This window comes from Pleurodeles waltl, chromosome 8 (genome assembly GCF_031143425.1).
Source record: "Pleurodeles waltl isolate 20211129_DDA chromosome 8, aPleWal1.hap1.20221129, whole genome shotgun sequence".
In the NCBI taxonomy this organism is placed as follows: Eukaryota; Metazoa; Chordata; class Amphibia; order Caudata; family Salamandridae; genus Pleurodeles; species Pleurodeles waltl.
This window is the reverse complement of record NC_090447.1, coordinates 1,244,394,316-1,244,682,673: the sequence shown is the minus strand read 5'-3', so window position 1 is coordinate 1,244,682,673 and position 288,358 is coordinate 1,244,394,316. Positions and strand designations below refer to the sequence as shown.

At 45.2% G+C, this 288,358-nt stretch overlaps 2 protein-coding genes across 2 annotated transcripts; one reads left to right on the top strand and one right to left on the bottom strand.

Moving 5' to 3' along the window:
- Positions 1 to 136,574: 136,574 nt before the first annotated feature.
- On the bottom strand, positions 136,575 to 150,563 carry LOC138250555 (uncharacterized). The gene is made up of 7 exons (XM_069205549.1): positions 150,099 to 150,563; positions 140,029 to 140,227; positions 138,390 to 138,455; positions 138,173 to 138,311; positions 137,889 to 138,025; positions 137,332 to 137,578; positions 136,575 to 136,871 (listed from the first exon to the last, which is right to left on the bottom strand). Exons 2-7 carry the CDS (start codon positions 140,158 to 140,160, stop codon positions 136,717 to 136,719), a joined length of 876 nt encoding a protein of 291 aa, XP_069061650.1. The 5' UTR covers positions 140,161 to 140,227; positions 150,099 to 150,563; the 3' UTR covers positions 136,575 to 136,716.
- An 87-nt stretch (positions 150,564 to 150,650) lies between these two features.
- On the top strand, positions 150,651 to 260,202 carry RFC3 (replication factor C subunit 3). Its single transcript, XM_069205548.1, has 9 exons — positions 150,651 to 150,893; positions 167,009 to 167,146; positions 184,768 to 184,835; positions 201,669 to 201,766; positions 201,870 to 202,051; positions 225,195 to 225,331; positions 225,411 to 225,509; positions 228,979 to 229,048; positions 259,787 to 260,202. Exons 1-9 carry the CDS (start codon positions 150,807 to 150,809, stop codon positions 259,976 to 259,978), a joined length of 1,071 nt encoding a protein of 356 aa, XP_069061649.1. The 5' UTR covers positions 150,651 to 150,806; the 3' UTR covers positions 259,979 to 260,202.
- The last annotated feature ends 28,156 nt before the right edge of the window (positions 260,203 to 288,358 follow it).

Sequence of the window (288,358 nt, the reverse complement as noted above, 5' to 3'; positions counted from 1 at the left end):
TGACAGAAAGTTCTGGAATCTGAGAGGAGGCACGAATTTCCTTCCACCCAGCGTTCCCCCAAGTCTCCCAATAAAAATGATACCTCACTTGTGTGCATAGGCCTAGCGCCCGTGACAGGAAATGCCCCAAAGCACAACTTGGACACATCCCATTTTTTGACAGAAAACAGAGCTGTTTTTTGCAAAGTGCCTACCTGTAGATTTTGGCCTCTAGCTCAGCCGGCACCTAGGGAAACCTACCAAACCTGTGCATTTCTGAAAACTAGAGACCTAGGGGAATCCAAGATGGGGTGACTTGTGGGGCTCTGACCAGGTTCTGTTACCCAGAATCCTTTGCAAACCTCAACATTTGGCTAAAAAAACACATTGTACTCACATTATGGTGACAGAAAGTTCTGGAATCTGAGAGGAGCCACAAATTTCCTTTCACCCAGCGTTCCCCCAAGTCTGCCGATAAAAATGATACCTCACTTGTGTGGGTAGGCCTAGCGCCCGCGACAGGAAATGTCCCAAAACACAACGTGGACACATCCCATTTTTCACAGAAAACAGAGCTTTTTTTTGCAAAGTGCCTACCTGTAGAGTTTGGCCTCCAGCTCAGCCGGCACCTAGGGAAACCTACCAAACCTGTGCATTTTTTAAAACTAGAGACCTAGGGGAATCCAAGATGGGATGACTTGTGGGGCTCTGACCATGTTCTGTTACCCAGAATCCTTTGCAAACCTAAAAAATGTGGCTAAAAAAAACACATGTTCCTCACATTTCTGTGACAGAAAGTTCTGGAATCTGAGGGGAGACAAATTTCCTTCCACCCAGCGTTCCCCCAAGTCTCCCGATAAAAATGATACCTCACTTGTGTGGGTAGGCCTAGCGCCCGTGACAGGAAATGCCCCAAAGCACAACGTGGACACATCCCATTTTTTGACAGAAAACAGAGCTGTTTTTTGCAAAGTGCCTACCTGTAGATTTTGGCCTCTAGCTCAGCCGGCACCTAGGGAAACCTACCAAACCTGTGCATTTCTGAAAACTAGAGACCTAGGGGAATCCAAGATGGGGTGACTTGTGGGGCTCTGACCAGGTTCTGTTACCCAGAATCCTTTGCAAACCTCAACATTTGGCTAAAAAAACACATTTTACTCACATTATGGTGACAGAAAGTTCTGGAATCTGAGAGGAGCCACAAATTTCCTTTCACCCAGCGTTCCCCCAAGTCTGCCGATGGAAATGATACCTCACTTGTGTGGGTAGGCCTAGCGCCCGCGACAGGAAATGTCCCAAAAGACAACGTGGACACATCCCATTTTTCACAGAAAACAGAGCTGTTTTTTGCAAAGTGCCTACCTGTAGAGTTTGGCCTCCAGCTCAGCCGGCACCTAGGGAAACCTACCAAACCTGTGCATTTTTTAAAACTGGAGACCTAGGGGAATCCAAGATGGGATGACTTGTGGGGCTCTGACCATGTTCTGTTACCCAGAATCCTTTGCAAACCTAAAAAATGTGGCTAAAAAAAACACATGTTCCTCACATTTCTGTGACAGAAAGTTCTGGATTCTGAGGGGAGACAAATTTCCGTCCACCCAGCGTTCCACCAAGTCTCCCGATAAAAATGATACCTCACTTGTGTGGGTAGGCCTAGTGCCCGCGACAGGAAATGCCCCAAAGCACAACGTGGACACATCCCATTTTTTGACAGAAAACAGAGCTGTTTTTTGCAAAGTGCCTACCTGTAGATTTTGGACTCTAGCTCAGCCGGCACCTAGGGAAACCTACCAAACCTGTGCATTTTTGAAAACTAGAGACCTAGGGGAATCCAAGATGGGGTGACTTGTGGGGCTCTGACCAGGTTCTGTTACCCGGAATCCTTTGCAAACCTCAAAATTTGGCAAAAAAAACACATTTTCCTCACATTTCGATGACAGAAAGTTCTGGAATCTGAGAGGAGGGACATATTTCCTTCACCCAGCGTTCCCCCAAGTCTCCCGATAAAAATGGTGCCTCACTTGTGTGGGTAGGCCTAGCGCCCGCGACAGGAAATGCCACAAAACGCAACGTGGACACATTACATTTTTTTAAAGAAAACAGAGGTGTTTTTTGCAAAGTACCTACCTGTAGATTTTGGCCTCTAGCTCACCCGGTACCTAGGGAAACCTACCAAACCTGTGCATTTTTGAAAACTAGAGACCTAGGGGAATCCAAGATGGGGTGACTTGTGGGGCTCTGACCAGGTTCTGTTACCCAGAATCCTTTGCAACCCTCGAAATTTGGCTAAAAAAACATGTTTTCCTCACATTTTGGTGACAGATAGTTCTGGAATCAGAGAGAAGCCACAAATTTCCTTCCACCCAGCGTTCCCCTAAGTCTCCTGATAAAAATGATACCTCACTTGTGTGGGTAGGCCTAGCGCCCGCGACAGGAAAAGCCCCAAAATGCATTGTGGACACATCCCATTTTTTTAAAGAAAACAGAGGTGTTTTTTGCAAAGTGCCTACCTGCATAGTTTGGCCTCTAGCTCAGCCGGCACCTAGGGAAACTTACCAAACCTGTGCATTTTTTAAAACTAGAGACCTAGGGGAATCCAAGATGGGGTGACTTGTGGGGCTCTGACCAGGTTCTGTTACCCGGAATCCTTTGCAAACCTCAAAATCTGGCTAAAAAACACGTTTTCCTCACATTTTGGTGACAGTTAGTTCTGGAATCAGAGAGGAGCCACAAATTTCCTTCCACACAGCGTTCCCCCAAGTCTCCCGATAAAAATGATACCTCACTTGTGTGCGTAGGCCTAGCGCCCGCGACAGGAAATGCCCCAAAGCACAACGTGGACATATCCCATTTTTTGACAGAAAACAGAGCTCTTTTTTGCAAAGTGCCTACCTGTAGATTTTGGCCTCTAGCTCAGCCGGCACCTAGGGAAACCTACCAAACCTGTGCATTTTTGAAAACTAGAGACCTAGGGGAATCCAAGATGGGGTGACTTGTGGGGCTCTGACCAGGTTCTGTTACCCGGAATCCTTTGCAAACCTCAAAATTTGGCAAAAAAAACACATTTTCCTCACATGTCGATGACAGAAAGTTCTGGAATCTGAGAGGAGGGACAAATTTCCTTCACCCAGCGTTCCCCCAAGTCTCCCGATAAAAATGGTGCCTCACTTGTGTGGGTAGGCCTAGCGCCCGCGACAGGATATGCCCCAAAACACAACGTGGACACATCCCATTTTTTCACAGAAAACAGAGCTGTTTTTTGCAAAGTGCCTACCTGTAGAGTTTGGCCTCTAGCCCAGCCGGCACCTAGGGAAACCTACCAAACCTGTGCATTTTTGAAAACTAGAGACCTAGGGGAATCCAAGATGGGATGACTTTTGGGGCTCTGACCATGTTCTGTTACCCAGAATCCTTTGCAAACCTAAAAAAGGTGGCTAAAAAAACACATGTTCCTCACAGTTCTGTGACAGAAAGTTCTGGAATCTGAGAGGAGGCACGAATTTCCTTCCACCCAGCGTTCCCCCAAGTCTCCCAATAAAAATGATACCTCACTTGTGTGCATAGGCCTAGCGCCCGTGACAGGAAATGCCCCAAAGCACAACTTGGACACATCCCATTTTTTGACAGAAAACAGAGCTGTTTTTTGCAAAGTGCCTACCTGTAGATTTTGGCCTCTAGCTCAGCCGGCACCTAGGGAAACCTACCAAACCTGTGCATTTCTGAAAACTAGAGACCTAGGGGAATACAAGATGGGGTGACTTGTGGGGCTCTGACCAGGTTCTGTTACCCAGAATCCTTTGCAAACCTCAACATTTGGCTAAAAAAACACATTGTGCTCACATTATGGTGACAGAAAGTTCTGGAATCTGAGAGGAGCCACAAATTTCCTTTCACCCAGCGTTCCCCCAAGTCTGCCGATAAAAATGATACCTCACTTGTGTGGGTAGGCCTAGCGCCCGCGACAGGAAATGTCCCAAAACACAACGTGGACACATCCCATTTTTCACAGAAAACAGAGCTTTTTTTTGCAAAGTGCCTACCTGTAGAGTTTGGCCTCCAGCTCAGCCGGCACCTAGGGAAACCTACCAAACCGGTGCATTTTTGAAAACTAGAGACCTAGGGGAATCCAAGATGGGATGACTTGTGGGGCTCTGACCATGTTCTGTTACCCAGAATCCTTTGCAAACCTAAAAAATGTGGCTAAAAAAAACACATGTTCCTCACATTTCTGTGACAGAAAGTTCTGGAATCTGAGGGGAGACAAATTTCCTTCCACCCAGCGTTCCCCCAAGTCTCCCGATAAAAATGATACCTCACTTGTGTGGGTAGGCCTAGCGCCCGTGACAGGAAATGCCCCAAAGCACAACGTGGACACATCCCATTTTTTGACAGAAAACAGAGCTGTTTTTTGCAAAGTGCCTACCTGTAGATTTTGGACTCTAGCTCAGCCGGCACCTAGGGAAACCTACCAAACCTGTGCATTTCTGAAAACTAGAGACCTAGGGGAATCCAAGATGGGGTGACTTGTGGGGCTCTGACCAGGTTCTGTTACCCAGAATCCTTTGCAAACCTCAACATTTGGCTAAAAAAACACATTTTACTCACATTATGGTGACAGAAAGTTCTGGAATCTGAGAGGAGCCACAAATTTCCTTTCACCCAGCGTTCCCCCAAGTCTGCCGATAGAAATGATACCTCACTTGTGTGGGTAGGCCTAGCGCCCGCGACAGGAAATGTCCCAAAACACAACGTGGAGACATCCCATTTTTCACAGAAAACAGAGCTGTTTTTTGCAAAGTGCCTACCTGTAGAGTTTGGCCTCCAGCTCAGCCGGCACCTAGGGAAACCTACCAAACCTGTGCATTTTTGAAAACTGGAGACCTAGGGGAATCCAAGATGGGATGACTTGTGGGGCTCTGACCATGTTCTGTTACCCAGAATCCTTTGCAAACCTAAAAAATGTGGCTAAAAAAAACACATGTTCCTCACATTTCTGTGACAGAAAGTTCGGGAATCTGAGGGGAGACAAATTTCCTTCCACCCAGCGTTCCCCCAAGTCTCCCGATAAAAATGATACCTCACTTGTGTGGGTAGGCCTAGTGCCCGCGACAGAAAATGCCCCAAAGCACAACGTGGACACATCCCATTTTTTGACAGAAAATAGAGCTGTTTTTTGCAAAGTGCCTACCTGTAGATTTTGGACTCTAGCTCAGCCGGCACCTAGGGAAACCTACCAAACCTGTGCATTTTTGAAAACTAGAGACCTAGGGGAATCCAAGATGGGGTGACTTGTGGGGCTCTGACCAGGTTCTGTTACCCGGAATCCTTTGCAAACCTCAAAATTTGGCAAAAAAAACACATTTTCCTCACATTTCGATGACAGAAAGTTCTGGAATCTGAGAGGAGGGACAAATTTCCTTCACCCAGCGTTCCCCCAAGTCTCCCGATAAAAATGGTGCCTCACTTGTGTGGGTAGGCCTAGCGCCCGCGACAGGATATGCCCCAAAACACAACGTGGACACATCCCATTTTTTCACAGAAAACAGAGCTGTTTTTTGCAAAGTGCCTACCTGTAGAGTTTGGCCTCTAGCCCAGCCGGCACCTAGGGAAACCTACCAAACCTGTGCATTTTTGAAAACTAGAGACCTAGGGGAATCCAAGATGGGATGACTTGTGGGGCTCTGACCATGTTCTGTTACCCAGAATCCTTTGCAAACCTAAAAAATGTGGCTAAAAAAAACACATGTTCCTCACATTTCTGTGACAGAAAGTTCTGGAATCTGAGGGGAGACAAATTTCCTTCCACCCAGCGTTCCCCCAAGTCTCCCGATAAAAATGATACCTCACTTGTGTGGGTAGGCCTAGCGCCCGTGACAGGAAGTGCCCCAAAGCACAACGTGGACACATCCCATTTTTTGACAGAAAACAGAGCTGTTTTTTGCAAAGTGCCTACCTGTAGATTTTGGCCTCTAGCTCAGCCGGCACCTAGGGAAACCTATCAAACCTGTGCATTTCTGAAAACTAGGGACCTAGGGGAATCCAAGATGGGGTGACTTGTGGGGCTCTGACCAGGTTCTGTTACCCAGAATCCTTTGCAAACCTCAACATTTGGCTAAAAAAACACATTTTACTCACATTATGGTGACAGAAAGTTCTGGAATCTGAGAGGAGCCACAAATTTCCTTTCACCCAGCGTTCCCCCAAGTCTGCCGATAGAAATGATACCTCACTTGTGTGGGTAGGCCTAGCGCCCGCGACAGGAAATGTCCCAAAACACAACGTGGACACATCCCATTTTTCACAGAAAACAGAGCTGTTTTTTGCAAAGTGCCTACCTGTAGAGTTTGGCCTCCAGCTCAGCCGGCACCTAGGGAAACCTACCAAACCTGTGCATTTTTGAAAACTAGAGACCTAGGGGAATCCAAGATGGGATGACTTGTGGGGCTCTGACCATGTTCTGTTACCCAGAATCCTTTGCAAACCTAAAAAATGTGGCTAAAAAAACCACATGTTCCTCACATTTCTGTGACAGAAAGTTCTGGAATCTGAGGGGAGACAAATTTCCTTCCACCCAGCGTTCCCCCAAGTCTCCCGAAAAAAATGATACCTCACTTGTGTGGGTAGGCCTAGCGCCCGCGACAGGAAATGCCCCAAAGCACAACGTGGACACATCCCATTTTTTGACAGAAAACAGAGCTGTTTTTTGCAAAGTGCCTACCTGTAGATTTTGGCCTCTAGCTCAGCCGGCACCTAGGGAAACCTACCAAACCTGTGCATTTTTGAAAACTAGAGACCTAGGGGAATCCAAGATGGGGTGACTTGTGGGGCTCTAGCCAGGTTCTGTTACCCAGAATCCTTTGCAAACTTCAAACTTTGGCTAAAAAAACACATTTTCCTCAAATTTTGGTGACAGAAAGTCCTGGAATCAGAGAGGAGCCACAAATTTCCTTCCACTCAGCGTTCCCCCAAGTCTCCCGATAAAAATGATACCCCACTTGTGTGGGTAGGCCTAGCGCCTGCGACAGGAAATGCCACAAAACGCAACGTGGACACATTACATTTTTTAAAAGAAAACAGAGGTGTTTTTTGCAAAGTACCTACCTGTAGATTTTGGCCTCTAGCTCACCCGGTACCTAGGGAAACCTACCAAACCTGGGCAATTCTGAAAACTAGAGACCTAGGGGAATCCAAGATGGGGTGACTTGTGGGGCTCTGACCAGGTTCTGTTACCCAGAATCCTTTGCAAACCTCGAAATTTGGCTAAAAAAACATGTTTTCCTCACATTTTGGTGACAGATAGTTCTGGAATCAGAGAGGAGCCACAAATTTCCTTCCACCCAGCGTTCCCCTAAGTCTCCTGATAAAAATGATACCTCACTTGTGTGGGTAGGCCTAGCGCCCGCGACAGGAAATGCCCCAAAATGCATTGTGGACACATCCCATTTTTTTAAAGAAAGCAGAGGTGTTTTTTGCAAAGTGCCTACCTGTAGAGTTTGGCCTCTAGCTCAGCCGGCACCTAGGGAAACCTACCAAACCTGTGCATTTTTTAAAACTAGAGACCTAGGGGAATCCAAGATGGGGTGACTTGTGGGGCTCTGACCAGCTTCTGTTACCCGGAATCCTTTGCAAACCTCAAAATCTGGCTAAAAAACACGTTTTCCTCACATTTTGGTGACAGTTAGTTCTGGAATCAGAGAGGAGCCACAAATTTCCTTCCACACAGCGTTCCCCCAAGTCTCCCGATAAAAATGATACCTCACTTGTGTGCGTAGGCCTAGCGCCCGCGACAGGAGATGCCCCAAACCACAACGTGGACATATCCCATTTTTTGACAGAAAACAGAGCTGTTTTTTGCAAAGTGCCTACCTGTAGATTTTGGCCTCTAGCTCAGCCGGCACCTATGGAAACCTACCAAACCTGTGCATTTTTGAAAACTAGAGACCTAGGGGAATCCAAGATGGGGTGACTTGTGGGGCTCTGACCAGGTTCTGTTACCCAGAATCCTTTGCAAACCTCAAAATTTGGCAAAAAAACACATTTTCCTCACATTTCGGTGACAGAAAGTTCTGGAATCTGAGAGGAGGGACAAATTTCCTTCACCCAGCGTTCCCCCAAGTCTCCCGATAAAAATGGTGGCTCACTTGTGTGCATAGGTCTAGCGCCCGTGACAGGAAATGCCCCAAAGCACAACGTGGACACATCACATTTTTTGACAGAAAACAGAGCTGTTTTTTGCAAAGTGCCTACCTGTAGATTTTGGCCTCTAGCTCTGCCGGCACCTAGGGAAACCTACCAAACCTGTGCATTTCTGAAAACTAGAGACCTAGGGGAATCCAAGATGGGGTGACTTGTGGGGCTCTGACCAGGTTCTGTTACCCAGAATCCTTTGCAAACCTCAACATTTGGCTAAAAAAACACATTTTACTCACATTATGGTGACAGAAAGTTCTGGAATCTGAGAGGAGCCACAAATTTCCTTTCACCCAGCGTTCCCCCAAGTCTGCCGATAAAAATGATACCTCACTTGTGTGGGTAGGCCTAGCGCCCGCAACAGGAAATGTCCCAAAACACAACGTGGACACATCCCATTTTTCACAGAAAACAGAGCTGTTTTTTGCAAAGTGCCTACCTGTAGAGTTTGGCCTCTAGCTCAGCCGGCACCTAGGGAAACCTACCAAACCTGTGCTTTTTTTTAAACTAGAGACCTAGGGGAATCCAAGATGGGATGACTTGTGGGGCTCTGACCATGTTCTGTTACCCAGAATCCTTTGCAAACCTAAAAAATGTGGCTAAAAAAAACACATGTTCCTCACATTTCTGTGACAGAAAGTTCTGGAATCTGAGGGGAGACAAATTTCCTTCCACCCAGCGTTCCCCCAAGTCTCCCGAAAAAAATGATACCTCACTTGTGTGGGTAGGCCTAGCGCCCGCGACAGGAAATGCCCCAAAGCACAACGTGGACACATCCCATTTTTTGACAGAAAACAGAGCTGTTTTTTGCAAAGTGCCTACCTGTAGATTTTGGCCTCTAGCTCAGCCGGCACCTAGGGAAACCTACCAAACCTGTGCATTTTTGAAAACTAGAGACCTAGGGGAATCCAAGATGGGGTGACTTGTGGGGCTCTAGCCAGGTTCTGTTACCCAGAATCCTTTGCAAACTTCAAACTTTGGCTAAAAAAACACATTTTCCTCAAATTTTGGTGACAGAAAGTCCTGGAATCAGAGAGGAGCCACAAATTTCCTTCCACTCAGCGTTCCCCCAAGTCTCCCGATAAAAATGATACCCCACTTGTGTGGGTAGGCCTAGCGCCTGCGACAGGAAATGCCACAAAACGCAACGTGGACACATTACATTTTTTTAAAGAAAACAGAGGTGTTTTTTGCAAAGTACCTACCTGTAGATTTTGGCCTCTAGCTCACCCGGTACCTAGGGAAACCTACCAAACCTGGGCAATTCTGAAAACTAGAGACCTAGGGGAATCCAAGATGGGGTGACTTGTGGGGCTCTGACCAGGTTCTGTTACCCAGAATCCTTTGCAAACCTCGAAATTTGGCTAAAAAAACATGTTTTCCTCACATTTTGGTGACAGATAGTTCTGGAATCAGAGAGGAGCCACAAATTTCCTTCCACCCAGCGTTCCCCTAAGTCTCCTGATAAAAATGATACCTCACTTGTGTGGGTAGGCCTAGCGCCCGCGACAGGAAATGCCCCAAAATGCATTGTGGACACATCCCATTTTTTTAAAGAAAGCAGAGGTGTTTTTTGCAAAGTGCCTACCTGTAGAGTTTGGCCTCTAGCTCAGCCGGCACCTAGGGAAACCTACCAAACCTGTGCATTTTTTAAAACTAGAGACCTAGGGGAATCCAAGATGGGGTGACTTGTGGGGCTCTGACCAGCTTCTGTTACCCGGAATCCTTTGCAAACCTCAAAATCTGGCTAAAAAACACATTTTCCTCACATTTTGGTGACAGTTAGTTCTGGAATCAGAGAGGAGCCACAAATTTCCTTCCACACAGCGTTCCCCCAAGTCTCCCGATAAAAATGATACCTCACTTGTGTGCGTAGGCCTAGCGCCCGCGACAGGAGATGCCCCAAACCACAACGTGGACATATCCCATTTTTTGACAGAAAACAGAGCTGTTTTTTGCAAAGTGCCTACCTGTAGATTTTGGCCTCTAGCTCAGCCGGCACCTATGGAAACCTACCAAACCTGTGCATTTTTGAAAACTAGAGACCTAGGGGAATCCAAGATCGGGTGACTTGTGGGGCTCTGACCAGGTTCTGTTACCCAGAATCCTTTGCAAACCTCAAAATTTGGCAAAAAAACACATTTTCCTCACATTTCGGTGACAGAAAGTTCTGGAATCTGAGAGGAGGGACAAATTTCCTTCACCCAGCGTTCCCCCAAGTCTCCCGATAAAAATGGTGGCTCACTTGTGTGCATAGGTCTAGCGCCCGTGACAGGAAATGCCCCAAAGCACAACGTGGACACATCACATTTTTTGACAGAAAACAGAGCTGTTTTTTGCAAAGTGCCTACCTGTAGATTTTGGCCTCTAGCTCTGCCGGCACCTAGGGAAACCTACCAAACCTGTGCATTTCTGAAAACTAGAGACCTAAGGGAATCCAAGATGGGGTGACTTGTGGGGCTCTGACCAGGTTCTGTTACCCAGAATCCTTTGCAAACCTCAACATTTGGCTAAAAAAACACATTTTACTCACATTATGGTGACAGAAAGTTCTGGAATCTGAGAGGAGCCACAAATTTCCTTTCACCCAGCGTTCCCCCAAGTCTGCCGATAAAAATGATACCTCACTTGTGTGGGTAGGCCTAGCGCCCGCAACAGGAAATGTCCCAAAACACAACGTGGACACATCCCATTTTTCACAGAAAACAGAGCTGTATTTTGCAAAGTGCCTACCTGTAGAGTTTGGCCTCTAGCTCAGCCGGCACCTAGGGAAACCTACCAAACCTGTGCTTTTTTTTAAACTAGAGACCTAGGGGAATCCAAGATGGGATGACTTGTGGGGCTCTGACCATGTTCTGTTACCCAGAATCCTTTGCAAACCTAAAAAATGTGGCTAAAAAAAACACATGTTCCTCACATTTCTGTGACAGAAAGTTCTGGAATCTGAGGGGAGGCACAAATTTCCTTCCACCCAGCGTTCCCCCAAGTCTCCCGATAAAAATGATACCTCACTTGTGTGGGTAGGCCTAGCGCCCGCGACAGGAAATGCCCCAAAGCACAACATGGACACATCCCATTTTTTGACAGAAAACAGAGCTGTTTTTTGCAAAGTGCCTACCTGTAGATTTTGGCCTCTAGCTCAGCCGGCACCTAGGAAATCCTACCAAACCTGGGCATTTTTGAAAACTAGAGACCTAGGTGAATCCAAGATAGGGTGACTTGTGGGGCTCTGACCAGGTTCTGTTACCCAGAATCCTTTGCAAACCTCAAAATTTGGCTAAAAAAACACATTTTCCTCACATTTCGGTGACAGAAAGTTCTGGAATCTGAGAGGAGACACAAATTTCCCTCCTCCCAGCGTTCCCCCAAGTCTCCCGATAAAAATGGTACTTCACTTGTGTGGGTAGGCCTAGCGCCCGCAACAGGAAATGCCCCAAAGCACAACGTGGACACATCCCATTTTTTCACAGAAAACAGAGCTGTTTTTTGCAAAGTGCCTACCTGTAGATTTTGGCCTCTAGCTCAGCCGGCACCTAGGGAAACCTACCAAACCTGTGCATTTCTGAAAACTAGAGATCTAGGGGAATCCAAGATGGGGTGACTTGTGGGGCTCTGACCATGTTCTGTTACCCAGAATCCTTTGCAAACCTAAAAAATGTGGCTAAAAAAAACACATGTTCCTCACATTTCTGTGACAGAAAGTTCTGGAATCTGAGGGGAGACAAATTTCCTTCCACCCAGCGTTCCCCCAAGTCTCCCGAAAAAAATGATACCTCACTTGTGTGGGTAGGCCTAGCGCCCGCGACAGGAAATGCCCCAAAATGCATTGTGGACACATCCCATTTTTTTAAAGAAAGCAGAGGTGTTTTTTGCAAAGTGCCTACCTGTAGAGTTTGGCCTCTAGCTCAGCCGGCACCTAGGGAAACCTACCAAACCTGTGCATTTTTTAAAACTAGAGACCTAGGGGAATCCAAGATGGGGTGACTTGTGGGGCTCTGACCAGGTTCTGTTACCCGGAATCCTTTGCAAACCTCAAAATCTGGCTAAAAAACACGTTTTCCTCACATTTTGGTGACAGTTAGTTCTGGAATCAGAGAGGAGCCACAAATTTCCTTCCACACAGCGTTCCCCCAAGTCTCCCGATAAAAATGATACCTCACTTGTGTGCGTAGGCCTAGCGCCCGCGACAGGAGATGCCCCAAAGCACAACGTGGACATATCCCATTTTTTGACAGAAAACAGAGCTGTTTTTTGCAAAGTGCCTACCTGTAGATTTTGGCCTCTAGCTCAGCCGGCACCTATGGAAACCTACCAAACCTGTGCATTTTTTAAAACTAGAGACCTAGGGGAATCCAAGATGGGGTGACTTGTGGGGCTCTGACCAGGTTCTGTTACCCAGAATCCTTTGCAAACCTCAAAATTTGGCAAAAAAATACATTTTCCTCACATTTCGGTGACAGAAAGTTCTGGAATCTGAGAGGAGGGACAAATTTCCTTCACCCAGCGTTCCCCCAAGTCTCCCGATAAAAATGGTGCCTCACTTGTGTGCATAGGCCTAGCGCCCGTGACAGGAAATGCCCCAAAGCACAACGTGGACACATCACATTTTTTGACAGAAAACAGAGCTGTTTTTTGCAAAGTGCCTACCTGTAGATTTTGGCCTCTAGCTCTGCCGGCACCTAGGGAAACCTACCAAACCTGTGCATTTCTGAAAACTAGAGACCTAGGGGAATCCAAGATGGGGTGACTTGTGGGGCTCTGACCAGGTTCTGTTACCCAGAATCCTTTGCAAACCTCAACATTTGGCTAAAAAAACACATTTTACTCACATTATGGTGACAGAAAGTTCTGGAATCTGAGAGGAGCCACAAATTTCCTTTCACCCAGCGTTCCCCCAAGTCTGCCGATAAAAATGATACCTCACTTGTGTGGGTAGGCCTAGCGCCCGCAACAGGAAATGTCCCAAAACACAACGTGGACACATCCCATTTTTCACAGAAAACAGAGCTGTTTTTTGCAAAGTGCCTACCTGTAGAGTTTGGCCTCTAGCTCAGCCGGCACCTAGGGAAACCTACCAAACCTGTGCATTTTTGAAAACTAGAGACCTAGGGGAATCCAAGATGGGATGACTTGTGGGGCTCTGACCATGTTCTGTTACCCAGAATCCTTTGCAAACCTAAAAAATGTGGCTAAAAAAAACACATGTTCCTCACATTTCTGTGACAGAAAGTTCTGGAATCTGAGGGGAGGCACAAATTTCCTTCCACCCAGCGTTCCCCCAAGTCTCCCGATAAAAATGATACCTCACTTGTGTGGGTAGGCCTAGCGCCCGCGACAGGAAATGCCCCAAAGCACAACGTGGACACATCCCATTTTTTGACAGAAAACAGAGCTGTTTTTTGCAAAGTGCCTACCTGTAGATTTTGGCCTCTAGCTCAGCCGGCACCTAGGAAATCCTACCAAACCTGTGCATTTTTGAAAACTAGAGACCTAGGTGAATCCAAGATAGGGTGACTTGTGGGGCTCTGACCAGGTTCTGTTACCCAGAATCCTTTGCAAACCTCAAAATTTGGCTAAAAAAACACATTTTCCTCACATTTCGGTGACAGAAAGTTCTGGAATCTGAGAGGAGACACAAATTTCCCTCCTCCCAGCGTTCCCCCAAGTCTCCCGATAAAAATGGTACTTCACTTGTGTGGGTAGGCCTAGCGCCCGCAACAGGAAATGCCCCAAAGCACAACGTGGACACATCCCATTTTTTCACAGAAAACAGAGCTGTTTTTTGCAAAGTGCCTACCTGTAGATTTTGGCCTCTAGCTCAGCCGGCACCTAGGGAAACCTACCAAACCTGTGCATTTCTGAAAACTAGAGATCTAGGGGAATCCAAGATGGGGTGACTTGTGGGGCTCTGACCATGTTCTGTTACCCAGAATCCTTTGCAAACCTAAAAAATGTGGCTAAAAAAAACACATGTTCCTCACATTTCTGTGACAGAAAGTTCTGGAATCTGAGGGGAGACAAATTTCCTTCCACCCAGCGTTCCCCCAAGTCTCCCGAAAAAAATGATACCTCACTTGTGTGGGTAGGCCTAGCGCCCGCGACAGGATATGTCCCAAAACACAACGTGGACACATCCCATTTTTTTAAAGAAAGCAGAGGTGTTTTTTGCAAAGTGCCTACCTGTAGAGTTTGGCCTCTAGCTCAGCCGGCACCTAGGGAAACCTACCAAACCTGTGTATTTTTTAAAACTAGAGACCTAGGGGAATCCAATATGGGGTGACTTGTGGGGCTCTGACCAGGTTCTGTTACCCGGAATCCTTTGCAAACCTCAAAATCTGGCTAAAAAACACGTTTTCCTCACATTTTGGTGACAGTTAGTTCTGGAATCAGAGAGGAGCCACAAATTTCCTTCCACACAGCGTTCCCCCAAGTCTCCCGATAAAAATGATACCTCACTTGTGTGCGTAGGCCTAGCGCCCGCGACAGGAGATGCCCCAAAGCACAACGTGGACATATCCCATTTTTTGACAGAAAACAGAGCTGTTTTTTGCAAAGTGCCTACCTGTAGATTTTGGCCTCTAGCTCAGCCGGCACCTATGGAAACCTACCAAACCTGTGCATTTTTGAAAACTAGAGACCTAGGGGAATCCAAGATGGGGTGACTTGTGGGGCTCTGACCAGGTTCTGTTACCCAGAATCCTTTGCAAACCTCAAAATTTGGCAAAAAAACACATTTTCCTCACATTTCGGTGACAGAAAGTTCTGGAATCTGAGAGGAGGGACAAATTTCCTTCACCCAGCGTTCCCCCAAGTCTCCCGATAAAAATGGTGCCTCACTTGTGTGCATAGGCCTAGCGCCCGTGACAGGAAATGCCCCAAAGCACAACGTGGACACATCACATTTTTTGACAGAAAACAGAGCTGTTTTTTGCAAAGTGCCTACCTGTAGATTTTGGCCTCTAGCTCTGCCGGCACCTAGGGAAACCTACCAAACCTGTGCATTTCTGAAAACTAGAGACCTAGGGGAATCCAAGATGGGGTGACTTGTGGGGCTCTGACCAGGTTCTGTTACCCAGAATCCTTTGCAAACCTCAACATTTGGCTAAAAAAACACATTTTACTCACATTATGGTGACAGAAAGTTCTGGAATCTGAGAGGAGCCACAAATTTCCTTTCACCCAGCGTTCCCCCAAGTCTGCCGATAAAAATGATACCTCACTTGTGTGGGTAGGCCTAGCGCCCGCAACAGGAAATGTCCCAAAACACAACGTGGACACATCCCATTTTTCACAGAAAACAGAGCTGTTTTTTGCAAAGTGCCTACCTGTAGAGTTTGGCCTCTAGCTCAGCCGGCACCTAGGGAAACCTACCAAACCTGTGCATTTTTGAAAACTAGAGACCTAGGGGAATCCAAGATGGGATGACTTGTGGGGCTCTGACCATGTTCTGTTACCCAGAATCCTTTGCAAACCTAAAAAATGTGGCTAAAAAAAACACATGTTCCTCACATTTCTGTGACAGAAAGTTCTGGAATCTGAGGGGAGGCACAAATTTCCTTCCACCCAGCGTTCCCCCAAGTCTCCCGATAAAAATGATACCTCACTTGTGTGGGTAGGCCTAGCGCCCGCGACAGGAAATGCCCCAAAGCACAACGTGGACACATCCCATTTTTTGACAGAAAACAGAGCTGTTTTTTGCAAAGTGCCTACCTGTAGATTTTGGCCTCTAGCTCAGCCGGCACCTAGGAAATCCTACCAAACCTGTGCATTTTTGAAAACTAGAGACCTAGGTGAATCCAAGATAGGGTGACTTGTGGGGCTCTGACCAGGTTCTGTTACCCAGAATCCTTTGCAAACCTCAAAATTTGGCTAAAAAAACACATTTTCCTCACATTTCGGTGACAGAAAGTTCTGGAATCTGAGAGGAGACACAAATTTCCCTCCTCCCAGCGTTCCCCCAAGTCTCCCGATAAAAATGGTACTTCACTTGTGTGGGTAGGCCTAGCGCCCGCAACAGGAAATGCCCCAAAGCACAACGTGGACACATCCCATTTTTTCACAGAAAACAGAGCTGTTTTTTGCAAAGTGCCTACCTGTAGATTTTGGCCTCTAGCTCAGCCGGCACCTAGGGAAACCTACCAAACCTGTGCATTTCTGAAAACTAGAGATCTAGGGGAATCCAAGATGGGGTGACTTGTGGGGCTCTGACCAGGTTCTGTTACCCTGAATCCTTTGCAAACCTCAATATTTGGCTAAAAAAACACATTTTCCTCACATTATGGTGACAGAAAGTTCTGGAATCTGAGAGGAGCCACAAATTTCCTTCCACCCAGCGTTCCCCCAAGTCTCCCGATAAATATGATACCTCACTTGTGTGGGTAGGCCTAGCGCCCGCGACAGGATATGTCCCAAAACACAACGTGGACACATCCCATTTTTTCACAGAAAACAGAGCTGTTTTTTGCAAAGTGCCTACCTGTAGATTTTGGCCTCTAGCTTAGCCGGCACCTAGGGAAACCTACCAAACCTGTGCATTTTTGAAAACTAGAGACCTAGGGGAATCCAAGATGGGGTGACTTGTGGGGCTCTGACCAGGTTCTGTTACCCAGAATCCTTTGCAAACCTCAAAATTTGGCTAAAAAAACAAATTTTCCTCATATTATGGTGACAGAAAGTTCTGGAATCTGAGAGGAGGCACAAATTTCCTTCCACCCAGCGTTCCCCCAAGTCTGCTGATAAAAATGATACCTCACTTGTGTGGGTAGGCCTAGCGCCCGCGACAGTATATGCCCCAAAACACAACGTGGACACATCCCATTTTTTCACAGAAAACAGAGCTGTTTTTTGCTAAATGCCTACCTGTAGATTTTGGCCTCTAGCTCAGCCGGCACCTAGGGAAACCTACCAAACCTGTGCATTTTTAAAAACTAGAGACCTAGGAGAATCCAAGATGGGGTGACTTGTGGGGCTCGGACCAGGTTATGTTACCCAGAATCCTTTGCAAACCTCAACATTTGGCTAAAAAAACACATTTTCCTCACATTATGGTGACAGAAAGTTCTGGAATCTGAGAGGAGCCACAAATTTCCTTCCACCCAGTGTTCCCCCAAGTCTCCCGATAAAAATGATACATCACTTGTGTGGGTAGGCCTAGCGCCCGTGACAGGAAATGGACCAAAACACAACGTGGACACATCACATTTTTTCATAGAAAACAGAGCCTACCTGTGGATTTGGCCTCTAGCTCAGCCGGCACCTAGGGAAACCTACCAAACCTGTGCATTTTTGAAAACTAGAGACCTTGGGGAATCAAAGAAGGGGTGACTTGTGGGGCTCTGACCAGGTTCTGTTAACCAGAAAATCTTTGCAAACCTCAAAATGTGGCTAAAGAAACACGTTTTCCTCACATTTCGGTGACAGAAAGTTCTGGAATCTGAGAGGAGCCACAAATTACCTTCCACCCAGCGTTCCCCCAAGTCTCCCGGTAAAAATGATACCTCACTTGTGTGGGTGGGTCAGGTGCCTGCAACAGAATAAGGCCCAAAACTTGTAGAGATAGAGGGGATAGCACAGCGAGTTAATAAGGACATATTCTTCTTTTATACATCTTTAGACTGACTCTGCTTTGGGGACCCACATAAGTGAGGTGTCATTTTACTTGAGAGACTGACGGGAACACTGGGGAGTAGGAATTTTGTGCTGGAGCGGTGATCCTACTAAGAAAACTCAGGAAAATATGCTTTTTTTAAGCAAATTTTGAGGTTTACATAGGAGTCTGGGTAAGAAAATGTTGGGGGATCCACGCAAGCCACACCTCCCTGGACTCCTTGGGGTGTCTAGTTTAAAAAAATGTCTGGGTTTGGTAGGTTTCCCTAGATGAAGGCCGCACCCAGGACCAAAAACATAGGTGCCCCCTCCCCCCCATACACAGGTAGTTTTGTAATATATCATTTTGATGTGTCCACATACGTCCGTGATGTGCCAAACATTAAAATTGTGAAAAGAAACACACTTAGGTTATGTGAAAAAGACCCCTCACCCACCAACCAAGTTGGTGGCATGCTTCATCATCGGGGTCCCACCCAAGGCACCTAGCGTGTCACAGGTGTGCTGCGACGCCTGATTACAGCCGAGCAGGTTTTGTCATTTTTACCACACATACTGGTTGGATTTGGCACGAGGGTGAGTGATGGTTCAGTGGATCAAATTTTATTAACAAGAGATTTCACAAAAATGAAATGCACTGTTAATAACTGAAAGGCAAAAAACGGAACCAATGACTCACAGCTCGTGAGCTGTAAAGCCGCGACAAGGCACCAACCGCTTTGCAGTCCATTCACACACCTTTCATACATGACATGCACAAGACCATTCACACCGCCAGCCACGGGCCAAGCACATTATAACACTCACATCGACAGACAGCGCCACTCAAGGGCCCATCTCTTACATACGCCCACATGCCTGATACAACAGTGTGGACTGGTGTTTAGCTGGCAGTGTGTTGCAATAGCCAACAGCAAGTCAATATGTACACTCTCAGCCAAGCCCCACTCCACACACAATGGCATAATTTTTTTTTTTTTTTTAAACAGAGGAACCCCTAACTAAGTAGAAAGAATTACAAAACTACAAACACAAAAGCTCTAACTAAGTACATGACAGAAATGCTAACCATGAAACTGAACACATGAAAATACAAAACAGACATGAGTTTACACTCATGGTTGTTCCCAGAAATTCTTCTGGGTGTGCTAATTCTTAAAACAACCACCCACACACAGCCCAGGCTTTGAAGGACAATCTGGGCAGTACATTCGAGTCTCCCTCCGGATACCTCTTCGAAAACACACTCTACATTTCTTAGCTGGAAAGTCTTTTTTGGGTGTGGGAGGAATGTGCTCAGCTTAGTGGCGTCTTTCAATTTAGCCACATCCTCCACCACTGCTTCTCTAGGAACTCTGGCCTGTTCCACCACAATAAGGCTCCCTATCACTGACTCCTGAAATTTCACAAATGTCATCTTTGACTCTGGAGACCTATCCCTAAACACAATAAAAGCATTAAAGGTTGCTAAGTGGAAGAGGTGAATTGCTAACTTCTTATACCAAACGTAAGACTTACGAATAGCAGTATAAGGTTCCAACCTCTGATCAACTCTATCTACACCTCCCATGTGCTTATTATAATCTAAAATGCACACAGGTTTGCGCACTTCAGCAACCTGGCCCCAAACAGTCACGGGGGAAGTACTCTCATCATGGATGGTACTTAGCATGTAGACATTCCTCTTGTCTGAAAATTTCAAAGCTAGCAGCTCATCATTCCGCAAGGCACAGCACTGTCTCCTCTCAAGTTTTTTACAAACAAGATCCCTTGGATAGCCTTTCCGGTTACAACGAATTGTGCCACAAGCAACAGCGTCCACTTTAAACAATTCCTTGAACAACTGCACTCCAGTGTAGAAGTTATCTACATACAAATGGTGACCTTTGTTGAACAGTTGTCTACCAAGATCCCACACAATTTTCTCAGTAACTCCAAAAGTGGGAGGACAACCAGGAGGGTCAATATTGGAATCCCTACCACTGTAGACAAGGAAACTATACACATATCCTGTACTACTTTCAGACAGCATATACAATTTAATTCCATATCGTGCACTTTTGCTAGGAATGTACTGCCTAAAAACCAAACGACCCTTGAAGAGGACCAAAGACTCGTCCACACTTATCTCTTTGCCTGGAACATAGACCTCCGAAAACCGATCCACAAAATGATCAAGTACAGGCCTAATCTTAAAAAGAGGGTCAGAATCTGGGTGATCTCGTGGCAAGGCTAAAGCATTCTCAACAAAATGCAGCATCCTAAGAAGAAGCAAATACCGATTACGACTCATGGTCGCAGGAAATATAGCTGTTGCCATCAAGGGACTAGTAGACCAATAAGAAGCCAGTGACGGCTTCCTTATCAACCCCATCAAAAAAGTCAAACCCAAAAACTTTTTTATCTCCTCCAAATTTGTGGGAATCCACTGGGCAGCTCTAGAGTGTGGCCTAAGTCTAGCAGTGTTGTCCCTCAAATGCTGCTCCGCATACAAATTAGTCTGCTCAACAATCTCTTCCAAAAACACATCATCCATGAATAACTCAAAGAAATTGATAGGCAAAAAGTTCTCTGTATTGGCGCTACACCCCGGGAGACCAGTAAAGGCAGGCAACTCTGGCTGCTCCATGTTTGGGGCAACCCAGAGATCAGGTATAACGGGAAACCTTTCAGCCCCAGGTTGCTGCACTAATGGCACATCAGTGTCCTCCTCTAAAACAGGCCCTTCATCTGCACTGAGTGTGGCTTCCTCATCAGAAGATTCCCCTCCAACAAAAACATCACTGCCAGAATCTCTCACTTCCTCCTCTGCCTCAGATGCAGAGTCCGTCTCATAATCATGATCAGACAATGACACAAAAAGCATACCAACCACCTGCTGAGCGGTCATCCTGCGGCTAGCCATGAACTTTCCTACTAAAATTAACTGGACAAATTCACTACCAACAACCAGCACTGTGTAAGACAAGTAACAAAGTGTAGCTTTGTTAGTAAGAGTTATAAACTCAAAAACTATACCGCTCACTTGCCTGAAAAAGCTTGATTCACCAGCAACTACTCTGCACAGACACAGCAATCACCAATGATATCCCACTAAAAAGAAAGAAAGAAAGGCAAATTAGAAATAAGACAAAACAAATATCATTGTGCACAAATCTAAGGACAATTTCACACACAATCCTGCATTTAGTACACCCCCTACAAACATGTCATTCATGCATGGCAACAATACTCCTTTGGAGTAAATTGTTTTTACTTACCTAAAACATGCAACTGTGCAAACTGCAGGTCAACCACCGCCAAAACCGCAAGGAGCCACAGCAAATAAAGCAAAAGCTTTGAACTAGAACAAAAAGGAGGAATTTTTTTTTATCACATATGCAAATACTTCATCAGTTGACAAACACCCCACCATCAAACATTTAGAAATTGGTGCCTAAATGGATTCTGCCATAGGGGCAGATGGGCCTACTAAAAAAATAGGCGTATCTGCCCCAAGGAGGGCAGAAAATACCTTTAGTAGTGTGTCCCCATGGGGAGCAACCCTTGCCCAAGGGGACAGCCCCCAAACAAAAAAACACACACAACACTATCCCTGGTGCCTAAGTGGCTTCTGCCCCCCTTGGGGCAGATGGGCCTAAAAATAATAGGCCGATCTGTCCCCAAGGGATGCAGAAATGGCCTTGGTACATGTGCCCCCAAAGGGGGGGCGACCCTTGCCCAAGGGGGCACCCCCCACATAAATACACAAAAATAACAACATCCCTGGCTTTCCAGTGGTTTCTGCCCCCCTTCGGGGCAGATCAGCCTAAAATAGTAGGCTGTTATTATTTGCCCCCAAAAGGGGAGCGACCCTTGCCCAAGGGGCCGCTCCTCGACAGTAAAAACACAATTAGAACAAAAAACAAAAAAATCCCTGGCGTCTAGTGGGCATTCCTGCTGCCCGATCGCAATGCGATCGGGCAGCAGGAATGCTCAAAGAGACACCGGGGGAAAGGAAAACCCTTTCCTTTCCCCCAGTGCCTCTTTCTGCAAACCCCCCCAACCACCGAGAAGAGAAACTTACCTCTTCCACCCTCGCCGCACAGGAAGCAAATGGCTTCCTGTGCGACGGGCACCCGATAATGAAGTTAGCACGCGATCGCGCGCTGACGTCATTATGGGGGGGTCGGGGTGGAAGGGGAAGGGCTTCCCCTTCCATCCCTGCCTTTGGGGGAGTGGGGGGAAGCACACAGAGGGAGCGAGAGCACTCCCTCTGGGCTGTGTGCGAGGACGTAATGGTTACGTCCTCGGCACAGCAGCACTGTGCCGCAGGACGTAACCATTACGTCCGCGGCACAGAACCGGTTAAAGGGCAGTCCATGGCTACGGGTGTCACGGCATCTGTAAGGGGGAAAAGTTCGGACTTGCCCCAATTTATCAGAGTCCAGACAGAGCACCAAATCTGGTCATTTCATGGATTCGGGTGGGGCAGGTTTTCATTGGGGTCCCGAAGAAACAGCAGAAAGTCATCTGCGTACATGGAGATGAGTAACGGGCCCCTGACATTCCTGGTAGGTGGTCCAGAGCAATAAGAAGCGGGGTGATAAAGGGCAACCCTGACAGTGAGTGAGAGTACCATTCACCCATATTTTTGCCACAGGGTTGGCATACAGGAGTTAAATGAGATTCTGGAATCCATGATGAAGACCCAGTTTAGTCAATGTCACTTGTAGAAACGGCGCTCCAAGGAGTAAAACGATTTTTCTGTATCTAGCACCCCAAATACTTATGCCTGTCACATCTGGGTAGATGTGTTGTAGTACTGTAAAAATGGTTTGAGAGTTTAAGGTAGTAGAGTGGTGCAGGATAAATCCTGACTGTACAGGGCATATGACCTGTTCCAGCAATGGCGAGAGACGCATCGCTATTACTTTGGCCAATATTTTATTGTTTAAACTCAGAAAATTTAGTGGTCTATAAAACACGCAGGAGAGTAATCACAGACTCCCTAAGTGTGTGTGGGGGTTCACCTATCTCTAGGGCCTCTGCATAGACCTCTAGGAGATGTGGTGCCAGTGTTTATTTATAGGCCTTAGAAAAACATCCAGTGAGGCTATCCAGCCCTGGTGCTTTCGAGCCATCCAGGGCATCGATTGCCTGGTCCCTCATCTTGCTCATGATAGGAGCCATGAGGAACTGCTGCTGGCCATTCATGAGCCATACAATGGCCACTTCTTCCAGGTAGGAAGGTATCAGAATTCATGACTGAACGTGCAGTGTAGAGTTTAGTATAGTATGTCAGGAATTCCTGGGCTATGTCATCCGTGGTAGTTACTTGCGTGCCATCAGATGTGTGAATTTTCATGGTATAATTATTGCGTGGGTGTGGGCGTAGCAAATGCGCCAATGTGCAACCGGGTCTCTCACCCTCTCAGTATCTGCAAGCCTGGGCATACTTCTTGAGGTAAGTCAGTTCATGTTGGCCAATTCACAGAGCTCGTCAAGGAGACGTGACCTCTTAGCCACGGGAACTCTCAGTCCAGGTCTCTTAGTACTGTTCGACCCCGGGGAGATCGCTCGGGATAGAATTCAAGATACCTGCATGCTTGGATATGCAGGCCTTGAAGGCTTCCCAGAGGACAGCACATGTGAAAACAGAGCCAGTATTTAATGTGAAATATTCATTAATGGCATTTTGGGGGAAACACTACTGCCTGCTTGAGTTACAGACACCAGGTATTGTCAATGTCAACTTGAAGGGGGCATGGTCCTAGGGAGTACACAGTAGATGAGAAATGTCAATGAGCCATAGTAGCACTCCCCGGGAAATGAACTAGTAGTCCAGACATTTCCACACATTATGTGGGGCCGAGTAAAATGTATAGTGAGTGTCAGTGGCATGATGCATGCAGCACACGTCTGTTAATTGTTAGGTGGTCACTTTGGGGGTCATTCCTACCCTGGTGGTCATGGACCGCCAGGGCAGGGGACGGAGGAAGCACCGCCAACAGGCTGGCGGTGCTTCAGGGGCAATTCTGACCGCGGTGGTAAAGCCGCGGTCAGAAAAGGGAAACCGGCGGTTTCCCGCCGGTTTTCCCCTGCCCCAGGGAATCCTCCACGGCGGCGCTGCAAGCAGCGCCGCCATGGGGATTCCGACCCCCTTCCCGCCATCCTGTTTCTGGCGGTTTTCACCGCCAGAAACAGGATGGCGGGAACGGGTGTCGTGGGGCCCCTGGGGGCCCCTGCAGTGCCCATGCCACTGGCATGGGCACTGTAGGGGCCCCCTAACAGGGCCCCATTAAGATTTTCAGTGTCTGCTTGAAAATCGCGACGGGTGCAACTGCACCCGTCGCACACCAGCAACTCCGCCGGCTCCATTCGGAGCCGGCTTCATCGTTGCTGGGGCTTTCCCGCTGGGCGGGCGGGCAGCCTTTTGGCGGTCGCCCGCCAGCCCAGCGGGAAAGTCAAAATGACCGCCGCGGTCATTTGACCGCGGTACGGTCTTTTGGTGGTCACCGCCTGGCGGGCGGCACCCGCCGCCCGCCTGGGTAGGAATGACCCCCTTTGTCCATCAGGACATGTGGGTATGAGGTTTACTGCTCACATGTGAGCCAGATGAGTCCGGGGACAGGTCATATGCCATGTTAAAGTCACCGTCCATCAGGACAAAGGTGACGTCTGTTTTATTCATGGCTACAGAAAAGCTCGGGTGAATCTACATTAACTGTAGAAACATTGATCATTAGAACTATGCGGCTCGTGAAGGTGCATTTGCCTCTTGGTGATAAGTGTGTTTCCTGAAGGAAAGCTATTTGGACATTGTGTTTGGTCAAGTATGACATACTTGCTTCACTTTCCTAGGGTTGTTAAGTCCCCGAATGTTCCATGTCTTGAAGGTGAGGTCTAATCCCGATGTGGACCTACAGAAGGTCTCTATACTGGTGGATGACTATAGAATGGATGGCGAGTGTAGCAGGTGCAACAGAAATAGCATGGTGGGTAAGAGTGGATGGTGAGTGTAGTAGGTGCAACAGAAATAGCATGGTGCGACAACATACAACAGGCATGAGTTGGTGATGAGCCCCGACATACACACGCCCTCCCTCTACCCACACCAGAATCAAACACATTTGGTGAATCGCAATCAAACTCAGAAACAAAACAATCATTAATTCTACAGTGTACACGTCGGTGGGGTGGCAACGCCTGATAACCAATGCCCACTCATGCTAAGTTAGTGTACGTAAGTTAAATACGGTCCATAGTATAACACAGTATTGGACCTCAGCAATTGTTCAATATGAGTGACAAGAGGTCATCTCATGGACACAGCAGTTCCTAGGGACATGTGAAGTTCAGTGATGGCCAGGATTGGGCAGGGGTGTTTTCTGTGGTTTCTGGTGCGGTGGCACCTAGAGAGCTGTAATGATATTCATATTTGACCACTGACTCCACTTTGCACTTGGCCTGGCTGCACACCGTCACATGTACACGCCAGATACAGACTCCATTTTGTATTCAGCTTAGCCTTTACTTCGCTGCCACGTTAAAGGTGCAAGTAGGTTTCTGTGCACAACATGTTATGCAATGTGTTTTTCGCTCATGTTTTTACTCTACGTGTCTGCGTGTTCTTTCTCATCAAGGGCTAGGACATAACATGGAGGAGTCAGAGAGATAAGGACGTACTAAGATGATGTTTATGGTACAGCAGGGAACAGTTTGGTTTTGGGAGAGCGCCTTGGGATCTTGGCCAGTTCCAACGTGTTTCTTTCAAAGCTGACCTGAAATAGTCAGCATTTTGAACAACAACTTATGGAGTGGGAGGGGTTTTCTAGAATTCTCCTTTCTTGCTTGTTTAAGGTATATAAGAGACCGAAACCGCATTGACCATGGAGTGAATCAGACCTTTGGCAGGATCAGGATGCTGATGCCTGTCATCTTTCCTGTGAGGGTAGATGGTCCCTCTTCACAGTCGAACGGGGGTTTGACGGCCTGTTGCTGGAGAAGTGATGAAGCAAATTCAACTGTGCCCCATGGTGATGCATTTTTTATTCTTATTATCTGCATTGCATTGTGCATGAATATATAAACGTACAAATATATATAAATATATATTTGCTGTTTATAGATTGAAGTAGAGAATTCTTTGTACATGTTTTCATTTCATTGCTGCAAACATGTTTAAACATGCACTTTCAGTTGTACTGACCATTCTCCATGAGTCTTGCAGAGTGGTTTAATAAATTATTTCTCGGACTAAGAGTTGCATTCCAGGAATTCTTTTCGGTGTGTGTGTGTTTCATCTTGGTCCCTAGTGAAGCAAAACAAGAGCGATCAGGGGTGTAATGTTGAGGCGAATTAACCACATTGCCATGGCGTTTGCAGAAGGCAGTGACATTGGCAGGAGTAGTGAAGATACTGTGCTGGCCATTGATTTCCACTGCAATCGAGCAGGGTACATCATGCTGTTCTTCAGCCCTTGCTTCCGCATGAAGTTCTCAGCATCAGGGAATCTATGCCTTGACTCCTGGTCTGCGAGGGTGAAATCTGGGTACATGGACAGCACGGAGCCCTGGTACTGAAGTGAGCCTTGCTCATGCGCTAGATGTAGTGCCATGCCTCTGTCCCTGTAGCTTAATAAACGTGCAATGATTGGCCGGGGCAGGGCACCCAGATTTGGCTGTGGGCTGTGGGCTGTGGGCCAAGAGATCTATGGGCACATTCCACAACAAAAGTGTCAGCTAATGAATGTTTGCCAAACAGACCTGTGAGCAGATTCTTGACAAATAGATCAGGGTAGCCCATATTTGTAGATTATGTGGAGTTTATTTTGGCATGACTGTGGTTCCAGGTCCTCATTCGTATTCATCGTTTGTTTCAGGAGCCTTTTGACCTTTTCCAAGTGTTTCACAATGGTGACGGCATCATCCTCTATTTCAGAAATGTGGCACTCAGCACCATCCAGACGGGTAGTGTGGCGGTCAATGCGTTCACTGATAAGATCAAGGCGGCTGGTCAGTGTATCAGTGGGAATCGATGGACTTGAAGCCAGCCCTCAACTCGGCCTTTATGGTAGCTGTGCCCTCCCAGGGCGTCACAGGGATGCTCTCCTCCATATCGGACAGGTAAAGTTGCTTCTGTCTTGCACCCGAGGCGGGTCGAAGGTGAGATTCTTTTGGTGAGGGTCTCCTTGCCCCATAATGTTGATGGGCACAGTGAAGCCTATGTGGTGCATAAAGAGGAGGAGGAGGCAGTGGGGTAATTAAGAACACCCCACAAGCAGTGATTATACTAGTGGTTTGAAGGCAGGGCTTATGCACTGTGCCAGGCGCCTAGTCGCAATTACTGCTGTCCTGTTGCTGTTATGAAATTGTGGCACAATAGTATATTTATAGCAGTAGTAGCAGGGCTGCCAGAAAAACAATAGCATACTTCCTAAATCTGTAGGTTGGTGAGTATGTACCCCTCAACTCACTTACTAGTCAGTCCACAGTTGAGCAGGATCAGAGCCCCAATCAGTGATTTCAATCCACATAGGAATTACCCACTGTGCATTAAGGCTGAGGGCCTCAGAGTGGCCTCATGTCGCGGAATGGTATGGTTAACTAGTTAATGTGGGTGCAATGCAGGCAAAGCCTGGGAAGGCAGTCTGCAGATGTGAGAGAACCCCAAATCCTCCCTCTGTAACGGATGGCACTGGGAAAGGGATGGTGCCAAAGCAGGGGCATCCGCTGGGCATAGGTCGGGTGGGGTGTTAGTAGGCCATAGTCTGAAGCGTAGGCTGGAATGATATCCTAGTCTGCACGGTAGCCAAGATCCACCAGAATCAGAAGGACCAGCAGTGACAATGAAGAAGCAATCACACCTGCTATGATGGTATCAGGAGGAGGACTGCTTGTAACCGATCAAGCTGCAATGAGAGGCCCAGTCATTGGCAGCACTCGAGCAGCCAGATGCGTCGTCCCAATCCACAAGTACAATGCCCCACCTCACAGTCAGCCCAAAAGCCCATGGCCCCGCACTGGCTGGCAAGTTTTCCCAGGCAGCCTATCACCTTGTTGGCAGCAGTATTGATGGGTCGTTGCTCAGCAGCGGGGGTTCAGCAGGTCAGACCAGCCCTTAAGATCTGACAAGCTGCTGGCCCACAGAGTGTGCCAGTAACAAACACAGCAGAGGCCTCAGTCCGACAGCAGCATTTCCGAACTCTGTTTGACCCTGGTGACACAGAGGGGGGGGGCAGGACACCAGCCTAGAGCAGTGGTGGGTGCGGCACGACGACCCCGCCCTCAGGCTCACTTGCAGCCCCTGTCACCACAGAGCCTCCAAGGGCCACGCGCTTTCAGTTAATCAGTCGCCATCTCCATTATGGCAGCATGGGGGAGCGGGTCCCCACACACGAGGAAACTTGAGGTATTATATCACCATTAGGGCCTCAGTGAAATGTCGATGAAACATACAGTTCGTCCGTTTTTGGGGCTATCGCCGTCGGAGCTTCACTGCTGTGCGGCCATCTTGGTCAACAGCGCAACCATGCCCCTGTGAAATCAATTTAAAATACAGTTATGTCTAAGCTTCAGCTGAACACAATTACAGCATTTATTGAATGATGTTTTCCTCCGGTGTTTTCCTCAGGATCAAGCTGAATGGTTCGACAGGTTGATTTAAGACTGCCGGACAGACAGAAAGAGTAAATCAATGTATGCACCAATATTTACGCTGACAGTTGCTCTAATCTGACCAAGACATTTATGGGCAGCTGAGTTTGTAAACAATAATGGCATTGATACCTCATTAAGTTATTCTCCCTTTTCTGGCTATTACCCACATGTGTGTGATACAGATATAATGCCTGCTACTCTCACACCAGCAGCAGAGGATTTGACAGAACACATAATGAAGACACACCAGACTTCAAAAGACAATTTAATGCTGGCCAGGAAGCAATACAAGGCATATGCAGAGAAGCATAATTGGCTAGGCCCAAAATATGTAGTAGGACAATGTGTGTAGTTGTCAACCAAGAATATCAGTAAAATATCTAAGAAAATCGATGAGGTGGCCATGAAACTTGAATTGCCTCGAACTTTACCCATTCACCCTGTGTTCCATATATCCTTACTGAAACCGGTTCCTGAAAATATACATGTCTCTGAATGGCCACTGCCAAGACTGGTAGACAATCACCCAAAATATGATGTCAAAGCAATACTGGACCTAAAATTAGTGTGCAACAGGCTGTTTTATTTAATAGACTGGAAAGGTTTTGGTCCAGAACAACGAATGTGGGAACCAGCAGGTTATGTCCATGGTATTCGATTGGCCCATCAATTCCATCAGCAAAATCCTGCTAAACCAAAACCCATTGGGGGAGCCCTGGAAGTTGTATATTGTTGGGTCTGCAAGCCCAGCTCGCAAGATCTCAGGCCATCCCCATTACAGGAGACACAAGCCCCCGAGAGCCAGGATTTGCTCAACCACGCATAGCATGGGACAGACCTGGGTTGCTTCTTCAAGAACCGAGTGCCACAAGTACAATTGCAAGTTCCTAATTGCGACTTTTTGCGACTCGCAATTAGGAACCCACAAAATGCAGTGTACAACAGTGTCTCAGACACTGTTTGCGATTCCCAAATGGGTCGCAAGGTACCTGCGTCATCAATATTCATGAGGCAAATCACAAATTGAGACCTATTGGGAATGGCCTATACTCACAGGGATGGTGGCCTGCTGGGGTCACCAGACTACCATATCTGACTACTTTTTAAATAAAGCAATTTTTTTTAATGCATCCTGTTTTTCAGAAAGCAGTGGTTCCCAACCTTTTAACATCTTTGGACCCAAACTTTATCATTAGTAGAATCCAGGGACCCCGAATGAATCATTATTGGAATCCAGGGACCCCCCACTGAGTCATTACTGGAAGCCGGGGACCCCGACCTAAACACTGTTGAAGATTTGAACAGCAAAATAATACACAAAAAATACAGAAACAAGCATTCACCAAATACATAAAAAAATGATAACATATTTTATTTAATATAAATAAAAAGAAATAAAAAAAATAATTTTAATAGGAAGGTTGGAGCTTTTCTAAATTCAATTGAAGCCACTCATCGCCTATACTATATTCTGTTTGATGCACCTGCACTGCTGCCACAAATCAACCTGGGAATACCAATCTGATTTTTATCCTCCAATTTTAAATTCCTTCATATTTACAATATGTTTTAAAATATTCAACAGCACATTTAGCCACTTTATTCATATACACTCTATTAATATGTTAATATTATTTAATTTTCTAAGCAGTTATGGACCCCCTGAGGAGGCTTCATGGACCCCAGGAGTCCCTGGACCACAGGTTGGGAACCACTGCCTTAAAGGAAAACTGGTGCATTTTAAAATTAAAAATGAAAGTGTTATTTTCGTTTTTAGGTCGCGCATAGCAGCGTGCAAGCGCTGCTCTTCTCAACGTGATCTATTCTGTGGGCTTTAACCACGGCCTACTCACGTCTATCATTTTCACTCATTCCTGGGCCTGCCTTTCAAAAAATCCCTTGATGTCATTGGTAAATGCTTTACGTTTGTCCAGCCTTGAGGCTGTTTTGTTACCGCCTTGGAGACTGGCCCTGTTACATGGATTCTTAAATGATCAGGCATGTACCTTAGTGTGGCACACTATTTTTTTGAATGCCTCTTCACTCATGGCAGTATGTTGTTGCTTCATCTTCCTTAGATTTGGGCATCTTGCTGTTTCTTTGCAATGGCTTTCTTATTTATTTGCAGTTTTAAGTAGCACAAACTCAACATGAAGGTATTGGAGTGCTTTATTTATTTTATTTTTTTAGCTTTATATAGCGCAAATGCGCTACAAAGGCATTATAACGATTTACATGAGCACCGGTTACATTACACAAGAACACACTGATTTTTGGTAGCAAGGGGAGATTAATTGATTTGCCCAGAATCACAGGATGTTGAGCCGACGCTGAGACTTGAACCATGTTCCCCACGCTCCAAGGTCCGCAGCTTTGGCCCTTACGCCACATCGTCTCCCCTAGGGCTTTTTGTTTGGTGCGTGTTGGGGCAGTCCTGGAATGACTAATTTTTTTCAAAATAATGCTTGGTAAAACAGGTTCTGCCATTTCATAGGGCTGCAAAGCAGGTGCCATCGTTAACAAAATCACTATAATACAATTGCAGTTAAGCTACCTCTTCTGTTATTCTCTTTGTATACAGTCAATGTCTTTAAAAATTAGGCTGGTTTTGCCAATGTAGAGGAATAACTCCTTTAAAAGTTTAACACACAGAAATATACGCCTGCCCCCTTTTCTTTGCTCCTAACTCTTTTGACCCCCTGTTGGAAAATGGGTTATTGGTAGGGCAGGTAGGTACCTACACCTAGCAACAAGCCACAAACCTCCACATAAGTACAGTTAGGTCTCAGTAAATTAATCCCAGCTCTACCGTTGGTAGCTTGGCATCGAGCGTCAAGGCTTAACTTAGGAGACAAAGTGTAAAGCATTCAAATATCACAAAACAGTAATTAAATAAAACACAGGAAACAGTTTAAAAATCCAAAACCAATTTATAAAAATAGCTTATATTTTTATCTTTAAAATGACACAAAAACTATTAAAATCGGTTCAGGGGAACCGGAGATATGAATTTTTAAAGTATTATTATTTTCTAGCGCTTAGAAACAAAAAGCGCCAATCGGGTCATCTGGTTGCACCAGGACCGGGGCAAAGTCAAACTTTCAGGCCGACCGCGATGGAGCCCTGCTCGGCTACAAGTCGCGGGAGGCCTCGGTTAAAAAGTTACCTTCTGACTTAGTCTCTTTTTTGATGTTTTTCTTCCCCGGGATGAACCTGCCAGTTGGATCCGACCTCCTGGAGCCCTTGTCCGGATACGCGAAGTCGGTTTCCTCGGTGGTGATTTTTACCTTTGGACTTAGTCGTTTTTTCGAGATGAAAATCCTTCGACCGGGGTAAACCTGGATCTTGATCCGACGTCCGTGGAGCCCTTCTCGGATACGATGGCTGGAAGGTCCCGGTCAACTTTTTACGTTCGGACTTAGTCTCTTTTTTGGATGTTTTTCTTTACCGGGACAAACCACGAAGTCAGGCCGGGTCGCGGTTGAGGCAAGCCGGCTAGAATTTCCGCGTCGGGTCGGTCACTTTATGGAGCTTTTTTTCAAAAATTCTCCAATCTTTTCCAAACTTCTGGGGCTTCACCCAGATGTTCTTTTAAGGTTCTTTTGGGGTCCACAGCTCACCCCAAGGGTCCAGAAGTTCTGTGATGGTCCTTGGGAAGTGCAGACTTCAACTCCCAGAATACACCTGGCGCAAACTCCTTTTTGGCCACTGGACAGTGGTCAGCTGGTCACTTTTTCAGGAGTTGGTGCAGGGGACTCTGGATAGCAATTTTTCACCTGTAGCAAACAGGGAGTCCCTCCTTGAACCAGTTGAAGCCAGGCAAAGTCCTTCTTGTGGTGAAGCCCAAGTGTGCAGCTGGTGCAGTCTTTCTGAGTGCAGGGTCCAGGTGCAGGACAGGGGTCCAGCAGGGCAGTCCTTCTCCTTGTAGTTCCTTCTTCTTGAAATTTGGTGGGGATCTGAGGCGTGGGTGCAGGTCTGCCAGTTTTATCCTTGCTCCTGGGTGAAAAGCAGGGGGGCCCTGGTTCTCCAATCAGGGACAGGGTCGTCCCCCTGTGATGACCACTTCCTGGGAAGTGTGGCAAAAATCCATCCCAGAAGGCAACAGTCTCTAAAAATCCAAAATGGATGAATCTGATTTTTGGAGGAGAGATCTGGCTGAGCCCACCCACTGGTGTGGCTAAAAATCATAAACACACCCCTCTCCTGCCCTCTCCTAATCTAATCAAGGGGGCACCTAGCTGTCTGGGGTTGCAGGATGTGGGGGTGTTGTTGGGTGCTCCAGATGTCCTTCTCTGCCTTTGAAGACCAGTTTGGCAGCCCTCCCCCTTCCTGCCTCACCATCTGCTGAGGGGAGATTCTCTCCCCCAAGCACATTCCTTTGTGTGAAGCCAGGCCACTTCACACCTCATTAAAGTAGCCTGGCAGAAGCTGCTGCAGGCTGGCCAATCAGAGCACAGCAGCAAAAGCAATGCAGAGCTGAAATTGGCAACTTTTTAGGTAAAGTCTAAACTTTTTACCTGGATAAGTTATATTAAATCCAACAACTGGAAGTTGTGGGATTTATTACAACAATCAATTTGATACCAAATTCTTGGTATGTAACATTTAAGGAGACTTTAAAATTTAAAATAAAGACTGCCCATTCTAGCCTATGAAGGCCATTTACTTCAATGAGGGAAAAACGAATTTGGCTGTTTTTACCTCACCAGGGCTTATAAATCTATTTTTATAAAGTCCCTGCTTATAGTTACATGGCACCCAGCCCTAGGGGCACATAGGGCACACCTTAGGGGTGACTTATATGTAAAAATAAGGTAGTTTAAGACTTTGGAAGTACCTTTAATTCCAAAGTTGAATTTGCATATAACTTTAATTTAAAAGCAGCCAGCAAGGCAGGCTTGCTTTTAAAATGACACTGGGCACCTCAGCAGTGCACCTAGGTGTGCACCACCTATGCTGTGGTCCCTAAACCTACATGCCCTACCATATACTAGGGACTTATAGGTAGGTTAACTTAGCCAATTATAATTAGCCTAATTTGCATATCCATTTTACACAGAGCACTGGCCCTGGGACTGGTAAGCAGTACCCAGGGCACAGCCAAGAGTCAGTAACCACCAGTATCTATCCAGAAAGAGTGGGGGTGATCAGGCAAAAAAAAAAGGACTTTCCTACACTGCCCCCCCCCAGATGAAAGGTGATGGGTACTAACCTACACCCTGGTAGTCCTCATCAGCTAAGTGGAAAAACCTGGAAAGGCCATATGCATTGGCATGGGCAGTCCCAGGTCTGTGCTCCACTGTGAAGTCCATCCCCTGTAGGGAAATGGACCACCTTAACAGTTTTGGGTTCTCCCCCCTCATCTGCATCAACCATCTGAGAGGTCTGTGGTCAGTTTGTACACGGAAGTGAGTGCCAAACAAGTAAGGCCTCAACTTCTTCAGGGACCAAACCACAGCAAAGGCCTCCCTCTCAATGGCACTCCATTTTTTCTCTCTGGGGAGTAGTCGCCTGCTGATGAAGGCAACTGGGTGATCATGGCCCTCTTCATTAACTTGTGCTAACACTGCCCCAATCCCTTCCTCTGAAGCATCTGTTTGCACTACAAATTCCTTGCTATAGTCAGGGGCCAGTATCACTGGTGCTGAACACATAGCCTGTATTAGGGTGTCAAAAGCTTTTTGACACTCTGGGGTCCAAATGACCTTCTTGGGCTGTTTCTTGGAGGTAAGCTCAGTTAAAGGGGCCATTATGGTCCCAAAATTTTGAACAAACCTCCTGTAATACCCAGTCAGGCCAAGAAAGGCCCTGACCTGAGTCTGGGTTTTTGGAGCCTCCCAATCCAGGATAGTCTGGATCTTGGGCTGGAGAGGTTGTACATGGCCTCCACCAACAAGGTGGCCCAGGTACACAACAGAACTTTGCCCTATCTGGCACTTGCTTGCCTTGATAGTCAGGCCTGCTTGAAGCAGGGCCTGAAGCACTTCCTTCAGGTGGACCAGGTGGTCCCTCCAGGTGGAACTAAATACAGCTATATCATCCAGATAAGCTGCACTAAAAGATTCCAACCCAGATAGGACTCTGTTCACCAACCGTTGGAAGGTGGCAGGAGCATTTTTCATGCCAAAGGGCATCACCTTGAACTGAAAGTGACCCTCTGGTGTGGAAAATGCTGACCTCTCCTTAGCTCTTGGACTTAAGGCAATCTGCCAATATCCTGAGGTCAGATCAAATGTGCTCAGGAATTTGGCAGCCCCCAACCTGTCAATGAGCTCATCAGCTCTAGGTATGGGGTGAGCATCAGTCCTAGTGACTGCATTTAGACCTCTGTAGTCCACACAGAATCTTAATTCTTTCTTCCCACCTTGGGGATTAGCTTTGGGCACCAGTACCACTGGACTGGACCAAGGACTATCAGAGGGCTCAATTACCTTCAGGTCCAACATCTTAGCCACTTCAGCTTTGATGTTGGCCTTGACCTGGTCAGACAGCCTGTACAGCTTGTTCTTGACAGGCAAGCTGTCACCAGTGTCAACATCATGGACACACCAATTGGTGAGTCCAGGGGTCAGGGAGAACAGACTAGCAAACTGTCCCAAGACTTGCTTACAGTCTTGTTGTTGCTGATCTGTCAATTTGGGAGAGAGTACCACTCCCTCCACTGACCCATCTTTTTCCTTTGAGGACAGGAGGTCTGGCAGAGGTTCACCCTCCTCCTCCTTCCCTTCATCAGTGACCATCAGCATGGTCATGTCTGCCCTGTCCTGGTGGGGTTTCATCCTGTTTATATGTAGGATCCTGTGAGGATTCCTGGGGGTGCCAAGGTCCACCAAGTAGGTGACCTCACCTTTTTTCTCTAGGATTGGATAGGGCCCAGTCCATTTGGCCTGTAGTGCCCTAGGAGCCATGGGCTCCAAAACCCACACCAGCTGTCCTGGGTGATACTCAGGCATGGTAGCCTTTTGATCATGCCAGAGCTTCATGAGCTCCTGACTGGCCTCCAGGTTTCTGCTTGCCTTCTTCATATACTCAGCCATGCGAGACCGCAGGCCTAGTACATAATCCAGCACATTCTCCTTGGATTCCTTGAGAGGCTTTTCCCAAGACTCTCTCACCAAGCACAATGGGCCTCTTACAGGGTGCCCAAACAGTAACTCAAAGGGGCTGAATCCAACCCCCTTCTGTGGCACCTCCCTGTAGGCAAACAGAAGGCATGGGAGGAGGACATCCCATCTCCTCCTGAGTTTGTCAGACAAACCCATGATCATGCCCTTCAGGGTCTTATTGAATCTTTCCACCAGACCATTGGTCTGTGGATGGTAGGGTGTGCTGAACTTATAAGTAACACCACACTCCTCCCACATGGCTTTCAGATAGGCTGACATAAAGTTTGTGCCCCTATCTGAGACCACCTCCTTTGGGAATCCCACTCTGGTGAACACACCAAGTAGGGCCCTAGCCACTGTGGGAGCAGTGACTGTCCGGAGGGGTATTGCCTCAGGGTACCTGGTGGCATGGACCACTACCACCACAATGTACCTGTTACCTGAAGCAGTTGGTGGGTCTAGGGGACCAACAATGTCAATCCCCACCCTCTCAAAGGGAGTCCCAACCACTGGCAGTGGAATTAAGGGAGCCTTTGGCTTGCCCCCTGTCTTGCCACTGGCTTGACAGGTGACACAGGAGCTGCAAAACTCCCTGACTTTTTCTGACATTTCGGGCCAATAAAAATGGTTGACCAGCCTGCTCCAGGTCTTGGTCTGTCCCAAATGACCAGCTAAGGGGATATCATGGCTTAAGGTAAGGAGGAATTATCTATACTTTTGGGGTACCACCACTCTCCTAGTAGCCCCTTCTTTAAGGGCCCGTGCCTCAGTGTAGAGAACTCCATCCTCCCAGTAAACCTTGTGGGTACCACTGGTATCCCCTTGTTCTTGCCTGGCAGCAGTCTGCCTCAGGCCCTCAAGAGTGGGACACTCTCTTTGTCCCTGGCACAAATCTTCTCTGGTGGGCCCACCTGCCCCTTGCAGTTCTGCCAAGTCAGGCAGAGTTTGCAGGGAAGGTGTCCCTCCCTCAGAGTTCAGATCCTCCCCCTCAGGGTTGGATTCTTCCTGACCCTCTGTACTTGTTGGGGCTGGCAAGCCAGACCCAGTGCCTTTTCTCTTTTTCTTGGAGGCTTGGCCCTTTGTTCCAGGGTCCAAGTGTCCAGCATTCCCCTGTTGTGCCGCCTGTGACCTGGTCACAGCACACACCCATTCAGGGAGGTCCAGCATCTGTGCATGGACCCTTCTTTCCACTTCTGACCACTCAGATGCTTCAAGATTATTCCCCAGTAGACACTCTACTTGGAGGGCAGGAGCTACAGCTACTTTTTTAGGGCCAGTCACACCTCCCCATTCCAGACTCACCATAGCCATGGGATGGAGTTTGGTTCTGGTATCTGCATAAGTCACCTGGTGGAAGACACCAGGTAAGACCTGCTCTGGAGAAACCAGCTTTTCTGCGACCATTGTCACACTGGCTCCTGTATCTCTCAGAGCTTCCACTTCAGTCCCATTGACTTTAGGCCTCTGCCTATACCTCTCCATGATGGGAGGTAAGGTGGCCATAGTTGCAATGTCCACCCCACCGACGGATACTAAGGTGACCTCAGTGTACCCTGATTCCACCCCTGGGCCAACTTCCACCCCCAACCCTACACTAGCAATCCCCTGGGATTGCCCACCAGTGGGGGGCTTCTTGGAGCAGATAGCATCTCCTCTTTTATGTCCTGGCTGATGACAGTCAAAACACTTGCCGGCCTTAGCAAGCTCCTGAAACTTTCCTGCTTTAGCAGGATCATAATTCTTTCCCTGATACCCTTTCCCTTTAAAAGTGAATTGGCTCGGGGCTCTCCCTCCCTGAGAAGTTTTTGGGGACTCTTGTGAGGACTCTTTGGGTTTTTTGTCATCTTTCCCCTGGTTCTTCCCCTGAGAAGAACCATGTCCTCCCTTTTTCTGATCACCCCCTGGGGGTTTCTGGTTAACCCTAGTTCTTAACCAGTCATCTGCTGCCTCCCCCAGCTCTCTGGGGTTGGTCAACCTAGAGTCTACTAGATACTGGCGGAGCCTCTCTTGGACACAATTAGTTAGAAGGTGCTCCCTCATAATCAAATTGTACAGCCCCTCAAAGGTACTTACCCTGTTGTCCTGTATCCAGCCCTCCAGTGCTTTTACTGAAATGTCCACAAAGTCCACCCAGGACTGGGTGCTTGTCTTTTGGGTGTCCCTAAACTTAAGCCTATACTGCTCTGGGGTTAGACCAAACTTTTTAGTCAAGCAACTCTTCATACTGGAGTATGAGTCTGCATCCTCCCCACTCATGGTTAGGAGCCTATCCCTCCCAGAGTTGGGAACTAACTCCCAAAGGAGTGAACCCCAGTACTGAGGCTTGACTTTCCTCATCTGGAGGGCCCTCTCAAAGGCCCCCAGCCACTTATCTATGTCATCCCCCTCTACATAGGCAGGAACCACCCCTTTGGGTAATCTGGGGGCAAAACCCCCACCCAGGGACACCTCAGTTTCTTTCTCGCTGCCTCCATCTTTTTTTTCTTTGCTTGCCCACTTTTTCTTTTCTAGGGCAAGCTTATCTGCTTCCAAAGCTATGTAGGCTAGCTGGGCTTCCAGCTCTCTTTCCCTGATGGATGGGTTCTCTCCTCCTGAAAGGACCCCCTTCCTACCACTAGCTTTGGGTCTGGTCCTAGTGACTGTATCCACTGAGGACCGTTCCTCCTCTTCCTCACTTAGGCTCAGATGCCTTCCCTCCCCTGAGTGGTTAGAGCTAGCATCCTCCCTTCTTTCTCCCTCCTCTGGAGCTTCTTCTGACTCTACCTCTTGGGCCTCAGCCCATGCTGTCAGGGATGTGATCAGGATTTGCTTCCTGAGATCAGTGGTTGCAGGCAACCCTCTTTCCATACACAACCCCCTAAGCTGGACTACTGTCAGTGTGGGTAGGCTAGCCAGATCAAGCTCCATGGTTCCCTAGTTTTGTGTCAAAAAACTTCTTGCAAAAATTGGAAACAAGAATTTAGAAAAATTACAAAAATTCAATAATTGAAATTAATCCAAATTAAAAAAAAAAAAATTTTAAAAACAATTTTTGCACTAGGACAATTTAAAGGATTTTTAATTTGTTTTACTTAAAACTGTAACGTGATATTGAACACAAGTACAGGATCCCACCGCTGCCACCAATTATGTTGGAAAATGGGTTATTGGTAGGGCAGGTAGGTACCTACACCTAGCAACAAGCCACAAACCTCCACATAAGTACAGTTAGGTCTCAGTAAATTAATCCCAGCTCTACCCTTGGTAGCTTGGCATCGAGCGTCAAGGCTTAACTTAGGAGACAAAGTGTAAAGCATTCAAATATTACAAAACAGTAATTAAATAAAACACAGGAAACAGTTTAAAAATCCAAAACCAATTTATAAAAATAGCTTATATTTTTATCTTTAAAATGACACAAAAACGATTAAAATCGGTTCAGGGGAACCGGAGATATGAATTTTTAAAGTATTATTATTTTCTAGCGCTTAGAAACAAAAAGCGCCAATCGGGTCATCTGGTTGCACCAGGACCGGGGCAAAGTCAAACTTTCAGGCCGACCGCGATGGAGCCCTGCTCGGCTACAAGTCGCGGGAGGCCTCGGTTAAAAAGTTACCTTCTGACTTAGTCTCTTTTTTGATGTTTTTCTTCCCCGGGACGAACCTGCCAGTTGGATCTGACCTCCTGGAGCCCTTGTCCGGATACGCGAAGTCGGTTTCCTCGGTGGTGATTTTTACCTTCGGACTTAGTCGTTTTTTCGAGATGAAAATCCTTCGACCGGGGTAAACCTGGATCTTGATCCGACGTCCGTGGAGCCCTTCTCGGATACGATGGCTGGAAGGTCCCGGTCAACTTTTTACGTTCGGACTTAGTCTCTTTTTTGGATGTTTTTCTTTACCGGGACGAACCACGAAGTCAGGCCGGGTCGCGGTTGAGGCAAGCCGGCTAGAATTTCCGCGTCGGGTCGGTCACTTTATGGAGCTTTTTTTCAAAAATTCTCCAATCTTTTCCAAACTTCTGGGGCTTCACCCAGATGTTCTTTTAAGGTTCTTTTGGGGTCCACAGCTCACCCCAAGGGTCCAGAAGTTCTGTGATGGTCCTTGGGAAGTGCGGACTTCAACTCCCAGAATACACCTGGCGCAAACTCCTTTTTGGCCACTGGACAGTGGTCAGCTGGTCACTTTTTCAGGAGTTGGTGCAGGGGACTCTGGATAGCAATTTTTCACCTGTAGCAAACAGGGAGTCCCTCCTTGAACCAGTTGAAGCCAGGCAAAGTCCTTCTTGTGGTGAAGCCCAAGTGTGCAGCTGGTGCAGTCTTTCTGAGTGCAGGGTCCAGGTGCAGGCCAGGGGTCCAGCAGGGCAGTCCTTCTTCTCCTTGTAGTTCCTTCTTCTTGAAATTTGGTGGGGATCTGAGGCGTGGGTGCAGGTCTGCCAGTTTTATCCTTGCTCCTGGGTGAAAAGCAGGGGGGCCCTGGTTCTCCAATCAGGGACAGGGTCGTCCCCCTGTGATGACCACTTCCTGGGAAGTGTGGCAAAAATCCATCCCAGAAGGCAACAGTCTCTAAAAATCCAAAATGGATGAATCTGATTTTTGGAGGAGAGATCTGGCTGAGCTGGTGTGGCTAAAAATCATAAACACACCCCTCTCCTGCCCTCTCCTAATCTAATCAAGGGGGCACCTAGCTGTCTGGGGTTGCAGGATGTGGGGGTGTTGTTGGGTGCTCCAGATGTCCTTCTCTGCCTTTGAAGACCAGTTTGGCAGCCCTCCCCCTTCCTGCCTCACCATCTGCTGAGGGGAGATTCCCTCCCCCAAGCACATTCCTTTGTGTGAAGCCAGGCCACTTCACACCTCATTAAAGTAGCCTGGCATAAGCTGCTGCAGGCTGGCCAATCAGAGCACAGCAGCAAAAACAATGCAGAGCTGAAATTGGCAACTTTTTAGGTAAAGTCTAAACTTTTTACCTGGATAAGTTATATTAAATCCAACAACTGGAAGTTGTGGGATTTATTACAACAATCAATTTGATACCAAATTTTTGGTATGTAACATTTAAGGAGACTTTAAAATTTAAAATAAAGACTGCCCATTCTAGCCTATGAAGGCCATTTACTTCAATGAGGGAAAAACGAATTTGGCTGTTTTTACCTCACCAGGGCTTATAAATCTATTTTTATAAAGTCCCTGCTTATAGTTACATGGCACCCAGCCCTAGGGGCACATAGGGCACACCTTAGGGGTGACTTATATGTAAAAATAAGGTAGTTTAAGACTTTGGAAGTACCTTTAATTCCAAAGTCGAATTTGCATATAACTTTAATTTAAAAGCAGCCAGCAAGGCAGGCTTGCTTTTAAAATGACACTGGGCACCTCAGCAGTGAACCTAGGTGTGCACCACCTATGCTGTGGTCCCTAAACCTACATGCCCTACCATATACTAGGGACTTATAGGTAGGTTAACTTAGCCAATTATAATTAGCCTAATTTGCATATCCATTTTACACAGAGCACTGGCCCTGGGACTGGTAAGCAGTACCCAGGGCACAGCCAAGAGTCAGTGGGTGATCAGGCAAAAAAAAAAGGACTTTCCTACACCCCCTCATTCTCCGGGTTCGATGGCAGGAAGATGCCACTTTGTGGCTTGTTTGGTGCTATAAAAGTTTAGGTAAACACACTAGCAATGGTTGCATCTCTAGCGTATCACAGCCAGTCTATAGGAATGAGGCAAAAACACTCCCAAGATGGTGGCCTTGTTGTGTCCTCTCTCCTGCAGTGACAGGCCTGGGAGGGTTTCTGTGACACCTGGCACTACACTCCAAATCAAAACACATAGGTAAAATACATTGGCCCTCATTACAACATTGGTGGTAAATGCCGCTTACCGCCGTGCAGAAGACCGCCAACACACAGTTGTGGCCGCGGAAATCCGCTACAGCTATTACGACTCACAGCTCGGAATCCGCCAAAATCCAGACACCCACACAAGTCTGCCACACCAAAGGTCAGTGATAAACTGGCAATAACAAGACCTCCACTGTCACCCCAACAGGAATACGCCCACACTATCACGACCCACAAATCCATGCGGCGGTCTTTCAACCGCAGTATTCCATTGGCGGTACACACCGCCGCGCTCAAAATACACACACTTTTCCAAAACACATCCACATTGGACAATTCCAAATACACACACCTGATACACATACACACACCACTCCCACACACCCAATACAATATAAAACACACAAACACATCACCCACACACCCTTACGACCAGAATTGCGACAGAAGGCCAGAGAGAGACACCACCATCAACAAACTAGCATCCACAGGCACTCAACACCATCACTCACACAACATCCACGCACTTCACACAACACACACAAACACATCCCCTCACACATCACAACACACACCACCTCACACATCACCCACACCACCCCATGGCACCACAAAGACACCCCAGGTTTTCTGAGGAGGAGCTCAGGGTCATGGTGGAGGAAATCATCCGGGTAGAGCCACAGCTATTCGGATCACAGGTGCAGCACACCTCCCTAGCTAGGAAGATGGAGCTATGGTGCAGAATCGTGGACAGGGTCAATGCAGTGGGACAGCATCCAAGAACTCGGGATGACATCAGGAAGAGGTGGAACGACCTACGGGGGAAGGTGCGTTCCGTGGTCTCAAGACACGAGATTGCAGTTCAGAGGACTAGCGGCGGACCCTCACCTCTTCCCCCACAACTAACAACATGGGAGGAGCAGGTCTTGGCTATACTGCATCCTGAGGGCCTCGCAGGAGTAGCTGGAGGAATGGACTCTGGTAAGTCAAATCTTAACTACCATATCCCCCACCCTACCTGCATGCTATCACATATCCCCACCCTCACCCTCACCCCCATCACTCCAACACCTCACATATGTCCCTCTATCACAAACCACCCATCCCAACATCAAGCCCTGCATGCAACAACAAAGCATGGACACCCATCACCAAAGCATGTCCACTACAGATACCCCCACAGACCCCAAAACAATTATCACACAAGGTCCTAGACAAGAATGTAAGCACTGGGGTACAGGGTCACCCACCCATTGCACACAATGGCACACACAGATGCAATAATCATGCTTTTACACCCCTGCAGGACCCCTACCCAACGTCACCGGACAGGAGGTTCCAGACGTGTCCACCCCACCCACAGAAGAGGCCCACAGTGATGACAGCAGCTCTGTCCAACTGGATCTGGATAGTCGGTTCCCCTGACACAGTCACAAGCCACCACAGAGCCTCCCCCCTCACGAAACACCAGCACAGCACCCACCCAGCGGGCCAATACCTCTGTCCCCAGGACACGTCAAGCATCAGTGTGTCCACCACTACAGGGAACACAGGCAAACCCACCAATCCAAGAACAGCAGGGACCTGGGGACAGTGGCAGTGGGAACACGGTTCAGGGGACAGAGGCACAGGAAAACCGGGGAACTAGGAGGTCTGCTGTGCGAGAGGGGGAGGACAGGCCCAGAGAACCCACTCTCCACGAGGCCCTCTCCAACATCATGGGAGCATACCATCATTCCCAGGAGACGATGGCAACGGTACTGGCCAAGTTTCAGGAGACCCAGCGGCTGCAGGAGGAACAGTATTTGGGGATCAGGGAGGAACTCAAGTCCATCAACACCACCCTGGTCACCATTGTAGGGGTGCTGAAGGACCTTGTGAACACCAGGAGGGACACTGTGGCACAACAAGGGGCCACTGACACTAGCCTGGATGATGAACTGCCCACCACCTCTGCCGGCGCTAGTGAACAGGAGGCACCACCACAGGACCACAACACCAGCACCCCACCCCCTGCAGATGGAGAACCACCCCGCAAACGGTCCCTGAGATCCAGGAAAAAGACAGAGAACAATGCCGAGACCCTGCCAAAAAATGAGACCACCCTGAATGTCACCCTTCTGTCCCACTTTGTCACCCTGTCCATCCTTCAACTGCCGTAGCTCCACTTCCTATGCCCCTTTGGACAATGCACCTGTGAGACAAACAACTGGACTCTGCCATGGACATTTCTCCACCATCACCCCTGACCATTTTACAACCCCTTCCACTATTTTGCACTTTAATAAACACCCTTGAATCACAAAACAAGCTGGAGTCAGTCTGTGCTTTCACAAATGTGTATTTGCAATAACTGAGGAAAATAGCAATGTCCATTGTATTGTCAACATACCTATGTCACACAGCTCTAGTCCAGTGCTTTAAATGGGCCGGTACTCTCCGGTACTGAGTACCGGCACTTTTTTATTTTGAGTGGGAGAGTACCGGCATATCTCAAGAAAAACGTAATACTTTTAATTGGAGAGTACCGGCACTTCTCAGAAACAAGCAGGTACTCTATTACAGAGTACCTGCACTTCTATTTTTCCATTTAAAGCACTGCTCTAGTCCATGAGGTAACATAGCAGAGGCCACACAGTGGGACCCACATCTGTGAAATGGAAAGGCAAAGTGTCAGGTCAGGGTCCATACACTGGGGGAAGTGACAGACATATGATAGGTCTAACAATTTTATCAGATGTGGGAGGCAGTGATGTTTTTTTACCTGTGTCTCACTGGAAGTATTGCTGGATCACGTTGTTTCTGTTGTCGATATCCTCTTCTGCCTCCTCTTCTTCAGTGTCCACAGGCTCCACAGCTGCCACAGACCTCCTTCTGGACCATCCTCCTGCAGAAAAGGCACCTGTTGTCGCAAAGCCAAGTTATGCAGCATACAGCAGGCCACGATGATCTGGCACACCTTCTTTGGTGAGTAGTACAGAGAACCACCTGTCATATGGAGGCACCGGAACCTGGCCTTCAGGAGGCCGTAGGTCCTTTCTATCACTCTCCTAGTTCGCCCATGGCAGGACCAAGAAGACGGAGGAGGCCCAGCTGGGGATGGCCTCCCAACGTGGGAGGGGTGCCTGTCGCACCATGACCCCCCTGATGTTCCAGATCCTAGCGGTGGCGTATCCGGAGTTGGATGGGCGCTTGAGGGCATCACAGCAGCCACAAGGGGGTGAGTACCGTCACATCCATCTGACTCTGCGTGCATTGGAGGTGTCTGGGTGGGGGAGGTGGGAGGTGGGTTCCCCTAGGCTAGGGCGAGCTTTGTAGGCAAGGACCCTTTGTGAGGCAGGCTAAGTGGCACCCCAACCCCACCAGTGGTAAGAGCCCTTTACACCTAGTCAGGCTCCTGTGACTTCCATGTGTGCAGCTACCGGGCATAGGCCATGTATCCCATGTCCCTGTGATTAATTAGGGAACTCTAAGTGCATGGCGTAGTGCAGAGGGCTGATGTGTCTGTAGTGTCCACCAACGGTAGCGGTATTGCATGCACTGAACATGTCTTTCTTCTTTCTTCCCCCCCCCCTTTTTGTGGTCTCCCTGTTCTTGTGTGCATTAGCATCATCAGGCGGAGGAGCTGTGCCACCGGAGCAGGAGGGAGCTGCATCCCACATGGCCCTGGAGGGCGAGACAATGGAGTCTGAAGTCACCAGTGGGACGGAGGGTGAGGGGAGCTCCACAGCAGGGACAGGAGCAGAGACCAGCGACACGACTCCTCCTCTGATGGGAGCTCCCTTGCGGTGGCGGGCCCCTCTGTGCCCACCACATCTACAGGTACAGCCGCCACCCCCTCTACCAGCACCGCCATCCCAGCAGCCCCTCAGTGTGTGTCCCGTGGCCGCTCACCCAGGAGGGTGGGCATCTCCTTCGCCCCAGGCACCTCAGGCCCTGCCCCAGTCAGCCCTGCTGCCCTCAATGAGTAGGCCATTGACCTCCTGAGATCCCTCACTGTTGGGCAGTCTACCATTCTGAATGCCATCCAGGGTGTAGAGAGGCAGTTGCAACAGACAAATGCATACCTGGAGGGCATTCATTCTGGCCAGGCAGCCCAACAGCGAGCTTCTCCGGGTCTGGCCTCTGCACTGATGGCAGCCATTGTCCCTGTGTCCAGCCTCCCCCCTCCAACTTCCTCCACCCAGACCCAATCCCCAGTACCTCAGCCTATCCCAAGCACACCATCAGACCAGCATGCACACACCTCAACACACAAGGGTGGCTCTGGCAAACATAAGCACCACACATCCCACAGGCACTCACACAAGCATCATACCCATGCACACATACCAACATCCACTGCCTCCACTGTGTCCCCCTCCCCCACGTCTCCCTCCTCCCTCCCTGTCACGTCTCCACTCACACCTGCATGCACTACATCTTCAGCCACTACCTCCATCACCAGCACGTCCATCACCACACACCGCTCACGTGCACTCACCACCCCCACTACCATTCACACATCCCCTGTGTCGTCTCCCAGTGTGTCTGTGAGCCCTCCTCCCAAAGTACAAAAACACCGTCACACACCCACCCAACAGCCATCCACCTCACGACAGCCTCCAGCCCATGCACCTTCAAGCAGCAAACGAACACCTCCTACAACCACTACCTCTTCCTCTACTCCCAAACCCCCTCCATCTACCCAACCCAGTGTGTCTAAAAAGCTTTTCCTATCAAATCTTGACCTCTTCCCTACACCTCCCCCACCATCCGTCCCCTAGGGCCCGCCTTTCCAGGTCCCAACCCAGCACCTCAGCCACCACATCACCGGGCACAGTGGAGCCAGCAATAGCCGGATTTTGGAGTGCGCCAAGCAACAGGGCTGCCAGTGTCCCAAGGAGCGAGGGCAAGGACATTCCCCCACCTCCAAAACAGAAAAAAGTTGCCCACATACCAGAGGGAGAAGGCCAAAACACATGCCACCAAGGGCTCAGGCAAGACAATTGTTGGAAGTGGCAAGACAGCTGCACCACCATCCAAGGTGGGGAAGGGCCTGAAAATGAAAGGTAAGTCAACGTTGCTGCCAACCTGCACAGTGGACAAGACCGCCACCGGCACCACCACATGCACCACCGCCACGGACACCGCCGCCAGCACCCCAGATACTGAGACCTTCACCAGCACCGCAGACACTGTGCCCTACAGCAGCACCGCAGTCAGTGAGCCCGCCACTAGCACCGCCGCTACTGACACCGCAGCCAACACCGCGGTCAGTGAGCCCGCCACCAGCACCGCCGCCACTGACACCACTGCCAGCACGGCAGTCAGTGAGCCAGCCACCAGCACGGCAGTCAGTGAGCCAGCCACCTGCACCGCAGTCAGTGAGATCGCCACCAGCACCGCCGCCACAATGACCGCCGCAAGCACCGCCACTACTGACCCCGCCGCCAGCACTGCCAGTGACCCCGCGACACCCTGAGCCAGTGGCACCACCGCAGACATGGCTGCCATCCCGAGTGGTCATTCGTACGAGGCTGGTGGTCAGCTCCAGGGGCCTGGGCAGCTTGCATGTTGCACCACCATCAGTGGAGTGAAGGATGAAGCACTCTGGGCACAAAGCCCCCTCCAGAACCAGTGGAGAAAGACATCCAATACCTCAGTCCCTGGCAGGATGAAGCACTCTGGGCACAAAGCCCCCTCCAGAACCAGTGGAGAAAGGCATCCACTACCTCTGTCCTTGGCAGGATGAAGCACTCTGGGCACAAAGCCCACTCCAGAACCAGTGGAGAAAGGCATCCACTACCTCAGTCATTGGCAGGATGAAGCACTCTGGGCACAAAGCCCCCTCCAGAACTAGTGGAGAAAGGCATCCACTAACTCAGTCCTTGGCAGGATGAAGCACTCTGGGCACAAAGCCCCCTCCAGAGCCACTGGAGAGATACATCCACTACCTCTGTCCTTGGCAGGATGAAGCACTCTGGGCACAAAGCCCCCTCCAGAACCAGTGGAGAAAGGCATCCACAACCTTTGTCCTTGGCAGGATGAAGCACTCTGGGCACAAAGCCCCCTCCAGAACTAGTGGAGACTGTTATCCACTTGAGAGACTGTGGCTTTGCACTCCCCAGGATAAAGCAGTGGGCAACCCACCCACTGGAGAGACTTGAGAGACTGTGGCTTTGCACTCCCCAGGATAAAGCAGTGGGCAACCCACCCACTGAGACTTGAGAGACTGTGGCTTTGCACTCCCCAGGATAAAGCATTGGCAAACCATCCGCTAGAGAGACTTGAGAGACTGTGGCTTTGCACTCCCCAGGATACATCAATGGGCATGGAGCCCCCTCATGGAGCTTGCATCGTGCACTCATCCGGCTGAGGTGCCCCCCTTACCTTCCCCCTGAGGTGCCTGTTTTATTTCGATCTGATGCCCCTGCAGTGTTCTCTCCATTTCGATCGGGTATCGAGTGTGGGCCTCGCCCATGCATTTTGGGCCCAGTGGTCCACGGACTATATAGGTGCAGTACCTGGACTTGAATTCTTGATGTACATAATTGTTTATAGTGTATATACATTTTTGACTAATGTATTATTCTTGATTACAATGGTTGCAATCATTTATTTTTGTCATTGTGTTCTTCTGGTGGTGTAGGGGGGTGTAAATGCAATGTTGCAGCATGTATTTGTGTGTATGTTGTTGTGGGTGAGGGTGGGGGTGGGGGTGTTGCGTGTTGCGTGTGTGTGTCACTCTCTTTTCCCTCCACCCTTCCCTGTGTTTTAGGTGCAGTACTCACTGTGGTCATCGCTGCCGTCGTTCGTGCTCTTGGCAGAGGAGCAGGAAGGCTATCGCAGGGAGGATTTTGAGTTCAGGCTCCATGGCGTCCTGGTTCCTCGTGGGGTGTGTAGAGGTGAGTGTTTTCCCTTCCAAGTCCTATTTCCGCTGTGTTTTTGTTCGTGTTGAATCCGCCCCTGAAAAGGTGGCGGATTGGCCTCCCATAATAGTGTAGGCGATACATTGTCTTCCGCCTGTCTGTTGGCGGTGACCGCCATGCTGTTTGTTTGTACCGCCGTGGTGGTTGGAGTGTTAAAGTGACTGTCTATGATGGCGGTTTCCGCCATGGTCATAATTCCATTTTTTTTAGCGCCGGCCTGTTGGCGGTTTTACCGCCGCTTTACCACCGACCGCCAGGGTTGTAATGAGGGCCATTGTCATTTACGTCACCAATAGCTTTAACTCTCACAAATGTGACACCTATTGCATTGCAAGTGTTTGTATTTAAGATTAGGCAGTGGTCCTTGCCAACACTGCTTGCTCTCAAAAAATGTTGGTGCCCACATTCACAAAGGGGAGGGATTCCTTGGGGACCCCTTCTCATTTGCAAATGGGTTATCACCTCCTACACGGAGTCGGTAAAAGATTAATGTTTTGCAACCACACACCAGTAGCAAAACATTCGTACATACCCCTGTGATTCGCTATTAGGAAGGGACACCCTTAACACGCCCCTTCCTAATACTGACTCGCAAGCCCCATTTTGCAATTTGGTAATTGGTTACCGAATCGCAAAACAGGGTGGGCACATGTCGAAAGGCCATTTAACGGTCGCAAACGGCCCAATTAGCCGTTTGGAACCGCTAAAATCTTCGTACATGTGGCTCCATTTGCTTTGGTGTACATGTGTTGATGGGTTGGAAAAGACACGTGGAATGTGCAGCCTCACTCTCGCAAGAGTTACTGATTTTGGGCTCTGCACCTACTAAAGCAGTGCCTATGTTCTAGATCACAGCTAGTTCCTTGCCTCAGAGGTCGTGCCTCCAGGAATTTCTGCTTACATGTTACAACCTCTCTGCATCCAGGATGCGTTCTCGGAATGTAACGACCTCAATGGAAGAAAAGACACATCAGAGATAACTTGCATTAAGTTGGTGGTTACACACTTGCATCAGGATGCTTCAGCATATACTAAAAGCAATACTTACTAGTCTCGCTTAACAGTTCTGACTTGCCCGTAATACTTGGTCTGCAAGATAAAGGAAAGGCATTACTGAAGTACATTATGGGCCTCATTCTGACCCTGGCGGTCTATGACCGCCAGGGTGGAGGATGGCTGAAGCACCGCCAACAGGCTGGCGGTGCTTCATTTCTTATTCCGACCGCGGCTGTGAAGCCGTGGTCGCCCAGCCGGGTCTGGCGGTTTTCTGCCGGATTTCCCCCGGCTGGGGGAATCCTCCATGGCGGCGCTGCTTGCAGCGCCGCCATGGGGATTCCGACCCCCTTCCCGCCAGCCTGTTTCTGGCGGTTTTCACCGCCAGAAACAGGATGGCGGGAACGGGTGTCGTGGGGCCCCTGGGGGCCCCTGCACTGCCCATGCCACTGGCATGGGCAGTGCAGGGGCCCCCTAACAGGGCCCCACAAGGATTTTCACTATCTGCATTGCAGACAGTGAAAATCGCGACGGGTGCAACTGCACCCGTCGCACCCCTGCAACTCCGCCTTGCCGGCCCAGCGGTCTTTTGACCGCGGAGCGGTATTTCGACGGGGTAACTTTGGCGGGCGGGGATGTTACTTATTTTTTTAAGAGAATCCCAAATGCACGTTTCGTTGAGTGTATGTGTTAGAAATGGGGTCTCTAGTTGGCATTAAGCTTAACCCAAGTAGGGACCCTCCCTTTAGTCAGGGTAAGGGAGATACACAGCTCAGGTAACTCCTGTTCACCCCTTGGTAGCTTGGCACAAGCAATCAGGCTTATCTCAGAGGCAGTGTGTAAAGAATTTGTACAAACACACACAGTAACACAGTGAAAACACCACAAAAAGACTCTGCACCAGGTTAGAAAAATAGCTAATATTTATCTAAATCAATCAAGACCAAAACAACAAAAATCCAACATACACAAGCAAAGATATGAATTTTTAAATATTAAATCACAATAAAAAAACACTTAGAAACACAACAGCTCCAACTGGGGCCATCATGATGTAGTTGACTGAGACATTCCCAACAGTCCAACGCTACTCGCGGAGAGGACCATGCCGGTCATGGAGTTGCACGGACCCCAGGTACAGTACCTTTGGTAATGAGGAAAACAAACTGGTGCACGGAGTTAGGGAAGTGAGGCTTTGCTGGATGTGGTGCGGCGTGGGCTCCTTACTGCAGAACAGGGGAGGTGATGTAGCATCAGTGTGAGTCGTTGGTCCCTTATGATCCGGCGTGGTAGATGAATCAGGTGGATCAAGACATGTTGGGGCAACCTCTTGGGGTCGCGGTCTTGCCACGGAGCTACAGGTACTGTGGCGAACTCCGGGGTAACAGACATCGGTGACACATCATTAGGGACTCACAATGTTGCCAGACTTCAGTGGGGCTGTGGCAGGCCTGCGGCATTGGTCAGGGTCAATACACTCCAGCGTGGGTCGCGGCTTTGGGGTACAGGCAGCAGAGTGAAGACGTTCAGAGGCACCGGCTCTGGAGTGGTCCGGAGTCGGTGTGCATGGTTTTTCTTGATTTTCAGGCCAGCTTTCACTCCCAAGGGTCCAGGAACTGGATTGGCACCACTTGGCAAGTCAGGATCCTCAGCAGGAGTACCCAGGTGCTGGCAGGTGAAGTCTTTGCTGTCCCTGAAACTTCTTAACAGGATGCAAGCTCAGTCCAAGTCCTTGGGAAATCTTCACAAGCAGGAGACACAGCAAAGTCCAGTCTTTGTCCTCTCTCAGGCAGAAGAAGCGACTGCAGACCAACCCAGCAAAGCACACAGAGCAAAGGGGCAGTACTCCTCCTCACGGCTCTTCAGCTTTTCTCCTTGGCAGAGGTTCCTCTTGACACAGAAGTGCTCTAAAAGTCTGGGGTTTTGAGTCCACTACTTATACTCATTTCTGCCTTTGAAGTAGCCAAACTTCAAAGGAAAGTCTCTGTTGTTCACAAATTCCTGCCTTGCCCAGGTTTGGCTCCAGACACACTAAAGGGGGTTGGAGACTGCATTGTGTGAGGACAGGCACAGCCCTTTCAGGTGCAGGTCTCAGCTCCTCCCTCCCACTCTAGCCCAGGAAGACCCATCAGGATATGCAGTACACACCTCAGCTCCCTTTGTGTCGTTGTCTAGATGGAATTCACAAACTGCCAAACTGTCAGTCTGACCCAGACGTGGATTCCACAGGCAGGCAGTGGCAGAGGCACTTTCTAAAAGGGGCATTTCCAAACAGACAGTCTAAAAACCAACTTTATCAAAAGATGTATTTTTAAATTGTGAGTTCAGAGACCCAGAACTCCACATCTCTATCTGCTCCCAATTGGAAATTACGCTTACAAGATATTTAATGGCAATTCCCATGTTAGCCTATGGGAGAGCTAGGCCTTGCAATACTGAAAACCGAATAAAGCAGTATTTCACTATCAGGACATGTAAAACACACCAGTACATGTCTTACCTTTTAAATACACTGCACCCTGTCCATGGGGCTGCCTTGGTCTTACCTTAGAGGTTCCTTACAGGTACAAAAAGGGAAGGTTTGGGCCTGGGAAGTAGGTATACTTGCCAGGTCGAATTGGCAGTGCAAGACTGCACACACAGACACTGCAGTGGTAGATCTGAGACATGTTTATAGGGCTACTTATGTGGGTGGCACAATCAGTGCTGTAGACCCACTAGTAGCATTTGATTTACAGGCCCTGCGCACACGTTGTACACTTTACTAGGGACTTACTGGTAAATCAAATATGCCATTCATGGATAAACCAATCACTAATACATTTTAGATGGAGAGCACTTGCACTTTAGCACTGGCCATCAGTGGTGAAGTGCCCAGAGTACCATAAACCAGCAAAAACAAAGTCCAGCACACAGTCAAAAATACAGAAAGCAGAGGCAAAAAGACCGGGGGAACCACACCAAGGATGCCAGATCTAACATCATGTGAGTAGGTTGTTGCATCAATATACTTGTTTACACCAAGAAAACGTAAAAATCAGAGAACAGTATTGTCAAAACAAAGGTCTGTGTCACATAAAAAGTTGTAGAGGTTCTGTTATGTAATAAAGAGGGTTCTATGGAAAGATTATTCAAGTGAACAGTACAGTGGAAGAACATACTAACTAATGTTCTTTTGCAAAGGACCTTATGGTGAGGCCACCGAAACAAGTTTAGGAATGAATCCAAGGTGGGAAAGTGGGAATAACCTGGTACATACTCATTTAAGGCTTCAAATTGTAATTAGTAATGGAGTGAGTCAAGGATTAAACATTAAGATCACTTTTATGTTACAGAACAGATACAGAATACCATCCCATGTGCAATCCAAGAACTCTGGGAGAGACGGATAGCTGAAAGGGGGCATATACGTAGACATTGCACCACTCGTCTCACACTCTGTCTCTCTCCATCCCATCCCCTTCTCCTTTGAAACTATATTCCCAGCTGTGTCACATACGAAGAGGAGCTGTGGTTCAAAGGTGGGGTGGGGACCTAGCGACTCAACCTTCCATCTTGCCCTAGTGCCTTGTCAACTTCATCCACTTTGGAGTGCGTTCTGACCCTAGGGGTCTGAGTTGGTCTCCAGTTGGTCTTCTGTCAGTGGATTCATCCCTGAATGTGCCAGTCCACCCCACACTCAGGTCAGCCCAGACACTGAACCCTACCTCTTAGTGTACCACAACCCATAACTCGACCCAGTGCGTCGACATCCAAACCGACATTAAGTTTAACCTCCACTGACTATCACAATGGGCAGGATGCTGCAAAAGTCTCCACCCGCTTGGGTCTGGACACCACTGACTGCTAGGTAGGGCAGTTAGAACCAATGTGGTGCTTCAGTGCCTCATTTGGATTCGTTCCACGGCTTCTCAAGTGAAGTCCACCAGTCACTCATGGACATGACATATGGTGGTACTCATTTCTTAGGAGACAAGGCAGAGCCAGCCCTAAAGTACTTTATGGACAATAAGCAAAAGTGCATTATCTTGCTTTGGTCCAGCTGGTGTGTCAGTTTTTCCCGTTTTGAGGCGTGGGAAGTGGGTATCACCAAAGTCAGCATCAAACTGTGCCTCACCAACAACAAGCCTCCAAAACCTTTTGAAGCAGCCAACTATCCAGTCCTCTGACCCTCTCCTTGCAGCTGCAGCAAAACCACTTTAATTTGCCATTGGTGGTGCTTGATCACTCGGTAGGAAGTCACATCACCTTTTACCACATAACTTACTAGTGGGTGCTCCAAAGAGCGCAGAATGGCTATTTCATCGCTTTTCTGACACAACCCCCTGGCATGCCTCATTGCCTCCCAGAGGGCCACTTGTCCATGCCCCGAAGAGAAGTTCAGGCTCTCTTGGCCAGAGGAGTAATAGAGATTGTGCTGTCATAAAAGATCGGGTCTGGTTGGTGTTTCTGTTTATATTGCAGAAAAAGGATGGAGGCCTCCGCCACCTCTGGACAATTGACAATCTATTGACATTGTTGGATTTTTCCATTTAAATGTGTTCAAAGTCACACCTGACTCCTTCACAAAAGCTCCCATTTGTTGAAGCCATCCTGGACACAATGCTCTTCTGCACCTTCATTTCACCTCAACGAGTCCAGGACATTCAGGCCATGATCGTTTGACATGTGTCTCACTGTGTGCTGCTCTGAGGCTTCTTGACCTACTGCATCCTGCTTTTGAAGCATGCAGGTGGCACAGGCAAGCTCTGCAGTGGGATATGCACCAAGGGAACATTTCAGAGTCCATCCAGGTGTTGGAGGAAACTGCAAAAGACCTGCAGTGCTTAGGAGATCGAACTACAGAGAATACCTCATACATTTTTTGTGTGTTTTATATGGTTTCAAACCTGGGCATTGTTTCCTATGTCCTTGTATCCTATGGAATTCACAGACTACTCTGTATGCTGCTTGGGTCAGGCCTTAGAACATCCTGCACACAGCATTTATTTTAAATATTAGAACATCCCACACTTAGCACTTTATTTGAATTGCTTTGCTCTCTTTACTGAATTTACCTTGCACACTTAATTAACTACACAACTGACATGGCACTTCTCCCTGATCCATGCTCTAAATATCAGAGGGAGACAGTAAAAGGCACCATTAGGAGTGTGACAGCTAACGGCGACATTTTGGTTCATGCTCTAGTTGTTTCTCAGTCCCTCAGCCTTCAATATTTTTCAAAACTCACAAAGCTGAAGACGCACTAAAGGCAAGCCTGTCTTACCCGTCAGTGCCCAGATGGCACCAGAGGCCAGGACCCCTGGATATTTGACACATAATAGCATCTGTTATAATATAGCGGAGGTCAATCAACTTAGAGTAAGAGCGCTGAACTCGAGGCCTACATTGAATAAACCCTATAGCCTTTGGTCCTTCTTGTAATCGTTGCTTCTTCCATATTGCATCTAAATCATTATCATCTGTGGTATCCCATACCGTAACTCAATGAGTAATATCAATCAACTGCTGTCCATTAGCAAAACATATATTAAATGTGTTAAACTTTGTTGTAGAGGAATAACTAGACACTCTGGGGGTTATTCTAACTTTGGAGGAGGTGTTAATCCGTCCCAAAAGTGACGGTAAAGTGACGGATATACCACCAGACGTATTACGAGTTCCATAGGATATAATGGACTCGTAATACGGCTGGTGGTAAATCCGTCACTTTTCCGTCACTTTTGGGACGGATTAACACCTCCTCCAAAGTTAGAATAACCCCCTCTGTTTCTTACAGAAACTTAGCTTTTGTTAGAGCTCTATGCCAGATGCCTCACTTGCAATACCACATGGTTACTGCATCACTAGGAAAGACCAGCCTAACAAAAGGGGAGGCCGCATTCCTATTGCTTAAATGTATAAATTTAGTTGTGAAGCCTCCAATCTAGAAGCACTAGAATATGAAGGACTAGTTTTCTCAGATTTGCTGCTACTTTCTTAATAGCAGAGCGTCTGATCTAATGACTTTCAGGAAATGTTTCCAATTTCTTACTGGCTTTATTGAATGCTATTGCCATGCAAGCCCTTGAATCGTCAAAACATATGTTTCTTGGAGACCTAAATATTCACCTGGTGGATAAACAATGTCGTCATCCCAATTTACTGATCCAAGACCTGGTCTCACTGCAATTACCGCAATTGGTATAATCACCCAGACACACTATGGGACACGTTGGGCCCAGTATTCACCAACTGAGGCAACACCAAGGTGAGCATGCCTTTTCCTGTATTATAGACAGACCATTTTACTATACATATCACTAGATCACCCTGAGTCCATAAATAAGATCACTATTACTCCTACAGTAGGGAGATGATGGATAAAAATCAACCTCACTGAACTTGGGGCCCGATTTATATCTTGAGCGGTGTGTCTGGACAGTTAAAAATCAATGGTCCAATTCGTTAGCTGTTGGAGCTGCCCTTCCACCTGATTTATATGTTGCTGGTTTGACAGTCGAAAGTCCATTAGGCCCTCGCCGTCACCAATGCATGAACTCCTGCAGCGGCTCTCTAATAAGATCAAGGTAGACCATCTTCTCACCAAGGAAATAATTATGGTCCAGAGATTGGGCTGTATAGGACACTCACCTAAAAATTCCACAGGCGACTGCATTGAGATTAACTTTTCCAATACCTGGTGGGCGGAAGATATTTTGGGTAGATCTATGCGGGAGTCTGTCCTAAATGGGAACATCTCCTTGTTTCCTTTGGGCTGTTTCTACAAACACCTCGTCTTGCCCACCAAGGTTAGGATTGGAAGGAGAGGGCTTCCTGTTGTTTGGGGGTCTACAGTTCGTTGTCCATCTTTGTTCGCTCAGCTCCCAGCTTACCCAGGACAACTGTTTTGAGCCCCTATCAGAGCTGGATTCCCATGATTGACTGGGGCAGGGGGCGGACAAGCCCCTCAATGTCCTTCTGGAACCCTTAAGGTTTTGAGTTGGAATATTATGGGGATTAGAGGGAGACCAATGTATGAGAAGTCTACTGATCTTCTCTGTCCCTGAGACATTATACCCTTCATTATGACTTTGGCGGTCTTTGAGCAAGATCGCCAAAACCGGGGGCACCAGGACACCGCCGTTCCTCGCAGTGTCCCACCCGCCACATCACAGGTGCTGCCAGATTTCTGCCACACTTTGGGCGGAAATCTGACAGTAGTCGTGCTGGCGGGTGGAGGCGCTCTGACGGTTCCACCACCAGCCCTGCCCTGCCAGTAGGACACCGCCCACCATATTATGGTCCATATTATGGCCTGGCCGTGTCCTGCTGGCAGGGCGCTGCCGGCGGTGGAAGCGCCCATCCCATTCCCTGCCGGACGACCTTCTCCCCGGAACAGGTAAGGTGATCTTCCGACAAGAGAGGGGGGTGGGAGGGTGGGGGGTGTTGTGTGTGCGTGTATGAGCGTGTGGTATCTGCATGTGTGCATGAATGTGTGTATGCGTGGTTGTATGCATGTCTGAATGTTGAAGTGAGTGCGTGTATGGATGTCAGTGTGTGTGCATGTAAGAATGCGTGTTTGGATGGGTCTGAGTATGCGTGCATGAATGTGTGTATGGATGTTGTGAATGAGTGCATGGATGCATGTGAGTGGATGCGTGTATGTAAGTGTAGGTGAATGGGTGTATGCCTAGTGCATGTAGGTGTCTGTGTGCATGTATGCGGGGATGGGGGGTGCTGTGTTAGGAGAGGGGTGAGGGGTGTTGTGTCAGGAGGGGGGTGCTGTGTCAGGAGGGGCGTGGTGGGCACTGTGGCTGGGGGGGTCTAGTGCTTGCTTGGGGTGGGTCGGGGAGTCGTCTACCGGTGACAGGGAAGGAATTCCCTGTCACCAGTAGCCCTTCCGCCATGGTTTTCGTGGCGGTGCTACCGCAGCGGAAACCATGTCAGAAGGCAGGCTCCTAATACCGCCGGCAGTCCTCTGTGGACCGCCAAGTCGGAGATGATTATCTCTGGCCCGGTGGTTGAGACTGCCATGGCAGCATGAGTGGAGATGTGGCGGGTTGGCAGAGGCCTACCCGCCACACACATAATGTGGCAGTCTGCAGCCAGCCTGTTGGTGGTGGGAATGCCACATTTAACCTGGAAGCCAGAAAACCACCGGGTTCAAAATGACCCCTATACGTTTACAAAAGACATGGTACACTGAGGGTTCCATTTTTGTAGATGGCTACACATCATTTGTGTCACATGCCATCCCCTTCCCTCACGGCAGAGCCAAGGGGGAATCCTAGCTGCCTTCATTAAATTGAGTTTAAGGTCCTCACATTTTATTTTGGGCACGCTTCTCACTTTTTCAAATCAGCTTAGGGTTCTGGTTGTTAATATCTACCATTCTATTTCACCCTGAGGTGAGCATGCTGATGCAGGCAAACTGGGTCAGCTTCTCAGTAACTTTGCTGCCAGCTCTCCTAGGTTTACACTGCTTTTACTTTCTGTATGGGTGCTTGGCTCAAGATGATGACCTAGGGGCCATGGATCAGGTACATCTGAAACATACACCACAAGGGAATTTGCGCAATACCTTGTTTTTAGCACATAATTTGGTGAATTGTCTCAACAAGGGGGACAGTAATATTGTGGTGCAAGCCCCAACTTTTAAAGGGGCATGGTTTAGCTCAATCATTGATTACATCTTTGTCTCTAAATGCTTTTTCCCTCCCTAATTGACTTCAGTGTAGTCTGGCATGCTCAGAACGACCACAATCCTCCCTTGGATACCTTCAAGTGGTCACAGGCTTTGTATGGGCCCTAGAACGTATTTCAGGAACCAGTCATACCCATAGCAGAGGAGAGAAGACTCAAATGGGCAAAGGTGGTTCCAGCTGATTTCATTTGCGCCCTCTTATCCTCTTGTCATTCTGATTTTTGTATTTGTTTGGACAAAGGGACCTCTGCTTCTAAAGTTTTCAAGGCTTTTGCCAATATTGCTAACAGTATTAAGATTGCTCTCACTATCCTCAAGTAGCTCCTGTGATATCTCCCTGTAGTTAGTTTAACAAGCCCTATTCTCAAGCCCATAGAGCACTCATGGCCTCTTTGCATAGGCAGCCCTGCAGTCGGAAGGAAGTGAGGAGGGCCAGGGACAGCTATTGTGGGGCACACCTAGACAGGAAGAAAATGCTAAAGAGGGAGATATGGGACAAGCTGTTGGGGGCTTGCGCTCTACGGGACAGTGCAGTGTTTTGGAGGGTAGTGAACCACCCCTCCTTCTCCCTAGACCAAGTGAGTGTACAGGCCCTGGCTATCATCCCCCAGGCCTGGTCAGATCTCTTTGGGGTCATTTATAATCTTGAGTCTAGTGAAGTTCAGTTGCCTGGTGAGCAGGAGGCAACTGGTCTTTGTTTCCAGTGGGAGGAAGTTAGGAAAGCTATCATGTACCTCCCAGATGGCAGGGCCCAGGGCCCTGATGGCATTCTGAGGGACTTGTTTAAGTCTGAGGTTGCCCTCTGAGCCCCTAAATTGACTCCGCATTTTAATGTGGCCATTACTGTGCCGCTCACCCCTAGCTGGAAACAACTGATCATTGTTCCAATCTTCAGGAAGGGGAATAGGGCTGACCCTGCCTGTTACCATCCAATTTCCCTGGTGGCCAGTGAGGTTAAGGTGCTGGGGAGGGTCTTGTTGGTTTGCCTTACCACCTGGGCTAAAGATAAGAAAGTTTTGCCTGGAGCACAATAGGGGTTCGGGGTAAAGCGAGGCACCGTGGACCAGACACTGAACTTGTATAGTTGATTGCAAAGTATACCAGGGTGAAGGTGTGGATGGTCCACTTGACTTTTAGGGATCTAGGTTTGACCTTTGACAGAGTTAATAGATCTAAGCTCTGGGCCACACTTGGGACCATGGAGGTTGAGCCAGACCTGATCTCCTTCTTGTGTAGTCTCCATAAGGACCTAATTGATTCTGTAAGATATGGAATGAATAGGGAATGTACCCAGTCCTTTAATGGGAAGAAAGGGATGTGCTAGGGGTGTATCCTCACCCCCTTTCTCTTCACCCTTTATATTAATGGTGTGGAACTGTCACTATTGGACCAAGGGGTGGATGTACCGAGTGTAGGTGGTCTTGTCTTCCTGTTCACTTATAGGCAGACAACGCTGTCTTAATGTCACGCATGGCCAAGGGTCTACAGCGCCTTCTAGAACTTTTGGTACTTTTTATGGATAGGCTGGATCTTGCCACAAATTATACCAAGTCCTATGTGATGGTGGTGGGCCCCAGAAACACCAGTTCTAAAAGCTTTTCGAGAAAGGGTCACCCCATCTCTAGGGTCGATCATTTTCCATATCTAGGGAGTCTATTAGATTCCAAGCTTACCTGGCAACTCTTGCTTAAGAAACATACCATTAGGTTCAAATCAGCAATCAGTGGGGTCAGTGCCTTGTCTAGGCGCATATCCACACACATTTGGAGGCTATTCTTGAAGTATTCAGGGCTAAGTTTATTGCGGTGGCTTGCTACAGGTGTGATATTTGGGGTTTTGTGTCAACTTCCCAATTACAAGTCATTGAAAACTCATTTCTGAAAGGTCTTCTCAGAATTCCCCAGAGTATGCCTGTCTGTGTATACCAGATTAATAAACAAGTTTGTAAGGCAAAATATATTTTGATACATTATGAGATACTTCTCCCCAAAGAAAATCATAAATCATAATAATGATAAACCAAAAGAAAGAAAAATGGGAGAAGATGTGGCGTAATGGCCAGCGCTGCCCACTTTGGAGCTAGAGAACTAGGTTCAAGTCAGGGTGTCGGCTCAACATCCTGTGATTTTGGTCAAATCACTTAATCTTCCTGTGCCTTCCTAAAAAAATAAATGTGCCTTTGTGCAATATAATTGGTTCTGATGTAAAGTGTTCCAATACCTTCGGGTCAAGTTCACACAATATAAAACCGCAAAAAAACAAAACAAAAAAAAAATAACACAAAAAATATATATCCGTTACAATATGCATATTGTCATCTTGCTTCCATAGTCAATGGTATCCAAATGACCTCCACGCAAAGGGGCAAATGTCACTCCATGAACACATGAAAGCCAGGCACCTCAATTTACCATTTCGAAGGAGGGATGGGCCTATTCTTCAGGGGTTTGGGAGGAGTGGAGGTGGTTTTGAAAAGAGGAGGAAGGATAGATGGGGTAGGTATAGGAGGTGTGGGTAAAGTAGAGGTGTAGGAGCAGTTGCAGTGGTGGTATGTGTGTTATTGTGAGGCTGAGTGTGTGTCTCAAGCTTCATGGTGATGTGTGATTTTTCTTTTGGGAGTGTGATTGGGTGTGTGCTGTGATCTAGGTGAAGTTTTTGATTTGAATGAATGAGTTTTTTTTTTATGTAGTGGCTTTGAGTGTGTGTGTGTGTCTATGACATGGTGTGTTTGTTTGATGGAGTGTGTCTGTGTGTTTCTGTACTGTGGTTTGTTTGGTTGATGGTGTATGTTTGAGGCTGAATGTTTCTGCGGTGTGGGTTGTTTCGTTGATGGTGTGTGTTAGTCTGAGGGTGTGTGTTTCTGTGGTGTGAATTATTTGGTTGTTGCTGTGTGTTTATCTGAGGGTGTGTGTTTCTGCTGTGTTGTTTGTTTAGGTGATGGTGTGTGCTTGTCTTAGGGTTTATATGGTGTGGCTTGTTTTTGTAAGTTTGTGTGTTTGGATGAAGCTGTAGTTGTGGTAGAGGGTTTGGTGGTAGTTGTATGTGTGTGGTGGTTGTGGTGGATGTTGTGGGAATGGTAGTGTGTGTGATTGTAGTGGTGGTTGAGGTTGTGCTAGTGCTTGAGGGTGTAGTCATGGTTGAGGGTATGGTGGTGCTTGTAAGAGTGAGATGGATGATAGAAATGACTGATGGATGGATGGGTATATTAGAGTCTCTGTGTGTTGTGGAGGGGTCTGTAGTCTAGCAGGGTGTGGTGCTAATTTCTGTGTGTGTGAATTTTTGTGTATATGTTGCTTCTTTTTACTAAGTTTCTGTGTGGGCCTTTGTGTTTGCCTGAGTGTGTGGGTGTGAGTGTGGAGCTAATGTCTGATGTTGGGACAGAGGTGATTGGTATATAGTGACGGAGGATGGATGAGGGAAGAGGAAGAATCTTGAGAGGAATGGGCAGGTGTTGGTTGGTGGGATGCAGTGATAGCTAAGGGGGGTCTTAACCATGCTATGCCTCTTTGTCTAGTATTGACTGCACTGTGTATGCCATCCTGGAAGGGCAGTAACTGGGTTAATCAAAGAAGTAGAAGCACCAATTATTCCCCATGTGTGCCTGGCCACTTAATGAAGCTCCACAAGAGAGGAGAGGGGAATGTGTCTTTACAGTCCTATTTCTACTGCAAGGAGACTCTTCCAATTATTACATTCACTGTTTTTCTGTCTTGCAAATTAGTTAATTTAAAATATTTCAGTATTAGAAATGGTATCTCCATATTCCTTCCACTGAACTATTGCCGATGTGTTTTCTCTTTGCACTATCATCACAACAATTTTATTAGGCTAACATAACTAACACCAGTATTTCAGACATACTAACTAGCAACATGTGCTTCAACCAACAACCTGAATATTTTGATAAGAAATTGGAAGCCAACCCATGGCTATTCTCTAAATTGGGGGGCACAAATCCTTGCTACACCAATACCATTTAGACTTTGTGGAGTAAGCCAAACAGGAACAGTATATATATATATATATATATATATATATATATATATATATATATATATTAGATCTGACAGCCTTAGGGTAGCCTTCCCCCAGCTTGTTGCCTGCCTCCTTCCATTTTTCTGACCTCATGTTTGTCCATTCTGACCAGTGCTAATGTGCTTGCGCTCTCTCTCTCTTAAACATGGAAACATTGGCTCACACCCAACTGGCATATTTAATTTACCTATAATTTCCTAGTAAAGTGCATTAGATGTGCCCAGGGCCTGTAAATTAAATGCTGCAAGTGGACCTGCAGCACTGATTGTGACACCCACATAAGTAGCCCCTTAACCATGTCCCAGGTCTGCCATTGCATGGCCTGTGTGTTCAGTTTCACTGCCACTTTGACTTGACATTTAAAACTACTTTCCAAGCCTTACATTCCCTGTTTCTTACATATAAGTCACTTCTAAAGTAGGCCCTATGTAACCCATAAGGGAGGGTGCTACGTAAGTAAAAGGCAGGACATGTAGTTATTCCTCTTACATGTCCTGGTAGTGAATAACTCCTAAAGTTGTTCTTTACTACTGTGAAGCCTGCTTCTCTCATAGGTCAGCATTGGAATTTCCCTTACATACTTATAAGTGGTAATTTCTGATCTGAGAGGAATAGCCTTGTCATGTTTGGTATTGGTCAAATGGTAGTGAGAAATCCTACTTACTGGTGAAGTTGGATTCTACATTACCATTTTAGAAATGCCACTTTTAGAAGATAGGCATTTCTCTGCACTTACTGCTCTGTACCCTACAAACTGTCTCTAATACAGGTCTGGTCTGTGTTGGTTGACAGCTCCCCTTGTACATTCCACCCAGACAGCCATCAAAAAAGGACACTCAGCTGTATCTGCTTACTGATGGGTCTTCCTGGACAGGAAAGGTGGAGGGGCTCTCACATACACCTCAAAAGCAAATGGCTGCTAACCCCCCACAGAGCTCCTGGCAGACAGGGCTGGGGTGAAAGGGGAACCTGTGCACTTCAAAACCACTCTTTAAAGTCTCCCCCACTTCAAAGGCACTTATGGGTGTATATACTGAGTCTGTGACCCCCACCCAATAAGACACTTCTGGACCTGCATCTGGACTCTGTCAGAGGAACTGCCTTTGATGCCCAAAGATCTCAACTGGACTGCTTTGCTAGAAAGACTGCTGGGCTGCTTGTTACCCTCCTGTCTGAGGACTCCGCCTTCCCCCACAAGTGCTCTCCATGGGCTTGGATTGCGCTTGTCTCCTTTTCTGAAGTCTCAGGGCTATCAAAGACTTCACAAAAAAGAAGAAAATCCAGCGTGTTGGAAAATAGAAGCAACACCTGCAAAATTTGATGCAACGCCTGCCGGATCAATGCAGCATCCTGTCTCGCTGCTGAATAATCGCAGCATTGCCTGCCGGATTGACGATGCAGCTGCTGCCTCTTCACAACGTGTTCTGTATTTTCCACGCATTGTCCCTGGGCATCAAACTATCCCTACATCACTGGGAGGAACTGAGGCTGCGCTCCAGAAAACCGATGCATCACCTTGCCGTCTGACGCGGCGCCAGCGCCAGGAGGCGCCTACAAATCGCCCGGAGGCCGGCGGAGCGGGGGGGAAGCTGCTTTGAACTCACCTGAACCACGCCACCCCTGTCATCACTGCCACCGCTACCGCCAAGAGTCCAGGGCTGCCATTACCGCGCCAGCAAGTACCATCTCCCGCGTCGCCGCCCCGGGACTTCAACTCCCGGTAGCCTCAGCGGCGGCGCGCGGCTCTGACGCGGCGCCAGCGCCAGGAGGCGCCTACAAATCGCCCAGAGGCCGGCGGAGCGGGGGGGAAGCTGCTTTGAACTCACCTGAACCACGCCACCCCTGTCATCACTGCCACCGCTACCGCCAAGAGTCCAGGGCTGTCATTACCGCGCCAGCAAGTACCATCTCCCGCGTCGCCGCCCCGGGACTTCAACTCCCGGTAGCCTCAGCGGCGGCTCTGACGCGGCGCCAGCGCCAGGAGGCGCCTACAAATCGCCCAGAGGCCCGCTTCGCGGGACGCGCCGGGAGAAACCCGGGGCAGGAGGAGGCAGGGCCATGGACTATTGTCGAGGTCTTTTTACATAGAGTACCCTGGTCCTTGGGCTGACAGTAACGTAAGCAGCTAATAACATTAATGTTTGTTTTGTGTACGATATAACCGGCTGACGTGTATTGTTGTAGGGGCATTTTGATAAATAGGCAACCAGTCAATTCATTGAGGAATATTTCCACTAGATAATCGATGACTTCGCTGCTCCCATCATGTCCAAACTGAGGTCCTCTAAAATGGCTACAAATAATGACTCAAAGACCTTGGATAACTATCTTTTTAAAGTAGTTAGTAAAATTAACAAAGATAGGAGATCATCATTAAGTAGGGTTAGTCCAGAAACATCTCCCATAAGGCAGTGCTTACCCCCTACATCAATGTCTCAGAGGGTCTCGACTATTTCCAACAATGAGAACGATTTAAATATTGATGTTTCTGTGGTAGAGCAGGTTTGTTGTTCCGAACCTATTCAAGTACAGGATCGGACATTACCATTAAGGTCTCCTCTTACTCAATCTCCCACTAGGAGAGCGGTACGTGCCTGTAGGAAGGGGCCTGTCAAGAAAGCAGGGTGTCGGAAGCCAAAAAAAGCTGGCCCAACAGCTACCAATAGGGGAAATGTCCCTGAGCCCACCAATATTATTGAGGGGACTAGTCTGCACTCAAGTCAAATTGATCTTCTGGTTACAATTTTTGAATCTAAATTGGAAGTACTGATCAGTCCCCTGGTGGCCAAGGTAGAATTAGTACTTCTTAGGGTTACTAGATTGGAAGGCCTTGTAGAATCTTGTCTGACTCAGTCCACTGTTCCACTGAGTACTCACTTAGACTCAATGGGCTCTATGGATAACCACCCAGTGGGTTCAGTTACACACTCTATAGTCAGTAATAGGGTGGAGGGCTTGGGGGTTACTGTTCAGGCCCCACCGACTGTAAGTGTGCCGACTGCCTCATCCTCGTCTACATCGCCAGTAGGGTCGGCTAGTGTACAAAATACTTTTAGTCGACCACGATCAATACAAAGGAGTACTCAGGACACTATAGGAGGGACAGTCATTGATAGAAGAAGTATAACTAGGCGACATAATTCTATTAATCTCCCGCCAGATTGTGCACCATATACTGTGGTTCTAACAAATGTCCCAGAGGTTGACTTGTGCTTGAATGGTTCTGGGATAGAAACGTATCCTGCTCTTAAAAACAAGACGCTTGCTTGGTTGAATAAGAACTGTGGATTTCCTTGTGCCCTTGCAAATGACATTTTATTTATCCGCAGAGTTAGCTGGATTGGCAATGGCCCTAAAAATAGAGGTGGAGACTGTATTATTATAAATTTTAAACACCCACAACACGTGGCAACAGTGCTTCTGAGAGCTGCAATTTTGCCAACTCTAGAAAATGCGGTTCTTGCTAGACCTCTTGGCTTTTTTTATAATCATGGGGCCAATACTCAATGTCGCTCGTTGTATGTGCAAGGGCAATGTTCAAATGAGAACGGAAGAGGTTTGGATGCCTGTACCCCGAATGTATTTGTAAATATGTCCCGGTCTCAAATTAGGGGGGAGTCAAGTCGTCATCAGCTGACTTACAGGCAGACCGTTAACACCTTACCTCTTCACAATCGGTATGCTGCCTTATCTTCTATGGAGGAAAATGATTGACTGCCAAATGTCTTGGGAAATTCTTCCCAGTCTTCAGCATCGTCCATCAAGATTGCTACATGGAACATTGCTGGTTTAAAGAGTAAGTCTGGGATAGCCGAATGGGAAAGGACATTAAAATCTTTTGATGTCATTGCTTTACAAGAGACCTGGGATCAAATGAATAGCTTTTCTTTAGATGGCTTTTGTCATTTTTGCATTCCAGCTACAAACAGTGTGGCAGGAAGACCTAAGGGGGGACTATTAAGCCTTTTTAAACTGGATATGAAAGGCACCTTAACTCAATGCCCCTCGGGTTCAGTAAATTGTCTAATTGTTGAGCTTTCCACCCAGGATAAGGGTAAGATCCTTTTTATAAATTTTTATAACTCGCATGCTAATGATTGTACCAGTCAAAACCTGGATGACTTGGATACATTTTTGTAAGTCTATAGTATAAATGTTAATACTTTTGAGTTAATATTACTAGGGGACTTTAACATACATCCATGTACCCTACCATGTATTAGGAGGGATGAGGAAGACCCTCCCTTTTCCTCAACTGCTCATCCAGAACATACTAGGCAGGGGGATTATCTTGAGTTTTTCCTCGCTAAATGGAATTTATATGAGTCTGGTTGTGGAGACGGGAATAGTAGGTCCCCTACGTTTAAGGGCAAAGAAAATGGTACTATTATAGATTATATTTATTTGTCTTCTTTTTTGTTAAATAGTGTTGTAAATTATTGTACTGAGGTGTCAGTTTTTAGTGTTCATAATCCTGTTGTACTTGTTTTTAAGAACACTGAACTGATTTCTCTCAAATTAGTCGCAGAGAGTGGGGGCTTGAACTTTAAAGTCAAAGACCAGAATCGTAGGTTGAAGTGGACAAAAATAGTCCCTGAAACCTTTTTTCAGGAGGTTTTATCTAAAGTGGAGGATGAAATCTCTATATGTCTAGCGGAAAATCCAGATCCTAAGGAGGTTATAGTAGCATTTGATCAGATTTGCTTGGAAATTAATTGTAGTCTCCAGGCTAAATCTAGCCAGAAGGCGCTAGAGGGCAATAGATGGTTTGATAAGGAATGCTCTAAAGCACATGGTGTACTACTAAAGGCATTAAAAACTATTCCTAAAGATCAATCAAAAATAGTAAATGCTAGGAAAGTGTATAAAATAACTATTCTAGAGAGGAAAAGGACTCTGAAAGATAACGCCTTGGCTCAACTCTTGGATCCAGATACCCTAAAAAACAGTGGTTTATTCTGGAAAATAATAAATCAGCCCTTTTTTCTGATGAAACTAATACTCCTTTAGAGGCAAACATTCCAGATGAGGGCTGGATAAAACACTTTAGTCAGATATACTCTAATATTGGTCCTCCTGGTGGAATTTTAGCAGATGAAGTTGGGGAAATCTCCCCTGACAAGGATGCAGTTATTTTTGTAGTTGCAGAGGTTGAAAGGGCTATAGACCTAATCACAAAAAACAAAGCCCCGGGCCCAGATGGGGTACCTGGGGACGTTTTTAAAAGTTTTCCGAAATTTTGGTCTAAGGTATTATGCAAGGTTTTTAATAATCTTGCATTTGATAAAATCCCGTCTTCCTGGAAGAAATCTATAATTAGACCAGTGTTTAAAAAGGGTAATAGGCAAGACCCATCTTGTTACAGGCCGATTTCACTGATTGATTCCTCAGTGAAAATTTTAGGTCGAGTTATTCTAAATAAACTGAACGATTGGTTAACAGAGAAAGGGGTCCTAGCAGATGTGCAGTATGGTTTTAGACCTAAAAGGAGTACTATAGATCAAGGCTTGAATTTGTATTTATTAATAGAGAAATACACGAAGGCGAAGGAGGGTTCCATGTATCTGGGGTTCATGGACCTCTCGTTAGCCTTTGATCTTGTAAATCGATCTAAATTATGGAAAATCTTACTTGACATGGGACTGGACAAGGCTCTTGTTAACCTCTTAGTAGATTTACATACTGACCTAACAGCTTCTGTTAGAGTTACTACTGCGGGGCGATGCACTAGCCACTTTAACTCAGAAAGGGGAGTCAGGCAGGGGTGCATTCTGGCTCCCCTCCTTTTTACTATTTATATAAATGCCTTGGAATCCACACTAAAAGATGCTACCCAGGACACCCCACGGATAGGAGAACTCGGTATTCCGGTTCTCCTATACGCGGACGATGCTGTCCTGCTTTCTCGTACTGGTGTTGGTCTTCAACGATTATTGGACGCCTTTGAGGTTTTTATGACTTCCCTGGATTTAAAGATCAACGTTAAAAAGTCCCAGATTATGATCATGGGTAAGGGTAATAAAAATAAACTCCCCAAAATGTTTACTTGTGGGAGGCAAGAACTGTATAGAGTAGCAATATTTCCATACTTAGGGATCACTTTCGATGAGAAAGGTTCCTGGGGCCCCCAGATAAAAAATAGAAATGTTGCCCTTGTAAAGTCGTCTTCTGCTCTTCGGGGTTTTATGAATAAACTCGGGGCGAGGCCAATTGTTAGTTTGCTAAAAATTTATGAAGCAAAATGCCTTGCAATAGCAACGCATGGAAGTGCGATATGGGGCTATTGCTCTATGGAAAGTATACAGATCACGGAAAATAAATTTTTAAGATCGGTTCTCTCTCTTCCCCAGTCTACTTCCACACACATTGTCCATACTGAATTGGGTGTGGGCTACATTTCAGACTTGATCAAACTGGCCCCCGTTCTAGCCTGGCTAAAGATCTGGCTGAATCAAGAAATTCCGCTCAACCACTCTATTTTAAAAGATTGCCTGCAGCTGGATAAAGTAAATAAAATAGCGTGGCAAGTTTATATCAAAAATTGTTTTGTTAGATTAGGGAGATCGGATCTTTTTTACTCCCCGGAATCAATAACTGTTAAAGATATTGGACTGATTAAAAGCATGATGAAAGATCTGTTATGTTTAGAAAGAGAACAAGCTGAATATGAGAAACCATTGGTGCGGGCCAGTATCATTTTGAGTACTTATGTGGGACCTGAATTATATTTGTCTATTGTAAATCAACCCTTCCACCGGTTTCTACTTACACGTTTTCGGTTTAACCTGATCCATCTAACTCTTGGCCACTTTCAAACCTGGTCTCCTCCGGAAAAAGGAACGCCGTGTAATTGTGATAATTTTTCGATCCTGAATACAATGCATTTTTTGTTATTCTGTGACCATTACGCGGCCTTAAGAAAGAAATATTTGTTCCCAATTTTAAAGGAGGAGGGGTTTATACAGGCCAAACCTGCCCTCTTGTTCTTACAGTTATTGCAGACCCCTAGGATTATGTTCCATTTTGCTAGTTTTTTAGTGGGAGCTGTTAGGGTTAAGAAAAAGAAGTTCGCCATCAATTCGATTATTTTATTGTAATGAATTGAGTGATTAATTAACTTTTTATAAGAAAGGTAATTTTTTGCGAATCTGGGAGAATATTAATGTTTCACGTTAAATGATGTTTTTAGGATGTTTTATTTTACTGACCCCCCTTTTTAAACATTGTAGATAATATGAATTGTTGATTGCCTGTAATATTTGATTGTACTGTTTTTATGTCTTTTTATGATATTTATTTATCGAAATAAAGTACTTTGACTGACTGACCTTGCTGTGTGGAAAGAAACGACGCATCGCCTTCGCCGCGACAAAAAGCCCAATGCATCGTTTTATTTTTCTATGCATCTCCTTCTCTGCAGCCCTCTGCACCGTTATTTTTTATGCATCCCAGGTACTGTGTGTTAAAAGGATACAACCACTGATGCTTAAGGATTGAGACTGATCTAAACCTTTTAAAAGTGATATTTTGACTTGTGCATATTAGATTTTTGTTGTTTTGGTCTAATTTTGTTCAGATAAGTATTATCTTTTTTCCTAAACTGGTGTGGAGTACTGTAGGAAAGTGCCTCTTATGACATGGTTACCCCCCCAGCTTATGCTTGGTTCATAGTTTAATTTCGACTGAAAGTGCACTGGGTACCTTCTAAACAGGTCCCCGGTGCCAGATCTCTTTCTTTCAAAGCTGAACAGTCATTTTACCAATTAGCAAACCCCTTAGTTGCTACTGTAAGTCTCTGGTAAATGGTACTCTTGGTACCTGGGGCATGGGACACTAAAGACGACGGCCCCTGAGGGCTGCAGCACAGACTGTGCCACTCTCAAGAACTGTTTCACCAACTGTACACTGTGCCCTCATTGCAGACTGCGTGTCTTGGTGCAGAGATAAAATAAAAACATGACATGGGTCACAGACTGTGTGACACTGCATGAAATAAATGTAAGTCACCCCTGTGACAGGCTTTAGAGCCCTAAGGCAGGGCATTATATCACATATGTGGGCACACCTGCATGTGCAGCAATGCCCCTGTTAAGTCTTTGTCGATTCTCAGACATAGGAAGTGACCAGCGAAGCCATTTTCAGTACATGTACTGGACACTGATCATTACAAGTTCTCCAGCTACATGATGGCTTCACTGAAGATAGAGATATTTGGTATCAAACATCTCGTATTGATAAACCCTCACTGAATCCAGTGATGGATTTATTAATACATAAACACAGAGGGCACCTTAGAGGTGCCCCCTGAAAACCTACCACCCTTAGCGTGGTCACTGACTGGTGCATACCAGTGCAGCCACTTTAGACAGTGTTCAAGCCCCCCTGAGGTGAGATCCAATGCTCTTGAGGGCTCAGAGCAAAGGCCTGTTATGGGCGGAGGTGATAACACCTCATCCAAGCATGATGGACATTCCAGGACGGGGAGCTTCGAAGGCCTTGCCGCCTTTGAAATGCGACCCAAGCCTCTCCAAATGGTAGAGAAGGCCTGACTCCACTTTTTGGCGGCAGGACTGACAGGAAAATTAGTGAAATTAGGAGGCGTGCCAACTTCATGCCAGTCCCACCCGAAGGTGGTCGAGCTGAAGTGGACACTACTTTTTAAATTCCTCCATCTTGTTTGGAAGGAATTGGGCCAATAGGGTTAGGACTATGCCTACGTCCCAAAGGAAGTGGTCATAAGAAGGGTGTAGTCACGCTAAAGGTGAATAACCCATTCGCTACCACCTGGCACCCCCGCAACACCCCTAAATTCGGTATTTAGTTGGCACGTCTGAACCCTAGAACTCAGATTTCTGATGACCTAAGAAGAGGCGGACACTATAGCGTTCCACCAGCAGAGGAGACTGCAGCCACCAACTCCCCTGGCCCCAGCCCTACCAGCCTGTCTGCAGCCCTCAACGATTCAGCAACAAAAGATGACCCCTCCAAAGCCCAGAAACCTCCAAAGCCCGGGAGGACTGTCTGCCTTCGACAAAGACCAAGATCTCCCGTGGAGAGCGGACCTGTTCAGAAGAAACCAACTTTAAAGAATAAGAGCTCTGCCCTGAGAAACCGCAAAACCGCACCCGGACCCACTTCTGCACCCGATGGCCACAACTCAAGTCCAAGTGGCCCACCAGTCTTGCGAAGGTTTCCCAGTGAATCTGAACTGGAGTCCAGCGTGAGTTGACCCCTGCCAGACTCTGCCTTAAAGCCTGCAGCCTCAATCTGAAGACTCCCCCTGACCGTGACCGGCCAGAAAGCTGTTTTCAAACATCAAAGGAGATCCCTCTATCCAGAGCCCCTGGACCTTGGGGAGCAGGACCAGTGTTGTCCCTGAGTCCCTCAACATCAGAATTTACCTGGGCAGCTGTGGGTTTTCTTCACTCAGCCTCCTGGCCCGAGCCTGCAGACTTTTTCCAAAACCGACCTCTTCCATTGACTTGTATTGGGCGCCTGACGCTGTGTTGCCACTCTGCACCTGGCTGCCCCGTGCAGCTGAGGGTGTAAGTTTGGTGCTACCTTCTGGCCCCCGGTGCTTTGCCTCAACCTCAGGAGATCAACCCCTGACACCTCTTTACCCACGTGTGAGCAGCACATCTTTGATCACCCCCAGTCTCCATTGGTTAGCATTGGGCATCTGATCACAAATTTGACCTCTGCACCCGGCTGCCCCTGTGCCGCTGCAGGTGTACTCTTGATGCTGATTTGAACCTTGCCTGGTGTTGATCTATAACCCTGAACACTGCATTTGTACGTCAAGTACTTACCTGCAAAACTGCATTCTTGTTTTCCTCCCATAGGTTAACATTGAAGACTCTGAAACTTGCACTGTGTCGATTTTTGAAACTGAAAAGTATTTTTAATTGAAGAATATATAAAAGCAAATTTTATTTTTGTAATTTGGTCTCAGATTTTTTCTTTGAGAATGTGTCTCATTTATTGCCTCTGTGAGTACAACATATGCTTAACACGACTCCTTGATAAGCCTAACTGCTCACCCACTCTTCCACCAATAGAACATTAGACCTATCTATTTCTGCCTCTGCAAACGTTTGGGGATCCACTGGACTCTCTGCATGTTGTACTTCAGTTTACTGCACCATAAAGAGAGCCAGCTTTCTACAAGTACTTTTTGTATGAGGTATTGCACAAATAATTTACACATTGCTTTCTAAGTTAAGCATGACTGATCTGTGCCAAGCTACCGGAGGGCTAGCACAGGATAATTTAGGTTGTGTTGTGACTTACCCTGACTAGGATTGTGGTCCCTACTGGGACAGGGTGCATATCTCTGCCAACTAGAGACCCAACTTCTAACAGCAGACATTTGCATAATGGAGGCCCGAAAAGTGTAATGGACCAACATGGCACCAACACTGTTTCAACCTAAGGGACCTACTGATAATGGTGCAGAGGGAGTCAATGAAATAAGGACAGAGGTGCCTTTGAAACAACTGTTCATTCAAGTAGAACACATGTATAAAAAAGAGATTAATAAGAGTTAGGAAATAATTGTTCTGGAAAAATATATTGAAATTGCCAGAGTATTGAGAGGCCTAAGAATTTTCACTATACCCACTCACCCAGATATCTAACGGGAAATGCTTCAGGATTTGGGTGAAAACAACATGCAATGTTCTCTAAATATGATTAAAATACTGATTAAACATGCCAAAATTAATTTAGATGACTTACATAAAATTATTAAAGAGCTGGAGGACAGACTTGCATCAAATACAAATAAATGAGATAATGAGAATGAGGAAACAATGGAAACGCGTCTTGATAAATATGAAGAAGTACAAGGACGCAAGAGAAAGAAATTTGTGAGAGATTAAATGGACTATAATTATGGACGAATATTTACATTCACCAAGAGATATGACGCTTTGATGCGTGATCATCATCAAAGCAATATTAAAAGTTCAGCCCCCATAACTGACATCACCAGCAAATCTGACATTGATCTAAGTGAAGGAGAAGGCCCAAGTACAAGTTATCCCATTGTTACATTGATCTTTTTAGAGGAAATAAAACAGCTTTATCTAGCTCAAAGGATGTCAAGAGAAAGAGGACAAGGCTGGGGGTGAAGACAAGGTCATGACTGGGGCAGTCCAAGAGGAACAGAGAAGCAAGGATATCAGTGCAAAATAAAGCAATATCCTTTGCGCAGTCTCAAGAAAAAGTAATGGATACAGACTCTAATCTAGTTGTTAATCTTTCAAGTCATAACCTCACAATTGATGAACAAAATTTACTTAATAAAGGCATCTCTTTTTGTCAAGAATAACATTTTGACTACATTGAAACTAGAATTGATGTATACAAATTCATCTGAAAAGTAACATTGGCTAAAGTACATGCGTGCAAAATAAAAAATATCTAGCGAAAACATAGAATTGACGCGCAGTATACCAGGTCTACTTACAGAACAAATACCTGGCATAAAAAAACTATTTGATCTCATGTATAATCTGGAAGGCAATCAAATGACTGAAACTGAAAACCTGAAGGAACTTAGGGCCAGATGTAGGAAAAAAGGAAATTGCAACTTGCAATTTGCGAGTCCGTGCGACTCGCAAATTGCAACTCGCAATTTGCCATGCAGAAAGGTGTCTCAGACACCTTCTGCGACTCGCAATGGGGTCGCAAAGACCCACCTCATTAATATTAATGAGGTGGGTCGCAGTTTCCGACCCCATTGCGAGTCTGGGCACTCACAGGGATGGTGGCCTGCTGGAGACAGCAGACCACCATGTCCGTGACTGCTTTTTAATAAAGCAGTTTTTTTTTTTTTTTTTTTCATCTGCAGCCCATTTTCCTTAAAGGAAAACGAGCTGCACTTTGAAAAAAATACTGAAACCTTTTGTTTCGGTGTTTTTCAGAGCAGGCAGTGGTCCATAGGACCACTGCCTGCTCTGAAAAACTATTTTTGTGTTCATTCACAAAGGGGAAGGGGTCCCATGGGGACCACTTCCCGTTTGCGAATGAGTTACCATCCACTTCAAGTGGATGGTAACTGCGAGTTCATTTGCGACCGCTTTCGCGGTCGCAAATGAACTTGCATTGCGTTGCGAGTCGCAAATAGGAAGGGAACACCCCTTCCTATATGCGAGTCGGAAACGCATTTTGCGAGTCGGTTCCGACTCGCAAAATGCGTTTCTGCATCGCGGAGAGGCTTTAGCGCCTCGCAAACGGCGTTTTTCGCCGTTTGCGAGTCGCAAAACCCTTCCTACATCTGGCCCTAGATATCAATACAGACAAACACAAACTATTTGATCTCATGTGTAATCTGGAAGGCAATCAAATGATTGAAAGGGAAATTCTAGAGGAACTAGATATCAATACATACAAACACAAACTGAGTCAACTAAAAAATAAATCCAGTAAATCCCTTCTCTCTCTCCTCTAGCAATAAAATAGACATGTCCTCAGAGGCTACGATTGCAGATATTGACAAATTAACTAACCTTAGACATCATGGAAAACAAGAAAATATGACTCAATAGAAACACCTAGCACTCAAAGATCTTATGAACAATGATTCATTAATCATAAAATCAGCGGACTGGAGTGGTAATATTGTCCTCCTAGACAAAAGGGATTATATCTCAGAGACCATGAGACAATTACAAGTCAACACTAACTATAGAAATTATCTCAAAACCCCATTAACAAAATGACTATAAAGCCCAAAGGGAAATTAAAATAATGCCTGGATGACACTTTAATCAATGACAATGAATATAACTTTATGATGAATGAACATCCGAAGATACCAACAATCTAATTCCTTCCAAAGGTTCATAAAACCATAGTTAACCATCCGGGTAGACCAATAGAAATGGTATGTGACTATTTATATGAAAATGTCTCTACATATGTTGACAATTTCTTGGAACGGATTGTTGAAACACTGAGTTCATACATCAAAGACAGGAGATTTCTTAAGAGTTTTAAGTGACATCATATGGAACAGGGATACTAACTGATAACACTTGACGTGGTGTCTTTAAACACCTCGATCAGATATGAAGTGGGGCCAAGGCTTTTAACTATTTCTTGAAACAGTGGAGCATAGAAGAATGGCAGCATACTAAAATGTTCCTGACTATGATTAAAATGTGCCTTACAATGTTCTTCTATTTAATCATGAGATATACCATCAATTGTACGGCACAGCCATGGCATTTCCTTTTCTCCAAACTATGCCAATCTTACAATGGGGTGGCGGGAGAAGGAATATGCATGGGACTACACAATCAGCAGGCACTAGATGAAACCATCCTTTGGTTAAGATATGTTGATGATTTGTTTTTAATATAGAATGTTACCAAAGAAGATTTTATGATATGGTTTGACAACCTGCACAGCAACAACCTTGGCCTAGAATGCATATGCTCAGTAAGCAACACTTGTGTCAGTTTCCTAGACAATTTGGTCAATGTGCAAGCTGATAAAATAGAAACAATACTATTTAGAAAAGAGACTACGACTAATATCATGTTACATGAAACTAGCTTCCACCCGAGCCATTAATCAAGAGCATACCATATGGGGAACTTGTACGAATGAGGAGAAACTGTTCAAATGATCTGGACGCACAAGCCAAATATGAGGAAGTTGTAGATAGATTCCAATGAAGGGGTTACAAGCAAAGAGATCTTAAGGCAAGTCTTAAGAAGGTCAACACAAAATCCTGTTTGGAAACCTTGGTACCTAAAAAGAAGCAAATACAGGACAACAACAATTCTACACAGCTAGGATTGATCTTAACATACAGCAAAGAGAGTAAAAAGATCCACAATATATTCAACAAGCACTAGCATCTGATGGCTAAAGACCCAGATATCGGTACACGGTTGGGAAACAAACCACAAGTCACCTTTAGAAAAGCACTGTCTTGGCTTGATGACTTACAATCTGGGTTCAATAACTGCAACGCTTGCAAAGCATGTCAAATTGGAATAAATAAACAAGGTGTTCTAGACTGACACAAACAACCCATTAAAATTAAACACAGGATCACCTGTAACTCTCAATACGTTGCTTATGCTAATGAATGCCCATGTAGGCTGAAATGTATAGGCAGTACGACCTGTATGCTCAAAAAAGGAATTCTTTAACACATTTGTGCACTGAAGCACAAGGACATGACATATGCTGTCGCCAAACATCTGATTCAATGCCATAATAATTATTGATAAACATTACGATACTATGGCATTGATATGGTACCTTCTCATGAGCAAGGTGGTAACCGTACATTTACTTTGTGATGATTGGAGTCCAAATATGTTGTCCGTCTGAGAAATAAATCTCCCTTTGAACTTAATAATGATGAAGAACTTTTTTTTGCATTTGTAAAACTACATTGAGATTGACATGCTCTTGATATGGGTAATTTTAAATGCTAGACTGAAGATAGCTAGTCCACAATGTGTTTTCAGCTCAAAGTTCATATTGCATATAGTATGGTTATTACAATATCTAACTATACTCCATACCAACATACTAAAATTAACACATATGCCCTACCATAAGGGATAGATGTGAATGTACTAGAAACAGATTTCCATATATCTCTCCACCACATCAACGCATCTGTGACTGAACACTAGTGATACTAGATGTGAACAACAATGTCATATGAATGACAATCATAAATCACAACCCATATCAAATCATGCCTTTCTATTGTGACTGCCCATCATAGAAACATTTTCAATACACAATTGAGATGTCAATCACATAGTTATGAGGAAATTCAGTGCCGAAGATAACATCAAACAACACATGCAGTAAATATTTATAAGGCATAGGATCGTGAAGGCACAGTAATACAATTATATTAGTTTTAATTGTTTATTTTGCACTGTGATGGATTTGGAATTACGTATCGCATAATGCCTCATTTAGGTTAGGGCAACATGGGCTTCTGCTATATTAATTGAAACTGATGAGGGACTCACTAACAGTGAAAAAGACCGGTTGGGCCGAAACTCATATATATATATATATATATATATATATATATATATATATGTATATGTAGATATATATATATATATATATATATATATATATATATATATATGTATATGTATATGTAGATATATATATATATATATATATATATATATACATATATATATATATATATATATATATATATATATATAATTTCACTGGAAAAGCCAAAGGTTACTAGGACAATATAGTTAGAAAATAGAAATTTCTTAAAGCGTAAATTCAGCAGTTATAGTTAGAGTAACTTCAAGTAGCTATAACTTGCAGCCTAAGGTTACTATTACTCCCGCCCCATCATGCAGAGTTTTATCTTCAATAATTTGACTTCTAATTTTTCATTGACATTTTTATTGACGTTATAAAAGTTGTCATGAGTTCCATAATATTTGGGGTAATTAGCAATGCATGGTGAGGGCGCAAGTTATACAGTAGTTACCTTAGGCCGCAAGTTATAGTTACTCCCCCTCCCCGGGCTGATTTTGGCCCCAGTGACCCCATCCTCTGGAGCCCACCACTATTAAATGGGGGAGTGGGTAGCACGGCCTCCATACCTGGGACGATTTTGGCCCAAGGCACCTCATCCCCTGGGGCCTGACCATCTCTCCTGGGTGCCCTCCAGGCCACCCAGTGTGCAATGGGACCACGGGGTAAGCCTGAAGGCCGCCTTGGTCCCAGCCGGTTCCTCTCCTCCTGCAGGAGCCGGCATTGCTGTCACAAAGAGGGAGCAGCTAAAGATGTAGCTCCCTTTCTGTGAGAGCAATTGTTTTCTCTGTGTTCCTTCCTGTATGTCTGCAGGCAGGGAAACAGAGAAAACTCCTGCTAGACCTGGCATCCTTGGCTTAGTCTCCCCTGTCTTTTTGCCTCTACTTCCTGTGTTTTTGACTGTGTGCTGGACTTTGTTTTTGCTGGTTATAGTACTCTGGGCACTTTACCACTGCTGATCAGTGCTAAAGGGCAAGTGCTCCCCGTGTAAACTGGGATTATGATTATTTATCCATCTCTGTCTAAACTGTATTTGTAATTGGCATTTCCATGATTGGCATATTTGATTTACTAGTAAGTCCCTAGTAAAGTGCACTACAGGTGCCCTGAGCCTGGAAATCAAATGTTACTAGTGGGCCTGTAGCACTGTTTGTGCCACCCACATTAGTAGCCATATAATCAAGTCTCAGAACTGCCTCTGCAATGTCTGTGTGTGCAGTCTTGCACTGCCAATTCGACCTGGCAAGTGTACACACTTGCCAGGCCCAAACCTTCCCTTTTACTACATGTATGACACCCCTAAGGTAGCCTCAAGGTAACCCCATGGACAGGGTGCAGTGTATTTAAAAGGTAGGACAGTACTGGTGTGTTTTACATGTCCTGATAGTGGAATACTTCCAAATTCTGTGTTCACTATTGCAAGGCCTGTCTCTACCATAGATTAACATGGGGACTGCCTTTAAATATCTTGTAAGTGAAGTTTCCCATTAGGAGCAGATAGAGATGAGGAGTTTGGGGTCTATGAACTCACAATTTAAAAATACATCTTTTAGTAGAGTTGGTTTTTAGATTTTCTGTTTGAAAATACCACTTTTAGAAAGTGGACATTTTCTTGCTTAACCATTCTCTGCCCTTGTCTGCCTGTGGAATCCTCATCTGGGTCAGACTGCCGTTTGGGCTGTTTGTGAATTCCCTCTAGACAGTGACACAAAGAGAGCTGGGGTGTAGCCTGCATATCCTGATAAGTCTCCTGGGCTAGAGTGGAGAAGGAGGAGCTGACACTTACACCTGAAAGGGCTGTGCCTGTCCTCACACAATGGAGCCTCCAACTCCCTGTAGTGTGTCTGGGTCCAGGCCTGGTCAAGGCAGGATCTTGTGAACAACAGAGACTTTCCTTTGAAGTTTGCCTACTTCAAAGGCAGAAATGAGTATAAGTAGTGGACCCAAAACCCCAGACTTTTAGAATACTTCTGGATCAAAAGGAACCTCTGCCAAGGAGAAGAGCTGAAGAGCTGGAGGAGGAGTACTGCCCCTTTGCTATGTGTACTTTGCTGGGTTGGCTTGCAGTTGCTGCTTCTGCCTTATAGAGCATAAAGACTGGACTTTGCTGTGTAACCTGCTTGTGAAGATTCTCCAAGGGCTTGAACTGAGCTTACCCCTGTTCTGAAGCCTCATGGCCATCAAAGGTTTCATCTGCTAGCACCTGGGTTCTCTTGCTGAGACCCCTATCCTGCGAATGGGTGCCACATCCAGTCCCTGGGCCCTGGAAAGGAGAAGCTGGTGAATCCAAGGAGAAAATCCAGACACCGGAGTCGAACAGCAGAAAAATCGTTGCAGCGCCTGCACCATGGCGGAAAAATCGGTACATCACTGGTAAAATAGACGCATCACCACTTCAGTGCGAATTTACCGCTGCTGTGCATCCGGGTTTCCCACGCATCTTCCCTGGGCGTCAAATCCTGCAACATCACCGCACAGACCAGTGGCTGCTTGTCCGTAAATCGCAGCATCTCTTCCCTGCGAGGAAAGAATCAACGCATCGCTTGACCAGCGGAGAAAGGATCGACGCACAGCCTCACTTTGGAGTAAGGAATCGCCGCATCGCTTGCTTTTCCGATGCACACTCACCCGAGCGGCATTAATTTTGACACATCCTTAGTACTTTGTGCTAAAACAGTGCATCCATTGATTTCTATGGATTAAGACTCTTTTTAATTTAAAAGTTCATATCTTTGCTTGTCTATTTTGGATTTTTGTAATTTTGGTCTGATTGATTTAGATAAATATTGGCTATTTTTCTCAACTGGTGTGGAGTCCTTCTGTGGTGTTTTCATTGTGTTACTGCGTGTGTTGGTACAAATACTTTACACATTACCGCTTGTGCAAAGCTACCAAGGGGGTGAACAGGGGTTATCTTAGGTGTGTATCTCCCTTACCCTGACTAGAGTGAGGGTCCATGCTTGGACAGAGTGCAAACTGACTGCCAACCAGACAGCCCATTTCTAACAACTCCGCTTCCAGCAAATGAGAGCTATTTCACACCTCTCACTTGCTGCTATCAGAGTGTTTGCTCTGATTTGGCAGGAGCTGTCAATTCTCCCACCAACTCAAAGCAAACACCTATATCCCGGGTGTGGGCACCATGGGACATAGCAGGAGCTGGGCCTGGGTGTGGTGGTCCCCAGGGCCATTATTGGCTCCTCATGGGGAACCCACATCTCCAACATTAGAATTTAAGTCAGGGAGGTGGTGGTCCCTGGGGCTACAGGGGGGTGTGCCCCCTGCCCCTCTTAATTTACATTAATAGCCCTGGGGAGGTGGTGGTCCGCAGGGCTGTGGGGGGGCACACAGCCCTCCAAATATAATTTAACATTAGCTCCCAGGAGGTGGCTGTCCCTGGGGCTGTGGGCAGGCCCTGCGCCCCCGGCATATAATTGAACATTAACCCCCAGGAGGTGGCAGTCCCCTGGGCTGCAGTGGGGCCATGTGACCCCCGCATTTCATTCAATGCTTGCCTCGGGGAGATGGCAGTTCCTGGGGCTGTGGAGGGGCCACACTCCCCCTCCGTATTTCATTCAATGTTTGCCCCAGGAAGGTGGCAGTTCCGGGGGCTGCAGGGGGGCACGTAGCCCCCATCATTTAGTTCAATGTTTGCCCCGGGGTGGTGGCGGTCCGTAGGGCTGTGGGGGAGCCACGTGGCCCCCCACATATAATTGAAATATAGTCCTAGCGAAGTGGTGGTCCCCAAGGCTGTGTGGGGCCACAGGGTCACAGGGTCCCCCCAGATTTTTATCTCTGATCGCCCCGGGGCTAATACAAGCCCATAGGAGGAGGGCCCCGTGCACCCCCCTCATTTTTAAAGCCCCTAATGCTCTCAGACCTGGCCCACCCGGGGGCAAAATAAAAGAAAAGTGCGGGAAGCAACTCTTTTTTTTTTTAACTGTTGGGAAAATCTGTGGATCTGGATTTTCCCGACATTTAAATAAAATGCTTTTAAGGCTTGGCAGGGTCCGGGAGGGAATGTTATCCTTAATTATACTTCTATATAAGGAATATACAACTGTAAATCAAATCTCCTTTCATGTACCTATGAATTAAGTATGTGTCTATAACCTATTTATCTGTATTTCTATCCCAAATTGCCTGTGTCCCTCGCTCTTTGCCAATCTGTACTTTTTTTAAATAGAGTGTTGATTGCATCATGATATATTTACACAAATGCTAAAAATCAATCATTATACAGGCAACATTGTTTAATGCATGCTTCCCTGGATCTACCCATGATTCTTTGTACTACACAATAGCAGCATCCAGCAGCAAATGGTACAACATGGAAATGTGAGGCCCTGGCTTGTTGGTAAGTGCTCTGTGTGAATATATGTGAAAATACCATAATATTGTTATGTCAACATTGCAAAACTAACAATTCTAATTCTTATATTAGTTTTTGATGCTTTGCAGGAGACTCAGCGTATCCCAAATGACTGTGGTTGTTACCACCACTGAGAAATCCAACAACACCTGGGGAAGTCTGCTTTAATGGGGCACATGGTAGAATTCTCAGACCTGTGGAGTGAGCTTTTGGGCTTTTGAATGCAAGATTCAGCTGTCTGGATAAGTCTGGTGGAGCCTTCCTTTATTCACCTTATAAAATGTGCAAGATCACTATGCTATGTTGCATGCTGCACTACATTGCCCTGTGGAAGAACATTCTGTTCATCCCAGATGATGACTATAATGAGGAGTCCCATGGAGTTGTTGAAGAATTGCCAAATGAAGATGATAGTGGTGAGCAAGATTTACGTCACGAAGGTAAATACCAGTTAATGGACATGACTGTAAACGCAAGAATCTTTGTCTACAGGTGACAGACTACTGCAGTATTTGCTTAAGTAGTAAATTTACGTTTTTGTCCCCATATAGTGGTTTTAAATTATGATGTGGCATACTGTGTTCACTACATGGCAGAGTGGAAATCCTTGTATATGATACAGTCAGATCACTGACACACCATCGGAAACAACAATATAGTGTAACATAAATAATGTGTCAAACGCAGTGTTTACAAAAATATTGTTTTTCTATCCTTAAAATGGTAAGTACAAAAATATTGAAAAATAGTTCCACGCTAATATCATACAATGTAATGCAACTATTAAAAATTATAATTTTTACAATTTGTTTTGTTTAATTCTTTAAATTTACTACTATAAAAGGCAGAGTATGGATATATGTTTTACACAAAACATCAAAAATATTAGCAATTCAGTTCCAAAACATTAAATAACTTACCAAACAAATAAAATAAAAAAATAAAAAAACAAAAAAAGTCATTGACAAAAAATATAAACATTTAATAACAAATACAAATATAAAAAAATACTATCTAATTTAAATCATAAACAAATATTAATAATAAATATATTTAACCAATAGAAGGACATATATTGGAGTCTGGGAATTATAGATATACTATTCTCACTCCATTTTATGCAATAGTAGAGAATGTGTAAGACTTTGGAGGGGTTAAATATGTTATTCCCTCTCTAAATAGCGCACAGCAGGAAAAGTGTTGAACTTTGGAGGGATTAAATTTACTATTCCCTCTCCAGCCTGTGCAACAGTAGGGAAAGTGTAGGATTTCGGAGGGGTTCAATTTACTAATCCCACTCCAGTCTGTGCCACAAAAGGGAAAGTACTGGACTTCGGAGGGGTAAAATTTATTATTTCCACTCCACTCTAGCCAACAGTAGGTAAACTACTTCACGTCAAACACATTAGATATTTGAATAAACCTATTAACCCCTTAGCTGCTGTTCCTACCCCGTCACAACCCCCCGGCCTGAGCCCTTTTTTGGTTCTTTGGGGTAGTTTGCATTTAGGTTTCCATAACTTTTTCCCACAAAAGGTTTCCACGCCAAATCTGTGTCCTTTTTCCCCAACATCCTGGGGATTACAAGGGTACCCAGGGTTTGTGGATTCCCCTGGATGGGGACTGAGAAAATAGGCAAAATATAGCAACATTTTTTGTTTTTTAACAAAAATAGGGGAAAGGTACTCATTTTTTTCTATTTAAATGGCATCTACAAACGGTTTGCTGTACTAAAAACATAGGCCCTCATTCTGACCTTGGCGGTCGGCGGAGAGGCGGCGGTCGGACCGCGAACAGACCGGCGGTAAAAAAAATGGCATTCTGACCGCAGCGGTCACCGCCGCGATCGACCGCCACTTCCCCACTCCGACAGCCACGGCGGTCATGACCGACGGGCTGGAGTCTGCGCACTCCGGTCCGGCGGTCGACCCAAGACCGCCAACGGTATCATGACCCTGCTTACCGCCGCGGTTTCTGGCGGTCGGAAACCGCCATGCGAACCATGGCGGTAGGCACTATCGGGGCCAGGGAATTCCTTCCCTGGCACTGATAGGGGTCTCCCCCACCCCCCACTGCCCTCCCGAGTCCTCCCCCCACACCCTCCACCCCCCTGCCACCCCCCAGAGGTGGTACGAACCCCCTCCCCACCCCCACCCCGACATGCACATACACGCACCCCGACATGCACACACCCCCAACATGCACATATACACACCCCCTACACACACACATACACAACGGGGACACATACCCGCACACATACATGCCGACATGCGCACCCGCCGAACTACACACATTGCCCATAGGCACAGCAGCACTCCCCGCCCGCATGCACGCACTCACACACCCCCTCTACACACTCACACCCCATGCACGCACACATCACACAACACTCCCCCACCCCCTCCCCTCACGGACGATCAACTTACCTTGTGCGTTGGTCCTCCGGGAGGCGACAGGAGCCATGGGGAGGTGACCGCCAACAGAAGACCGCCAACAGAAGACCGCCACACAGAAATGTGGGTCGTAATTCTGTGGGCGGTGTTCTGCTGGCGTGGCGGTGGAGGTGGACCAGTCTCCACTTTCCCGCCGACCGCCAGTGTGGCTGCTGGCGGTTTTCCGGCGGAACGCTCCCAGCGGTCAGAATGCGCACAGCGGCATACCGCCGCGGTCGGCGGTCTTCACCGCGGCGGTAACTCAGCGGTCTTGCGAAAAGACCGCCAAGGTCAGAATGACCCCCATAATTTTCCAAGCTTTCAGGAACATGCAGAATAGAATCAAAAAGCTTATTTGTAATCACAGTATTGGCATTTTATAAACATGAAGCCCATTTTTCCTATTTTTTCTACTTCCAACCTAGTTTGTGGTAGAAAACAGTGAGAAATCCATGGGTGATCCAGGAAAGCTGTATATTTCTGAAAAGTGGACAAACATAATTCTGAATTCAGCAAGGGGTCATATGTGTAGATCCCTCGAGGTTTTCCCCAAAAATCTAAGGGTCTGATTATGAGTTTGGCGGTCCGCGGACCACCATTGCGGCAGTCTGACTGCTGTTGATCGGGGGTCGGACTGCCGTATTACGAGTATGCCAGTCGCCCTAACAGAAGACCGCCAGTGGTCCACCAGCACCGCCAGGTAGGACAGACCGCCATGAAGAAGCACAAACTGGCCTGCGGAGCCTGGAATGCCACCAGGCTCATTACGAGGTTGCACATCGCCATTGTGACCGTGGCAGTCAAACCACCACATATCAGAAGGCTGAAACTGGAAGTATAAAGGGAGACACTCGCCTGCAGGCAAGCTTACATGTCCGCTGCCACCGTAGAGTCCTTCACAAAGGTCATGCCACTGCTCCTGGTCATCCAAAGATAATGAAATCCACGCAGCCATGGACACCAACAACCAAAAGTACACACACCTACCTGTATCCTTAATGTTCAAAACAGCTTGTTGTGCCTGCTTACACTTCAGGGGAGGCAACCACGGGCAGCAGGGACACATCTCAAACCACACACACCCACAAACATACATCAACATGGACACGCGCACAGTCACTATACACCCCCTTTGGGCAGCACACACACACACACACTGCACCTCAACACTATACACATACACACAAACACACAGCTCAGGCACAGGGACAATGAAGGACTGCACTGGGACATACACCACCTCAAACAGGCCCCTCAAACAACATGTGCACAGGAAATGGCCCTACGTTGGTTCCAGGGACATACAGTACTAAACCCAAATATCATGGACATATGCACAATGGGGAAGGGCAAGTCAACAAAGTGCATACAACTACTCCATGGGACAGGAACTAGCTGCAAGAGAGACACACCTAAATGGACACATCCACAGGCAAATTCAAACACAGCAAGCACAACTGAACACACTCCATCTCTGCACAAACAAAACTCAAGATGACACACATCAGCTACATACAGAAGCCATATCAGAGGGACAAGTCGAACACCAAACATGGCCACTTTGCACAACACAAAAAGAAGTACTTACCATACCAAATACTACACTATGCCATGACACCAACATTGCATTTACACACACATACCTATACACACAACAGATACCCTTCTCTTGAGGGACAACAGCACTCCACACAAACTCACATACTGCAAACAACAGCACAGGGAGCAGCAAGCAGGCCCAAACAAACACAACTGGAGGCACACAACCAAAGTCACCCAGGAACAACATCAAGCTAGAAAAGGAGTTGCAGAACAAATGTGTAACCAAAAAAACAACTATTTGGGTTTATTAGTATGAACTTCAAAATGTTCAAGGTCATTGGCCAGTCCATACTCAATGGGCAATGCACATCACTGTGCCCACACTTGACTCCTAACTGCCAGGACACCTCCACAGGAAGGAGCATCAAGGGGGCAAGCAGGCGTCTCAGGGATTGTCCAGGGTGTGGGGATCAGATTTGGGAGGGGTGCGTTTGGGCTTGGGAGGGGAGGTCTTTTTGGGAGTGTGGGCTTCTTCTTGGTGGGGGGAGGGGTATGGGTTCTTGCAGGGGGCAGGGGAGGCTTTGGAGGTGAAAGGGATGGACTTGGAGCTGGGTGGGGTCCTTTTGGTTGTAGACTGGGGGAGAGAACAGGGGTGAGGTCAAAGTCACAGAGGAACAGTTTTTTGGACATACGGGGATGGTCATCAGAAGGGGGTTGTGATTTGGAGGTTGAGGGAGTGGTTGTCTGATGTGTAGGTGTGGAGGTTGTGGGTGTGTGCTTATGTGAGGTATGCTTGTGTGTGGTGGGTGTCTATTGGATGGATGAGTGATGACGTTATTGTGTCTTGGGCTTGGGGCGGTGGAGGTGCTGGGGGATACCCTGATGGGAGTGTGGGAGTCTGTTGGGGTGGTGATTGCAGGTTTGGTGGATGTGATGGATGTAGGTGTGTCTGTAGCTGTGGTGTCTGCAGGTGTGGTGCTTGTGCTAGACATCTACTGGTCTGCTGGGGTGGTGTCTGCAGGTAGGAAGGGTGTGGTGGCTGTGCCAGTTGACTGTTGAGGTGATGCCTCTAGGCATGCTTGATGTCACGTGTGTGATGCTGGGGGTGGTAAGGGTGTCAGGGGAAGTTGTGACTGTTGTTGTGTCCGTAGGTGGATGTTGTTTGTGTGTGTGCCAGTGTATCTCATGGTGCTTGTGTTTGTGTGCGCTCCATTTGTCTGTTGAGGTGGATGTCTGCGGATCTGTTTGTGTGCTTTGGGTAGGGAGGGGAAGGGGGGATTTGGAGTGGGAAGAAGGAGGTGGAGGGGGGACGGAAGGTGGGGGGTGACTGGCTGCCATCAGTGTGGAGACCAGAGCCTGAAATGATCTCTGTAGATTAGCCCTTGCACCATGAATGCCTTCCAGGAGCGCGTTAGTTTGTTGCAGTTGAGTCCCCAGTCCCTGGGTGGCATTCACAATGGCTGACTGACCCACAGAGATACTTCTCAGGAGGTCAATAGCCTCCTCACTGAGGGCAGCAGGAGTAACAGGGGCTGGGGTGTCTGCGGCGAAGGAGACGCCCACCCTCTTGGGTGAGCGGGCACGGCCAACTGGGTGGAGACCAACAGGGAGGTGCGGTGATATAACTGGGGTGGCAGACAAAGATGGTGCTGGGGGATGCCCGATGGGTCCGCCACCACTAGGGAGTGGCCACTGGAGGAGGAATCTGAGGATGATGATGCAGATTCAGTCTCCCCCATGGCACCCCCCACGCCCTCCTCTTGACACGATGTCCCGTGGCCATATGCATCCCCACTTGGCTCGGCCCCGTCTCCTCAGCTTGCCTGTGCTGATGCTGCAAGGTCAAAGAGGAATATAGTTATTACATGTCCATGATAACACCTGAACCACACCTCAGATTGCATAATAATACCATCAAATCTAGTAGGCCCCAGCAAAACTACTCATCTAAGTGGTGCATATATGTGCCATGGCATATGCATCTATGCCATCTGGACTTACTACAGTGGCCCACCGTAAAATCAGGACCTCAGACAATTACAACTGTATGGGTGAAGTCACACTAACCATACAGCGACTAGGAATCCTCTTCGTCCTCAAAGTTGTCCCATATGCAGCAGACCTCGGTCAACTAATGGCAAGCAAAAGTATGCCATTGTAAATTCCATTCCCACATATCCCCACAAGGTCATGCACACATATATTTGGCACATACAGAATGAACCTACAATTAGAAATGAGACCCTGCTATGTGGATCCCAAAAGTTCTATATCCTGGTGTATGTGATATGGAAAAAACCATGTCACACAGGAAAAATTTCAACAATGTACACTGTCACAATAGATTCAAGGAGGTAGTATCAATGTAACTCAGATAGGCCTCACATATGGCATTGAAAGGGACACTGTTGATGTCAGGTTCAATATGTCAGGGAGAAGTGTCCCCAGAATGAACAACATCCAGGATAGTCACCACTAATGTTAGAAACCCATTATAATGACATCTTCTGAGGGTTTCTATAGTAGACATCTGTCCTTTGCATGCTGGGGAGACACAGACCTTTAACAAAAACATTAGAAGGCCCTCAACCTGTTGCCTAATGAGCACCAAATCACTAATCACACATCCCAATCCTGGTGTCTGTCTGTGGATGAATGCCTGTACCCAAATACATGTGATGTAAACATCAAGGCAACTCACTCCCTGATGCATGCCAACAGTCAGGGCACAATCCTCAATCATTACACATGTGCAGTGCACTTTTACGAATGATTCCACACCAAGGGCATAGATAAACACAAAGTGGTTCTACACTCTGGGACTAACTGTCATCTCCCTCATAGCTACTGCAGTTCTATATGCCAAATAACATACTATGATGCATGAAGGTTTATGTCAGACAATGGACAATGGTGACGAACTCCTGTCTGTGGCACCACATGAAATGGACACCCATTGTTTCCAATGTACATATGTGTAAGGGATTACAGACCTCATCCCATCAACATAGGTAGAACATGCATGGAAATGTTTCCTAAAGAGAAAGGGATACATTCTGACATGTAGGCACAATGGATGTCAAAACCACAAGAAATCCCTCATAACACAAAAGAAGAAGAAAATAATACACACGGGATATTGGCAACAGTGATAACACATCATTCATGTCAATAGATGTTCCCCACTTACCAAAGAAAAGTAGTTTGCTTCAGTTGCAAACAAATAGCTATGTAAGCTATGTCATATGTATGATGGACACCTACAAATCACAGAATACAGTAAGGCACCAGCACCCATCAAGCACAGAGGAGAACTAGCTCCTGGGAGGCAGATGTCTATATACACATATACCCAGACACATGGCAGAGTACAGTGATCCACAGCCTAATTAACTTTGGCTTGTAACATATAGGTAGAGTGATCTGTTGAATAGAAATTAGAACCACTAGAACAACAATCAGTAAATGATTGAGCACTGTACACAGCCTTTTGAGTTCCGTGCTGAGCAAATGGTCTGAAGATTCCCCCCAGTTTTGTCCTAGGTCAGAGGTCCAAAAGGCAAGGTACACCAGTTTGTTACACATGACATGTCAACACAAAGAATCTTCCATCTACTATGTGAAACATGGCTCATACCTCATTATCAGGGGGAGCAGTCAGTACCTCACTCAACCATCTGCCAATGGGACAGGCAGGAATTTGTCATGTACTCACCCCCTTGTGGCTGCTGTGCTGCCCTCAAATGTCTATCAAGCTCTGGGTGGGCCACTGCCAGAATGTGGGCCATTAGGGGGTTCATGGACCGATGGGTACCCCGTCCATGTTGGGAGGACAGCCCCAACTGGGCCTCTACGATCTTCTGGGCCAAGCGTCTCAGGTCCTCCCACCTCTTGGGACAGTGGGTGCTCCTCCGGCTGTGGACCTCCAGGGTTCACACCTTCTCCAAATCCATTTCTTTTGATGGGCGTTGACTTGCATGGATGTAAAAGACAGGACAAGAAATTATGTCAACAAGTCCCATCCAAAATGGCTGAGTCACATGCATGTCAGTGTACCAAGATGAGAACATACTGTCTTGCCCATACTGCCCAAGTGTGGCACATAGCAGTCATTGAGTACAGGGTGATGACTACTAACACTTCCCAATATGCAGCCCTACCCACCACCCAGCTTAGACCCTGCATTGGCTAGGTTGGTCAACTGACATCTTCTGGAACATAATCTAGCAATCTGAAACACTGTTAGACACATCACACCTATGTGGCTTCTGGAAGGTACATTTCTCAGCCATGGATGCATCAAGGCACTCACAATCTGTGAGAATGATCCTCTGCATGCAGTCCCTACAGGCTACTGCCAGGGTACAAACTCTAACATCACACATGGGTAACAATTAGGAGATTGGAATGGTGGGCACAGAACAAGTCTAGCCTGTCCATGTGTGGACATGTGCAAATACAGATGCAGACTCATGCTACTTCAGGGAGTGGAGGTCTGTGTGTCTTATCATCAAAACAAAACACCTTCAGAATAACATAGGCATGCATGGTAAATTTTCTGCAATGTGACCATACAACTGAGTCACATATCATAGGTTATCAGTAAACCATACACAGTTTGCACTTATGCAATGTCAGAACTGCAATGAGCCTGCACAGGACACGTGAGCTGTATGAAGGTGGCAACAGGGCTGTGGGATTGGGGGACCTGTCAAGGCTCTGAAACACACATTGACAGAGATGTCAAGTGCACATCAGTCACAGATCTTCATCTCTCTCCTGATACCATCTACATTCTTATCAGAGGACAGAGCCTCAATATGCTGCATATTAGCACTGAACCAAGATTTGGCTACATAACATGGTGTGCTGGGATGCAGGGAGTGGGCACAGTGCCACAGTTGCATAACAGAAGTGATTGGACACCAGCCCAGACTTGGACAAATACAGTGAAATACATTTGACAGGCCCCGGTCTCTGCAGGCTGAGCAGACAGACCTACATGAAACTCCATTCCCAACACTTCCATGCATGACAGTACATCATGTAGCCAACAGCCAATTGGCATGTGGTGTTATTGTGCTAACTTGAGGGGCAAAGTAAGTCAGGATATGACTTCCAAACAACAGTCTAGCAAGTGCAGATGTGGTTTGAAATGTCTGTGGCACAATACACATAACTGACACATAAAACATGCATGCAATGCTCATGCTGTCATTCAAACACATGTGCCCTCACATTGATAACATCCATGAGGTAAGAGATGTCTGGGGATGGCTGTTATGTCACCTCATCTAGTTATGTGCCTCCAACACAAAGTGGATCAGGGTACACCACAATGTATCAAAACTCAACACTTGGCGCTGAACACAAATACATGCACACTGACTCCCCCATTGCTGCACACTGACTGCACCTACGGGGCTTAGAGTTCACATTCTGCCACACATGGTCACACCTTAGCCGGTGAGGAGGGAATATATGTCAAAGTACAGAGATAACTGTGCACATTAGGTACTTACCTGCTCCTTTGGTGCACCATAGAGCTGTTCATACAGGGGTAGGACCTTAGACACCAGCTTTTCCAGCTTCTCTTGTGAGAAGGCTGGGGCACCATTACTGCCTGAACATGGCATGACTGCTCCCAGAGGCGGTGCACAGCAGCTCAGGTAGTGGAGGTCTTGCTGGCAGCAGTGTCAGGAGTCAAGTGAGGGATTTTGCAGAACATGGTGGTCACGTCTGCCACCTACACAGCCGTCACTGCCCGCAGACACAGTCATTGGCCTATGACCACCACTGGCATCAATGTTAGCCTATGGCTGTGTCTGCCATCGTTGCAACCGCCTACCGCCATGATGACGTTCTGCTAGCGGTCCCAGGAAGTTTTCAATGTCCTGTGGAGTAGGTCAGGTGTCTACCATTTTAGAGGCCTGAAATTTGTTATATACTCTGACTAATGTGTCACACCTTTGAAACTGTTGGGTTATGCATCATTAACTGCTTGTCTTTTCCATTCATGTAACTCCTACTACTCAGCCACCATTGTAGTACATTGCTAGGCATATATGGCGATTTGCATTGGGGCACAGCTCCCACCCGACAAAGGTCATTTTAATGCTTGGGACTTTAAATCACAGTCCAAGAGGCGTGTTTTGTTGCACAATTGTTGATGACCATACACATGATGTATACACTTGTATGTCAAAGCAAGGGGGTGACATGAGACTGCTGTATGATTATCAGTTGTGATGGGTACTGTGTATCATGTCCAAACCCCAGTACATGCCTTATTACATTTTAACATTGACATGCATCCTCTATGTTGCAAGGGACATCATTGAATAATGGCAACACCCATGTCTTGTCATACCTAGGTACCCAGGGAGGGGAAGGAACAGACAACCTCCTGTATATCGTCCACTGCCAGACCTCCAGACCATGGAAGAACACCACATCATCCAGATCTACCATCTGAATCGGCTAACAACTGTGGACCTATGTCGTCAGTTGGAGCCAGATCTGATACCTGTCATTAGTCATCCAAATAGCATACCACCTATGGCACAAGTTATGGCAGTTCTGCACTTCCTGGCCACAGTGTTCTTCCAAAATATAGTGGCCCTATCTGCTGGGATGTCCCAGCCTATGTTCAGTCTGGTTTTGAAGGATGTACTCTCAGCAATGTTGAAACACCTGGACAGATATATCCGCTTTCCTCCATGTGAAGATTTGACCCATGTGAAGATTGACTTCAATGGTTTGGCACACATCCCACATGTGGTGGGAGCCATTGATGGTACACATTTTGCCATGGTCCCGCTGCATGGCAATGAACAAATGCACTGCAACAGATTCCATCAATGTCCAAGTGGTTGGTATGGAGGATCTCTACATTTCACAAGTCTGTGCCCATTTTCCGGGCTCTCTCCGTGATGCCTTCATTATGCGGAACAGCGTAATCCCCAAACTGATGTCACGACTGTTCCCAGAGAGGGCCTGGCTGGTTGGTAAGTCAATTCTGCCCTGTTTGTGTGTGTGCAATGTCTGCTGCAACAAATCCAATGAGGGAGACTCATAGCAGTACATATGTTCCATTCCATAACAGGGGACTCTGCACACCCAAACCATCCATGGTTGTTGATGCTGGTGAGGAATCTAACTATGCCAGGGGAAGTCTGCTTCAACGATGCCCACGGAAGAACACAGCGTGTCATGAAGCGGGATTTTGGGCTCCTGAAGGATAGATTTAGGTGTCTGAACAAGACAGGTGGAGCCCTCCTCCATTCTGAAAAAGATCATTGAGGCATGCTACATGCTCCACAACATTGCCCTGCTAAGGAACATCCCATACATCCCAGATGAGGAGGGGCCAGTAGTGCCTTTGGGTGAGAATCCTGAAATGCCAAGTGAGGATGACAGTGACGAAGAGGAAGGTGAAGACTTGTGGGCAAATCTCAGCAATCACTACTTTACTTGATTGTAAGTAAGCATTGTTATGTTGTCACTGTGACTATATGAGGAACTGTATTTGTCAGGATGTGTGGACTAGGGTGCTTTCCCAACAGATTGTGGATGCAATGCTTTGCCGTATACGTCAAAGCTTTGCTTGCTAAGTCAGACTTGAACATTTCACTACCTTGATAATCTGCAAGGTTTGTGTCATTCTCATTGCAATGTAAGTGCATCCAATGATGTTTGATATGAGCTTATGGTCATAGGTATAACTTCCAAAGCTAAAATCCTTGTATTATTCATTGTCCAGGTACTTTCACCATGCCATCATCATGTGGACATTTCAGCTTCGTGACATTGTTTGGCATCTGATGCTGTTCTGGAAAAGGAAGAGGACATCGACTGATCCAGGTAATGTTTTTCACAGGTTTATGGTGTATGAGTCCTGTGCCAAGGCAGCTTGGACAGTGTGTGGATGGAAATCTGAAGTGCATGATACACTGGTTTGAAGTGGTGTGTTGGTCCAGTTGTCACATGTGTGCGATCATATGGCCTTGAATTATGTTCTAATCAAGTACAATCCATGCATTCTCCCTTCACATTGTGTTGACAATGATCCTGTATGACCTGTTTGTAGCTGTAGACGTGTTTCCTCATTGCAGGCCAGAGTGCCTGTGCCACAACACTGACATAGGTTGTATCATACCCACAGATGATTTGTCATTGTAATGGGATGGACCCATGATCAGGGAATGTTGTACTGCCCTCTGACTGTGCCATGGTGTATGTGATGTTTGCAGACCTGGTTTTGGTATGTGATAAGGCTCAAGCTGGTGACAACATCCACTAATCTGTTAGCCTATTCTACGGGACAAGGTCTGACAAAGCCCTTTATTCTGTGTTATGGGGTGACAGTACTGTGGCATACCTAGCCTGATTCAATATGGATCAGACATTCTTGACTATGACTGTACAGTCTATATGATGTACAGTGCAATAAAATGTTGGTGTGACCAGACACTTGTATCATTTTGTTGCTATCAATCCTCAACATGACACTACCTGTGACATCCCTCCTTCCATTATCATCCTGTGTCTTCCTCATGTGCATCATAAGGGCTGACATCTCAATATTTCAGCATGTGGAACAGAAGCAAGCAGGCAATGTTTTTCTGTTTGGTGAGTTTATTTACATAGGTGCAGGACATAAAAAACATGCCACAGAAGATGAAAGTGGGGGGATTAGTCATGGTGAATGTAATCATATTAGTAAATGCCACAACATTTAGAGTCCAAAGTCCAGTGTTCTATTGCCATGTAAGATGGAACATGGTTGGAGAACAGTTAATAGAGTGAATACTTGGCACACAAAGGAGTCAAATCAGGAAGAGGTCACTTGCTGGCAGTGGTTGGTGTCTTGCCATCTGTACCTCCTAGATTCTTGGATGGACGTCCCCGCTTGCCAGGGTTCTGCAGCTACTGAGGCAGGAGTGTCTGAGGTGGGTGCTTCCCCTGACAGGGCCTCCCTTCCAGTGGCTGCCGCCGATGTAGAAGGGCCTGGTGTTGCTGGGCCAAAGGACAGGGTGTGATGTTGCTCAAGGTCCCTGATCAGGGTACTGCTAATCTCCATGAACACCCCTGATAGGCAGGCCAGGATGGTGTTTGTGGCCTCCCACTTTTCCAATGACTCTCAATTGAAGTCCCTCTGCAGCTGCTTGATTTCCCTGAGTTTGGTAAGTACCTGGTCCATCCTGCCTTGGGACTGTTGATAGGCTCCCAAGACTTGGCTAATGGTGACCTGGCCAGGACCCTCCCCAGTGGCCTCATGCTGCTGGCCCACAACATCCCTCCCACATACCTTACCACCATGTGTCTGCACCCTTACCACAGTTTGCCCCCTACCACTGATTCCATGACCATCATTGTCAGAGGTGTGTTGCTGTGACTCAGGATGCTGGACAAGATGGTAGTCACTGTCCACGGGACACAGGTTGGGGGGGGTGAATGGCTGCCTGAGATGTTAATGCAACCGGGCTGGGAGGAGTTGATGTGGTCATGGTGTTGTCTGACCAGGTTGCCCTGATGGCCCAAAACTGTCTTCAACTTCCAGACATCCAGGAGTGTTTTCGTCACTGAGGGCTTCATCCATGGGGGTAGTAGCAGTCTCTTCAGCGGTCTCGGTGTTCCCAGTGGCAGCTCAACCTGTTGATGTGAGAGATACAATGTTACAGGTAGTGTTGTGACATCGTCCTCCAACAGTTGACAGTGACATTTAGCCAAGGCCATGTACACGTTGGATTAGCAGGTTTTCCTTATGTGACTGGTACACATGCTATCAATTGTATAGACCTGACATTTCGGAGACATACCAATTCCATTTCAGTCAACCAGCTGCAGGATGTATGTGTTCGTTAGGACTTAGGAGGACAGTCACAGACATACATCTTGCCAGCAGTGCAGGCAAAAATGTGACTGGGCAGGATGTGGTTTTGATCCTTTTAAGTCCTAGTTGACTGGTATGCATGCAGACCCTGGACATTGAAGTGTATGTGATTGTAGTCATCATGTGGTCAGTGCATTGTGAATATGTCTGCTGTCAATACCATTCAGGTGGTGCATCTTGGAGCCTTTGGTTCATGTTTCTTGGGTGCACACAGGTCGAGCTGTCCATCCTGTCCACAATAATTCCATATTGGCTTAGCTGCTCAAGATGGATCTAGGTGTTTAGTCACATCACAGAGTGTACAATGATCTGTCTATTGGTCCCTCCCAGGTGAGTAAAGTTCATTTGTGAGGTCACAGACAGATGCATTGTAACATATGTACAGTGTCCTGGTGATTGGAGTTACAGGGAGTGGACCTCCTGGAATTTACAGTAATGTTACTCCAAGTACTACACAGTATACATGTTATCCTCCTAGGTGTGTACACTTCCATTGTGAGTTCACAAAAAAGGATACTGGGACAGATGCATACGGGGTTTGGATTTTGTGAGACAGACCCTCCTGGCCTTAGCAGTCATGTCCCTCCCTGTATTTCATGCAGTTGTTATATGTCATCCCCCCCAGATGAGTGCACTTCATGTGTGAATTCCCAAAGAAGGGTATTTTGCCACATGTACACTGAACTGGTGTTTGGAGTGACAGTAAGGGAGCCTCCTGTGAATTGCAGCCATATAACTCCCTGTATTACACAAACTACTGATGGTTTCCTCCCAGGTGAGTATACTTCAGCGGTGATTTAGTACAAAGGGGTATTTTGGGAACTACACAGTTTTGTAGTCTTGATTTGGGGGAGCTGTGCCTGCTGTGAGTTGCAGTCCTGACACTCTCACTGCTTAACAAAACCTGGTAGCTGTCAACTTCCCTAGTGAGTACACAGCATATGTGTTTTGACATACTATTGTCTTCAGGGAAGAGGACACTGTTCTGGTGTTTGAAGTGACAGCGGCAGTGCCTCCTGGCCTCAGCAGTCCTGTCAGTACTTGTACTACGCACAAACTATATAGATATCAACCTCTCAGGTGAGTACCCTTCAATGGTGAGTTCAGGAACAAGGGTCATTTGAGCAGAGGACACTGTGGTAGCTGAGTGGACTGACAGTAGCAGTGCCTCCTGTCATTGCTTGTACTGCCCACACACTAAACAAATGTCATCTTCTCAGGTGAGTACTTCACTAGGGATTTGCCAAACGAGGTAAACATGATTAGGATACACTGTTCTGGTTTCTGGAATTGTAGAACAGTGCCTGCTGGGAATTGTAGTGCTGTCAATCCCTGTACTACACACATTGTACACAGCTATTGTTCCCCCAGGTGATTCTAGTTCACATGTGAGATGCCAGACAGTGGTCTATGGGCAGGTGGACACTGGGCTGGTGAGTGGGGTGACAGTGAAAGTGGTCAAAGGTGAGCGGTGAGCATGCTTGACAATATATTTTGGTGATATTTTAGTGTTGTGACTTACCCAACTACACTCACCCAGGTATTCCTGTCAAACCCTCAGGATGTAGGATGGCCAAGACCGCCTCCTCCCAGGGTGTGAGTTGTAAGGAAGGAGGGGGAGCACTGCCATTCTACTTGACATGCAGCTGGTGCCTGGATGCCATGGAACGCACCTTCCCCCTGAGGTTGTTTCATCTCTTCCTGATGCCATTCCTTGTCCGTAAGGTGGGGCCTACAGAATTCACTCTGTCGACTAGCCTTTGCCACATTTCCATTTTCCTGATGACAGTAGTGTGCTGGACTAAAGCTCCAAATAAATGTGGCTCTACTCTTGTGAATTCATCCACCTTGACTCTTAACTCATTGTCAGTGAAACAGGGATTTTTCTGGGGTGACATGGTTGTTCTAAGGGAATGGGTTGAAATTAACAGGTGACGTGGAGTTTGTAAAGTTGGGAAGTACAAATGTATTTGCCTTGAAAAATAATGTGTGAAGGGTGTCGTACGTGATGCAGGAAAATTGCATGGCTGCCTATTATAATTCTTTTTTTCTCTATTGTGCACTATGGCTTATATGTTTTGCATTGTAGATGCAAAGGATTGTGGTGTGTTTTATAGTGTGCTTTTCAGGTCTGTAGAGTGTGGCAATGTGTGTCAGCTGTGTTCTTTTCACATCCATCCAATGTGGTGTTGTGTATCACTGTAGTGACCGCGAAACCACTGTGGTTCGGATTACCATTGGTTGACCGCCATTGTTGTAATACGGTCAGTGGCCGGTCAACATGCTGTCGGTGCTGGTGGTCATCCCGTCTATTTCACGCCCTCCACGAGATGGGTGGTCTTGAGTTTTTGGCTGACTTTTGTCGGTCCTGTCTGTGTAACTCGTAATACGGTGGTCTGTGTGACGGTGGACTTTTGACGGCTGCCACTATGGCAGTCTGCCGGTCCAACCACCAAACTCGTAATGAGGCCCTTAGTGTTGAAATAAAGAAACATTACATACGAGTAGGAAAACACTGCCAATGTTTTCATCTGTAACTTTTTGTCACAATGATCGATTTACAAAAGCAATGTACCATTACATTTGCTAGACACTTTTGGTTCTGGGCTTATATAGGATTTGTGAGTTCTCTAAGAACCAGAGGAACCCCAAGCCAACAGCTGAGCTGCACTGCACAATGGTTTTCCATTGTGTACTGAGTATAGACCAATTCATATGCTGAAATATGTAGAGTGAAAAAAGATATCAAGATAACCTATGTATTCCTGAAAAGGGCACAAGATCCAGAATGTAGGAGCAGTGGTTGTTTCCACACCACTGAATTTGTGAGTTCTTGTAGAACCATATGATTTAGAAAGTATTTTTCAAAATGTCTTCTTTCTTACACACTAGCTTACATTTGGAAGGCACAAAAGAAAGCAAAATCCAATTGGTAATAACAAATATCCTACTATTCTATGCTCCCACATGTCTTCTGATAAAAACAGTACCTCACTTGTGTGGGTAGGCCTAGATCCTGCAGCAGGAAACAAGCCAAAATGCAACATGGGCACATCACATTTCTCCATTCAAAACAGACCCATTTTTTGCAAAGTGAGTAGCTGTGGATTTTGGGCCCTAGCTCAGCTGGCACCTAGGGAAACCTAGCAACCCTATACATTTTTTTAAACTAGACACCTAAAGAAATCCAGGATGGGGTGACTTGTGTGGCTCTCACCAGGTCTCTTTACCCACAACCCCATGCTAACCTGAAACTTTGACTAAAAAACACATTTTCCTCACATTTCTGTGATGGAAAGTTCTGGAATCTGCAGAAAACCACAAACTTCCTTCCACCCAGACTTCTCCTAAGCCTTCCAATGAAAATGGTACCTCACTTGTGCGGGTAGGCCTGGTGCCCGTGACACGAAACTGCCCAAACCGCAACATGGGCACATCACATGTTTCCACTCAAAATGGAGCAGTTTTTTACAAAGTGAGTAGCTGTGGATTTTGGGCTCTAGCTCACCTAGGGAAACCTAGCAAACATGTACATTTTTGAAACCTAGACACATAGGAGAATCCAGGATGGGGTGACCTGCATGGCACCCACCAGGTTGGTTTACCCAGAATCCTTTGCAAACCTGAAACTTTGAGTACAAAACAAATTTTCCTCATATTTCTGTGATGGAATGTTCTGGAATCTGCAGGGAGCAAAAAACTTCCTTGCACTCAGCAGTTCCCTAAATCTTGTGATAAAATTGGTACCTCACTTGTGTGGGTAGGTCTAGTGCCCGTGACAGCAAAGGACCAAAAACGCAAAAATGGCACATCACATTTTTCCACTCAAAACGGACCTGTTTCTTGCAAAGTGGGTAGCTGTGGATTTTGGGCTCTAGCTCAGCCAGCACTTAGGGAAGCCTAGCAAAGCTGCACATTTTTTAAAACTAGACACCCAGGGGAATCCAGGCAGGATGGGGTGACTTGCAAGGATCCCTTAAGGTTTTTCTTACCCACAATGCCCTCAATCTACATGAAAACACACATTTTCCTTCTATTTCTGTGATGGAAACATCCGGACCCCACAAAAGTCCACAAAATTCCTACAACTCAGCATTACCTCATGTATGCCAATAAAGACACTGCCCCACTTCTATGACTCAGCCTAGTGTCCGCTACAGGACAGATCAAACCAAGATCAATGGGATCCCTTGTGTAGGGACTCATATTGACCACGGTTGGATCTGTTCCTGTCGCTGGCACTATGCCCAACCACACAAATGGCACAGTGTTTTTATAAACACAAGTGGGGCAATGCTGGATGAAAAGAATTTTGTGAATTCCTTCAGATTCCTAGAAGATTCCATCACAGAAATGTATGGAAGATTCTTGATTTCAGGCCAAGTTTGAGATTTGTAGGGGATTGTGGGTAGGAAGACCTCATGGGATTCAAACAAGGCACACCAGCCTGTAATTCCCTGTTGCGTACTTTTCAAAAATGTCTGTGGTTGGTAGATTTCCATGGGTAGCAGCCAAGCATGGTCCCAAATCCCGCAGCTACCCCTATTGCTGATCTGTCCACGTAGCACGCTAGGGTCTTTTGTGTCAAGGTCTCTTGGCACACCCACACAAGTGAGGTACCACTTCTATCAGGAGACTTAGGAAATGCTGCGTGGTAGGACATTTGTGGCTCCCTGCAGATTCCAGAAGTTTTCCTCACAGAAATGTGAAGAAAAGTTGTGTTTTTAGTGAGAGTTTGAGGTTTGCAGTGCATTGTGAGTAAGAAAATGGTGTAGGGTGCATGCGAAGCACACCACCATGGACTACCCCAGATGTCTAGTTTTCAGAATTATCTGGGACTGGTAGGATTTCCAGGTGGCAGCCTACCCAAACCCAAAAAGTGCAGCGGTTCACTATTGCAAGTAGGATGATACTGGGAGTAAGCCACCTCTCCTGGCCCATATGTAAAAACAACACTCAAAAGAATGAAATGCCCTCTTGCTTGACATTGGGATGGGATGCTTTAGTCTACAGGGGAGCAGAAAAACTGGTGAGGTTTTAGGAGTGAGGGTGGGACATGATGTTAGGATGGGAAAGATCCCACCCATTAAATATTGCTGCCATACAGCGGGCTTTCCGCCCCTGGGGTGGCTGATCAGGGGTAATCACCCCAATATGCTCCCCAGGAGGGCAGAAAGGCTGTTGCCCCTTTTAGTTGGGGTGGGCATGACCATGCCCATGTGGGCAGCCCCCACCCCTAAAAAAACATGGTATCTAGTGTGTTTTCTGCCTTCCAGGTGGCAGATCAGGGGTAATTGCCCCATCTCCCCCAGGGAGGCAGAAAGACTGTTCACCTTTCCTTAGGGGTAGTGGTATGGCCGTGCCCGTTCTGGGCAGCCCCCACCCATCAAGTCTTATTTTTTTAAATGATCCCTGATGCCTAGTGAGATTTCTGCCCCCCAGGGCAGATTATGGGCAATAGACCCCGAAAGACTGTTCATCCTTATTTAGGAGTGGGGCCATGGCCGTGCCCATTCTAGGCAGCCCTCACCCCTTTATTCTTATTTTTAAAAACCTCCCTGGTGCCTAGTGGGCTTTCTGTCCTCCTGACAGAAAGACTGTTTACCTTTATTTAGGGGTGGGTGCATGGCTGTGCCCATTTTGAGCAGTCCCCCCTCTTCTTATTTGAAAAACAATCTCTGGTGACTAGTGGGCAGAAAAGTCTGTTCATCCTTCCTTAGGGTATGGGGTATGGTCGTGCCCATTCTGGGCATCCACCACCCCTCTATTCTTATATTTTTTTTTTAAATCCCTTGTGCCTAGTGGGATTTCTGCCCCAGCCCCCCGGGAATGCACATTGTGGGCAATAGCTCCCAGGTTCCCCCACGGGGGCAGAAAGACTGTACACCCTTATTTAGGGGTGGGGACATAGCCGTACCCATTCTGGGCAGCCCCCACTGCTGAATTCTTATTTTATTTAAAGTCTCTGGTGCCTAGTGGGCTTTCTGTCCTCCTGGCAGAAAGGTTGCTCACCTTTATTTAGAGATGGGTGCATGGTTGCGCCCATTCTGAGCACCCCCACCCCTCTCTTCTTATTTGAAAAAAAATCCATGGTGCCTAGAGGGCTTTCTGCCCCCCAGGGAGTATATCGGAGGCAATTGTCCCCATCTTCCCCCAGGGGTGCAGAAAGAATATTCACCCTTTCGTAAGGGTGGGGGCGTGGCCGTGTCCATTCTAGGAAGCCCCCACTCCTCTAATCTTATTTAAAAAAAATCCCTGGTGGCTAGTGGACTTTCTGCCCCCCGGGGGCAGATCAGGGACAACTGCCCCAACTGTATCCCTGGAGGAGCAGAAAGCCTGTTGACCCTTATTTAGAGATGAGGTCATGGCTGTGCCCCTTCTGGGCAGCCCCAACTCCTCTAGTCTTACAAAAATGCACATGCCTGGTACCTAGTGGGCTTTCTGCCGCCCTGTGGGGCAAATCAGGGGCAATTGCATCCATCTGCCCCACAGGCAGATAGACTCAAATATAAAAACAATTGAGGGGGAGCACGAGCCCTTGCCCAAGTGGCCTTTTCCCTGGTGCCCCATGGGTGGATCCCTGCTTAGTGATCGCCTTCCTGTGGCGATCCCTAAGCATGGATACACTGGGCAGAGGTACCATTAGAAAGGGGGGATTCTCCCCTTTCCAATGATACCTCTTCCATAAGAATCAGTGCTCCGGGTGCTGAGATATGTCCCCTAGCACTGTTTTAGTGAAAGTGAAACAAGTAATTTTTGTATGAAATTACGTCAGCGCGATCTGCGTGCTGATCATCATTTGATAGGAAAAAAAAAGCTAAGGCTGCTCGGGAAGCTCTTCCTGAGCAGCCCGAGCCTGGGTGGAATAAAGGGAAATCCTCTGGTACAAAGCACCGTGGGGGCCTTCTAACCCTCTCCAGTGTTGTCCAATGGCCGACAGATGCACTGTGGAGGGTGTGCGTGTCGGCCGTTGGCCAACAGACACACTTATAAGGCTACTTTAGAAGAAAAAAAAAGAAAGATGAAACTCTAAATATAAACATTAATACCTAACATAATATATATATATATATATATATATATATATATATATATATATATATATATAAAAAATAAACAATAATTAATCGATTTGAAAAATTCATAACCATTACTTTTCAATTAACTTGCCAGTCTCTACCTCTACAAACCTAGCAACCTACACCTAAAATATAACTAAAATAAATAAGTATAACACAATTTACCTAATTGATATTCATAATAATTAATCATTACTTAACTTCTCACCGTATCCCCCTACGAAACCAAAAAGCCTCTACAACACTATAAATTACTATTAGCAATTACATAAAAAATTCGAAATCACTTGAAATTGCAAACTATGGGCTACATGTACCAAAGAAATGATTTGCAACTCGCAATTTGCGAGTTGCAAAACCGTATGTTGGACAGTGTCAATGACACTATTTGCGATTCGCAAGGGGGTTGCAAATGCCCTACCTCGTGAATATTCATGAGTTAGGTCGCAATTTGCGACCCCCTTGGGAATGGCCGCCCTCACAGGGATGATGGCCTGCTGGAGACAGCAGACCACCATGTCTGTGACTTCTTTTAAATAAAGCAGTTTTTTTTTTTTTGGAAATGCAGCCCATTTTCCTTAAAGGAAAACGAGATGCATTTTAAAAACAAAACATGAAACGTTTTCGTTTCATTTTTTCACAGCAGGCAGTGGTCTGTAAAAAAATGTTTTTACTGCCATTCACAAAGGGGAAGGGGTCCCATGGGGACCCTTCCAGTTTGCGAATGGGTTAGCACCAGTGTGACACTGGTGCTAACTGTGATTGTTTTGTGACCGCAGTTGCACAAAACAATCATACATGGGACTGCGACTCGCAATTAGGAAGAGAACACCCATTCCTAATTGCGACTCGCAATCTCTTTTTGGGATTTGGTAAATAGTTAACATACCGAAGTGCATTTTGCACATCGCAAACGGCCCGGTTCGCTGTTTGCGATGTGCAAAATGCTACGTACATGTAGCCCTATATTTAAATAGAGTAATAGACACTATGCAAACAATAGTAAATCATTAAATTAATATACGACCTAAACACATTAGAATAATTGAAAAATGATATTAACAACAATGATATTCTTAACAAAGATATTACTTACATGAAAAAATTATATTCTTGACAACTGCATCACAATAACTTTTATCACAATTTTTTATTTTCCGATATTTCTGTCTCCAGATAATTACAGCTCAATATTTTGTCCAAATACTGATACAGTCATTGTGTTAATAGCAGCATGAGAAAGTTTTTTTTTTTAAGTTGCCGCATTGTGATACTACCATATTGAGACTACCTAAGTATCATTTTAAGACCACTTATTGACTGTGAACATGTAATTTGTCATAAATCAACATACACTGCCATCATTATTAGCACAGAATAATCATTGGTGACTTTTTGAATGGGTACGTTAGTGTGTTATGCAGATGTAATATTTCCTGAATATTTTTCCTGCTGTGGTACTTTGCATTGTTTTAATATTTAAATATGTTGTCACTAGTGACATCATTACAGTGAGTGTTTCTATGCATGGCTAATGCTCCTGTGTGAGTATATACATATGTAATGTGATGATAATGGTAGATACCTAAGAGCTGAAATCCACATGCACTGTAATAAATGAAGTACATAACAGGATGGTTTTGTTAAATGTAATAAAACCTTTTCTTTTCTCAAGAACATCAAGGTTTGTGTCAATTTTTTAGATAAGCTGTGAAAATATTTTTAAATAGGACATTTTAAATCCAGTAAAGATAACAAAAACAAACAGTTTAAATGTAGTGAATTGAAAAAAGAACGTTATTCAGATTGACAGATATAATGATTAAGGTGAGATAAGGTGGGATAAGAAGACAAAGAAAAATGCAGATTATCAAAAAAGAATCATTTTTTTACTACCAAACAAATAATTGGCAATGATGATGGATGATATTATTAATAGTCCCGCCACAATTATTTTGAGAACATGTAAAAATACAAATGATCTTCATAGGAGTAGGGCCCTGCCCTCTCTGCAGCCAACCCCCCCAAGCTTTCGCCTTTTAACCTCCACTTTTGCTGCATTTGTTTTTGTTGGCCTAAGGAGTGTGTACTTTACCACTGCTATCCAGTTCCAAGGTGCTTGTGCTCACTCTCCTAAACATGGTTTGATTGGCTAACACTTGATTGGGATATTTAATTTACATATAGGTCCCTTGTGGAGTGGTATACCCAGGGCCTGTAAATTAAATGTGACCAGTGGGCCTGCTTCAATGATGTTCTGGCCCACAGTCTTCCTAAAACTATGGTTATCAGTGGACTCAGTGGCCTCATTCTCCTGTCCAGATGCTGGCCTACACCTACCCACTTTACACTGTGGCCTCTGCAGAGTTGGTAACATCACACTGGGTCCTGCCTCACCTGCAGATGTTGCTGTTCATGTTATAGCCGCCAATACAGGAGCCAGGACTGTGATGCACACTGCAGATGTTGTTTGGGATATTGGGCCACAGAGAGCAGTGACAACTACTGGCTGCTGTGTGGAGGGGGAGACACAGCAAGTGTGGTATAACTTGTTGTAGGCACAGTGAGACTCACCTTAGCAGCCTGCCCAGACACATTTGATGGATCAGGCTGCTCCTCTTCTGGGTCAGGACCAGCAGGAGTTGTGTCCTCACTGAAGGCTTCTGCAGGAGTTTGCATGGTGGCAGGAATTGTAGGTGTTGTTTCAGAATCTCCTGCTATGGAAGCTGGTCCCGCAATAGGAAATTATATGATTATTGTTAGTATACCTGTGTATAATAGTCTAAATATAACGATACCAGCCTTTCTACACTGAAAATGCATTTTTAACAATTCAAAAAGTTTAACACAGCATTATCAAACATGCAAATTTCTTTGATGTTAAGGGAGAGGAGAGTTAAATACACCTTTGATTATTGTATACATTTATAATTCTTCAGCCAGACTTAGAATCACAAACTTTTCCTTACTATCATCAAGTAATATGGTTGGTATCTCTATCACATCAAACTTGCAAGTCATCTGCCTAGAGTGATATACAGTCCATTACATAACCAGATATTGTCATTGGTATTTTATATGATAGCTACATAATTTCCATTTCACATTTATATGACATGAGACATAACTTGTAAAGGGAAGCAAACATGTAATACTTCAGATTGTTAAATACACAATGGACTCCATGGAACACATACAAATAAGAAGGTTACACATTGTAAATGAGAAACTACGGACACCAGTAACCCTCCTTTAAATATGTATGCTTTGACAAGTATGAATGTGGATTGTTTGAAGAATATGACACTTGAATAGGTGTTGTATGGTATGATGAGAGAGACATATAACATAAAGCAATAGTAATTATTTGAAATCATTATGGCAGCTGTGGTGATTGACCACTAATGAGGTAGCAGCTGTTGTGTACTGTACTGAAGAATTACTCCATATAGATTATGTGATGACTTTCTTACACATAAATACTAATTATTACTATTTTGAACACTAATGATGCGGACAAGGGCTATGCAAGAAAATAACATGGATTTTTTTACTTTATATGTGTGCGTAGGGAAAAATCCTTCTCACACATTAGTTACTTGTGACCTCAGTATAACAAATTTACACATGAAGTAAATATATATGGCTTTTTGATAATATTATTTAAAGAAAATGAGATTAATAGATGTTGAGACATAGTTTAGTACGAGAAGTAGTCTGCACAAGGATTTATTAGAACATTTCCCATAAACACATTTTTGGGATTACAAAACACAATTCCATATAGTGTATACCTCAAAGAAAAACATAAACAGTTGCTATCTTTTATAATGTGCTTGTACTTACCTGTCTCCACTCCTGCAAAGCCTTTAATGTGAAGGATCCCAAACTCCTTTTCTTCTTTAGGCAAGAGGTCCATAGGCCTGTCAGAAACACCACCAGTCTGCTGAGCCCCAGAGTGGACTTTGGAAGTCAGGGATATTACCCTCCCAAATCTTTCCAGTGCTTGTGTATTTCCTGTTGTGAATGTCTGCTGTTTGATACAACATTCACTCTTGAGACAAATCTCACCCACGGTTGCCTTTTGTAAGTAATAGTAGTACTTTGTACAAGAGCTCCAAACAAATGTGGCTCTACTCTAATGATCTCCTCCACTATGACTGAGAATTCTGTGTCTGTGAATCAGGTTTAAAACTAGAAATTAAGTGAAAAACCCTGTAGGGTAAATGGAAAAATAAACACAGGGAAAGCAACGTAAGAGTTCAAAAAAAGCCTAGCTGCCACTGGTTGCTGGTGTGAAAGGCAAACAACCATGGTATGGCATGGGGTGTGTTTATGTGGTGCTCCGCAGGCGTGATTACTTAGCACATTACTATCAGGTGCATGACTTACACGTCTATTTTTAAGAGGCAGGGCTATACCATGTCAAAACAGGTCAGGGATGTATTACTCCAACAGAACACCACAGTGAACCCCGCCAATGATGATCATATATAAATTTGGCAGGCAGGATACTAACACACCAGTGCTAAGGAAGTGCTATCTGACAGCAGATGAGTGATCACCATCTATGTCGTAGAATCGCTAATAGGACGGCTCTACCTCCACCAAGACTGATGAGGGTTCTCCCACTCAATATATAAATCAGACCGGAGATAGTTCGCCAGCTCGATCGACTGCCTGAAACCTCTGTTGTGAAAAGGTGAACAGGCCAAACATCAACATATAAAAAGGGCCCTTGTTCTCTTGTTACAATCATCTCCACTAGAGCAGGGAGAGACATTAGCAATGCAGATGACCTAATCAAGGAATGGCTTAAATAAACTAGTACCTTTAATAGACCTTTCACACGTCCCTAAAAAAGCTGCTGAGTGGTATGACCTTCAGCTCAGCAACATTAAAAAGGAATTCAGGGGGTCATTACAACTTTGGAGGAGGTGTTAATCCGTCCCAAAAGTGACGGTAAAGTGACGGATATACCACCAGCCGTATAACGAGTTCCATAGGATATAATGGACTCATAATACGGCTGGTGGTATATCCGTCACTTTACCGTCACTTTTGGGACGGATTAACACCTCCTCCAAAGTTGTAATAACCCCCATAATGTCTTGGAACAGAACTGGAGAAAACATGTATGACACTGAAGGTACATTGGAGTAGAAAAAGGCCATTAAAATTATCATCTAGAAATTAAGAACTCACATGCTGTCTTCTATGCAACAAAAATCAATCAAACCTTCAATTCAGCCATAGAGGTTTTTGTAATTGTTAAAGCAATGATTGACTCTTCCACAAAAAAACACTGTTTGTCCTGGTTTAACCCCATTAGAGATGGCTAACTGGAAGATCTAATAAAAATTCTTTTAAATCAGGATCCCCACTAGACCCTGCAACCCCTGCATATCAGGACCCTACTAAATATGCCCGTACAGATGGTTATTGTTCCGAAATCATGGAAACATGTAGCAATCAAAATTACGAGTTTGGTGATTTTTGGGCAAGACCGCCATGTGAAATGGGGCTACCATACCGCCAGTGGTGGCGGTCTAGTAACCGCCAGATTAAGAGTCACAAAACACAAACCGCTGAAATACAGACACAAAACCAACACCGCCAGGTCAACCCCCGGCGAAAGAGTGACTGAACAACTGCCGGCCCGCCACGCATACACCATTCCGACCATTATATTATGAGTCAACCTCCAGCACAGCGGAACATGCACGGCGGAAAACGTTGGCGGTTCACACAGCGGCGGAACAAAAAGGCACCGCGGAAAGTATCCAACACCACATTGGCTCATTCAAATATACCACACCTGACAACCATACACACACCAAGCACATCTGACCAGGCCACCATAAAACACCCCCCCCCCCACCAACAATCCCTTGCGACAGATACGAGCAGCCACAGCCACACTCTAGACAAAGCATACCCCAAACACAGCATACAAATATCACACGGCACACCTTGCACAAATCAACACCACCTCACCAGCACACACACCCAAACACCCCCACATCATCACACACCCTGCACTGCACCTGACACGCACAACATATACCCACCCCACAACATGTCACTCCAGAAGCACCCACGGTTCACTGACAGCGAGTTGCAGGTCATGGTGGGCAAGATCATCAGAGTCGAGCCACAGCTCATGGGAGTCCATGTACAGCAAACATCCATAGCCAAAAGGACACAGTTGTGGCAGAGGATCGTCGACAGGGTCAACATAGTTGGCACATACCCAGGCACAAGGGAGGACATAAGAAGGAGGTGGAACGACCTCAGGGGGAAGGTCCAATCCATGGCATCCAGGCAGAGGATAGCCAGAAACAAGACTGGCGGTGGGACCCCACCTCCTAACCTTCAGATGGCATCCTGGGAGGAAAAGGTCCTGGACATCTTGCATCCCGAGGGCCTGACTGGCATCAGCGGAGGGCTCAACTCTGGAAATCAGCAATACCCCGCAAACACCAACCACCCATGCTCAGCATGGCTCCCCACCATACTCCAACCCACTGCAACCTACCCCACTGCCCGTCCCAAACGCCCCATGCCCCTCCTCTGCATGTCACCCCACCCCACTCCCACCATCCCCACAATGCATGGATGTCAACAACAATGTGAAGAACCACAGCACCCACAATCCTAACCAAATCAATGTCTGCAGTGCAGCAGCTGTCAATGCCAGCACTGGGAAGCTAGTCGAGCCACTGCATGCATCACAACAGGGACATAATAACTACAGTCACACAACTTACATCTACCGTATCCATCCACAGGTACCCCTGCCATTGACACTGTGCAGAGAATGCCAGGCTCAGACAGCCCTCCCCAGGATGAAGGCCCCACTGGATGTCTGAATGAGGACGACTTGCCCAGGCCATCTGGGACCACTGGACAGTCCACCAATGGCACACCTATCCTGGACACACCGGACGACCCTACCCATGTGGCAACAACACCACAGCCACACCTTGAACCCCAAACCTGTGCCCCAGGGACCCATCAATCAGAGGTGTGCCCCATAGTCCAGAGGCCAAAGTCAAGAGCACCCACCCTAGACAATGAAGGCCCTGCAGATCCTGGGAGTGGGCACAATGTGCCAGGGGCACAGGCACAGGGGGCCTGGGGTAGTGTGAGGGGAACCGTGGGCCAGGGGTCAGGGCAGCCACACCAACTGACTGCTCAGGAGGGCCTCAACCAAGTCCTGTGTGTATACCAGCACACCCACGATACAGTGGCCCAAATCCTTGCTATTGTGCAGGAGACCCAGCGGCTGCAGGGATAATACCATCAGGAGGCTATGCAGCAGTGGCAGACTCACAATACCATCATGGCCTCCATAGTAGTGGTGCTCAGGGACTTGACCACTGTCATTAGTGAGTCCACCACCCAGCAGCAGGCCTCTACCACTGGCCACATCCCATCACAGCCCTCCACGTCAGTGGCACTCAGGGGCATGGAAGCTCCGCCACAGGACTCGCAGGACACCTGCACCCCGACCCCTGTAGCTGAGGAACCCCCACGCAAGCAAGGACGTCCAAGTAGACATCCATCCGGACATGATGGTCAGACCACGACCACCACCAGGAAGTGACTCTCTCCTGAACATTCTCCCTTGTGTGTGAATGTGACACCCTGTCGACTGTACACTCCCACATCTCCGTCTACCCATTGCCAGCACACTGGACCCGGACTACCTACAACTGGACTCACTACTCTGATGATCTCCTCCGCCATGACCCCACTCATCACCCCTTACACTTGTACATACCAAATAAACAACTATTGAGCACAGTTAATGTCTACTTATTTATCTGTCATGAGTACACATGGAACAGGCAATACGTGTACAACTGCCAACCCATCGTCCAGCACATTCATGGGAGGGTGACAGAGGGGGGAGCAAAATCCCTGGAGTACGGACGTGTAGCAGGTAGTGGCTGGACATATGTGTCAATGGAGATGACAGGCCAAGCAGGGACCACAGAACACCACAACATTGTCCTGAAAGTAGAGCAAGACAGGGACACAATCACTGGAGGTGTCACAGATGCCAACTCCACACAAAAGCACTGCAGGAACAGGAATCCATAGCAGATATGCCAGTCAGGTTCACAACCATATGGTCAGTACCTACACACAATAACAACACATACCAACCCAATGGTTCAACCCACACAGCATCCAGCGCCAGACCTGAACCCGTACCCACTGCCACCAAGAACAATGTAGCACTGCCACCCAAGTTCAAATCACAAGATAGATGCTGCACAAATGCAACAACCCTGTGTGGCACACACATGGCACCTGCACTGGCAGCTCAGGGACCATACTACATGCACATAGAAGGCACCAGTGCACTAGTACAATAGCTGCCTGACTATGGCCCTGACCTGTACACTGTGACACCCCCAACCCACCCAGAGTCAGAGCTGCATCCAATAGCATCAGTGGTCAGACAACAGGTGGCATCAGGGACATGGCATGCAGTTGTAGAGTAAACATAACACACAGTTCAAACATACCTGCATTTCAGCCAAAGTAATGTTGCATCAGCTCCGCCCTGCAGTCAGCTGCATCCTCATCATCCTCCTCTTCATCACTCCCCATGTCCCCTTCATCAGCCACTGGCACAGCTACCCCCTCCTCTCCATCCACCAATGGGATGTGACGCCTCAGGGCCAGATTGTGCAGCATGCAGTGGGCCACAATGATCTGGCACACCTTCTGTGGGTTGTAGAGCAGGGCACCCGCAGAGACATGCAAACACCGGAACCTGGCTTTCAGTAGACCGAAGCATCTCTCTATGACCCGTCTGATATGACTGTGGGTCTCATTGGAAAGGTCCTCTGCAGCTGAGGTAGGATGTCTCACGGGTGTCATGAGCCAGGGCAGGTTGGGATAGCCAGAGTCACCTATGTGTATAGAGGGAAGAGGCATGCTGGGGTATATACCAACGAGCGAGGCCCGGTCCCTCTGGAGTGGCATCATGTGTGGGATGCTGCTGTTCCGCAGGATGAAGGAACCATGCACAGAGCCTGGGTACCTGGCTGTCACCTGGGAGATATACATGTCCGCAAGACACACCACCTGCACATTGACCGAATGAATGTTTTTGAGGTTTCTGTACACCTGTTCATTCCTCCTGGGTGGCACCAGGGCAATGTGAGTGCCAGCAACGGTCCCAATCAGATGTGGGACGTGTGCCACATGGTAGAACGCAGTTTTGACAGTGGGCAATTCAGCACGTCGGGGGAACCGGATGTAGCTGGACATATGTTTAGTCAGGGCACACAGTACATCCCTCAGGATGTTGCTGAACATGGGCTGTGATATCCCAGCTGCCAAGTCCACTGTGACCTGGAAGGAGCCTAGGTAGTGGAGGACTGACAAAACCTACACTGTGCAGGGGTGGCATTGGGATGGCCAATGGCAGGCAACAGATCCGGCTCCAACTGGGCCACCAGTTCCATTATGGTCACACGGTTCAGGAGATAGGTCTGGATAATGTGACGCTCCTCCAGGGTGGCAAGATCGACTAGGGGCCTGCATTCCTCATCCTCAACCGTGCATAGTACCTGGGAACAGGAGATAGAATGTACAATGTTGTGCACCATAGACACATGACGCACTAACTCCCACACACATAACACATTTGAAATGTAAAATGGTAGCCGCCTGTTTGCATGCATGGGACAGGTGGAAGTGAGATCATCCCGCCGGCATAACACGTCATGGCGGTAGGCGGTCAGGACCGCCATGCAACTCACCATTGGTTCACATTGTTGCCAAAGGGAGGCAAGAGCCAATGGTGATCGCCGCCGATGGTGACGGTGATGTCCGCGGCGGCCGTGACCGCCATTTCATGTGCCCATGCTCACTTGACTCCTGAACCTGCCACGTTCTGCAGGAGACAGGGCCCCAGCCTTCAACCAGGAAGAGTTGGTGCAGCTTGTGGATGGGGTCCTGTCCCTGTATGGACAGTTGTATGGGGCACCAGAGCAGCAGGTGAGCCCATTGACATTGTCCTGTACGTGAGTTGTGCGCATGGGGATGGGGGCCTTGGTAGGTTGCAGTGTGAATAGAGCATGGACATGGGTGAGGGGCCTAAGGCTACATTGGCTGATGACGTTTGGGTGTGGAAGTGTGATGTGTACTGTCCACGTCTGTGTCACCCATGCAGCTCAGCGCCCATCAGAAGAAGGGGATTTGGTGTGCCATCGCCAAGCAAGTGCGGACCCCTGGGGTCCATGTTCCGCAGAGCACCTACTGCAGAAAGCGGTGGGAGGACCTGAGATGTTGAGCCCGGAAGACCTCGGAGTCCCAGCTGGTGAAGTCCTCCCAACGAGGGAGGGGTGCCTGTCGGACACTGACCCCCCTAAGTGCCTGCATTTTGGCAGTGGCCTACCCTGGGGTGGATGGGAACTTGAGGGCAGCACAGCAGCCACATGGGGGTAAGTACTCACTCTCATTTGCAACAAATGTTGGCATGGTGGCTCTGTGTGGGCACCATTGGGTAGCTGTGGCGTGGATGCAAGGTACTATGATGTCCACTATGGTTTGTGTCCATCTGGGCAGGATTGACATCACAGTTGTAAGTAATGCCATGCAGTCAGTGGTAGTGGGGCAGACTCCTTCAATGTAGGAACTGTGTGGCCACCAACTTGCTAGATGTGCTTGCCTGCACATGGCAACAGGATCCTAAGCCCTGGGGTGTCAGGGCACTGTGATCGGTCTTGGCCAACCACTGTGCCAGGGGTGTATCCATGACCTCATTCAGATGGCAGGCACTGCATGTATGGTGGGGTGGGTGTACCAAGTAGGGACAGTGCTACTTAACAATAGCCAAGGAGGCCTGCCAACTAGCCATGCAGGATCCTGTTGGGTGTGCAGTCCTTTGCATGCCTGTTTCATCAGCCATGGGTAGCGGGCAGGTACTGGACAGGTGGGGCGGGTATGACACTCCTTATGTAGATATATTCATCAGTCTGATCATCAGCGGTTGGCATGTGCATTCTTGTGGTTTCCCCCATTGTGTCCCCAAGTTGTAGTATGTTCAGAGGTGGGCATCTTGTATAATGGCATGGCATCAAATGCTGCTGTTCTACCCTGTATGACCGTTGTGCTGGCCTTGACCGATTGCACCCTGTCTCTCTCTCTCTCTCCCTCCCTGTCCTCCTCTGTCTTTGTGTGCATCAGCATCATCTGGTGAAGGAGAAGAGGCACTTGCGAGTGGGTAAGTTGCAGCTCATGGGACCCAAGAGGCTGACACCAGCAGAGCCAAGGGGACCAGTAGAGTAGAGGGCAAGGGGAGTGCCGCGGGGGAGACCGGATCAACCACTACAACTTCTGATTCCTCCTCCGATGGTGGCTCCCTGTTGGTGGCAGACCCATCAGGGACCACCCCAGCACCATCCTTGTCCGCCACCCCCTTTACCAGCACCGCCCTCCTTTTAGCTCCCCCACCAAGTTGCCCGTGCCCGCTCACCCAAGAGGGTGGGCATCTCCTTCGCCGCAAGCACCTCTGCCCCTGCCCCAGTCAGCCCTGCTGCCCTCAATGAAGAAGCTATTGACCTCCTGAGGTCCATCTCCGTGGGGCAGACAACTACTGTGAAGCCCATCCAGGGACTGACATCCCAGATGCGACAGTACAATGCGTTCCTGGAAGGCATTCACTGTGCATTGTCTGGCCTACAGAGATAGTTTCAGGTTCTGGCCTCCTCCTTGACAGCAGCCAGTGTACCTTCTTCTTCCGTCCCCCCTCCAGCTACCTGTTCCCAATCCCACATTCCTCTCCCCTCACCCATCCACGGCACACCTACTGACCCACATGCATCCACATCAACAGACACGGTACACAAGAACAGACATAAGAACCACAGACACCACCACCGCCATGCACACACTCAACAGACACATGACAACATCCCCAATCTGCACCGACTTTCCCACCCAGGTCCCACCTCACAGTCGACACACCACTCACACCTGCAGTCAGTATCACATCAGTCACTGTTCCCGCCACATGTGTCCTCACTACCACCGTCACCACATCTTCTGACCCCCATTCAAACACACCATACACCACTGGCGCAGACACCACGACTGTCAACACACCCACATTAAGCACATCCACCCTACCTGCAGACACCACCCCAACATACACTCACACCCCCCTGCCAACTTCCTGCATCTCCTCCTCACCTCCTCCCAGTACATCTAAACGCACACACTCATCCACCCAACAGTTCCCCAGCACACACATTACATCCACCCATGCACCTGCACCCATGGCACATCCACGTACACACCTCACAACCATACCCACTCCCAAACGTCTTTCCATTGACCTCCCATGTCTCCCCAAAAAACGTTTCCTCCATGAGTTTTCCCTGTTCCCCAACACTGACCCAGTCTCTGTTCCCCCAAGCACCCTGCTACCCTTCCTTTGACCCTGCCTTCCGCATCCCAGTCTGCCACTGCCCCTGCCCGTGCCCCTCCACCACCTGCCACTTCCACCCCTGTCATTTGCACTGCTCCTGCTGCCAGACCAAAGCCTAAGCCCACTCCCTCCACTTCCCAGGCCAAGCCCAGACCCCCCCCTTCCTAAGCCCCACCCTCTAAGGGCAAGCCCAAGGACCCCCAATCAAAGTCCACCCCTAAGGACCACCTCCTCCAGGCCCAGATGGAAGGACCCCCCCCTCCAAGCCCAAAGCCTCCCTACCCCCAATACCCCTCACCCCTGAGGTGCCTGCATTCCCCATTGGTGCCCCTGCCCTGTGGAGGCCTGCACTTTGCACTCAGGAGTCAAGTTGGGGTGTCAGCTTGTGCCTAGTGTGCTCGGGACACTATGGGTTTTGCACACTTTTGGTATATATTATACTTATGCAGCACTACACCGTTGGTGTTGATCATACCTACCTAGTCCTGGCTTTTCTTAAACATGTTTGTGTGGTGGTTGTGGGTATTGGTGTGTATGCCAGTGGGTATGTTTGTACGGGTGTTTATTTGCGTGTGTGTGTGTGGGCATGGCTTCCCATGTCCTGTGCCTGGTGTATGTGTGTGTACTAACATCATTTCCTCCAGTGTGTGCTAGGCTGGTGTACTTACAGTTGGTGTTGCTGTCGCCGTCGCTGGTCCGGGAGTTGCAGGGCCAGGTAGAGGATTGGAAGGAGTTGCAAATCGTGTGCCATTGCACCTACGATGTGCCTGTGTTCCTGAAGGTAGGTTTTCCCATTTATATTGTTCATTTCCACCAGACTTTTGGTGGCGGTGGTTCCACCCTGGAAATCCAGGCGGTGTGCAACCTCAAAATATGAACATGGGATACTTCCTGACCGCCAGGATGGAGATAGCTGCTGTATGGCATGCCAGCCCTTGCGCTGTGGCGGGGCGAATGGTGACTTGTCTGTGTTCTGCAGGTACCTTCCCTGGACTTGTCATATGGCGTTCTTCACCGCCAGGCCCGCGGCGGTGCAGCCACCAACTCCACTGCGGTGGTATGCTGACCGCCAAACTCGTAATGAGGGTCATACTTTGGACCCAGCTGTAGCAGAAAACTATAGGCTGCTATCAATCCTTCATTTTTGCGGCTAAGATACCAGAAGAATATGTCAATTGACAATTGTCAGACTATCTACAAGAGCAAAGCATCCTCCCTTCATTTCAGTCTGGATCCTGGCCACATCATAGCAGAGAATTTGCACTATTAACAGTCACTGAGAAGCTGAGGATGATTCTTGACGTGGGCAACACAGAGGCCATAGTCCTATTGGACTTCAGCACCACCTTTGACCCTATCTCTCACAGCATATTGCTGGAGAGTCTGCAAATGGTAGGAATCATAGACCAGGCCTGGTACTTGTTTTCCTCTTTTTTAAGGATTGCAACTTTTTAGATTTTTGAGAGACCTTATTTATTATTCTGATGCATTTTCTTTAGTGTGTTGGGTGCCCCAAATATCTTCCTTGAGCCACACCCTGTTCAACAGATATGTTTGCCCAGTTCCTTTTATTTAGCTGGCTACATTTCCATCTTTTCACCTGTGGTTCCCTTCTTATTAGGTAGATCTACAGGAGGGCTGTTAATTCTGACCTCACTTTCTCAGATGCCAGCTTGATGAGCTTCACACAGTGTCTTCTTTTTTTGAGGCTGTGTTGATTATTTTTTCCAATCCTTTCAATTTTATGTTACATAACTTCTACAATGCTAACCCTGCTGCTAATAAGGCCATGCATCTCACCTTGTTAAGTTCCTTACTAGAACATCTTCAGGAGAATAGTGATTCCTCTTGTAAGCTTTTGTAAGTGGGTGATTTTAATATTCAGCCTTGCAATGGGGTGTCATTTTCCTTAAAGATAAAACTGAGGTGCCATTTTCGTGAGTCCTTCCATCTGAAGCACACTTATGCAGGGAGCTGTTTAAAATCTATCTTGCATGAGCATAATTTAACATGCTTCCTGGAGGCATTGGGGCCTGATGGGATCTGTTCTTTGCCACCAATGTTTACAAGATGGTGTTGTTTTTCCATTATAAATTTTATTTTTATTTTTATTTTTCTTTCACCTTCTTTTTCTAGCATGATTAGTGACATAAGGATTGTTCCCAGCGTGGTTAGTGATCACAATCCTGTTTGCCTTTCTCTGAATTGGGTTCTGACTCAGAGTAGGGTTGTTGTTAGGACTGTTGGCTCTGGGCTTAAGTCACTCCATCAAAGTAGGAGATTGAGGTTGTACAAGGTCACCCTGGCAGATTTTAAAACTGAGTTGTTTAGTAGTTGTGCTGGTGATTTTATCATTTGTTTGTCAGAAGAAGCTCCAGCTAAGGATATTTTAGGTGAGTTTGATAAGATTGCCAAAAAAGTTCATATCAGTTGACCTTTCAAGGTCAGCCAACTTTAGCTGGTATAAACAGGTGGTCTGGCTTTAATTGCTCCAAAGCTTACAGGGCACTAAACAGGGTCCTTAGATTATGCCATAGAGTCAACGTGCTAATAGCCTCATGTAGGCTGACCTACAAAACAGAGTTGAGCAAGCAACATAATTTTCACAGAGATGAGGCCTGAGATCAGTTGCCTGGCAAACAATGTAGATTTTTGGGAAAATATCAACTGCCTTATTTTTCTGACTTTGATACTGGTATAGTCTGTTTTCACATTTAAACTGAGCATTGGGTGAGACACTATGAGGGTGTTTGCAGTGCCCCTCTCATTGACCAGCATCATGTAGCTTTGTCTCAGAATGAAAGTCATTCTAAGTAGGTCTTTGCCTTGGATGAAATTAAAGTTTCCATTTTGTGGTTATTGAAACATAAGCACCCTGGACCGGAGGGGATCCCAGCTTATCCTGGCATGTGTGCCCCTCTACTTACTCAGACTCTTAATCCTGAGTTACCTTCTTGGTCTGCTTCTGTCATTGACCATGTGTTTAAAAGGGTGACAGCAATGCCCCCCACTGCTACAGGCCTGTACTGTTGATAGATTCTGTTGTGAAGGTTATGGGCAGGGTGCTTCTTATGATGCCATCTTCTTGGGTGGAGGATAATCAGAATTTTCTGATCTACAGTACAGTTTTAGACCAGGCCTGAGTACCGTCGATCAATATATACATTTGTACTGTATTTTTATTAAATATACTGTTGCCAGACATGGTTCTATTTACATGACCTACATGAACCTTACGTCAGCATTCAACATAGTCAGTCGGGTAAAACTTTGGAAAAATGTTCCTGCCCTTGGGTGGCTCTTGCTCAGATTTTGTTAAACTTAGAAGAGAGTTTCCCCAAAACCGGTCCCAGGATGCTTGTTTCTGGTCCAGGGAGGACCTGGCCTGGCAGTTCGGGCTGGACTGTTCCCATGGGGAGCAGGATCAAGACTGATTTGCATATGGCTGGGTCCAAACTGGAATGGCGTGGTGAGCAAAAAAACTGATGGATTAAACCCAGATCTGTGACAGGGGGTGAATGTTTGATTTGGTCTACATTCCGTCCATCAACTGTTGTTTTTGCATTTGTCGCCCTAAGTGGGAAGGGTATGCCCAGACGTGGGTCCCGTGCTCACTATGCCACCAGATTCAAGCTAGCCTGGCTGAAGAGGGGTGATACCCCGAAACCGGTCCCAGGATGCTTGTTTCAGGTCCAGGGAGGACCTGGTCTGGCAGTTCGGGCTGGACTGTTCCCATGGGGAGCAGGGTCAAGACTGATTTGCATATGGCTGGGTCCAAACTGGAATGGCGTGGTGAGCAAAAAAACTGATGGATTAAACCCAGATCTGTGACTGGGGGTGAATGTTTGATTTGGTATACATTCCGTCCATCAACTGTTGTTTTTGCATTTGTCGCCCTAAGTGGGAAGGGTATGCCCAGACGTGGGTCCCGTGCTCACTATGCCACCAGATTCAAGCTAGCCTGGCTGAAGAGGGGTGATACCCCGAAACCAGTCCCAGGATGCTTGTTTCTGGTCCAGGGAGGACCTGGCCTGGCAGTTCGGGCTGGACTGTTCCCATGGGGAGCAGGGTCAAGACTGATTTGCATATGGCTGGGTCCAAACTGGAATGGCGTGGTGAGCAAAAAAACTGATGGATTAAACCCAGATCTGTGACTGGGGGTGAATATTTTATTTGGTCTACATTCCGTCCATCAACTGTTGTTTTTGCATTTGTTGCCCTAAGTGGGAAGGGTATGCCCAGACGTGGGTCCCGTGCTCACTATGCCACCAGATTCAAGCTAGCCTAGCTGAAGAGGGGTGATACCCCGAAACCGGTCCCAGGATGCTTGTTTCTGGTCCAGGGAGGACATGGCCTGGCAGTTCGGGCTGGACTGTTCCCATGGGGAGCAGGGTCAAGACTGATTTGCATATGGCTGGGTCCAAACTGGAATGGCGTGGTGAGCAAAAAAACTGATGGATTAAACCGAGATCTGTGACTGGGGGTGAATGTTTGATTTGGTCTACATTCCGTCCAGCAACTGTTGTTTTTGCATAAAACATAAGTGACTACTTCCTTATGCATAAAGCTGATATTTGAGTAATCTAAGGAACTCATATTAATGATACCATTTTATCTTCAATGGCAAAAGAATGGATTAGTGGTCTTATTTCTTCCTAACACATAAGGTACTTGAGTACTGAAAAAGATAAATCAATTGTGCCCTATTCTTAAAAAGAAAAAAAATAATCTTGACCAGCAGGCTAATATTAAGCTATTTGAGAGGTCGCCTCACCCATAACTTATCATGACATGTTTCAGCATAGGTGACTTCTGACACTGGAGTAGGGCGGTACCACTCCAGTGGACTCAACCAAGCAAAATTGGGAGTTCTTACAGTTTTTTTACAGGACAAATTCAAAAGTCCAGATCAAGAGTTAAAAATACCTAGGGGTATACCCAAAGAAAATTGGTATATCAAAGAACATTTCTTTCTAAGTGGGTATATCTAGTATAGATTAGAATTAATACAGCAGTATAAAGTTAGAACATAATGGTGGTCATTATGAGTTTGGTGGTCTAGGGACTGCCATATTGGCGGCAGCGGTCGTACCGTCAACGGCTTGGTGGTGAAGACTGCCATATTATGACCATGAACTGAATATACCCAATACACCGCCAGTACCGCCAGTGCGGTCTGACCGCTGTGGCACCATCAGACTGGCGAGGAGCATGTTTCCGCCGGACATATTACAAGGCTGCACACCCCCAGGGTTTCCGCCGCAGTCGCACCTCCACCAAAACCCTGGCAGAAACGAATGATATAAAAGGAAACAATCACCTTCAGAAACACAGAGCTGACCAGAGCCGCCATGGAACCAAAACTCAAAGTCCTCCCACTGCCCCTGCTCATACAACAAATCCAGATCCAGGGACAAAGACAACAACCGTAAGTACACACACCTAGCACACACTGGAGGGAAAGGCATTAGTACACACTCACCCACAACACACATTGCTGGGACGCCTTGTGACGGGCACACATACACATACCCGTACACCCATATGAACACACACACACCTCAACATACACACACATTCCACACACACACACATACTACACATATGCAAACACGAACTACACACACCATGGCCAACACACATGTGAAATACACACACCAACCCGCACACACAGAACACCGCCACTGTCAAACACATTCATACACAACGCCAACGACTCACACAACCACATCACAACCGTAACTACACAGACACTTCGCCAACCACTCTCACTGCACACCTCCACATCACAGCACATACACACAACACGTAACAACACCGCACAACCGACCAACACCAAGATGCACCCACACAATGAATGTGTTGTCACACCACGCCCACACCACACACAACTCATAAGACATAGCCAACACCACACACACGAACGCACACACAACCACACAATTGCACACACCACCAACATAAAACATCACATCAAACAATAAACAATATAGCAACACACAGGCATGGACTACACAATCATATCACATACACAATACACACCCATCACAGCGGGACTGATGCCAGGTCCTCACACATACATGCAGGCCATGCACACACGTCACACACACAAATCCAACATGGAGAAAGAAAGGTAGGACACGCAGTGTTCGATGGATGCTGACATCTAGTTGGCCCAGATGTATTAAATATTCATAATAAATAGAAATATTAAACTATGTACATATTAGCCCATAGTCAAGTCCACTGTCCGAGGTACCAAAGGCACATTAGGCACCTCACTGCGCCCCAACTTGACTCCTGGGAGCAAAATGATCTCCACAGGGCAGGGGCATCAAGGGGGCAGGCAGGCATCTCAATGGTGGGGGGTGTTGGGCTTGGGAGGTGGGTCCTTGGGTTTGGGCGCGGGTGCTTGGGTCTGGCATTGGGTGGGGTAGCCTTGACTTTGGGGTGGGTTGTAATTTTTGCAGGGGGAGGGGCAAGGGCACTAGCAGGTGTGGAAGGGGAAGACTTTGAGGTGGAAGGGCTGGACATGGGGAGGGACACAGAGGGCTCTGGGATCTCACAGGGTGGGAGAGGGGTAGAGAACAGGAAAAACTCATACAGGAAACGTTTCTTTGACACACAGGGGCGGACATGGGAAAAGGGTTTGGAAGTGGAGGGAGAGGGAATGGTTGTAAGATGTATCTTTGTGGTTGTCTTGGGTGCAGGTGCATGTGTGGAATGCTTGTGTGTGCTGGTTGCCATGCTGGATGGGTGGCTGTCTGTTGGGGTGGTGTCTGCAGGTATGGTATATGTGCTGCATGTGGGGGTGTCAGTGGTTGTGGTGAGTGCGGATGTGGTTACTGGGGCGGATGTCTGAAGGTCTAATATTGTGGTGACTGTGGGTAAGATGGGACTGGATGCTGGATGTGCAAATGATGATGTGCTGCCTGCTGGAGTGTGAGGTGAAGTGTCTGTGAAGGAGGGGGTGGTGGGGGGAGTCTGTGCAGGGAGTGTATGTTGTGTCTGCAGGTGGGTGTTGTCTGTGTGCTTGCCGGTGGTGTGTCTTCTGGTGCTTGTTTTTGTCAGTGCCAACTGTGTCTGTTGAGCCGGATGCATGCCTGTGTGAATGTGTGCTCTGGATGGGTGTGGGGAGAGGGGTTTGGGATTGGGAAGAGGTAGGAGGAGGGGGAGAGTAAAGAAATGGAAAATGCCTTCCACGAATGCATTGCTCTGTTGTACGTGAGCTGCCAGTCCCTGGATGGCATTCACGATGGTTGACTGACCCACAGAGATGAACCTCAGGAGGTCAATAGCCTCCTCACTGAGGGCAGCAAGGCTGACTGGGGCAGGGGAAGAGGTGCCTGTGGTGAAAGAGATGCCCACCCGCCTGGGTGAGCAGGAAAGGGCAACTGGGTTGGGAGCAACTGGGAGGGCGGTGTTAGTAAGGGGGGTGGTGGACAAAGATGGTGCAGGGATGGTCCTCGATGGGTCTGCCACCGCCAGGGAGTGTCCATTAGAGGAGGATTCCGAAGATGATGTGTTGGATCCAGTCTCCCAATGGCAGACCCCTCTCCCTCCGTCCCACTTGGTCCCTCAGTGTCGATGGTGCCACCTTCCTATGTCCCGTGGGCTGCTGCTTCCCCTTCTCCTCCACCAGATGATGCTGATGCACACAATGAGAGAGAGGGTGGGAGAGAGAGAGAAAGAGAGAGGGCAAAATGGCTAACATACACCTCCCAGTGACACAGATAATCATGTATATCTGTCACTATACATATCATGGCTAGGCAATCACATTTGCAAGGACACATTACCTACATCATCTCATGACATGGCACTACTTCCCACACCTGCCTGGCAACCCTCACACCTACAGCAATACCTAAGTAGGACAGCAATACTATACTCATCCCCATGATGCCAAACTATTCATTCTTAAGGTGGCACACCATACCCTGGCTGCACTATCAATACCATACCTGATTACACATCTTACCTCACCATACCCCTATCAACCATTGGATGTGCAGATTACACAACACACTGCAGTCCCCTACCTGAATAGTCCATGTCCACTGGCAAATGTCCATCACAGTGAATACAACTCCAAACACTGAGCACACCACACTTACCTGTCCATAGACATGGCTGTCCACTCAGTATGGTGAGGCCATCATGGAGGACAACTCAGATTTGGTCAATGGCATCAGACACCTACAAACTTTACATCAGATGTGTCATGCAATAACAAAACAACTCCCAATCTGCCACAAATTATTAGCCAAGCTGTAAGTCTCACAGGCCATCAGAAGTGCCCCCAACCATCCATCTCGACATTATGTAGGCAGTCAGTCAGCAATGCAGCAGAGAAAAAGCTAGGGCTTTGTCATACATGCTATATACACACCATGGTGACACATCAGGGACCAGCCAGGGCACTTACCACCACCAGTACCAACCCATACTTTGGATGGCGACATCCCTGCAAGTATAGCCCCCAGGAATGTTCGAACTGTGCAATCTTACCTCATCAAATCTACATGCACATCACCTATATATGCCTAGTCAGCTTTCAGGTCAGTACTCCTGTCCCATGAAGGGCAGTGCAGTGGTGGTACTATGCCAGCCTCACAATCTATCTACACCAGTTACAATACATGATGTACATAGCCCCAGGGATGGAATGAGAGTCGCACAGTCGCATATACAGTTTGGATACATAGATGGTAGTGGACTGACATCTCAGAGCCACTGATGCAGATGGCTGGAGCTTCTCATACACAATGCTCAGGGTACTAGTGACACTTGCATCCATCGAAGGGCCAGGATGGAGTCACACATGTGCCCATGTCATTTGTGCATGTACACATTAGAGACTGAGAGGTATGGAACAGGGAGATGAAAATCCACTGACAGTAGAGCCTGGGGACACAACTACAAAAGATACTCAGCAAGGGTGCATATTGCCCATTTCCAAATGTTGATGCACGTTTAGCATTAACTGCAATTTCACTTTGGCAGCACTTAGGCACCCAATCCCAAATATGGCCAGCCAAGTTCCAGGATACAGTCAGTACTCAGCCCCTTGTGGCTGCTGTGCTGCCCTCAAACGCCCATCCACCTCAGGGTAGGCCACCGCCAAAATGCGGGCCATTAGAGGGGTCAGTGTTCGACGGGCACCCCTCCCTCCTTGGGAGGACATCCCCAGCTGGGCCTTCGTGGTCTTTCGGGCCCAACGTCTCAAGTCCTCCCACCGCTTGCAACAATGGGTTCTCCACCGGGCATGGACCCCCAGGGTCCGCACTTGCTTGGCGATAGCACGCCAAATCCCCTTCTTTTGATGGGCGTTAACCTGCATGTGTGACACAGACAGAAGGAGAAGGTTATGTAGACTGGCACCATAACAACAGCAGTGGACTATTAACCTCAGACCCACCAAATGCCCATCCTCATGGTTCACAAGTCTAAACTTCATGCCCCCTGCAGGCATGTACTCCCTGACCGGCACATGTACGCCATTCACCCTCACACACACCCCTATCACACATGACTATGGCATTGGGCTCATCTGCTCCTCTGGTGCCCCATAAAGCTGTCCATACAGTGGTGAGACCTCATCCATCAGCCTCTCTAGTTCTTCAGGGGTGAAGGTGGGGCCCTATCAACTGCAGGACATGGCATGATGGCTCCCAGAGACAGTACACAGCAGCTCAGCTCGTGTAGGTCCTGCTTGCTACAGTGTCAGGAGTCAAGTGAGCTAGGCTGCAGAAAATGGTGGTCACAGCCGGCGCATACAGGACCGTCACCGCTGGCGGTGATCACCATTGACCCCAGTCTCCCATAGGCAGCAATGTTACCCAATGAGATGTTGCACTGCGGTTGCAACTGCCTACCACCATGACGGCATACGCCGGAGGAATTAGGTTGCTACCACTTGTCCAGTGCTGTAGGTCAGGTGGCTGCCTTTTTAGGCACATATCATGCCATTGTGGATTAAAATACACAGCAGATAGCGGGCTAGGCCAAAGTGGTGTTTTGGCACATATCTGTGAGATGCATGACACAGTGACCCTATGTGGCTGGGTGTTTGATGACCAGCATGTCCAGATACTCATCGGCTGATTGGTTGTGTCAACGTATAGGTATATGGCATGACTATATACAGGCTCAGTGCAGGACAGGTCAGTGTACCACATATAGAACTTGACACGTGATGTAGTTCAGACACCGTTGATCAGGGGCAGCAATGTGCATCAAGAGAGAAGTCCATGCCGCTTCTACATGCCCACTATGGTGTGTGCCAGCAGTGTGCCCCATGTGGATATTGTTAGGTGTGTGCAAGTTAGATGTGTTGTGCCAACATGTGAGGTGTGCATTTTAATTTGTGATATTTCTCCTCTCCATCCTAGATAACCTGTCCTAAGGAGAATGGGACATGCACCAGTGTATCGTCCCCTAGTGAACCTTGCAACCCTGGAGGAGAGGCACACAATTCAGACCTATTGTCTGAATCGTCAGACCATCATGGAACTATGTACCCAGTTAGAGCCAGATCTATTGCCTGCCATACATAATCCCTATGCCATCCCTCCCACAGTTCAAGTTCTGTCAGCGCTACACTTTTTCGCCACAGGATCCAATGGGATGACAACGGCCTTGGCAGCAGGGATGTCACAGCCCATGTTCAGTCTTGTGTTGAAGGATGTATTGTATGCTTTTTTGAAACACTTGGACAGCTATATCAGGTTCCCCCAACAAGGGGATTTGGCCCATGTGAAGGCAGACTTCTATGATGTGGGACAGATCCCTGATCTGATAGGGGCCATAGATGGCAACCATATACCCTTGATCCCTCCCAGTGCCAATAACAGGTGTATAGGAACAGGGAAAAAAACTACCACTCCATTAACGTGCAGGTGGTGTGTGTGGCAGACCAATACATCTCTCAAGTGACAGCCAAGTTTCCTGGATCTGTGCATGAATCCTACATTCTGAGGAACAGCAATGTCCCACACATGATGACACGTCTACAGAGGGAGAGGGTGTGGCCCTGGTATGCAAGCATTTGCCTGAATGTCCCTGTTATGGCACCTGTGATCACAATGTTCCCTGTGGCTGTACCCATCCTGTAACAGGTCCTACCTATGTGCATACAAGTGAATCTGGCTATCCTAACCTTCCCAACCTGTTGACACCAGTGAGGTACCCTGCCACTGAATGGGAAAGCCATTTCAATGAAGCCAATGGCAGGACAAGGCATGTAATAGAAAGGACATTTGGCCTCTTGAAGGCCAGATTTAGGTGCCTGCACGTGTCTGGAGGTGCCCTCCTCTAGTCCCCAAAAGGTATGCCAGATCATAGTAGCCTCCTGCATGCTCCACAATCTAGCCCTGAGACGTCAGATACCCTTACTAGATGAGGAGGAGAAGGCAGCTGGATTAGTGGCTGATGATGCTGACATCGAAAGTGATGAGGAGGCAGATGAGGAAGGTGGACCTGAGTCAAGGGCTGGGCTCATCACTCCGTACTTCCAGTAACATACAGGTATTTACATGTCTGGTATTTCAACATAGGTTTTTCATTTTTGGTCCTCCTGATTTGGTATATCAGTGGTGGTGTAATGTGTTCATTTCCCCATGTGTGTGTTGTCAGAGGTGTCTGACTGCATGTAAGGTGCAGAGTTGTAATATATTCTCTACGACATGTGTATTGTTGGACCTGGCCCTTTCTGCAGAGTCATTCCCCAAACTTTTTGCCTCCTTCCTCCTATTTTTCTGACCTCTTGTTGTTGGCTCTAGGATTTAATTTACCTGTAAGTCCCTTGTACAGTAGTATCTCTATATCCAGGGCCTGTAAATTAAATGATGCTAGTGGGCCTACAGCGCTGCTTGCGCCACCCAGAGAAGTAGCCTATCAAACCTGTCTCAGGCCTGCTAGTGCAGGGCCTGCGTGTGCAGCTGCCACAGGGGCCTGGTATCTAAATTTACTTGCCAAGCCCAGAACTCCCTATTTACTACATGTAAGTCACGTCTAAGATAGGCCCTAGCTAGCCCAATGGCCACACTTGCATTTGTAAAGGCTGTGCCCTGGCCTCACACAAAGGGCTCGTTTACCCCCAACTGATGTCTGGAGCTTGAGCTGGAGGAGAGAGGGGACACTCCTGGAACCAGGTGTAACTGGTTGGAACCTCCTCTCCCCTCTTTATTGGTGTTGTGCAAAACTGAGTATAAGTACAGGGGATTATCCCCATGTAAGAGACATAGAGACACTTTTAACATACTTAGAACTGGACACACAATGCTGCTGGAAAGACTCACCGGGAACCGCCTTGGACTGCTGCTGCTGTGCTGACCTGTGACCTGCTGGGTCACTAGGAGGAACTGCCACTGACTACATCCCCCTTCTGCTGGCCTGTTACTGGGCCCTCTGCCCTGTGCTCCACCTTGTGTCCCCAGTGGCTGGGTGCTGTGGCCCATTCCCCCTGCAACTGCCTGCTTGTAGCTCACAAGGAGAGCTTTCTTTTTATGAGCATAGCGCCTGGTGAGCGCTCCACTGGATTTGCCCCGAGCGCCTGTAGAGCGCTTTTCTTTTATGAAATCTTGCGCCTTGAGAAGCATGTTTCTGTAGCCTGCTGACAGAGAAAATCACCACCACGACCCGAGCACTCATCTTTGCTGAGCGATTCTGAAGCGCGCTGTATTTTTCTTTGTTTTGTGTCCCCGAGGCACAAGAAGAACCAAAGCTTTGAGTGAGCGTGCTTCTAGCGGTGCCCCCGGGGAGAAGCGTGCTGCATGAAGCGCCCCCGGGCACTTGCCGGCCCCAACTTTGGCCCGATCACCGCTGCGGCCCTGAGAAGGAGTCACACTCACGCACCAGATCAGGTGTGGCCGAGTGGACGGCATCGGCCCCAAGAGGGAGAGATCTCATCGGCGGTCCCTCTGGATCCCAGGGCCGCCTGGAGAGCAGGAGGTGGGGGAGGTGAAGGTAAGTCCGCTCTTCCCCTCGGTCACTGCCAGAGCAGCGTGAAGCTCCAATTTTTTAATAGTGTTTTTCTTGGGTCACCCTGCCCCTGCAAGGGCATCCTTGTGGTTCTGTGGGTCCCCGGGGAAATTGACTTCCCGGATTGGGCGGTGGCCCCAGGAAAGGTCTCTACAAAGTAATGGAGGGGGTGCGTGTCGCCCCCCTCCCCTGCACCAATCATTAGGCGGCCCCAGTTTAGGCGCCGAGGAGCTCTGGGGGTCCCCTGCCCATCGTTTTCATTTGAGGTACATTTGTGAATTTGCCTTTATAAACCATACATTGGTCATATGTTTTATAATGCTCCTTTTAGGGACATTTATGCTGCTTTCATAACAGATGATATGATTTTGCTGATGCCCCATATATATTCTGATGTTCCTTTTATGGGCAGTTAGGATGAGTTTATGATATGGGCCTTATGTTTGATGTTTCATGACTTGACATATGTTTTCTAATGTTCCTGGGATGAGCCTTTATGATGATGTTATGACAAGGGCATTATTGTAGTAATGTTTTTCTGACTACTGCTTATGTTGCAGAAAAATGAGTAACCTGTGTGTTATATGTGACTACGTCTGTTTTTTGCAGAGTAACCATGCTGTGTTATGTTCTGACAACTGCTTGGGCAGCAGGGTATTACTGACATGTTGTGTTTGGTCTAATGATGTTGTGTACAATACAGTCTATTTTTATATAACTTGGTGTTATGTTTCCTTTGTGGTGGGGATAATGCGTTGCGTGTGTTGTGTGTTGTGCAAATGCATTACACATTGCCTCTGGGGTAGGCCCGACTGCTTGTGCCAAGCTACCAACGGGGTGAGCAGGGGTTATCTTGGGTGTGTAACAACCTCGCCCTCACTAGAGTGGGTGGGTTCTGCCTGTCTTAGGTGCATACCCCCGCCAACCAGAAACCCCATTTCTAACATGTACTCTCTGCAATGTGTCCTTCTGGTGGTATTCCCTCTGCAGCCTCTGGTTTTCCCCAATCATGGTTATGCTCTGGCCCATCCTGTCCTGGGATAGTTGATATGCTTCCAGGACTTGGGAGATGGGTTCCTGGTCAGATGCCTCCCTTGGGTGCCCGTTCTCTGGCCCACAGTTCCCCTCCCATGCCCCCTGCCCCGATGTGCCTGTGCCCCTGGCACGGTCTGCCCACTCCCAGTTTCACCAGGACATTCATTGTCTTGAGTATGAGGGGTCGACTCATGTCCCTGTACTGTGGGGCACACAATTGATTAAACAGTCCTTGGTGTGGGCAGGGTGAAGCAGGGAGGGGCAGACTGACCAGGGGTCCCAGATGGGCCAGGTAGGTTGTCTCTGTCCAGAAATACAGCAGCGTTGTCCTCACTGGTGCCTTCATTCTGAGGAGGGCTGGCCGTCTCTGGTAACCTCTCCGTTGTTGCTGTGGCAGGGGTACCTGTGGGTGGAGTGAAAGGGAGTTACATGTTGTAGGTGTGGATGGCTGTCTGTTAGTCTGATACATACAGTGGCTTGACTTGATTCCCAGCAATGGCATTGACAGGTGGAGCACTGCTAACACTGTTTGTGGATGGTGGATTGAGACATGTGTACCATGTTCATTGGGCTTGCTTGCATCAGGCCTGGTCACTTTAACTCAGTGGGTTGGTTGTGTTCCTCTTTGAAGGGTCACATGACATGTTTGCCCTGTTAGCTGATGGGCAGTCTGGCTTGCTAGGTTTGTGATTGGGAATGGCTGTACATTGCAGCATGGTGTACAAATGGGAGGTGGGTATGTGAGGATGCAAGGTTGTTTGTCCTGTCTGTGCCTGTTGTGCACGAAGTACACCTCCTTACTGTCATGGCCAGGATTGGTACATTTCAGGGTAGTGTGCCTTTGGATTGGTGACAATGCTGTGTCTGGGTTAGTTTTCCATTGTGTAGTGCCATAGCATTGCTGTCATTGCCATGTAGTGGTCCTCAGTAGAAACATCCAGTTGCTGTAGCTAGTGCAATTGTCACACATGCAAGAGGTGTGATGTGACAGTCACTGTGGGTGTCGGAGTGATTGTTATTGGCAGTGCCATGAGTACATTTGGCACAGATTGTGTGAGCATTGAGGGTGGGTGGTGGTGGGACATGCAGGAGAGGGGCATTAGGTGAGTAGGTGGGAGGTGTTGTGGGAGATGGAGCGATTTGGGTAGTGATTGGGTGGTGAGGAAGCATGCTGGACAGGACGACTTACTGGCAGGAGAGTGTTAGTTACTCACCAGAGTCCAGTCCTCCAGGTAGTCCAGTCAGGCCCTCAGGATGCAGGATGTCCAAGACCCTCTCCTCCCACGATGTGAACTCTGATGGAGGAGGTAGAAGCCCACTGCCAGTTTTCATTACTGCCAGCTTATCGCTAGACGCCATGGAATGCACCTTCCCCCTAAGGACGTTTCACCTCTTACTGATGTCCTCCCTTGTGCGTGGATGGTTACTCAATCAGTTGACCCTGTTGACTTTTCTCTGCCATAACTTCATTTTCCTGGCTATGGAGGTATGCAGAACCTGTGCTCCAAAGAGTTGTGGATCTACCCCAGGGATTTTGTCGATCATGACCTGGAGAAGACTGGGTGCTTTTGGCGTGACATGGTGGCTGTGTTGGGGGTGTTGTGTTTTTGGGGTGCAGTGTAAGGTGCTTGGTGGGGTGGGGGTGTTTGGCAGTGAGTGGTGGTAGGTGGTGGTGTTTGTGTTTAGTTGTGATGTGTGTATGGTGTTGGTGGTTCTGTGTGTGTTGAGTGTGAAGTGTATGAATGCCTATGGTGTATATGTGCTATATGTTTGAATTGTGGCTTCTCGGGGTCTGTGTAATTCGTTAGTTGCACAAAGGATTGTGGGTTGTGTGGGGGGTTTTATATAGTGCTGTGAGTAGGTGTTACTGGTGTATGGATGTGTGTCCGGTATGGGGTATTCAAACTGTCCAATGTGATGGTGTGTTCTGAGCGTGGCGGTTCGGATCGCCAATAGTTTTTTGCCATGGAAGGACCGCTGTGCTGATTTGTGGGTCATAATCTGGTGGGTGGGAAGTTGTCGGCACGGCGGTGCAGGAGATGCAACCGCCTCGTTCCCGCCCTCCTACGTCCTGGCGGTGTCGGATTTGTGGCTCTTTTGGGGTGGAACACTTTGTGGACTCCTAATACGGCAGGCAGGATACCAGCAGTCTTTTGGCGGCCGCCACCGCGGCGGTCTTGGCAAAAGACTGCCAAAGTCATAATGAAAGCCCATGTGTCACCTAACCACTTTAAGATACCAACATGTTTCGACCTATCAATATTGCCAAAGCTGGTCTTATTTCTTCACCTGCAATAGAATGAAAAATGGTGTACCTGTTCTTTGTTCTGGGAAGATTTAGTTGAAAGTGTTACATAAGCACTTTGATATTAAACTTGGTAATGTTTCACTGTTAGTGGAGATTTTAATCTTACAAGAAATTGTAATGATTACACTACATAGTTTTGCCAATAATTGTAAGGTTACCATAAATAACAAGTTCAAATGTGTTTGTTGACTGTATATTAACTGAAACTGGAGAGCTAGATACAAGGATATTCAGAATTGGAGGAAAGTTTGCGTGAGCGAAGGTGAATGCCACAACAAAATGAAACTAACTTGAAAGTCACAGGAAGCAGGATTTCGGATGCATCAGCCATCATGAATTGTAATGGTATAAAAAAACAGTGAGTCAGAGTCTCGTTAACAAAGCAGTTTGTGTTTGGAAGTCATAAGAGAATCATTGTGGAACCTTAGTGTGAGCGCTGGTTTGCAACTTTGACTTCCTACTTTTGTACTATCTTGCCTATTAAGATTGTTCTCACAATCGTTACCATTTCCAAGGCCATCTATATTTATACCTATTTGTGCACACACAATTTTTCATCACATTTTTGTTTTTTTGGCACATTCTTATTTTGCACTTTGTCTCTCTCCTGTTCTCATCATCGCCATTTTGCATATAATTGTTTCCCTGGAGTTACAGGACTGAACTCATTTAGGATCATGTACTTTGAATTGTCTAGTAAGTCCACAAGAGTAAGTGTATACATGAAAAATACACCACAAGGGATTCAAGAAGACAAATAGTAACCATTGTTTTCTTATATTTCCAGATTTAATAGAGTTTCATTATTAAAAATACATTAACAATATTAACAAATGTATAACATAAATATATATTTATAAATTACATATAAATGTTTTGTCATACTATAAGATAACATATAAACTACATTAAGTTGGGAGAAGAAAGGGCTGAGTGAGATGACTTGTTATGTAAAGTACTAAGATAAAAAGATTGTATATGATAATGTTGCACAGTTCTTTTCTAATCCAGTATTGATTGATTTCCCATAGCCTTGAAGGTAGTGTGATGAGCCTCTCATCAGTGTTTTCTCTCTCTTCCCTTTGCCTTTTCCCTTCCGTGGGGGCTGCTTATTTCTGCTGCAGTTTGAAGTCATGGTCTCTCTGAGAAGGTGAGTAGGATTAGCTCACAGATCGTTGCAGGAATATGTAAGATAAGAGAAAGATCCTTTGTTGGAAAGTCTTTCTTCAGCTAGATTGATTTCCCTTAAACCTAGTTAACTATTTAAAAATATTCCTTTTTTAAACTACTATATTGTTGGATATTTAGAGACTTAGGGGGTCATTCTGACCCCGGCGGTAATTACCGCCATGGCGGAGGTTGGCGGTAGCACCGCCAACAGGCCGGCGGTGCTCCGCCGGGCATTCTGACCGCGGCGGTACAGCCGCGGCCAGAAGCGGAAAGCCGGCGGTGTACCGCCAACTTTCCGCTGCCCGTCAGAATCCTCCATGGCGGCGGAGCACGCTCCGCCGCCATGGGGATTCTGACACCCCCTACTGCCATCCTGTTCATGGCGGTTCTCCCGCCAGGAACAGGATGGCGGTAGGGGGTGCCGCGGGGCCCCCGTAAGAGGGCCCCACAAAGTATTTCAGTGTCTGCCTAGCAGACACTGAAATACGCGACGGGTGCAACTGCACCCGTCGCACCTTCCCACTCCGCCGACTCAATTCTGAGCCGGCATCCTAGTGGGAAGGTTGATTTGCCCTGGGCTGGCGGGCGGTCTTTTGGCGGCCGCCCGCCAGCCCAGGGCAAATCTCCGAATCACCGCCGCGGTCTTTTGACCGCGGTGCGGTGTTCTGACGGCGGTACCTTGGCGGACAGCCTCCGCCGTCCGCCAAGGTCAGAATGACCCCCTTAATTGTCCTAGTCAGAAAGAATGTACTTTTTTCTCAAAATATCATTCTTCTTCTTATTATGGAATTGAGTGTTTCCTCCGTTTTAGGAATATACGTAATTTACTATCCTGACCTAAGACCCATCGAATGACACTTCAGATCATGCCATGATATTGTTGTTGATCAAAATATATAACTTTTCAGTTCCTCTCACCCATTAAAAAATTATACAATATTATTCTCAACAAAGATAATAGAATATTGGATTCCTCTATATCCATTATGGCCCATGAAAAAAGTTAGTTAATTATAGAATTTTAGACGTGGAGAAATCAATTTCTAAATGCAAAAGGCTATTTATTTTTTCAAAGTAATGTTAATTCATAATCACAATTACAAAAACATTGGTAATAATATAATTTAATACTTAGCAAATGAGTTGATCTGCTAATAGTAAATAAGGCTAAACTTTGTTTCTAAGCTAGTAGATTTGGAAGAACATGATAAAAGACAAATTCATGAAATGTGTTCAAGTTCGAGATAGTTATTAACTAATATGAATGACATATTAAATACATTTTGAAAATATTATTCTCTTCTCTATAACTCTCCAGCTGGAATGGATACTAAATTAATTGATTAATTTCTAATATGTTGTAATGTGCCCTCTGTATCTCAAAATGGCAACAGCTTCTACATATCCCAACATCAATAAATTAAATACAATCCACTAATAACTCACTTAACTCAGTGAAAGGCCCTGGTCCAGAAGTTATTTCAGCTGAGTTTTCTAAAGTCAAAATTCTGGTGAATTAGTCCCACATTTACTATTCCTTTTTACAGCATTTTCCCCATTAATCTACTGCTGCAATATCTTGTTATAAAGAGCGTATTTTTGTCTTTTCTCATGCAGGTTTGTCTGTGAACATGGATTTATTCCTTTTTTAGTTATTAAAAATTAATTAAAAATAATAAAACATGTAAACTCTCCATATGTATTCATGCATCACATATAAATATTTTGCAATACCATATAGCTAAGATATAAAACAGGTGGGTGTCTGTACATGGGTTTATGCTTCTTTCAATGCTAAAATATATATGTCACAGTGTGAAATATGATTATAGGGAAGGTATTTGGAAGGGTATAACACTTTATTCGTATATCTAAAAAACAGAACGAAATTATATATATATTCTCAGTGCACCTATATTAAAGCATGATGATATGGGCCTGGGTAAGTAGATGACGTTGTGTATATTCATGTCTCTATGTACTTGGAATTATGCTTCCTTTCATAAGACATTACATAAATATGAAGAAACATATCCAATGATTTAAATGTCTATCTTTATGCGCAATTCACATGTGAATGTCAACCCATGTAAATGCTACAACAGGTATATACATAGGGGTGCATTTATAGTAGGGTTTGTGCCCTATAAAGAAAATGTAATAATTATAATGTATGTATGTGTTTATGTATGTATACATTTAGATGTTTGGGTATGTCTCCATACGTGTATATAGATTAATTTTTAGTTGATGAAAACATTTTAAAGAACAATCTCATTGAACCTCTGCCTCTCCCTCCACTCTCCGATTCATCCCAAAACTTTCTGACTACTATGGCCCTTTCCAGACATCCTTTCAAACTCTTCCCTCCTTTACCCAGTTCATTCAAACAAAGTCCACCAATCCCAATACCTTACACATCCTCCCTTTACTAATCCACTTCAATTAACGTATCCCTTTCAAAACACTACAGTAAATGCATTAGAGCTTTAGACCACAAAGTTAACAAACTCACAGCAACTAAGAAAAAATAAGCACATATTACTAATCTACTACCCAATTAACTCTAACCCTGGGTTCCGGAATAGTGTGATACGCACTGAAAAATCACTTCAATGCCAGGGTAGTAAATGCATTTTAGAATTACAATTACAAACTTAAAAATATACAATTTTTAATATACCCTACACAGAGTATTCAGTCCTAACAATATCAACATAATGTTCCCTGCAGCCAGTCCTACATGCCATCAATGCATAACATCACTGGCTGACCTCAAACACATAGTTTAGTATTTCTCACACATAGGGCCTCATTCTGAGGCCGGCGGGCGGCGGTCGCCGCCCGCCTGGCGGGGACCGCCATATGGCCGCTCCGCGGTCAAAAGACCGCGGAGGCCATTCTGGCTTTCCCGCTGGGCTGGCGGGCGACCGCCAGAAGGCCGCCCGCCAGCCCAGCGGGAAACCCCTTCCCACGAGGAAGCCGGCTCCGAATGGAGCCGGCGGAGTGGGAAAGGTGCGAAGGGTGCAGTTGCACCCGTCGCGAATTTCAGTGTCTGCTAAGCAGACAATGAAATTCTTTGTGGGGCCCTCTTACGGGGGCCCCTGCAGTGCCCATGCCATTGGCATGGGCACTGCAGGGGCCCCACGACACCCCATACCGCCATCCTGTTCCTGGCGGGCGAACCGCCAGGAACAGGATGGCGGTATGGGGTGTCGGAATCCCCATGGCGGCGCAGCAAGCTGCGCCGCCATGGAGGATTCAGCAGGGCAGCGGAAAACCGGCGGGACACCGCCGGTTTTCCTGTTCTGACCGCGGCCATACCGCCGCGGTCAGAATGCCCTGCGGAGCACCGCCAGCCTGTTGGCGGTGCTCCCGCCGGCCCCGGCGGTCCTTGACCGTCGGGGTCAGAATGACCCCCATAGTGAGCTACTGGGCTGACATAATCAAGGCTTACCAGTGAGGAGCAATTGGGCAGTTGGGAAAAATGCACGCTACCCTAGTCAAAAAGGAAGATCTTCCAGGAGTCATTCTGAAGTCATCTGATGACTTCACTAGTTAATTGCAGGAATAGCCCAGGTGAAGTCATCCCAAACCATCCTGAAGTATGTGTATAGGGCGAAATATTTAAATGAGATGACTCTAGAGTCATCCCAAAAACTACTCTAGGATGGTGTTCTGATGACTTCCACTGGCAAGGAGTGATGACCTTTTACAGCTCCATGAATACTAACTGACAACTTCAGGATGAGTGTTAATTACTCCAGGATGGTCTCAAGACAATTTTATGATGCCTGTGGATTACTCTAGGATGATCCCACAACAGTTTGAGGATGAGTGCGGATTACTGCTCGATGATCCTATGACCGCTTCAGGATGCCTTTTGATAACAATGGAATGGTCCTATGACAATTTAAGGATGAGTGTGGATTACTCTAGGATGATTTAATGACAACTCAAGAAAGAGCATGGATTTCTCCAGGATTATTTTAAGACAACTACAGAATGAGTGTGGATTACTAAACAATGACTACACAAGGACTTTCAGATTAATTCTAAATACTCTTAGATGATTTACATCAACTGCAGACCAAGTGTGGATTACTCCTCTATGATTTAATGAATAATTTAACAATGTAATATATTTAGCAACTTGTGCCATCTCTCCCATACTCCTGACTCACTGGGACTTCCCTTATTTGCATTATCAGAAGCGGTTTTACATGGCAAAACATTGAATAAAAACAGCAATGGAAGTGAAAAGGATCAAAAGAGATGTGTCAAAATTTAATTTTATTTATCTAAAGCATACATGTAGCCCCACGGGGGCCAGGACACCAAACAAGACAATAAAAAGAAAACCCCTGACACTGTACAAGAGAACAAAAAGAAAGGCCGATATACTTTTTAAAAAAGGCTTAACTAAAATCAGCTAGTTCGTTGTTCATTTCTAGAGTTGGAGTTTTCTTTAGTCCTCTTCTAGCATTGCAGATCTTTACAGCCAGCGTCCTCCTCATTGTTCTGTTGTCCATTGCTGGCCAGCCATTGGCCCTACACACAGACTTCATAAACTCTGGGCGGGGAGAAAAAAAAACACTTATTAGTATCACGGTATAACCACTATTCTCCCTTTTCTCACCATTTTTGTCCATCTGCCCAATGCTGGGGAAAATACTGGAATAGAACAATAGACCATTAAGGGCAGTGCACCCCAGTTTGAAGACCTCTAAATTATGAGCCTGCTGTTTTGTCACATTGATTTTTCCACAGCACAAGAGCACATGGGAGGGTCACTATCTGGACAATGTGGATTTGGCTGTTTTACAGCAATGTAGATTAACAAACCCCCAAGCATTTGAAATTATATCCCAACACAAGGCTTTGAGCCAGGTTAGCACAAACCCAGGACAAACTGTTAGTGCTCTTCTGCAGTCAGCTGGTAGTTAATGTTGCACAGTCAATGTACAATAATCTGAGAAGAACCACCTGTGCAAACATATTTTTAACAGCGTATGTATATTAATGCTTCTTACCAAATAATGCATCAACCTTCTCCTCATCAAGGGCAGCAGTTCCAGCACGAGCCTTAGTAACACCTTTTGCAGCTGCAAGCTCTTTCGGTGAAAAAAGGATCTCACTGACACCATTCAGAAGAAAGCATGCGCTGTCCCGAGCTGCCTTTGCTTCCTCCAAGAGTTTGTGTAATTCTCTCTTCGGCACAAGAACATTTCTGAACAGGTCAGGGTCATTTGAATCCTTCACTAGCTGCTGCATATCAGTCTGCAAAGAATGCAATGTATTAAATATTTGCCATCATGTTAGGTTAGATACTGAATAAAAATGTTTAGAAATGATGGGTTTTGGATGTTTATATGCCATCTGTTCATGTCTAACAATCTTTTTTCAAGATTAGTTGGGTCACCTCCATAATTATAAAGAAGTCATACCTAAAACATTGTATGCAGAAAGATTTGAAAGTTTCCTCAAGCAGGACATTTATAAAGTTTGTCATATATAAATTTTAATTGTGCAGAAATGTACAAATTACAACACAAATAGTATGCCAAAAGAGTGGTGGAAAAAACAATACCTTTTGTACGGAGAATGATCCACTGCATATTTGTGAAGTTGCTGTATATGTCAAGTTTCTTGAACTTGTCAAAGCGGACAGCGCAGCTCGCAAATGCTGAACGGCCAACTCACTGTTGCAAGTGCCTTGTAACTGTGCTATAATGAAATAAACAGTTCTTAAAGGCAGCAGATATAATAAACACAAGCATATATTTTGGCAATGCTGGTGTTTGGGTGGAAAAAATGATTGGCAATAGAAAATTGTGGTAGCTTACCTGGTTAGTTAGAGTATCAATCACTTACCTTTTAGGTGTTCGTTTTCAGCTTGTAAAGCATTCACTTCTGCTTGTAACTGTACACACGTCTCATTCAGGCAAGAACCATGGGCCACAGAATAGCTTTCATTTTGGTTAATGATAGACAATGAGCTGTATACCATTTCCTTAGAGAGAAAGCAAATCATAATTAGGCCATACAAATGGAAATGCATTTTCCTATGTATATTTAAAAAAATAACTACCCCAGTGTGAAATGATGGGCTTTCCTCAGTTGTCAAATGAAAGGATTTATCAGGGTCTTCAATGTCCTAAGGGAGAAAACAAAAAAATCACAAATGGAAAAAATCACAAATGGAAGTAATAATTAGACCAATATTTGTACAGTTCAAGCAGTTTTCCATCTGTTTCACATTTTAAAGGTATGTATTTGTACCTTATTGTTGACAAAAGTAATGCACCAAATGAATTCTATTATAATAAGGATTAGGGCTGTTTGCAGTGATAGTAGGGAGAAGATATGTAGATAATAAAAGTAACTTTTGGCAGCAAAATGCATGTTACAGTCACCAAGACAAAAATGGATGGCCTGCAAGCTTCACAATATGCAATAATTTACAGTGGCAGTATTCATTTAGATCTGCTTACATCATGGGCACCGCTCTCATTTGAAAATGTGTCAGCATGGTGATGGGTATGATTCACATCCACCTCCTTGACTCTTGCTGCAGATGGAAATGATGGGAATTCACTGGAGGCCAGGCTGTGTGACCGTGAGTTGTAATCCATAAAATTTTGCTTTGTTGAAACTTCTGGTGCCAAGTGTATCATCATTTTGTGATCATGTTTACAGGGTCTAGAGGGTGCTACTTGATTGCTTGAACTAGCCAGCTCTTTCATAGGGAATAGTTGTTTCGGTATAAACTGGTGACGTGGGGAAGAGAAGGCATGTTTTAGTCCTTGATCCTTAAATTGAAGAGGGGTCTCCAAAACAGTTTCATTCTCACGTTCTGCTTCATATTCACTTGTAGATTTTGGATGAAGGACAGTAGCCATCCCTGCTAAAAGGGCCAGGTTTTGAAGTTCCTGTAAGTTAATTTGTGAACTTGCATCACCAGGCTGAGATGCTGTCCTTTCAGCAGGAGTTTGGTTAGTGACTTTTATCATATCCTGGCCACTCTGCTTAGCTTTAATTTTTTCCTTGCATCTTTTCTCTGTAATTTCTTCTTTTTGGAGTTCACGTAACACTCTCTTAAGTCTTCCTGCACTTCCCCGACTGCCACATTCCATTAACAACTGTTTTTCCTTCTGTGCTCTTTGAAGTAACACCTGTTTTAGACCCTCCATTGTGACAGAATAGCTTTTAATTAAGTCTTTAGAAATTCTTTGAATCATAAGACACTGTTTTTTCACTGAAAAAAAAGATATCTTTACAACTGAAACACAGTGGGGAATTTAAAATACCTAGACTTTATTGCAAGGAATGTGCAAATAAACAGGTATTTATATTAAAGGACACAAATTCACAATCTACCCATAACAAAGTATGTTTTCATTAATAGACAGTACACATTGCAAGCGTAGCGTCAACGTGCACCTCCTGAAAAAAAAAAAAAAGACACCCAACTAAAATAGTTCTTCATTGACAAATGACTGCCTTAAAGTAGTGTCATTAGTTAACTGTTAGCCCCTTTCAAAAAGTCTTAGGTTTGTCTTAGGAGATAGTTGCAAGGCTTTTTGTGTGGACATGCATGTGTTATATGTTACTGCGGCATCACTGGATTAATTTATTTCTAGCGATTAGGTCTACTGAATCATGTCAGTGATTTGTATCAATACCCTTCAGTTGTATTTTCAATAAAGAAGTTTACATATTTTGCTTACCCGATGATCGGAAGAGAACCGTAGCTTTGAAGTCTCTCTCTTCAGTGATTGGCCGACCACTTTCACCAATATTTTCAACCAGCCACTTACATAGAACTTCACCGGGATTGTCCAAAAGCAGAAATTCTCCATCTTTTCTAACACAAACTGAACGATCACAAGCGAAAAACAGGACGTTGAAAGATGCCATGATTATATCCTGATAGATACAAAAAATCAGGAGTTAGTTGCGACTTGTCTAGTGCCTAGATGTCTAGTTGTAAAAAGATGCACAGGTTTGGTAGGATTCCCTAAGTGCTGTCTGGGCTACAGCCCAAATTCCACAGCTAGACACTTTCCAAAAAAACACGTCAGATTTCATTGTAAAAATGTGGTGTGCCATGTTCTGTTTTGGTGTGTTTCCTGTCACAGGCACTAAGCCTACCCACGCAAGTGAGGTTCCATTTTTATCGGGCAACTTGGGGGTACACAATAGAAGAACAAGTGTTATTGCTGATTGTCTTTCTTTACATTTTTTCCTTCCAGTTGTAAGACAGTGTGTATACCTTATATAGTGACCATTTTGGAAATACAAAGGTTTCCTTGATACCTATTTTTCACTCTTTATATTTCACCAAAAGACACTAAACACATAACAAGCATTTGAAATGCAATGGGTCTCGCTTTTGCTAAAGTTAAAGTTATTAGCTATTAGCGTTGTAAACTCCTAACCAGACTTTTCTTCGCACATAAACTAAAAATGAATGTTCATCAGGGAGGCATGTCTTGTGTTTAGTAGTGAGGTATCTGTGTATAGTATTGAACATCAAGGCCTGTTTACCTGGTGTTCAGCATGGAAGCCTGTCTGTCTCATGTTTAGTGATAAGACCAGTGTGTCTAGTGCCTATCTCTGAATCCACTGAGCCTTGTATTTAGCAGTAAGGCGTCTGGGTCACCATGTCTTGTGTGTGTTTATCGTTGAAGCATGTGTGTCACTATAGTTGGTGATTATGAGCAATGCCTGTGTTCACGAAGTCTGTGCTACTGCCTCACTGCAGCGCTATATATAGCAGTGAGGTGAGTGTGAAGGTATGACTACTGTAGTTGTAAGTGCTTCTGTATAGCCAGTGCTTAATTTGTGCACCAGCACTTATTTTTCAGGGTCTGCACTTATTTTTCTGGCTCAGGCATTTACTTCGAGAAAAAGACACATATGGGAAACACGGAGGAAGAGAAAAACGAAAAAGCGTCACCATTGGAGAAAGCAGAAAGCAGCAAGAGTGAGCCAAAGTGGCAGGGAGTGGTTTTAAATGGACTGAAGAGGCCCCGGTGGTTTCAGGATGACGGTGCCTCAGTCCGTGTTCACACATTTCATTGCAGCAGCCGTGTGTTTCAGAGGAGAGCTTTGAGCACCGGCACGTTTTTATTTACACATTAAGCACTGCTTATAGCAATAGCACTGCAGCTGCCTTTAACACTGAACCCTGCAGCCACTTTAGAAGGACATTCAAACCAGCACCTGAACACAGGCACAGCTGTAAACAGGAGCACACCCCGCTTCTGGCCTCTTTCAGGCTGAGGTGTGAGCCTCTTTACAAAACAGACACATCAGCTGGCATGAGATTTACACACAAACCACCCCAGGCCTCCTGACAAGTCTTTCAAGTTTATGTATAGCGCAAACTCGACCCGGTGATATTCGAGAGCTTTACATTACTGAAAGACACTTTAAATGCTTTCAGCTGGCCCTTCTCCCCACACAGCGCCACTCAGTGAATGTAGTGTGTGAAGATATGACAACTGGAGTTGCAAGTGCTTCTTATAGCTAGTGCTTAATTTGTGCACCAGCACTTATTTTTCAGGGTCTGCGCTTATTTTTCAGGCTCAGGCATTTACTTAGAGAAAAAGACACATATGGGAAACACGGAGGAAGAGAAAAACGAAAAAGCGTCACCATTGGAGAAAGCAGAAAGCAGCAAGAGTGAGCCAAAGGGGCAGGGAGTGGTTTTAAATGGACTGAAGAGGCCCCGGTGGTTTCAGGATGACACTGCCTCAGTCCGTGTTCACACATTTCATTGCAGCAGCCGTGTGTTTCAGAGGAGAGCTTTGAGCACCGGCACGTTTTTATTTACACATTAAGCACTGCTTATAGCAATAGCACTGCAGCTGCCTTTAACACTGAACCCTGCAGCCGCTTTAGAAGGACATTCAAACCAGCACCTGAACACAGGCACGGCTGTAAACAGGAGTACACCCCGTTTCTGGCCTCTTTCAGGCAGAAGTGCGAGCCTCTTTACAAAACAGACACATCAGCTGGCATGAGATTTACACACAAACCACCCCAGGCCTCCTGACAAGTCTTTCAAGTTTATGTATAGCGCAAACTCGACCCGGTGATATTGGAGCGCTTTACATTACTGAAAGACACTTTAAATGCTTTCAGCTGGCCCTTCTCCCCACACAGCGCCACTCAGTGAATGTAGTGTTTGAAGGTATGACAACTGGAGTTGCAAGTGCTTCTTATAGCCAGTGCTTAATTTGTGCACCAGCACTTATTTTTCAGGGTATGCGCCTATTTTTCTGGCTCAGGCATTTACTTCGAGAAAGACACATATGGGAAACACGGAGGAAGAGAAAAACGAAAAAGCGTCACCACTGGAGAAAGCAGAAGCAGCAAGAGTGAGCCAAAGAGGCAGGGAGTGGTTTTAAATGGACTGAAGAGGCCCCGGTGGTTTCAGGATGACGCTGCCTCAGTCCGTGTTCACACATTTCATTGCAGCAGCTGTGTGTTTCAGGAGAGCTTTGAGCACCGACCCATTTGAGCACCGACATATATGCACTAGCGCAGAACTAAAGTTACCAAAAATGAAAAGTATCGCAACACTGCGTTTTCCTCTATAGATGAACGCAGTGCCACATCACCAACAAACACAACATATAGCGCATATACGCACCCAGTGATCATGAAATGTACGCAGTAAAATGTATCGGCAAAAGTGCAATGTTAACGGTAAAAGTCACACTCCAATATTCATTTAGCAGACATAAACAAGGATATGTTGTGATGGTGGAATGAACGGCATGAAGCTTTCTGTGAGCACAGCAAGCTAATTCATGCCAGTCTGAAACTGAAACCCGGCTCCATTCCCAAATCGCAGCTGCACCTCACGGTATAGCATGAGATTTCCATGACCCTGCGTGCGCATTGCCATTATTATTGGCAGCAGATAAACGCTGTTCTAGCTAGCTGCCTGGGTGAGTTAGCATTTCCAAACCATCCTGTTTGTCCAAACCCGTCCCGCATACCCTTACCTAAGAAGCCGGAATTGAAGTACTCTTCGTTGCAGGTGAGGAAAATAGTAAGAGAATGAAGAATCGCCATTGTGCCTTTTTTATACACATCTGATTGCATCCTTGCAGTACTCTGTTGGTGCAGCAGTACAATGACGTCACTTCCGGCGCTACCGGATGTGCGTAGAACCTTTCGGTCCACCTGAAGTTTAATTCAGGTATCTGCTAGAGGTGAGTGCATGCAATGTGGAATCTTTGGGGATTTAAAAATAACTTTTTCTAATTGTGTCTGTGACGGGGCAGTTACAAGACTGTACCTCGCCATATTACCTCTGACTAGCGCTGCAATGGTGTTGTACTAATTTACCAGTAAAAAGCAGGGACGCGCACCGAGCTTAGTTTTCAGTCAACAATTAAATTGCCAAGATGGAAAACAGGTGATTAATGGAGCTGGAGAGAGCTCGAGTTTTGTCTAGTCCAAGTTTTAACTCATCATACATGCAGATTAACATGCCTGCTGCAAAGAATGTGTACCATGCAGGTCACAAAGTGCATAGAATGTTGGTCAGTGAGCTACTGCTTTTATGATTACATGCAGTTTATAAGTAAAAATACTTAAATAGAACAGTGAGCTAGAAACTGTTATAAAAGAGTGGAAACTGCAAGATGTAGGTGAGAGCTTTATGTTCTTTTTTCACAGCCCTTAAATGCTGCAAAAAAAATTCATTTGGGTACAAATCAATTCCTATAAGTAAACGCAACCATGGTGGTACATTTTAGTGTCAAACCTGCGAGTGCATGCGCTAGCGCATGCATCTTACTTGTGAGACTATGTTGTGTTAAGTAAAGGTGTTGGAGCCCACTTGTCGCTCACCATTTGATGGTTTGCATGGCACTCTTCTTTGCAGTCTGGTAATTCGTCAAGGCATGCCTGGCATCATTTCCAGTCCTCTATTTGGAGTATGTATCAAGCGCTCATTAATTCATTTTAAGTAGCGCCCATCAGCTGCTCCCAACGTAATCGAGGTACTATTTGTTCTTTTTAACTTCTAGTGCCGCGCAAACAGAAAGCTTGTGACTGCCAAAAATGTGCCCAGCAGGACAAACAAAATTGCAAAGTCTTATTTTTTAAAACAAACTTTCTTTTATTTCGTTACGTCGTCTTTTCTCAGTTTCCACTCATGTTTTAATTTGTTTTTGCTTGTGGGCACTGTTATTAAAGGAGGACAATTAACTTGTTCGAAATATGCAAGACCTATTACATTGCAAAGGCTTGTTATATTTTGAGTTTGCATTTCCCCAAATCAAACACTCAAACTGTACTGCATACCAGTATGGATGACGTGACTCCTACACCATGTAGTCCTCTGTCTTATGTAACACTTCCTATACACTGATTTACACACATATGATTGATTTGCCTAGCAGTAAGATCTGCTTTCTTTATTGAGAACAGGGGTTGCGTCCCGCGTCAGCATACTTTGGATCTAGCTGATTTGTTTATTTCCCCGCACTTAAAAAACAGATTTTAGTGAAATGTTGTTCGTAAATCGCTGCCAGCCACGAACGTGTACTACATAAAAACTGATTAAAGGTGTTTGAGACATGATTTTATTTCCATGGACATAAATCGAAAAGGAAGTGGCCTAGAAGCAAGGTCAGCTAACAACGCTGGGTGGTAGAAAATGTGTGCTGACTCAGTGATCCCACACACAAATGTGAGGAAAATGTGTTTTATTTTTAAGCTAACTTGGAGGTTTGCAGGGGATTATAGGGAAGAGAAGGTTGGATGATCTATGCAAGTCACACCTTCCTGGACTCCCCCAGGTGTCTAGTTTTCAGAAATGTTTGGGTTTGGTAGGTTTCCCTAGAAGACTACTGAGCCCGGGACCAAGAACGCAGGTTACTCCCTTACAAAGCCAGGTTGTTTTGTAATACATTTTGTACATATGTTGAATAGGCTAATCATTTTTCAAGGCCATTGGAAGCAGTCAAAATGATGCCAGTGAATAAAGGAGGACAACTTGGAAAAGGAAAGAAACTGGGACCATACAAAAAATGGTTAACAGAGGTAAGCTCACATTATGAAACATTACACCAACTCTGTTCAAAGTACACTTCAGTCTACAAAACTGATTTACTCACAAAGGCCAGTAACCTCAGAAACTCACCAAACTTACAGGCACCCATTTTATCAGCCTTAAACAATGAAATGGTGCAGTAATTGTAACATGCAACCAGGGTTTAATTGTCAAGTTTTGAGGGCACATTAACCTCGTAAGCCACAAGACCAACTTCTCTGATTTGTATGAAGCAAAGTCAATACAACCACACTCATCCTCAGGAACATTATTTTACCAGGACATTATTTGTTTATTCTCAAGTCTCATCCTAAATCTTTGCAAATGAGATGAATGCACACAAGAAACAAATTAATTCACGCTGGAAGTACAAGAATTGCTCTATAAGTGGAACTTTTGGAAGCCGTAAAATGTCCTGTGCTACACATTACCAAGTGCAGAATAGTATTAATTGTCACTTATCTGCATGATTGCAGTCGGAGCATTTCATCGAAGAAGGAGATGGCAACATTATACAGTATACAGTACCAAAGAGAGTAAAAGAAGGATCCTTGCAGACCTCAAGCAGAGCATATGACATTCTCCTCAAAGGTGCAGTATGAAACTACAAACTCATTTTTTACTGCTTGCATTAATTTGATACATGAAAATATATTGTTGAAGGGTTGTCACCTGTAAAAATAGAAGTCCTCATCAATCCACCTTCGGTTTCTGTCTTCACAAATGTTATTGGTTGTTGACCCATGTTATATTTGCAATTTAAATGTATTTCACTTACTAAATGTATAATAATGTTTTTTCTTTCGTTATAGTTCTTCACACATCACCTTCTGCGGAGCAGTGTACATTACATTCAGACAACACTACAGTGTTACCAGATTATACCCCACCAGTAGAAGACACAGATGAAGATCCAATCGACAGTGTTTGGGATAAGCTTTGTACCAGCTTAAAAGGTGAACTGCATGCTCAGCTCAAAGATGATTTAATTAATGATTCAGATTCTGCTTTTGAACAACTTATGGATCAAGTTGGATATACCATTCAAAATGAGTATGAAGAAATTGAAGTTTGTTCTGGTCAAACCAACACCACAGATGAATCAGCACCTATTTTTGAAGGCTCCAACAAATGCTTAGGGGTGGTCATACTATTGCTTTGTTGCTTCATTATTCGTTTCCGCTTGAGCGATGAGGCAGCTGGATACATGCTGAATCTCATTTATTTGCTCTTACCATGTGATAATAGAATGTTCAGAACTATGTATCACCTTCACAAATATATTTTTTTAAGTGTTAAAGCCCCTAGTATTACTTAATATTGTGCCACTTGCTATACACATGTTATAAAAACACTCAGGCCTGTCCTAACCAACATTGTGTGAAAGATTTGACTCAAAGCGACTCTGCGTCTTATTTCATTCAGCATAGCCTAATTGCGCAGTTACAGACTATGTTTAGACGAAAACATTTTACAGAAAAGGTGAGGAAACATCGATTTGATCACTATATGGAGAACGAGAAACAAACAATGAAAGATGTATATGATGGGAAAATGTATTTGGATTTATACAAGAGTGGGTTCCTGAAAAACCCCAATAGCCTTTCATTTTCAATGAATACAGACGGTGTTCCTGTATTTAAAAGTTCAAAAATATCAATGTGGCCAGTGTACTTGATGGTAAATGAGTTACCCGTATCCCAAAGAAAGCTCTGTGAAAATATATTGCTATATGGTATATGGGTTTCCACAAAAAAGCCAATAATGTGGTCTTTCTTAAAGCCATTATATGATGAACTTGTACATCTGGAAAGTGGAGTGTCATTTAAAGATCACAACAACTGTAGTTTTACTTGTCATGCTACACTTCTGACAATCACATGTGATTTACCAGCTCGCTGCCTTGTTTCAAACAGCACCCAGTTTAATGGCAAGTTTGGGTGCTGGCATTGTCTACAAGAGGGTGAAGTCACTGTTTCAGGAAAAGGGCACTGTAGGGTATGTCCTTATAATGTTCTAAACCCAAAAGGCCCACCAAGGACACTGGATACTATTAAATCTGATGTAAACAGTGCTATAGTTAATATTGAGAGTGGACTTGCTGATTACAGTGTGAGGGGGATCAAAGGTCCCATGTGGTTCATGTTTTTGAAAAACTTTTGTGTAACCAAGGGGTTTGTTATTGATTACATGCATGGTGTCTGCTGTGGCATTATGAAACTGCTGCTGACCATCTGGTTCACTAAAGAATATAAGCATTGTTCCTACTCTTTTTATGAAAAAGTCAAAGTAGTTAATGTCTATTTGAAACAGATAAAACCCACACTGGATGTTAGTCGAGTTCCAAGGTCTATTGATGAACTACCATACTGGAAGGCCTCAGAGTTTCTGAACTTTCTTTTATTTTATGGAATACCTGTGTTAAAACATGTTTTAGATAAATTGCGCCATCTACACTTTTGTGTACTTGTAAAAGCAATTCATAAGCTCTTAACTGACAACATTACCCAAGAAGATTTAAATATAGCAGAACAGTGTTTACTTCTGTTTGTGCAACTGTTTAATGATTTATACGAAAAAAGATGTTTGACAATGAATGTTCATCAACTGGTCCATTTAGTAGACAGTGTAAGAGCAGCAGGGCCTCTGTTTATTTCTAACTGTTTTGTTTTTGAAGATATTAATGGTTTCCTTTTACAACACGTGCATGGTACGGTAGGCATAGAAACACAGATTCTAGATGCAGTAAACATGATACAAGTAATACCTGTGTTGAAGGAGAATCATTTGCCTCCTGATAGTGATGAGGCAGATTTCTACCAGAGTATGATGTGTTCATATAATAGAAAACGGTACATAAAAATAGAAACTTGTATTTACAGTGTTGGGTCTACATACCCTTACAGCTTAACAGAGAATTAATATATAGCAGTAACTCAGATTGCACATATTTCAGGCTCTGATGTAGTAGCCTATAACAAAATATTCTTAGAACAAAGCAATCTTCTTGTTTACAGCTCAAATTACACTCGTATTCAGAGGAGAGACCAAAGTGTAATAAAATATATAACAGAAGCCGGGGTGTTTGCCTATGGCAGGGTCACTAGATTCATTCAATGTAAGCAGGCAGACTTGTCTGTTAACTTGGCACTCATGATTCCACTTAAGTGTGAATCCTATGACATCAGCGAACCAGTTCATATGGTAGTAGTAGATAACATCATCACAGCTATCAGGATATCAATGATAAAATGTGTCTGTTTTTACATTCAAGTGGAAAATGAATCATTTGTAAGTGAAATGCCAAATCAATTTGAAATAGATTAAGGCAAGCATGTTACAAAGTTCTGCTATTTGCATGTCTCTCGGTATACAACATTTAATTTGAAATCATCTAGATCATCCTAGTTAACCTGTGCTCCAGGGACCCTTGGAGGTCCGCAACACTTACTCGGGGCTCCACGACTGCTTAGAAAATATAATGTTGACAGAATAATAAAGTGTATATCAATATAGAATCAAAATGTCAAATTGAAAATGCAAATGTTTTCTGTAAAAGTACAGCAATGTGAAATTGTAATTAATAATTACTTTGGTATCCTTAGATGGATTTGTGGGAGCAGTGTAAGCACCTCAAGTAGAATACAGTGTGGCCGATGGGTGGCCCCAAATGAATTTAGGAAAGTTTCAACCTTGCGCTTAGAAATACAATTTTGATTTTTCAGATTGTTTTTTTTTTTACATTTGTTTGTGAATTAAATAAAATATTTCAACATTTCTGTATTTGTTTGATGAATGCTTGTTTTGTAATTTTGTGTGTTAATTTGAAGTTCAAACTCATTTTCAAGTTATCCTTAAAGCATGAGGAATAATTACATTTTCTCAAGTCTCCAGATAATAATTTTTAAGTAATCCTTAGATCATCAGGAATGATGACACCTGAAGTCTTCAGATACTCATTTTCAAGTCATCCTTAAATCATCAGGAATAATCACACCTTGTGAAGTCATCAGATACTCATTCTTAAATCCTCCTGAGGTCATCAGGACTTGTCACACTTTGTGAAATCATCAGATACTCATTTTCCAGTCACCCTTGAGTCATTAGGCTCAAGTTTCCAAACTTTGCTGATGACTTCAAGAGCTTGATGATGTCAGATGATGTGAAAATGACTTCTACAGTAATTGGATGATCATCCAATGACTCTGGGATGGCTTCTAAAGTAATCCTGTTTGACCTGGGTAGGGTTTGTTATATGATCAAAAACACACAGAGCAGGGGCCCGAACACTTGACCTGGCTCTCCCACTGACAAAAAGCACAAACACAATGAGACGGAAATCCTGTCAACCCTTTACATTTCGCACATTGCTACACGTCACTTAACAATGGTCCAAAGTCAAGAGTAAAGCGCTGCACAGGGAAGAAATTAGAGGCTTGAGGATCACCCAATAACAAATGATTGGGAAGACATTATGCTTGCACTCACGTAAGATTAGAGTATTCCAAACAAACCTGAACACACATTCCTACACTGACTCCATCACAGACATTAGCAAAGTTCTCTTTTGCATGCAGAGACAAACATTGCTTTTCTGCTCTCATATTACATACGACTGAGTATTATGTTACAAACAACATGCTAAAATGCTCACCCTGGGTTTGGTTCGTAAAGGTCACTAAAAACTTTTTAAAGTGTGCCACCCTGAACAATACTCACAGTTGTTTTGCTGCAAGATACTACACTCATTCTGCCTCAGGTTTGAATATCCTCTGATCAGCACCTGCTGATCACTGTTGTGGATCCATGGTTCTGTGCATCGGTATTTTGTTATAAAATACGGTAGGTATAAATGAATCTTGCTTCATTCTTAATATCATAAGGCTATAAATGGAGAAAATGAAAAACGGACACAACCTGAGTAATAGTGGCAACGCCGTTAGGGTATGGGGTATTCTTTAATACCTCATGTTTAAGATATATCACTTTAAATAAAAATACATTCAGTGATACATCCGTATGTATTAAGACACTGAAATTGCTAAAAATGTTATCATTTTGAAATCTTTATCGTAGTGCCTCTGCTTTATTTTGATCCAATCTTAGCAGTTACATGGAAAGCGGTTAGGAACAAGTTAAAGTAAGCGAACTAGGTATGTCAGGCAGGAAGCTAGGACCACGCATGGCGTCACAGGCGGCGGACGTACATATCCGGATCCGGTGGCAGAATGAAAGGACAGACAAGAATAGTCTGTATGCTCGCGTGAATCGAGCATATGATTTGTCCCACAGCGGCACCCGTACAGCTCAACTGCCTTGCCGCGAAGTTGTTTTTCATCACGTGACGATGCAACAGTGACAGCGGGGAAGAATTTATCTCCCGCGCGCGCTCGTTTAAACAGCCTAAGTTACTAACAAATCGCCGTAATGAGTCTCTGGGTGGATAAATATCGACCAAGTTCCTTGATGAAGCTTCACTATCACAAGGAACAAGCAGCGCAGCTCAAGAGCCTGGTGAGAGGAGGGTGGTCACGCGGCAACTGGGTTTTTATTCCATGCATGAATGAGATGTTGGCTAGATGTCTTTGCCTTGTCACGGTTATTATAATCTTGCTTATTTTAGCCCTTTACACAGTCAGGTCTGCACGTTCCAGAATGCAAAACACACACTGAAGTGCTCACGTTTGGAGATAGGGGGCGTGCAGAAGTGCTTGGTGGTGGTGGCACTGGTGTTAATGCTGCTAACTTTTTCTGTGTCCCGGTGGAAAGTGCTACATGGGGACGAGCTGTATTACATCGCTGGTTCCTTTACGTGCATCTCTATAGTAATATCTTGCATGAAAAACGGGAGATTTCGGTCAGGATGTGAGCTTTGGACAGAATCGTCTCCAAATGAACTAAATATTATATAACTCTCGGGCAATTTTCCTGTTTTTTCTTTCTTTGTTAAAATCCACTTTAGACGTGTATTTGTCAAAAATGTAACGCTTTTAAACTAGTTCTCCTGCCAAGCTCCTTTAACATTAGATATTACTAAGCAGTCCTACCAACTCGCATGGTGCCACCTTCTGACGCATAATATTGGCTCCCCTCTCACGGTCACCCGGTGAGGAGCCACTATCACGTTGGCGGGGAAAACGAGCTGTAAATCGCTTTTACTGCAGATGCCCATTTCCCCCTTTGCTGTTAGCCCCCCAACTCCCATGCTAAGCCTTCTTGTTTTGGGCTACTTGGGTTAGTTCATGCTTAGGCCCCTATAACTTTTTGTCCCCATAAGCTACCCATGCCAAATTTGCTTCATTTTTTCCCCAGCATCTTGGGGATTCTAAAAGTACCCAGTGTTTCTGGATTCTCCTGGAGGGGACTAAGAAAATAGCCAAAATACAGCTATTTTTTTTTGGGGGGGGGGGAATGAGAAAAAAATGATGCAGGAAAAATGCAGCTGTATTTTTTATTTTTTTTTCCTGCGAATGACATCAACAAAGGGTTTGCAGTGCTAAAATCGCCACATTCCCAGCTTTCAGAAACTGGCAGACTAGAGTCGGAAAACCAACTTTTTCAACACAGTTTTGGCATTTCACTAGGATATACCCCATTTTTCCTATTGTTTGTGCTTTTAACCTCCTTCCATTTAGTGACAGAAATGGATGCGAAACCAGTGGTGGATCCGGGAAAGCCGTTCATTTCTGAGAAGTAGACCACGTTCTGAATTCAACAAGACAAGAGGTCATTTGTGTAGATCCTTCAAGGTTTTCCTATAATATCAGTTGAAATAAAAAATAAAAAAAATGAAATTAAGTTGGAAAAAAAACCCAGTCATTTCTGTCTACGTTTTCATCTGTAACTTTTTCCAACTATCACAGATTTTCAAAAGCAATAAACCGTTACACCTGCTGGACCCTTCTGGTTGAGGGGATGTATAGGCTTTGTAGGTTCTTAAAAAAAAAAAAAAAAAAAGTGGTACCCAAAGCCAATAAATTACCTGCACCTTGCAACAGGTTTTCATTGTCTACAGAGTATACAGCAATGCATTTGGTAAAATATAAAGAGTGAAAAAAAGATACTGGCGAAACCTGTGTTTTTCTGAAATGGGAGCAAGTTATGGAGTTTAGAAGCAGTGGTTATTTGCATAACACTGAATTTGTGGTTACCCATACTAGAATGCAAATTAGAGGGTTTTTCTCAAAATGACTTCTTTCTTTCACACTGAATTACATTTGGGAGGCACAAATGCAAAGAAAGACAATTGGTAATAATGCTATTCTGTGTTTCCCCCAAGTCTCCCTATAAAAATGGTACCACTCTTGTGTGGGTAGGTGTTGAGTATCTTCAAGCCGCAAAGACGATAATGGTAGGTAACTTCTTTATTCTTAAAATAATTTAGAGAATACAAATACATTCCATAATATGAAGCCCCGACCGCATACAAAGCCGCCATCCTTCGTCCTGTCTCCTCCCCGCTCAACCGTCACTGAATCGCACACTCCTACACAAACATTCCCCCACAACATTCTACCCTTCCCCGGCTCGCGCTACCAGCGCGAGCCATTACATTAACAATACAACACATCTTCCCCCTTACACAATATTTCCTTTCTATAACAATAACATAAAGAACATACACTACTATATTTCTATCGCTACGTGAAATGATACAAATACAATATCCTAACGTTATATGAAGCATAAAACTACAACGTAATATCTACTAAATAAATCCTACGAATATTTCATAAGTATCTAAATGTTATTCATTCTCTATAATTTCTTAATTTGGTTCCTGAATCCTTACAGTGACTCAGTCGCAAACATAGTCATTGAGTTTTCCCGGTTTTATAATCCTCCTACCACATCTGCTAATATTGTTCCTCACACTTGTCATGTCACCATTCCGTGCATTGTCACCTTCAGCCATTGTTTCGGTTCTGTGTTCCACAATTGCAGGACTAACACTGTTTCTTCCGCCCAGCGCAGTCTGTGCAACATTGGCACTTTGCAAACCCCTTTTTTTCCCCCTGTATCGTCATGCATAAGCCAGTCAGTTCCAATCGATTTTTCTCCACCTGAACCTTTGTATGGGGAAACTCTGCTTAAGTGCCATATTTTCCCGTTTTCAAGTTGTACAGCATTACACAAACTTTTTGTGACTTTCAAAGGAGGATAGAACCTTCCCTTCTCACATTTTTTAAAACCTGGAACCTTCACCCTAACTAAATCACCCACCTGTATATTTACACTTTTGCATTTATGTTTTGCATCATAAAATTCCTTAGAACGGATTTGCGCCCTCTTAATATTTTTCCTAATACTCTCACTTGTCCAGCAACTTTCCCTACCATCAATCATCCAACCAACATTATCTTTCCTCAGTGGAGCCCTCCCTCTCATAATCTCAAACGGACTGTGACCTGTAGAGCTACACGGTGTAGTTCTGTATGACCAAACTGTTTTCCAAATTTCCTTTTCCCAATCTAACTTTGCACATACAGCCAATTGTATACTGTTTTTTAACACTCTGTTGAAGCGTTCCACAGCACCATTGCCAGCTGGATGATAGTTGGAAGTCGTAATGTGTTTAATACCACACCTCATTAAGAAAGCTTTAAATTTGTCAGATGTGAATTGTACCCCGTTGTCAGTGATAATGGTCTTGGGTAGACCCTCTCTCAAAAAAACATTATCCAAAAATTCTACAATGGCCCCGGAATCCACCTTAGACACTATTCCAATTTCAGGCCATTTAGAGAAATGATCAAACATTACCACAATATATCTATAACCGTCTTCCACTTGTATTGGTCCAGTAATGTCCAGACCAATCTTCTCCCAGGGCATGTCTGGACATCCTATAGGAACTAACGGTGGTCTGAACGTGGATAACGTTTTTTCTGACTCATTACATAGGACACAATTCCTTACTGTCCTTTCCACAGCTAAATCAATTCCTGGCCACCAATATAGTTGTTTAACTTTTTACTTTTCGTTTTAGATATGCCCAAATGTCCATCATAGCATAAATTAAGAATTTTCCATCTGAGTGTTTCTGGAGGAATTACTCTACCATTGCGCAATAATCTATTATGCTCCACAGACAACTCCTCCTTAACCTCCCAAAACCCCTTCACATCTTCATCTAATTTTTTTTTCAAGAGGCCAACCTTCCCTTAACAAAATTTGAACCTTATTTAATGTTTCGTCTTCCCCCATGGCTTTATCCCAATCACCTTCTGAGATGCCCTGAAAAGTTGTGGGTATAACTTCAGCTACACAACAATCCTCCAACTCCTTCTTACCCTCCACAGTATTTACCAACGGCATTCTACTTAAGAAATCAGCAACCTTATTCTTAATCCCGGGTACATATTGTATTTCATACTTGTAGTCCAAAAGTCTTATGGATAACCGAGCAATACGTGGGGAGGCTTTAAATAATCCTTTTGTTGTAAGCACTTTGGTAAGCGGTTTGTGATCGCTACGCAAGATGACATTCATACCTCAAACAAATGATCTGAAATGTTCCAAACCCCACACGCATGCAAGGGCCTCCCTTTCAATTACTGAGTATTTTGCTTCAGCGTTGGTATTAGAACGAGAAGCAAATGCAATTACACATTCCTTATCATTCATATCCAATTGTGTAAGAACAGCTCCTAAACCCTTATTACTTGCATCAGTTGTAATTATACATTGTAAATTTGGGTCAAAACCTTGTAAGGCTGGTGCATTAATAATATCATTCTTAATCAATTTGAATGCTGCTTCACATTCTTCACACCACTTAAAAATGCACTTCCCTTTTAACAATTGTCTAATAGGAAACGTTTTGTGAGAAAAGTTATGCACGAACTTAGCATAATATTCTGCTAGACCCAAAAAAGCTCTAACTTCGTCCTTGTTAGTAGGGGCTGGTGAATTCTTAATAGCTTCAACAAGACTAGCCTTTGGTTCAACACCCTTGCCACTTATTTCGTGTCCCAAATAAGTGACGCTTTTCATGGCTATTTTACACTTGCTATGCTCAGCCGTAAGTCCATTATTTTCTAATATCTGAAGAACATTCTTAACTCTAATGTCATGGTCATATCTCGTATCCCCCATAATTAAAATATCATCTTGAAAAAACAACACATCCCGCATTTTACTAAAAAGCTTATAGATCAGCCTTTGAAACATAGCCGCTGCAGAAGCCAAACCAAATGGAACTCTAACAAATTGGTAACAACCAAAGGGCGTAATAAATGCGGATAATCTACGACTATCAGGATGTAACTGAACTTGATGATAAGCAGAAGTAAGGTCTATCGTGGTAAACCATTCCTTGCCTTTAGTTAGTGCTACAACCTCATTGACCTTTGGCAAAGGAAATTGATCCACCAAAGTATTCTTATTAAGGTCCCTTAGGTCTACACACAGCCTCAATCTGCCATTAGAACGTCTGGCTACCACCAGGGGAGAAATCCAATCTGATGACTCAACCTGTTCAATGATACCAGTTTGTAATAACTTGTCCAACTCGTTTGAAACTTCATTCCTGATGCTAAAAGGAATATTCCTTGCCTTATGAACAACAGGAATGGCGTCCTTTTTAAGTATTATCTTATGCTGGAAACTTTTTAACTTTCCTACAGTTCCTGAAAATACCAAAGGATACATGTCCTTCATGGTAGCATCACACACACAATCTTCCTGAACCACCGATACAGGTTCTGAACCATTGGGATTTAAAACCATTCCTAGTGCACCTTGGTCCCACCAACCTAAAACTGATGGTCCTGATTTTGACACATACATCTTACATTCAGCTTTACGATCCTTAAATGCAAATGACAATTTTTTGTAGCCAAGAAGCTGGATTGTTTCCCCCGTAAAGCTTTTAGGTGAGATATCAGGTGTGTCCAAACCCCCACCAACAGTACGTTTCAATTTCTTTAACCAAACTTGTTCATTAACGATTGTATAAGGTGACCCTGAATCTGCGGTAATCGTAATAGTAACACCTTCTATAGATATGTCACACTTTGGTCTTTTCCGCAGTCCATCTGGCGTTCCTGTTCCAGCATTTCTTATGTTAAGCACCCACATATTCTTGTCTTCACTGTCTGAGGATGAAGCTGATTCAGAAGCATCCTCTAACAACTTTATTGCCATGCCTTTCTTTTTCCTGCAAACCTTAATAAAATGGCCAACAGTACCACAACTGGAACATTTCTGATTGCGTGCTGGACAGCTTTTATCATTTGCATAATGGCCCAGTAAACCACATCTGAAACAAGTAACTTCCGCCTTAGAAGTATTTCTTTTTGACTTCTTGTTCCTGTAAGAACTGGTCTTCCTCGAAAACTCATTTGGTGGACATTTTTTTGACTCTATAACTCTATTCACCAACTTATGTGCTTCTCCAATCGAATCATCTATTTTAGAATTCCCCAGTAGAACAGCTTTTGCACACCTTCCTGTAAGTGCCGCTTTCTTGACCACTTCAATTACTTCTTGTAAGGGCGATTCTCCTTTAGTCCATAAGCAGTCCTGTATATTCTGGTTGGCAGCGTGCATAACTATCTGGTCCCTAATGAACTCGTCATGTAAGGTACCAAATCTACACGTTAAGGCCAAATTTTTTAAGGCTGAAACGTATTCCTCAATCGTTTCCTCTTTGTTTTGTTTTCTGTGAAAAAACTTATAGCGATCAATTCCCACACACACCGTTGGAGAATAGTATCTGTCTAAATCCTCTTATGCATGAACAAAAATATCTCCCTGGTCTCTTTGTTTCTTTTCAATTCTGTTGTAAATTTTAAGATCGTGCGGCCCTAAACAATGCAATACAAATTTCTTCTTTTCTCCTGAAAAGTCATTGTCTTCATCGCATGCAGAGATGTAGTTCATAAAATACTCTAGCCATTCTTGCCATTTGATAGAAACATCACTGCTACCAGGAATAAAAGGTTGAGGAGGTGGAAGATTCAAGTTATTAGAAGCCATAAATGCGTGCCTCAACTTAAAAAATATATAACATCAATGTCTAAATATTCGTAACAAAGTGAAAATTCACTTAAACCTCCTTAAAACCACAAGAAATTCAATTGCCGGTATATTTCCTTAGTTCCAAAGGTTATTCAGGCCGTAAGAAGGTCAGCGGTATAGTTATTGAAAAAGCAATTGAATGTTGCTAAGAGACGCCCAAAGAAACGAGCACAATGCAAGTTGCAAAAACAATGTTTCAGCACTTTAGGCTGAAAAAAACCACTCACAAGCGTTCGCAGGTCGAGTTGCGTGGGCACGTAGGAGTGCGATAGTGAAGTAGAGGAACACAACCGGATGCAGACGGGGCAAACTTGTCAACTCGTCGCCAATTTTGTTGAGTATCTTCAAGCCGCAAAGACGATAATGGTAGGTAACTTCTTTATTCTTAAAATAATTTAGAGAATACAAATACATTCCATAATATGAAGCCCCGACCGCATACAAAGCCGCCGTCCTTCGTCCTGTCTCCTCCCCGCTCAACCGTCACTGAATCGCACACTCATACACAAACATTCCCCCACAACATTCTACCCTTCCCCGGCTCACGCTACTAGCGCGAGCCATTACATTCACAATACAACAGTAGGCCTCATGCCCGCATCAGAAAAAGCCCCAAAACGCAATGTGTAACATCACATTTTTCCACTGAATACTGACTGCTTTTTTGCAATGAGCCTAGCTGTGGATTTTGGGCTCTGGCTCAGCCTGCACCTAGGGAAACCTAGCAAACCTGTACATTTTTTTTTTTTAAAGCTAGACACCTAGGGGAATCCAGGACGGGGTGACTTGCGTGCCTCTTACCATATTTGTCTACCGAAAATCTGTTGCAAACTTCAACATTTGTCCAAAAAAACAAATTTTCCTCACTTCTATGTGACAGAGAGTTCTGTAATCTGAGGGGAACCACAAATTTCCTTCCACCCAGCATTCCCCTAAGTCTCCCAATAAAAATGGTATCTCACTTGTATGAATAGGCCTAATCCCTGCGACAGGCAACGCCTCAAAAAGCGACATGGACACATCACATTCTTTCCACTGAAAACTGACTTTTTTTGCAATGTGCCTAGCTGTGGATTTTTGGGCTCTAGCTCAGCCTGCACCAAGGGAAACCTAGCAAACCTGTACAGTTTTGAAAACTAGACACCTACGGGAATCTAGGATGGGGTGACTTGTGTGGCTCTTACCACATTTGTCTACCCAGAAACCGTTGCAAACCTCAACATTTGTCTAAAAAAAACACATTTGCACAATATTTCTGTGATGGGGAGCCACAAATTTCCTACCACTCGGAGATCCCCTTGGTCTCCTGATAAAAATGATACTTCACTTGCGTGGGTGGGCCAAGTGCCTGTGACAGGGACGGGCCAAAGACTTTTAGAGATTGAGGGGACACCAAAGCATGTTCATAAGCGCAGTTTTATTATTTTTTTGTTTCTTAATACGTTTTTAGGCTGACTCTGCTCTGGGCACCCACACAATTGAAGTATCATTTTGTTTTGGAGACCAAGGGGTATGCTGGACAGTAGGAAATTTGTGGTTGAATATTGCACAGAAATGCAAGGAAAATGTGATTTTAGTAAAATTTTCAGGTTTGCAGGGCATTGTGGGTAAGGAAACATTTTGAGATCCACAAGAGGCACACCACTCTGTACTCCCCTGGGTGTCTAGTTTTCGAACAGTAGAGTTGGTAGATTTTCCATAGACAAGAAGTGAGCATGCTACCAAGTCTCTTCTGTGATATCCCAAACACTCAAATTGGGGAAAAAATGCCCTTAGGTTTGGTTAAAATGACCCCTCGCCCACCAACCTAGCTGGTGGCATGCTTCATCATTGGGGTCCCACCAAGACTCTTAGCATGTCAGGAGTGTGCTTGGGTGCCTGATTTACAGAGAATCAGGATTTTCTTTGGGAGTTCCTAGCTGAGAGGAAAAGTGCAATAAAACATCTTGTGGCTACCTGCCATTATTTTAACACATACATACTGGTTGGATTTGGCACAAGGGTGATTGTTGGCTCAATATATAAAATTGTATTAAGAAGAGATTTCACAAAAATTAAATGTACTGTTAATAATTGAAAGGTAAAAGACCGGAACTAATGACTCGTAGCTTGTGAGCTTGTAAAGCTGCATCAGGGCATCAGTTGCTTTACAGGCCTTTCATACGTGACACACACAAGATCATTCACACCGACAGCCGCGGGCACAGCACATTACAACATTGAGAACAAGAGACAATGTACAACTTGGCAGAGAAAAACAGAAAAGACAATTATTACTGCACAACATATATTCCTCAAGTAAACACACATACTGTTTGGGTTTGGCACAAGGGTGAGTGATGGTTCAGTATTTATTAACAAGAGACTTCACAAAAATGAAATGCACTGTTAATAATTGAAAGGTCAAAAAATGGAACCAATGACTCGCAGCTCGTGAGCTGTAAAGCCGCATCAAGGCACCAACCATTTACAGTCCAATCACTCACTTTTCATACGTGACGCATAAAAGACCTTTCACGCCGCCAGCCATGAGTCCAGCACTTTACAACTCTCTCACATCAACGGACGTCATTCAAGAGCCCATCGCTTTCAAATGCCCACATGTCTGACACAGCAATCACACCGGCTGACGGAGTGTGTAGACTATGGTTTGGCTAGCAATGTGTACTGAGCAGCAGCAAGTCTCTATTCACACACTGCCAGTCAAACGCAACTCCACGCACACTGCCAACCAGGCGCCACTCCACGCACTTCACCATCACTTTGTTTTTTTATCAAAAAAGAAAAATCAAACTAATTGTAAGTAAATACAACAATGCAAACACAAAATCTCTAACTAAATACATTACACTAATAGCAACTGTGAAACTGAACAAAAAATATAAAGCAATGTAGGACAGGCAGTTTACTCTTACGCTCATGGTAGTTCCCAAAAATTATTTTGGGTGAGGTACATTCAGAAACGAGTGGGCACACTTAGCCTAGGTTTAGAAGGACAGTCGGGGAGGTTCATACAACTCTATTTCTGCACACCTCTTTGTATACAGACTCTACATCTCCTACTAGGAAAGTGTCTTTTTTTTTTTTTTTTTTTTGGGTGGGTGTGAGAGGAATGTGATCAGGAAAGTGGCAATATTTGAATCTAGCCACATACTCCAACTCCAGGAACACTTGCCTGTTCCACTTCAACACGGCTGTCTATCACAGACACCTGAAACTGAACAAATGTAATCTTGGACTCTGGAGAAGAATCCTTAAATACATCAGAAAAGGTTGCTAAGTTGAAAAGATGGATAGCCAACTTCTTATACCAAATGTAAGCCTTACGAACAGCAGTGTAAAGTTCCAACCTCTGATCTACTCTTTCAACCCCCCCCCCCCCTATATGCCTACTATAGTCTAAAGGTTTGCACATTTCAGCAACCTGACTCCATACAGTTACAGTTGAAGTCATGGATGGAAGTCAGCATGTAGACATCTCTCCTGTCTGCAAATTTCACTGCTAGAAGTTTATCCCTACGCAATGCACTGCACTGTCCTCTCTCAAGTTTTTATTTTACAAATATGCTCTCTTGGGTAACCTTTGTGGTTAGAGAGGATTGTGCAAAAAGCAAGTGTCCACTTTGACCAATTCCCAGAACAATTGCACATTAGTGTAGAAGCTATCTACTATAAATGGTGATCTTTGTTAAAAAGTCCTCTTCCAAGTTCCTACAAAGTCTTCTGACTAACACCAAAAGTGGATGGACAACCAGTGGGGTCAATACTGGAATCCCTTCTAGGGTACACCCAGAAATTGTAGACCAATTACGATGGATATTTGTTTTAATATCAACTTGTCCATGGGACAGTTTGCCTCATAAAGCTACTTGTCCTGTAAATAAATCTTCCTTTCCCTTTTGGAGTCATGTGTTGCGGTGACAAATTAGGACAGCAATCTCATTATATAAGAACTCTGATAATAACCTCTTTGATTATGCCAGGGCTAATACTATAGTGGGGCTTGAATACTGGTTATTTCCTTATTTTTCCACAGATCTACATGGTGAGGGTAGAGGAATCAGTAAGCGATTGTAAGCAATTGTATATTTTCACCGGTTTACCAGTCTACATAGTGAAGGTGGAGGATTCAGTAAGCAATAGTTCCAGGGCTGGAATGCCCTTTTGAGTCTGTGCAAACCTACTAACTTGCAAGTTTTGAGGGTTCTCCCCAGCATTTCTCTGATCTTTTCCCCATACAGAGAAAGATTTGAAATTTACTCCTGACAAGGGCAGAAGTAAAACTTTTTCCAGGGCTGGGGAAAAAAGTGGTTGGAGGAAAGGTGAACACGTAAACGCTCAACAGATTTTCACATGAGCACATCTACGCATGCGTATCTGCTTGCGCTAAAATACAGTTCACTATTTTTCTAGTAGAATGAATTCCTGGTCTACTTCTGTCAATTCTTGTGAATTAATGAAATATGTAGGTCTGCAGTAATGCAAGGCATATACAGTGGGTTCACTTTTGTGACTTTCTTCAAGAATTATGCCCCTAACTAGGTCTGGCGTAAACCATGACTTTTTTTTTGTTATTAAAATTCTATATCTTTCTCTATCCATCTATCAGCTGGCTTCACTTTGAGTTACAACAGGCTGTTCTTTCACAAGCAGCGTATCAGCACACAAAGTAGTGCCAAAAATTACTGTGGCAACGTGTTCTTTTTGAGACCAAAAAATAATTTTGCTTTTTGCCAATGGTTAATTATAGTGGTGAAGGCCTGTCATCTCCCACGACAATAAAGTTTTACAAAAGCCATGTCAAAACAACATGCATTGGCAAAACAAAAAGAATGACCACCAATGTCAGACCTATTGGCTTTGCCAATGCTTGTTTATTTTCATGTTTTCCATAATCTTGTCTAAACTGGTTAGTGATTTGCCATTTATAAATATTTTTGGGTAACACTAGCATCTATTCATTTTACTGAGCGATGCTTCTAAGAAATGGCACCTAAACATTCACAGTAGTTTAGAAAAACATTTTTTTCTCAGTTGCATTTTATTCTGAAAGAAAATAATTACCAATCTTTCTTTCAAGCTTCTGCAAATATTTGCATCTAATCAGAGAGCATTATACGTAGCCTGATATTCCTAAATTTTGAAAAGGTGTGTGCACATTTTTTTTTTCCTGGAACCACTGTCAAGTAGTGCAGTCCGAGCTCACAACATTTATTTAGAGCGCTCACACTAATAATAAAGGCTTTGCATTACCCATAGATACCTGTTCGAACAGCATTAACATAGGAGCATAAATATTATTTCAACTGCAGGCAGTTCCCTTGCTTATAAACTGGCAGCAAAAGGCTTTGTGCTGCAGGGGATTGGGGCTACTTGTACCAAGGACAAAATAAATATGAAAACTTGCTGTCCATGACCCCAAATATGTCCCGGGCTTCTGGCTATAGGAACTCCACACCCCTGCATATTTAGTCCTACTCTCAGACAGCATATATATCTTTATTCTGTAACATGCCCTCTTGCTAGGAATGTACTGCCTAAAAACCAAACGGCCCTTGAACAGGGCCAAAGACTCGTTGTCCGCTATTTCCTTGCCCTGGAACATAGATCTCTGAAAAACGATCTACAAAATGATCAAGGACAGGCCAACTCTTAAAAATACCGTCCCAATCAGTGGCACAAGTTGTGGCAATGCTTAAGCAATATCATCAAAGTGCAGCATCCGAAGCAGAAGCAAATACCGATCATGACTCATGGTTGCAGGAAATATAGTCATTGCCATCAGGAGACTAGTAGACCAATATGAAGACTGTGACGGCCTCCTTATCAAGCCCATCAACAAAGTTAAACCCAAGAACTGCTTCAGCTCTTCCAGACCTGTGGGAGTCCACTGGGTAGCTCTAAAGTGGAGCTTAAGTCTGGCACTGTTATCCCTCAAATACATTTTAGCAAACAAATTAGTCTGGCCAACAATCTTATCCAAAAATACATCGTCCATAAACAACAGAAAGAAATTTATAGACAGTGTTCACTGTACTCCATGCAACACTGGCTGCACCATTTGTGGGGCAAACCAGAGTTCAGCACTTCTAATGGGAAGCATTGCAGTCCCAAACTGCAAACCCAGGCCTTGAAAAATCTGAAAAAATTACTAGACCTGCAGGACTAGTAACTTGAATAATCTACTCGACCTAACTGTAATGTACTTGACCCATAAACGGGTGTCAAATTGTGTGATCCTAGGCAAATAGTTTAGTCACCTTTTTCTTTATTCTCATATATGATTGCACCTTCTAATTTGTGAGCTCAGCATTTCTGCAGTACAAAAAAACTCTTTGGTTTGATTAAGTAGACTAAAGTTTGCTGCATGTATCGCAAGAATCTAGCCCACATATTGAAGACATGTGGCTTGCTTTTAGATTACTAACAGCACTGCCATCAGGGCAGGAGTGTTTCTCAGTTTGTTTAAACACTCACTTTTAATAAATATATTACTAAACCATCATGGTATCATGTTGTCATCTACACACAGTACATTTCCAAGAAATGTCCAAAAACCTTTCATTTCTAACTTGCAGCTTTACTGATAAAACAATATAGTGTATTAACAGTCAGTGAAAATAGGGTTTCAGAAATCATATCCTTTGCACAACAACACGTAAAGTATTCTGATTTGTTTTCATCCTATTAAAATATTTTTTCATCACACAAATACAAAAAATGGGCTTTCACAACTACTGAAATATATTTGTAAATGTTTGTACAGTTGACTTAGTCATTTAAATGTTGTGTGTTAGGAAAAGCCCGACACCCTATATCCTTTTATTTTACACTTTAAACAGCAGGTCATACAGTCCACCTTACATAGTCCTGGAACTCTGCAGTCAGAAGAGAAATTAATTGCAGGACAAACCCACTATTGACCTGTCTGTGACATAAGAACAAGATTAAAGGCATCTTTTAATGCCCCTCCACTTCCTGACTGAACAGAACACCTGTTCTTTGTCAGCTCACCAGAAGGGGCGAGTAAGTCCTAAAAAATAGCTCGATTTGGTCAATTATAACTAGCCATAGAGAGTGGTCGAGTAGTTTTTTCGAGCCCTGAATCCAGATGCTTTGGCTTCACTATTGTCACATCAGTGTACTCTTCTAAAAGGGGCACTTCCTCCACACTGAGAGTGACTTCATCATCAGATGATTCCTCTCAGACAGAAAATTTACTGCCAGAATCTTGCACTTTCTCTTCTGCCTCCGATGCAGAGTCGGCCTCATAATCATGGTGAGAGGAAGATTGAAAAACCAACCAACAATCTGCTGAGCAGTCATCTTGTGGCTAGCCATAATTCTTACTAATAAAATAACTTGACAAATAAGTAGTAAAAACGTGGCTTTCTCACAAAGACATATATACTCAAAAATGATACCACTTGCTTGCCAGAGCAACTAGATTCACTAGCACCTACTCTGCACAGACACAGCAAGCACCAACGATATTCACCTAGATAGGAAATAAAAAAAAAAAAAATACTCACAAGACAATACATATTGTGCACAAATTCAAGGAGAATTTCACACTCAATAAAACAGAAGCTGAACATGCTGCTATTATCGCATCATTTACAAAAAGCCCATTCATGCAGGGAAATGATACTCATTTAGAGTAAAAAGTACAAAAAACGTGCTGTGGACTGGTGTGAGGACGGAATGGTTCAGTTCTGAGCACATGCCTTTGCCAGGACATTGGCAGAAGCCTCAGCAAGCTTTTGGTGGTGGTTTTTTTTTTTGAGGGGGTGGGGGGGGGCGGGCGAGGATTTGGGCATGGTTTTTTTTTTTTTTTTTTTTTTTTTTTTTTTTTTTTTAAATGGAAGGTGTTTGGGGTGAAAAATATCTCTTAGGTGCTTCTGCCTCCCCTCCAAGGCACCGTCCGTCCTCACACTGTGGGATTTTTGGTTAAGTTGGCAGTTCTGCCGCTATGCACGTAATTTGTTAAATCATGAAATGACCAATATGTTTATATTATGTTGTTTCTGTCAGACTTTTACCTGTTTGATACAGCTCTCTGCCTTTGATATGCTGTCCAGAAGATCAGTATGTGTGAACCACTAAAACACGTTTACAGGTCTTTATGAAATTGGGCACCCACGTGAGTAGGGAAGGAAAGGTTTTCTTCGGTTCTTCTTTAGCTGTCTGCTGAATCTTCTCCACTCACAGTATAGCTAGAGAATACGCCTCTCTCCTCAGCAGGTCAAGTTTATAATTAACCATCCAGGAAGAATTTCTTTATTTTCTTTAGGAATAATCTAGGACGAGTATTTTCAAAATAGGAACAGTATTTTCAAAATAAAAAAAGTTTGGGAACGACTTTTCCAAGAGCTTCTGCCAACCATGACATCTGCAGCTGCGATTGTTTGTAGCATGCGCATAATGTACAGTCCAGTTCAATGCATTGTAGTGGAACGTTAAAGCGGGATCGCCATTTCCTTGTTGAGTGAACCCTCATTAGAATTTTGACATTTTCTGGGGTAGATTAGATTTTTTTCTAAGCTGATCAGAACACAGAATTGATGAGTGCTGATATTGACAAAATCCACATTTGTGTTGGAGAAAATATAAACATGGTTTCAAATGAAGTTTAAGGAGCTGCTTCTTTGACTTCATCCGTCAAGGTAAACCTAGGGTACACTGCTTAACCAACAACTACTGGCCCATTTATTTACCTGTACTTCGACCTCCAACTGTCTTCCTTTTTGTATGGTCTAAAAGGTTTATTGGGGATGATGGCTTCTAATCACTTTACAGTTCCTGCCACAGTGTGTTTTATTCCTCATTTTCTTTTGTTGAACCAAACATTTTGTAGAAACTCATATTATTTTACTTTGCCATAACCTCCGAAGATTCCCCCAACATCTGACATAACCAGGGCTTTGATGCAAAGTACATTCATTGTATTGTAATTCTATTGTCACATTGTAACATACAAGGATTTGTTTCATTTTGCCCCTTGGCTTCCACCGGATTAAAGGGTTTGTTGGAAGAATGTAAAAGAAATTGAGCTATAGAAGTGTTTTAGGCCAAGCAGGAAACAAAGATAGACAAGCCATCAGGTTTATAAGGAGTGCCGACCAGCTGGTCTTGCTTGGCTCAAGGAGCCAAAACACAACACAAGACAAGCTATTGTAAGAATTATCATGTAAGGCTTTTAAAATTCAAAATAGCTTTTTAATTTAGTACATCTGGTTGCTTATCTGCACTGAGTGGCATTTATCAAACTGTAAGCAGAAGTTCTCCCTAGAGTGCTAACAGACAATTCATTGTGTGAATTAAACATACACTTGTATCACAGTTTTGTAAACATTTACTATTCTTTTGGCATGTACATATTGTTTAGATTGTACTCAGATTTTATTTCTAGAGAAGTCCTAGTATTTAATTGTCAGGATATAACTTATGATGTAACCCTTTCACACTTTTGCTCAGTATTTGGGAATTTGCATCTTGTTACCCACACTAGTTTTTAAAACTCAAAAATGAGTTTCCCATGAACAGTAAAATTAAGTCTAACTTTGTGAACACAGTTTTCCTTATGGGTATTTTGCTCTTTGCAGGTTCAGTGTGGAGACTTCCCACATCTTCTGGTGTATGGGCCCTCTGGTGCTGGAAAGAAAACCAGAATAATGTGTTTATTACGTGAACTTTATGGAGCAGGAGTGGAAAAGCTGAGGATAGAACATCAGTCAATCACAGTAAGATATGTCTTTTTTTTTTTTATAGAAGTTGTTATGCCATCCATTTACAGGAATGCACTAGTAAAATTCCCCATCTTCTGTAGATTTTGAGTATTTTGTGGTTGGTCAAATGAAATTTTGGTTACTTTAAGAGGTGATCAGTGCTTTGGAACTCAATTTGTCTATTTTTTTCTCCAACTGCACTTGCACTGTCCCATGTTGTAGATGTTCAGTCCCTGCCAGGCCTTTTGATTTTTATTATTATTATTTGTTTTTAGAGGAGGTTATTTATGTTCTTGAATCTTTTAAAGCATCCTTATGGTTTGTATGTATATGCCCTGAAGATAATTTTTTACGAACCCTGTAAACAGAACAGTGTACTACATCAGAACATCATTAGCACAATACATAATGAATAGGATGCAAATGGTGACATTGTCTACAATGTTGAATGTTTTCATGAATGACAGTCACCAGGATTGTCAAGAGTGGGATAGGTGCAGAGATTATGTAGTGATGGGCCTCAGTAGAGAAGGTGGGTGTTGGAGTTGAGCATGATGTGCGTTCCAGTGGTGCTGGTAATGGAGAACATAGTTATTTTGGAAAGGATAGGAGCCAGCAATTGGATGATCACAAATTTCCTGAATTGATAGACAGATTTCCTGAATTGATACACGCCTCGTCCTTGGCCTCCCCCGCCACGAACGCATCTCACCACACCTCAAATCCCTTCACTGGCTCCCCATAGACAAGAGAATCACATTCAAGATCCTCATCCATGCACACAAATCCCTCCACAACACCGGCCCAACCTACCTCAACGAAAGAGTGAACTTCAACATGCAACCTCCAATCAGCCGACCTCGCCCTAGCCACAGTCTCCCGCATCCAACGTACCACCACAGGAGGCAGGTCCTTCTCCTACCTCGCCCCCAAAACCTGGAACTCCCTCCCCACTGACCTTCGCAAAACCAAAGACCTCCTGGTCTTCAGAAAGAACCTCAAGACATGGTTGTTCGATCAGTGACCATCCCTGCCCCCACCCCCCTTCATCCCCCCCCCTCCCCTCAGCGCCTTGAGATCCTCATGGATGAGTAGCGCGCTCTACAATTTTTTTTTTGATTGATTGATTGCGGGTGACCGAGCTTGGTTCAGACGGGAGTTGTTGGCAAATTCAGAGTCAGGCATTTCCATTTTATCTGAATCAAGAAGTGGGAATTTGGGAAGTTTAAAAAATGCACATTGAGCAGAATTGATTACTGTCCAAAGGGGAAAATGATCCTGGTAGTAGTGCTAGGCAGATACATGGTAGTTGGTGGTATCTTACCATGGTGTTTATAAGATGCTTGGCTATCTGCAAAAATAGGTCAACAAGGGGTATTGCTTGGCTAAGCTGTATTGGAACAGCCTATGGGGAGGAAGGAGTAACTTTAAAGAAGCAGGGATCTTGAGAAGTTCAGCATTATAAAGCTGAAGAGCAAAGGACCATCCTTTGTAAAATAGCTGTAACAATCTGAGCTCAGAGTGAAGGTAAAAGCAGATCTATATGAAGAAAATATTTGTGCTATCTTGACAGAAGTGGTAGGATAAGTCGGATAAGCTTGAAATGGATATATTGCCATGGGATGCAAAGAGAAAAGAGGCGTGAGTCTACAACAGTGTTTGAGACTGCTTAAAGATAGGGGAGTAGGCATGCATGCACCACCAATTGATGTTTAAAAAAAAAAAAAAAAGTGATTAGGAGATACTACGGAAAGTGGTCCAGTGACTTGTTGGTGATATGTAGAATGTCTGTTGGTGTTATCATTGTGAGGTGATGGCACTGTATCGAACAGTTGAGGTATGTCAGTGTAGGAAATGGTGGTGAGGTTTGATTGCATGTTTTGGTGATAATAGTTTTATGCACATGAAAGAGTGGGTTTCTATGGAGTTGATCACTCACACTAAAGAAAAACAGATTAAGCATTTATTTTTAATGTTTTGGGAAAGGACGTGAGGATGGAATAAATGACTGTATTTTGGAGCGTGTTATTTGCTTCTTGAGTAACCATGAGAGAGCAAGAGGCTTGATACTTTGCTGGCTGAAAGGTTCTGAGAGATCATAGGCGTTGTTGACAGTTTGAGTATGCTTATGAACCGGACAGGGCATGTTGTGGGAACAAATTCCAATACAGTCCAGTGTGAACTGATGAGCAACTCCGGTTAATTCAAGGGTGAAAATTATGAATAGGACCAGCTAAGAGACTGCTGATAAGAACTTGGTTCACTTTCACAACCAGTGGATTATTGCACAACCTTAATTTGAAACACTTTAGTGTCACATTGGTAAATCAATTGCCTGTGTAGACACAAAGTAAATGACTTCACTCAGTATTTTTTGAGTCTTCATGCAGCACAACCTTCTTATTTACTTCAGGATCTACCAGCCCTATTCATGGCCAAGCCTTAGGCAAGTTTGATAACCTCATCTCTACACGATTAACTGTTATTACCCTTCATATTACAATAGAAATACATGCATCTCCAAAAATAAAATGCCTACCAATTAATTACCTTTTGAAACAAACTCTGCCTCAAAGAATTGCCCTGGGTAGTGTCTCCTTAAATAGCGAGAGCTGGGATTGAGGTCACAGATAGAACGTTTTATTATGGTCCCCTGTCTCTAATATATTAAGTGCTGAGGCTTCTACCCTCTTAGATGTTGTGATGAAAACGGATGTGAAACCCATTATTTGATTGGGAAATCTATACACTTATGAAAAGTAGACAAAATTATGAATTCAGTCATGGGTCATTTTTGTGTATTGCTCATGACTTTTCAAAAGAAGCTAATTGTTGAAATAAAAAACTAATGAAAATAAGTAGGAAACAATAGATAGAAATGTGTGACATTATTTTCATTTGAATTATTATTTTTTTATATTTTTGCCGGAGGGCCGATCTATAAAGTAATATAGCAGTACGGTTGATAGGCTCTTCTCATGGCAGGGATACATAATGTTTGTTGGTTACAGAAAAACACAGAATACCTAGAGGCATCAACCGAGTAACAGCTTATGATCGTTTCTCATTCTGTACCAACTGTGCATCAATTAATATGGTAAAGTCCAATGACAAAAAAGGGGTATGACGGAAACTTATGCATTTGTTAAATGTGCCCCAAGGTAATTGGTTTAGGAATAGTGTTCAAGCCTCGAGAAATCTACTTGCTCGCTCGCTATGGTGACTCAGATTTTAATGGGGGCGAGCTGTTTTTAAGGGTCCACTGGCCTAGTCTGGCAAGAGAGATCCATCTGACAAACAACTGGTGTTCTGGTCGTTCAGAAAATGAATATGCAAAACTGATGTCTAAACTTTGTTTTTATCTTGTCACATTTGCTGTGCATTCAAAGGTCAAATATCTAATGTCTTACAACAAATTGCTGCTTATTTTATGCTGGAGATTGGTGTTTACTTTTATTTCTCTGACTGCAAAGCTAGAAGAATTTTCAAAGTCAACTGTCTGAAAAGCATGCTGTGCAAGCAACATTTAAATGGCTTGTAAATGAACTAAAATATTTCAAAATGTATTTCAGTAGATAGTGTTAGAAATTGGGATTCTGATTGGTAGAGGTATGTACCCTGTCCAAGCAGGAGCCACGATCCTAGTCTGGGTAAGTCAGATACACACTAAAAGCTAACCTGTGCTCACTGGTTGCTTGGCACAGAGCAGTCAGGCTTAACTTAAAAGGCAATATTTTAAGTATGTGTGCAACACTCCAAATAGTCAAATGTTGAAAACACAAAAACACCACACCTTGTTAGACAAATGGAGTTTAATTTTATGAATAAACTGAGACCAGATCACCAAATTCGAATTATTAGAAGTATAGATATGACATTTTAAAGATCACAATGCAGTATAGTGCTTAAAAGCATAAAGCGCTAACCAGGGATAGTTCGGGTAGACCAGGGTGAATCCAAAAGTTGAGGCCGACCGTGATGGAGCACAGGTTGGACACAGTCCCAGGTAAATCCGGCTGAAGTTTACCTACTCCAAATTGAGCCAAGAGTCCTGTTCTCGGGGAAGAAGTTTGACGGGAGCAACAAGAGCGTTGCTGGCGGTGGTTGTTGGGTGCGAAGAGTCGGCCAGTTGGCATGGACAGGCGGATTGGAGCCTCCAGGTTGCAAGCGCCGATGCTTGCTGTACGAAGAGACAAACTTGCGGCGACTCTCACTGATTCTTCGTGCAAGCGGTGTGGTTCCAGTGCAAGTGGCCCCATTCATGAAGAGCCCAAAAGATGGATTTCAGGAGCCACAAACCACTTTAATGTCCCAAGACTGGCTAAAGGGAGCCTCTTGGAGTTCAGGACTGGTTGAAGATGGATCCAGGAGCTTTAGCAGAAGTGTTGGAAGTCTTTTGTGTCACTGCGACTATATAAAACAGGAGGCAAGCCCTTGGAGTATCTTTGGTTCTGGGATGGAGAGATGCAGGTCCAGTCCTACTCACTCCCAGAAGGGCAGCAGGTCAGCTCAGCAAAACAGGAGTCCAGCAGAGTGACAGTCCTTGCAGCAGCACAACAGTTCTTCTTCCTGGCAGAGTATTCACAGGTCCAGAAGTGTACTGAGTTGGTGGTGTAAGGAGACCAGTACCTATACCCAGATGTGCCTTTTAAGTGGGGGAGACTTCAGAAAAAAGCTTTAAAGTTCACAAAGTCCATGCTCATCCTACCTTAGCTCTAGACTCACTATAGGGGGTATGCAGCTCTTTGTGTGGGGACAGGGCCAACCCTTTCATGTGCAAGTGTCGGCTCCTCCCTCCCATTCAGCCCAGAAAGACTTGTCAGCCTGGCGATGGGCCATCAGGAGGTGAATGGCCCATCAGGCACACCTAAGTCTAGTCTCCTAAATCGAGATTTTATTTGTACAGCAGACATGCTGAACTCCGATATTTGAAGGTTCTCTCTTACATGACAATGAAGAAAAAGGTGACTTGGTGAAATAAAATATATGCCTGGGATCAAACAATTTGAGATGAGTTAATAGGTCAAGCGCCTTACAGGTAGGTTGAAATAGGTTATTCAAGTCTCTAGACATGCTGGTCTTAACATTTTTCAGATTCTTTGAGGCCTGGTGTTTATTTGTACAACTCTGAATTGGAGTTGGCGTGGACAGGGGAGGATGGAAATTCCAGAACCAGATGTGGGGGGAAGCCTAGGCGTTTTTTCCACTTCAGATGCTGGCACCAGGTATAAATATTGGACCCTCAGACCAACTCTTCAGTTCACCTCTGAACCTGTGGGTGACCACCCCACAATGGATGCCTTGTACTTCGAAGGACTGCCCTGGTGTTTGAAGCCTCCTTGTCATCTGACAACTGCCCTACAGCTTGAGGCTTGCCTTGCTGCTTGATCACAGGATTACCACAGTGACGCCAAGGGCTAGTTGGCTTGCCTCCTGTTCTGAGGTAAAGGGGCACAAAAAGCTCCAACACCCTTAAACCCACACCTGGATGCTGCTTGAAGTAAGTCTTGCCCACTCAGTCCTGGACCCTTGAAAGTGGTGCTAAAGATGCCCAAACAGCCAAAATCCAGAACTTTGGGCCTGGAAATGTTTTCACTTTAACGTGGTCTGAGAACCTGTGGGAGACCGGGTCCTACCTGCTTGCGGATCTGCCCAAAATGGATTGCCAGTCGGCCTGATTTTAATGTATCTCTCTTCTCTGAAGCACGATATCCTGTTAAGTGGCTCCTCTTCTGAAGTATCCAGCCTTGTGGAACTCACCTCGACCACAACCCGCAGCTTTGTCCTGCTGGAGATTTTTGAAAAAGAGACAAAGTAGAAATCTTTACCACAAATTTGTCCACCTGCTCCCTGATGAAGATGACTCTTTAGACGCTGCTGTCTGGCTTCCTCCGTTGATCGTTACCTTCTCAGATATTTTTCTTCAAAAATTCATCTAAGTTCGAAAGTAAACCGATTCCAAGCCCAATCCATGTCTTGTATCCAAACCTCTCTCAATTGTGGTCGGCCATAACTTTCAACTTTGCCCCGGTCTCGCACAACTCAGTGTCCACAGTTGGCACTTTGATCTTTTAGGCATTGGTTTTCATTACAAAACTTTGAAATGTTATAACTCCTCTCGGGGATGCGGGATTCCTATCGCCTGATGCTGGGATATATTGTTTGGTATCAAGGGCAACAAGTTTTCATGTTTATTTTGTCCTTCGGACAAGTAGGCACAACCCTCTGCAGCATAAACCCTTTGGCTGCCAGTTTACAGAAAAGGGAACTGTTTGCGGTTGAGATAATATGTGTAGCCATATGTTAATGCTGTTCCAACTTGTATTTATGGTTCATTAATGAAAAGCCTTCATTATTAGGGTGAGTGCTGTAAATAAAGATTTTAAGGTCACACTGCACTACTGACAGTGGTTCTAGTAAAAATAAAAAGTGTACACACTTTGAAAAGTTTAACAATATGAGGCTATGTATAATGCTCCCAGAATGTTCTCTGATTGGATGCAAATGTCTGCAGAAGCTTGTAAGCAAGTGTGATGATTCTTTGCGTTCAAAATACAATTTTCAGGTAAAAAAAATGCAAGTAGGAATTTTTTATTTTTTTTGCTACTATGAAATGTTAGCTGCTATTTCTTTGAAGTGTCATTTAGCCAAATGTGTTGATGCATGCTAGTATTTCCAAACAATATTCCTAATGGAAAATCAGTGTAACAATTTTCAACAAGATTATGGGAAGCATGAAGAAAGCCAAGAAATCCAACATATTTTGTGAGTGTTTTGATTTTGTCAATGAGTGTCTTGTTTTGGCATGGCTTTTGTAACACTTTATTTTTGTGAGAGCGGCCAGGCCCTCATCATTGCAACAAACACTGGCAAAAATCAAAAAAAGTTTTTGGTCTCAAAAAGCACACATTGCCACCAGTAGCATCACAAAGGCCCCTCCGGCCCCCTCCAGGGCCCCCCTCAACACAGCACCAGCCATGAGTCCGTCTGGATGACGGGGCACTCCGTATTCTTTGCAGGCCTCCCCCCCCCCCCCCCCCCCCCCTTCCAGTTTTGTTATGCCACTGATTGCCACAGTAGTTCCTGGCACTGAACAATACGACTTTGTGTGCCAATGTGCTCCTTGTGGAAGAGCAGAATGCAATCAGTCACAGTAAAGCCAGCCAATAGATGGATAGAGAGAGAAATAGAAGTTTAATAAAAAAAAAAAATGTCTTTGTTAATGCCAGACCTCATTAGGGACCATATTCTTAAAGAAAGTCACTAAACTGCACCCATGGTATATGTCTTTGAATTTGTGGCTTCTATAAATGCACAAGAACTTTCAGAAGTATACCAGGAAATTGTACTGCTAGAAAATATTTGAACTGTATTTTAGCTCAAGCAAATATGCATGTGTAGATTTGCTCATGTGAAAATCTGTTGAGCGTTTACAAGTTCACTTTCCCTCCAACCACTTTTTTCCCGGCCCTGGAAGAACATCTGCTTCTGCCATTGTCAGGAGTTAATTTCCAATCTTTCTCATTATGGGAAAATATTAGAGAAGAGCTGGTGAAAAGTAAAATTTCCTAGTATCCTAGTAAACATGAAGGAAAGTTTAAATTCTATTAAGAACTCGGAGGCGAGGATTATGCCTTCTTTCTTTATTTCATACACAGCAGCTTCAATGTAACACACAAACGGCTTTTCACATAACACTTGGAGGAAAAAACTACAAGTCCCATGGCCAAGAACCAGGCCCCTTCAAGTCTATCCGGGTCACTCCCCTTGTGACGTCCTTGTTCTTGACTGCGTGAAGGTAGGCTGATCTTAATCTTCCCTCGTTCCTGTTTGGATACTTCAGTGCCTATCAACAAAAGAAGGAACAACCTGGTAATCTAACGCCAACGGATATTTGCATAGCAGTCTAACAGTGGAAATGTGAACCACAATTAAGCACAATAAAACAACTATCTAGCGTCCTAAAACATTTCTCAATCTCACATAAATACTATAAAGCTATTCAAGAAGGTCATTCAGAAAAAACATGTCAACATTACTTATACCTTATGTTGTAAAATTGACGAGATCCTTAGGGTTGGGTAATGGTCTTGATAAGCCAAGGGTGGGAATAATCCTCGCCTCCGTGCCCTTGATAGAATTAAAACTTTCCTTCATGTTTACTAGGAATTTTTTCATTCTATGTCCGGATCGGAGGTGAGGATTATGCCCGTTTGAACATGGAATCCGAAGACCAATCTGCTACATTGGAAGACATAATCAATCTGGCTCCTAAACGGAAAGCTTTAGAGGCCATTGCCCCTCGTACTGAGTGGGCACCAAATGTCGTAACGTTAATCCCCGCCCCCTGCATTATCCACTGGATTCATTTCGCAATAGTGGGGGATGAGACTGCCTTATGAGGTTTCCTGAATGAGATAAGTAATTGTCTCTCCCAGAGGTCTAAATTCCTCCCTCATATGCCTTGAGACGACTCACTACACGCAATTTGGGAGATTTGCGGAAGGCTGGGGTAAGAGACCACCCTCATTTTTTTTTGTCCACCTGGAAAATGTGGAATGTCATGGCATCCGGATCGAACTAACAGCCCGAAATATCCAGAGCACTCACGTTGGATACCCTACGACATGAGACCAGGCATAAAAGTATGGGCAATTTTGCCGATAGCTCCTTGCGAGATAAAAAAGTGTTCAATTGCCAAGACAGAAAGAGGTTAAGAACAAGATTCACATCCCAAAGAGCCGAGTAGCGTGGCTCTGGTGGCAAAGTGAAACATATTCCTCTCATCAGTTTGCAATCCAGAGAATGTTCACCCACTGGGGAGCCATCCAGCGGAAGATGGCCTGCTAAAATAGCTGACCGGTGAGAATTTACTGTTCAGTACGCTAACCCCTGGGAAGCTAAAAAAAATTCAAGATGGGGCCACTTGGCACCCAAGGGATTGTGACCATTTTGAACACACCAAAGTACCCACCTGAACCATGCTGACTTATAACGCTTGTTTGTTCCATCTGCCCATGCCACTGCCAGCATGTTTTCAGCTTCCTCCGATAATCCTGGGGCTCTCCAGCGTTACCTGAAATCCGCCAGGCCATAAGCATCATTCGGCCTAGCCCCACCAAAGGGTGATAGGCTCCCAGGGGGTCCCAGAGGAGATGTGTAACGAGGGGTAGAAGGATTGGAGAATCCCAAGAAAGTTTCAGAAGAACCAGAAACCAGACTTGTGACCTCCAGCAAGGAGTGATCAGGACTACCTTTGCATTTTTGTCTGCACACATGTGCTGTCAATCTTACGATCATCGTGAAAGGGGGAAACGCATACCCATGTTCCGTGGACCAGTCCTGTAGAAAAAAAGCATCCATTGCTATCGCTTAAGGATCTGGCCTCCAACTGAAGAAGCGAGGAACTTGGTAATCCAGTCTGGACGCAATCAGGTCTATCAGGAATGGACCCCAGAGGGTATCCAAGCACCAGAAGACCAATGGGTCCAGGCGCCACAGACTCGTATCTGACCACTGTCAGGAGTACCAGTCCGCTACTGAATTGGAAGCGCCCGGAAGGTATTCTGCAGTAACGGAAACTTTCTTGTTGACACAAAACTACCAAAGATCTTTGGGTAAGTCTGTCAACATCTTGGACTGGTTGGGGGGGGGAGGGGGCGGCAATTTGTTGATTGTATCGGACTGCTGATCGGTTGTCCATCTTCAACAGGACCGTACACAGGACCCGATCGTTTGTCCAACATTTTATTGCAAAAGAACCCACCATCAGCTCTAGGCAATTGATTTAGCTTGCGTTCCTCATCGGACCATTTTCCCCCTGTACAAGAGTCCCCGCAACTCGCTCCCCATCCAGACTTGCTGGTGTCAAATTCTATCACCAGATCGGAATCCAATATGGCTCCGGCTGTTCCAGGCCTCCATATGCATCAGCCACCACTTCATTTCCTCCTGCACTTCGTCTGTGAGGGATACCTTGTCTGTGTAATGAAGGCCTTTGCGCAAGTCAGAGGCCGTTGGGCTTTGTAGGGCCCTGTAACGAAGGGGGCCCGGAAAGATCTCCTGGATTGAAGAAGATAGTTAACCGACCACCCTGGTGATCTGTCGGAGTGAAGTTGAGTTCTTCGTTATAGTGTTCTTGAGTTCCCTGTGTATTTTCACGATCTTTCTCGTAGGAAGGTTCAGAGATTTCTCCACTGAGTCTATCACAAACCCTAAGAAGGTGGTCTGACGAGCAGGAACCAATAAGGATTTGCAACTGTTGATGACTGAACCCAAGTCCTCTAAAAGATTGACTGCCACTTGGAGTTGGTTTGACAAACGGAATGGACATTGATCCATGATGAGGATATCGTCCAGGTACACTATAAGACGAAAGCCCTGAGCTCTCACATGTTCCATCACCGGCTTGACGACCTTGGTGAAACACCAAGGAGCCGAGGACCGGCTGAAAGGAAGGGCCTTGAACTCGTAGACTTGACGTCTCTACTTGAACTGCAGAAACCTGCAGTGAGGGGAAAATATCGAAATCGTCAGGTAGGCATCCTGAAGATCCAAAATACCACCCAGTCATTGGGTCTCAGGAGATCCAGCAGAAGATGGATGCTCTCCATCTTGAAATGGCGGTACACTAACCAACCATTGAATTCCCTGAGGTTGATTGCCGGACATTGCCCACCGACTTGTTTTTCCACCAGAAAAATATTTCTCAAAAACCGTTGTCTTGGCTATGGCATTCTTTTGCAGAAGATCCACCACCTCCTTGTCGATCAAGGCAGCTTGATCTTCGGCAAACTGAAGTGGGCGTGGGGAAAGTGGCTTTATTAGGGTACCATAGAACTCTATGCAAAAGCGATGAATGGTTTGCAAAACCCATGCTTCCGATGTGAGCCTTTCCCAATTGTGTTTGACCATGCCTGCCTGCACCCCAGATCTAAGTGGGAAGAATTGAAGAACCTTACCTGACTGGGCTTGAAACTGTAGCCTGGAGGAGCCTCTCGAAATCCGACCCCTGTATGGTCTCCGAGTGTTGAAGAATTCCCCTTGATGGGGCGGATCTTGTGGGCGTCTGAAGCCTTTGAGAGGGCTTTGGATGTAGAAGCGACCTTTTGGCCATGGCTGGCCCTGGTGAAAATTTTTGGGGTGAAAATTTGCTTGATTGACGTTTGTCCCTTCTCCAACAAGGTGAACGTCGCTACAAACTTGCCCAGTTCCTTTATAAAGGGCTCCCCAAACAGCCCCCCTTGGGCCGCGGGGCCTGCCTCCGTCGATGCCAGATCGCCTAGCTTGGGATCCACCTTAAGGAGAAACAAATGCCATCTTTCAGTGGATAGGGCGCAATTGGCGTTACCCAGAAAAATTATCGCTCTTTGCGCCCAGCCGTACAGAGTCTACGGCGAAATGGGGGAATTTGTGGCTTTAGCCTCCTCCGCCAAGTCAAGATTCTTCGTCAGAGGCTCACTGACATCCAGCAGTTTATCCTGCCATGAACGCCAGGATCTATCAATCCCTTTTTTAGGGTCCTTGAAGTATTTTTGAAGGAAGGTGGCCATGCGGGGACCCAGTTCGTGAGTTAGTGCCACCTTCCCAGGACGGGAAGGGCGTGGGCATTCTGCTTTGAGACAGGCCCTGACCTCCTTATCCAAGGGCTTGGGGAGGCGGCTAGCCACTTATTTGGCTACTTTATCGGTAGGGACCCACTCCGAAGAGCGAGAATGGATGAGATACTCAGGTTCAACCATGTCTGACACAGGCTCTGGGACCTTGGGGTCCTCCAGGGACAAAGGGTGCCAAGGGCGGGATGATCCTGCTTCATCCGGTGAATACCCGTCATCTGATACAAGGGGTAACTCTAATGGGCCCTGAGGGTTGTCTTGGGTAGAATAAATAAAGGCCTTCTTGAAGGAATCCAAGATATTGAGGTCTGCAGGTTTTTCCGCTTTGCACTTCTGAGGCAGGTGTTTGAAAAGGGATGCCCCCAAGGAGAGGTCGTCCAGGGAACCCTCTATGGGTAGGGAGCAGGCGCAGGCCAATTCAAGCAAATGGCATTCAAAAGGTTCCATTGCTACTGCCTGGTGTATTGAGGCATCCACCGCTTGACCAAATTCATCATCTTTTGGAAGCACCTGAAGGGACGACTCCTCTATATATTCGTCTCCCATCTCCAAAACAATGTATAAGACAGAGGTGCAAAAAACTTGTGAGCTGCCTGAGGAAAATTTTAAGCTACCAAGTAGCAGGTTTATTAAGCACCAAGCGCCAATCAAATGGAATCCTCCCTGGGGCCCCCACGCCCTTTAGATCTATAGGGCAGAAATTTCTGTGAAGAGTTTCTGCCTGGGCTGGGCCCCTTAGGCAGCCACAGTGTGACAAAATGCCTAACAGAATGCGCTTGGCAGGTGTCGGGGGGGGGGAGGATAGGGTAGAGGAAAAACCTGCCTTACACTGATAAGGATTTGGCACTAAGTGCCGCTCTGTTCAGACCCACATGCCGTGGGCGTCAGGCTTCCAGGTGGCTCAGGGAGAGGAGGCATGTGCAATTGAATGTGTGACGCGGATGTCAGTTTCAGTGTCAGAAACTGATTACGGGTGTCCGATCAATATGCCCCTAGCGGCAGGAATGCCGCACTGCTCTGTTACGACCCCAAGACTTAACTATTGCCACGAGAGCAACACTGAAGTGCGTTTCTGTGGCACTGATTAGGGCTGTGAACGAGCCCGCTGTAAAGAAAACACTAATTCAACATTCAAAACCATAGAAGAGAAGAAAAACGTGTACCTAGTGCTCGGTAGCAGGAAAGAAAGAGGATGTCACAAGGGGAGTGACCCGAATAGACTTGAAGGGACCTGGTTCTTGGTCATAGGACTTGTAGTTTTTTTCCCCTAGGTGTTATGGGAAAGTAGTTTGTGTGTTACGTTGACGCTGCTGTGTACGAAATAAAGGAAGAAAGAAGGCATAATCCTCGCCTCCGGTCCTGACATAGAATCCTTAAAACATACAAGTTATTAGGTTTGCAGACTCAAAGGCATTCCAGATCTGGAACTATTGCATACTGCTTCCTCCATCCCCAGTATGTAGATCTGCGGAAAGGTGGCAAAATAAGGAAATTGCTATAGTAGGGATTGAAATTGCAAATATTCAAGCCCTATTATAGTAGTAGCCCAAGCATAATCAGAGAGGCTATTATCAGAGCTCTTACATAATGAGATTGCTGCCATAATTTGTCGCCGCACTACATGCCAACAAAGGGACAAGTAGATTTAGGGCGCAACCTGTCCCATGGACAAGTAGATATTTTATTAAATTCCACACCCCTGTCCTCTTCTACTAATTGAAATATATTCATTTTGGTATCAACTTACTTATTGAAATTGTCGCTTATTTATCTAAATTGGTGTGGGATTTTTCTTTTATTGTGTCTTCACTTTATTACTGTTTGTGTGCTGCATAAATACTTTACACCTTGTCTTTAAGTTAAACCTGACTGCTTTCATGTATATGCTATCAGAGGGTTAAGCACAAGTAAATTTAATGACCTTTGTGTTTCACCCTGACTGGGATTGTGGTTGTTGCTTGAGAAGGATCTTCATCCCCTCAATCAAAAACCTAATTTGCTACATTCCTAGATAACGAAACTCCATCACCCTTAATCTCTTAAAATATAAGAGTTGAACAAGACTATTGCACACTTATTTTCCATTTTTAGAAAGTTACTTTGCATATTTTGAATGGAAAATACCTTGGGAATGTTTGAACTCGTTCTGATTTTGTGGCTGTTCTCGACATCCTCCGTGACATTACCCTAGAAACACCCATCTTCTCAACCCTTTTATATGTGCGGTACTGGAAAATGCCTGACTGTATGATTGTTCCTCAGTTCATTTCCGAAGATGCTGATTCTGTGTCTCCATCTCTAATTTGCTGGCCCATATGAGAACTTTTTGGTGCACTTCCGTGCCAGGTGTGTAAGATGTTATGTGACTCTGGTTGACGGTTATGTAGAAATACTTGTCTGTTGGTGACATGGTGATAACATGCAGTTGATCTTCAATTACCGGTCGCTTCAAGGCTCCTGCAAGGGCACCGCCATGTATACAATATTAATGTTAGCATTTTACAGTATTTACACCATGGCCTGTTAATCATACATGCTGTGTGTGGGTGATAGTTATTCAGCTTTTTTGCTCATTTTGATTATTTGGATAAAGAGGGATCTCTGTACAACTCACATACTGGAATGATGAGTTGACAATTGTTAGTAAGTAGTTGTCTTCCAGGGGTGTGGATTTTGTTAAAAATTCTACTTGCCCAAGGGACCAAAAGTGACAGAAATCTACTTGTCTTGGAATAAGATCAAATTGTCCCAGATTTTACCTAAATAATTTTGATGGGTGATACTTTTGTTTCCTTCATTCACACGCACCATAGCCTTACATATCCCCATACACCTGAGGGAGACTCAAATGTTCCATATCCCTTGTCCTCCACTCTTACAGTATAGGCTCATTTTCCTTCCACTTTACTTCACTATCCTACAATGTAGGCTTCATTCCTTTCATTGCCATTTTCTTACCACATGTTTCATGGTTGCTTCATGGTATCCCACTCTGATTCCTGCAATTTCACTCATCCACTGCTAGCCACATTCCTACTTTTCCTCCAATTTCTAGCCACCACAAGCATGTTCCATCTATTCTCTCTGCTGTGCTGCTCTCATATCACCCACGACATGCTCCCTATTCGTCTACCCTCTTAACACGCACTCCATTCCACTTCAGCTCCTCCCTGTCACCGCAAGCTTAATTTGACTGCCACACCAAAGATCTATTCCCCTTCATTCACTCACAAGCACACTGGCTCATACCCACTTTCGTTTCTATGGCAACTTTTTTCTACTCCTTTGCCATCTACTCACTCGCCATAGGCCGCTTGCTACTCTAAAAGGCACATTGTAAGTTGTGCTGCACTTGACAGTGGTGCAACGTTCTCACAAAGTGGACATGCAGTCTGAGAGGGGAACTTGCAACCTAGCCACTGACTATTGCCCCGGAAAGACTGGCACCTAAAAGTCATTTTTCTAGCAGTTGTACGAGGTGGCCAACATGTTAATGCACAAAAAAATAATAGCTTCTCTATTTTTGGCAGTACAGTAAGCGGGAACAAAGGGTGTTGTGATTTGGTGTCTGGGATCTGATAAGCTACTTGTCATTGTATTTTTCCAAGATAGCATGGTTATGTGAAAAGTGACCCATGAAAATTGCTGATGCAATTCAAACGAAAAGAAATAAGTGATATGTTATCCAGATTGCTCTTTGAAATGGAAATGGCACACCGATGTTGTAGTCATACCATTTTCAGTTAATCATCATCAGTGACAACATATCGGTGGGTATTATTGATTGGGAAAGATAAATCCAACCTGTGCTAGATTAGCAGTTAGAAACCATGCACAAGATCGTGTTTGTGCCCACTTAGCTGCAACATGAATTGGCGTATTCTTTTAAATGGCCCTGTAAGAAACGTGCTTAACCTGTAGTTGTGATTCCACAAGCTGACTTGCTAGTCTCCCAGCATGTAAAGATGCGTGTCAGGGACGCTTTGGTGAATCATTCTCTCCCTCTCTCCCTCTCTTTCCTCGGTGAAAGGCAAGACTGAAGTGGGTTGTGGTGTTGTAGTACAGTCTCTCACTGCGCGCTGTAAGCAATTTTGGTAGCTTCGGCTACTTTCATTATTGTCTCGAAGTAATGATGTTTTTTTTTTTTTTTTCTTCCCAGCTTATCCTTGGCTAGCGCCTTTCCCAAAGCGCTGCATGCCTTTCAGAAGACTGGCAAACTCTAACAGCATCTTTTACTAGAGCTGGTTGTGCTGGAAAGAACTGCTTTGTGCTGGACCAGAGGGACTATTTAAATAACAGATGTTTGGTTCTGTGGATGTGAGAAGGCTCGCCTGGGTGCTGCGTAACATCCTTTTGTTTAGCATATCCACACCAAACAACATACATTATTGCAACCCAATCATTGATGCTTCTACATACAACACAAAGGTAGACCACACAGTTTTTGATTGGGAGAAACTCTTGCAAGTTATTATTAGCCTTATTGACACAAAGGTTTAGCTCATGGGCGATCCAAGTGTTCGGCGTTGTGTTAAAATCTAATCGCTGACACCCCACCCTGAATACTAATCCAGAGCTACCCTTAACAGAATTCAAGATACGTCGACATCCAGTGCTTGCTGTTCTCAAGTAGAGCTGCATCCTCTTGAGTTGCTGTACCCCTGAGACAGAGCGATTAAAAGCAAGCCCCCGGTTGTTAGGATACCAACTTCAACCGATAAAGGGGTTGCGGTCTCTTTCTTCTCAGGCCCAAGTACATAACATTGGTGTCCCAATCTCCATTTTTGGGGGGGCGTACTGTACTTCTTGTATTGAGATCGCCCTTTTAACTCTGCTTGCAGTACTGAAAGTCAGAAACATCATGTAATAACGTCGTGCTCTTAAAGCTTTAACTGTGGCCACACAGGAGGAAAGCGGATGAGCAGCAGCTTTGAGCCCTCTTAAATAGCCTCTCGTAGAGGCACCCAGTTGTGACTTGCACTGTTCCTAGGGGCACCAGTTCCCACACTGGCCATGATTTATCTGTGTGGCCACAGTAGACATACTTTGCTTTTTCTGGCTGATGGAAAACACTAAGATGTCCACTTTGACATCTTACACCCTACAGGTGACTTGTCCGCCGCCTTTCCAGTGCTCTTGTGTGCCGTGGCGCCCCGGCTAACAGTCTTCCTAGGAGTAAAGATCGGGTGGGTTGTGCAGTCTCCTGCTACTTTCCCCAGCTACACAAATCACCCCAGCTACCCAAACCGACTCTCAGGCACTTTGCACTAATGAGAAGCAGCGTTTCTAAGCAAAATATGAAAGGCTGCATAGAAAAAAGCAAACATACTATTATTTCACAACTGAACTCACCATCGAAATAATGGGCACTTACTCTTTTTTATTAGCTGTGAGCACAGAGTTGCACAGTGCTGGTTCTGCTTACCATGTTTACTGTAATTACGGGTGAAAACAATTATATACATGGATTTTGGACTGCAAGTTAAAACAATTGATTGTCAGGTTATAGTACAGTAGGGTTGAGAGAATCTTTGCTTGTTGGACGGACAAAATAGAGCTTTAAACTTGTCAGTATATCCAGGGCGTTGGGTAATAGTAATTCCACACCCCTGCTCTTCCATCATGAGCTGCGCCATTCCATGTGCTTTTTTCACTTCCTAGAGGAGAAGTTTCTGTCTGGTTCATGTTCATCATTTTACTCTGGTTCTGTTGTATTGGGAGTTTGTAATGGTAGACCGTTTTAAGAATCATTTTCCTTCTATTCCTTAGCACTATTCAATCATAATAATGTGTTGTTACCTTGGTTGCTCATGGCCACCATTCCAGTGATGTTTTGTTTTTATGTATTTTGTTAATTTTTTTTTTCACATTTGTTGTTCATTTTTATGTTTTGTAATCCCAGTTACATAATAAATATTATATATAACTACTAGTTCGTTATGGCAGTAGACCGGACAAATGAATGAGCAAAACATACATTTTTATAATAATCTCACGTTTTACTTTTTTTCACATTTATAGACCCCCTCTAAAAAGAAAATTGAAATCAGCACCATTGCAAGCAATTACCATTTGGAAGTTAACCCAAGGTAAGCAATCTTAATGGAGAAACGATTCAGAACAATTTTGGTCTCTAATGTATGCCCTAACGCTAATCATTTGAAGAGGGTGTTTGCTTTAAACAAGATAGGAAATGTTCTTGCAGCTAGAAGTGAGCGAGGCACTGAAAGCTTATGCCACATGCCCCAACTCTGTCAGCTTGAGGTCATCTGGGACTCTTGAGCCCAAAACGAGCCCAGTCTTAATGTGGCTTTCGTGTGCCAACCTTCTCTAAACCAGGCTTCTCCAATGAGTAGCTTGTGAACTGCTGGTAGCTTTTCAGCTACCTGCAAGTAGCTTTGTGTGTGCATCCCAGTTTAATAAATTAGAAGCGTATGCTTGTTTGAATTAATATACGTAGACCAAACTTGAAAAGCCTATATTTGAGATGAAAATGTGTGTATTTCCAGAACTCATAAGCTGATGTGTGAAGAACATTTTTTGAATTTCCTAAGTTGTTGGTAGGGGCACGGAACCTATGACTGTTATGTATTACCCATGTAGGCATTTCACATTGTTGGACCTGGCTTTTTGATAGGGTCATCCCCAAACTTTTTGCCTCCTTCCTCCTATTTTTTTCTGCCCTGTTGTTGGCTTTTGACCTCTGGGCACTTTACCACTGCTAACCAGTGCTAAAGTGCATATGCTCTGTGTAAATTGTACTATTGATTGGTTTATCCATGATTGGCTATTTAATTTACTTGTAAGTCCCTAGTAGAGTGCACTATATGTGCCTAGGGCCTGTAGATTAAATGCTACTAGTGGGCCTGCAGCACTGGTTGTGCCACCCACTTCAGTAGCCCCTTAGCCTTGTCTCAGGCCTCCCATTGTAAGGCCTGTGTGTGCAGTTTCACTGCCACTTCCACTTGGCATTTAAAAGTACTTGCCAAGCCTAGAACTCCCCTTTTTCTACATATGTCACCCCTAATGTGTGCCCTAGGTAACCCCTAGGGCAGGGTGCTGTGTGGGTAAAAGGCAGGACATGTACCTGTGTAGTTATATGTCCTGGTAGTGTAAAACTCTTAAATTCGTTTTTACACTACTGTGAGGCCTGCTCCCTTCATAGGCTAACATTGGGGCTGCCCTCATGCATTGTTGAAGTGGCAGCTGCTGATCTGAAAGGAGCAGGAAGGTCATATTTAGTATGGCCAGAATGGTAATACAAAATCCTGCTGACTGGTGAAGTTGGATTTAATATTATTATTCTAGAAATGCCACTTTTAGAAAGTGAGCAGTTCTTTGCACTTAAATCTTTCTGTGCCCTTCAGTCCACGTCTGACTAGGTTTAGTTGACAGCTCCTTGTGCATTCACTCAGACACACCCCAAACACAGGGTACTCGGCCTCACTTGCATACATTTGCATTTTGAATGGGTCTTCCTGGGCTGGGAGGGTGGAGGGCCTGCCCTCACAGAAAGGACTGCCACACCCCCTACTGGGACCCTGGCAGACAGGATTGAACTGAAAGGGGACCTGGTGCATTTCTTAGACACTCTTTGAAGTCACCCCCACTTCAAAGGCACAATTTAGTATAAAACAGGGCCTCTGCCCTACCTCATCAGACACTTGCTGGAGAAGAAACCTGAACCAGAAACTACATCCTGCCAGGAAGAACTGCCTGGCTGCTCAAAGGAGTCACCTGTCTGCTTTTCTACAAAGGATTGCTGCCTTGCTGTTGGCCTGCTGCCTTGCGGAACTCTTGCCTGGCTGCTCAAAGGACTCATCTGTATGCTTTTCTACAAAGGACTGCTGCCTTGCTGTTGTCCTGCTGCCTTGCGGAACTCTAGCCTGGCTGCTCAAAGGACTCCTCTGTATGTTTTTCTACAAAGGACTGCTGCCTTGCTGAACTCTTGTCTTGCTGTAAAAGTGCTCTCCTAGGGCTTGGATAGAGCTTGCCTCCTGTTCCCTGAAGTCTCGGGACCAAAAAGGCTTCTCTTTTTCACTTGGACGCTTCGTGCGCCGTAATTTTCGACACACAGCTTGTTCCGCGGCGAGAAAAACGCCGCACACCAACGCTAATCGACGCGACACCTTCGGGACGACCGGAACTTCGACGCACGGCCTCGCAAGGACAACGCCGCCCGACCTCCAGAGGAGAAATCATCGCGACGCCTGCTGTGAGAGCGAAACTTCGACGCACAGCCCGAAAACAAGCAGGAGAATCCATGCACAGACCCGGGACATCTGGTAATCCCCCCCCGATCCACAGAAATAGACTGTCCGTGCGCCGGAAAACGACGCACGACTTCCCCCGTGAAAAATAACGACGCAAGTCCGTGTGTGCTGGGGAGAAATCTACACACACACCATTTTTCCACGTACCTCTTCTTCTGCGGCTCTTTGCGGAGATTTTCCACTCCAAACCAGGTACTTTGTGCTTGAAAGAGACGTTGTTTGCTTTTTAAAGACTTAAGACACTTTATATCACTTTTCAGTTATATCTTTACAAATTCATATTGCATCTTTGATCATTTTGACCTGCAAGTATCCAGATAAATATTATATATTTTTCTAAACACTGTGTGGTGTATTTTTGTGGTGCTATATTATGGTATTGTATGATTTATTGCACAAATGCTTTACACATTGCCTTCTAAGTTAAGCCTGACTGCTCGTGCCAAACTACCAGAGGGTGGGCACAGGCTGATTTTGGATTGTGTGTGACTTACCCTGGCTAGAGTGAGGGTTCTTGCTTGGACAGAGGGTAACCTGACTGCCAACCAAAAACCCCATTTCTAACATTGGTGATCAGCGGTGAGGATAGGACTTGTGTTTGTGCAGTGACATACAGTAGCTAAGTATTTCACTACCTACCCACAGTTGAAGGTCAGCTTGATTTTTCATCTTTTTGCTTTTGGTTCTCTGATGTCCTCCTGGATATACTATTGATATTTTGGACTTTGGATTTTGTTTTTTGCCGGTAATACCTTATCAGATTGAGAATGCTTACCTACTCATTCTTTGTGCCTACTGACCACCTCACTAAGGCTGACCTAAGGAGGCTTTGCAGAAAATGGGGCCTTCCTGTATCAAGGAGATCTACTAAGATGGAACTGCTACATACCCACATAATCTGGGGGGAAGAAAGATGGGCAGAGAAAGAGGCAGCAAAAAACCAAATGACTAGGTACTCCTCAGATGAGGAGGAGGACTGCTCACATGAGGAGGAAGACTACTCCAATGAGGAAAGAGAACCAGTGAGAGAGGAATGGCAGATAGCTCGAGAGCGAGAGAGGAAGGAGCTAGATGACTTTATTGAGAGGGCTGAGGCAGAGAGCGCCTTAGCCCTGGAAAAAGAAAGGATAGCAGCTCAAGAGCTGATACTGTAAGCCGGAAGGGCTGAGTCCAGTTCAGATGGTGGCAGCAAAAATCTTGCATCCAGTACTGCTGAAGAAGGGCACAAGCCCAGAGATGTGGTGCCCAACTTGAAGAAGGGAGTTGACACACCCCAGGTGGTTCAAGGGTATGATTAGTTCCCGTTCTGCACAGGGTCCCTGAGAAGGATTGGGGAACTGGCACAGGGAGTCATATTCCTATTGGGGGGGAGGGACACTTTACTGGCTCTAGCAGAGAGTGACAGAGAAAAGGGTTCCCCCCTGGTGGATGTCCTGGATATAGTGTGGAGACGTCCCAGAACAGTATGGGTTGAGTGTCAGGGACAGTCAGATACTGTCTCTCCAGTCTCCGGAGGGTGATGTAGAGTGCTTTTTCAAGGCTGAGTCACTGGATGGTTGGGTGAAGGGTACTGTGGTTAATACATGTGAAGAGCAGAGTGATCTAATCGCTGGAGAGCATATGTCTGGTCCTTATTTTCCAGAGCTACGCCAACACCAGGTGGAGTGTGAGTTCTCTGACCCCAGAGAGCTTACAAGGGAGGCAGACTTCTGGGTGAATACCAGAGAGACTGAAGAGGCATTTGGGGGTGCTCCTGAATGGAGTGGTCTAGGTGTTTCCCAACCAAGTGAGGTGGGAGAGGATTGTAGTGTCCCAGGTAGGTCCCAGGTCCCAGGTCCTAGAGGGTTCCATGAGGGAACACCAGGAGGGAAGCCTAGCCTGTACCGTAGGGCCACCTGTTGAGGGAAGCCTCGCAGTGTCAGAAGAACTGGGGGGGTGACTGTAGCCAGCATCCCAACAGTTCTGGTGTCTGGCAGTACCACTCCTAGTGAGGGGGTGCAGAAGTCCAGACATAGGGTTGAGAGGGGGTTGCGGACTCCAGTGGAGGACCTGGAGAGTCAGGGGTCAGCTCTGAGAGCAGAGCCCCCCAGGAATGACCCAGGTGAAACCGTTTCTGGTTTGGGGGTGACCCAGACTCTGCCGGATGGGCAGAGGTCAGGAGACCTGCGCCAACCAGACTCTTGTGTGGACCTTGGGGACGGTGTGTCCCTTGTGTGGGGTGAGAGTGCCCCCCAGGAAGTCCTGGCATGCCAGGCAAGGGTTCAACCTCAGGGTGGTGACTCTGGGTTGGATAACCAGGTTCAGAGGGTAAACTCTGACCTGGTGGGGGCTAGGTGTGCCTCCCAGAAAGTCCTGGTGTGCCAGTCAATTGCCCAACCTCAAGGTGGTGACCCTGGGTTGGATAACCAGGCTCAGAGGTTAAACTCTGACCCGGTGGGGGGTAGGTGTGCCCCCAGAAAGTTCTGGTGTGCCAGGCAATTGCCCGACCTCAGGGTGGGGACCCTGGGTTGGATGGCCAGGTTCAGAGGTTAAACTCTGACCTGGTGGGGGGGGGTAGGCGTGTCCCCCCAGAAAGTCCTGGTTGATTCTGTCTGAGGGTACAGACCCTGGGCTGGAAGGCCAGGTTCAAGGTGTCCCCCTGGACCTGGAGGGAGGGGCTACTGATAACAGTGCCCCTACCATGTTGTCTTCTGAGGAGGCCACTCCTAGTTGGAGGGTGCTGGACCCCAGAAGGGAGGGCAGGGGAGGGAAGCCTCACCCCGGGCCCTAGTCCAACCTGAAGGTACAGACCCCAGTTTGGACGGCCAGTTGCAGGTTAACAGCCCTGCACTGGTGGAGGAATGGTGCAGGGCGGCTTCTATAAGCACCCTGACCATGTTGGACTCTGGCGGTACCGCTCCAGGAGGGAGGGTACGGAGCACCAGAAGGGAGGAGCAGGTTCAGGCTGTCATCCCTGACCTGGTGGAAGGGAGAGTGGTTAAAGGGTGCCCAGCACCTGGGGTAACCGCCCCCCACTCTCCACAGCCACAGTGGTGGGAGAGCTTTGAGGGGCCTGGGGCCTGGCTCTCATCCCTGACAGCTGTCCGTAACTACTGTGGCTTGCTGTCCAGGCGGACAGAGTTATCCCTGGGGAGAGGACAAGAGTCACACCCCGGGGGTAGAGTGTGCAACAACACTGTGTTGGTCCTGGTGGTACTATCCTGCTCCTGGGATACATCTGTGAGCAAAGTAAGGTTAGGTGCTGCACAGATGGGATCCGCAGGTAAGGAGAGAGGTTCCCCATGGGTTGGCTTAGTGGTCCCTGAGAGTATGGACAGAGGGATCTAATTGGAGTCAGGAAGGCGAAGAACTGGAGCATGCCCCTGCTGTTGTGGGCTTGGGTCATTGTTCTGTCGCCTCAAACAGGGAAGTACATCAGGATAGTGATTGTTCTCCCCTGGCTTTAGGCTGTTAGGGAGTCATGTTGGACCTGGCTTTTCGACAGGGTCATCCCCAAACTTTTTGCCTCCTTCCTCCTATTTTTTCTGACGTGTTGTTGTTGGCTTTTGACCTCTGGGCACTTTACCACTGCTAACCAGTGCTAAAGTGCATATGCTCTCTGTGTAAGTTGTACTATTGATTGGTTTATCCATGATTGGCTATTTAATTTACTTATAAGTTCCTAGTAGAGTGCACTATATGTGCCTAGTGCCTGTAAAATAAATGCTACTAGTGGGACTGCAGCACTGGTTGTGCCATCCACTTCAGTAGCCCCTTAATCTTGTCTCAGGCCTGCCATTGCAAGGCCTGTGTGTGCAGTTTCACTGCCACTTCGACTTGGCATTTAAAAGTACTTGCCAAGCCTAGAACTCCCCTTTTTCTACATATGTCACCCCTAATGTGTGCCCTAGGTAACCCCTAGAGCAGGGTGCTGTGTGGGTAAAAGGCAGGACATGTACCTGTGTAGTTATATGTCCTGGTAGTGTAAAACTCCTAAATTCGTTTTTACACTACTGTGAGGCCTGCTCCCTTCATAGGCTAACATTGGGGCTGCTCTCATACATTGTTGAAGTGGCAGCTGCTGATCTGAAAGGAGCAGGAAGGTCATATTTAGTATGGCCAGAATGGTAATACAAAATCCTGCTGACTGGTGAAGTCGGATTTAATATTACTATTCTAGAAATGCCACTTTTAGAAAGTGAGCATTTCTTTGCACTTAAATCTTTCTGTGCCCTTCAATCCACGTCTGACTAGGTTTAGTTGACAGCTCCTTGTGCATTCACTCAGACACACCCCAAACACAGGGTACTCAGCCTCACTTGCATACATCTGCATTTTGAATGGCTCTTCCTGGGCTGGGAGGGTGGAGGGCCTGCCCTCACACAAAGGACTGCCACACCCCCTACTGGGACCCTGGCAGACAGGATTGAACTTGAAAGGGGACCTGGTGCATTTCTTAGACACTCTTTGAAGTCACCCCCACTTCAAAGGCACAATTTAGTATAAAACAGGGCCTCTGCCCTACCTCATCAGACACTTGCTGGAGAAGAAACCTGAACCAGAAACTACATCCTGCCAAGAAGAACTGCCTGGCTGCTCAAAGGACTCGCCTGTCTGCTTTTCTACAAAGGACTGCTACCTTGCTGTTGGCCTGCTGCCTTGCTGAACTCTTACCTGGCTGCTCAAAGGACTCGCCTGTCTGCTTTTCTACAAAGAACTGCTGCCTTGCTGTTGGCCTGCTGCTTTGCTGAACTCTTGTCTGGCTGTAAAAGTGCTCTCCAAGGGCTTGGATAGAGCTTGCCTCCTGTTCCCTGAAGTCTCAGGACCAAAAAGACTTCTCTTTTTCACTTGGACGCTTCGTGCGCTGAAATTTTCGATGCACAGCTTGTTCTGCGGCGAGAAAAACGCCGCACACCAACGCTGATCGACGCGACTCCTTCAGGACGACCGGAACTTCGACGCACGGCCTCGCAAGGACAACGCCGCCCGACCTCAAGATGAGAAATCGACGCGACACCTGCTGAGAGAGCGAAACTTCGACCCACAGCCCCGCAGAACAACGCGCAGCCGGAAAACAAGCAGGAGAATCCATGCACAGACCCGCGACATCTGGTAATCCCCGCGATCCACAGAAAGAGACTGTCCACGCGCCGGAATACGACGCACGACTTCCCCGAGTGAAAAATAACGACGCAAGTCCGTGTGTGCTGGGGAGAAATCTATGCACGCACCGTTTTTCCATGTACCTCTTCTTCTGCGGCCCTTTGCGGAGATTTTCCACTCCAAACCAGGTACTTTGTGCTTGAAAGAGACTTTGTTTGCTTTTTAAAGACTTAAGACACTTTATATCACTTTTCAGTGATATCTTTACAAATTCATATTGCATCTTTGATCGTTTTGACCTGCAAGTATCCAGATAAATATTATATATTTTTCTAAACACAGTGTGGTGTATTTTTGTGGTGCTATATTATGGTATTGTATGATTTATTGCACAAATGCTTTACACATTGCCTTCTAAATTAAGCCTGACTGCTCGTGCCAAGCTATCAGAGGGTGGGCACAGGCTTATTTTGGATTGTGTGTGACTTACCCTGACTAGAATGATGGTTCTTGCTTGGACAGAGGGTAACCTGACTGCCAACCAAAAACCCAATTTCTAACACACATCAACAAAGCATTTTTTAACTACTGCTACCAACACATGCCTGATGCACTTCAGTGATCACTGCTGGTAATCTGCACGTATGGTGGCTACTAATGGAACTTGTCTGATGTGGTAATTTATTAAATCTCTAATAATATTAGTAGGCTGGGAGGATTTGCACGGAACATTAGGTAGCTGTTTTGTGCAGAAAAGGTTGGAGACCCCTGCTGTAAACTATGGCACCAAGAACTAAAAAACAATACTTAAAACTGTAGATAATCATCTAGTGGCAGAATGGCACAATGTGAAATCAGAAACTAAGATTTTTCCAGAGATTACCAAATTGTGTGATTCTAGGCAAATATTTCATTTAACTGTGCTTCCTTTTTCCTCACTGTCTTTTACAGCACTTTGAAATCTGTGAGTTCAGGGTGTGTGCTACACGAGCAGGTTGGTGTGCTACACGAGCAGGTTGCTTATATTTGATTTAAGCAGACTCTAGTGTTGTTCCATATAAGAATCTAGGCCACATATAGGGTCTACATGACATCCAGCTTGCCTCTCAATTCAGTAATGGGGTTGTTGTTATGCCGAAGAATTGGGGAGGGGACATGAATATTTTTAGGTTCATGGTTAAAAACAGTCACTTTGAATAAATACCTCTTAATGCATATACGTAATCTGATGTATTAAGTTGAAACACTTCCACATGTTCAAGAGAAGTATGCTTTGGAATTTTGAAGAGTGTTTATTATAATTTAGCTTGATGCTTATTTATAGTTCTGGTACTAAACATTTGCTGCCCCTGTTATTTTGTTCACTCGCCCACGTCTGCTTGCAGGGTGATATAAATTATAAACTGTGTAATGGCTGTATGTGCCATTCTAGAGTTGACTCCATTCCCTTAAGTAGGAAAGCTTTCCGCACATAGGATAAGAGAAGAAATGTAGTTGACAACTCCCTGACAAAGCCCTATCTAGAAATTCTAAGCAAAACTAAAATGGCCTAAGACTGCACTTTGTCTGAATTGTAGCAGAGACAAGCGGCTACTTCCTTTGCCTGACTGCTTTCTCTTGCCAATAATATCTTCAGCAAGCACTGACAAAGCTAATAGGTGAGACAGTGGCAGTTATGTTTTTATTTTCTTCTTCAAAATCTCCTATAAGCATTAAACGCTGAGATGTCATAAAAAGTAAAAACACTGCGTCTAAATGCATAGTTTCAAAAAAGTAAAAAATTACCTATTGCATAAATACATGAAAAAAACATGAAATTAAGGGCCATATGTACTAAAGCATTTTCCCATAGACACAGAATGGGTAAAATCCTTTGGTACATCTGGCCCTAAATGTTGAGATTGGTTTGAAGAGAGCTACTTTTGCAAGCATATCTGCTCTGCACAAGTGGAACGCACACTCGCAGTGAATAGAGCGAATCACTGAAGTGGGCTGCCCCGTTGCAATGTGCTGATGCTGTGGTGACCTTAAGCATGAGGGCAGAGACAGTGTGTGTGTGTGTGGTGTTGTGGTGTTGTGGTGTTGTGGTGTGTGTGTGTGTGCGCACGCCGCTATTCTGTTTTGGTGCCATTTGGTGAATCTCTGCCAAACATTCCCGAAAAGTGCTACTTTTCGACTAGCATGTGCATGGAAATGACCTGTCAAGCTTGGGCAGAGAAAAGAGTGGTCCCAAAACGTGTTTTCCTCTTTAATTTTTTTCTTTTAGGAAATGTAGACACAGTTACAGCCCAAACCGCTGAACCTATTTACACCAACTTTGCCAGAATGCTAGATCTTGGTCCAGAAAGAGTGCTTTTTGTGTTTTGGTGTAAATCCCTTTAGTCTTTTGAAAAAATTAAGGTTAAAAAAAATTGTATATATCACACCCCAGGAGATCCACGGAGGCGACATATTTCATCCTGAAGTCTGTTTGGCTGCCACCACCTCACCCAGGAAGTGGTGGCAGTCATCTTAGGACTTGGGACTCAGAATCTGTGAATGCATGTTAACTTTTTTTTTTTTTTTTTTTTTTTTTTTTTTTACTGTTTCTGTTAATCCCTCTGGGTGTGCCAGGGATCCGGGGAGGGGGGGTACATGGAGGCATGGGTATAGAACCTTCCCCACACCCCCACTGTATGCCTTCTTGACCCAGGCACCCCATCCCACAGCCGATCATTTTAATAAAGGGAAGGGGGAAGTCAGGGGAGCCTCCTCCACTGAGCCAGGAGAGGCCCCAAGGGTGGGGTCGGCAATGTCGGCTCCCGCTGCCCACTGTGAATGCTAGCATGAGAGCCAGCAGGTATGCAGGGGCCCTTGGCCTCCTCCTGCAGCCCCCAACGATTGATGAATTGTGGGTTGCCCCTGGTTGGGCACTGGGGCACCGCACTAAAAAAAGTAACAGGATAACTTGTGGTGTACCCTGGGTAGGTACTGGGGCACTGCGTTTTGTGAGAAAATGTTGATGGGACCCTGGGGCTCCCCTCAATTCCCAGATAAATAATGGTTTGAGGTGCCTGGGTGTGTACCGTGGCATCCTTAGGAAAAAGAAAAAACAGATGCCAGAGAGCCAGCGGAAGCCCTGGGGCTCCCCCTGTGGCCATTACAAAAAAAATAAAATAAACGAGTTGTCCCGGGTGCGTTCAGGACATCCTGAGAAAATGTATTAAAAAGGCAAATAGTGAATGAGAGTCCACAGCCGCTCTTTTATTATTCACTGCTCCTTCAAGGAGCACCCTGTAATCACCTTGCAGGGCTATTTACATATACTTTGTTTTTGGTGATGTCCATAGAAGGGTAAGGGACATTACCAAAATACCTTTTGATTTTCTGGTGGAGTCCAGGGCTGTAGGCAGTTCTGCTCTCCCCACGAACACTAGAAAAAAAGTAAGTCTACTGTGTCATTGAAACCATGACCCCAGGAGAACTTACCATATTGTTTTAAAAGCATTTCCCAGGCTAGAGCTTTTGCTCTACTGTTGGGACTGGAGTGTCACTTAGGGGCCAGTTGCATTTTATGTTAGCTGAAGAAATATCACATAAAATAAGGTTTTTATGTAGTTGTTTTATAATTACAAGTTTTAGGGTGTAAACGTAGGCTTAGAGGCCTACTTTTTTTCTTAAAGAAAAAATGATATATTTTCACATCTTTCACTCCCAAAATGTAGTAATTAAAACAATGTAAATAGAAACAGTCCCAGACGTGTGGTTTAAAAAAACTTTATTAAATATTTTTAAGTAATCAATAATAAACTTTTCATTGTGGGCTTTAAATATACGTTTGATTAAAAGTATTGATATTTTTGGAGAAAGATAATAGAGATACTTTATAGAGTGTGGAGTGGAGGGGAAAAGTTATTTCATTCCCACTGTGAGGATTTCAGCCAGAGACACATAAGTATTCATATGAGATAAAAGATACCCAAAAAGAAACACTTTACCAGCAAGGGACTAAAACGAAGACCGTTGGTGTTGCCAGTGTTGATTCTTTTTTTTCCTTCGCAGGAATCCATGCTTGATGAGGGCAATGAATCTGTGGGCCTAGCACAAGGAAGTGGAGACAAATCGTTACATTTCTTGTTCAAACTAACAGTATAACCAATGTGGCCACACAAAGAAAACTTCAGTCTGAAATAAAGTTAAGGGGTTTTATTACAAGCTCAAACTCAGTCATGTAGACAATTCTCAAAACAAAGTTATAAAGATACAAAACCACCAAGGGTTGACCTAGGCGACGGAAAAGATTCAAGCGAACTAACGTTTAGCAGATCTAAATATTCCATAAAAACAATACAAAAATGAAGAATCACCTGATGATCAGAAAGCAAGCGATGTTCAGTTCTTACAAGCATCAAGACAATTTAAATCATCTACTTTTAGCTAAATGGGCAAGGGAAAACCCTACAGATTAGCCAATCAAGAATGAACATATGCTGAGCTACACACATGTGCAAAAGGGCAAGAAAGGCAAAAAGAATTTGGAAAAAAGGAAATCTGGGGTAGTCTGTTACTAACTGAAGTGGGGAAAAGTAGGTAAAAAGGGAAGGTGTCCGCTTTTCAGAAGCTCGGTCAAGAGTCCTTTTCTCAAAGTCAGGGTAAATCTCCAAGTCCAAGCAAATCATTTCAAAGGGGCAAGATGTAGAGAGGACTGTACCTTTCAGAGTCCAAGGAGTTCAGCATCTGAGGTTAGGGGAAAAGATTTTCTTCTAATCCATCTGGGAAACGGTATATTGAAGTTCACAGTTCAAGATGATTTGTCCATGTATATGTATGTATGTATATGGATATTTATATAGCGCGTTCCTGCCTTAGCATCGAAGCGCTCGAGGACATAAATAGAGAGGGAACGACCAAGGCCAAGAAACATTACTGTGGAAACAGCCACGTTTTCACTTGCTTCCTGAATATCAGGAAGTTGTGTTCTTTCCTAATGTCCAACGGTAGAGCATTCCAATGTCTGGCAGCCGCCACTGTAAAGGCTTTGTCTCCCCACCTGACTGCGAGTTCGACAGACCTGAATCAAGTAGGAATTGTTCGATCTTGGGACGCACCCTGGACAATACCACCTGAATCTCTCAGCCAGGTGTTCAGCACCGCCCCCATAGAGCGCTTTAAAGGTTAGGCAAAGAGCTTTAAAAATAATCCTCTTGCTAACCGGAAGCCAATGAAGATATTTCAGGCTACGAGAAGCCGAGGCTAAACGTGGAAGGTCCAAAATCATAAGAGCTGCATTGTTCTGAATTAACTGCAGTTTCCTCAAGGAACCCACATCAATATCCAACAACATGGAGTTACAATAATCTAATCTGGACATAATCAACGCTAGAATAACAGTGACTCTTTCCTCCTGCTTCAGAAACAGTAGAATTTTTCTCAGGAGTTTCAGTGTCCAGTAACTAGATTTGACAATAGCTCTAACCTGTGGCTTAAAACTTAATGAGTCATCCAAGAGCACTCCCAAATTTCTAGTAGCCACGCAGGAGACAGGTGGCTTTCCGCATTCATCAGGCCACCATTGCGAGCTCCACAGTTCCTTACTACAACCATACAAAACAATCTCGGTCTTGTTTGTATTTAGCTTCAGCCAGTTCTGTCTCATCCACTTAATAATATCCTGCATGTAGTTATTAAACCGATCAGCCACTTCCTCCCAGTTGCTCCTAGACACCGGGGTGATAAGTTGTGTGTCATCAGCCTAGGAGGATGGGATGAAACCATATGATCGGATTAGTCTCGCTAGGGGGGCCACATAGATATTAAAAAGCTTTGGGCTAAGCGCCGAGCCCTGAGGCACACCACAAGGTAGATGAAAAGCCAGTGCTTTAAAGCCAGCCCAGCTTACAGTAATAGATCTATTACTTAAGAAAGACTACAGGATTTTAAGGGCGGAGTGTCTTAGTCCAGCTTGATGGAGGCGTGAAACCAAGATCGCAGGAGAGATGGTATCAAATGCCACGGAGAGATCCAATAGTACAAGAATAGCGCCTTGACCCTCATCCAGTAATCTCCGGATGGAGTCGGAGGTCGTGAGTAGCGCTGATTCCGTACTATGAGCCCTCCTAAACCCATGTTGTGTCTGATCGAAGCCTCCAGCCTGATAAAGAAACGTGGAAAGTTCATAATTAATGTTTTTCAAACATCTTAGCCAATGTAGGTAACCATGAGATACGTCGCAAGTTGCTCAAATCAAAGGCAGTTTGGTTGGGCTTCTTTTTTAAAGGAATAAAAGTGGCCTGCTTCCATGTGGAAGGGAAGATCCCCGAAGATAGAACTTCATGAAAAATAGTGGCTAATCCATCCATCACTCCACATGACGCTGAAGATGTAACATCCAATAATAATCGATCAGGCGACATAGCAGGGACGCCATTACACACGTGCACTACATATAGGTCAATACTTATATGTAGTTTCACAATGGTAACTCCGACTATGGCCATGTAACATGTCTAAGATCATGGAAATGTCCCCCATTCCAAATCTGGTTTTGGGGAGCCAATTCCATGCATCCTGGGGGCTCCACCATGGACCCCAGTATGCCACCTCACAGACAGGGTTCTGCCCTCCTGGGGTCTGGGCAGCCCAGTCCCAGGAAGGCAGAACAAATCATTTCCTCTTAGAGCAGGGTGGAAATAGGTGTTACAGGCTGGGAAGGGGTAGCTTCCCCCAGCCTCTGGAAATGCCTTGAAGGGCACAGATGGTGATCTCCTTGCATAAGCCAGTCTACACCGGTTCAGAGACCCCTTGTCTGCTGCTCTGGCGCGAAACTGGACAAAGGAAAGAGGAATGACCTAGTGGTGGTGCCCAGAGCTCCTCCAGTGTGTGTCAGACTTCCCCCACACCTTGCAAAACAAGATGACTGCACTCTGGCGGCCTCTGAGTGGCCAGTGCCAGCAGGTGACATCAGAGACCCCTCCTGATAGGTCCATACCTGATAAGGTAGCCAATCCCCCTCTCAGGGCTATTTAGGGTCTCTCCTGTAGGTTCTCTTCAGATTCTGCTTGCAAGTTTCACTCGGGAATCCTCTGCAACTACTTCATCATCCTCTGACCTCGGATCTGTAGCAGAAGTTTTAGTACTGTGCCTCATGTCACAGTAATTATCTATACCTGACAGTTCATACATTATGTTACACAAAACACTAATAGTTCTATTGTAAAGCGGTGCACTGAAAAGTCATATTAACGTGCATTCACCTTAGGTTATCAGCTGATATTTGTTGTATAGCGTTTAGAGTTAATGTTTAAAGAATTAATTTATTAGGTTATATTTTGTGGTGTAAACTAACAATCTGCATTAAAATATTAGATTTCATATGGAAAATGTGTTAAACATGCAATGTAGAGAATGTAGTAGTGTGTTCTAGTCCCATGAAAGAGTTAACAGATTCCTTTTCGTTTTATAAGGATCTGTTTGTGCAGGGTGCTATTTTGAATCGCTCAATTACGCCAGCTAGGTTAACAGAGAATTATATAAACTTCTAAGTGTCGAATAAAAAATGCCAGTCGGTGCACAAAACACATACTAGAATTTAGGCTGTTGAGGAATATGAACAATTATCTAACTTACTTTTACGATGGTGCAAGGGCCTAGCTTTGGGGGTGGGGGGTGTATGGGGTGTTACACCCCCCAATTGTATTTTCTGATGAGTAGTTGGGTACAGGTGCTTTCAGTTGGGCATTGGGAGTGTCTGTCGTATTTCACTTGGAATTTTTGCATGCACAAACTGAAAAACACGCACTCTCACACACTTTTTTTTCTGTTTTAAAAGTCCTCAAAATGTTGGTTATTTTACAAAACGTGTTTCTCTCAGTACTCGCACTAATCTGCATTCCTCTCCCTTTACACTGCCCCTTAAGCCCCTGCAGCTCCCCCCAATATATATATATATATATACAATATATATATATTACTGACCAAGTTACGCCCGTGCGTATCAACTGAGAAGAACGTGTGTAAAGTTTGAAATATTGTAGACCTCCCACAGTGTATGCAGGAGGCAATATTGGTAACTACATGGCGAATGTGCATGAGCCAAATTGTGTTGCACCTCTGAAGAAACCTGGCAATCTTTATTAAATGGCAGATGTTAATTCAAGTTGTGGCGAATTTTCAGATGAATTTTACTACAGTTTATTTAGCATTGTTTTTGAGCCACTCATATTAATTTTATGTAGGAAAGTACAACGGTACAGAGCGTGCGCTTTTGCGATTGTGTCTTTGGTGAGGATGAGCTCTTCCTAATTAGTTTATTATTACTGTGCTAATGTTTATAAGAATATTGAAAATATAAACATGAAAAACGGTTCATTCCCTTCTTTTGCCAGTTTTTATTTTTTACTGAAACATTCAGACTCGGGTTTCAGTTCAAATGTATACACGAATACTGGATACTAAATGTTCTCGCTAAGCGGGCTGCAATAGGTACACTCTAGCCCGAAGTTTCTATTTCTGAAATCGGATACAGGTACCGAGTTGAATTCGCCATGAGAAAATGGGTAGCTGTTGTCTCTATTGCCTTTTCACAGTTAAACAGTCTTTATAGCACAGTGACCAGATGATACTAGCCGAGGTCAGCGTTATGCATATAGACACTGGTCATATACAGTTGATAAATATACTATAGTCTCCAGCTCTTCTTTAAGCAAAGGTAACTCCATCCCTTTAAATATAACACTTGATTTGAACTTTGTGACGAAGGAAAGCTGCAAAGTTAGAATTCTTGGGCACCGTCACGCTGCTTAAACTTGAAAACTACTCTGCGTTGTATTTTAGATATGTCTGCAGAGAAACCTTTACGTAAGAGCATTTTAGTGTAAGGTATTCACTTAGGAAAGGAATACAGATGTGTATTAACATAGTCTTGCCAAAACTCAGTTTTGCTCGGCATGGTGAATGAATGAGCGCCGTGAGATAATTTATGAGTACTAAATAACAATGAAAATTAAGTAGCGTACCTATTTTTTCTGGCAAAGTATATAATTATTTTTAATTGGAAAAGTAGCTAATAACAGGCTTAATCTACCTCTGGCAAAAGGGCACATGGTGTGGCAGAGAATGAAGTGAGCTGAGCCCACCAGTTTTGCAGACAGTAGGTTTTCCACCTGTACATTGGGATGCTGATGGCTCACAGCACCTGCTTTGCCAGTGCTACCATGTATAGTCTAATCAGGCAGGTGGTATGCACTGCCAACCCGGTCTTGGAATCAGAAAAAGCGCGCATCAGACTTGCATGTTGCTCGAAATTGCAAGCAGGCTTGTGCTTCGTTTGAGTCCCGTGACTTTACCTTTGAAACTTGGTGATTAGAACAAAGTGATATTTGGGACGCTTGAAATGTTATGGGCAATTTCCGTCTTGACCTAGCTTGAAAACAAACAGTGCAGCACCCGAGTTGCAAAACCTTGGGCTGGTTATTTGGAGGGCAAGAAAACATTACATTTGTTTAGTCATACAACAGTATAGACTTGTCTATAGGAGGCTAAAGGGGTTATGTTTTATGCTCATCTTCTAACATGTTTTATTTTGTCCAGTGATGCTGGAAACAGTGATCGCGTTGTAATTCAGGAGTTGCTGAAGACAGTTGCACAATCACAGCAGCTTGAAACAAGCACACAAAGAGATTTCAAAGGTAGGTTATAGTCGTCTTTTGGGGTTGTTCTCCACTTAACTCCGTTTCTCTTATGTATCTTTTCTCATAGCTGCCGTTTCATTGACTGTTTGTTCTGTTTCAGTGGTGCTGTTAACAGAAGTTGACAGACTTTCCAAGGATGCACAGCATGCCTTAAGAAGAACTATGGAGAAGTACATGTCCACTTGTAGATTGATCCTATGCTGCAATTCCACCTCCAAGGTCATTCCACCTATCCGAAGCAGATGTTTAGCTGTGCGAGTGCCCGCTCCCAGCATTGAAGACGTAAGTTTGAAAACACTCAGATGGGCAAGGGTTATCTCATATACAGTGGATGAAGACTTGGATTGTAGTGGGTGCTCCTGCACACCTTTGTTTTTTCCATGTTAAATCAATGTACAAACTTGTACATCTGAATTTCTGACACTTGTGCCTTCTGATTCTGTTATACGCGTTTTCAGTCTGAAACAGAGCCTCTCCGTTCAGTTTGCATCCTTTATGTGCACCCGATACTGTTCTTGGATTTTCTTTTAGCATCTAGCCCTCTAAGCGCTTAACTGCAGATACACTAATTGTTCTCTGTCCCTTTACTTTCTCTTTTGTAAGCATTCAAACTCCAATAATGACAGTTAAGTGGTGTGGCATCTAGCGACTTGAGCATTTAGTATGAAGTCGAAATAGCAAAGGTACTGCAATGCATGTTTAGGATATTATATAGAGCGTGTGCAATTCTGCTATTGGAAGCACGAAGATGCTACTTGACCAACTACCTGTGTATCTGTCCTTAATTGTGGACATTTGGGTCTGGCCTTTGAGAATGCCTTAGCGTTCTTGTTAGACTATGGTTTTTCCACAGTATTCATACAAAATATAAAACATTTTTATTGAGTTTATATATATATATATATATATTTATATATATATATATATATATCAACAACATAAAGCCCCACCAGTTCGTGGAGGAGTCTCGTAAACCAGGCATCATGTCGGACAATTGCACATAACATAGCGAAGTCTCTTGGTCGAAATGCACATGTAAGAAATCAAGACAGCGCGTTTGACAAGTGTACATTACCCCATATCGGTATCGTCCCCTCCCCAGGACCCCATCCATTTCCCCCACACCTTATCTTGTTTATGGGGACAGCCCCTTGCTTCATATACAAGCTCTTCTTGTTGAGCGCCACTTTCCCACAGCTTGGGCTGTCTCTGATTTCCAGCCTGCGGCAATGTCCCTCTTGCCCACTAAGCTGGCCGTTCCGACGAATGCCCGGTATGCTCTGTTTGAACCCACCCCATCAAGGACCCCCAAAAGGATGCGTACTGGGGCAACATCCAGCTCCTCATGCAAAACCACAGCAATCTCGGCCACCACTGCCCGCCAGTAGGATACAATGTGTGGACAAGTCCACACCATATGAAAGAAGTCAGCTTCTGGGGTTGTGCAGCGTGGACAGTCAGCCTGAGGCCGGAGGCCCATTCAATGGAGTCTCTTGGGAGAGAGGCCTCGTGGAGATAATACGTTTGCACGACCCAAAGTCGGGAGGTCATGGTCAATGTCCGGGGGTCTATCAGAGCATCTCTCCAGTCGTTGTTGTCCACTGGACCCACCCAGCGCTCACGGAGTTCATTTAAGGGCCTTGTGTGTGTTGTCAATATACGGTATATGCACAACACTCATCCTTTGCCCAAGCGACCCATCAGCGTCTTGGCCTCCATGGGCTAAATTCGGGAAGGTCCGTCCCAGCCTGAACGTGTACGTGTGGTGCGTGGTGAAGTTGCAAATATTTATGGAATTGGGAGAGGGCGAGGGAGAACTGCTGTTGAAGCTCCTGGAATGATCGCATATGAGTACCTGCCCAGACATCTCCAAGCAGTGATATGCCGATAAGGTCCCATTTACGGAACCCCTCTAGTGCTGAGACATCCTTAAGCCATTTTCCCTGCCACAGCGGGGTCTGCTGCGTGAGACGACGACGCTACCCCGTCGTCATCTGTGCCGCCCTCCACCCCATCAGTACGACCCTCGTCCCCTCCGGGAGTGTGCATGGCAATGAGTCGCCATATAGCAGCCCCATCAAAACTGGAAAGCAGAGCGTCACCAGTTCCAGCCGATAGGCCAGATCTGACCAGCCACCTCACAGCCAGTCGTTAATCACCAATAGCTACATCATAAGGTAATAACGATAGAGGTTGGACAACCCCAGTCCACCCTCGTACACGTCTCCCTGGCAAAAGCAGAACACCACGCGGGGTGGGAGTTGTACCATAGGAACTGTCGTGCTACACTCTCCGCTTTTTGAACCATTTCCTGTGGATAGGATAGGGGTAGTTCTGGAGCAGGTAGAGGTTTCGGGGGAGCACCATCGTTTTGTAAAGTGCTATCCGGCCCAAGACATTGAGAGGCAGGGACCGCCATCTCTGGAGGTCCTCTTTAACCCTCCGTGTCAGGGGTTCAACATTGAGGGACCAGGCCAGTTCAGGTAACGGTGCAGTCTGCACGTCCAGGTATCGGAAGCTATTACGACGAATCGGAATTGTACTTTGCCCGTCATAGCAGTCACTGGCCAGGTGAAGTGGGATCAGGAGCGATTTACTGGGGTTAAGCACCAGGCCGGAAGCCTCTGCGAACAGCTCCAGCAGGCGCATCACTCTAGGACCGCTACGAGCTGGACTTGCTAAGAACAAAAGCACGTCGTCCGCATACAGAGCGATACAGTCCTCTTCTCCGGTAGGCCATGACCAGCCCTCAACCAGGGGGTCTTCCCTGATGAGCTTCGCCAGCAGCTCCATCGCCAAGGCGAACAGGAGCGGGGATAGGGGGCATCCCTGGCGTGTGCCCTGACGAATAGGGAGCCGGTCGGATGTCACCCCGTTCACTTGCACCCAGGCCGTTGGATTGGAGTATAGGAGTCGTACTAGCGCTCAAAATCGTGGCCCGAGCCTGACTTTTAACAGCACTTGCCAAAGGTAGGTCCAGTCCACTGTATCGAAGGTCTTCTCGAAGTCTAGGAGGAGGAGCGCCAGCTGAGGGGTCAGCAGGTTCCGGTGGGCCAGGGCCGCATGTAATCGGCTGATACAGTGTCTGGTACTGCTAGTCTGCATGAAGCCGCATTGATCCGGATGGATTAATGAGGGTAACACCTTTTTCAGCCTAGTAGCGAGGATGATGGGTAGTATTTTAAGTTAGGTATTAAGCAGTGAGATAGGGCGGTAAGCCGCACAGCACTGCGAGGGGGGGGGGCTGGTCTTCGGGATCACCACTATAGTAGCCGGATCTAGATCGGGGGGGGAGACACCCCTTTCTTTTGGCCTCTTTGAACATGGTAAGCAGGTGGGGGGTAAGGATATCACAAAACTTTTGGTAGAGCTCCGCTAGGAAACTGTCGGGGCCCGGCGTCTTCCCGGCAGCCAGCCCCGAAACGGCCTCCGTGACCTCCTGCAGGTCCAGCGGCTCGTCAAGGTCATGCCTTTCCTTTGTCGAAATCACTGGGAAGGACACCTCTTGCAGCAAGGGGGCCTCTCTCTCTCTCAACCCGGGGCCTGGGCCACTCCTCATAAACTTTCCTGTAGTAAGTGGAAAAGCTCTGCGCTATCTCTTATGGGGTCCGGGAGATGGCGCCGGAATCATCGAGAATCTCCGGCACAATTCTGTTCACCATTGGTCGAGTGGCGAGCCAGTGGAGGAGCTTGCCGTTTTTGTCCCCCCCACCCATATACGCAGGCTACTGACGCACGCCACATGTGTTTAGCTGCCTCCATGGTAATGTGTTGAATCTCTTTCCTCACTAGGGTTAAATGCTGCGTTGCCGATGGAGATATGGTGTCATGTGGCTGGCCGTCTAGGTGCACAGCTCTGGCCTCCAGGGCAGACACTTTCTGAAGGCAAGCACGTTCCCACACCCGAAGGAGATGTTTAGCATGTCCCCTGAATGTGGCCTTGCAGGCCGCCCAGATGGTACCCGGGGATGACACGGATCCAAGATTAAAGGCAAAGTAGTCTGAAATATGCTCCTGGAGAGACTGGTTGTAATCCGCGTCCTGCAGGTACCAGGCATTGAGCCGGGTCATTTGGTACCCAGGAGGTGGGTCTCCTGTAGCAAGATGATGGATGGGGCAAAACGACGGACAAAGGAGAACACCACTGATATTTTAATTTTATCAAGGAGCCTGTTGATATTCCAGGAGAGGACTCTATTAGCCTGCGCTAGTTTGTGCATGGTGAAGATGGTACTGAGTGAAGTGTGCCTGTCTGGGCGTTCCTCCGCGACCAACTTAATAAAGGCAACAAAACACAACATAAACCCCATAGTAAACAACTGTTTCCCCGTGACCCTCCAACGACCCCCACCCCATACTTCTAGCCCAGAAGCATCTGTCACCCTAAACTGCGCCCACAACATGTTCACTGCAAATTTGGAGTGGTGGACCCCTCCTTTAAGTCCGAGTTCTGCAATCTGGCTCCTTGCCGCTCCGCACCCCTCACCAGAGAACATGTTTCCAGCCCAGTCCCCACGCACCACCACGCAGGGCCCTGTGTGCTTGCTCGATCGCAAACCAAGGGGAGAGTTTCTGAGCAGGGACCCATGACTTGATCCAGCCCTCCAGAAAATCTATTATGTTATTTTCTTCTGCGCTCTCCGGAAATCCCACGAAACGTAGGTTGTTACGTCTGGAGCGGCTTTCTGCATCCTCTGCTCTATGGCGGAGTTCCCCGTGCGAGTCTGTAGTTGAGCGACTTTGGCCTTGAGATCCGCAAGATCGTCTTCTGCCTGGGAGGCTCGGCCTTCTACCTCCGTGATGCGTCCCACTGCTGTCCGCAGGTCTTGTCGCATCAGGCCCACGTCTTCCCGCACCTCACCAACTTTGGTCTCGATCGCCAGCTGTGAGGACTGGATGGCTTGCAGGATCGTGGTGACCCCTTCCGCTGCAGTGGTCTCTGACATAGGTGCGTCCACTGTTCGCGACACAGACTGCCTGGCGAACTGGTCGATACGCTGCTGCGACGTGGGAGGCTGCTTGCTGGCCCTATCTTTCCCCATATCTGCTGCTAATCTGTGCCTGGATGTGCAGTCGTCACGGGTCTTGATGTTTGCTGCCGCGGTCTCAGTGGGTCCCTTCAGTGCCACCACTTACCCCATGGGCCCGTTCTCCCCCCACCCCCCCCCCCCCCACCCCCAGCAGGGGCTTCTCGTCCACAGTCCGTTCCACGTGTCTCGCACCGGGGGTATTTGTTCTCTGTTTGGCTATTCGTAACCCCCCAGTCTTCCTCCAGGGGCAAGGCAGACAGTTTTGGGCCCCACCGTCCTCTGGAGTCCACGCACACCAGAATCAGGCCTCACAAGGCACTCCGAGGCCACCCTCGTCGCAGCGGGGGCCCGTGCTCTCAGGAGGGGCAGCCACTAACCTCCGAGCCTCGCAGGGCTCCGCCGTATCCCTACGCCGATGTTTCGTGGGCCCGGCTCCACCTCTGCCTGGGTCGGCGATTTCCACCGGCCTGCCACCAGCCGGCGGCCCTCGCACTGTCTCCGCCGCGTCTCCGGTCGGCAGGATAGACCACTGGACCTGGCCCGTGGGCGCGGCAGGAAATCTGGGCCTCCTCTGGTGCTACTCGCCCCCGGGCCGGGGGCAGGGTCTTTTTACTGGGGCCGCGGCGGAATACAGCCTGGTCCGTCCACAGGGCCTGGGGTGCCCCTAACACCGCAGGGCGCCGTCGCTTACTGTTGCGCGGCACCCCAGCAGTTGCCGCTGCTTCGCGGGGGTCTCGTCCTCCCCGGCCGGCCTCAAGTGCGTCGTCGGCTGCGGCTTCACCCAGCCGACCCCTGCTGCCGACTTTGCCGCGGCCCAAACGACGGTGTCTTTCCCCGACCGCCGCGGCGGGCCCTTACGCAGATGTGACCCTTCTCACCTGGGCCCCACGGTGCAGGAACTGCGGCCTGTATCGGACGGATGACGGGGGGGTCCGGAGCACTATTAGAGTGCGACCGCCATCTTGACGCCCGTGGACACGCCCCCCCCCCCCCCCCCCCCCATAGAGAGACTTTTGGTAAGCAGGCTCCATCCATTGCTCTGTTGAGTTGTCATTAACACGTTGCTTCCACCCACCACAGAGACTCATCTCGTCTGCCCTGGTGGGGAAACTGTGACATCAGCGTGCCCCTTGGCATCTTGACATTACAGTTGGGTGGGAGGGATGGTGGGGCAGAAGTTATTCCGCGTTTCCTGGGGGTGGGGGAATCCTCCGGCGCAATGCACCAGAGGATTTTTAAAACCCCTCCCTGGCGTCCGCCACTGATCGTGGCCCGCACCAAGGAGGGTCCGTGTATGTCAGCCATTGGTCGACACATGCACCTATTGGGTTAACGTAATCCTTTCTGTACATTTGCAATCAAAGAAGCTGTAGTTTGAGGATATTATCAACAGTCCAGATGATTAAACTGGGTCTTGAAAAAAAGTGTTTTTCTTCAATACCAATGATTTGAGTGTTTCTGTTTCAGGTTCAGTGGCGTCCAACCCATTGTTAGCCCTGTCAGTAGCAATAGCAGCAGGGGCAAAGCTTGCCCTGCCATTACTTTCTGTCTTTCCTATCTTGGAGCATCAGTAGGTACGCTGCACGTAAATAGGTTTCTTTCATAGGGAACATTGTTATAAATTTGGGAGAAATGGCCATCTTTTTCTAAAGATTGGCAGTCCAATAGCACATCGTCTTCCCCCTACTGGAATCCGTGGCTTCCTGCATTTTCATTGTTGTGAATGTAAGCCAGCATATGAGACCTCGACAGCAGTGCCTATAAAATCACTCCTCTCGATAGACCAATAGTTGGGTTGAAAAACTCCAAATCTCGATTTCAGCAAGATAATCCTTCGTCATGGTGGCGCAAGTGAACGGACCTAATTCACAAGATGCCTTCCTAAAAGGATTCTCCTACTGAAACTGTTGTGATAGAGGCCTCTGTCGGAGAGAGCATTCACGTCCATTTCCTAAAGCCTGGAGCTAACAGCAGTCAATCTCGCTATCAGGATCTTCCTACTGTCTCCAACAATGAACATATGTTCTTATTCAAACGGACAACGACCATGCAGTACCCAAACAAGTAAGGGGGCATGAGATCGAGGCCTGAGTCAGAAGTGGGGATGGAGCACACTGCCTCACATCCCAGCACAGTTTGCATTATAGTTAATGCGGTGCACAATTCCCACTTATTTCAAATGCGAATGTAGTTTTTCACCAGAGTTGGTGCAGATAGTGCTGTTTATCTCTAGACACATGCATATATTTCTGGGTTTCGTCCCTCATCAGTAGTGAGCAAAGACATTTCATCTGGGGTTGATGGAAATGCTGCCTGTTAGAAATAGGGTCTTTGATTGACAGTCAGGTTACCCCCTGTTCAAGTAAGGACCCTCACTCTAGTCAGGGTAAAAGAGAATCCGCTAACCCCTGCTTACCCCCTTGGTTGCCTGGCAGAGCAATAGGCTTAACTTCAGAGTGCTAGGTGTAAAGTATTTGTACCAACACACACAGTAACTTAATGAAAACACTACAAAATGACACAACACAGATTTAAAAAAATAGTAAATATTTATGTAAACAAAACAAGACCAAAACGACAAAAATCAACAATACACAAGTCAAGTCAAGTTATTAATTAAAAAGCAAAGTAAGTAGTTTTAAACGCACACTAACACTGTGCGTGAAAATGAACCTTAGGTGCGTCAAAAATAACCCCACATGGGCGAGTGAGCGTCAAAAAGGGCTTGCGATGCGTCTATTCCACTCACAAGCAGGACCTTGCATCAGTTCTCCTTTCGTCGGGTCAGGGCGCGTTGTTTCTTCTCCCCGCAGGAGAGCGAGGCTTCAATCCGGTCAGCACTCCCGGATCCGGGCAGGCCTTGCGTTGTTTTAACATTTAAAACGCCCAGCGGTACTTGCGTCGGAAATCCAGCCGCACGATGATCTGAAAACCACGCAGCGCGGGTTGCAATCTCCCAGCCTCTGTCAGCGATGCTGCGCGTTGTTTCTCATGCTCTGTGCGTCAATTCTTCGGTCACATTTCTGGCAAGCGTCTATTTTCAGCCGCGGAGCTGGGGGCGTGTCGTCTCTTCAGCCGCAGATCAGAGTCGGGCTGATATATTCCCCGCACGTCGCTCTGTGCGTGGATTTCCTCCTCTTAGGCTGCCAGCTTCTCCTTTCAGGGTCCCAGGAACTGGATGGGCACCATAGGGCAGAGTAGGAGTCACTCCAGGTGCTGGCAGAGAGACATCTTTGCTGCCCCTGAGACTTCAAACAACAGGAGGCAAGCTCTAAATCAAGCCCTTGGAGATTTTTTCTCAAGATGGAAGGCACACAAAGTCCAGTCTTTGCCCTCTTCCTCTGCCAGAAGCAGCAACTGCAGGATAGCTCCACAAAGCACAGTGACAGGCAGGGTAGCTCTTCTTTTTCTCTAGGCTGAGGTTCCTCTGGTTTCCAGAAGTCTTCCTAAAGTCTGTGGTTTTGGGTGCCCTTCTTATACACAATTTCTCCTTTGAAGTAGGCCTACTTCAAAGTAAAGTCTCTTTTGACAGTGAAATCCTGCCTTGCCCAGGCCAGGCCCAAGACACTCACCAGGGGGTAGGCGACTGCATTGTGTGAGGGCAGGCACAGCCCTTTCACGTGTGAGTGACCACTCCTCCCGTCCCTCCTAGAACAGATGGCTCATCAGGAAATGCAGGCTACACCCCAGCTCCCTTTGTGTCACTGTCTAGTGTGAGGTGCAACCAGCCCAACTGTCAAACTGACCCAGACAGGGAATCCACAAACCGGCAGAGTCACAGAAATGGTATAAGCAAGAAAATGCTCACTTTCTAAAAGTGGCATTTTCAAACACACAATCTTAAAATCAACTTTACTAAAATATGTATTTTCAAATTGTGAGCTCAGAGACCCAAAACTCCACATGTCCATCTGCTCCCAAAGGGAATCTACACTTTAATCAGATTTAAAGGTAGCCCCCATGTTAACCTATGAGAGGGACAGGCTTTGCAACAGTGAAAAACTAATTTAGCAATATTTCACTGTCGGGACATATAAAACCCATTACTATATGTCCTACCTTAACCATACACAGCACCCTGCCCTTGGGGCTACCTTGGGCCTACCTTACTGCTGTCTGACATGTAAGAAAAGGGAAGGTTTAGGCCTGGTTAGTGGGTACATTTGCCAAGTCGAATTTACAGTTAAAGCTGCACACACATACACTGCAGTGGCAGGTCTGATACATGATTACAGAGCTACTTATGTGGGTGGCACAACCAGTGCTGCAGGCCCACTAGTAGCATTTGATTTACAGGCCCTGGCACTTCCAGTGCGCTTTACTAGGGACTTACCAGTATATCAAATATGCCAATCATGGATAAGCCAATTACATACACATTTGGAAAGGAGCACTGGTTAGCAGTGGTAAAGTGCCCAGAGTAACAAAAAACAGTACAATCAGAGTCCAGCACACATCAACAACCTGGGGAACAGAGGCAAAAATTTAAGGGAGACCACGCGAAGGATGAAAAGTCTAACACTGCCTAAATCTTCACTGGTCACAGAAACACCCACAGGTTTTTAACCACGCCAATGTCACACCCATCAGTTTGGTTGGTTCGTGCGCTTGCCTTTTTAAAATTTGCTTGATTTCATTAGTAAAAGGAATGCATACTTCATGCCTTTTCCGCTGTTTAGCCCTCCTAGAGAGCACTGGTAAACTACTTAGTGTTTTCCGAATGGCTTCTGGACTACTTATTCTTTTTATTTCCTACATTGCACAATCATTGCACTTTTGTAGATACGTTTGACTGCAAGGGAACTTCTATTTTTCTTTTGTGTGTCTCCTTCCCGCTCATGGCGGCCGTCTGCTCGCTTATGTGAAACTGTTTTACTTTTAATTTATGTGTCAAGAAAAGTCCGGTTAGGAGTTTACAACGCTAATAGCTCTAACTCGAGCAAATGCGAGACCCATTGCATTGCAAATGCTTGTTGATACAGTGGTCAAAGACATTACGTCTTTCCACTGATTCCATTGCTTCCTGAAGTCATTATGAAGCTTCGAAATTGTTGAGCAAAAGTGATTTACATTGCTCTGAATAAAAAGACCAAGACGGTGGTGGCATACATATCTTTTACAGATATCAGTCAAACAACACAAGGGTTTGCCAATAAGAGTTTGAAATGCATACCCTACCTGTTTACTAGGTCTCAGGGCCAGCTGTTCCACCCGAACCTCTTCGGGTTTGTCAGCAGGACACTTGAGATTAGACAAAACTGCCATCTAAACCTTCCTCAGTTGCTTGGGTATCCTAAGAGAAACCAAAAGTTTGGCAACAGGAATATGCTATTCCTTCAAACTGGAATGATTTTGCTTGTAGTGCCAGCAAAAAGGTTATAGCCCTGTCACCTGCCAGGAAGAGACTATTCTTCCATATTTATCTGGCACAGTCGAAATTGCACTACCTTAAGGTACATTTGGCTGCGATCACAGCTTACAGAAAAGGTCTGGATCAATAATCCTTTTTCAAAAGTTCATATATTAATGATTTTTTTGAAGGCCTAGAAAAGGTATTTCCTCTGATCAGAAATCCATCTCTGCCTTAGGACCTCAATATGGGCTTAAGTAAACTGATGAGCCCACCATTTGAATTGAATCACAAGGGTTCATAGCAACATCTTTCATTGAAGACTGCCATTTAAGTAGTGATCACATCCTCATTGCGAAAGGCAAATCTTATTGGCTGTGGACTCGTTTACACTGTCACGCTAATAGGGTAGTGAAACAATCTCTCCCTCTTGTTCTCTAAGATAGAATCAGAATTCCATTTTAACAAGACTATAACCCTACCATTATTTTTTTCACGATCCTTACTACCCAGCAGGGTCTTCCTTGAACGCTATAGTTAGAAAGGTCCTTTGTTTGTACCTAGAAGAGAACTTGTCTCTATGTAAATCGGAACAACTCTGTATTAAGGTTACATCTGCCAAGGTTTTGCCACCTCAGAGTAATCCATCTCTTTGGGTAACAGCATGTAAACCTCTATATTGTCAATTGACTGATATCCCCTACCCCCACATCCTACACACACACTCAACTAAAGGGAGAGGTGCCACCACATCCTCATTGAGAGATATTCCTCTTTCAGACATTTAGAAGGCAATTACCTTGAAATCATCTTCATGTTTACAAGACACTATTGCCTCTGTTCCGGAATGAAAGCTGACCGCAACTTTGACACATCTGGTGCAAAAAACTTCTTTCTAACTGTAATTCCTTTTGCCCAAGAGACGCAAGGACTATACCATTTTTAGATTGCTACTTTATTTTTTTCAATGGTTTATGTCTATCAATGAAGATCCTATGATGCAGAAGAAATGGGTACATGTAGTCCTGGATCTCCATTGCAGGAATCTTCATTAAACAATGCTCTCTCCTCCCTGGCTTCCTTTCATTGGCATCAGGAATAAAAAACTTGAGAACGCTTCTGTAGTATCCATTGTTAACCTAAAAAAAAACAGGCACTGGCAAAACCGATAGGTTTCGCCTATGTGGGAGCTATTGGCTTTGGCAATGTGTTTTAGCTATGTTACACACTAGTGTGGCTGCTATTCAACATAGTTTATAGTTAGTGGCATGGAGTGGGGTGGGTACATTGGGGTAGATTGAAGCAAGGTAGATTGCAGTAAATTAAATTGGGGTAGAGTGGAGTTGGGCAGACTGGGTTGGAGGGGTATAGACTAGATTGAGGTAGAGTGGTGTAGGATAGATTGAATTAGAGTAGAGTGGTACAATAGGGTAAATTGGAGTGAATTAGAGTAGGCTAGATTTGGGTGGAGTAGACTGGAGTGGAGTAGATTGGGATGGATTGGAGTGGGGTAGAAAGGGAGTTTTGGAAATGGGGTGGATTAGAGTAGATTGGAGTGGGTAGAATGTGTGGATTAGAGTAGGTTGAATTGGAGCGGGGTAAAGCCGATTGGAGCGGGGTAAAGCCGATTGGAGCGGGGGTAGGACAGTTGGGAGCGGGGGTAGGACAGATGGAAACAGGGTAGATTGGTTTGAAGCAGGTTAGTTTGGAGTGGGATAGATTAGCGTGGGTCAGCTTGGGCTTGAGTGGAGCCACTGGACTAGAATGTGGTGAAGTGGGATGTGGTGGGATAGATTGGAGTGAGGTAGAGTGGGTTTCAACGGGGTATAGTGGGGCAGAGTGGGGTAGATTGGTTTGGAGTGGGGTGGATTGGTTTGGAGTGGGGTGGATTGGTTTGGAGTGGGGTGGATTGGTTTGGAGTGGGGTGGATTGGTTTGGAGTGGGGTGGATTGGTTTGGAGTGGGGTGGATTGGTTTGGAGTGGGGTGGATTGGTTTGGAGTGGGGTGGATTGGTTTGGAGTGGGGTGGATTGGTTTGGAGTGGGGTGGATTGGTTTGGAGTGGGGTGGATTGGTTTGGAGTGGGGTGGATTGGTTTGGAGTGGGGTGGATTGGTTTGGTTTGGAGTGGGGTGGATTGGTTTGGTTTGGAGTGGGGTGGATTGGTTTGGTTTGGAGTGGGGTGGATTGGTTTGGTTTGGAGTGGGGTGGATTGGTTTGGTTTGGAGTGGGGTGGATTGGTTTGGTTTGGAGTGGGGTGGATTGGTTTGGTTTGGAGTGGGGTGGATTGGTTTGGTTTGGAGTGGGGTGGATTGGTTTGGTTTGGAGTGGGGTGGATTGGTTTGGTTTGGAGTGGGGTGGATTGGTTTGGTTTGGAGTGGGGTGGATTGGTTTGGTTTGGAGTGGGGTGGATTGGTTTGGTTTGGAGTGGGGTGGATTGGTTTGGTTTGGAGTGGGGTGGATTGGTTTGGTTTGGAGTGGGGTGGATTGGTTTGGTTTGGTTTGGAGTGGGGTGGATTGGTTTGGTTTGGTTTGGAGTGGGGTGGATTGGTTTGGTTTGGTTTGGAGTGGGGTGGATTGGTTTGGTTTGGTTTGGAGTGGGGTGGATTGGTTTGGTTTGGTTTGGAGTGGGGTGGATTGGTTTGGTTTGGTTTGGAGTGGGGTGGATTGGTTTGGTTTGGTTTGGAGTGGGGTGGATTGGTTTGGTTTGGTTTGGAGTGGGGTGGATTGGTTTGGTTTGGTTTGGAGTGGGGTGGATTGGTTTGGTTTGGTTTGGAGTGGGGTGGATTGGTTTGGTTTGGTTTGGAGTGGGGTGGATTGGTTTGGTTTGGTTTGGAGTGGGGTGGATTGGTTTGGTTTGGTTTGGAGTGGAGTGGGGTGGAGTGGTTTGGTTTGGTTTGGTTTGGAGTGGGGTGGAGTGGTTTGGTTTGGTTTGGTTTGGAGTGGGGTGGAGTGGTTTGGTTGGTTTGGTTTGGAGTGGGGTGGAGTGGTTTGGTTGGTTTGGTTTGGAGTGGGGTGGAGTGGTTTGGTTGGTTTGGTTTGGAGTGGGGTAAATTAAAGTGGGGTGGATTGGAGTAGAGTAGATTGTGGTAGATTGGTTTGGAGTGGGTTCTTATTGAAGTGGAGTAGGGTAGATGAGGGTGGGGTAGATTGTAGTAGAGTGGAGTGGGATTTGATTGGAGTGGAGGATATTTGAGTGGGTAGATTGTGATAGATTGGAATGAAGTAGTTTGTGGTGGAGTGGGATCAGGGGTGTGGAATTTATTAAAATATCTACTTGTCCAGGGGACAGGTAGCTTCTCAAATCTACTTGTCCTGTAAAAAGATCTACTTGTCCCTTTGGTGCCATGTAGTGTGGCGCCAAATTATGGCAGCAATCTCATTATGTAAGAGCTCTGATAATAGCCTCTCTGATTATGCCAGGGCTACTACCACAGTAGGGCTTGAATACTTGCAGTTTCAATCCCTACTGTAGCAATTTCCTTATTTTGCCACCTTTCTGCAGATCTGCATACTGGGGCTGGAGGAAGCAGTAAGCAATAGTTCCAGGGCTGGAATGCCTTTGAGTCTGCAAACCTACTAACCTGCATGTTTTAAAGATTTTCACCAGCTTCTCTCTAATATTTTCCCATATTAAGAAAGGTTGGACATTTACTCCTGACAATGGCAAAATTAGAACTTCTTCCAGGGTTGGGAAGAAAGTGGCTGGAGGGAAAATGAACTTGCAAATGCTCAATAGATTTTCACATGAGCAAATCTACACATACATATTTACCCATGCTAAAATACAGTTCACAAATATTTTATAGGGGTACGACATATACCATGGGTGCACTTTTGTGACTTTCTTTAAGAATTTGGGGCCACATGTAGGTAGGTTCAGATTTGCGACCCGCACATTGCGAGTCAGAGCGACTCGCAATTTGTGACTCGCAAATCCGAATGTAGGATGGTGTCCCTGACACCATCTGTGATTCGCAAGGGCTTCGCAAATGCCCACCTCATGAATAATCATGAGGTGGGTCGCAATTTGCAACCCCCTTGCGAATGGCGGCCCTCACAGGGATGGTGGCCTGCTGGAGACAGCAGACCACCATGTCTGTGACTGCTTTTTAATAAAGCAGTTTTTTATTTTTTTTGTAATGCAGCCTGTTTTCCTTAAAGGAAAACGAGATGCATTACAAAAATGAAAAATTAAACGTTTTCGTTTCATTTTTTCAGAGCAGGCAGTGGTCCGCAGGACCAGTGCCTGCTCTGAATTCTTTTTTACAGTGACATTCACAATGGGGAAGGGGTCCCATGGGGACCCCTTCCCTTTTGCGAAAGTGTTAGCACCCATTTGAAATGGGTGCAAACTGCGATTGGTTTGCGCCCGCAAAACATTCCTACATTGCACTGCGAGTCGCAAACAGGAAGGGAACACCCCTTCCTAATTGCGAGGTTTGCCAGGTTACCGAATCGCAAAACTGGGTTTGTGCATCGCAATGTGCTTTTTGCACGTCGCAAATAGCGAAAGTCGCTGTTTGCGACATGCAAAAAGCTACATACATGTGGGTCTTGGTCCCTAATTAGGTCTGGTGTTAACAAAGACATTTTGTTTTTATTAAACTTCTATTTCTCTCCCTTTCGGCTGGCTTTACTGTGAGTGATCGCATTCTGCTCTTCCACAAGAAGCATATTGGCACACAAAGTAGTTTTGTTCAGTGTCAGGAACTACAGTGGCAATCAGTGACGTAACGAAACTGGAGGGTGCCCCTTTGCAATTAACATGGAGGAGCCCCCTCTCCAGACTCACTCAGGGCAGGTGATGTGCTGAAGGGGCCCCCTGGAGGGCGGCTGCGGGGCCTTTGTTATGCCACTGGTGGCAACGTGTGCTTTTAGAGTTCAAAAACGTTTTTTTTTTTTTTTTTTTTTTGCCAGTGTTTGTTACAATGTTGAGGGCCTGGTAGCTCCCACAACAATAAAGTGTTACAAAAACAAGACACGCATTGATGAAACTAAAAGACTTATAAAAATATGTCAGATCAGTTGGCTTTGTCAGTGTTTGTTTATTTTCATGCTTCCCATAATCGTGTTGAAAATGGTTACATTGATTTTCCATTAGAAATATTTTTGGGAAATACTAGCATGCATCAAAACATTTTACTATATGACACTTCATTTGCATCTAATCAGAGAGCATTCTGGGAGCATTATACTTAGCCTCATAGCCTAAACTTTTCAAACATGTGTATACACGTTTTTTTGTTTTGTACTGGAACCAACGTCAGTAGTGAAGTGTGACCTTAAAACATTTATTTACAGCACTCACCCTAATAATGAAGGCTTTCAAATAATGAACCATAAATACAAGCTCGAACAGCATTATCTTTTGGAAACACATTACCTCAACTGCAGAGAGTTCCACTCTCTTTAAACAGGCAGCCAAAGGGTTTGTGCTGCAGAGGGTTGGGCCTACTTGTCCCAAGGACAAAGTAAACATAAAAACTTGTTGCCCTTGACCCCAAACAAGATGTCCCGGGCGTCGGGCTATAGGAATTCCACATCCCTGGGGATTTGATTGGAGTGGAGTGGAGTGGGGGATTTTGGGGTGGGGTAGATTGGAGTGGAGTCAGGTAGATTGGGGTGCATTAGACTGGAGTGGGGCAGACTAGGTTGATTGAATTGGAATAGATTGGAGTGGAAAATGGAGTGGGATACATTGGAGCAGGGTAGAGTTGTGTAGGAAATGGTGGGGTGGGGTAGATTGGAGTGGAATATGGTAGATTGGAGTGGGGCTGATGGTAAATTGGGGTGGGATAGATTTGAGTGGAGTAGATTTGAATGGATTGGAGTGGAATGGGATGGAGTGGATTGGATTTGGATAGATTGTAGTGTAGTGGGATACATTGTATTGAGTGGGGTAGATCAGAGTAGGGTGGATTTGGATAGTTTGGAGTGTAGATTGGAGTGGGGTAAATAGGAATGTAGTGAGGTAGATTGATCAGGGGTAGATTGGGATGAAGTGGGGGTAGATTGGAGTCAGTTCATGTGGTGTCAGATTGGTGTGGACAAGGGTAGATTGGAGTGGGTTGGTTCGGGGTAGATTGGAGTGGGTAGCATGGCTTATCCTAACAGCTGTGAGTTATAGCTGTCCTCAGTTAGACAGTTCCTGGGAAGTTGAGAGGCTCTTTTGCTGTGTATGGGGAGTACTATGTACTATGCCAGACGGACCAATATCAGGTACCCTAGGTTGGGAATTCAGACTAGAGGTTGTTTTGGATACTTATTGCTCATTCATCCAAATAAATGGAATATCTGACAAGATCAATAGACAGAAGCCATAATAAGCCTGATATATAATATACAGTATATATATATAGCAAACACACGACTGGCCAGAATCAGTGTGTATGTATATGTGTGTGTATATATGTGTGTGTGTGTGTGTGTGGTGTGTGTGTGTGTGTGTGTGTGTGTGTATATATATATATATATATATATATATATATATATATATATATATATACACACACTGTGATTCTGGCCAGTCGTGTGTTTGCTTGGTTGCCTTGTGTAGGCGTCACTGACTCTGCTATCTGTCTTCCCCTTCTGTCTGCTTATTCCCCCATCCTCTTAGTTTTCGCAGCCTGGCAACTGTGCCTTTTATCTCCTCTTCTTTGGAGCTCACGTATTTCTGCATAGTCATTTCTAAGTCACTTCAAAATCTTCTGAGCTCCTCAGAAGCTCAGACAGTGGTTTTGACGAGATACTCTAGAAAAAAAAAAGACACAAACACAGTAATAAATGCAAGGCCTCATGCTTCTTAAGAGAATCAAGTGGATGTTGAGCAGGCTCCGAGACTCGAACCATGTTCCCCAGCTCCAAAGTCGGCAGCTCTGGCCCTTACATACCATCCTTTCCCCTAGGCTTCTTTGTCTGGTGCATGTTGGGGCAGTGTGAGAATAACTTTTTTTTAATTTTTTTTTTTATATAGCGCTTGGTAATGCAGGTTCTGCTATTTCATAGCGTTGCAAAGCAGATGCCATTCTTAACAAAATCTGTATAATTCATTTTCATTGACATTGCAGAGATGTAGAGTTGAAAAGGCTATGTCAGGATTGTTATTTATGACATTCTCGTAACGTCAAGACCTCTGCAGTGACTGCATTAGCCAATTGACTTGAGTAGAGCTTAACTCTAGGCGATAGCACGTGCTCTTGATAACCTCCGGAGGGTCACCAAGCAAGCACATATTTTAGTTCTATGCAAGAAGATGGCAAAAGGTGTTGTCTCCAAAATGGTGGAAAAGGAGTCATGACTCCAGATCCAAGCACTTCATGGCCACAAGCTTGATGGCAAAAAACATTTATCCTTTGGATGTAAATTGGGCCTCTTCAAATAGAGTTGTTAGTAAAGGCAGCTTTTTTGCTAACCCTATAGTGCAAAGAAGCCAACACAAGGGTGCCACAGTGAGAGGAGCAGCATATCATAGGGCACAAAAGTGGAGCAAACTCCATCACTTCCTTCTCTCAGAATTTACTGGTGTCATGGCTTGTATGGCAGTCCCCTCACAGTGACCTTGCAAATGCCGCTTCTGGAAGCACGGTCAAAAACTGCGCTCGAAGAGCACTTCTTCCTGTTTGAAGAGGCCCCACCTGAATACCCCCCCCCCCCCCCACAGTCACCATCACAGGCGCAGAGCGCTTCCTCATCACCCTCTGGACTCTTGTGTATAATGATCCACATGTTGTCTGTCACAGTCTAGTAATGTTTAACCTGCTCTCCTATCTTCCTCCCCAGGCTTCATGTAACCATTCCACAAAGTTCCCACAAATCATTTGATGTAAACTCTATGCATTATTTCTGATTGCTGTGGTTACCGAGTATATCAAATTAATGTCAAGAAAATATCTTTCTGACCCTATCAAGTGGCCCTTTTCTCACTTCTGCTTCTACTGTACAGCCACTGCTTGTACTTACGTAACACAAATATGTTGCTGTTTAAGTCTTTTTTTTTGTATAAAACAACAAAGAAAGACTACAACTAGATGCTATGCCAGTCCAGATTTGTCGCTGGCACAACATTGATAGGTTATTATAATATAAATTGCACAGGGCCCAGTGGAAAGACTCTAGATAGTTGAAATAGTGTACATCAAGTGTTCCTTTCTTTTTTTTTTTTTATAATTGCATTGCACATTTTGTTCACTTTACAAATATTTGGCATTTGAGGTCCCGGCATTTAAGTGAAGGTAGCCTAAATATGGGCTAAGGTAGTCCACAGTCCTAATGTGTCTTTAGCAAAGATCTGTGTGACAACAAGGATTAAATGTTTGATTGCCAGAGGGGCTAGCTTCGCCTTTTTATCATCCAGGGTGATACCACCTGAGCCTTTAAATGATATATCACACTATCACTGCCTGGAAGAGACCAGCCCTCACTGAACTAAACAACTGAGCCCAGACCACCACAATCCCAATTAGTGAGAAGTTTCAGAACCTAGAGGAAGGGGTGCCACAGCTTCAGATGATGCCATACAGAAAGCAAAAGTGCACAAAACAAACGGTGGAGGCGATAATATATGTTTTATCTTGGGTCTGTCTCTTGGTCCTTCCCTTGTCCTGGTTTTGTGTGTGATGCCATGGCCTTCCTCAGGATTTTGTATGTCAGCTGGAAACAGGAGAAGCTACTCAGCGAATGAGGTGATAAAATCACTCTGCTGGTGGGACAATGTCACATACATGACTGATCGCCTACCTTCTGTACTGATTTACATGGGAATAAATGCTTCAACATCTGTATTTGCCTGACTCGTGCTGTGCATCTATGTTTTCTCCACTGGCCACTGGAATTATGTAGCAAATGCTGGGTAAATGTATGTGACAGAGGTGCCTAAATTATGTGGCTAGAAAGTACATATTATGCTGTTTAATGCTGCACATTCAGTGGCAACATTTATTTTGCTGATTTGTCATTTTACAGACGTTGATAGGGTCTGAGCAAAGTTTTCTCCTTATTAGTACCACTTGAGCGCAAGAATCAGCAACTAAAAAGTGACCAGATAACCTCTGCAAAGGATCTGCTTCTCTTCAGAATATGCCAGTCACAGAACTGCATCATTCCAGTGACCCTTCCTCTTACTAACATGCACCAAGAGGAGACACTGCATGATTAATGTGGGCTACATAAATGATTGTTATAATTTTATTATTATTATTGCATTAGTTGTGTGATGGGGTTATGAAAAGGAATGCATCTTTACAACTGTACTACATATACATGATGCACCCTAGGTTTCCAACACAGGAGTTCATATTTTCTGTAAAGTAATACATGATTCCTATTTATGACTTGAGAGGCACTGAGAATTTGTGGCTGCCCCACCATCTATTTATGCTTCACAGACTGGGACACATCCACTCTCGGCATCACCACAACATTGATCTTATTCAGAGCAGCAGTCCATGGCATCAGTACACACAAATATGAGTGTCTTAGCTTACTCTCATTGTGTGTTCTACGACTACACACTAGAAGTACGCTAATGCTGTATGCTTTATATTTATTGCATTTGGGGATGCACAAGTTAGCCTTCAGAGGGTATATGGTCTAACCAAGCCCTGTGGCTTAAGGAAGGTGCCTTATGGAGTCACCTAGTGGTCAGGTTAAATTACTGCCCATTTACCTTAAAAACCTATATGGGGACTGCCCCATTGGCACAGTTCTATTTTGCCTGAGGAGCAGAAAAATTGCACCGCTTCCTGGCCCGGCTGTTCCAACAGAACGTCCATTGAATGGCTGGCCCAAATTAATTCTCGCATGGTTTGTCCCAGCCTGTAATTGCACAGACAAGCTAAAAACTATGGAGTGGCATGTGCCTCACTATGTCTCAGAATATTGTATTCAGTATTACAGTTCACACAGAGATGCTTGCCAGCTGGAAAAGGTCTGTGTGATTTCTCATTTACGGCAGTGCCACACAACCAAACTGTATCAGAAACAGAAAAGGGACCAAGCATCTGTGCGATTAGAACACAAGGCACCACCACTGTGGTATCCAGTGCCATGACAGTGACATGGACAGTGGCCACCCTGGGCTGGATCAATGTCCACATCCTGGTCTGCAGGTATATTTTGAATGCAAACTTTTCCCAGCACCTCATTGGGCCCTTTGAGATTTACTAGTCAAAAGATTTCCCGGGAAGCATCAAGTTGTGCTTATGTGCCCTATTGCATTCATGGTCCGATTCACAGTTATTTGCATGTAAAGGTTCAACTTGTGCAAATGGCTTGATTTACAAAAGTGGAATATGAATTTGAGCTTAACTCAATTTACACACACATAATGTAACACCTGTATTATGTAACACTAGGTTGTAGTAAGTCTGTTCTCATGGGTGTGGAGTGTGCATTCCACGTTGGGGATGCCATAGTGAGTTTGTGCACAATGACAGATTCGTACATTGGTAACTATTCACAAACTTACTGTTGTTACAGACGGGAGTAAATCATTTCTCAGTAACAGAATGAGGGGAAATATCCCTAAAATATGTAGAGTTGTAGGTGATGTGGCTTCTCCACCAGGAACCACATTTTCCCGGTGGAAAATGGGGTGGGGGGATAGTTAGAAAAGGTAAATGTCCTAGTAATTTGTTTCTCATGTGAAATTGTTTTCCTTGAACACTTATGTATGTGTAGCTGCTTACGATTGTGAGTACTTCCAAAGAGTTGTGACTGTTGCAGGCTCCCAGGATTACTTCTGAAATTCTTTGAGAATTTCAAAATCAGAATCAAAAATCTCCCCCTTAACGTAGGAGTAAGCTTAAGACTGTAGGTTTTCTTAGTGAATGTGGCACCTTGTGTCTGGGGGAAATAAACACACACACACAAGTGTAGAATATAACTGGAGGAGCCATAACTCCTGGTCAGGTGGCAGCCCAATGCCCCCTCTTCCCTGTGACTATATTACTCTTTTGCTTCTGTAATTCTAACTTGCCATTTAAAAGGAAGCCAGTGATTTGTGGTCAGACAGTCTTTGCTTCTGTACACATCATTTTGGCCTAATTTGCTAGTTGCATGTCTTTGCATTCTGAAACGGCCATCTGTGGCTCGGGCTGCAAAGCCATGGCTGCTTCATAGCTTCTTGGGCCTGGGTAACTTTTCACTTCATAATTTGTATGGGCCTAAAGTACTTTCTTTTCAAATATTTTGAACACTGGATATTTCTACTTGCAGGAAATGCTTGCTTTGTGACTCTGTCGTCATGCTCCTCACTCAGAGGAGAGACGTCAGTGACTTCACGAGCTGATAGTGTGTGTCCTATTTATAAAACATGAGGTGACACAGGAACCAGTGCACTGCACAGCAGCTTTTTTTATTTCATTTTTATGTTGCAGTTCTTATGTGCTATACACATATTATAGGTATTTGTTGAGGTTATTAGAATTCATGTCCATTGAAGGACTGGAAAGGCAGGATCAAAGCCAGGTTTGCAGGGTAACCACTGTGTAAATAAGTTCCATATAAATTATTTTTACGTAATTTATTGTGTGGGGTTATCAAGAAACTCTGACATGGTTCTGGACCTACCTTGGATTCTCAAGAAAAACATACATTTGAATCCTTTTTGTAATCTGAAAAAATGCCAATGAACCAGCTCTGTAGGTGTCTCACTGGGCACCACTGGTCTAGGGGAAAAAAGCGCTATTGTCCAAACCTAGGCTTCCCGCTCTACTCTGAGTGGTCCAGATGGCAAGTCTTCAAATTTTGAGTAGCCACCCCAGCAGAGAATTCTCACTTCAAAACCATAAGCCAGTGCACAAATGTATGCACAGAAAAGGCACCGTCAAGGCTCGGGAGGGTAAGATACACGTATCCGTTCTACAGAGTCCAGTCCTGAGCCAAGGGCTGCCATGAAACTAATAACCCAAAGCAGTGCTTTAAATGAATGCAGAGTACCAGCCCTTCTGTATTTCATGTAAAACACTGACCCAAGATCACAGATATCGTACCTCTAGAACCTATCCTGTCGGCCCATCTACCACTGAAGCTCTGTTTCACCAATTTGAAGTCTCCTGTTCAGTTAAGCTGCCTCTTCAGTTATTCTCTTTTTGTACAGTCAGTGTTTTTAAAAGTTAGGCTGGTATTGCCAATGTAAAGGAATAATTATTTTAAAAGTTTAACATACAGAAGTATATGGCTGCCCCCTTTTCTTTGCTCCTAACTCTTTTGACCCCCTCATTCTCCGATGTAAATGCCACAAAGGTGTCTCTTTGTGGCTTGTTTGGTGCTATAAAAGTTAAGGTAAACACACTAGAAAGGGTTGCATCTCTAGGGTATCACAGCCAGTCTGTAGGAATGAGGCAAAATCATTCCCAAGATGGCAGCCTTGTTGTGTCCTCTCTTCTGGCCTTGGAGGGTTGCTGTGGCATCTGGCATACATCTACTACACTCCAAACGAAAAAACATAAGTAAAAGACATTGTCATTTACAACGCCTATAGCTCACAAATGCAAAACCTGTTGCATTGCAAATGCTTTTTTTTTTTTTTTTTTCTCACCTCCTTATTACGCGGGCATTTAGGCCAGCAGACTTTTAAATAGGTGCTGAAGTGTAGTTTTTCTAATGGTTTTTTTTGGTGTTAAAGAAATTCTATACCTGGAAAATGTTACCTATTTTAGACTTTTGGTGGGTGCTCTGCTGCAAATGATCATGTTAGCCTCTTCCCCCTTTCTACTTAATTATATTTATTTATGATGAGGTGTTCGAGAGTCCCGCATGCAGTGGGAAATTATTTTGAATGTTTATGACTTTGAACAGTAATACAATGCCAAACCCAGGCTACAAGTACAAAGTATATAACAGTGAAGCTTAGAGCCGTGTATGATATGTCTCTGGCTGAAGTGCATGTTTCCCTTCTTCGTATTAACACAGGCATGTAACTAAACTGTCTGCTTTTTATATATTAAACTTGTAATCCTTCCTTGACCTAGCTGTATTTGAGTTTGTGTGTGTTAGAATTCGGACTATCTATTTGCTAATGTTTGTATTGACCCCTTCCTTACAGATATGCCAGGTTTTGTCCAGTGTATGCAAGAAGGAGGGCCTGGTTCTACCTCTAGACCTTGCTCGACGCCTTGCTGAAAAATCTGGCAGAAACCTTCGAAAAGCATTGCTGATGTGTGAAGCCTGCAGAGTGCAACAGTAAGTGCAGAACAAAGGCGGTTCTGATAGTGTTGACTGAGACTTGCTCGTGTTTTAATTGACATCATTTACCACTTAGGTATCCATTTTCGTCTGATCAAGACATCCCAGAAACAGACTGGGAAGTGTATCTGAGAGAAACTGCTAATGCTATAGTAAGCCAACAGTCTCCACAAAGGTAGGTGCGGTTTAATAACATTTAAAAAATGTAATCTCAACTCAAAGTATTGTGCAGATCTATTATTATTTTTCGTATGGGAGATCATGGCGTTTTCTTTGATTTAAAAAAAAAAAAAAAAAAAAATCCTTAAACATGCTTCTCCCCCCCCACCCCTGTAATTTTCTTTATCAATATTTCCTGCATGACAAGGTGGTGCCTGGAATGAAAAAACATAAATTGTTGCTAGTGACTTTGTTGGGGTCGGAATTTTCATTTGATATGAGAGCTAGTCAGACATACGTAGAGTTAAGAGTACCTTGTTTGGTTTCTTAAAATGGCTCAGTGACTAAAGGCCCTTTGCCACGCGACGAATGGCAGGTGCATTAATCTGTGGTTTAAAGCACAAATATCAGCATTAAAATGATATGTCTAGTTCTTACAAAATCTTATTATGCATACCTTTGTTTTGAGTTGCAATTTAGTAGTGTTTTTAATTGTCTGAGGAAATGATTGAGGTCAAGCGGATTAGTTACACTTTAGGTTCTGTAATAATGGGAATGATTTGTATGGTGGTAAGAAAACAAAAATCTATTTTTGTTACACCTTGTTTGCTCCATCTGACTTTAATTTGTCTTAGATATTCAAGGCTTAAAAGGCAAACTAGGCATATTGGTTAAAGCCTGTATTTTCAAAACTATCTTAATTTAAAAACAAGCTGGCACTTATCTTCAGCTAAGTCCACATATCTACAAGAAGGACTGCATCTCCTAGATTGTGTCTTCATTTGATGGGCTGCAGGGCAGGACAGTACCCAGACTCTACCAGACATCTGTGTTCCAGATATCATAGGGCATCATTCAGCTTCTTCCCTACAGCTATTCCTAATGTCTTAGCATCTCAAGCACTCTGAATTCTTCTTGGATGAGCTAGAAGGACTGCTAGCCAGGTTTCACTCAAGAGGACAAACAGGCTTTAGTCCAAACCGATGACTGAAAACCAGAATTATTATTATTATTATTATTTTTTTTTAACCAGCTGAATAATAGTCACCATGTATCGGCTGGTACAGAATTTTTTTGAAACCAGGGATTTTCTGCCTGTGAACTTGTGAATTAATACTTCAAATTTTTTCCTGAATAGGCATATGAAAGTTGAGGTTTGGATGACTAGAATTCCCAAAACAATTTTGAGCTACTCTGGCAGTGGCGCTATACACAATCAGGGCTTTGTTTTTCCTTAACCACTTTGATCGGATTCATTAAGGCCACGCTCTGTTTCAAGCTTCCTGATTCTCAAGTTACTGATGGATACTATTTTCGAACCTCTGTTCTCTTGTACAAATGTAAATTCACCTGAAACTTGCAAAGCCTGCAGGTGATGGTGGCAGTTCAGGTTCCAATTTGCTAATAGTGTTTCTATACATTTTAGGCATCAGGTCAACTTTACCTCCTTCCCATGTAGGCATTCTTTGTCTGCTTGGTTGTTTCAGCAAGCAGATCAGTTTGGACTCAGTTACGTGCTCTGAATGTCAAAGTTACAGATCTAGAGCCTAACTCAATCCATTGGTAATTAGGAAAAGCAGATCCTCTTCCTACAAGATCTCCAGCCAGCTGTGTTTTATTGACGTTGGGTTCCAGTCTCCACTAAGATCACTATTTTGCAGAATTAGTCCACTTTGTCCCTTTTATCAAGGATGATCTACTGGAAGATAAGGTGTACATGGGTAAGGTTACCAACACTTTGTTTTTCATAGTAAAAAAAAAACACTTGCACACACCTCCTTATACCTTTATAGGTTAGAGTAAGTTGCATCCTTAATAGGTTAGTGTTATTAATGATATGTAAATGCAGCACATGAAGAACAGTGCTTTTACATATGTTTTTTTGAAGGAGTTTGCACATCAGCGTGATAGCACATTTATATTGAATAATAACCAGTGACAATAACCTACACTACTACAAGACATTGCTTTTTGTCTGATAAATCAATTTTTTTTCCAGCCATTATTGTAAGGTTTATTTTTTTCCATTCTCCTCAACCCGTGTTTGTTAATTCAATACACCAAAAAACGATTAATATCTGCACACACCCCTCCCCGCCCCCTGGAAATCTTTTAGCTTTGGAGGCCTAGAATAGTCTGAATTGTGATGTGGGGTGTGATGATTATTAGTTGTGCTAGTGCTCTCATTGGCAGCGCGGGCTGGGTCAAAGTATGGTGCAGTGGTCTCCTGACAAGGATTCTGGCACTTAAATTTTTTCACAAATTGAACATTGCTTGGAGGGCCACCCAAAGCCCTGTTTAAGTGGTGCATGGTTTCCTTTCATTGGTGTGTAGTGGTAAAACCCCGAAATTCACCCCGAGGGTGCAGAAAGACAGTTTTGCTCATTTGGTTCAAGGGGGCTCAGCCAGATGCTTGGATGGCTACACACACATCTTTGTGCTAAAATACCTCTCTGGGGCTTATTGGTCTTTCTACCCACTGGAACTAAAGACCTATGTGCCCTGAGGGAATAAAATACTTTAGTGCCTCAGCATGGGGAGGCGCACTAGCCTTTTGCTAGAGGGCTACCCACCATTTTTTTTTTTTTTAGCATTTCCATTTCCATGGTGTCTAGTGAGCAGTTTAGGAGGTTTACATCACCCCCCCAATATATGCCCCCAGGCATTTTTGGGGTGGACGCTCTGCCTGATGTGTTGGAGGACTGGCCCCACCCCTCACCCTTTGGCAAACAATACTTTTTTCCTCTGGTTAGTGAGCTCTGTGCTTCCCCAAACCCCCCCCCCCCCCAATCTATCTCTGCACCTCCTACCTGCACCTATTGAGTGGTGGGAGGCAGAAAGTCTGTGTATGTTGGGATGGAGACTTGGGTGAATCCCTGAGCGGGCCGTCCCACCCCTTTTTATAATGGTACAAAACAAATATCTCCCCGGTGTCTACTGAGCTGTCTGTCACACCTGGGGTGGAGGCATGCATTATCCAATTGCCAGACAGAAACAGACCCACTCTTTTTCTCTTTCTTTCTCTTTTTCTCTTTTTCTTTTTCTCTCTTTTATCACATTTCTGCAGGGATCGACTAGACATAGATGCCATTAGCAAGGGGATATTCACCCCTTTCCAACAGTACCTCACTCATGAAAATTGGTGCTCAGGTGCTGAGACATGCACCCGAACACCGAAGCAGTGCAAGTGAATTGAGCCGAATAACTCCGTTTACTTTCACTTCCAGTGCAATTATATAAGTTCGCCATGCACGCTGATTATTTTTCTTCTGAGGTGACAAACACTTTGCCAGTAACCTGATCTGAAAATTAAATCCCTCTAGTGTGAGTACCAGAGGTTCCTTATACACCCTTCACCACATTGTTTTGATAACTGGTTTGTATGCATGTCTGTGATTGATCTTTAAGCAGTTACTCATGAAATGTTGGTTTCACTGGCACATAGACATTAATGAAGTTGTGTTATTTTGTTTTCTTCCTCAAAGGCTCCTTGAAGTGCGGGGACGGCTTTACGAACTTCTTACTCACTGCATTCCTCCTGAAATTATAATGAAGGTAATTTGCAGTAGTTCTGTAACACAATTAGAATTTCTCTGTATACTTGGTGTAGGGGAGACATTTTGTGTAATCTGGTTAATGATTAAGATCGTTAGTGCAGCAGAGACAGGTACCTGGTATATATGTGTAATAACTTACACTGCTTGTCTACCAAAACAAATTACCCTGTAGTGCTGAAAATGACATCTTTTACTATGGTCCAATTAAATTGATACATTTTTAGTGTGCCTGCAGGGATTCGTACTGATGACCTTAGTGTTACTCACAGAATAGTGTAGTGGATACTTGTGGCCAAAGAGTTGCCTTACTTGGTCTTATCAGAGGACACTGACTCTGCCTACCCCTTGCACACAGTGCTGCAAACTAGTTAGTTTTGCTCCTGGTTACTCACCCAGTCTTCCTATCATGCGGTTGCCAGTTCATTGATCACTGCTTTGCCTGTCTGCTTCTCAGTAGGCCTGGGTCATGGACTTTAATCTTTGATCAGATAACCGGGGTAGCATACACCTCGTTTGAGCCCCTCAAAATATGATTTAATTAAATATGGTGTTAACAAAATATTGTGGACAAAACAAGTGTTTTCAAATAGAATCAACCTTAAACAGGCACATAACTCAGAAATGTTGCTATTAGACAAAGGTCAGTACCTTTGGTCTTCCGACTGGTGGCCCTCTGACCTGGAAGTAGCCCCCTCTTGTAAAACTAGGCCAGGTGCTATCCACGAATGCGGGGCTTGCTTTGCTACCATGCAGTTACCAAGGAAAGTCTTTCCTTGGCTACCATTGCCTGCAAGGAAAACACTGGTCCAGGCCCTAATTATATATCACCTGGACTACTGCAAGGCTTTGTTTATGGCAGCCAATGACACCCTACTGTCCAGACTCCAGGTGGTGCAAAATACAGATGCCTGTCTAGTCTGTAATCTTTTGGCAGGCTCTCCCTCTGTGCCTGCTGTTAGAGCTCTTCACTTACTTCCGGTCAGAAACGTGCTATTTCTAAGATATGCTGCCTTACTCACAAGTCTTTGATGGGCAGAGCTCCCATGTATGTAATGGACAAATTGCATTACTATTGTCCCACTATAACGTTAACCCCTTCACTGCTAGGCCTTTTCCCTCGGGTGCTGAGCCCTATTTTGGCTATTTGGAATATTTTGCGCTTTGGACTCCATAACTTTTTCCAGATAAGGTATTCACTTTAAATGTGTGTCCTTTCCCCCCCCCCCCCCCCCCAACATCCTGGGAATTCTAAAGTACCCAGGGTTTGTGGATTTCCCTGGAGGGGACCAAGAAAAATAAGCAAAATATAGCAATTATTTATTTATTTATTTTTATTGGGGGAAAACTGTGGCAGATAATTGTCTGTTTTATTCTCCTGAAAATGGCATCCACGAACGGTTTACTGTACTACAGTCACCATCTTCCCAGATTTCAGGAGCGTGCAGAGCTAAATCAAAAAGCCTATTTTTGCAGCATGAATGTTTTTCTGGATTCATATGCTGCGCATTATTCTGCCATCTGGTGGTTGGGTCCAAAATTGTCTGTTTCCGCCTCTTCTCCCTCTCCCCTACTTGGGCATCGTCAACCACCATTTGGTGCTAGGACCGTCCCCTGTGTGATGTCAGACGGCGCCCCAGAAGTTCCTGTGCGTGGTAGAGATCTTCAGATTCTTGTTCCTGCTGTTGGGTCTGGAAGCAAAAGGAGGAGCTACAAAGTTTTTTGGAACAATGTTGAAAAATCCCCCAAAAAGTGAAGCTTTTGGAATAGATTGATGAACAAGAGACTGAAGGAGACCAATAGAGAGATGGGGGACCTTCGCTGTCCTACCCGGGCGGTGGACCCTGCTGGAATTCACACGTGGTCAGAGAATGAAGCAAGGTAGGAGTCCTGGACAACAACCCCTTTAAATTCTGTCTTAAATGCCACCACAAATTTGCACATCGCAATCTGTACGCAATTTGTAACCTCTGTCTGCTCAGAGACCTCGAGGCCTGTGCCACTTTTGTGCCAAAGACTCTCAGGGTTCTCCACAAACAGAGAGAGAAAACGTGTGCAGCAGTGTACAGCTAGAAACCACAGGCGTCACTGAAGAACCTGGGCCTTTCCAGCAATGGCGAGGAACCAGACCAGAGGCGCAGAATCAGCCCATGGGGGAGTGGACATAGAAATCCTCAAGGGGGATGCTGAGAAGAAACGTGCAGCGAAGAAAGCGATGAAGGACATCGAAAAGAGACATGAAAAGGTAAAAAAGACTGCTCAAATCCTCTGAGACTAGGATTCCCGGGAAAAAGTCGCACAAGGCAGCCCCAAAGTCCATGAAAACGATAAACAAGTGTCAGCCGCCAAAAAAAGAGGCCCACTGATCCCAGCCCAGGTATAGTGTTGAAGGCGGACCATCGAAATGGACGAAAACCACCATAGCTGAAGAGGCCCGAAAGAAATCCAAAGAACTTCGGAGGACGAACCGCCTACTCCGAAAAAGAGAACATCTTCAATGCAGGACGTCAAAAGAGCTTTAGAGGTGGAGAAGAAGAGATGAAGATTAGAGGCAGAAATAGCTCCTTCAAGTAAAAAAGGAGTTTGACGCACTAAAGGAATTCAGGATTCAAAGTAAGCCTTCCACGACCACAGGTGTAGAAAAGGAAGAGGCAGCTTTAGAAACCCCAGTGATACCAGAACTTCACGAAGAGGAGGCCGGGGAAGGATGCTATTCCCCAGAATGGGAGGAGACAGCGAGGGGCCTCGAGGACGAATGGAATGACCTAGACACAGAGAGCCCAGAAAAGGAGGTCGACAAGAACTCCTTGAGATCTTCGCCTCCTGACAACTTTACACTCTACAATACCCTGATAAGGAGGGCAGCTGAATCTGATGGAGTGCCTCCAAAGGAAGAGAAGGGAGACTCATGTTTTCTCCTGGAAACTCTTATGCCATCAAGCAAGGGGATCCTATATCTCCCAGTGCTACATAGCATACTGGACCAGGGCAAGGAGGCCCTTAAGGAACCAGCTTCTACTAAAGGTGTCATCCCAAGGGTAGAAAAGAAGTATAAACCTTCTTCAAAGCACCCCAAGTACATCCAGGGGAACACAATGGCAGACTCCATCATTGTCACTACCGCCAGAAGGAGGAGTAGTGCACACACCTCCACAGGCCCACCTCCTGAGGGGGAAAAAAAGCAAGAGACTGGACGTGGTAGGGAGGAAGATGGAGGCTGAAATGCAATGGCATACAGCGAACTCCAGTGCTCTCCTCAACCGTTATGGCCACCAACAATGGGACAAGATCACAGTGCTAATTAAGAAATTCCCAGAGGATAATAAGAGAAGTGCAAAAGCAATCCTACAAGAAGGGAAGAATATCGCCAAGACCTGCCTAAAATCAGCACTCGATGCGGTCTATAACAGCTAGCAGACATATGTGTACGGGCACAACCCTTATGAGACATGCTTGGCTCAGTATCTCCGGCTTCAAGTCAGAAGTTCAGGCCTCCATTATAAACAAACCTTTTACTGGAGATGCTTTGTTTGGTCAAGAGGTGGACACGTCCTTAAAACAAATTAAAAAGGACAATGAGACGGCAAAAGAAGTGGGTGCGCTTCAGTACAGAGGCACTTTCAGAAGGAGAGGATATTCACTCAGCAGGCCCACAGAAGGAAGATCCTTCAGGCCAGGCCAGCAACAACAAGCCCACCAGGCTAGTCAACAAGCCGGATACCAACAGTGGCAACATCCCACAAGGAAGCCTTTTAGTGGCAGAGGGAGAGCTAAGGGACAAACCTCCAGAGGAGGAAGAGGAAACTTCAAGGGATTCAGGAATAGTCTCAGGCCTACATGCAACACCAGTGGGATGCAGAATAGCAAAATATCTAGAAGAATGAGCAAAGATCACAACAGATAATTGAGTTTTAAATGTGGTATGCCATGGCTACTGTACAGAACTGACAAGCCTTCCACCACCAAACCCAACAAAGAAGAAAAGTTATCAATAAGCAGAACTTGTACAACTAAGGAAGGAGGTAAAATAACTCTTGCAAAAAACATGTAATAGAAAAGGTGCCAACAAAGTAGATGAACATGGGGAACTACTCATCTTACTTCCTGGTGCCAAAAAAAGGCCTCACACTAAGGCCAATCCTGGATCTCAGAATCATAAAGAAATTCATTTATGCACAACACTTCAAAATGACAACACTCCAAAAGTTTAATTCCGCTTCTGCAAAAGGGGGGCTGAATGGCAACCATAGACTTAAAGGACCCCTATTTACAAATACTAGTGAATCAGGCGCACAAAAGTACCTTGGCTTCATACTCAAGAAGGTATACTTAATCAATCCTAAGAAGAAAGGATATTCACGTCTACCCTTACCTAGATGACTGGCTAGTAAAGGCAAAAACGAAGGAGAAATGTTAAAAGGACATTCAAACAGTGATGACAACCCTACAAAAGCTGGGGGTTCTCCATTAACCACAAGAAATAATCTTCGCAATTACAACTGGAAAAGATTTGGAGCTAGACTGGATGCGAAGAAAGGACAAGCCTATCAGACACAGAGAGTACAGGCAATCATAGAGCAAACTCGCCTTTACCAGAGGGGGCAATCTCTGACATTGAGGACCATCATTGAATTGATGGGCATATTGGCATTGCGCATCCCCCTCATAACTAATACGCCCATTCCAAGAATGGCTATGCAACAATTGGTCATAAGCCACAGGGAGTTGGGAGGATCTAGTGGTTGTAACATCAAAGGCACAGAAAGAGGTACAATGGTGGGCTTCCAAAGGCATAACCCCAGGGAGACCTTTCCAGACCACTCCATTGGTGACCATTACAGCAGACGCGTCTCACAAGGGCTGGGGAGTGCACACAGGCAACTTAAGAATTCAGGGCCAGTGGAACAACCGACTCAAAGCACATCAACTTTCTGGAGATGAAAACAGTGCTACTAGCCCTGAAAGCCTTTACAACATAACAGGGAAACCGTTCTGGTCCAGGCAAACAGTACAACAACGTTTTACTTGAACAAACAGAGAGGCACAAAATCATTCACTCTAAGCAAACTATCCCAAGAGATATGGAAATGGACGATACCACAGTGGATCAACTTACAGACAATCAACCTGCCAGGGAAGGACAACAGAAAAGCAGGTAACACGAATGGGAAATAAAACAAGAAAGCCTAGAAAAGATCTTCAGGCTATGGGGCACACTAAAAATATTGACCTGTTCATGACAGCAGAAAATAAATGCTAACTTTTGCTTCCAGGTTTCAACATCACCAATCGGAAGGGAATGCCCTGTAACTAAACTGGTCAGGGAGATTTGCCTTTCCACCGATGTCCCCTAATACTAAAGGTATCAGAGAAGGCCAGACAACTCGGGGCCGGATCTCATTCTAGTAGCCCCACAGTGGGCCAGACAGATCTGGTACTCAAACCAACTCGAACTTTCCAAAGGACAGATGATCAAAATCAAAGAGGAGTGGAACCTTCTCACAATAAAGAAAGGGCAAGGGTTCTACCCGGAACCAGCAACACTCATGCTATCAGTCTGGTATCTGAATATGTAGAACTCAGGCACCTAAACGTGCTGCCTAGAACCATGGAAATACTAAAGGAGGCAAGAAAACCAACACGTCAATGCTATGCAACAAAATGGAAAAGGTACCTCCTGTGGTGCACAAAGAACAATGCCTTGGAGACAGTATCTAAACAGAAAACAGTACTGACCAATCTCACCCATCTACTGGACAGCAGTATTAACTATTCATCTCTCAAGGTACACTTGGCAGCAGTTGTGGCTTACACCAGGATAACCTCATGTAAACGTTTTTTCACATCAAAAGGTTCCTAGAGGGTTCCAAAACAATAGCTCCAACGAGGAAGGCACTAGCCCCAATGTGGAGCTTAAATACGGTATTTACACTGTTAATGACAAAACCATTTGAGCCTATGCATAAAGCAGAACTCCATTATACAACACTAAAGACTGCCTTCCTGATAGCAATTGCATCGCAATGGAGTGTAGGCAAACTTCAGGCGCTAACAATACAGGAACCATACGTACAGATTCACAAAGACAAGGTAGTCCGAAGAACAAACCCTCAATTTTCTACCTCCGGTGGTAAGCAAATTTCCAATTTAGCATTTAGTTACCAGTGTTCTTTAAGAACCCACAGCCAGAACTGGAAAGGACATTACATACTCTTGATGTAAGGAGAGCACTAATATATTACTTATAAGAGACCAAACCGTTTCGCAAGGGGAACCAATTGTTTATTTCCTATGCCAAATCCAGCAAGGGGTCACCCGTTACAAAAGGAACAATCGCACAATGGATTGTGGAAACAATACAAGCATGCTACTTTTCAGTGGCGAAATCTCTACCCTAAAGCGCACTCAACAAGAAAGTAGGGCGCAACTCTAGCATTCATAGCGAAGGTGCCCGTAGACACTATCTGCGCAGCAGCAACATGGGCATCCCCACACATTCACCAAGCATTATTGTGTGGACATACAAAGACATAAAGAAGCTCAGGTTAAACAACGTTATTGTAGCACCTGTTCGCAAGCTCATCTTAATTTCACCCCAACCAGTCCAAGGAAGGGGAAAATGCTACATAATCTAATGGATAGCATGTGAATCCAGAAAAGGATTCATGCTGCAATACGAAATGGTTACTTACCAGTAGGAGTAGTTTTGCAGCTTGAAGAGTTTTCTGGATTCACATGCGACCCATCCACCTCCCCGGAAATAAGAGCAAGACAAAGAGGTGGGAAAGAGGTCATAAATAAGGATAAACTGTTCTTGAGAAAAAAAGAGAAAAACAGAAAACAAGAAAAGAAAAAAGAATCTGAAGATGACTACCACGCACAGGAACTTCCGGGATGCCATCTGAGGTCACAAAGAGGATGGACCTAACACCAAATGGTGGTCATGACACCAGAGACAAGAAAAAAACAGTGGGGAGGGGGCGGCAGAGAAATTTCTGGACCCAACCACTAGATGGTGGAATAATGCAAAGCATGTGAATCCAGAAAACTCTTCAAGCTGCAAAACTACTCCTAATAGTAAGTAACTGTTTGGTTTTGTACCACAGTTTTGGCCTTTTTCTAAGATGTAGCCTATTTTACGTATTTTTATGCTGTCAACCTACTCCAGTTTGTGATGGAAACCAGTGTGAAACCCATGGGTGATCCAGAAAAGATATACATTTCTGAAAACTAGATGAAATTCCAAATTCAGCAAGAGGTCATATGTGTAGATCTTTCAAGGTTTTCTAAAGGCAAATAACTGGAAATAAAGAAATGTTGAAAATGAGTAGGAAGAAATGGTCATTTGTGGCAACATTTTCACCTGTATATTCACAATGACAGAGTGACAAAAGCAATATACCACTACGCCTGAAATTGTACACATTTGCAATACTACTCTGACATCATATACATCTTAGTTCTATAATGTACTAGGAATGTACTGCCTAAAAATCCAAATATCCTTGAACAGGACCAAAGACTCACCCGCAGCGGTTTCTTTCCCTGGAACATAGATCTCTGAAAATGTATCTACAAGGTGATAAAGGGCAGGCTGAATCTTAAAAAGACGGTCACAGTCAGGGTGATCTTGTGGCAATGCTGAAGCATTATAAGCAAAATGCAGCATCCGGAACAGCAGCAAATACTGATTATGACTCATGGTTGCAGAAAATATATGTTTTGCCAACAAGGGACTAGTAGAACAATATGGAGACAGCAACATCTTTCAGCAGGCAGGTCGCTCCTCGCGCCGCCGCCCCGCACGGCCTCCCTCCGTCCATTTTCCATCTTTCTCCTTATCCCTTGCTGCTGTGTCCCCGCAGCCCCTCCCGCCTCCCCCCACCTCCTCACCGTCCGTTTTCCATCTTTCTCTTTTCCCTTGCCACTGCGTCCCCGCGGCCCTTCTCCCATCTGCCACTCTCTCCCTCCTCCCCATTTATGGCAGCCGCGGCACCCAGCGCCATTCCCCCTGGGCCCCTCAGACAAATCTACTCCCCCCCTCACCCTCCACTCACTAAACCCAGGCCCTCGCCCCATCTGAACCCTTTCCAGCCCCACACACCCTCATGGCCCCTTCACCTGCCACACCTGTCATTTCTCCTGCTCCTCATTCCTCACACCACATACCAACCATAACGACCCCCCGACAACAAACACAACACCCCCAATGCAATACACACCTGCTCTGCCCCCACCAACCAGCCCCGGAGCACACCACCCCACAACCAGAACACACCCCGCAACAACACCCTCATGCACCACACCAACACCACCCACCACAACCACCTCAACTGCCTGCTCCTCAACACCTGCTCCCTTCACAAACATGCCGTAGAACTCTGGGACCTCATCACATCACACTCACCTGACATCGCCTTCCTCACGGAAGCCTGGACCAACCCCTCCTCGGAACCCGACGTAGCCATCGCCACCCCCAAGGGATACAAACTTCAATGCAAAGACCGCCTCAACAGGCCAGGTGGTGGCATCACCATCCTACACAGGGACACCATCAAAGTCACCACCAGCTCCCAAGACACTATCGACAACACAGAACACATGCACTTCCTAATCCACATTAACAACAACTCCACCCTCAGAGGTACACTAATCTACAGACCACCAGGACCACGCCCCGCCTTCTGCGACACCATCGCCGACACCATCAGCTTGCATGCCCTCACCTCCACAGACTACATCCTCCTCAGTGATTTCAACTTTAACTTGGAGAACCTTCAACACCACAACTCTACCTCCCTCATAGACAACCTCACCAACCTCTGACTCAAACAACTGGTCACCGCACTTACCCACTCAGCAGGACACACGTTCAACGCACTTTTCACCTCAAGCCAACACATAGCCTACACCCACACCAGCTAATTCCTCTGGACTGACCACCACTGCGTCCACTTCTCCTTCACCAAACCCCCCCACACCATCATCAACACACCACACCCTACCGCATGTTGGACAAGATCCCCACAGAACACCTGAACTCCGAACTGGCTCACAAACCCCCCCCCCCCCCGCCTCCCCACCAAAGACCCCAACACAGGAGCACACAACCTCTCTAAATGGATCACTACCTGCGCAGACACACTAGCCCCCCCTCAGAAAACACATCGCCACCCGCAATATCAAGAACGCCCCATGGTTCACCCCCGAACTCCAAGCGCAAATGCCACCAAGCGGAAAAAATATGGCGACAAGAACCCTGTACAACCAACTTCTCCACCCTCAAAGCCACCATTCGCACCCATCACCAACTCATACGCACCGCCAAAAGAGATCACTACAAGACACGCCTTGACAACAACTCTCAAAACAGCAAAGAACTCTTCACCATCATTAAAGAGCTAGCCAAACCCAAAGCCAGCAACATAGACCCCACACACACACAGCCCCTATGTGACGCCCTCTCCAACCACTTCCACCACAAAATCCTGGACATCCACAACAGCTTCATACCACACACACACACACACCCCTCACTCCCCCAACTCAACCCCCACTCACGACCCCCCCACCACACTCTCCACCTGGGCCCCCACCACACACGAAGAAACCAAAAAAACCATGAACTCCATCCACTCCGGATCCCCCTCCGACCCCTGTCCACATCGCGTCTACAACGAAGCCAGCCCAACCATCGCCCCCATACTCCGTGACATAATCAACTCCTCTTTCGACTCCGCCACCTTCCCAGACCCCTGGAAGCACGCGTAAATCAACGCTCTCCTTAAAAAAAAAAAAAAAAAAAAAAAAAAAACTAAGCCGACCTGGAGATCCTCTCCAACTCTCGCCCCATCTCCCTCCTCCCTTTCCCTGCCAAGGTTGCTGAGAAACTAGTCAATGCCCGCCTATCCCACTTCCTCGAAGAAAACAACACTCTTGACCCCTCACAATCCGGGTTCCGCAAGAACCACAGCAAGGAAACCACCCTCATCGCATGCACTGACATCAGGACCAAAGTCGACAAAGGCGAGACCATCGCACTCCTCCTCCCAGACCTCTCCGCAGCCTTTGACACTGTCTGCCACCACACACGCCTCCACAACATAGGAATTCGCCACAAAGCCTTAGACTGGCTCACCTCCTTCCTCTCGACCAGACCCAGAGAGTCTGCCTTCTACCTTTCCACTCCACCGCTACCAAGATCATCTGCGGAGTCCCCCAAGGGTCCTCCCTCAGCCCCACACTCTTCAACATTTACATGATCCCCCTAGCCAACATCCTCCAACCACACAGAATCACTAGCCTCTCCTATGCAGATGACATCCAACTCATCCTCTCCCTTACCTGCAACCCCACCACTGCCAAAACCAACCTACACGCTGCTCTCCTCGACACTACCAACTGGATGACAACTAACCACCTCAAGCTTACCTCCAACAAAACCGAGATCATCATCTTTGGCCCCAACAAAACCATATGGGACGACTCCTGGTGGCCCACCGCCCTAGGCCCTGCACCCACCCCCGCAAACCACGTACACAACCTCGGCATCATACTGGACCCCTCCCTCTCCATGACACAGCAAATCAATGCACTAACCTCCTCCTGCTTCCACACACTCCGCACTCTAAAAAAAACAAATCCTTCAAATGGATTCCCCCAGAGACCAGGAAGACAGTCACCTATGCACTCATCAGCAGCAGACTAGACTACGGTAACGCCCTCTATGCCGGCACCACACTCAAACGCAAACTCCAGAGAATCCAGAACACAGCCGCACGCCTCGTCCTTGGCCTCCCTCACCATGCACGAATCTCACCACACCTCAAATCCCTTCACTGGCTCCCCATAGACAAGAGAATCACTTTCAAGATCCTCATCCACGCACACAAATCCCTCCACACACCGGCCTGACCTACCTCAACGAAAGAGTGAACCTCCACACTCCCACCCGCAACCTCCGATCAGCCGACCTCGCACTAGCTACAGTCCCCCGCATCCAACGAACCACCACTGGAGGCAGGGCCTTCTCCTACCTCGCCCCCCACAACCTGGAACTACCTCCACACCAACCTCCTCAAAACCAAAGACCTCCTACTCGTCAGAAAAAAACTCGACATGGCTGTTCGAACAGTAACCCCCCTAGCCCCCCCCCCCCCCCAGATCCCCCCACAAGCGCCTTGAGAGCCTCACTGGTGAGTAGCGCACTCTATAAATTTTTTGGATTGATTATCAAGCCCATCAGTAAAGTTAAACCCAAGAACTTATTAAACTCATCCAGATTTGTGGAAGTCCACCGGCTAGCTCCAGAGTGGGGCTTAAGTCTGTAACTGTTGCCCATGAATACTGTTCAGCATACAAATTAGTCTTTCAACAATCATCAAAAATGCATTGTCCGTAAACAACTGAAAGAAATTTTCTAGACAAAAAGTTTTCAGTATTCACCCTCTACCTTGCGACACCAGTTAAGGCAGGAAACACAAGCTGCACCATATTGGGGGCAACCCAGAGTTCCGTACTTCCAATGGGAAGTCTGTCCTAGGCTGCAATCCAGATGCCTCTTGCTTGCACTATCAGCATACCATCTAAATGAGACACCTCCTCTGCACTGAGTGTGTTCTTTATTGGAATATTCCTCTTGTACAAAAAGTTCCCTGCCAGAATCCTTTACTCCCTCCTCCGCCTCAGATGCAAAGTCAGTCTCATAATCATGGTCCGAGGAAGAATCAAACAACATACCAACAACCGGCTGAGCAGTAATTCTGTGGCTAGATATAACCCTTACTAATAACAGTAACTTCACAAATAACTCAACAATAACCAACACTGTCTGAAATAAGTAATAATAAGTAATAAACAGCGTGGCTTTATCAAACGGAAAGTAAAATTACTGGCGTATAGTAAATTTGGGAAGGAAATTTCAATCATTACAAAGCACACAAAGACTTATATACTCAAAACCGATACCACTCACTTGCCAGAAACAGCAACACCGAGGATCAGCTGCAGTTATTCTGCACAGAAAAAAAGCAGAAAAGAAGTCCCACTGGAAAGCTCGACAAACTGAGGATCTTGCAAAACTGTGACCACAAATGGGATTCACCAACAAGACAAAGGAAAAGTTGTCTCTACAAAAAAAAGAAAATTTAAACACACAAAAATTATAACAAAATATCGAAAGACACCGATATTCCCCTGAAAGGAGGCATGCCACCACCAGATGGAAGTAAACCTTACTCAAAAAGCAGATCGCCTACCACATACATAAACGTATTTCCAGGTGACTCGTGTTTCTGCCCACCCTGAGGCTGAATCCACTCAAAAAATTCTTGAGAGGTCACGGATCAGCCTAAAATGCCCAATCTGCCCTCAAAAGAGGGTAGCATAAAAATATATATGGGTCCCCATGGGGAGCGACACTTCTCTTAGGGGTTGCTCACCTTCAGAACATAATTCACTGGTGTTAAGTGAGCTTCCGCCACCCACAAAGGGCAGATCGGCCTAAAAAATGTCTGATCTGCCTTCCAGGCGGGGGGAGTTGAATAAAAAAAAAAATGCCCCCAATGGGAGCATCCCTTACCCCAGAGAGGGAGGAGGGTGGACTAACCAAAAGTATTCTCCCCCAATGGGAGGGACCCGAACAACACAACAATCCCTAGTGGGCTCCCCACCCACCCCTAGAATACATTGGGGTAGATTGCCTAAAAATGGCCACTCTGCCCTCTTGGGGCAGCGGGGGTGGAGGAATAACCAAAAACATTTGCCCCCCAAGGGGTCACTCCCCGAACAACATAGCAATCAAAGGTGGTTTATTGGGTTTCCTGCCCGCCCCCTGCCTCCCACCCTCTGCAATCAAGCAGAGTGGAGTAGCCAAATAAATTCTCCCCCCAAGGGGAGCGACCCTTGCCTAAGGGGTCGCTCCCCGTAATTTATGCCAAAACAAATAAATCCCTGGTACTCTAGCCCCGTTGGGGGGCAGATCAGCCCAAAACAAAGATGGTGATCTATCCACAGGGGCACCGAAACATGGATAAATATATTGCCCCCTTGGGGTGTGTCCTTTGCCCAAGGGGTCACTCCCCCAGCACAAAAAAATCCCTAGTGGTTCAGTGGTTGGATTCATGTTCCATGATCGCGGCAATCACCAAGATCAGGGAGCAGGAATCCACTCCAGTCAGGACCAAGGGGAGAAGGTAAACTTTTACCTTTTCCCCCTCATCTGTTCCCCCACTGCTCTCCTCCCCCCCCCCCCCCCCCCCACCTCCCCTCCACCTCCCCTCCCCAAGGAAGAATTCACCAAAAAAGTCCACTCCCTAGACTGGCTGGAAGCTAATGGAGTAAAGCAGGTCACTACTGCATTTGATGATGTTGGCGTGTGTGTGTGTGTGTGCGCGCGTCAATGTCATCAGATCACCAACAGTGGGGTTGGGGAAGGCAGTGGAAGCGCTTCTGTTGCCATCTTTGGTTGGGGGACAAGTGGGTTTAAAGGGGCGGCCCATTGGGGGGGGAGCACCAGTGCTTCCTTAGTGGGAGAGTGCGAGGACATGCCCACTGTGCCTAAGGACAAAATTATTTCATCCTCCGCGCCGGATGGGTTAAGATCTAACGATAAGGTCCTTTTGATCAGCCCCCACATCCATGCCTCCAGATACAGCGTCGGAGCTTTTTCTTTTAGAGCCTCTACAGCTTGGAGTCAACTCCTGCTCCTTCTTTGCTGCTGCCCTGATTTTGCCAAGTTCAAAAAAACATTTGAAGACCTGGCTATTTTAGGCCCCGGACGTGTTTCTGTGTTGGCTGAGTGCTGAGATATACCTTCGGGTATCAGTCGCTAAACTTTATCAAGTGGAAATTAACATGACATGCATGTAGAGCTCCTTGTTTTGATGGGTCACATTGGCTGTGGTCTTTTGGTTTGTTACTTTGGTTTGATACTTTGGGTATGGTTCCTCAAATCTGGACTGGATCACAGAGATTGGATGAAGAAAAGAGGCTCCAGAAGTGTCACAGGATAGGTAGGAAGCCTTAAAACCATCCAAAAGATCAGGCAGGAAGATGGTTAGTTGTGAGGGCAAGGGCATGGTGATGTGAAATAAGTAAAGCAAATGAATGGTCTTTAAGGTGAGGGTAAGATAATTGGGAAAGAGAGCGCAAAACAAGTTAAGGGAGCAACATGTTGACCCTGTGTTGGCTGTTAAGGTGGCAAGTATCTATGCATCAATTAGCCAGCTACATGAGTTGGAACGTATTTGTGAAGTGAGTTGTGACCAGAATAGATTGTAGGTAGGAATATGATTATAGCAAAAGGAAATGTGGTTGATGTTGTCAAACGTAGTCCACTATATTGATTATAGCAGAGTTGTGCATTTGATGGTACCTTGTCTTGTATGTATGTGGTGTAGGTTCTGGAATTTCTCATGGGCGTAGGACCAATGGGGTGTTGTCATTTCTTTCAAGCCGTACCTCTGTTGGTTGTTGAGTTGTCATGTGGGAGAAAAGCATATAGAAGTATACAAACAAGGCAACAATATCTTACAAATATAGGTACATGGATCCCACACTTAAGATCAGTGCATTATTAATTATTAACCAAGTACACTGTATGCTACTCACACTTTCACATGTATAAAGGGTAGATTATGGTCATTCAGTGTTCCATGGTGGTCTTGTGTGTGGCTGTGGAGTTTCAATCAACCCTCCTCCTGACCAGTCTACACTTTTTCAGGACATGCTGTGCAATTATGGATTGCAACAGAGAGAGTAGGTGCTGAATGATTCTAGACTGCTCATTGATCCTCCACCACCCCTCCCCCCTCCCCCCCCCCCCCCCCCCGTTCCGACCAAGATGAGCAGTGGGTGGGAGCTTTGACAAGCTCTAGGAGAGAGGCAGGCACTACTTGGAAAAGTATTGTTGCATTGCAGAAAAGGAAAGAGGAAGAATGCTAACATTAGTGATGGTAATATCCAGTAGTGATAATCAGCTAAGCACAGGCAGTAGTTAATAGTGTTACAGGCTGTAAGATGCCCGTTGTGAATAAACATATTAAGATATCAGAATGGGATTTGTGCAGATAATACATAAACCTATTATGGGGATATGTGCCCTATGCATTTTTTGTTTGATAAAAAAAAAATGGTGTTTAAAATATCTTTCCCATAACTTGGTCTGACCATTTTGTTGATAGATTGTGTCTTTGTGCTGTGATGGCCCCTCATCGTCTTTTTTTTTTTTCTTAAATCTCAATTGAGAAGCTCATTCAGTAACATCATTGATCACAGATAAAATCAAACCACTGAAATGTTGGCAGCAACCAGTTAACCGCTACTTACAAATAATTACTCCTTGGTGACAGATAGTTTCCGGAAAGGACCTTGAGGGAAATTATCACTGATGACCTCTCTATACTTGAAGCTAACCTTAAATATGCAGATTCAATAAGAGATACTGGCTACACTTGACTGTTGAAACAACATCCTTTCTCTTCTCCTCTTTTGTAAACCACTGCAGTAGTCTTTCCATCAGGGACTCTTGGGTACCCAACTGTTTAAAAGCATCCTTATTTTGAAGAAGGAATTATCTCAGTCTTAGAGATGTCTATCCTCATCAACCTTCCTGTGTTGGCTAAAATATTGGGAATGCCAGTCACCCAGCAGATCCAAGTGTTCCTGGATTCTTCACACTTTCAGTAAATGTGTCAGTCTGGCTTGACATCTCAGTATTGAATAGATAGGGCACTACTCTGCCTTTGTAACAACATCCTCCATTTTACTTTTGGGGCACTGGGTAATTTCTGCTCTTTGAACTCTCTACAGACTTTGACATGGTGGACCACTACTATTTACTAGTGTTATCCATGGCGCTAAATACCACCTACATGACTTTCAGTCATTGTCTTAAGTTACCTGAAATTAACATGTCTTTCCTTTAAGTATCTACCCCATTTATAACTGGTTTTGGACAGATCTCCCTATCCTTGATCTCTGCAGCAAAAGGAAAGCCCTCCTGATGATCCTCGAGTTCTTTCTCCTCCAGTGTGACTGCTGTCTTCATACTGACACGTAGGTCTAGAGCACTTTTACAAGGCATTCACCCCCCACTAACCATTTTCAGGGAAAAGTTGAAAACCTGTTTGCTTAGCAGGTTATGAAAGACCAACATCAGGAAACCCAGCTGTTTAGTATGTACGAAACAGATGCTGTCAATCACAAATATTCTAGCACAGCAATATTATATTGTTAATCTACCCTGATCTCAAATGCCCCCGGAGGGCTGTCTTTGACTTAGTCGCCCCTTCTAAACAAACATTTGCAATGCAACCGGTCTCACGTTTGTTCGAGCTAGAGCAATTAGCATTGTAAATTCCTAACCGGACTTTTCTTGGCGCATAAATTGAAAATAACAGTTTCACATAACTGGACTTTTCTTGCCATATAAACTGAATAGTGAAAGTTTCACATAAACGAGGAGCTGACGGGAGCCATCAGTGCAAAGCAGACACACAAAGGGAAATAAAAGTTCACTCGTAGTGAAACCTACCAGCAAAAGTGCAATTATCCATGTAACCGGCAAAAGTGCAGTTATCTGCGTAACCGGTAAAAGTGCAATTAACTATGTAACAGGGTCGATGTCATGCAAATCGCTAGACTTCTGCCCAGCGAGCTCGCGCTGAGAAAAAAAGAGGAAAAAGTAGCCCAGAAACCGGATGGAAAACGTGTAGCCTCGTATGTTTTCAGTACTTGGTCGCTGCGCTCGAGGAGGGCTAAACGCCAGAAAAGGCATGGCTTATGCATGCCTTTCACTAATGAAAGCAAGCAGATTTTATAAGGCAAGCTCACGAACCTATGAAAGAAACTGACGTGGGTGTGGTTTGAAGCCCAAAGAGAGATTACAACACGGGACGGAGCGCTTTGTGCTCGCCCGTAGAAGAACCATCAAACAGGCACGACAACCAATTTAAATGAGTGTTCAATCTCCCCATGCCCCCTGGTTTGACTTGAACTGTAGGTAATTGAAACAAGCCGTTCGTCAAATTTGATTCCAAGAGGGAAAAACATCAGTGGATAATGACAACTAATTGTATGTTCAGTGCCAAAATGTCTACAGGATGGAAATGCAAAGAAAGTGTTTTTCCTACCTGATTTTATAGCGGAGACCTCAACACGTTCTGGAGATTTATTCAAAGTTGTTTCTTCAGCTTAAATCTTTTCCATTGCTACCTCATGGTTGATCTCTCGAGCTAATGTGTGAGGAGTTCAGTGTTTTCTCTAGTGAAAGAAATAATAGCATTAGTTGGATCTTGGCTGTGATTGCTATTTAGAAACCTCCAGACACAAAGAGAAAAAGAGATGTAATGGAAACACAGCAAACAGGAATAGGTTTGAAATTAAATATGGGGAAAATTCCTAAGAGCCTGATTGAAGTAATTTTCTAAATACGATGTGGTTGGATTTGCTCCGAATAAGGTAAGCTGTTGGATTCCAAACCTTAGCTCTACTGTATGACAAGTTGTGACTGTGTGTAGCTTTATGAATTCACTGTACTGCCCTTAGTTGTGTTGAAGATGACCTCCGAGAGCACAGAGGGGCTGCTACTAGATGTGCTGTAGATGACCTCAGAGTTGCATGCCTAGGAAAGTGATGTTGAAAAACAGAGGGCCTTGCAGGAATAATGCTCTGCGACCCAGATGCGTCTAACAGCTTGGAACCAGTGAAGATGTCTAACTGATTAGTGACAGTAGCCTAGTCTCTGACTTATATATTACCCGCAGTATTTCAGTAGATATTAAGGAAGGCCAACATGACAAAATTTACCACATTTCAAGTGCAGGGTGATAGCTGTTTGGCCTATGGTTTAACATCATCCAACAAGAAAAATGGCACAAAGAACTCAGGGCAGTTTACTGATTTGTGGTTTGTGACTCATTGTGATAGAAAAGCAAGCCAAAATACAAACTACTTCTAAAGCCATTATTAGAGGGGGCCAAAGTTAGATGGCTAATACAGATCAGTCCAAATATTTGAGTAGCCCCCACTACCAGCAGTTTTTGTCACCATTCAGCTAGAACTTCACTTCTTCCATCTATCCAAGTACAACTGCCACAATACATGCTTTAAACTATTGTTGAATTAGGTCTTTATCAACCTATAGGCGAGTTATCAGTTGTGTATCCTCTACTTAAAAATATATAAAAAAATTATGGGGCACATAAATGATGTGAAAGGTCTGCGCAGAAGATTTTTGTGGGTGATCTAGAGGATCACTAGAAAAGCAGTCTGCCTTCTGTTTTGTAAACGTAATATGAGCCAGTTTAAGACTCCGTCACCCCACTTCTGCCAAACATGGAGTGAAATGGAGATGGAGTGGGAGGCAGTGTTGAAAGTTGCATAGCAGCTGATTTCTCACCTTTCAATATCTAATTGATATCATCAAACCCAGCAGTGGGCACTTATTTTGTGCCATACCCTGGTCTAACGCCTTTCTGCGAAGGATCAAGCAGCTCCTCCTAAATAATACTGCGACCAATTCACAACATTTTAGTGGTAAAATGTAACAAAGAAATAGGCCAATAATTGGACATGTGTAAAGCTTCAGTACCAGCTTTCTCTAAGAGGAGTGAAATAATGGCTTCTTTGTAGATATTGGGCACTAGAACCTAAAACACAGATTTGCTTAAGTGTGAGAATTTAAAGTTAATGGCCTTTCTTTTCATTTTCAACAGTATGTCTCTCTAACTTATCTGTCAAGTTTTTTAAACTCATAGAATCTTAAAATACAATCACTATGTAGCTGCTTTTTGGTTGAAAAGACAATTTCCTCTAACTTGCGTTTCCCTAATTCTATCACTTTTGTCCAGAAAATCACTTGACTGTTTATTGCAGAGCCCCTGAAATGGGAGAGGGGAGATAATGCCAAAAGAAGGTTATTCCTGACTTATGCCAAACTATGTGGAAGCTTTACATTCTTTTTGATAGATATATAGATCTATCAAACGGTTGGCTTAATGCCATTTGTCCCGTCACTGATTTCTTTCACTCAGCTGCACACCGCCACGCCATATTCCAAAGCGGGCAACAGAGAAATGACTGCAGCACAACCAGATGCGTTGTGGGGTTATTCAAACTTTATAATTTCATTAAATTTCTACAAAAGTGCAAGTGCTGATAATCACGGAGACACGTTTCGGCACACAAGCCTTCTACTGACAACCACATGCAAAAGTGAGAGTGATTTTTGAAAAGAAACAGTCACATGACTCTCCCAAACCAATTGAAACAAGTTACTATGTATCATAACAAAGTATTTAAAAATCATTCCTGTAGCTACCCAAATTCAAGTTAGGAATACAATTCAAGCATTGGAACCCAGAACAGTTTTTGGACAAATCCTCAAATAAATAAGTAAACTATTTATAATGAGTTGTTTTAAAGGGATATCTGAGAATTCATTGGAATGTTGTCTACTTCAGGTCAGGCTTCAGTGACCATTTAGTGCTCCCATGTCTCATTTAGGTAAAGTACCCTTTCTCCTTCATTGAAAACATATTCTTGCCTATACATATTTAATTCATCACTAATGCAAACTAATCAGATCTTTCAAGAGACAGACTGTTGCACAATTACTGTCTTACTGATTCTTCAAATGTTTGATATATAATATATATATACCCATATTACATTAACCCTCTAAAGTCTCACTTATTAATCCATTCATGCAGTTACAGAACTCATGCAGGTCTAGAGCTATGAGGTATCAGCTCCATGTTTGTACCCCCACAAGTCTTAGGCTATGAAATATGAACTCCTTGCCAATCCGGTCTGATGCCCACAATACTCCATTTGAGCATACGTTTCCCTAATCATAGCTCCTCAAATTCTCAGGGTCAGGCTCACAATTTCAAAACTATAGCTTCATCCTGTTATCATTAAATTCTCTGTTCCACATACGCAATGTACCCTCTTTTCTTGCTCTTTTCCAACATTATGGCTTCAGTCCTATTCCTTACACCAAAAATAATTTTCTTGATCATGATGCTGGACTGAAACATTTAATTTTCCTACAGAACTAATTTCATGTTGCTTTTGTCTTTTTGTCCATCAACCATTAGTTATTACAAATACATCAATGAGTATTTTACCATCAGGTCCCAAAAAAGTTTTCTATATACTTTCTTAGAGCCCCTAAGCCTCCCCATCACCTAAGGCAACATATCAGATTCAAGCATCAATGTCACATTCTCTGGAGACCGATTTGAACTGTCATCGTCAGAATACATGGACCTCTGCATCACAGTTTAAGCCCCATGTTATTCCAGCCCTGCTTTATCCCCACCATGTTCTTCCCATACATGTTTGGCCATAGTGTATGTCATGTCCCTATTTTGAACGGACTGTCTTTGCTGTAGAATCCGAAGTTTCAGCTTGTTGACTGTACTTCCTATATATCTATTGCCACACTCCAGGACATACACCACATATGGTGTTTCACAAGTAATGCTGCTCCTGACCATAACGTTTTTACCAGTCATGGACTTAAATTCACATGTATTCCACCCGTAGAGACAGACTTTGCATTTCTGGCATTTCCAAAAGCCTTTTTCTCTTTTCCTCAACCAGTTTGGTTCCGTTCTCTGAGCCTTCTGCATATAACTATGTACCGGGTAGTCTCCTAATGAGGCAGTTTTACTGTATGTTATTCTCAGTTGTTCAAAAAGTATCAATCTCAAGGTTTCATCCAGTCTCAATATTTCCCAGATCTTCAGTAAGCTTTTCTTTACAAGGGCACTTGATTGGTCATACTTTATGTATCTAAAGGTCGAATCATCCATTTCTCTAGATCTTTTCTGTTTCAAACTTAAGTAAGTTATCTCTCAAGAAGGTGCCCTTCTGAGAGTATCCCTCAACACACTGTTGGGGATAACCTCTGGGTTTAAATCCTTCACACATCCCCTGTGCCTCACGTTGGAATTAACTTTCTTCTGAGCAGTTCCTCCTGGCACGTAAAAGTTCCCCATATGGGATGCTCCATTTTAGTACCCATGGATGGCCACTGTTCGCATGCAGCAAGTTATTACAGCTGGTTGGCTTCCTATGAATGGAAGTGCACACCCTCTCTCCCTCAATGTACACTGTTATATCCAAATATACTGTGTTACTTGCAATGATTTAATACGTGAATTTCAATCCCTGGGAGTTGTGTTCCCAAGACTCAGTAAATTTAATTAGGTCTTGGTTATCTCCATCCCATAGGAGAAACAAATCATCAATAAATCGTATCAATAGTACGATGTGTTCCAGGGCTTTATTGTTCTTTTCTGTCCAGATAGTCTCCACCTCCCAGTGACCCATCAGTAAATTTGCATATGTGAGCGCAAATGATGATCCCATTGCTGTTCCACAAAGCATTTCTTATAGCTTTTCAGTAGGTTCAAGATGACTTGGTGAATGGATCTCAAGTAATATCTACATGCTTTCATGCCATCAATGTGTTCAGTTGAGGTGTTTCATGAAACATTCACTGTGGCCATGAAATATCCTGTGTTCCAAGGAATGTTATTTATACAATTCAAGACATCCATTGAGTCTCTGATATATGAGGGTATTGTTGGTACAGATGGATAAAGGAAGATATCTATAAATCTCTGAGTTCTCAAGTAGAAAGCCCTTGGCATTAACAATGGGCCTGCCTGGTGTTTATCTGTATTTTTATGAACTTTAGGCAGAAAAGTCACAACACAGGGCAATACTTATACCCTTTCCCAACCCTGATCCCAATGAAATGACACTATCCCAAGAATGTAATATATTGATGTCTTTGGTGATCGAGTATTCTTTCAAATTCATGTTCAAATCTGAAACAACATATTTGAAAGGTCTGATCAGCTCTTTATATTCTTCAGTCAAAAAAAGGGCCAGGATACTTCTAGTAAGGAAATAACCAGATTAACCACTTTATCCGTTATCCTCTGTTACTGGCCATCTAGAGGGAATTGCTTACTCAGCCAGATAAATGGCTCCTAGGGAAACCTTCTTTGCTGATGTGCCTCTTCTAGGCACTTGTAACTTGGCGCCATAGCAAGCACACCATACTTTTATGAAATATTTCCACTAAGATTGCAGTCCTGGAATGGAAGAATGTGGCTAGCAGTGACCCAGATCCTGTTTCATTAGGATTACTTTTTTTCCCCTCACCTACCTGATGTTTGTCTCCTAACTGCTGCTTACCTAATTCAAAGGATATAAATACTATAGGTGGATGGGAAGCTTCATTTCACCCACGGAATTGAAAGAATTTGGCAAATCCGCACTGCTTGTGTAACAGAGTTCTGGCCAAATTCCACCAATCGCAGTGTGGTGGATTTCTTTTTTCCTTTAGAGACTCCAGAAATGCAAGCACACAAGCAAGATTTTGGCATCCCCAAGTACGATATAATGCGGGCAGTCACTGGCGTGCATCGTCAGATAGCTGCTTCTCGAGTAGATTTGCTGCAGCTCAAGTAGATTTTCTACTCTAGTGGCAGCAAAATCAGCTTGAATAACTGTGCGTAGCGAATGGTGCTGATTTTTTTGCACTGCTTGCACTACTTGCGCTGAATTGCAGGCCGACATGCCTATTTTCTGCCAGTTTGTGGATCTTTCAGGAATGTCACTGAATTTTTTTTTGTAACTCTCGGAATTCTGTGAAGTCTTATTCCGAGAGTTCTGCCTATCCCTAGTGAACATATGAAAAAACGGGCCTGAGTGTAAAGTTACGTAACAGTTCTTCTGCACTGATATAATTTATAAGATTCACTTGCAACTGCAACACGTCTCTACTTACTTCTCTTCTGCATGTTAAAATCTTAAAACTGCCTAAAGAAAAGTAGGGGATTTATCATTTCCTCCACGTTATCTGGGTTGTGAGAGCACACAATGAGGTACAAATCTAACATTTGTTTAAATACTGCTACAAAATATTTAGAGGACTTAGCAGTTGACGTTTGGAATACTTAAAAGCATGCCGTTTTTAAATATACCAAAGTTAGAGATCCATGGTAACATTTAAGAAACTTTCCTTTCTTTTCAAAGTGGAATCTAGAAAACCTGTTAAGAACAAACTTTGTGAAATATCAGTCGTGAAAGCCTTACGACGTATGTTAATATTTCGTCCTTCAGTTTTTCCCAGAGGAAGCAGTTTTTTTTTTTTTTTTTTAAGGATGGGCACGCCCCTGCCTTTACCTTTCTCAGTAGTTAACTATTTTTTTTTATATACCTGCATATCACCGATCGCACCCATTTTTTTTTTTTTTTGTGAACAGAAAAAATCTGAATATCAGTAATTAATCTTTTTTTATTCTTCATTAAATGAAAAACCCATAGTGTTCCTGATTTGAAGTTTAAGAACTGAATACCAATGTCTGGGTATTTCTCCCATCTCAAATTTAAAGAAGCCATGTTGCACAATGTTAAATTAATCTTGGACCCAAGACTTATAAGAAGTCTATTTAATAATAGTAGCATTGAAGAACATGCCTGTATGAGTGCCTAATCACCTCTTAATATTAATTTTGCACATGTATGTGATGCTTTTCTTCAGGGTAGAAATTTTCAGGTCAGAGATTGCCTGGTAAACCCGGGGAAGGAGGGAGATATTACAGGAAGGGAAAGTGTTGTACAATTATACTATAGTCCATCGTCAATTCTCTGTATACCAGAAACGTCTGGTAGGTTTTAAGAAGTGCCAAAGAATGCTCAGACTATACTGGATTCTGAAGGCGGTTTTAGTCCAAGTAGTAAATGCTAGCTGCATGTTTACATGTTTTGGTATAGTGCATGCATTGTGACCTGGATAGAGTTTTTCTGGGGACACCATATTGAAAGAAACTTCTTGCAGCCCATACAACATGAATACCGCCTCCAGCATAATTTCTACCCTGATGAAATATGGGATTTGTTTAGAAGAAATGTGTGCAATGGTGCTCTACTTCGTCATATTTCCTTTATAACCTTATATGGTTTTCAAAACCTAAAAATAATAATATCAATGCACATAAAAATGACCAGCACGAGCTGCTCTTCTCTGTTCTACGTAGATCTTTGATACTCACATCTAACTCAATAGTCCAGCAAATGCAAATTCAAATCACTTTTGAATAATTAGTTACCTTCCACCCCTAAGCCTATGTGAGATGTGACCAGTAAACTGCAAAATGAGGAAGAGTGTGTGATTTAGAGTTGGTTAAGGAATATCTTTATACTGGCTTCATATATGCTGAGAACAGATATGCCTATAAAAGATGTAAAATCAAAACGAATAGCTACCCTGGAAGAAATGTATTACATACATTAGATGTAAATGCTGCATTTGATCTCTTTGAAGAAGTGATATTGAATTCATCAACGCTACCAATATTTTTGCTGTATGAAAAAGTAAATGCCGAAAGGATGCACTGAACATGCCAGGGACTGTTCCTCGATGGTGGACAGACCACTCACATTGAAGTATAAGTTTTTTTGTACAAATGAAATTTGTTAAGGGGTTCTTACATTCAGAAAGAGCATGAACCCCAGTTAATGGCATTTTCAGAAGTCTCATAATTGAGTTACTTAAGAGTGAGCATGCATTAAGTTCTTCGCTGGCAGTGGCAGTATTATATTCTACCATAAAATAAACCTAGCAATGCTGGTTAATAATCTCATCTGACACTTGCAAGACTAAAATCAATACATTTCTGGCTGCATAGTCTTTGGTAGGAGACCCTAGAACAATAAAAACACACACAATTTACTTTTTGTGTGAATAGAAAATCATTTGAAAAATATGAGACTTATGTTAAAAGCCCTGGAAATCAATAGCGTGGGCAAGGGCAAACTGTAGGTAACCGGGACTTAACCAACTTAATTAGAAGACCATGATTATAAGTCTGTTTTATGAAGCTCCCTTGCAATACTTACTGATGATGTTTCTTTATTTGTATTTTTGATGGATTTGGATAGTTTTTTTTTTTATCAAAAGAAAGAAATCTGGATTTTATTTTTCTGGTCAGAATGAACCATAAATATTCAAGAAGTGTTTGTTTATGTTAACAGATACAATCTGTGAATTTGTATTTATTTTCGAATAAACCTTATGTAACCATTTTAATGGATGCAAAATGAGAAATCTAATGTACAGTGTACTTCTAATTTGATAATTCCCAGCTAGAATCATCAGGGTTATTTTCAGTTCTAACCGAGTACTGTTCCTGCCATTGCCTTGTTGAAATGGTGATTTCGTACTCTTCCTTAAATGTAAGCTCTGAGTCCTGTGCTCTCATCGTGAAAATAGTAGTCAAATGGTCAATGAGTGTCTGTGTAAAAACAGACCACTAGAGAGACTTCTCATTGTTGCACACAAACTGCTGCTCGATATATTTCTCCCAATAGGCGTTTTAACTATTATGTTGTCCTTAAGCACAAACACAACAGTAAACTGTTAAAGTCGGCGTACTTCCAGCTCTGTGTGTAGTGAAAAATAAAATATCTAATTCCTACTCAATGTTTTCTTTGTTTGATCCAGTCCCCTGAAATTGTCCTCGTTGACGGTGGCAATGCTGGTTTTTCTTTCTAGACTACAGACAAGCATCATGTTACCCTTTTGACATCCATCCTGCCATGCTGCTTCCCATCCCAAGTGAAGAACAAAGACATCGTAGCCAATCACTTGCTTCTTATTTCTTAACCCCTTCACTGCCAGGCCTTTTACCCCATCCTGGGCTGAGCCTTTTTTTTGGCTATTTGGGGTAGTTTGCGCCCTCATAACTTTGTTCACATAAGCTGTCAACACCAAATTTGTGTCCTTTTTTTTCCCCAACATCCTAGGGATTCTAGAAGTACCCAGAGTTAGTGGGTTCCCCGGGAGGAAACCAAGAAATTAGCCAAAATACAGCTAAAAAATTGTTTTATTCAGAAACATGTGAAAAAAGTGCTGCTGAAGAAACAAGTGGTTTATTTCCTTGATAATGGCATCAACAAAGGGGTTGCGGTGTTAAAATCACCATCTTCCCAGCTTTCAGGAACAGGCAGACTCGCGTTGAAAAAAGTCGTTTTCAGATTCAATTTTGGCATTTTACTGGGACATGCCCCATTTTTACTATTTTTTTCTTTTTTTTTTTTTGTTCTTTCCTGCTATCTAGTGGGCTTTCTGCCCCTCTTGGGGGCAGATGGGCCTTACAAAAATAGCCCGATTTGCCTAAATGGGCAACAGTAGTGTATCCCCATGGGGATCGACCCTTGCCCAAGGGGCTGCACCCCTCCTCCCCCCAAATAAAACACACACACCAATCGCTGGTGCCTAAGTGGTGTCTGCTTCCCTTGGAGGCAGGTGGGCCTAATAGGAATTTGCCCCCAAGGGGTGCAGAAAATCCCTAAAATATTTTGTCCCCATGGGGAACGGCCCTTGCCCAATAGGTTGCTCCCTTTGTGTACAGTTGGCATAAAAAAAAAATCCCTGGTGGCTAGTGGTTTCTGGCCTAATAAAAATAGGCTAATCTGCCCCCATGGGGGGCAGAAATCGCCTAAAATGTGTCCCCTAACCCCCCTCCCGTTATCGTGATTGTTATGCAATCGTGCTGCAGAAATGCTCAGAGAGACATGAAAGGAAAAGAAAAGCCTTTGCTTTCCTTTCATGCCTCTCTGATCTCCCCCACCCCTGATCGAAAGAGAAACAAAAGTGTATCTCTTCCAATCGCGCTGGAAACTGAACTTCCAGTGCGATGGAGATGACCTTTGGAGGCGACCTAGCGCTCCCCCCTGTGCGCTGGGTGCAGCTAGTCTGCGGCACCCACAGGGTTAATACGGGCTTTTCCTGCGTGTTTACGTATCCATTTAGGTTGCATACCAGGTCAAACATAGCAAGCGTGATATGTGCAAGAAAAAATAAAAATGGGCACTCTCAATATTCCAATAGGAAGTTTATTTCATATTTCTACATTTGTCATTAAAATACATGTAAACTCAACAAATAGATCTCCTGCTTCCATCCCCACACTTAGAATAATCTGTCCAACCCCTCACCCTGTAAGTTGCCATAGTTAAGGTGAAATTAACTACAGGAAAATGTTCTTCATTGATGAGGGTTAACATTTTCCTTAGTTGCTTGACTTGCTAGAAGTATTTTGTAGGAACGTTTGATGCTTTTTCCTCTGTGTTCTCACACCCAGCTGGATCCAAGAGGATCGACCTTTGAGGTAGATAATCAGTAACTGCAGAGCAACAGTTTATCAACCTTTAAAATCATTTACATTTGGATCTAAGTCAGTGATGAGAGTTTGATTACATTTCAAAGTCTTTATTAGGTCTTATAATAATTTAAGTTATTTTATTAGCAAATCATCAGTTCTCTATACAATTGCAGAACAACGCATGAAGCACTTGTATACAATCTAATCTCTATTCTAAGTTAATTCAAAATATAAAGAAACATCAACAGAACCCATGAATAGTTCTAGCCTCAAGAGGTGAAAGCATAAGAGCTGTAATAGAACTTCCCATAAAGAGAAATTCAAGAAACTCAGTAAAGTCCCAAACAGCATAAATTCAGAACAGAAATTTAGTCGTTCTCTGAGTAAATCCAAGATGCATCAGCAAAGAGTCAAAGTCCGAATGTATCTGATTAAATGTGCTCTCAACAAAGTCTGAGATAGGCACTGTAGCATGTTCTCCTTTCTTCATGTAGCCTGGGAACACACATTTATACAATACTAAAATTTGCAAGTCTTTGCGGAGATAAATTATGGTTTCAGCCAATGAGATGACAATGTCTTCACGGAAACAGGATAGCTTCCGTCCGTTTAAGTATATTTTTTTATTTGAGTAATAAAAGTGTTGGCAATACATGATACAAGCATTTTCCAGTGCATCAAGATAATTGACCATATCACGATAGAACAAAGCAGCTGTCGGACCTCCCCAAATAAACAATCTGGAGACCAGACTCTCTACCCAGGGTTTATTCTTTTCATATTTCTCTGCAGTCCATCTGATCTAACCTCACTCCAATTCCTGTTCATTGTCACAGTACGCTCACCACCTTCCCCAAAGCTTTTCCCATTTTTTTTAACGCAGCACCTCCCTTAGTACAATATGTTTTTTCTGCCCGTTGGCACCAGTCCATATCCTTCACCCAGTCTTCAATCCTGGGAGGCACTTGTGCGCCCCAAGCTCTAGCAATATTCCTCTTGGCCACTCCGGCACCCAGCCACAGAGTTATGTATTTCAGCCAGTCTCTCTCTCCCTGCACATTCAAAAGCAGGCACTTGGCTTCCATCGGAACCGCCACTGGTGCTACTCTGGACATCAGTCTTGTGACACCTCCCCAATTTGCTTTAATCAATGGACAGGCCCACAGTATATGGAGAAATGTGCCCTATGGCCACAACCTTGTATGCACTTGTTTATGGTTCCCCTACCTATTTTGTTTAGCAATGTTGTAGCATAATATGATCTATGTAGGATCTGGAGTTGCACCAGGCAGAACCCAGACCTTGCAGCTAAGACTCTAGGGTCCTGCAATGCTCACTCCATTCCCCATCGTCCAACTCTCCCACATCCTCCTCCCATCGCTTTCTAAGAGGACCCAATACATCAGGGATATTATTAAAAAATGTTTGTATATTTGAGGGAAATAGCCTTTTTCGTCATAGGGTCAAGTAACAATCTGTCCTCGGGTAGAAGAATCTTCTACCTGCATTTCCCAGAATAAATACACCCTCAGGGCGGCCCTACTTGTAGGTAGCGATACTGTTTGGAGTTTGTCAGTTAGAACTCTGTCTGTACTGCCTCAAAGGGCCAGGGATCCTGTGGTTTCCGAAAGTCCCCCAATCATTCAATAACTATGAGTGCCCATTTGGAGAATCCCTCCAGCCTGCCCACCTCCCACAGTGAGTCACTGTCCCATAGGGCGGTTTGCTCCGTCACTTTCTGATACACAACATTATCGATATTTCACTCTCTTCTCCCAGTATTTTACTCTATAATACAAAAATAAGGCAAGATAAGTACAGTACCCCACAATGAGATCACTCCGTTCTCATGCACGTACAGTGACGGAGCCTATTCATAAAGAAACAACTTCTAAGATTAATCGAACATTGCAGTAGTGTTTGCATGGGTCAGATGGGTAAAACGTTCATTCTACTGTTGCAATAAGACATTTGTGTCATGAAAACATATACTCTAATAGCTATGACACAGGTCAGAGCTAACAGAGTAAAAACACGGAAAAGTATATTTTTCAGCAGTTTAAACTAATGAGGTGCAAGCTTCGAAGACAGAGCCACTTTTAATGTACAGTAATTGATCTAGGCCTACAAAATATATTTTATTACGTTAATGATCATTGATCTTAACTAGTAAACTCCCACAGTTTCCAGTATATTGACATCATTTTGCAGTGTGATTGGTCTCTGAGTGACAAGAGATGTGCCTGGTGTGTTAGAGGGTGTGTGAGCTGCTCCTGGTACCTACTTTTCTGAACAATGAAAGATCTGCTGCGGTCTGTCCCAGTGCCCGGCACTGCGGGAGAATCAAAAACAATTAGTATACTGGTTGGAACAACCATTCAGGCTTTGCAGTAACCTAGCTTAGGCCTTCACCCTCTGCTGACTTCTTTTGGATTTCATTTGGCTGGAGCTAGATGGGCAACTCTGATTCTGCCAGAGGCAAATGTTTGGCTAAGAAATTCATAGTGACCAGCTACCAACCAGTTTGTCTCGGGCACAGGCTGCTTGGTACTCAGCTGAAAAGATGTATCTGGCCTCTGACTGGGGTCGGGTCACCACCTTAGCACATGTACTGCAAATTAGAACTGTAATCTCCAAACACCACTCCCTGAATATCTGAGGTCATATTTTCAAAAGTGTCCTATGGGGGCAAAGCGTGCGTGCCGGCTTTTTATGCCCTGAGGTACTTTGATATCAAAGAAGGGATATACGGCCCTTGCAAATAAGGCAGCACTTTGCGCATGCATCTATAATACAGTGTGGGTACAGAGGCAGAGTCTGTCAGGAGGCGCACTGTGCCACACAAAAAGCTAGGACGGAACTGGGTCTATGTTGCTTGTGTTCAGGTTCAGAGAGGACCTGGCCTGGCAGTTCCATGAGGAACAGGGTCAAGACTGATTTGTATATGGCTGGGTTCAAACTGAGGTAGCATGATGAGCAAAAAAACAATGGATTGGGATGCAGCCCGAGCGATTGCCAGTGGCAGGGATTAATTTAAGTATTCCATCCATTACTTTGTTGTTGTTTTTTTAATTATAAAGCTAGCACAATCATTGTACCCCTCAAGGGTGCCCCTTGGAAGGGGCTCCCTTAAAGAACCCAGGCATCGCCCTGCAAGCCGGTCCAGCAATTCCTTTAACCCACATGAATGGGAATCTCTGAACCCCTTCCCTTTCACTTTAGGTATTTTCCACCTCTTGCTCTTCCCATAACCTTGAGCAAATGGGTTGTTGCAGCACTAAAATGGGACAATTAGTTTATCCTGTGAAGTCTTTGGGGGGGTCAAAGGGTGTCTTATGTCACGTGTACTACTCTTGGCAGTGTACTGAATGGGTGACTGCGACTGGTACAGTTTCTTGGTTCATTGTTTGGAGTTTTGTAGGCACAAGCATTGTGAAATCATACATCAAAATGAGTACTCCAAATTTTGAAATCTGGCTTTGTATTGGAATAGTGAAAGGTGTATTTCAGCTGTCGGAATTAACAACATATATATTCTTTTCCAGGGCCTGTTATCAGAGCTGATGAATAACTGTGATGGACAGCTGAAAGGAGAGGTTGCCCAGATGGCGGCTTTCTACGAACACCGTTTACAGCTTGGTAGCAAAGCTATTTATCACCTTGAAGCCTTTGTGGCCAAGTTTATGGCCATTTATAAGAAATTTATGGAGGACGGATTAGAGGCCATGATGTTCTAATGAAATGTGTATGCAAATCAATTGAAGTCCCTTATTGAAATAATGGGTTTTCTTCTTGCATCCATCGGCATGAGCTGGAATCTGTCAATCATGTTTCTTCTACATTGTAGAACAGTTTTACTGGTCGATGCTAAGCTATTTATATATGTTTTCTACTGTCATTTGAAATAAAAGATTTTTCACGCTTTAGAGATGCTTAACGTGTATATAAATAATGAAATTCAGAGTTCAGTTTCGTTTGTTTATTTAACGTAGCACCCACTGTTACTGCCTTTATACATTGTTACGTACATAAACTTTACTAGGGGGATGGGAGATAGGGGGTTCCGCTCCAAGCACATACTTCTGTGAAATAAGATTCTGAAGACGTTGGATCTGTTAGAGCCTTTCTGACCACAGAGGGTGTGTTTTCAATAAGTGTTTAAGGCACTAGAAGGTTAGTTACCAGCATTTCCTGGCCTGTTTGAGTGAAACTGCATTTCATGGCTCCTGATTAGAAAACTTTGGCAAAATAATAATGTGATGCCTCTCTGTTGTGTTCCATTGCCCAGGACACTCCCTAAAACTGTTACTAGATGGGCGAGATGTGTCTTTAGGAACGTGTGCAGCGATTTACAGTCCCTGCTCTAAAATAAAGTTGGGGAGGGAGTTTATTAGTTTATGATTTATATACATAAAACATTACAGCCATGAATCTGGATCCACCCAAAGTCGAATGCGAAGAACTTAACAAAAGCCTGCAAACCACAGCCAACGCCAAGGGTTTGGATTCAGAAGTAGATTTATTTACGACCTTCAGAATGCAAGCTCCTGTCTGCTCATCTGTCCTTAAAATTTGAGAATTCACCTGTACTCTCTGTCTCTGGGTTCTAAGGATACACAATATTACGGAGTAGCCTAAGGTCTGTCTCCCCGGAAGAGCCATAAGAAGCCCGAATGTGAAATAATGTAAGTGGCCGGTGCCAGGGTGCTGTAAGCGTTTTTCAGTTGGTACCCGTCGGGTGAAAGTTTTGTTTCCTCACCGGATAGAAGCAAGCCTGTATTGTTAAAAAAAAAAAATATTAAACAGACGTGATTGTCAACCCTCTGTGCAGGTCATTATAGTATGACGGTCGATAACTTTTCAAAAACATTAAAGGGACTCTAGAGACAGTACAGCTAAGCTCCAAAAAGTCTGCCTTGTCATGTCCCGCTTTTTCTTCTTTGAGTGAGTTCACTAATGAATTCAATCCTTGTCCATAGAATAGCTCCTTAAGCCCCGATGATGTTTCTATAGACTTTTTTTTAGGCACCTAGTGTGACATCTTTATAATGTCCGTAGTCAAGAAATCCCAAACTCATGGCTTAGGTCAATTAAAATACTTTTGTTTTATTAAAACAGATGTCAGAATAAAAATGTCACATCAACATAACCTATGGTATATGGATTGGATGATGGCATTTGAAGTGGGAGAAATGTTGTGCTCCGGAGTAAGCCATATTAGATGTGAATCAAAAATATGTGCGCGTTTAGTTGTCTCTTTTAGATTTTGTTCAGAAGGGGCGCACAGATACCACTCCCCCAATCTAGTGGAGTGAGGTAGGGTTGTATCTTTTTTTTTTTTTTTTTTTTTACTTAAGCCATCTACCAATCATCTGGTGGAAATTGAAGGAGGGATACCAGGCGACCCAAGTTTTTTTTAATGTGGATTGTGTGGTCTTGATTTCTAAGACCGCAAAATGTTTTTTCCTTTCCTTTTTTTTTTTTTTTAATATGTAACAAACAAAACCCATCTTAATCTTTCGAATGGCCTAATACAATTGCAGATAATGGTGTTGAATCCAAGTATTTTAAATGTAAAACGATGAAAGTAAAGAGACTTACAATAATGAATGTAAAATAATTTGCTTACCAGTGAATTACTTTATATTCGTATGTGATACATAGAGTATGATGTTTCTCAGTGCCTCAGATTGTAGTCTTAAGCAGTTCGTCTACTTCTAGGTATAAATTGCTTAGAATTTACAAAGATAAATGTGTAGAAATTGACACATAAGGACTAAAGTTATGAAAGTGTGTAGAAGTGTTAACCCTCCAGAGGTTAAAAAAAAAAAAAAAAAAGGGCTCTTTGGGTGCCTGTTAGGATTACTTAGTCTGTCATATTCGCTCCAAATCCATGAAGAATTGTTACTGGGTTTCATGGAAGATCAAATAATACGGCCTATTACTAAGTGTGTTTGTCTAGTCTAATCAAACAAGTTACTAAACTTCACTAACACATTTTCTGGTACAGACATACTGACTGCAGAAAATTTCCCCAGCTGCCAGACTTGATCGGGAAACTTTTGAAGGAATTCCCCTGCTCGTTGCAAGGTGGTGTAGGCAGCTCTGTGCCTGATCTGTCCCAACCTGGATATGTCGCTGGGGCTCCTATATCACTGCCACCTCCACGGCTGTAAGACTAGTAGACTGTAAGAGTTGTTCCGCAGAACAGGGAGGTGGGTGGGACGGTGGGGAATCTACTCTCTCTCTGCCAGATAAGGTGTTACATTAGGTAAGCAACTTGTTCTTCTGATAGAGGCTTCTAATTGCATAGTCCTCACATTGTGAATACATACTGTTGTAAATGGCCTTTTATGCAGGGTTTCCCCTGTCTTTGGCTTCTGTTTCCTGTTTTAACCCTGTGCTGAATTTTGATTTGCTGGTTTTAGGACTCTGGGCACTTTACCACTGCTGGCCAGTGCAAGAGCTTTCTGTCTAAATTGTATTGGTTATTGGTTTATCCTTCATTGACATATTAGATTTTCTAGTAAATCCCTATTATACTGCACAGTGTGTGTCCAGGGCCTGTAAACTAAATGCTACTAGTGGGCCTGGGCCTGGGCCTGCAGCACTGATTGTGCCACCCACATGATTAGCCCTGTGAATGTGTCTCAGACTTGTCACTGCAGTGTCTGTGTGGGCAGTTTTAAACTGCCATTTAGTCCTGGCAAGTGCTCCCATTTGCCAGACCCAAACCTTCCCTTTTACTACATGCAAGTCACCCCTAAGGTATGGCCTAAGGCAGCCCTTGGGCAGGCTGCAAGGTATTTAAAAGGTATGATGTATAATGGTGTGTTTTACTTGTCTTACTGCCAACTCCAGTACCTAGACCCTTGAAAGTGTAAGCTGGTGGCCTGAAGAACATCATCCATGCACCGATGCGTTGCAGCAGAAAAATCAATATAGTGCCTGTCCCGCAGCTGAAGAATTGACGCAGCGCTTCTCTTGCAGCTTCAGAATTGATGCAGTGCCTGTTTCACCATGGCTCCATCAACACAGTGCATCTGGATTTCCCACGCATGGTCCTTGGGCATCAATTTGTGATCTACTCTGCACCGCAGTAAGGATAGAGGCTGGGTGTCTGCAAAACAATCCATCGACTTTCCTGTGAGGACGTATCACTTCCCCTGCCAATAAGGAACTGATGCATTGCCCTACCTGCAAGGAAAGAATTGACGCATCACCTCCCCTGTGCAGTAAGGAACCGATGCATCGCTTTGCTTTTTCGGTGCCTCACCCCCCCTGCGGCCCGCATAGTCTTTGTTTTTGACACATCCCAGGTACTTTGAGCTAAAAAGATACAACCATTGATTCCTATGGACTAAGACTCATTTAAACCTTTAAAAAGTGATATCTTTACGTGTCAGTGCTGCATTTTTGTTTTTTTGATTTTGTTTTACTCCGATAAATATTGGCTGTTTTTCTAAACTGGTGAGTATTTTTGTGGTGTTTTCATTGTGTGTGTTCATACACACACAAATACCGTACGCATTGCCCCTGAGATAAGTCTGACTGCTTGAGCCAAGCAACCAATGGAATGAGCAGGGTGCAAACCACTGCCTACTAGAGACCCCATTTCTAACACTGGTGATCAGCGGTGAGGATAGGACTTGTATTTGTTCTTTACTTACAGTGATTGGTGTACACTACTTCCGTATCGCAAACCATTACACCCCAGCATACTGGTTTGATTTTTTCTCTTTTTACAACACCCATCTTGCCCTTTGACAGACAGAGGTCAGGAAGCGGTTCACACTCCTCCATTTCATCATCTGTTGCCAAGAGCACGATCAGTTCAGACCTCTCAAAATGAGGTTTGAGGTGGTTCACATGTAAGACCCTAAAAGGGTTCCTTGGAGTCAGCAAGTTCACCAGGTAGGTGACACTACTCTTGCGCTCCACCACCTCAAAAGGCCCAGTCCACCTGTCCTGGAAAGTGCTAAGCTCCACCGGGGCCTTGACCCATAATTTCCAGCCAGACAAACTCAACCAGAGTGGCATTCTGGTCATACCATTGTTTCATATCTTCCTGGCTTGCTTCCAGGTGTGCCTGAGTGAGTTTCCTGAAGTGCACAGTCTGTTTTTTAAAGGCCAGCATGTAGCTAAATACGTCGGGGGGCTACTGAGAGCTTTCTCCCAGCCTTCTTTCACCAGATTAAGAGGTCCTCTCACAGGGTTCCCATACAGCAACTCAAGGGGGCTAAAGCCAAGTTCCTTCTGCGGTACCTTCCTGTATGCAAAGAGAAGGCCTAGCAAGAGGATGTCCCACTTATGCCTCATGGATTCTGACATACCCATAATCGTGCCCTTCAGGGTGCGGTTGAACCTTTCAACCAACCTATTTCCTTTGAGGTGGTAAGAAGTGGTGAACTTGTAGTTCACCCCACACTCTTTCCACAGAGACTTCATATAGGTAGACATGAAGTTGGTACCCCAGCCGGATGCCACTTCCTTAGGGAACCCCATGTGGGGAAAAAATAGCCATCAATGCCCAGTCTACCACAGGTGCTGTCACTGACCTCTGAGGGACAGCCACCAGGTGGCATGGTCCACCAATACCAGGATGTACCTGCACCGCATAGGCTCTCATTATTCTAATGAGACTACTGGATTTTGAGCGGCAGGATTGCCTGCGGTGTGGGAGACTGTCTTACACACTGCAAGTGACGCCTGTCGCCCTAATCCAGGTTTTGCTCCGGCTAACTTGCAGTGCCTCATCTCTACCCAAGAGCAGGGATGACTGAGTATCTGAGCGCATGACCTAGCTAATTTCTCCGGGAAATCTTGGTCACTCAGGTCTCATCCATTTCTCTGTTACATTAGTCTCATACACACAATGGCAAACAGTATATGTTTCAATAAGGTTTTAATGAAGCAACTGCATCTTAGATAGCAAAGCATGTACTGCAATATCCAGGATGATACAGCATGACAGAATTAACATTGTGACAAGGAGAGTGAAGCATAGAAATAACGCTACCATATTGTCACTAGAGTCAATAGACTAATTCCTACCTAGGCTATAATAAAACACAGTATGTTAAGCTCTAGTTCTGCCCTTCAGGTTCCCCTGGGAAGACATCATCCCTCAAACCTGAGCAAAGGCCTGAAGTCTGCATAAGTAGCTGTAGTGAAATGTTCAGCAATCAGCATACAGTTGTGGTTCTCTGGCTGGGATTTCCCTCTAATGTGTAAGGGACAAGGAAATGTTTTTATGATAAAACAGCTGATGTTATAAGAAAATGTCGCAAGGATGTGTGTTTTTCTATGAATGTCTGAGACAAAACGTTTACCACGTTCACCGGCAACCTATCTTACTGCAGCTTTGAAAGAAGTACAGAGTGAACAGTCCTGGACTGTTCTTGTACCCCTTGGGTAAACAACAGAATTTTTTCTGGGAGCCTAGTGCTCTGAAACTTAAGTGTTCTTCTCTCAAGCGCTATATTTTGGCAGAAAAAAACATTGGAAATGTCCAGTGTTTTGTATTTTTTGCGCAGTATGTTCATAAGTGCTGTGCTATGTGAGTTTCGTATAGCATATGTCCGTGTATGACTGTTTAAATGTCTGTAGTCTAAGACTATTCTATATGAATGGTCCGGTTTAGCTACTGAGAATAAAGGATTATTCATAGGCGAGAGACCGGGTTCGATTACGCCCTGGTACTCCAAGTTGTGTGAGAATTTCTCTCACGGGTGCTTTATCATCACGTTTTATTGGATATTGGGGTTGATTTTTAATGGGAATTACGTGGTAGGGGGAAATACTTGTCCCATCCTACGTGGTTGTAATATAACGCGGGTGCCTGCGCCAATGCCCAATCGATGGCATAGGATTCTGCGAGCTCTTCGGGAACAAGAGGCGAGAAAGAAGGTTTAATAACATCTTCCCCATATGGGCAGGTACGGACAAATTCAGGTGGCCAATAAAATATCATATATGCTTACTACACAATCCCAAAAGATTCCGTCTATTGTGAGTTCAATGTCTCCTTATAATTGTAACATTACTTTGTACACCCTGTCAGGCGCGGAGACACGCATGTCCGCAGTTTCTACTTGTAGGAAGTCATCAGTTGCTTTAACCTCCAGATGCTCTAGAAGACTCTGGCGAACTATTGTGACTTCTGTCACGTGTCTAGCAGCACTAGAGCCCTCTTTTGGACTGGCATGTCGAACCGCAACTGCTGCCACTTTTTTCTTTTTAAATTAGGGTTTTTGTTGGGGAAGTTTCTCTTCTTTTTTAACAGAAACTTCTGTTGAGCGTTGCGATTCCTGTCTCGGTTTCACGTACTCTGTTCTTCGCTCTGACCGCCCACCTCTCTCACTGTGTTTTTCCGATGAGTCCTGAAAGGAACGAGATTGGCATGTATCAGTATATTGATATCTGTCAGGCATTTTTATATTATCTCTATTTCTGAGATTATATCTATTCTGCAAGGTCTCCGTGCATGGAGATTCTCCCCTTTCTTTTTTTTTTTAGGAGTTTGTTGTTTTTTATCCCAGTGTTTCTTATTACCCTCAGGTGCTTGCTTGGTAAAATCTTTATTAGATTTACCCTGAAATTGTGGTTTTCTTGGTCTGGCCCCCAGACTATTTCTCCCAATACTAGAGTAGGTCTCTGCGATAATCTTTGGCAGCTTGCGTTCTTGATCCTGTTGCGGAACATCCCAGAGCCGCATGCACGCCGCTAATGTGACCGCTTCCCCTTTAAGGTTACTTAAAATAATTGAGGATACTGTGGCAAAAGTTGCCCATTAATTGCATCCCTCGTATTCATCTTGAATTTGTTTCAACACTTCCGGTAAATTGCAAGTGCTAGTAGTATAGAGCAAGGCAAATACCGTGCCCCATGTATAACAGTTATCTATTGTGGGAACCACTGGGCAGCCTCTGTGACTGTGCACCAAAAGGTGCCTGTGTCCTCGTAGGACACTTGAGATTTCCCCCACCCCCACCCCCCCTCATGTGACCCTCCTGATCACATGCATAACACTTAGGGGGACCCTTCTCTGCAGGCTTCTCTGTAGAGATCCAAGGCTTTTTCCCATCTGGGGATTGGGAATCCTTACCCTGGGAACTAGGTTGGGGCCCTTTAGAGAACTCCCCCTGTCTGCCCTTGCCCCCCACCACTTCTTCTGATGGGGACCCTGCCTCACCTTGTCAGAGTCTCCCCCATACCTCTTGTGGACCCTGGTACTCTCCTAGCAGTCCACCTCCTGGACAAGCTTGCTGGGGTCAGTCATCTTGCTGTCAATCAGATGCTGGTGCAGCTCAGGAAAATAAAGCCTGTACAAGTGCTCCCATGCAAGTAAATTGTACACCCCCCCTCATAATCTGTTACCTTACTGCCCTTTACCCAACCATCCAGTGCTCTACAAAAAGAATCAACACATTCTAGATACGTTTGGGAATCCACCTTCCTTATAGGACCCAAACTTTTCCTTGTACAGCTCTAGGGTGAGACCATAACTAGTGAGTAGGATGTCCTTCGTGGTAGAGTAGGTGAGCCCCTGGGGATCCTCTACCTGAAACAGCTTTCACAGACCTGCACCAAGTGTACCTCAGGGACCCTGTTCATGTGGAAAGCTGACTCATACCCCTTAAACCACAAGTGTATGTCATTCTTCCTTTTGTAATCCTCCACTAAATCTTTAGAAATGTGCACCCTCTTCTCAGACTGCACTGGAAGTATACTGCAACCATTCTTGCTGTTTTTGGCCTTGAGGTCCAGCTCCCTCATACTCAACTTGTGGGCCAAAAGCACTTTTCTCCTCTCTTTTTGCTTTTGCACCATTTCAAACTTTTTGTTTCCTGCTTCCAACCTGAGCATCTCAGTTTCCAGCTCATGCACCCTCTGGCCTGTCACCTTTCCTCCAGCTGCTCTGGGCTCAGACCTCTGGATGACACACTGCTGTCACTCCTGGAAGATACTTTCCGTACAGGCAGATCCTGAGCTCCAAAGACTCCTTGTTGGTCCGGTATTTCACATTCTCATTCTCAGCCTCCCCAACTTCTCTTGCTACCCACCAAGCCCTCAGCACTTTTTGCAGCTCCTCTTTCCTAGAAGAACTCTTCGCAGGGCAATTAAGACCTTGCAGAACTGTTTCAATTGAGGCACTGTGTAGGATTTCAACTTCTAAATCTCAAACACACCCTCTGCAACTTCACTTGCTGGATCACCAGAGAGAGAGACATTATTTGTGGATAACTCCAAAGGTTATCAAAAACCAGAAAAAAATAAATCAAAAAGCAGTATGTGGTTGTGTTATGGTCTGCACTATGCAATAGTGTACACCAATCAGTGTATGTCCGGTACAAGCATAAGTCCTATCCTCACCACTGATTACCAGTGTTAGAAGTGGGGCTTTTAGTTGACAGTCTGCTTAGGCCCTGTCCAAGTAGGGACCTTCACTCTAGGCAGGCTAAGCGAGGCACACTCCTAAGATAACCCCTACTCACCGCCCTTAGAGCAGTCGGGCTTATCCCACTGACAATGTGTAAAGTGTTTGTACGCACACACAGTAACACAGTGAAAGCACTACAAATGGACACCACACCAGTTTTAAAAAATTGCCAATATTTATCTAAGTAAAACAGGACCAAAATGACAAAAATCCAATATGCACAAGCAAAGATTAAATCCCCAATAAAGCACTTAGAAACACAATAGCTCCAACTGGAGCTATCCCGATGTCATTGACTTAGTGTTCCGACATTCTGACGCCACTCATGGAGTTGCACATACCCGATTTACAGTACCTTAGAAATGGGGCAGAGTCCAAGACGTGGCAGGGAGTCGGGGAGGTGAGGCATCTGTTCCTTGCAGAGGTGAGGTGGCGTCAGCGGCAAGGCATCCATTCCTTACGATCTGGTGGGGTCGATGGGTCAAGATGTGAAGAGGTGAGCTCCCGGGCTGCGGTCACATCACGGGACCACAGATGTCACAGCAGAGTTGGGTGTCACAAACGTTGGTGACATGGCACTCGGGGATGATGATGTTGCAGGATTTCAGAGGCGCTGCGGTGGCTTTGGGCCAGTGGTGTCGGTCACAGTTGTTGCACTTCAGCAGGGACAACAGCTTTGGGTGCGGCAGTGGCGCCAGTTCTGGAGTTGTCCGGAGTCCATATTTGGTTATTCTTGTTTGTACACCAGCTTTCACTCCCAAGCGCCTAGGAATTAGAGTGGGCACCACCTGGTGAGTCAGGGTCCTCAGCAAGGCAACCCAAAGGCTGGCAGGTGAAGTCTTTGATGCCCCTGGTACTTTTTAACAGGAGTCAAGCTCAGTCCAAGCCCTTGGAGAAACTTCAGAAGCAGGTTACACAGCAAAGTCCAGTCTTTGTCCTCTCCAAAGCAAAAGCAACAACTGCAGGCCAACCAAGCAAAGCACACACAGCAAAGGGGCAGTACACCTCCTCACAGCTCTTCAGATCTTCTCCTTGGAAGAGTCTCCTCTTGATCCAGAAGTGTTCTAAAGTTGTGGGGTCAGCAGTCCAGTACTTATACTCATTTCTGCCTTTGAAGTAGGCAAACGTCAGTGGAAAGCCTTTGTAGTGCACAAGACCCTCCCTTGGTCCCAGATATACTCTAGTGGGTTTGGAGACCACTTTGTGTAAAGACAGGCACAGCCCTATTCAGCTCCTCCCACCACTCTAGCCCAGGAAGAGCCATCAGGATATGCAGGGCACGCCTCCACTCCCTTTGTGTGACTGTCTAGCGCAGTAGTTCCCAACCTGCGATCCGGGGACCCCTGGGGGTCCGCGAAGCCTCCACAGGAAGTCTGCAACTGCTAGAAAATTAAATAATATTAACAGATTAGGTCTCCAGCTTTCAGTAATGACTCAGAAGGGGGACCCCGGATTCTAATAAAGATTCAGAAGGATCCCTGGTCTCCAGTAATGATAAAGTGGGGGTCCACAGAAGTCAAAAGGATGGGAAACACTGGTCTAGAGTGAATTCAGAAGCAGCCCAACGGCCATTCTGATCCAGATGTGTATTCCACAGCCAGGCAGAGCCACAGAATGGTTAAGCAAGAAAATGCCCACTTTCTAAAAAAAACTTTACCAAAGATGTATTTTTAAATTGTGAGTTCAGAGACCCCTAACTATAGCTCCATCTGCTCTCAGTGGGAAATTACACTTCAAGGATATTTCAAGGCACTCCCTGTGTTATGCTATGGGAAAATAGGCCTAGCAATAGTGAATAACGAATTTAGCAGTATTTCACTATTATGACATGTAAAACACACCAGCACATGTCCTACCTTTTAAGTACACTGCACCTTGCCCAGTGTCTGCATTGGGCCTACATTGGGCGTGACTTACATGTAGCAAAAGGGAAGGTTTGGGCCTGGCAAGTGGGTGCACTTGCCAGGTGAAAATGGCAGTTTTAAACTGCCCACACTGACACTACAGTGGCATATCTGAGACATGTTTACAGGGCTACTCATGTGGGTAACAATCAGTGCTGCAGGCCCACTCGTAGCATTTGATTTACAGGCCTGGGCATATACTGTGCACTATACTAGGGACTTATGCCAATCACTGATAAATTGATCACCAATACAATGTAGACAGAGCACTTGCACTGGTCAGCAGTGGTAAAGTGCCCAGAGTCATAAAGCCAGCAAAACCAAAATTCAGCACAGGATCAAAACAGGAGGTCAGAAGCCAAGATGGAAACCCTGCGAAAAGGTCAATTTCCAACACAACCTCCTCCCAGCCAGGGCTTGAACTGAGCTTGCCTCTTGTTAGAAGTCTCAGGGCTATCAAAGACTTCTTCTGCCAGTGCCTAGGCTCTTCTGCTGGGAGTCCTGACTTGCGAAGTGGTGCCAACTCCAGTACCTGGGCCCTTGGAAGTGTAAGATGGTGACCTGAAGAAGGAAATCCACACACTGACTTGTTGCAGCAGAAACACTGACGCAGTGTCTGTCCCACAGTTAGAAAAGTCGAAGCAGCAGCTGCAGAATTGACACAGCACCTATATCACCACGGCTCCATCAATACAGCACATACGGATTTTCCAAGCATTGTGCTTGGGCATCAATTTTTTTTTATTGATGCCGCAGTAAGCCTGACTGCTTGAGCCAAGCTACCAAGGGGATGAGCAGGGGTTATGTTAGAGTCCCTACTTAGACAGGGTGCACATCACTGCAAACTAAAGACCCCATTTCTAACATACCAAAGCAGTACCTCCCCAGGTGAAGGGTCTGTTGCATGGCTTAGATCAGAAAATCATGCAGGACAGACTGGGCAAATTGCCCTTCTCACCGGACCTGGCTGTCCTGGCAATAGTGCTTTGTGAACATAGTGGAGAGATGGCCATGGAGCAACCTGGGAAATGTCTAGAACAAACAAACCACTCATCATCCCAGTCATGTCTGCTTTTCCTTTAGTAGAATGAGCAAAAAACCTCTAGGGGCTGCTTCTTGGACGGTCCATAGAAGATTTTAATGCATTGTCGTGAGGGTGATCACTAGGCACATACTCACAAAAATGTTTGCCTATTTTAGCTTAGGTCTGCAATTTGTGACCCTTCACGAGTCACTTGGCATTTTATTCCTTTTAATATTTCAGCGAGGTATCATTTTAGTGGTGATGTTTTATTATTCTTATCTACTGTCCTCTGTAGAATTTTGTTTTTCATTGCTCTGCATGACATTTCATTCTGTGCTTGCACCAAGGTTACATATGATAGGTTCCCCAGTATCGCCGGCTCAGAGACTACAGCATCTTCGTTACACAGAAAGGTACGTGTTGTCACATCAGGGCAGTTCCTAGAATAACACAATGTTTATTATAAAACATCAGGCTGATCACCATCCTATGCTGCCTGTCGCCTTTTGCAGTTTCAGCAGATACTTGGCACTTCCTCTTCTGTCGTGGAGGAGGATTTCCAGCAGATTAACAGACCTCTCCTTTACCTTCGGCACAGGTATAGGGCTCATGCTACACTCACGGGACTAGATGGGCAGATTAGGGCTATCACTACTACTTGCTCTCATGTAAGAATCTGAGTAGTGTGTGTAGGAATGTTGGTAATGCTATTGTGACAAATATGTTGGGACTGTTTCTCTGTTTCACTTTCTTGGTCACCATTGTAATAGTGTCTGGTTTAATCATCCTTATAATTGACTTCATGCCTTTTTACATGGAATGCATTTGCTTCAATAAATCCAATTGAAGCAAAATATACTTCTGTGCTTGTCATTGCATGTATGAGACTTTTGTAATTGAGAGAACAGGTTACTATCTGTTTCCATCAAGACTTCAATGAGGAATCTAAGAGTGCCAGGCGATGGGCTGCCACAAACCACTTTTACCTACGGTATCTGTGAGGTGCTGCTAGCTAAACAAAAGGGTTAAGCTGACAGCTCCCACACGGTTTGGGATCGGACTCAGTCCCCCATAGTCGGTGGTGCTGCCGGCTAAAACTCAGCAGTCTTGTTATTTTGGCGAGAGTCTCACAACAGCATGACAATCCATTGAGAGACGGTTCTCTTCTTTTCCAGTTTGCCCAATTTTTGGCTCCAGAGAAACCAAAGAAAGTTAGTCATCGACTCTGTAATCCGTTGTTTAATCTATATAGAAACTCTAGGCTGTTTCCAGACACTGTAGCAGTTTCTCCTCCTTGGAGGGATGAGGTGGACGTAGTAGAGTGCTGACCTGTTGAAATGATCTCCATGTTTCAACCTTTTTACCTAGGTCTCAGTAAGAGCAGCTCTGAGGCTTCTGAGCCTCTTGCATCCTGCTTGTGGACCCGCCACGGGGACATGCAGGCTGTGCATTGCAACCTTAAGTCTCAGTGGACTCAGCACCAATAGGACGTATTTGAGACCATTCAGGTGCCATAGGAGACTGAAAGCCCTGCAGTGGTTGCTACTCAACCACAATCAGACCAGTGGTCACCTTGGAGTGGAGAGCCGATGACTCTGGTCTCTGAAAGAAACTCGCCTCCAGATCAACCTGCTGGAGTTGCCAGTGATTCACTTTTCAATGAAAGCATTCTCCCCAACTATCAGGGGGCCAACATAGCTGCTGATTGGTATTGAAGCAAACAGGGCAGGTAGGATTACGGGTCATAATCCAGGAGGGCCTACATCTCTGAAAATGGCCAAACACTTAGGGCATTTCCCTGATTCCACAGCACCTGGTGAGGTTTTTAAATGCCAGGGCAGATTAACACAGCAGCCATTGCCTAGCGGATCACAAATGGCAGTTACACTCTGAGTTTGCACAGGGCATTTTCCGGCAATAAGTAGAACTCTGGCTCAATATTTTTGCCACTGCAGAGAATGTGCAGTGGCCACAATCTTCTGTTTTGGCTTTACCCGAATGGTTCCCCCTCACAGATGCTGTCCATCTCAACTGGGGCTCAGAACTCCTGTATGCCTTCCTGCCCCTACCTCTCCTGCCCAGCGAGCTGACGAAGATAAAGAAAGATCATTCCCAAGCCACCCTAGTAGCCCTTTACTGGGCAAAGAGAGTACCCAGAACATCTGACCATGAGCCTTTGTCCTCCAATCCAGCTGCCCATTCAGCAGGATGTCCTGTCCCAACAGCAGGGTCTGGTCTTACATTCAAACCTGCACACTCTACACTTCCATGTGTGGAGATTGAGCAGAAACATGTCCTTCAACCTTCCTCCCGCAGTGGTTGGTGTTATCTTGGCACCCAGGCATTTGTCTGCTTCAACTGTTTAAACAGGACACTGGGAGAGGTTTGCTTGGTGTTCTTCACTAACATCCAACCCTTAAATGCACAGTTGTCAGATGTTTACTTATTTTTTCTCTCTTTAGCCCTGCAACACTTTGACATTTTGGCCTTACTATGTTTGCCAGACCAGCCATCACTTTATAAAAAAAAAAAAAAGAAATCACCTGTTATGATCGTTTCTTGAAAGGGCTAATCCTCATGGTCACACCAACTCCTTTTGTGATGCTGCAGTGGAACCTTAATCTGATCCTTATCTACCAGATGTGCACTCCCTTTCAACTGATGCACAGCTGTCCCTTCCATCTGTTGACCATCAAGAGAGAGTACCTTATTGCCATTACACCATTCTGGAGGACTCATTAGTGCAATGTGATGCTCCTCCATCTGGGGAGGAAGAAAGTCCTCCCAGTGGGCGATCGTGAGATGCCAAGGGTGAATTAAAGCAGTTTTGTGGCAGCTGCAGGATGGGTTGGGGCCTTAGCTTTGGGTAGATCATTGCCCCAGTGGACCTAGACGCTGTTGGCTTGATCTCGGGCCTCTAGTTCGAAAGGACTCAGAGAAATGTTACTACTGGGGCTGGACCTGGTGCTGCCTTTGCTAATACCTCCTGCTAATGTATCAAAAGGGCTAAGTTGCTGGTTATTTGCCGAATCTGCAGGCCAAGGCCTATAGAGCGAGTACTGGCCATGCTCTTTCTGAACCTTTCTAAAGTCGAGTCCCCCATTCGCTCCTCACACCAGAGAGCTGTCTGTGGACATATTCATCAAAGATTGTTGGACATCTGAAGAAAAGCCTGTGGAGTGAATCCATGAGTGGCAATTAAGTACCACTCTGGTCCCAGCTGCCCTACTCAGATAATCAGTCGGCTTCAACCCTGAGCAACTGAAGTACTTTGTTGCATCCTGGCCGTCTGTGATCAGGCACTATAGGGTGGGTCTGATGTAAACTGAGACAACTGGCAAGGTGTCTGTGACCATGTCTGACAACGCATGCAAGTACCTGCCCAGGAGGCAAGACGGGTTAACAGATCTTACGGCAAGGTTGACAGAAGAAAATATCTGTTTGTTGAACATCTCCATTTGTTTTGACTCTGTCAGGAGGGGTTATAGAGAAGGCATTAGTGTTGAGGTGAATTGTGGATGTCTGTATAACAAAGCTGTCCGGAGTGAAGTGGTGCAGTAGAAAATCTGGGTCCCCAGGAGCAGGCCTGTGCTGCTTTGCCTCTTGCTTAGTAACTGGGAGTAAGAACCTGACTTTGGCCAGGGTGCCCATCAGTACATCAGCGAGGGCCTTGTTGAATGAAAGTAGAGGTTCTTGGTTGGTTTGCCCAGGTTTGCGGACCTCAGTGAAGACATTCGTTTTAACTTCTGCTGTGGGCTATAAGGTCCACAGCTTCTACTGACTTCCTAATCACCATAGCGAAGGAGGCAGATCAGTCCTTTGCTATTGCTAGGTTTAGGGAAGACAGACCAATGTCTGAAGAGGTGTCTAAGCCACAGGCATCCAGTAAGTCATCAAATATATTGCCCTCCTTATAAGGGGCATTGTCATCGTCGTCATATGGAGTGTATCTCTCTAGATCAGAGTATGTGTAATGTTTTGGATCTTGGTATTGATGGAGGATGGATCCCTCAGTATCTGCTCAATTTCGGGCATCTGTACCGGCCTCAAGACTTTGGTTGGCAGCATTGGGTTGGCATTGGTAGAACCAAGCTTGAAGAAAGTGCCAGCTTTGGGTCAAGTGGTGCAGTCAGCATCTGGGATGGATCTGCTGGAGATAACCTGACTGGAGACCACATCGGAGCCATTGGGCCCAAAGGAACTTCGGAGGTACCAAATATTCTATCCATGGCCTCCCTCTGCTCACAGAGCTGTTGTGGCATTGCTGACCTCACAGGATCGGAATGGATCAGGAGTAGAAATGGAACTGGTTTCGATACGGAGAACGACTCTAAGGCCTGGAGATATTGGGGGTATCACATGACTCTGCAAGGTGAAAGTGGAGGCCAACAGAGACCCATACTTGTATTTCTAATGTTTTTTTTCCAATTTCTTTGACATAGCTGACTCCAGTGACGTCGATGACAACCAGTCGCGAGATCAGCCTAGGGAGTGAGTGCACGTCAGCGCCCTCTACTTCTTCCAGGACGGTTTCCTCGACTTCTTGTAGTTTTTCAGAGACAGTGAGATTGGGTTTGCTGTCGCTGTCACCACAGTCGCACTACTCAGTCATGCTTGAAGCCGAGGCAAAAGAGGCAGACATCATGGATGTCTGTCACCAACATATATCCATGACAGTCTTTACACTGCTTGAATCTTGTTGTAACACTTTGAATCAAGCAGTACTGATTAACATTATGAGTAATCAACTGGGCCGACAGCACAAAATGTGGGTTTGTGATGCCTATGGCCAGTTGCATGAAAAACTGAAAGAGGAGGCCCTGAGTTAACAACAAGCTTACTCACAAACTGTTTTGGAAAACTGTAGTAGGGCCAGATTTATTTAATGTGGATGGCAAACTAAACAAGCATTTGCAATGCAATGGGTCTTGCGTTTGCTCGAGTTAAAGCTATTAGCATTGTAAACTCATAACCAGACTTTTCTTGCCACATAAACTGAAAAGTGAAAGTAAAACAGTTTCACATAAGCGATCTGATAGCTGCCATGAGCTCAGAGCAGACACATAAAAGGAAACAGAAGTTCGCTCGCAGTGAAACGTATCAACAAAAGTGCAGTTATCTATGTAACCGGCAAAAGTGCAAATATCCATGTAACAGGGTTGATGTCATGCAAAGAGCTCGACTACTGCCCAACGAGATCGTGCTGCCTACGAAATAAAGAGAAAGTAATCCAGAAATCATACTGAAAACATGGAGCATCGTATATTATCAGTAGTTGGTCAGTACTCTCGAGGCGGGCTAAACACCGGAAAAGGCATGACATATATATATATGTCTTTCACTAATTAAATCAAGCACATTTTCAAAAAGCAAGCCCACGAACCAACCAAACTGATGGGCGTGGTTAAAAGCTCACAGAGAGATTACACCACGGACAAATCGCTTTGCTCGCTCAACCCTAAAAATGTTCTAAATTGAAACATTTGTAATTATTTGCTTTTGCTGTGTGTGTCTATGAAGAAACCCAGCCTATGCGCCTTTTTTCTAACTACTTTGTAGTTATGAGAAAAGTACGCATTGTGCCATTAGTGAAAACTAGTGACAATGAGATCTGCGGACCAGCAATCTTGTACGAGTCATTGCTCCAGTCCTGCTGCTTTTGGTAGATTCGTAATTACAGCCGTTAAGTCAGAGCCAGATTGATGAATCCCATTAGTCAGAATAAAAATGATTCTCTGTTTGTCAAGGGAATTTACCGGAAATGACATAGCAACCGTTGTCTGTAGGAGATGACTTAAATATCCATGTTGCACTTAAATTACTGTTTGAAATTTTATACTAGAGAATTCGGAGATATAAAGGCCCATATTTATACTTTTTGACGCTAAACTGCGCTAACGCAGTTTAGCGTCAAAAAGTTTTGCGCCGTCTAACGCCATTCTGAAGCGCCATGCGGGCGCCGTATTTATGGAATGGCGTTAGACGGCGCAATCAGACCGGCGCTGCCTGGTTTGCGTGGGAAAAAACCACGTAGACCAGACAGCGCCGGCGTAGGGGGAAAATGGCGCATGGGCGTCTTAAAATGGGGCAAGTCAGGTTACGTCGAAAAAATCGTCTTAACCCGACTTGCGCCATTTTTTAACGACGCCCATCCCCCATCAACATGACTCCTATCATTGTAAAGATAGGAGTCATGCCCCCTTGCCCAATGGCCATGCCCAGGGGACTTCTGTCCCCTGGGCATGGTCATTGGGCATAGTGGCATGTAGGGGGGCACAAATAAGGCCCCCCTATGCCACCAAAACAAAATATAAAAAAAAAAAATGTATACTTACCTGAACTTACCTGAATGTCCCTGGGGTGGGTCCCTCCATCCTTGGGGGTCCTCCTGGGGTGGGCAAGGGTGGCTCTGCTTTGATCTAGGTTTATGCCTGGTTATGTAATGTACTTACCCGAGAAGAACAGTCAGACACCAAGGCCCATATTTATACTTTTTTAGCGCCACATTTACATCAAAATTGTATTTTGCAAGTTTGTGCCGTTTTTGCGTCAAAAAGCAGTGCAAATGCAGCACAAAAAAAGAATAAACATGGGCCTAATTTTCTGTGCTTCGAAATTAAGTGTATTTTGTTTCCCTTCAAGATTTTCTGTTTTTTAATTATGAAAGTGAGGTTTTAACTAGGCCTGGATGAATTTAAAAGTGCACCACCATAGTTTGCGTAATTTTGGGGATTTTGCATTAGTCTTGTAAAGCGAAATTACACTATTATGTAGAATTCCGCCCATTTGCGGTTAAATGTAAACATTTCCAGTGAATGCCCAGGAAGAGAACACAAGCAGCAGTTTTTCACTTTGGTTTTGTGTGTTCTGCATTGCTTTTTGTTTTAGTGAAAATGAGTCCTTACATCAAAACCTGCTGTGAGAACAGATGGAGTACTACAACATCTGACAGCAGGCATTACAAAGGGGCACACCATTGATTACAATAGGCCCCTATCTACTCTGCAGGAGTAGTGCCAAAATGTTGGTGCTACTCCTGCAGAGTACATCAACAGCATCATAAGAAATTACCGGAACACCTTAGTTTTTGCAGTCAGTACACTCTGCTGCTCCAAAACTGGGACCTCGGGCACAAATCCATCAGTGCACCGCAGTTCACACACTCCAAGCCCTCAGCCGTGCCACTGCCAGGAGGCCCACACAGGCTGTCTGACAGAGTTCCTCAGTTCTTGCAGTCAGTTCACTCTGCTGCTCCAGTACTGGGACCTCAGTCATGCCAGTGCCAGGAGCACCTCAGTTCTTGCAGTCAGTACACTGTCCTGCTCCAGTACTGGGACCTCAGGCACAGTACCATCAGTGCACTGCAGTTCACACACTCAAAGCCCTCAGTCATGCTCTCTGCCAGAGCACCTCAGTTCTTGCAGTCAGTACACTCTGCTGCTCCAGTACAGGGACCTCGGGTACAGCTCCATCAGCACACTGCAGTTCACACAATTCAAGCCCTCCTCCCTGCCAGTGCCAGGGCCCCACACACACTGTCTGCCAGACCACCTCAGTTCATGCAGTCAGTAAACTCTGCTGGTCCACTACTGGGACCTGAAGCACAGCTCCATCAGGGCACTACAGTTCACACATTACAAGCCCTCCTCCCTGCCTGTGCCAGGAGCCCCGCACACTCTGTCTGCCAGAGGACCTCAGTTCTTGCAGTCAGTAAACTCTGCTGCTCCAGTACTGGGAAAACTGGCACAGCTCAATCAGTTCACCGCAGTTCACACACTCCAAGCCCTCCACCCTGCCAGTGCCAGGAGCCCCACACACGCTGTATGCGATAGCACCTCAATTCTTGCAGTCACTACACTCTGCTGCTCCAGTACTGGGACCTCGGGTGCAGCTCCATCAGTTCACTGCAGTTCATACACTCCAAGCCCTCTGCTCTGCCAGTGCCAGGAGCCCCACACACGCTGTCTGCGATAGCACCTCAGTTCTTGCAGTCAATACACTCTGCTGCTCCAGTACTGGGATCTTGGGCACATCTCCATCACTGCACCATAGTTCACACACTCTAAGCCCTCAGCCATGCCAGTGCCAGGAGCCCCACACACGCTATCTGCCGGAGCAATTCTTGCAGTCTGTACACTCTGCTGCTCCAGTACTGGGACCTCGGGTACAGCTCCATCACTGCACCATAGTTCACACACTGCAAGCCCTCAACCATGCCAGTGCCATGAGCCATACACACGCTGTCTGCCACAGCACCTCAGTTCTTGCAGTCAGTACACTCTGCTGCTCCAGTACTGGGATCTCGGGCACAGCTCCAACACTGCACCATAGTTCACACACTGCAAGCCCTCAACCATGCAAGTGCCAGGAGCCCCACACACGATGTCTGCCAGAGCTCCTGAGTTCTTGCAGTCATTGGTCTCTGGTGCTCCAGTACTGGGACCCCGGGCGCAGATCCATCAGTGCACCGCAGTTCACACACTCCAAGCCCTCAGCCATGCTGTCCGCCAGAACACCTCAGTTCTTGCAGTCAGTACAATCTGCTGCTCCACTACTGGGACCTCAGACACATCGCCAGCAGTGCACTGCAGTTCACACACTCCAAACCCTCCTCCCTGCCAGGGCCACGAGCCCCAAACACACTATCTGCCAGAGCACCTTAGTTCTTGAAGTCAGTAAACTCTGCTGCTCCAGTACTGGGACCATGGGCACCTTTCCATTAGTGCACTGCAGTTCACACACTCCAAGTCCTCCACCCTGCCTGTGCCAGGAGTCCCACACACTGTCTGCAATAGCACCTCAGTTCTTGCAGTCACTACACTCTGCTGCTCCACTAGTGGGACCTCGGGCACAGCTGCATCAGTGCCCTGCAGTTCTTATACTCCAAGCCCTCTGCCCTGCCAGTGCTAGGAGCTCCACAAATGCTGTCTGCCAGAGCACCTCAGTTCTTGCAGTCAGTACTCTCTGCTGCTCCAGTACTGGGACCTCAGACGCAGCTCCATCACTGTACTGCAGTTCTTACGCTCTAAGCCCTCAGCCATGCTTCTGCCATGAGCCCCACACACGATGTCTGCCAGAGCACCTCAGTTCTTGCAGTCAATACTCTTTGGTGCTCCAGTACTGGGACACCGGGCACAGCTCCATCTGTGCCCTGCAGTTCACACAGTCCAAGCCCTCAGCCATGTTGTCTGCCAGGGCCCCTCAGTTCTTGCAGTCACTACACTCCGCTGCTCCAGTACTGGGACCTCGGTCTCAGCTCCATCAGTGCATTGCTTCACACACTCCAAGCCCTCCTCCCTGCCTGTGCCAGGAGCCCCTCACACACTGTCTGCCAGAGCACGTCAGTTCTTGCAGTCAGTACAATATGCAGCTCCAGTACTGTGACCTCAGGCGCAGCTGCACCAGTGCACCGCAGTTCACAGACTAGTTTTGCTCTTTCTTTCAACTGTTCATTTCTACTCCTCCATTCTTTTTATTTGCCTCTTCCTCTTGCTACCTCCTCTTTCAAACCCAAACTTGGTTATTTCTTTCCTTGTTTCATTCTTCTCTTTTTTCTTCATCACACGTTAATTCTTTCTCTAGTTTTTTCCTCTTCCCTTCATTCTTTCCTTGTCTTTCTTATTTGCTCTTTCCTTTGTCACGGCATGCATACTTTCACTTTTTTTTTTTTAGATCTTTCTTCCTTCTTTTCTCTGTTGTTTTTCTTATCTTTATTTGTCAATTCATGTTTTACTATGAATCCCTCTTTGCCCCGTCTGTATGTGTAAGCCACAAGTTACTTGATGGGACCTGAAGTGTGAAAGTGGTTTTCCTATTCTGTGTCTGTGGGAAATGTGTCAGTACATACATGCCCTGGTTCTTTTGCTGCTTGTTTCTATGACTATCTCTCTTTTTTCTCTAATGTTCATTTATCTCTTTCTTTCCACACTTCTTTAATTATTTTTTCCTCTATATCTTTTGTTCGCTAGCTTTCTTCCCTTTTTTTGTCTTACACATTTGCTCTATTTCTGCTCTGAATTGTGTTTTCATTTTCTTGTTCTTTCTTTCCCTTCTTTCTTTCATTTCTTTGGGACTCCTTCTCTTTCTTCCTTTTGTCTGTTGTATTCCTTTGGCTTCTCTTTCTCTGCCCCATCTGCTTTCTCTCCTGAGGCCTAGTTATCAATGGAGCAAAAGGTGCAGTGGAACCAGGGCCCAAAGACCTATGGACCTCACTCTAATTACATCTGTATTTTCCTACCGAAATTGCAGTCAACCATTTTCCTTTCTTACTCCAGGGCCCATGACACTGTTACTACACCACTTGTCCTCTCCATCTTTACTCCTGACACCCTCTTTCCTTTTACCCTCCAATCCGTCCCAAATGATATTTTTGTTATCCTGTTTTTGAGCATTACACTCAAATACCAATAGTTTATTTCTGCGAAAGGTTTATTTGATAATTGTATATGTTTTAAGATAGAGAAAGAAGGTAAATGGGAGTGCTTCAATTAAATGCTTAGCCACTGGAATTATATGACAGGAAAAGATGAAATTATGAGGCAGGGTTGATCAATTTATGTGGCAAGAAAAGTCCAGTTATGAATTTAAAATGGCAATAGATCTAACTCAAGAAAATGCAAGACCTATTGCATTGCAAATGCTTGTTAGGAAATGTAAATACTGCTAGCAGCTGCTTCCTTCCAGCATGCCTCCTACTGGCAGTTGCTTCAGTATGTTTTCTAGCTCCATGTAAGAGGATTCCAAAACTGACTGTGCTGACTGTGCTGACTGCTGAGTTGATTTTCAACCTTTTTTCTTAAACATTGTGCCAGATTTAACATAAACCGACATTTTGTTCCATCTGGGAAGCATTTTTTTTTACTATGATTTACCTATTGATTGATTAGTTCCTTGTTCACTTGTCGGAAATATGCCTTCATTGTGAACTGTTTAGGCCACAGAAGAGGCGGAAAGGAAATTGCACTCTTGGGGAAGGAGTTCAATCGAAGAGATGATAAAAAAAAGCAAAGGAATGGCTTCCCAATGGGAAATGTACAGAGAGAAATAAGGTGAAGAAGCATTTGCAATTCAATTGGTCTCGCATTTGTTAAAGTTAGAGCTATTGTGTTGTAAATGACAATGTCTTTTACTTATGTGTTTTGGTTTGGAGTGTAGTGGATGTATGAACAAAGACACAGGTGCAGCACTGTCTAAAGGATTAAGAATGGGGAATTACCACTGGGAACAGAGACACAGCTGCGGCATTGTCTAGAGGACTTAGAATGGAGGAGTTATTGACGGGACCAGAGAAGCCGCTGCAGCAATGCATATAGGATTAAGAATGAGGTTTATCCACAGGGAGCAGAGAAGCAGCTGCAGCACTATTTAGAGAACTTTAGAATGAGGAAGACTGAAAGTGGATTAGTGTGGCTTGGATAATCTCAATTAAATATACCCGAGCAGAGGCAAAAGAACAAACAAAACCTGAAACCCAGTGTTTTCACTGGTGTGGTGTGAACACATTGCTATGGACAACCACAAGAACACTAAGGCTGCAATGCCCAAATGAGAGGAGGGGGCCATCAAAGTTGTAACAGGAGGAAGCATGAACACACATGAATGTAGTGTCATGGCCAACAAAGATGTTCTCTTAGTGAAATCGGCAAGGAGGGAACTAAGCACACAAAGGAGGGACATTTAGAAAACGTGCACCAATAAAAATGAAGCATTTAAGACAAGCACAACAAAGAATAAATGGCAATAGTGGGCGTGGTTATAGCCCATAGACTGAATATAGCATTTCTTGCAGATAGCACTGCCTAGGCTTGACCTTAAAAAAATTAACATCAGCACGCCTATCAATCCCCCTCCGCACCATACATGTCTGTTACAACCTGCTAGCTGTCAGGCACAGATATGTTGAAAAGAAAACCTCATTCAATGTGAAGTGTTGAAGCAAACATCGAGGCATACTTCAACATCAAGCCAGTCTTCACATCATTCAACATCAATCCATGCATCACCATCTCACAATCAACATTAAGTGTGTTAAACCTAACCATTTGTGTCACAAAAGAAGCATTTGCCTGTAATTTTCATGTAGCATATTACCCAATGTCCAAAAGCAGTTTCATTGATGGATGACATTATTACTTTGCATGCTGTAGTAGCCAGAGGAGCAATAAAGTAATAAATGCTTCTAGAAACAGGTCAAACTTTGGTTTCTGGAAAAGTAAGGATCTTGCAGCTCGGATCCCAGCTAGACTATTCATACCTGATTTTTGAGGGATGGTAGTAGAAATGTTCCAGACTTCTTCAACAATAAAACTAGTGCTGCTGAAACTTCTCAAGAATTATAAACCAAAAGAAGTGAATCTTGAATTCCTGCAGAGATATCCTAAACCAGATTCTGTAGCCTTAGCTTCAAGGAAGGGTTGAGCTTCATAACTTGTTTATTCTGTGCCTTGAGACAAAGTGAATAGAACGATGGATGATGTTGGGAGGAATTTTGGGGGAAATTTGGCACAGCTGTCAGAGCTTTCAACGTTTTGACCTTACTAGGCTGCAAGGAATGATTCCACTTGGAATCAATGAATTTTTTTGCCCAGTTCGTGACAAAAAGAGAACCACAATTGTCAAGTAATTCTCGACAATAACTTGCTAATTTCAAACTATTAGTGCTGAAGGTGATTTTGTGGACCTAGCGATGGCTAATGATATTACATAGAACTTTTTGGTGTATACAGGTTTAAAAATAGAAGCTCAACACAAGATCTTCAATCTCACTTTTCAGGTCTTCTTCTGTTTGGTCCTTACGTAGATGAGTAAATACACCTGATGAAGTTTCAGGTGGAAATGCTGACATCTGTCTGCTTCAAAGAAGTTTTGAATTTGCAGTTCAAAGAAAACAAAGGTTATAATTAGCAACTCCAGCAGCAGAGGTTCAAACCCCCGAGTTGTAACGACAGCAGCATCAACAGTACCAGGAACTATGTTTGTTCCTAAGTTGAGGAAATCGGCAAACCTAGGTCTCTGCAGATAAGCCTCCTTCCTTCTGTAGGCAGTGACGTCCAAAGTACCCTACTATTGGATGCTACTCTTGTAAGGGAGGTGAGGTAGTAATAATTACATAGCATCTCAAAGAAAGACAAAACACACGTGAATGTTATTTATTGTGTAGAATTGTTATTTGTTACATTTCAAGGCCCCTTCACTAGTTTCTTCATTGAAACAAGCAAAGAATTCCTATAGGACCTCTTTTGTTTGGAGACAAAGATATTTGTTAAAAAAAAGCCAATACAGATCGTTCCTTGGGCACAAACAGAAAATGAACGTATTCATATAAAAAGAAGACTCCCAAAAGAGAAGAGTTGAGACATATTGCATATGTGTGTTTGTCAAACATATGGAACATTTACAGCTGAGTTAAATCTGTCTACACTTACAAAACAGAAAACTGAATGTATGCTAGACCTATAAAATACATATTGTCATCCCTATGATTGGAAACAGAGCGGCATATTTATGGAAAAGTGCACATCATTCATGATGCACCACTTTTCTAGTGCTCCATTGCGTCCCCCTAATGACAACATGTGTGCTCCGTATTTACAATGTCCATGTCGGTCATGTCCACATTAGTGTTCTAATTTATGGCTCTAATGTGGCCCTTTGCTGGCAGCAAAGCACAGGGAGACCCAATGTTTTTATGGGAGTGCTAAAAATGGTGCAGTGAAATCTAGTAAATTTCACTGAGCCATTTTTCTGGGCCTGGTGCAGGCATAATGTGGCGCAAGGATTTACAAAGTGGCGCAATGCTTGCATTGTGCCACTTTGTAAATATGGCACATGGGAAATGCCACCTAAATCACATTTGCATAAAAATATCATGGAAATGTGGCGCAAGGTGGCGGTAGGGGCATCATAAGTATGCCCCAAAGTGTTTATCGGGTTTGTGGTGAGAATGTCGTACTATATTTATATAGCCTTGCTTGGGTGACTTGCTGGCAACAGCAGACCTACCTCAAAGACTTAGCAGAACTTTGTTGCTTCTAAATCATCTGACTATTTAAGTCATTTTTCAGAAATCCACACAAATGTCAGTTCAAATCTTGAATTATCTGAGTACAACACAGACCACAGTGGAAGGATAAGTTTGCCTTTCACAGGATATTTTGTTTTCAATTATAAACAACAAATGTCTGCTTCTCAGTCACATTTCGTCACTATTAGGATTGATGTTATTTTGTATCTTAATTGTCCTGAATGCACATGAGGCCATTATAACAGTGCCTAGACGACCGATGGAATGAACTACCAAGTAGGTGTTGGACCTAGCCCTTTCTACAGGGTCATTTCTCAAACTTTTTGCCTTCTCCTCCTATTTTTTTCTGACCCTTTTTGGTGACGTTATGGCTCTAGTCACTTTATCACTGCTAATCAGTGCTAAAGTGCATGTGCTCTCACTTGTAAACTTGGTATGGTTGGCTTATACCTGATTGGCACATTTAATTTACCTGTAAGTCCCTTGTGCAGTGGTACCCCAAAACCCAAGGCCTGTAAATTAAATGCTACTAGTGGGCCTGCAGCACTGCTTACGCTACCCACAGAAGTAGCCTTTCAAACCTGTCTCAGGCCTGCGTGCGCAGTTTGCTGCCAAAGGGACCTGGCATCTAAATCTACTTGCCAGTCCCAGTACTCCCCTTTTATTACATGTAAGTCACCCCTAAGGTAGGCCCTAGCTAGCCCTATGGGCAGGGTGCTTTGTGTGTAGAAGGCAGGACATGTGCCTAGTAGTGTGGCCTGTCCTGGTAGTGACAGCCTATTTAGTTTCTCACTGCTGTGAGTGCTGCCTTCTCATAGGATTGCATTGGTAATGCCCTGCCTTATGACTAGAGGGTATTGTCTGATTTATGAGGGGTAGCATAGGCATTTTTGGTATGTTTGTAATGGTAGTGAGAAATGCTGCTTACTGGTGTAAGTGGATTTTTTATTACCATTATAGTGATGCAACTTCTAGAAAGTGAGCATTTCTCTGTACTTATGACTTTGGTACTTTGCAGCTTGACTCCAATGTCCGTCTGGGCAGAGTGACAGCAGAGCTTTGTGAATACTTTTCAAATAGCCTACACAGAGAAAGGGTGGAGGTGTCACTGAGGTGCACCTGCATATTGAATGGTCTCCCTGGGCTGAGAGAGGGAGAGGAGGGGCACACCTGCATTTGTAAAGGCTGTGCCCTGGCCTTACTCAAAGCGCTTGTTTACCCCCAACTGATGTCTGGAGCCTGTGCTGGAGGAGAGAGGGGACACTCCTCCCCCCCCCCCCCTTTGTAACAGTTGTGCAAAATGAGTATAAGTGCAGGGGTTTATTCAACATGTTTTAGAGCACTTTTGGAACTGGGAGCAAACTTCTGCCAGAGAGGCTACTGGACTGCACAAAGGACTCATCTGGACTGCCCTTCTGTGTGTTGCCCTGCTGCCTGGCTTCTACCAGGTAGCACAAAGGACTCATCAGGATTGCTTTTCTGCTTGTTGCCCTGCTGATCAGTTGCCGCCCTAGGCTTGGGCTGGACTGGCACTGCTGGACTGACTGAAAAAATCACCCCTGCCTCCCTGTTCGCAGCTGCCTATCCTTGTGGCCCCCCTGATTGCCTCCCAGGAACCCAGCACATGAAGGGTGCTGCTTTACTGCTCCCGGGGAGCCCCTAGAACCAGCGCGTGGTGAGCGCTTTATTCCCTGGGAGAGGCGCGGCCTGAGCGGTTCATTTACCTGCCACAGAGCACATCCGGAGTCGCTCCATGACTTTAATGCCTCGAAGATCACTGTCCTGACCCGAGTACTCAAATCCTTGAGCGCGTCAAAAGCATTCCTTGTTGCGTGCCCCCGAAAAATCAAGAACATAGTGAGCGCACTCCTAATGGTGCCCCTGGGGTTGAGTGAAGTGCAAGGAGCACCTCGGGACACCAGCAGGCCCTTCCACTGACCAGGATTCACCGCTGCCGCCCGAGAGGTGCGGTCACTTCCCCTCGTGGGTGGTACAAGCCTCATCGGAGGCCCTCCCCGCTCCACCAGGTCCCAATCCTTGCTGTAAGGCTCGTGGGTGGGGTAGGAGCCTCATCGGAGTTGAGGCACTCAGGCCTTCACCGTCGGGCAGCAGAGTCCCCCAACCCTGTCCAGCTGAGGGTCAGAGCAGCGAGGTGGCCCCCGAGTAAGGAGTGGGGCTCCCATGCTCCCACATCACTGTTTTTTCACCGGATTGCCATTCATCGGAGCCTGAGAGCTCCTGTGTTGGGGTTTCTAACACATATATGCCCTCATTCCAACCGTGGCGGTAAATGCTGCCTACCGCCGTGCTGACAGCCGACAACATACTGTTCCGCTACAGGTATTATAACCCACACTGAGAATTCTGCCACTATACAGACACCCACACAAGTCCGCCAGCCCAAAGGGTCAGTGATAAACTGGTTATAGCAAAACCCACACCGTTACGCCAACAGGAATAGGCCCACAGTATCATGACCCACGAATCACCGTGGCGGTCTTTCAAATGCGGTAAACCATTGGAGGTACACACCGCTGCACTCAAAACACACACACATTTACAAAACACCACCACATTGGACAATTCAAACTACACACACCTGACACACATACACATACCACACCCACATTACCCACAACCATTTCAATGAAAAACAAGATTGCCAACACAGAGAGACACAAGCCAGGAGCATCCACTCAATCAGAGGCACAGAACACCATCACC

What these genes read in the sequence shown, in the direction of transcription:
- LOC138250555 (XM_069205549.1), bottom strand. Translation starts at nt 140,160, where the DNA reads ATGGAGAATTTCTGCTTTTGGACAATCCCGGTGAAGTTCTATGTAAGT. An exon ending in GGTTCTCTTCCGATCATCGG is followed by an intron (nt 138,456 to 140,028) that starts GTAAGCAAAATA and finishes TTTCTCCCTTAG; the next exon opens with GACATTGAAGACCCTGATAA. An exon ending in TGAAAACGAACACCTAAAAG is followed by an intron (nt 138,026 to 138,172) that starts GTAAGTGATTGA and finishes ATTTCATTATAG; the next exon opens with CACAGTTACAAGGCACTTGC.
- RFC3 (XM_069205548.1), top strand. Translation starts at nt 150,807, where the DNA reads ATGAGTCTCTGGGTGGATAAATATCGACCAAGTTCCTTGATGAAGCTT. An exon ending in CAGCGCAGCTCAAGAGCCTG is followed by an intron (nt 150,894 to 167,008) that starts GTGAGAGGAGGG and finishes TGCTCTTTGCAG; the next exon opens with GTTCAGTGTGGAGACTTCCC. An exon ending in CATTTGGAAGTTAACCCAAG is followed by an intron (nt 184,836 to 201,668) that starts GTAAGCAATCTT and finishes TATTTTGTCCAG; the next exon opens with TGATGCTGGAAACAGTGATC.